Source organism: Cuculus canorus, chromosome 6 (assembly GCF_017976375.1).
Source record: "Cuculus canorus isolate bCucCan1 chromosome 6, bCucCan1.pri, whole genome shotgun sequence".
Taxonomy (NCBI): Eukaryota; Metazoa; Chordata; class Aves; order Cuculiformes; family Cuculidae; genus Cuculus; species Cuculus canorus.
This window is the reverse complement of record NC_071406.1, coordinates 34,433,601-34,721,958: the sequence shown is the minus strand read 5'-3', so window position 1 is coordinate 34,721,958 and position 288,358 is coordinate 34,433,601. Positions and strand designations below refer to the sequence as shown.

General features: G+C 37.6%; 1 protein-coding gene and 1 long non-coding RNA gene across 13 annotated transcripts; both read right to left on the bottom strand.

Annotated features, from left to right (window-relative positions):
* Window positions 1-61,312: 61,312 nt before the first annotated feature.
* Window positions 61,313-107,566, bottom strand: LOC128852607 (uncharacterized). 2 transcript variants are annotated; one of them, XR_008450591.1, is made up of 7 exons: window positions 107,507-107,566; window positions 85,754-85,824; window positions 73,437-73,483; window positions 72,415-72,464; window positions 70,343-70,427; window positions 66,509-66,601; window positions 61,313-64,056 (listed from the first exon to the last, which is right to left on the bottom strand). It is a non-coding gene; the product is annotated as an uncharacterized LOC128852607 (long non-coding RNA). The 2 variants fall into 2 exon arrangements; XR_008450590.1 differs by lacking the exon at window positions 66,509-66,601.
* Window positions 107,567-124,884: 17,318 nt separating this feature from the next.
* Window positions 124,885-277,087, bottom strand: GULP1 (GULP PTB domain containing engulfment adaptor 1). 11 transcript variants are annotated; one of them, XM_054069610.1, is made up of 14 exons: window positions 276,927-277,083; window positions 231,669-231,774; window positions 211,010-211,109; window positions 210,041-210,130; window positions 199,887-199,948; window positions 170,795-170,866; window positions 162,521-162,619; window positions 159,626-159,763; window positions 157,224-157,340; window positions 156,758-156,850; window positions 145,056-145,280; window positions 142,125-142,263; window positions 134,346-134,440; window positions 124,885-126,023 (listed from the first exon to the last, which is right to left on the bottom strand). In XM_054069610.1, exons 4-14 carry the CDS (start codon window positions 210,066-210,068, stop codon window positions 125,952-125,954), a joined length of 1,140 nt encoding a protein of 379 aa, XP_053925585.1. In that variant the 5' UTR covers window positions 210,069-210,130; window positions 211,010-211,109; window positions 231,669-231,774; window positions 276,927-277,083; the 3' UTR covers window positions 124,885-125,951. The 11 variants fall into 11 exon arrangements, with proteins under 11 accessions (XP_053925585.1, XP_053925586.1, XP_053925584.1 ...); XM_054069611.1 differs by lacking the exon at window positions 211,010-211,109 and adding an exon at window positions 132,426-132,436; XM_054069609.1 differs by lacking the exon at window positions 211,010-211,109 and adding an exon at window positions 242,784-242,847 and having other exon boundaries at window positions 276,927-277,081.
* Window positions 277,088-288,358: the final 11,271 nt, after the last annotated feature.

Sequence of the window (288,358 nt, the reverse complement as noted above, 5' to 3'; positions counted from 1 at the left end):
ATGATCAGGTTAGTTTGGCAAGATCTGCCTTTTGTAAACCCATGTTGACTGGGCCTGATCACCCGGTTCTCTTGCATGTGCTTCATGATAGCACTCAAGATTACCTGTTCCATGACTTTGCCTGGCACTGAGGTGAGACTGACAGGCCTGTAGTTCCCCGGATCCTCTCTGCAACCCTTCTTGTATATGGGCACAACATCAGCCAGCCTCCAGTCTAGTGGAACTTCCCCAGTCAGCCAGGACCTCTGGAAGATGATGGATAGGGGTTTGGAAAGGACATCCGCCAGCTCCTTCAATACTCTTGGGTGGATCCCATCCGGCCCCATAGACTTGTGGGCGTCTAGCTGGGCAAGCAAGTCTCTAACCGCCTCCTCTTGGATCACGGGAGCCTCAATCTGCCCCTCTAACTCTTGGATTTGTAAACAGAAGGAACAACTTTCTTTGCTATTAAAGACTGAGGTGAAGAAGGCATTAAGTACCTCAGCTTTGTCCTTATCCCCTGTCACTGTTATTCCTTCTGCATCCAGTAGAGACTGGATATTCTCCCTTGTCCTCCTTTTCCTGTTAATGTACTTGTAGAAAGACTTTTTGTTGTCTTTCACAGACTTAGCGAGTTTTAATTCTAGTTGGGCCTTGGCCCTCCTGATTTTTTCCCTGCACGATCACACTTCGTCCCTGTAGCCCACCCAAGATGCCTGTCCTTTCCTCCAGAGCACATAGAGCCTCTTCTTATTATTGACGCATCTTGAGATCTCCCTGCTCCACCAAGCTGGCTTTTCCCCCCGCCGGCTCCTTTTCCGGAACACAGGGATGGCCTGCTCTTGAGCTGCTAGGAGGCTCAAAATACTGCACATCATTTGTAAGACAGCATCTATCACAGACTTACTACTTCTAGTGGGGAATTTGGAGAAGGACCAGGCAGCCTCACCTTGCCACAGCTCCCAAAAGCATGATGCGTTTGCTCATCCTTCACCTCTCACCGCTACTGAAGGTGGCTGGTCCCATTCTAAGCTTCCTTCAAAGTACATTCCTGCCCTCCAGCACAGTTGGGTCTCTCATAGTGCACAAAACGCTATGACAAGAGCAGAGTACAATGGCAAATTTCCCTGTGATTCAAGGCAAAATGCAATTTTCATTCTATTTCATACAACCCCTTCTTATGTAACTTCAAGGAGGGGATGGAGGCCCAGAACAGGGCAGACCAAGTTGCAAGATGAGCTCTATAACCACCATACTGAACTAGCTTGCAGCACAGAAAAGGGCATGTAGGCTTGGTGAGGGCTAGGCAGTAAATTTTCTACATCAGGCATCTCAGGCTCAGTAACTGTGGTATAGCAGCTATACTCAGCCTATACTAGCCTCTGCCCCTAGTCTGCTAGGCACCTATTAGGAAATGCAACCCTGAAGTCAAGCAGTTCCACCTAAGTACCAAAAATCCTTCATTTATACCAATGGACATAAAGCCACATTTCAAAACAATGGGCTTATGCCAAGACAGGGACTGCAGGCTGAGACATCTGAGTGATGCATTAAAATTGCTCTGAAAAGTGAAAACGTGCCACAGGTAAACACCTTCAGTTGCATACAGATGTGAGCAATGGGTACAATGAAACAGATGTTCCATCAGCTGTTCCATGTGACGGAAAGACAGGTTTTAACTAAGTGTTTATTACACCCAGAGGCTGCTGCTGATGTGGATCAGCTTCAGCACTTGTCACAAATATGAAGACAGTATTATACTCAGGAAGGACTTGGATGGCTGATACTATCAGAAAGGATGTGGAAAGCATGCATGACTAACCCAGACGTGCAAAGCATGTGGGTTACAGAACCACATGGCATCATAACTATAGATCAGTAAACAATATGCTGAACTTCCAACTGAAACTCAGTTCATAAATGCATGAGATTGGAATGAATATAAAATTCCCCAAGCTCCACAATAAAAATTAAAAAGATATCTTTTATGCATTTGCAGTTTCAGAGTTGCAGCTCTACTCTACCGTATGTCAATCTTACAGTTCTATTTTTTTTAAGAGCGTTAATACTGTAAATTCTGGTTATCTACACAGATCCATAAGCTGTACAAAATTTTGTACAGTCCCTATATTTTGTCTTAAATAAATAAAAGAAAACTGAATTTTTAAAAGAAAGATGATTTTTACATTAAAATTGCTAATTTGAACAATATTTGACGCTGATCTGTACGAACAGCAATGTAGTTAACACAATTATTTCATAGTTAGCTTACATAATATGTGCAAAATAAAACCTGTGTAGAAAAACTTTGTATTAATGCCCCATAGGAGCTCACACTATCCATCCCATCTCCACTTGGACCTTAATTTTAATTTAATCCTTCAGAAAATGAGAAGCTCCTGAAAAAGGGGCATAATTGGGAAGACCAGCCTAAACCCCACCCAAAGACTTTGCAAAAAATGTGCTATCCTTTGAAATACTTAGAAGGAATATTTTTATGAGTTATCTTTTTATAGACTCAGATGGAAACAGTAAACATTCAAGGTTATTTTCAGGGAAGAGTTTTGATGTGACATTACTCTTCGATATTTCCTGGCACATACTTTTTAATGCAAATCTAGAACCCAGCCTTATGAATTGCCAGGAAGATGTTAAGCATGCTGTTACCTCTTAGGATTTAATCTTACACAGCCTAGTAGAAAGGATTTTTTTTCCTCCTCTGTGTATCAGGACTGTTTATCTTTCCTCAAGCAGCTTCCGCAAACATGAAATCATGAAGGAAGAATTTCAAAACTAAGATTGTGTTTACTTTTCTTTGTGCAACTAATTAGTCTATGGATTAGTCACAAACCATAGGGGATCTTCTACCACTCCAGAAATCTGCACATTCAGGAGACTTTTTGGAGTTCTTTTAAGTACAAATATAAAATAAGCTTAAGATTTCTCAATTTTCATCCACTGAAAGAATTTGAATTAAGTGGTAGCCATCTGTCTTTTTGTGTAACATAAGCTTTAAATTTCATTCATGAAGATATATTGCCCTCCTGTTTTACCCTTGCAAAAAATTTATGTTTGGCCAAAGTGTCATAGCTAAATATTATATCCAAGATAAGAAAAAATGGAGAAGAATAAGTTTCAGTCATACAATGAAAATACTGTATTAGATCAGAACTCCAACTATTCTGGCTTCCACCACCCACAGTAGCTGGTATAACTTGCTACCGAGAAAAGTGTAAAATATCTTTGCAGAGCAGCTACAGAATAAAAAAATCTCGAAATTAATCTTTGTCCCAATCTATCATTGCCAAAGTTTTGTTTCTTTTTGTGCTGTACTGTAAATATTTTGATATCTGCAATTTACTTCTGAGACTATCAAAGTATGCGAAAAGTTTATGTGTCTTCAACAGGGATGTTTTAATTGAAATTTGAAGTAGAATATTTTGGGAAGCAAATAAAAACTTTAAAATCAGCATCTTGGAAACTCCGTGTGGCAAAATGCTATTAGTGGTTCTTCCCGCATGCCATGCATATATAGCTCACCAGCATAGGTGTGGATGTTCCTAACTTCCATTTCAAGCAGTTTGTTGCTACATTAAGCAAAGCAATCAATTCTCTAATGAATGCCTACTGCCAGTACTTTATATGCAATCATCATTTACTTGTGTTTCTAGAATGTTCAGAGCATGTATTTGACACTAGAAAAGGTAAAAAGATGAATATTTTTATTTTTGTAAATATACCAGACAATTCTCTATGATAATGTAATATTAAATGATACACTAAAATTCCCAGGACTCCTCTTTTCAACTGTTCCTCTTCTACTAGAATAAGCAAACACATTGGTTTTGACTCCACACTATACACCCCAGTTTTAAATGCTTTCAGAAAGCACGGAGTTCTATCCTGTCACTTGCACTTTCAGTAAAGATATTAGGCCCAGTGTTGTCATTTTTCCCCAATTATGTGTAAAAACTCTAATTTTTCCAGACTACTGCTTCTGTAACAGAGAAAGACACTCCTGCTAAGAATTAAAAATTAGTTAGTAGAAGAGTACAGCAGTGCATATCTACTTTTATATGTAATAGTGCACCACACATTGGCTGAACTAATTTGCTTTTGGAATTAAAGATACAAAGGAATATAAGGAGGCTCAGAATTACACACCTGCATCTGTCAAGAAGATTCCTGACCTAAAGTCTGTACGATCGACTATGTCATAGAAATGTCTGGGCTAAGGGCTTACATAGCAGGCAGGTAGGAAGGTGGGAAAGGGTAGATAGTGGAAATTATTAGGAGTAAAAGATTTGTAATATTCACTGCAGAATACAATCTAACAGAACCGCAGACCTCAAAAGGCAAACCACCTTGAGTTCCAGATATTCGTCTTAGGTCTGAAGTGAATCATGTCCACAGGTAACTTACCTCTTAAAATTGATGAAAGTTACAGAAATGTATGGACAGACATACATTACTGAAGCTGAACAGTACACCCACAATCTGATGCTTTTGCAGACTGTATTTCAAACTGTTACTACTTTAAAGATAAAATAATAATTAAATTTTTGATAGATTTTTCCTTCATTCAGAAAGAAATCCAAATAATCTGAAGTAGTTAGAGACCAGAATTAAGTGAAGAGTGACTGTCTGTAATAGCATAATGGTTAGCTGCAGTCACTTTGAAGCTCAGAAGCTCTTACTGATAAAAATCTAAGTGCTACTTAGTTTTTCTTTCAACATAAATAGATGAGATAAAAAACCTTTTGGTTTTACACTTGTGAAATCACTGGTTTTCCCTTTAAAGATCCTTCTTTATAGTGTCATGTTTCTTTCTGTTCCTATGTTGTGGCCTTTCTTTTCTTTTATTTGGTCTTTTTGTTTTGTTCATGTGTTTCCATCAAATTCAGGTATTTCGTGTAAATACTAAAATGCTATAATTATCCTCTCTCCTGGTGTTCTAATCTGGATGCTACTTATTCTAAAACTCCAATATTTTTGCAAAACTGGTTAGGCAAAAATGGAGTTGCGATGAAAGAGTCTGGAGAAGTAGCTAATGCTTGTAGAAGCCTAACAGAAATAGTCTCAGTGACTGACTATTTTTATCACAGTATACTGAGAGGCAGTTCATATGCACCACATAGTGACTGGAGAAGAATGGGTTTAGATCCTTACTTAAATCCAATAAGCTTCTTTCCTTATTTCCTGCTGTTTAGCATTCACACTCTCTTCTGAATCTCTCAAAACACTTTTTTTTCATGGAAAGCACTTCTGCATCCCTCACTAAAAATTTATGCAAAAGCTTTCAGTTGCATCTTTTTGTTTTGCCCTTGTTTCTCCCTTCTTTAGAGTGAAAAATCTCATTGCAGTGTGAATAGCACTTAGCTGGCCTGCCAGAAAGCTTCTAATTCAAGTGACTTTGGATCCACTAATAAAAATAAAAAGGAAGAAACACTTGTAATATTTTGGTGATAATTGCTTCCTTTTTAAAATTTATTGGACTTTTTCTTACAATCCAGAGAATACCTATTTAACCATGTATTTTGCTGTGAGCCATGATTGCTAGCAGAAAATGTACAACATGTGTAGCACGTTCTTGAACCACATGAGAGAGCTTGAGAAATTTCAGCTCTAAAAGGAAAGCAGATGAATGGTAAATAATACCTCTTCTTTGCCATGTGAAACAGAAAATGTTTTTATGAACAATACTGGAAATTATTTTAATGATAAAAACATAAAACCCCCAAGATTTTTAAAAATTCATTTTACTAAGCATTTTTAATAGCCCCCAAATTTAACTAACAAAAAATTAAGACACTAATAGAGTTTTTGAAAGCTAATTTTATCTAATAGTTACATGATAAAACTCACAGAGAGAAACTGAAACATAAATGGAATCAATCGTCCATGGTGGCCAAGGAGCTAGTTCTATTGATCTCAAGGGAATATGGTATGGTGTAAAAGGTGGCCTTTCAGGAAAAAAGGAATTTAGCCTGTGAAAAGATTAATTAGACCTCAGAAGAAAACAAAATAGTAGTGAAAATTTCCTTCCTAAAAAGGTAGATATGCTCCTTTATACATTATTGTATCTTGGTGGAGAAGTTTGAAGACATTTCTATTAGTGAATGATGGCCCCACAGAAGTACTGAATTTGATGTAAAAGAAAGGAAAACAGAGTCCTCAGGAAAAGATAATGTCTGTATTGCAGACAAGTTGCATGTCTTGTGTGGTAGCAAGATGGGGATGAGATATTGCTAAACTGGTGCTTCAATCTCATCTGGCATTTTTATCTCCTCCTCTCTGGTCTTGTCTTTTAGAAACTATAGGTACATTTCAGATTTTAAGACCGTATTATGACAGCCAAACTGGTAAGATTTAAACAGAACTATTGTGTTTAACTATGTCCTCAGAATAATCACAAATCTTTCTAATTTTACATTTGTAGAACAAAGCTGTTACTCATGGCATGAATTTTTTTGTAGAGAAACCTTTCAAGTGAAGTACATTTTTATGATTTATATTAACAGGTACTAATGGGAATACTCATGCTGCCTAAAACCTATCGTGGAACAGCCCCTAGTGCAAAATAAGCATTAGACTGTATGATTGCATTAACAAAGAATTCCCATTTAGCCTTGTTTTGCTCTGCCTATTTTAGGACTTAACTCTTTTTATGGCAGTTTAAAAATAAGCATCGCTTGTTTTCTACAATACAAAGAAATAATGCAATCCAGAATAAGATATTAATAATAAAAAAGTCTGGAAAATCTGGATTTAAACATGTAAGACTGGCATACCAACATGTGGACAGTTGTTTTTTCTTTTCCAAATTCTACCTTGTATGCTGGAGAAGCATATCAACATACCATCTCATACTCATTTACTCAGAGCAATGGAAATCATAACAGGTAGGATAAAAATAAACAGCCCGCTATTAGATCTTTTCCACTCTGCATTTGTACTTATGTAGAATGATGGCTGATTTTGTACTTGTACGTATTTACATGATTCTTGCTGCCCAGTAGACAGATGGGATTTAATTTTTCTTTCCCTTCTCCTAGTTTCCAAGCACCATTGACTGCATTCTCATAAGCTTTTGTGATTAAAGAGACTAGGATCAATCTTCAGCTTTGCTGAAGTACTTTGCTTTCTTTCTTTACATATGTATGGCTGTTCTGGCCCACCCTTTCTGTTCAAGGCATTTGCAGAAAATTTAGGCTCTCCATTATTATATTGCAGTTTCCTGATGAAAAATCTAATGCTCTGTCATCATTACTGTAGTTTTCTTTACTAGTTATGTGGGTTTTTTCAGCAGTATTTTGTGACTGAGAAGATTGCTGTGTATCTAATTGTCTGCATACAGAGAGATGACAACTATTTGAAGGGATGAAGGCCTGGTTTCAAAGGACACATAACACAACAAACAAAGTGGAGGCAGAGGTTTTAAACATCTCATTTACATCTCATTCATGCTTACATAGCCCTTACCTATGATGGTAATATGAACCATGCTAATATACATACATTCATAAGACCAGTCCTTTGGAAATATTCAGAATTCCTAATGGTCCATTACCTGAAACGAGCTCATCACAAAACATCTTCTTCTGCTTTTGACTTAGGCAGAAATGAGCCAAAGTGCTGACTAATATGAGGCTTAGCTAAGACAGTTCTGAAAAGATGACTGCAATCATCATCAGCACCATGCTTTATTCTTAGTAGGATTAAATGAATTACTATCTTCTTTCATCCACTGCTAGGTGCAAGATGAACTCTTCTAAGCTATTATCAATTACGCTCTGGTTCTTTGCACAGATCTCACAGTCCCATCACATTTGCATTGTTTGTCCTTTCCTGGGTGCCAAATGAGTGGAATTTCTGACCCATTTTTATACAATATTTCCCCAGCGTTCTTTCATGATTTTTTTTCAGAAGATCCGTGTATGATTGTTTTGAAATAATTATTTTCTCCCAAACTCCCATTAGACTTTCCTTCAGGTCAGTATATCATAACTTTAACTTTTGTAGAAGATGTGTGACTTTGATCATCCTTTAGAAAATTATGTTGCTCTACATTGTTTAGATCATTTTAACTAACTTAAATAGTGGTGGATTTTGAAACCTTGTCCCATTCCTCCACTCTTCCATCCTATCTTTTGATAAACCTTCATAAGAAGTTTCTATAGATTGTCATTCTAACATTATTTATTGGTTTTTATATTTACTCTCCCTTCCCCCTCTGTGTCTACTCCTCAGCATTGTCTATTGTCTGCACTTGTTAGGCAGGTTTGGTATCTGGTAATTTCTTGTATAACACAAAGTCCTAAAGACAGGGAAATGACATTAGCTTGTTTTGAAGTTATTTGGGGAAGTTAAAAATTTTGGTTTATTTTAGTCACATCTGATAATTTCTGAGATAGGATCAAAGCGACCAAGTGACAGAAGATAAAACTCTGCAGGCACTTGTATTCATCTGTTTTCTGACTGGTGTCCTGCTTATGGTTGTATGGTTCTGCTGTCTTGCAACTCTGGATCTTTGCTGACAAGGTATGAGCCTTTCTTGACTAAGTGCAAGATTTTATTAGCTTATGACAAATCTCAGGGGGATTTCTTGGAAATAGAAATGAGAACAGAAGTGCAACAGACAGCAGTCAAACTGACCTTGCTTAAAAAGCTATTTTAAAGGTATTTTCATGTGGAGAAGCTATGTGTGTTTGGCCATACGTTAACTGTCAGGGGGAGGTAAACCATCACCTATCCACAAAGTGAACAGATCCTGTGGGTGCTCCATGTCTACCTCTGAATAAATTCAGAGTGACTCAGTTTAAGTCATTCATGCTTTTTCCCTTCATATTTCTTAACATAATGTGTCCAGTATCCCATAAATATTGTTCATACCATTTAAAATGTGTTGCAACAAAACTCTCCAGAAAGACTATTAAGCAAGAGAAGATTTTGCTGCTTCGGTGACATCCTGTTGTTTCTTAGCAGCATTTGAGTTATGTAAAGAATGCATTTCTGCATCTCGTGCTTCCTTGTTGGAATGTATTACAAGCAGCAAGTGAATGCAAAAAACACTTTCTCCTGACCAAGGAACGAACACTATTGATGGGAGACTGTATGTAGCCAAATCCAGGGCTGGATTATTCTCAGCAGTACGTTTTTTTTTTTTATTATTATTATTCTTTAAATATCTCAGATGATGATTCTTTTATCACTTCCTGAAGTCTATTCCACAATCAAAAAAAAGACACAAAACTGTGTTTTAAAAAGCTATAAAAATCAGTTTATCATTTGTAAGTATTTTCATTTGATCCTGAGATCAACCACTGATTTTTTTTTAATGCTAACAACATTTCAATAGCAGTAATTTTACCCTTTAAGCAAGCAGATAACAACTTATGAATTGGGGGTTTTGGCTGACTTTGTAAAGTTAAAAAGTCTAGCTCATTTCTCCCCTTGTCTTTCTTCTGATAAACTATATTCCAAGAAGCTTAGCAATCCTGTGATAACTCTAAGAAAGCAATCAAGAAATCATAGCAGAATTTTCAAAAACATGCACAAAAACTACTAACATGGAAATTAAGCTAATATTACAGAAACTTCTCTTTCATGCAGTTTTATTCCAGGAGAGTGTCACTTTTTTAATGATATGCTTCTCTCTATTATTATAAAAAAAACCCCCTGTTTATAAACACCAGTTTTGTCAAATATCTCCAGTCTATAAACCTAGGCACCATAAATGTGTAAATTGGATGCAATAGATGTCAGACATGTACATTTCATCAACAGTCTTCCAAAATATTTTCCTTCCTGATTTTCTCCTAGAACAAGCAAGTTTTCTTTCTTTTTTTTAATGCAAAAGCCTCTTTGCATCTACAATTTTCTCCTGTATCAGGTTTAAACAAAACCCAAATCAACAACAATAAAATAATCCCAGATGTCTACATCTACAGTTAGGTTTAAAGGCCAATTTAAAACCTATTTCCATTTGCATTGCTCCTCTGTGAGCTGAATGAAACACTATTTCAATTTCCAAGGGCTGTCTGGAGCTATTTTTCTCCTAATTCAGTCTATGTCTATGTGGAATTTGCTTTGCATTTTGAAATCAAAAAGCCTGACTGAAACCAAAGAAAAATCTATTACCAATGCACATGGTTACTTTGCTGCTCTTTGCAAAATTGAAGCTAGTTGTGCTGACCACTGAAGAATATTTTCAGGCTCTCTATGTAGATCTCTGATATGGGGAACTGATCTTATCTGCTCTACTCCCACTATCAACTTCAGCACAGTCTGGATAAAATATAGGAGAAAGTTGGTGGCACAGTACAGACCCTCTTATGTTGTCATCCAGGGTGCAGCTCTGCTCAGTCCCCTTGCAAAACCAAAGTTTGGGCAGTTCTTGTTTGTGTGGTGAGGAAATGTGGGTGTTCAATGGATAGACACTGGAGTTTGACAAAATGGGACATGAATTGAAAGAAGACGTGAGAAGGAAGAATCTTAGGCCAAAAAAAATCTGTCACTTCTGAAAATGATGCAAAGGAGAATAACAACACTTTTTGTTTGAAAACATTATGCATCTCCAAGCTCGGTGGCTAAGTGTTGAAATATGACATATTTCACTGTTCTTGTGCAAACTTACAAAAACCTGTTGCACACACAGACATTTGAAACACTGTCTGTGCATGCTTATTGGGATTTGCCTCATCATCTGGAGGCAAATCCCAATCCTCTGGAGACTTCATCTGCCCTGGAATCAGCCCAAGTATTCAGCAGGGGTGCTCTGCAACTAAAGCTCTGGGTTGTACTGGCCTTTGCGAAGTCATGACACTGGAATGAAGTTCACTGACTCCTGTATTTTCCCTTACTGATATTTGTATTTAGTCATTGAATTGTTATTCCTAGTAACTACAGTTACAATCCTTATTACACTGTTATCAACATTTCTGCAAGCAATGCGGTGCTCAGCTTCTCCTGATTGGTCTTTATCTGTGCAGAAACCTGATGAAGAGGGTTCCCATGTTCTTGAAATTTTTTGTTGTTCCAAGAAAACAAGATCTGCTGAAAATGTAAGCATAGCGCTGGATGTTTCTATCTGCTGTTCTTCATGCAAGTATGCAAGGATTCATGGAGACCATCTGGACCTATATTGGCTCTTATCAAGCACCCCCTCCAAGTTCTCTTTCCAGCTCTCTTACAGTGACTCATCCACTAGGGTTTAGCCACAGCTTTCTGTCTTTGCCAGAACAAGCTCCATTGAGCAGTACACCAATATAGGGGGTGAGGGGGTGGAGAACTTGATTACATCTCCAGCTTTGTACATTTCATGCAAGAAACTCAGTGATTTAAAAATAAGTATCTCAAAACACCTCTGTTTAGCTAAATAATATTTGCCCAGGTTTCAAAAAACAGAGAGATATTTCCAGAAAGACAGAAACGGGTCAAGCAAATTTAATTCCTTCACTACAGCATGGAAATTTTCCAAGTAGGCATACTGCTTAGCAAGAATGGCATCCATACAGAATACCAACAACATAAATGCTCCCGACATCTGAAATACCCACCTAACCTCAAAGTAAGACTCTCATTCGTTGTATTTTCTGTTGTAGTAAGAAAATCTACAGCCAAAATGCCTGATAGGCCACTTTTGGAGACAGTGCAGTACTTCTTGCACAACACAGAGAAAAGAGGCTCCATGCATGCTAAAGCCCCACAGGACTGGGGCTCTATTTCTACCCTAATCTCTCAGTATGGAATCACAGCCATGATGCTGTGAAGATTTCCATTCCAGTCTAATCTCACATTTTTAGTTTGTCTTGATTTTCCCATGGTCACACATACCACATCACAAAAAACCCCTGTATGCTTTGCAGAAGTCATGGAACCGTTTTGCTGAAAATTGGAACTAAGCCAAGCCAGTTGAGCTGGAAAGTTTAAAAACAAACATCTTTCTTACTGTTCATAAAGTGTTTTCTGCACTGGTACCTTTGGTATGAAGAGTTCGTTAGAGGTTACTAAGTTCTGATTCATTTATTCACAAATTACTTGGCAATGTTTGCTTACTTCCTCCAGAAATGTAAGATTATCTGTTTTACAGGATGTGTAAGAACACAGTATCTCCCACTTCAACTGTTAGAATTAAAAAGAAGAGTCTTCATCTACCCCATTCCAGTGCAGATTGAAGGGACCTGTTGACACGCTCAAGGGCAAAGCTGATGGTCTGAATAACCATGTAACAAACCCTGGCAGGCTGCAAGAGTGAGCTCACAGGGCTGTATCAACAGAAGCATAGTCAGTAAGCCAAAGGAAGCAATTATTTCCCTTTATGCAGCATTTATCAAACCATATCTAGAATACTACATTCAGTTTTGGGCCCTTCCATTCAGGAGAGACATTGGTAAACTTGTATGAATTTAGCAGAAGGCCACCATAACAGTCAGGAACTGGAGAACTCGCCCTATGAGGAGAGGCTGAGGGAACTGGGCTTATTTAGCCTCAAGAAAGAGCAGCTTCAGATAATTCAGGAGATGGAGCCAGGCTCATTTGAGGTGCTATGTGGTGGCATGATGAGGGGCAACAGGTATGAACTGAGGAAAAGGGAAGGTTGAGTTTGGTAAAAGGCAAGGCTTTTTCGTCATGAGTATACAGATATTGGAACAGGGTTCCAGACTTGTTATACAGTCTCCATCATTGGAATTTATCAAAACCTGTCAGCGTAAAGCCCTGAATGCTCTGACTTCATAGCTGATCCCACTGCGATCAAAATGTTGGACTAGAGACATCTTACGATCCTAAATGTACATGTTAGCATACATTCATCTGAAAGTGCTTGGCCATAAACTTTGTGTAAGCACATGCAGATAATCTAAATTATAATATACATAGCATAAGATTTGGGCTGGCCATGGGTAAAATCTAAGCCATGGTCTTCTCATTCCTCAGGATGACATGTATCTAGTTTAAATGATACATGAATACATCACTGTATTCCGATGACCTAGAGTCCTGAACAGTCTCCCACATTGCTTTGTCCTTCGGTTGTTCACCTCAGTGTTGCAAACATATAAAATATTTTAAAAGTTTGTTAGAAAGAAGGAGAGAAATATAAAAAAAAAAATATACAAGGAAAGTTAAAAAATAGCCCACTGAGCAAACAAAACCTAGATCAGCTATTTCAGTGTTTCCCACTGCTATTACCATGCCATTAACATTGTGATACATGCCAGATGGACACATTACAAGAAGAAATTACTTTGCAAGGTAAAGCACAGTTCTCTTAAGCCAGATGCCCCTGTTGTTGGCCTTTTTATGCTTCTAAAGGAAGTTTCCAACTAACAGATGGAAATAATTTAACAATAGGCATTTTACTGGGTGGGATAGAAGAAATGGCAGTATCTACAGTTGACAAAGGATTCTATGTGACTACAACTTCTGCGTTTGGGAAGACCTCTGCCTCTCACTGACCATGCTTGCCTGACTATCCATACTGACTGTACTGTGTGCCATTGCTTGGGCCTCATTCTGCCTGGACTATCCGGGCATGTATTGGGGACTTGTACTGGAAAGTCATGGAGAACTGATTGTTCATCTCTGCAAGTTTTATGCTACCACTACCACAGAAGTCTGAAGCACTCCATTTAAATTATGTACTGTCTCTGAAAAATAAAAAAAAAATTAAAAAAAAGTGGTGACACAACCCATTGGGACTAAACTGATGTTTCTTCTGGCAGTCAGTCTTAGAGGACAGTTTTGGAAACAAGTGCTTTGCTGGCAATCAAACCTCTGGGAGTTGCAAAGCAGTCTGCACAGTAAACCATTGTTTGAAGGGAGAGGTATTGCAATTTCTGTGAGAAGGTCTCTTTGAATCAATAGGACCTAACAATGCTCACTTACAGTGGGGAGGTTAGAGCCCTTGCTCAGTGTAGCAGCTGTTCTTAGGAATGACTTGTTATTCTTTATCAGCTGCATGATGACTCTGCCCGGGTCACAGCACACATTTTTTTACCCAAACACTCTGGCCTAGTACATTGCAGCTGGCTTGAGAATGCTTAATCTTTTACTGCAATCACAGAGAAGGAAAGTTGTCCTCAGTTTTGCTAATGCCTGTAAAATATTAGTTCCAGATAACTTGCCTTGCTTGGATAAAAATTCAAGTTTGGCTTTTATAAAATTTTTTAAGAGATGCACAAAGTTTGTCAGGCGAAAACACAAAGTCATGCAACTCTAGTTGTATGCAAGATCCAATAAAGGCCTCTTTGTGCTGGAACAGATATTACGCAGGCATGGACATGCTGCATGTGTAATTATAGGTACACAGAATTCATCTTGGGTATTATCAGAAGATTCAAACTTCAGCTACCTCTGTAGTGGCAAAGCATGAACGTACAGCATTGTTTAGTCGCTATGGTGACCAATGCTTAGGGAGTGGTGAATTATTTTTTCTCCCAGTTTCCATAACTCATCCTTTCTTGTATTTTGGAGAACTTCTTTATTGCAGGTACGGTTGTTCTGTAGAGAGACTGTGATTAGATTTGCCACACTTATAATCTCCTAAATTTATGCATAGTTTTAAATGACCCAGGATTACATTTTCTTTTCAAAATTGTACAAATTATATGTAAATACATTTTTTAATTTTTTTTTCCCTGCACTTGGCTGTTTTTTAAGGGATGTCTGTCCAGACTTTTTGCTGTGAAGGGCTACAGTGAGGTAATTTTTTCTTTTTAGAAAAAGTTATTTAAAAATAAGTTTTGAAAGGATCCTACAGATGAGATTCATTTAACTACCGATTGATTTTACAGATAAGTAAACAAGAAAATTGAAACTCACTTTGTCTACCCATGCCAGATACAGGAATATAATATTTTATTTGTTCATACAAAAGGACTGTTCTTAAGAGTCTTTCTTCCACAAAGAAGGACAGTTTGCTTCAGCCTTCGAGCAAGAGCTACAATGAAGGGTTTCAATGATCCTCTATTCATGTATTGACTCTTTAAAACTAACACCACTCCATCTGACTGACCATTCCAGCATAAAGGAAGCTATAATTTCATTAAGTACTAACACAACCTTTCACATAAAACTTTACTAAATAATTTCAGTCATAGTAAATAATGATACTTTAGATGCCTCTCTCTATATTCCTGATGAGAACTACCACAAAGTCTCTTGAATCTGAAATACAAAACACAGCTGCTTTCATTCTGGTTAATGATTCATTGCTGAATAGTTCCCAAGAGGAAGAACTATAGTACAGTGGAATCAGGAGTCACCAGTGTAATTGTGAAAGATCACCGTCAGGATGCAATTACTGTACTCTGTGTACTCTCTCACATTAATGGGAAGACAGTATGTTTTACTAGCTGCAAGCATCTTGCCAGCAAATCCTTTGCAAAATTTCGTAGCACGGTCTTAAGAATTGCTCTACTACAGAGCCTGTGCTTAATCCCACAGGCATGAATCCTAAGGCCTTCAGCAAGCATTTGCCTGATTTGACATATTTGCAATGGTTTGAAACAAGCAGTTCACAAAACAGTCTTCCAAGATTCAGAATGTGTTTTAAAATTCCACCAGATTCTTAACTGGTGAATGTCTTCTCTGGAGAGGTTGTTCTTATGCGTAAGAGTTAGTCAATGTGTGCAGTCCTGAGCATGTCCTACAAGATGAGTCCTACACTCCCACTGTGTTCTCAGCAGTTGTATGACCACCATTACTTAATGTTGGTAGTAAATAAGACATAAAGACAGTGAAACTGCATCATTCTTCAGACAATATGAGAATATTGGAGAAAGAATATTAAAAGTGGGAGAATTTAGATATTTGTAATGGTTATCAGTAGTGCTTACACCTGCTTATTTTAGTTGAATGTAAGAAATCACACACTAATATCTGAAAAATTTGTTCACTATTTGTGTTTATCATTTCCAGAGTGATCAAATTTTTCAGATACTAATTTATTGTACTATATCCACTTTAGGCCAAATTACCATTATCAGATTCTTACTACTACAGCTGGACACACTGGCTTTCTCTTGATGTATTCTCTTCATGACGTGGAACATCTGGCAAAAAACACCTATCACAGTGAAGAAATAGATATTAATTCCATTTGTGCATTTTAAATAGAGATGCAGATTTTGTGGTTTAGGAAGATGAGAGGGTATTTTGGGGGGATAGGGGAAGTGGTGTAAAAATGCTTTAAATTTTAGATTGTCCCTCAAGTTTTGAGAAATTCAGAAATATAGAAAGCCTGCCATTTAGATCCAAAATTAGGTGTTAGAAAGTAAGACTAAAAAAAATAATTAGACATTCATTTAAAAAGGAAACTTTTGAATACTCACATTTTCCTCTCTAATTTTGTCCATATTTGAGACTTATCTCATTAGGTTAGTTAAGACAATGTTGCTGCAGTAATTCGCAAAACGGACAAAGTACAGGTCTTGAGTGAAGAAGAAAGTGATGACATAGCAGGCTGGATAATACTGTGAGACATTTTAAACCCTTAAACATTTTGCATGCAGAACCTTAACATGAGTAAAAGTTGCTGCTGGCACAGATTGAACACAAAAGGAGGAATAACAATATAAGAAAGTGTTATTTCACTTACAAATCCTTTTACATGCTGCTAAAAACTTTCAGTGTAGAACCCCAGGCAAGATTAATATTTTATGGCAAGCACTAGACAAGCCCTAAGATACCATCCTGAAGAATTCACAACATCAATTTGAATTCTCAGTTACATGAATCTAAGTGAGGATATAATACTGCAATATCCATTCTGCATGAATCCAAGACAGAAAAACAACTCAAACCTTCCCAAACACTTCAATGTATTTGTCCCTCTATGTTTCTCCTGTTTTATCTTTTCCTGGGAGATACAACCCCTACAGTAACAACATAATTAGAAATGGCTATCAAGAACTGTAAAAAAAACTGTGGTTGTTTTGTTGGTTTTTTTTTTTAAATAATAAATGCACAGTGTAGTTACCATTATGTCAAATCGGAAAATCTGAAGCAAGAAGCTAAATTCTCCAAAGAGTTACTGGAAAACACAAGAGTTAGCCGTATACCCATCTGGGATATGGAAGAGTTTGCAGTCCTTTCCACTACCAGAAAAGGACTATCTGACAGCATGAATGAGGTGTTGCCTTGTGAAGACAAACACAGTTAGTCACTAAAATATTTTCCTGACTATGAAAGAATGATGTGGTTTTAAAATGTAAAACTGATAATAGTAATAGCAGCTTGCTGTTTAGAATATGCATATTTTTCAAGGAAACAACACAATAATTCTGTATAGATCACCACAGCTGCTATTTGAGCAATTGTGTAGCAACTTCACAAAATACATCAACAATACTTGAATTATTTTAAAAAAATCTATACTTGGGAACCTGAAAGCTTAAAAGTTGACGTTAAAACTAATCTTGACTGGACAAAAAAACATAATATTTTGGTAGCATGGTTTGAGCAGAGCAAACAGAGACTGCTGCCTTCAGAGACAGAAGGCATAATCTGCTAGTACAAATCCAATGTTTTATATACTTGACACTCTCTCTCCTGTATCTCAGTTTTCCTTTGATTGGCATCCTGCAATTTGCCTGCTGTTCCTTTTTTTCTGTCCAAAAAGTCTGACCTGGCACTCGTGGTTTTAGCAAGAACTTTACCACTGAATTTAGTAACCATTTGGTCTTTTTCCTCTTTAATAATTTCAGCAACACCTTTTAGTATTAGTGTTTATGACACCTGTTACTGCCCTTCTTACATATTTATGTAACAATTCTTTCCCTTGATAATTCTTCCAATGTTTAAGTCCACATCACCTTTGAAAAAAAAATAATTTAGTAATTAAATGAATAATCATACCCCACATTCCAACAAAAAGAAGAAAACCCACTTCATTACTCTTCCGTGTTACCAGGATCATAGTTTTGGTGGAACTGAGGGGTCATTTTCGTTTCTCTTTCCTTGTAAACTGTACATATTCTTCAATCTTCGTGCATTTCTCACTGTCTTCACTCACCAAATCTCAGACAGTTTGTAGCCATATTTCCCTTTGATTATAGATAGTTTCTCTCAGTGTCACTGCAACTGAGCCTTCGCAGATCATTCCAGATGAAACTGTCAGAAGTCATTTCTCTGTCTCAACATTGCTAACATGTCTTTTTCTAAATCCATCTTTCTCATGTATTCCAACTCCAGAATTAAACTCTGTATGTTTGAATATGTAGAACATGCTACTTTCTCACTACAGCATTCGTTACTGCGTTTCTGAAATACTAACATCAGCCTAGCAGTTTACAAGTTCAAGTTGCTCACATTTCACGTTAGTCATATCTATTTTGAAGCTTATTGCTTTGGTTAATATGTTCTTTATTTTGGCAGCTCTTCTATAAAATTCATTGCAATGATACAGTGAGATTTTGTTTGATTTTGACTGTGCCTCTACAATTCAGCAAATGTTTGGATACACACATAGGAGTTATTACAGCACTGATGATTGGCTGCATCTCTCAAACATACTTTAATTTACTGAAGCACATTCTGTTCTTTTACCAAATCTTAATTATGCTTCCCTTAGTCTTTAGTTTTGACTGCTGAAAATTACCTGTCTGACAAAGTACTGGAAGTATACGGAAAAAGATAACATGTAAGTTTTCTGATTTTGTTTCTTTCCCTAATGTCGACGTTTTGTAGCATTAATTCCTGTATTTAATCCTGTGGGGAAGGCTGGCTTTTTATTCTTTTTAAGTTGTTATCTCTGGGCCAAGGGACAATTATGTTATTTAGAAAAGCTCAATTAAATCTATAAATCCCCTGAACCACAGTATATCCTTATATCTTATATCCTTTCAGCCCATTATGATTTCAGTTCTGCAGGAAGCCCACAGAAATCCCACAGGAGGAGACGGCAAATTTTCCCAGCAAAATCCTGAGCATTGAAGTCTTGAACTTGGGTCTTATATCAGCACTGCAGAATATTATTTCAGGCTTATACAAAGAAAGTCTAAAACATTTACTGCCTTGGCAGTCATTTCCTTATGAATAGATATTACCAGACCAAGTTAGTTAAAATTAGATGCATTAAAAAATATGAAGGTGAGATTGCTCTTTCCCTAAAACTTCAACTAATACGTAGTTTGGAGATGCTTTCTTTCTTGGCCAAAACTATCCCTTGCTTAATGTTGAAGACAACTCTTCGACAGAAAAGTAAATTATCACCAGCAAAACTCTTGGCTAGGTAGCTGACACTTTGCTTTCCCAAGAAGCATAGAATGAGGAGAAACCACACACTTGGTACTTTCAGCATGGAGATGACTAACAAGTTAAACTACAACTTATTCAACAATCCCATGTAAATATTTGGCACAAAATATCAGTGATAAAATTAATAAAAGTCCTTCAATTCAAAAGGTCTTGTCCACCATCTAAATCATTGTCAAAAGAGATTCAGAGAACCTGTTTCCCTGAATCAACAAGCATTAGAAAAGCGTATGAGTTGTGCAACATGATTTATTCAACATCCTTGATATTATCTTTACATTGATCTCAAGTCTGCCTTGCACAGGAACAATTTAATATGAGAAATCTATCTGAACAATGATATTGTTATCCTAATGTCCCACCATGCTGGGGATGTTTGCAGGAAATTAGCAATATGGTACACTGACATCAAGGAGTAATCACATTATCTTCAGTGAGCACTGTCAGGAAAGACAGTATCCAACACTGGGTTATATTCCCAACATATGACTTTTACAAATATATGTAAGGTGATACAAGTTCTTTGCTTGTCATTGGTAGAGGTTTTATTTGCAATAGCCTCATTTTGTATGGAATATTAAGACTTAGTTTAGGACAGACATTGGATGGCTGCTGGATAATACTGTCAGACTCATCAAGGACTACGAAGAATTTCTCATGGTATTTTCAAAGAATTTTCTCATGATCTTTGAGAGAACATCTGGGATTGCTTATGCAGACATGTTCAGAAAAGACTCAATTAGCTCTGTGAAGCTAATGAGCATAAGTTAAATCATATTCAAAATCCAAACAGGATCATCTGCAAAAGGATTTTAGATGCTGCATTCATGACCACTAATCCTCCTCCAATCACTGAGTCATCCATGGAATTGCACTATTCAAACCACAGATTTTCACTTTTTACATTGGAAAGACTAACTCTCCTCTTTTGTAAATGAAAGATGACTCACCAAAAGTCTGTGTAATACTACCAGACAGAAGGTGACAAGACATTGTCTTGTTTCACTAATATATTCGGTCATGATCTACAGCAAAACCATTTTGCATTTTCTCCAGTGAAGCTAACCTCCAAACCTGGGAAGGGGTTGGAACAGTGTTTACTTACATAAACAGCTGTTTAAAAAAAGAAAAATATGTATCCCAAACCACTCAAACACCAAGCTTCTTGGCCTGCATTTTTATTTCTTAAGGACATTTTTTTTTCAATTTTTTTCTCAGCACAGCAATCTCAACAAACTGGGCTCCGCAGGCTCCACTGAAATACAGGATTTCTGTATTATTTAACTCTGCAAAGGGGTTTTGTATTTTCTGGGGCAGAAAGAAAAACCAAAAGGTAGTATCACAATACTATACAGCAATGGAAGTTCTTCTGTCTGATTACCTAACAATAATTTTCATCTTTACAGAGATAAGCATATACCACAAAATGTAATCCAAGTCCTAATAAAAAAATACCTCTTACAGGTGATAGAGTTCTGGGTTGGGAAAAAAAAAAAAAGTGTGGTGTCTTCAAGAATTTGCTATCAAATAAACCCAAATATATAGAACTTTTTTTACTTACATAGAAAACTTACAAGTTTTCTTACATATTTTTCCATTGCGTTCTCAGATAACCTACTTTCATTTCTGCATTCAATACATCTCATTTGTACTACTGTCATGAAATCTTGTGTCAAAGACTGTGCTATGACATACATGCTTATTCTTCCTGGCGAGGTAAATACATGTTCTGTTAGCAATAGCTATTTGACTTACTAGATGCAGAAGAAGTTAAAGCATCAATGGGCAGCATTGTGTCTCCATAAAGGATGATAAGGAGAGTAGCAATAGACTGAATAGAGAATGAAATGTTTGACACAAAAAATGACGAAGATGATGAAAATCCCTATATTTTTTTTCTAAGAGTTGCTGCTTGTTTTTTCCCAGCATGATGGGTCTTTTTGTTTGTGGTGGTTTTTGTTTAGGTTTTTGTTTGTTTGTTTGTTTCTTTGCTGACTTTTTTAAAAACAGAATGGCTAATGACTAAACTTTTCAGAGTTTTGCACGAGGCATAAAAAAAAGAATAAATTTATAAACCTAGAATATTACTCTTCCATATTGTAATGGAAAGATTGTTGCTCCAACAGACACCTACAGTCTTACTAGGCTGACCTCAGCAGTGTGTGAAGTTCAAGACACGTTTTAGAACACTGATAGGACTGGAAAATTAGGCAGAATGAAACATAGACCTTAAAAAGTTATATTGCAACAAATTGAGTATCTTTCATAAGACAGATGGTATTCAAAACAAATAAAACTGAATAGATCTAATTGTTCTAGATTGTAATAAAGTACTTAATATTTCATCATATATTATACTGCTAGTTGTCCTGGGTTTCAAATATGAAAGCAGTTAGGAGGAGGGAAGTTTCATTAATTGGGAGGTAACTAGCTGTGTTATTGGAGGAAATTACTCCCTAAATGGTTAGCTGTGAGGCACATTTTTACAGTGTAAGCACTAAGTAAACTGGGGAACTCAAGGAATTAAAGCTGGTAACTTTGTCAGCAAATATGTTACCTATCAAGTCTGATATCTTAACAATAGGTACAATAGAAAAGGGACTAAACAAAGTATGGAAAATGTAAACCCATACACTTTGGGAATAATATAAAAAACCTCAGTTAAAAACAGAGGAGGATTAAAACCTGGATGAAACAGGCAATCTCAGTAGGACTACCATCCATCAATACCAGTTGATGCAGTGTTGGAAACTTCCCCGTGATGTTGAATAAGGAGACAGTGGACTGTTCTTTTTTTTAAAAATATTAATTCAAATAAAGATAGATTGAAAAATATTTAGAATTATGGGAAAAGTCTGCTATTTTACAAAGTTAATCAAAACTTTGCTTTTTCAGCATGGTGAAAGCCTAGAAAGGCTGTAATTGCCATCTAGAAGTCTATCAAAGGGATTAAATGGAAAAAAATGGAGCTGTTTAGATATAAAGTACAATTTATAGCTATGACAAGAGGAAATATGTAAAAATTGCCAAGAAAAAAGCGTATGAGTTCATGAAGATCATAATCACAGGGTGAGGGGGAGGATTTGATCCATTTAGGAACAATTAATTCAATTTTATTCATAGTTGCTGAACAAAAGCATCAAGACTGCACTCACCAACTCTGGAGTGCTCTTCCTGTTCTATATTACATGTAAACAGCAGCATGTAGGAACAACTTCAAAACAATAATGTGAGTTTTCAAATTAGTGAGAGGTTCTATGTACAGGAATAAGGAAGATGCAGATAGGTTTTCTGATTTGTTTGATTACGAAAGATCCTTCCATTCTTATTTGAATGTTGGCAGAAGCTTAAGCCTGAGACTCTCAGGTTCCAGATCACTTTTCTATTTCCTAAACCATAGATCTCCAGAGGAAGTTCTGTACTTCCCAGCCTAAGTATCTTCCAAAACAAACCATTAATGAAAAAAGATCTCTGCAGAATACTGGAGTTTTCAAAAAAGAGGGAGAATATTTCCTTAAAATGAAAGTATATTTATTTAGATGTCAAACATATAAACAAATCTCAGAACTTAACATGATGACAGGATCAGACCATAAAATGACAGTCTCCCAACTTTCACACAATGAATCTGCTCAAATGGCAAAACTGACGTTGTATTGATCACACTTTGTAGTTACAAAAAGCTGAGGGTTTTTTACAGTTTACAGAAACTTTGTTTTTAATGGTTTCAACTGAAAAAAAAATTACATTTGACTAACTGAATAACAAGAAGATATGGTTCACATGTGACCACAATATATTTGGTTAATTAACTCAGAAGGGAAAGGCATGTCAGTGTCATGGTTTAACCGTAGCCAGCAACTAGGACCATGCAGTCACTTTTTCGCAATCCCACACCCTGCCTCAGTAGGATGGGGAGGGAAATCGAGTAAAAAAAGGAAAATTTGTGGGTTGAGATAGTTTAATAGGACAGCAACAGAAAGCAAGAATAATTGTGGTAGTGATGACAATCTTCATCATCATATACAAAACAAGTAATGCACAATACAGTTGCTCGCCACCCACAGGAATGGATACCCAGCCTGTTCCCGAGCAGCTGCCCTGAGCAGTGAAGCCTAGACACTTGCTTGTGTCTAGCTTGTGTCTATATATTCTTGTTTATATATTAAGGATGATGTTATATCATTGACTATCTCTTTGGCCAGCTTGGGTCAGCTGCCTGACTATGTTCCCTTCCAGCTTCTTGTACACCTGCAGAGCATAGAAAACTGAAGAGTCCTTGATTTCCTAGCAACAACTGTGAATCATTAGCATATTATCAATATTCTTCAATACTAACTGCAAACCACAATATAATTCTTGCATTACCTGGTAACAACTAAAACAATGTGTGTTATCAAAATTATTCTCACACTAAATCCAAAACACAGCAGTTACTGGGAAGAAAATTAATTCTATCCCACCGGAAACTAGCATAAGAGAAAAAATATAGTTTCATTTTGTATTGAGGAGGCTGAACAAACTTTGAATCATTATGCTGAATATTATTTGCCCAATTCCTTGTTGTTTTATATTTTTTTATATTTTATTTATTGTTATTTTGCCCAATTCCTTGTTATGGTGATGTCAATAAGCTGCTCTTGATTTACACTAACCAGAGATCTAATAATCATATCATAAGAAAGTAATTACATAACTTCAGAATAAGCGTTCATGTTTGTTCTCTCTCTTCCTGACTAAACTCTCTTCCTGGCTTCTGTCTTACAGTGTTAATTGCCTATCCTCTTTATTTATAGACTTATTATTTTCAGACTTATTATTTTCATCTGTGTTTACATGGAAAATCTGAAGATTTTCTGTCATGCATGATGGGTGAAAACCAAACATAATTTTCATTAGGAGGCAGAATCCCACAAAGCCATAAATGGAAATCAAAATGGCTCAACATACATTTTAACAAAATAGTACTTTCCCAAGCTTTCAGTGTTGACTTAATTCCTCTTCCATCAGAAACCACTGAAGGACAATGACTTCCTCAAAACCAAATTAAGTCCACAGAAAGTGCTTCTATTGCGACTTTACCCTGGATAATAACGCATATGTGTCCATTCTTTCTGTTTTTATGCTGCAGAATTAGTGCATCGTTTCCTCGTTTTTTTTACCTGTATTTTTCCTTGTAAAGGCTAGGGTTTCTTTAAAAGCAACTATTTCTCCACATCTCAAGATATATTTTCATGGCTTAAAAATCAATATTTGACATAATACTTGTATTGTTACTGTTTCTTAGATATTTCAGAGAAACTCAGATGCTGTCCTGAGCTAAAGAAAGAAAAAATGCAGCTGCTTTTCTGGCTCCACAAATGTCAGCTTTTCCCAATTAAAAAACTAAAAACTGTTAGGTTTTAGCTAGATAAAACTATTAACTACCTATTAGGCCAGCTGTTCATAGCAATTGCAAGTATCTCTTCACTGTCTGTCCTACAGACATGCACAGTACATTTTCTTTTCCTAATCAATACTGTTTTGCTATACAGACAGGTAGTCTTTAAGCAAAGATTCTCAGTATACTGTTCTTAAGGCTAACTGACTTGGTTCATGCCTTAAGAACTCTGATTTGAGGATTTCATGCAAATTTTACGCAAGAGCCTCGAAACTGCATTTAAGCATGCTAATTAGGAATGGAAAATGAGCATTTGCCATGATAGTCAATTTAAGGGGCAAAACTCAAACCCAGAACTGGATACTTTGATTCATGCTAGTCGTGCTGACAGTCTTGCAAAGCATATACGGAAGGATTTTAGACAGGCCGAGCTAATGCTTTACTTCAGTCAACATGAATAGATTTTGTTCCTTAGAACAATAATGCACAGAGCAAACTCTAATGCATGCATGATAACTCTACTAAGGTATAAAACATATGAAAGAAAGTCACTGTCGACATTTTAGCATATCTGGAGTCTAGTCTATGGTTTGTTTAAAAATTAGGGTTAAATGACATGAAACACCAAATATTTAATGTGGTAGAATGCAGTAAATTTGAAGTGATTGCACCATTCCTTATTTATTAGCTCTCACTGAACTGATAATATACAATTGTTTAATTCTATAAACAGTTAGTCATTATCTAAGACTACTTTATGAGAGGACAGGATTCATTTACTATTTATGTATTATTGAGCCATTAATGGAAAGGACTGTGTCGATCCTGCAGCTGTTGGTGAATGTGCAAGAAAATGCCGAATAAAAAAAAATGTGACTGAAGATTCAAAGCATTAGAAAATGTTTGCCTTGGATCATGGAGAGGAGTGAGGATTAAGAACTTCTCATGACTGGAGGGTTAAAAGACAGTTGTATGCTTCTGAACTGCTTAAGCAGCTATGTATGAGCTTAAGCATTGTTTTCTAAGCAAAGAAAACACTTTGGCTACTGATTCAGAACCTCACTTGCATGTGATGCCTCAATGACCGTTCATTAACAGTAGGTTCATTTATTATATGGGATATTGTCCATATTCCACAATCTTTTGGGGTTCCAGTAAGTCTACTAAAAAGTGTTTCTCAAACATTGCCAATAGGGTGGACTAGAATACTATTATGCAATTCATAACAAAACGGCAGACTAGAGTATTAACATGGATAAGCTGAAGCCTAAATAGGGTTCACAGAGTTTATACATGTTGCTTTTTCGGTAATACTATTCATGTGATCACGGAATTCCATTAATCAAGGTGCTGAGTCCTCACAGATAGAACTACTTTTCTACTTCAGAAACAAGTTTATTGCTTGGTAATCATCTGAAATTAAATTCTGGTGTGTAACTGTAAAATGCTAATACTTCTTAAACAAAGACTTCTGCTCAAAGCCTGTTTATGTTAGTCACTGTAAAAGTCATTCTCCACTACCTGCAAGGGACAAAAATAATTTGCTGTTAACTTTGTGAAAGAAAAAGAAAATCCTTCCTGTAAAAAGCTGCGAAGTACCACAGTATACCAGTATGGAATCAAAGGGTTACCCTTGAACAGTATTACAAAGCTTTCATTTCGTCTGGTTTCATTTGTACAACTGCAATTCCTAAGTAATTCAAGTTGCTTAGGACGTGGTTATCCTTAATACAGCAATAACTATTCTAGCTTCTAAAGCAGCCCCAGCACTCAGTGTTAATGAGGCATTGGGGTGTCTTATGAGGCAGTTTTCAGAAAACATAGTGAAATCTCTGATGAAACCGCATGGTAATTTGCAACAGAAAGCTATTACTGCCTCAAGGAAGGACTTTATCCAGATCCTGAACATATCTTTCCCTGTACTGCACATCCAGTCTCACAAAAGCCAAAGGGAATTCAGCAAGGGGAGGGATGGACATCAGAAACATTTAAAAAAATTTAGGAGGAAAGGAAAAAATACTTTTAAAAAGACAGATATAACATTAATAGATGCACACCAGAACACTTCTAAAACAACAATATAGCATAATTGTCCTTCTTCAGACTTCATGACAAAACATCAAAATAACAACACTTTTACAGCAGACATACAAATGTGCATTTGTAAACTCTGCAAGTACAATGATGATTTTTACCATGTTGCAACAGAGCTATTTTATTCTTTCCAGATTCTTAGTTATAATTCACATTCATTTAATCTATTTAGACAATTTAAAACATATTTTTAGGTTTTAGATGGAAAGATATGTTGTTGAAGGTCTGTATGAAATCACCTTTAATGTCTCATTTTGTTTTATAAAAAATGATCTTGTTAAGGGACTTATTTCAACTTATTCATTGTGGCTTATTTACTTTTTTGAAACAACAGGCATTGTAACTTCTTTCTGATGATGAATCTCTTAGTCACCAATTATTTTTGCATTGGCTAAAGAAAATTACATTATGAATATTAAAAATACCAAATATTTCTAAAAGGATGGAATCATAGAATGGTTTGAGTTGGAAGGACCTTAAAGATCACCTAGTTCCAACCCCTCTGCCATGGGCTGGGACACCTTCCACTAGATCAGGTTGCTCAAAGCCTCATCCAGCCTGGCCTTGAACACCTCTAGGGATGGGGCACCCATGACTTCTCTGGGCAACCTGTTCCAGTGCCTTACCACCCTCACAGTCACAGAATCGCTAGGATGGAAAAGACCTCCAGGGTCATCAAGTCCAACCATTCCTATCAACCACTAAACCATGTCCCTGAGCATCTCATCCACCCTCTTTTAAATGCCTTCAGGGATGGTGACTCAACCACCTCCCTGGGCATCCTGTTCAAGTGCCCAATGACCCTTTCTGTGAAAATTTTTTTCTGGTGTCCAGCCTGAACCTCCCCTGGTGGATCTTGAGGCCATTCCCCCTTGTCTTGTCCCCTGACACCTGGGAGAAGTAAAAAATTTCTTCCTAAGATCTAATCTAAATCTACCCCCTTTCATCCTAAAACCATTACCCCTCATCCTATCACTACATTCCCCTATAAGGATGCCCCACCCATCTTTCATGTAGGCCGCCTTTAAGTACTGGAATGCTGCTATTACATCTCCCTGCTGCCTTCTCTCTCAGCCTGTCTTCATATGAGAGGTGTTCCAGCCCTCCGATCATCTTCATGGCCCTCCTCTGGACTGGCTCTGACAGATCCATGTCCTTCCTGTGCTGAGGACTCCAGAGCTGAACACAAGGCTCCAGGTGAGGTCTCAAGAAAGCAGAGCAGAGACACAGAATCACATCCTTCGACCTGCTAGTCACGCTTCTTTTGATGCAGCCCAGAATATAGTTGGCTTTCTCGGCTGCAAGCACATGTAGCCAGCTCATGTTGAGCTCCTCATCCACTAGCATCCCCAACTCCTTCTTTTCAGGGCCATTTTCAATCAGAGCTTAACACAATGTCTATTAACTGTGGACCTTGCTTTCCCATGACAGCATGAGGACATAGAAGAGACACTTGCTACAATCCCAGACAGAAGTCGCTAGATAAGGCCATCTCTTCTAGTAAGCTTGGGTCTCAAAAAAAGCCTAGCAAATCTGCTATGCCTGTACCCTCTAGTTATTCTTTCTAGTTGCCAGAAGACTTTGGCTGTATTTTATCTACATCCACCAAGCAACTCTGAGCCTGGCTTCCGCCACATCCTAAGAGAGTTTCTATTTATGTCCGTAAAAGTAAACCACAAACTTCAGAAAGTAGCAGCATCTCTGCAGTGGAACATATGAGAGTCACCTCTGATGAAATCACATTGTGATACATTTATAAATGTACTGAGATTGATTGAAAATGCATGCTGGGTTGAATAAATAAGGGGAGGAAAAAAGTTCGTTGTCACCTGGAAGTGATTTACTTGGTAAGAAAATTAAGATTTCCAAAACACACAAATATTTCTCTGAAACGATGAAGTTATAGGTTCCATTTTTTTCCATTTCCTTTGTGCAGTCAGGAGAAAGAAAGTTGGTCATCCTCCTGGCACCACAGTAGAAAGTACTTGGTCTTGGCCAATGACATAATGAGGAAGTAACCTACACCGTGTTCTGAACAGGGACTGCCCAGGGTGCACAACACTTCATTAAACAGATATTTTCTCCTCAACACTCAAGTTCCAGTAGTTTGCAAAGTAGATTTTTCCTACGAGGTACAGTTTATTGTTGCCTATATTTTACAGTGATGTGAAATGCCCAAGCAAGATAGAAGATGCCAAAGGCAGAAAGCTGGTGGTTTATAGCAAAAAGAAATATATTTCAGCATCAGAAGTGAAGAGCCAACCTATATATTTATAAACTGTCTGCACTATTTCTAGATTTTCCCCAGACACACTCCATGTACTGTGTTGGAATAATTTGGTTGCAACTGCACTGATTAAAAAAACGCTTCCATGAGTTTCAGCTCAGTAATAGTGAGAGATATGTTTCCCTGGTTGGTTTACAGCTGGCTCGCTCCTAATGTAAAGAACAGTGTTATACAGAAGAGGGCAGAATTTTTTCTAAGCTGAAGATGTAACTATGGTCACTGAAACATTGACATCTCTGGCTTCTTTCCAAATCCCATTGCAAGAAACCATGATTTTGTTATTCCAACTTCCCTTGAAATTTCAATTTGCTTTCAGTCTGGGTGAGTACACTTAGAAAGGGCAAGAGGTTGGGAGGGGATGCTGCCAGTACAGCTGAACCCAACCAGTCAAGGAGATATTCCATGCCATATAACATCATGCTCATGCACCTGGGGGGGAGAGGGGACAAGCCTTTCAAAGTAGCTGTTGCTGTCAGCAAGTTTCACTTCTGTGATGCTGTGACAAATTCTCTGGACTAGTCCAAGTCACATTCAGGGTTCTTCTCTACTACGCATTTCTTTTTACAACTTCAAGCACATCACATAAGGAAAGGTTTATTAGATTAAATGCACCAGATATGTGGAAAAGAAAAAAAAACAAACCTCTAGTTAATGTAGCTAGACTGGCAAAAGCCCTTGAACACACAGTAATTTCCTTTTTCATATAATTACTTTCATGGAGGAAACCCAAAGGACTCTTCTGTCATCATAAACAAGACACTATTTCAATGTTGATAGTCTCTTACTCTTCCTGGTTAAATATATGTTGTTCTGGTACAATTACTCTATCCACACCCACATGGGAGGCACTCTAACAGCCTTCATAGCATCCCATTTTTTTTCCATGGGCAATTAGGTGTCTTGTGGTTATTTCAGCCAAGCTTACAGCATCCCCATAAGCCCTTGCAGAACTTACACCACAAGAAACTCCACTTACATAAAGTACATTCCCTCACCTGAACTTCCAGCCATGACTGCTTTGTAAGAAAGGGTGAGTGTGTGTAAATAAATAAATAAAAGAACCACACTCTAGATCTCTGAGCTGACAGCATGCCATGCAGATCTAGCTCCACACTGAAATTTCAGGGAATACAAGCCAGTAGGTAGGACCTGAAGATATTGCTCAGGGGCAGAAATTGCCTTGGAAAAAAAAGTCTACCTCATAGCTTGCTCTCTCTCTCTAGCTAATAAGATTTTGTTTGAAAGGTTTTGCCTGTGGACACTAATATGAACCTGTTTTGATAATATTTTTACAAGCCGTCTACCAGACAAATTAAAAAGCTAGGAATATCCCAATTGGTTTCACACGACACTGAACTTGAGCAGTAGAGCACATAGTCTACGTAGCTCTTCCAAATTACTTCCTAAATCAAGATTAAGGTCTAAGGACTATGACAACTATTTCTTCTACACTGATTTCTGCAGGTATTTCATCTACTTTTTCATTCTACTCATAAAAGTACTGATGTAACATTTATTAGAGCAAACACCTATTTTTCCTTTGTTACAGCTGGAAGTTTTTTGAAGATTTTGGTTGTTTTTAAATCAAAACTGGTTACTATATAAAATCATATCAGCACAAATTTAGTAATAAAGGACTTTATTGAAGACACTTCTGAACCAAGGAATACTGCATTGGAACAAAATGGTAGATCCCTCCACCCATTGTAGATTATTGCAGGCTCCTAGTTTAGAGGAGCAGCAGGCCGATTCTCTAATATTCTGTATTTGTCCAAAACTACTGTCCATGGTAAAATGAATTTTCACTTAGAAGTCACATTAAGAATTGAGCCTAAACCTAGAGAACTGTAGAGAGGACCCACCCCAGACGTAGAATTGCTGGTGAAGCAGTTCACCATGTGTCTGTTTTAATCATAGTATCACAGAACGGTTTAGGTTGGAGGGGCCTTAAAGTTCACGGACTATGAGTTAATAAAATATTTTCTTCCAGCATAGCTACACTTTTGCATTCTCATGAAACACTAGTAATTTTTCTGGACAGTTGTAAGATACACATGAATGGATGAATATGTAGAAGGAAAACAAAGAATGTGGGAATACTGCAAGAAAGGGACTCAACCACAGAAGTGAAGAATATTGCTAGTCAGCACTGAAAATAAATTGTCTCCTATCAGCGTAAAAAGGATATGTTCTACTAACCAAATTACTTAAGTGTCTGCAACATGAACTAATTCCTCCCAAGATTCTAGAATAGGAAAGGGAACTGAAAACTATTTTAGTGGAAGCTTCCAGGGAGAACTTAGCATGAATTTTGTTCTGAAAGTTATATGATACCTTTTCTTTTGGAACTTATTACCTAAATTTAAATCACCATGGGCCATTTTGAAAACTTGAGCACATGTTAATTTGCTTTTAGCTTATTGCTACTGATTAGATAAAAGTGACCCACTTTATCCTTCAATAATTCACTTCAAAAAGATGGGATAAGTAGAGAACGGTACATGGCAGTCAGTAACTTGGAAAGTGCTTGGCAAGAACCTCAACTGCTTGTTTACGTGTTCACCACAGAGCACGTGGATGGTCTATAGTAATCTGGAATGTATTGCTAGAAGCTTACATTATTTATTTTTCACCTCACTTCTGGGAAAAGATGCAGAAGTTACCCTTTAAATTCAGCATGTTGGATTATTGATAGCCAGAGGTGAGTATAAGAAGGGATTTCATTCACTTCTGTGGTTTTGTTGAGGAATAAATAATCTTTTTCTTAAGGGTTTTCCTCTTCTGTGAATGAAAACAAAGGTAGGTGCCAAATCATATCACATCATTCTCATTGCTTAGTCACCTGCCGATTTTGCAAGTATGTATGGGTTAACTTCCTCTAAAGACTGTTAGCTTCTGAGGGAGGGTTATTTGAATATACGTTCTAGTGATGACTGCAAAACACCGAGGGTTCTGTGTCTTTTAAGAATGTTTTCTTCTGCCATTGTTGGAATCAGTTATTAATTTCCACATTTGAAATGTGTCATTTGAAGGTCAGCAAGAATTTCCTGTAGTAGAACAGCAATTAGTTCTATGGTCTTTTCTTCCAGATCCTTTATAACATACTGGTATGTGTCATTTGTCAGCAAAATCAGTTCATTTTTAATAAAGCTGCTGATTGCAACATATCTTAATTTCTCATTTTTTAGGGGCAGAAAATAATGAAAACAAGACAAATATCACTGAGGCATTTACTATCAAAAGATAATAAATTTTTTCCTTATTCTATCATCTGTGCTTACTGTTTCTTTCTTTCTGATTTGATCCCATGAACAAGACAATAACATGATTCCCTTTACCCTCCGTTTTTTCTTTACTTATTCTCTTTCATATGTATTTTATCATGGAAATCTTTTTAAGGGGCAGAGGCAGGAAATCAGTCTTTTCTGGACTGATTACACAGCTCTTCAGACCTAAAAGATTCTATGTGTTGTCCTACTGACAAATGGCTGTCCAGATGTCCCAGAGCTGAAGTCCATTTCATTTGAAATTGTGTGGGATGATCAAATAGATTAAAAACCTCAAACCATGGGGTGATGAAAATGGGGGAGAGGTAGTATTCCATTGATCATATGCCTTATTAATTTTAGATTTCAATTACCTTATTTTATTAATGCATTACTACAGCAACTAAGGTGACATAAATGGGGGAAAAGATAGCTGTAGAAACAGAAATCAATGGAGAAGACTACAGTACCTGAAAATGACTACTAGTGGAAAAATAAAAATTGAATAAAGGTTTAACTGCTTAAGAAAAATTTCACTGAACATCTGCAACTGAGTTGCATCTTTTCCTATATCTTCATTCATTTCCATTAACTTATTTCCATGTATTCAGTAGCCCCAGGTAGCTGAACACACTCTAGCATGAAACTACGTAAAGTTTCTGGTGCTGCTGCTTTGCTTCCCTGGAAGAATGTAGTGCTCCTATCTAACAAAGATTAACAAAGTGTGAATGTTGTGGTTTTTTCCACATATAAACTCACTTTGATTTTTTTTTTAAGTGAAATATAATCAGAGGAGCAATATACTATTTCATATCCTGCAAACAGACTATACTAAAACCCAAAACTATAGCATATGAAATGGATCTCTGGTTTTGCAGATGAGAGGGAAGTATAACAGTATGACATACTACACTATCAGTCAGAGATAAGATTTCTGTCTTCAGGGGATAATAAACACAGTAAAGTAGTTATGTAATCAGGTATGAGTTGTGTGGACCACTTGTTCCTGTGAAATTAATGCATATAGAGACCCTGCTCCCACCATTACCTCAGTGTGAAGCTGAGATGGTTTAACTGAAATACTTATAGAATTAACTGCTGGTGGTACAATGAAACACATCCATGCCATAACTGTGCTACCCCAAAAGTAAATATACTGGAAAAGATTTATCTACAGCTTAAAATCCATTAGTAAGCCAGATAACAAACTGGTAGAAAGATACCTATAAAGAGTAAAATTATTGCAGGCTTCCATAATGTTCCCTCTCTAATACACTATAAAGAGCATTCATGCCACTTCCTTAAATAATTTTAGTGTTACGTTCAGTAAATTTTTACTGTGGTGAGACTGGGTTTAATATTGCATTTTAGTAAAAATAACTTGGCATCACCACTATTCTGACCATCCCAGATGTTTGTTCGGAGATAGTAAAAGTTTTTGCAGGGCAAGCATTTGACCTTTGGGAAAAGTTCAGCACTGTGCCCTCATTTGTTAGAAAGAAATAAAAAGTTAAAAAAAAAAAAAAAAAGAACATGTGTCCAGAAAGATGTACTAAGTTTCCTGAGCTGCTGATTCATCTTGGTGGAGCTCCACACGTGTTATGAGTTCCAAAAACATCTTCCCTGTGTATACAAGCCCTGGCCAGAGGCATTACAAATCCAAACTTCAGCTGACAACATCCAGAAGTGTTTTGCAAGCCTGAAACATTGCACTGTAGAAATGACACTGCTAACTGGACACAAACGATATGCTGTGCTCACAATGCAAAGGGTGGTCTGTGTTTGAAAATGTAAGGATTACTTTTTCCCAGTTGTGCCACTTTGGGGCACCATGACCATCTTCTTAGAAGGATTTCTGATGCTGCCTCAGGAAAGTTCTTACAATATGCCCATGCCATGCTTACAACCCCGGGGACAAAGGAAGGCCCAGTATACTGCTTTCAGATTGTCAAACTAACAGATGTTTTGAGAGGTAGTGTTCCCTGCTACACGTGCTAGAGCCAACACAAAGTTATATTCACATATATAGAAGTGTAGAGCAGAGATCTGCTAGGCCAAGTTCTAGGAACTAGCAGTGACTTTTCAAAGTTTCCTCTCTAATTTTCTCTAGAATATCAGAGTACTTGCAGCTGCTGCCAAGAGCTCAGCCCCGGTACCCCTTTTTCAACTACCTTTTCAGGTGTAATATAGGAATGGGGGGAGGCTGACTTTAAGAAAATAAACTTTACAGTCAGAGGAATCAAGAGATACCTATTAAATATTTATATCCACACCTGATTCATTTGGGGTTTTAGCATTAAATTGTTCAATTAATTTTCAAAATGGTCAATCTTTCTTCACATTGTATCTCCTTACCTGTCAACCATAATGTTATTCATTAGAATGCTTCAGACAAATTACTCTGTCTTTCCAAGACACTAAACCACATTCACATGGAGTGCAAAATTTTTAATCGTAAAATCTGTGTCACATGGTACAAGTCTGCCAGTCAAACCAAGAGGAGAGGAAGTTATATTTGGAGGATTGCACTGCAGCTTAGATTTGCTTTACTCTTCCCAATTTAAAAACAACACTCCAAATCAAAAAGTGAAGCGATGAGTAATATAACAATGAGGTTGTGTTTTGACCCAGATCTTACAGTTTGCAAAAAAAACCCAAAGAAGTAAAAGCCATATTCCATACAGCAAATGGCAAATTCTAATAATTTGCTGCTAGAGTTCAGTAGTCTCCTCCCATTTTCGTTCGATCTTTTATCAATCTCTTCTCAACATGTCATATCAAATTCCAAAATTATTTTTCTTATATTCTGATGATCTGGTGTTTTATGAGTAGGTCAGCATTTCAGCACCTTCTTCATTTTATAGTACAAATCTGACTTCTGTTTGGATATAATTTAACTTTTTTTGCATACTCAGTAAATCATGGCATACCAGCCTACTGAAATAAGAGATACCATGCATTTTTATTGTTAACACTCATGTATGGTTAGATCTAAAACTACTACTTTATTTCCAAGTCTAAAACATTACAAAAACTAAGAGTATAAAGCAAAACCCATTTATGATTATAATTAGGATGCAGATTTTTTCAGCAGCCAAAAACCAGACCAATTCACTCTAAAAGACACCCTCCTATGAAGTGTACTACAAGAGAATAACCATACTGTTCAGCGTCTTTGAGCCTTACCTTTCAAAAGTATGAAAATTGCATACCAGAATGGTCTTTTTAAGGTTACAGCAATATTACTTTAGCCATATTAAAGCAGAATTGGTATTATTTCTCTCTACTTTTTTCCTAGTGACATATACAAGCTATGACTTAATTTTGGCTTTCTCCCTTTTATTTCATGCAACTACCTCAGCCAGAATGTTTTGTGAACAGAGTATTTTAAATTTATTTTCTCTTAACTACAGAAACTACATCTTTTCGTGCAAGCTCTTTTTTTTGGCTGCATTATTCACCCTGTACCTAAGAATACTTCATTACTTGGATTGCCTATGTATAACCTTCTGTCCCTTGGCTATTTTCCTTGCTTGGAAATACCTTGTAAGACATCTGAGCTCATGGCAGTTGCTCTAGCCATCTGATCCATAAGGATAAATTCAGATTTTGTAAGTCCTTAATAGCTGAAGATAACAGCCTTATGTTTATTGCAGCAGAAATTATAACTATTACTCTTTTAGGTTTGCAACCAGGAGACAGAAGAAACGGAGCTCCTGTATATGTGAATTCAGAGCTGTTTTAAGTTCTTCAGTAATTTCTGTGGTTGTATTTCTGTAGTGTGGAAAATGGAAATCTTTCTTTGTAAAGCAGAACAGAGTAACACTCAAAATGTGCTAGGCCAGCAAGGCAGTTCTCAGTGTGATGTTTAACTGATGATTAACTACTGACAGACAAAACCAGTTTTTGCAACAGAGTTTACACTGAGCTCAATGTAACACATACCTGGAGGCAAGTTCCCCTTCTGCTAAAGAAACACAGACAGGCAGAACTAGAGTCATAGTATTGTTACACATGGCATGTCTCCACTTACCTTGAACACAAACACAGGTCTGGAGTAAAATTTTGCTCAAAGTCACCTAATAGAGTCTTGGGGTTTTTTTTCCTCAAGTGACAAAATTCAGTTTATCACTGAAAGGTGAATAGCAAACGCCAGTGCATGAAAGGATGTTTATTAAATATGACTAATTCATTAAGAATTATGTAAAACAGACTTAACATCACTGAAGAAAAAATGAAGTGTAGATTTTATTTTAAAATGCAGATTATAGTAGCATTGGTAAACATCAATAATTCACTAAAGATGGAAGTCTAATTAATTTGGTACTTTGTTAAAAGAACATTGCAGGAAAATAGGTTCAGGGTCCTATTTCAGTAGCAAATTACCCCAAATCCTTGAGTATTTAATGAAAAAGAAAGTAATTAACGCATCTGAACCAATTCATACATTAATATTCTCTCTTCTGGCCTAGAAATTAAATTATACCACTGCTCAGAGGTCCGAAATGATGATTCGTAAATGGTGAGATGGAATGTCGACTGCAATGTGTTAAAAATAAGATCTATGACTAAGATAACGATAATGACCCTTATCTTCTTGTCACCCGGAGTCATTTAGGTTGATATGGCCACACCTTAAGGTCTCTGGGTGGGATTGATTTAATCCCCCCCCCCCCCCCCGGATACACAATGAGGTTCCAGGAATGAAGTATACTTGTCACTTCAGGGAAAAATATAAATGTGAAAACAATTCTGTGCATAAAATGTTCGGCAGAAGCACTCTGAGGACTAACTGCTAGTCTTCTCCAGTGCTGTATAAAGCGTACCTGCCTTAATGGTTAAATGAAACTATTAAGTGTAAATTTCTTTGTTTCAGGTCCACACCATGCTTGAGGTCTGGAACAGTACAGGGGTTTTGGCCTGGCTTGTTGCAAGGTTATGTAAAGGACTGACATTAGATTTAGCCTTAGTTACATTTATCCAGGAAATTTTGAGTACAGGAACAAACCCTGAAATACAGACCTGCCCATAGCAGCAAGCTTTAGGCGCTAAAGAGGATCACCTAAACGCTGCCTTAAGGCCACATTAAAATTTTTATTTCAAAATATTGTTGATGAAAATGAGTTACCATTTTTACTTAACATAGCCTAGCAGGCAAAGCTGGCTGGGAGCTAGCCTCACGCTTTGTTTCATAACTGTGCTGGGAAACATATAAGAGATACTTAGACCAACAAATGCAGCTGTGTCACTTCTACCCTGGGTTACACAATAGCTTGAGTTACAGTAAAATTTGTCATTGTTCCTGCAGTGGAAAAAGAGAAATTTCCTAGAAACTAATCCTGACGTCTTCCAGACTGCAAAAAGGAACTGGCAACTTGGCTGGTTTGTAAAAAGCTAGTTATAGAAATCTCAAGCAAGAAGGTTTTACTGTAAAACTCTTCTGATTTCCACTGTAGTTCCATAAAATGTATTTTACATGCTTCTTTCACGAGCATCTCTTTTTCAGATCAGATAGATTGAATTTGTCTGACTTTTGTGACATTTAAGTCACATTTAAAAACCAAAAACACTACGCTTTTGTTGTCTGTTTGGGAACAGCTGCAGCAGAGTTCTTAAGAGAACAATAAATATAACTGTATTGTCAAACAGTGCTATAATAAGGACACAATCTAAAACTTTGGATTCAAAGGCTTCCATAAGTGGGTGTAATTTGCAGTGTGTCCAGAATATTAGCAGGTCAGCACTAATGAAGTCCTGGGTGGGAAGCACATTCCTCTGTCAAGGTGGATAGTTCCTTGAAAGGCCTGTTGACAGTCATCTGGGTTTGTATGTAGGATTTCTCCCTTTGAATAAAAGCAAAGAGCCTGTGCAAAGAGCAAACTGTAACAAGAAAGCCTGGTGAGTCATATAAACCAGTGCTAAATAATTTGTGCCTGAAATTTAAAAAAGGCACTTGGTTTTCGCAAAGAACATATACCCACATGACTCCTGAAACTCATATCAAAGATACAAATACAGTTATTTTGGGCACACCAAATAAGGCTGATGTGAGGAAAAAGAATGTCTAGGAATGTCCTACCAATGTTTACTCAGATTTGCAGGATAAAACATTTCTAATGCTCAGCTATGCCAGTTTATTCTCTCAAGCGGTTTCCAAAGTAAATAATGTATTTCTTTGAATCTGTGCTTCACATCATACCAATTTGTTGCCTTCCTTTTTAAGTCCACATGAATCAACCAAAAGTAGATAAGCTCCAGAGAAATATAGAAAAAGTTAAAGAAATATTGGCAAAGACTTGAAGCATAAGCGTTAACAGGAATATGCATTACATAGACATTATTCCCTTGAAAACACAGAGTTCAAATGACTCTTCCAGTTTCGACTCACAGATTAAAGTCATGAACGATTATGAACCATTTCATATTATGAACCATTTCATGCTCCCGGACTTCCAAACTCCTTTCTTTCTCCGTCACCCAAGCCTTGCATATTTATCTGGAAAGCAGATACTTTTCAACAGTTAGCTTCCTATGAAAAAAATTGATTTTGAGGCTGGAGTAAATACATATACCATAAAGAGAATTTGGCAACCCACCTATTGTCTGGTTCTTGTTAAAATATTGACACACATGCTTGCATCGCACAAAGGAACAGAAAAGGTCAGGTGCACTCTTAAGCAAAGGCAACACCAAAGTTTATTTTAGATAAATTTATGGCCAACAGTTTACTCATATAATTAATTTGTTGAGCTTTTTCTCAGAATTGTTGGAATTAAATGTCAATTATGTAACATGCACACAAAAAATTGAGTATACAGCAGAGGGTTTGGACAACTCTTAATTTGACAGACTCATTCCTCATGCTCAGTACTCTTAGGATTTTAAGGACAAGGTCATCTCTGTTCCCAAGTCTGGTTTTTAGGCAATAGAAATCTATAAACTCAAATTTATTTTTTACTGTAAATAAGACCAGGTTTTATGCTTAGACTTCCAGTATTCTTCCAGAAAGTGTTTTAAGCATCATTCTACTTACCAGATTAAAAAAAAAATTGATCTATTTTATACACATCCGTTCTTGTGCCTAGCTTCACAAAGGGAGGAAAAGTCATTTAGCAAATAGCTGGTAACAACAGTAGAGACCTTCTCAGTCTTCAACTCTGTAAAGCAGAGAGACCTACCAGGAGCCCTCAGCTCACACTGTAGCAGCTGAGGAGACCCGAGTGAGGCCAGCAGCAATGGCAGGCAAGTACCCCTCCACTTCCTCATATAAAAGAAGCACTAGTGAGCAGGGCAGGCAAACAAAATGCCCTGAGAGGATCAGAAAACCTGGACTCACTTCTTAGGGAAGTCTGATGCATCCCTGGGACTGCGGCTAAAGACATGAGGAGAAAACCTCCTGCCCTGATATGGCTTTCAGAGCGTTATCTATTATTGATTTTTTCATGTAGGAAGAAATGAAGATGCAATAAGCCCAAGGGCAATCAAAAAAGACTTCAGGGCATGTATTTCACCTAGAAGTCTGCATTGAATCCTCTCACTCTATAAAAATATTTTAAATGGTGGACACATCCCAGCATGGGCACAGCACGCTATGGGTACATCTAAACCACTATTACCAGTGTACCTAAATTAGTGAGAGCACTTGCAAACTTCAGGTGAACTGTTAAATGGTCAAAGTTAAACAAACATGGTTTAAACCAGTTCAACACTACAGTGGAGACACTTGTTCAGAATATGAGCAGCCTTCAGTTTCCATTAACTGAAGGATGTTGAACTACAGCAAATTAAGTCAGCACATACTTTTGTTCATTGTCCATGTGTTTGGAAGTAAAAGGAGCGGGGTGGAAAAACAAGTATTTATTTCCAAAAAGGGATTGATCTCTTGGAATCTCTACTTAGCCCTAATTCAGAACAGATTCTTGATTCAACAGATTACCCTAAACAACCTATTAAGACATTTGTTTCTCAAAAATAAAAAAGTGTCAAGTCCATTCATGTAAAGAACAAGATTTAGCAATTTTTTTTTCCCTTCCAGGACTGAGATGTTTTGAATCAACTCATTTTCAGAACTCATATGCCAGCAGACAAAATGGGTTTCTAAATGATTTTATAACTCTCCTTTTGTTATAACTAAAACTGTGCTATAATGCTGAATGGAAAACATACCTAAAATTAAAAACATAGCATTTTGGTGGGAAATTTAAGCTTTTTTATAAATCTCATCAAATGCAGTTACAAAGAAAAAATTCTCCTTTATTGTCTGTATCAGGGTTTTTCCTGCATTTGGGAGAACAGCTTAGTTAGAAATTTCTTTATATGACTCTGAGGCCAAAAGCAGAATTAAGCAGTATGCAGACATTTTTTTCTTCCTAAATTAGCACAGAAGTCTAGAAGCTCCCAAAAGTTTGAGCCTGTTCTTTCTCTGCAAATTGATACCTCACATTTGAAGCCTAACACAAGAGAGGATGTCACAGGGATGTTTTGGACATCTGCCTGGCGGAAAACGATGGTCAGTAAAGATTTTAGGGACTTGTGTTGCATCAGAGAGTGAGGGTGTAGGACTCCACATGAGAAAAGATAGGATGAATTAAAAGGCAGTCTTTTCACATGCTAGTAAACATTACACACTTGTGCAAACACCCAGAAATTAAAGGGAATCAGACCTGAAATAGTAACAGCTGGTCTACACATTCTCAGATCTTGGTGACAACTTTTTGGAGACTGTTAATGGATAGCATATTGGGTGTTAATGGTCACAAGTTGCAGAGTTTGAAAACAGAAAAGGGAAAAGAGAAGCACCAAAATAAACCTCATGGATCACTAGGAGGCAGATTTCAGTAAGCCCAGAGAACTGGCACGTGAGCTGTCATAGAAAGTAAATGCAAAACCAGAAAGTAATGGAATCAGGTTTTTTTCAATGTCAAGGCAGACAAGAAAACAGGAGGTTGAAATATCTGGAAAGTCAAGTACCAAACTAGTTTTAAGAATACTTAGCTACAATAGGTATTTTCAAAAAAGAAACCTCATCTATTTTTAAAATTGTTTTTTATTATCTCAAGGCCAACTACTTTGAGAACTCGTAGAAATTATAATACACTGGAAAAAGGCAAATATAATTATGAACTTGTTATATAGTGTATATGAGAACTCAGTTTCTGCAAAAACAGGCCTGTCTTTTAAGCCTATAAGGACAAAAAGACCCAACTATTATACAGTCTGGATTTATTGAGAATAAATGGGGTATAGCCAATCCAATATCTTTTTGGGACAGTAGTATAAGCCTTGTGGGTAACGGGGAAATAGTGATTTTAATAAGGCTTGTCTTTATTTCATGTGACAGCCTGACAAACTGGGGAAACAAGTCTTTGACAAAACTAGTAAACAATAGATGGAAAACTCAGGGGTTTTGTTATTGATTATCAAGATGAGAGCAAGGCTGTATGTAGGAGAGCAGGTTCTTCTGTCTGCTCTGAAATACTTCTCTATATTTCAGTTAGCGATTTGGATGACAGAATTGAGACCATGCTTACCATATAGTCAGAAGTCTGTGTTGAGGACAAAATATGAACTAAAATTTCTCAGAAATTAAAGATAAAAACTGGAAAAACAGAGCCCCATTTGATAGGGAGAAGTGCAAAGTACTTCACCTAGAAAGTCACATCAGTTCCAGTCATGTATGAGCTCTGTCCTCTGAAGAAGGTGATTACTTTGCACGACAAGCAGAATGCAACTCATTGATGTCATACCACTAGGTAAAGACAAGCAGTGTACTTGCGGTAAAACAAAAGACTAGCTTATAAAACACATTGGAAGAATTATTTCACCCAGGACAGAGAGCATTATTTGAATTCTTGCCACTGTATTCTAAGAAATTTGTAGATCATTTGCAAAAATTTCAAAGGGAAACAGTATAATTTTTTTGAGATATATATAAAGTAGAATTTTAATCAATGGCTTAAAATCATCAGGACAGGAACTATACTTCATGTGGTACTCCGTAACTTAGAAAATAAAGCTGAAAGAAAAAAAGATAGAAAATTTGTTTATAGAGAAAAGCATAGAGAAATGATCTTGAAATACATGAGGACTACATAGAATATATTCTCCTTTATTCTCTATGTTCACTTCAGATAGAGCAAAAAATAGCAGACTGAAGTAGAAAAAGGGGCAGGAGGAATGGACAAGAAACATTTCCTAAAAATAGAGATATCAAAGTCATGAAACAAATTGCTTGGAAGTATGGAAAGGTCTTCAACACCAGAGGTATTTGTAAAGAGGCTGGGAAAAACAAACCCAAAACTAAACCTATCCAGAATGACAGAGATATGTTTTGACTCAGGCAACTTGGCTGATCTGCAAAGTACCTTTCATTTCTTTTTTCTGGGATTCTGAAGAAGGCATGTTAGGGCATTTTATACATCACAATTTGTAAGTTAACTGAGCTGGATGAATACATAAACCTATAATACCAAAAGTACTTCAAAGTGAAAAATAATATTCCTATTGGATTTATATAGCTATTAAAACAAAGCCAATAGAAATATCACAACAACAACCAAATTTCAGTATTTTAGAAGTATATACATGCCAATAAACTGTCCAGGAATTTCTCTTTCTCCTTTAAGTCAATTGAAAAAGCACACCAGTAATTAATTTAAAATAAATTGTATTCACACAACATGTAGACAGATTTCTTCTCTAAATCCTTGGAGCTAGAGTCTTCCAACCATAAATTTATTGGTCCTGCAGGATATCAAGAGCTAAATACATTTCCTAGTCTCTTCAACACTGTTTGGAACTAGTCCCGTTCCAGAAAAGGGAACTAAAAAAAAAAATAAAATAAAAAAAAAAATCTTTGTTTAGTGAGTACCTGGGAACCTCCTTCCTGCTCTTGGACTCTTTGTCTAGGCAATTCTCCTAAATCATGCTGAAAGCTAAAAATATCCACTGACAGCACTGAATGTCAAAATGGAATTAGGTGGTGGGACGTGGCTGCACGGAGAATTACCTGTGACCAAAGGAGCTTAAGGGGATTACAGAAGAGTGGGGAAGTCTCACAGCACCCCTGCAAAACATGCTCTGATTTTAAGTGCTGTACAAGAGAAAAAAACTTCCTTGGGATTGACAGAGGCTACAAGTGATTCCTTGTGTTTTTAGGAAAGAAAAATCATTCTGATTTTCAAATTTGGAAGCCATTATGCCATTTGAAAATCATTAAATTACAGCTTCTAAACAAGCTGTAGAGACTGTTTAGAAACAGCCATTTTGCTTTGATACCAGTTGAGGACCTTTTTGGCATATTTTTAGGGTAACTCCTGTTTATTTGGTTTAGTTCTCTTATGAATGTCAATACTTAATTTCACCATGTGTCCACAAGGAGGACAAAGGATTACAAACACTGTGTCCAAGAAAACAAAATACTGAATTTCTAACCAGCAGGTCTGATATCACATTGGAGCTACACATCATATGAGTAGTAGACATGCTGTCATTAAGTTGCTGTTTTTTCTGGAAGCAGAGATGTTCTTTGCCCTTCAAGTCCCCAAAGCAGGCAAAGGACAATATTCAGACATCATTGGGAAAAATAGAAAACATTGATAAAAGGCATACATTTAGGTCTATAAATTAGGATTTTTAACATAAACAATACACAGCGTCTAGAAATTTTTAGTGCCATCCTGTGCCTGATGAAGATAAGTAGCTTTCCATTCCTTCTATTACAGGCTACCAGTCATCATGATGACAGTGTTGAAAACGAATGATTAGATTTTGCAATGCAAGTAACACAAGCAACCCAATCCAGGTGCAATCTTTTGGGAAAGAGGTGAGAAAAGTCAATACCTCAAGACTGCAACTAATTTAAACGCTTGATGACTCAAATACCATTCTGATGTTTTATCTCCTTGCAGCAAAAAGTAATTCAGCCTGTATGAAAGATTAACCTTCCAATGCTGCAACTGGTCCAAGCTAACAGGACAACCAAATCCTTAAGCTGGTATCACAGAAAACCAAAAAATCTCAGGATATTTCAGTGTCAGTACTATACAATACTGTTCTTTCACTGTCTTGGAAGAGCAAAATAGTAGATTTTACATCCATTTCAAACTCCACTATGTTGTTATGCTTTAAATCCTTCTTAATTTTGTGTGCCATGGTTGTATCCATCAATTATTTTTGCTCATTTAATGAGGATTTGAAAGCCGTTAGCATGAAGTACAATAAGCATAGTTTTCACTGTTTCTGTCTTAAAGACTTATCTGACTTGATATCAAGAAAAACATCCACAAAACTGCTTTTCTTTTTTATATATATTAAGATAATTCAGAAAGTATTAGAAAATTACTAACTCAAGGGAAAAAGTCATAAATGATTGATCCAAATGTATCCTTCTGAAGAAACAGGAAGCTTGTTACTTTTCAAAGCTCAGAGTCTTAAGTGCAAGTTCATAATTTTGCTTTTGACTTCATCCCCTCAACACTGATTCCCACTAATGACTGTCCCAGGGTTATGCTCAATAGATGAATAGTCAACCGTGTGCCAAAATATTCCACCGAGGATTGTGGTATATAACCACATTAACTTCTACCCTAACTTAATTTCATGCAAACATACTCCCAGAATGCTTCCATCTCACATATAGTACTCTTGTGCTCTAATTCAAACCACATCCCTTCTGGGAATCAACAGATACAAAAACCTGTAAGGACCACAGTAGTTCTCACAGGATTTCTCTACGGCAATAAGTAGGAATCTAAAACATAACAACATCTACAATTACGTGTCTTTTTCTGCATAGAATGACATCGTGTAACTTCATATAATGCAAAGATTTGCGTATAGGGAAAACTTCCTAATTCCAGGGAATCAAGTTTTTGATAGAAGACTCTTTAAGAGCTGCGAAGTTTACAGAATCCAGACTATGCCAGAAACATCACTTAAATGGTTGGTGCACGTGATTTTTAAATAGAAAATTTGTAGGAAAGAATCCAAATTCCACCGCTATCAAGTAGCAATGCAGCAGAAGCCTGAAGTGAGAAGTCTCTGTGAAAGCTGTGATGCAGAATAGGATTAATTCAAGGCAAAAGTCAAGATAACTTCTCACTTTATTTCAGCAGGACATACACTGCTCTCCAGGGGAAATGTCTTATTCCAGAATACATTAAAAACAATAACACTGCCATATATGAACAGATTTGATAATTTTGTTATCACATGAAGATACCAAAACTGAAGGAAAACTTCAAGAATCTGACTTTTCATTCCAAGTGGACTGTAAATTCCACCTTATATTTACCTGGATGGATAAAAACTCCTCTCTGCATCTCCATTGGTGCAAATATCTACATTGGTGTCAGGACAATCACACCTCCATTTCATTGAACAGAATTTCTTTGTGTTTCTTTTTTCTCTTCAAGTTAAACAAAAGGAAAGTGTCATAGAGAAAATGGGTGAAGCATGGAATGAAGACAGAATAGAAATATAGCCTTTACAGATAAAATAATTGAAAAAATATTATTTTAATTACTTGTTACATGACAAGCAATTTATTTATTTTAATTGAATTATCATAGTTAAAGAGTTAGCTTTCATTTGTAATTATTCAATATGTTTAAACACAGATAAAAGAAATTCTAAAACTGAATAAAAAGTTTGGAGATTTTCCTTCAAAAATAAACCTTACCTATAACAAGCTTAAAGACAGCAAATTACAAAAAATATTGTTTTTCATTGGAGTTTATCACGTTGTCAAGGCAGACCACCTCACTGAAATCACAGCATAATTTAATATTTTGCCCTACAACTCATGTATTTATGTTTTTAAGGACAGAGTTCACATAGCAGGAGCACAGATGTGTTACACATAGCCTATAGAGAAAAGTTTTAATTACAACCTTTCATGAGAGCTATTACTGAGGCCTCATTCAGGTCATACAACCTCTTGCAGCTGTGGAAGAGCCAAAACGTGTAGTAATGCTAATGAGCCAGAATCCTACACAAGTATAAAAAATACTGTATCCCACCTATTGGAACCTTGTCTACCTAAAATACATCAAGTACTGTATACTGAACCCAGAGTTATGTCACTGGAGGCAGTTGATCCTGATGTCTCACCTATTAGCTTGCCATAAGGAAACTCCAACGATGTTGTTCTGGAGAAAAACCAGAAGCAAACAAACAAAATTAAAAAAAAAACAAAACCACAAAAAGCTCTGCAAGTCAAACTAACTTTCTTACCCACACACAAAGGCAGAAAAATCACCACATTGTAAGACCTTAACAATAGCAGATTGAAGCTACAAGGATTTAAACCTACAGAATCCAAAGGAAAGCATTAGTTTTTAGGTGCCCCTCATCTTTACCAGGTTTAACCAGTGGGGTATTTCAAACACCTTTCAGTCCATACAGGCATCCTTGTATGGACTCTGACTTTTAACTCAAACTGGCCAGCTTCTCTATGATGTAGACCAGCACTCAGCCTAGCATGAGCCTGCACACCACATAACATACACACATATCTCAGACAACACTTTGCAACACAGCTTCTCTTAGCAATTTTCATGTTTGGTGTCACTCAGGTGTATCTGAATCAAGATCATAGCAAACCCACATTGCTAGCTATAAAATCAACTAAAAGAAAAACATTACATCTAAGGATGAGGAGCCCACTCAAAGAACAGGGCCAAAGTAAACAGATTTAGCCTTACTTTATGCTTCCTGACCCCCAACTCTCACTTCCTGGGATCAAAGCCATTGTCTTAGCCCTAGTTCCTTATCTTCCCTTGGCAGTGGGCCCTGATTGCTTGATAGATCCCAGCTGCTTTGATCTTCTATTCTCTTAACTCATTCCTCCCCCTGTACTGAAGCAGTAACCACACAAATGGGGAGGGTTTTTTATTCAGACATCTGACAAAACTGGTTCCAAGTATCCTTTCAAGAAGCAGAAGATAAATAAATGTTATAGGAAAAGGATACAGGAAAATCTCCAGAATATTTTAGTATAATTGGACCCCTCTAATGTCTGAAAGGTCAAAATCACTGCAAAAAGGCATTTTGCATAAATCTGGATGAAGGGAGCACACATTGGCTTAATCCTGCATTCAGAAGTTTCCAGAGCATCTGTTTTTCCTTCTTTTTCCCTAGATTCCTCTGACATTATTTTTAACATCAGAAGTGGCTGCTTCTTACTTCAATGTCCTTCCTCTAGCAATTGTAAGAGAGACACAGAGAGAAGCATAAGGCAGCAGGAGGATTTTCTTGTTTCTCTTTTCATGGCTTAGTGGGTAGTTTGCAATCCAAAGCAACATAAACAGGCAAAACAAGAACTAATTACACATATAAACTAACTTAGACTCTGGAATTAAGACAAGAGTTGCTTCGGTACCTGTCATGCAGAGAGTCAGAACATGATACAAGCTACCTTCTGTCTGATTTGGATACGTTTTGTCCCCTGGATAAATAAATCTGTGTCATCAGCAACATTTCCGATTTTACTGCAGAACTATGTGCTATACAGTCCTACTGACTACAGTGGGATTACACAGAGTGCAGAGGCAGCAATTTGGGCACAAGCATGGTATTAATTATACCAGCTTTTGACAGGTCAAGTTCTGCTGCTGCCTGAGAAGAATTATTTGAGCAAACTTCATTATTACATAAATAAGTTGGGCCTCAGTGCGGGATAATCCATGAAGAAATACATGGTGGCTTTTCATCTGCCCAGTTTTTCTTCTATGACAATGTTTTTATTTGAAATTTGGAAGAAGAGAAACGTTTTTAAAAATTCCTTTCCAAGCTGAAAAATCCAAGAGCTCAGTTTTTTGGGTTTTTTTAACTATAAGATTTAATGTTCTTCTGAAAACCTCAATTAAAATGACAAACTTACTTAGTTCCTGGAAATCATACCCTGTTGTGCAGTTATTAAAAAGCATGTGTCATATTACTTCCTAAAACATAATTCAAGTTGTGTGAACTAGATCCACATTAAGATTTGAAATGCATATGATGCCCACAATGCGCATCAGTAACAAGTACTTCCTGTAGCCTGTTATGAGACTGGTATGATGACACAAAAGATGATCAATAGCACCAGCAGAACTTTCAGTGGAGTAGTTTGGGTTGGAATGGACCTTAAAGATCGCCCAGTTTCAACCCATCTGCCACTAAACCAGGCTGCTCAAGGCCCCATACAACATGACCTTGAACACTTCGAGGGAGGGGGCATCCACGACTTCCCTGGGCAAACAGTTCCAGCAGCTCACCAACCTTATCGTGAAGAATTTCTTCCTAATGTCTGATCTAAATCTTTCCCCTTCCAATTTTAATCAATTTCCACTCATCCTATCCCTGCATTCCCTTGTAAAAAGTCCCTCCCCAGCTTTCTTGTAGATCCGCTTCAGGTACTAGAAGGCCACTGTAAGTTTTCCCCAGAGCCTTCTCTTCTTCAGGACTAACAACAGCAAATCTCTCAGTCTGTCCTCATAGCAGAGGTGCTCCAGCCCACTGATCATCTTCTTGGCCCTCCTCTGGACCTATTCCAACAGTTCTATATCCTTCTTATGTTGAGGATTCCAGAACTGGACACAATACTCTAGCTGTGGTCTCACAAGAGCAGAGTAGAAAAGGGAGAATCACCACTCTTGACCTGCTGGCCACACTTCTTTTGATGCAGCCCAGGATACAGTTGGCCTCCTGGGCTGTGAGCTCACATTACCAGCTCACATTGAGGTTCTCATCAGCCAGCACCCCCAAGTCCTTCTCCACAGGGCTGCTCTCAATCATGTCATCCCCCAGCCCGTACTGAAACTACAAATAGCTCAAACCCAGGTGTAGGACCTTGCACGTGGCCTTGTTGAAGCTCATGAAGCTCAGCTTGTCCATGTCCCTCTGGATGACATTCTGTACTTCTGGTGTGACAATTGCATCACTCAGCTTGGTGTCATCTGTAAACTCACTCAGCATGCACTTGGTCTTGTTGTCTATACCATCAATGAAAATATCCACTGATGTGGTCACCCCATCATAGAAAGCCACTAAGTTGCTCAGGCAGGACTTGACCTAGGTGAGGCCACACTGGCTATCTTGAATCACCTCACTGTCCTCTGTGTATTTTAGCATAGCTTCTAGGAGGATCAGAGACAGTACAGCAGTACATGTACTTCCATTTATACCAAGTGCTCATTTTTTGAGGTAACTACGGAGAGGTGAGTATTTTCACTGTTGCAGATAGTTATCAGGAAACTACATGATTTTTAAAGATGATAAATTTGCATTTAAATGATCACGACATCTCAAGGATCAAATGCTTAGTAGCATAATTCTAATGCTCCCTCAATATATGACATTTAAGAATTTGTGCTTGTGAATGAGGAATCTTGTAGAATGATTCTTCTCTCTAACTCAGTATCATGCAATTATGGGTGGTTGCATACTTTGCAATAGGACAGGATTAGAAATTCAACTACCTACTATAAAACAAAAAACTTACAAAATATATTTATCTTTGGATTTCACTGGTTTTCATTTGTTCCTTTTTACTGTGCTGTTAGTATGTCCTGATAATACGTTATCTATTATTATGGACGTTGGATTAAAATTATGCTTCCCCCTCCTTCGTTCTGGTAACAAGTACACAAGCATATGGAATCAAAAAGTCTTATTTCACCTTTACCCAAGGCCAACAGATTTTTTTTTTCAATAGTGATTGAAACACATTATCTGATATCTTGTTCTACATACTGTAGGGCAAAGAAGTTCCAGAGTAGTCAGATTTATTGGAGAAGCTCTTATGAAGTTCTAGTATTATGAACTTCGTTTTATACACCTTATTACAGTAAGCATTGGTGCCAGCTGAAAAGTGGCATCTTGAAATGTGAGGTTTTATATGAAAACAAGGAAATCTGTGTGACAAATTATTTCCTGCAGTAGGACTTCTCAGGGGAAAAAAAATCAGCTATCACCACAGAATGTAAACAAAGTAAAGGAATGGATGTAAAAAAAAGACAGCCAACTTAATATACATAAAATAAGCTAAAGGTACCTTCACACTTTGCCAGTGTACAAGTCTTCTGCTTAGAGATGGTTTCACTTGAGTAATGACTGTTGCAAGAGCCTGACCGTGCTGCAGTTTGAGAATACTGCACACTTTGCTCTTTTCTCTTCCATTACACAGTAACTCTACAGAATTCAGAAATATGAACTGGCTTGAAGAAAAGCACAGAAAGAAAAGAACTCACCAGCAACCTGAGCAGGGAGTTACATGACTTTCAGTACAGAAGACACTGATGTATTAAATCCTACTCTTATCAAAGTTCAAGGGTGATAAACTAACAGATTAAGTATTTCTGTATAGATTACATGGATGCCTAGTCCTTCTTTCAAATTTGATTTGCATTTCCTCCTTACCAAATTAAATGCAACAGCAAATAACTTGAAATTATGCAATGTATTTCAAGGATGTATGGTACTGGCTGTTGATGAGTCTTTGGGAGAAAACATTGAACGGAGTCGGGAGGGTTTAAGGACAAATCGGTTCTGTGGTTTTTTAAATGGATTTATTTCTGTTTTTAAAATCTTAACAGAAATATGACATACAAAATAACATTATACCACTTAATTTTTTTGTAGTCACATTATAATTGCAAATGGAGTTTTTGTAAACAATTATAAATTTAATTATATAGCCTGCTAGGAATTCATTCATAATATGATAAAACCACAGATGGCAACTCCCAACACAGAATCTTCAGTCCATAAAGATGGTGATGTATCACAGTTTACAGCCTAAACCAAGATAAGTTGCTAATCAATCTGATAACAATATGACTGACTTACATGGATGAAGCTCTCGTTATTATAGAATTACGTAATATAATTCTTTATGCAGAACTTAAAAATTATATATACTTCACAATTTATAGGGAGAATGGCTACTATAGTAACTATTTTTTTTAATATAACTCAGTACAGAGCATATCCAAATATTGTATTACTGGAAAACTGCACTAGGGCAAACCCTAGAGATGAAGTAATTGTGTAAGCCAAGCCAAGCTTTCTCTTTCCTAGCCTGCTTTAAGCGATGTTTTTGTCAACAGATGTAACTAATGACACACACTGTTGGAGTGAATGTGGAAAAACTTCACAGAAGAAATGTTATAGTTTTATTTTCTTTGCCAGATATAAATTAATTCCATATACTACTACCACAAACCTTGTGAATACTCTGTTCTGTGTAGAAACATACTTTGCTGGCACAAATATTCTGTTATTGTGTGTTATAGTTTTGCTAATTCTACCCAATTTTAAAACTGATTTTTCTTGCTTGACCTTTTATTAGAGGCAGAGAGTTTATATGAGTAAGGTGAAGGCTTAGCTTGTACCACTAGAAAAGCTTGAGAAAATCACTGCAGCTCCCTTGCCATTTTTGTCTGCTCAGTTTTTCTTTAGTTTGAAAAAGAGATGTGAACTCAGCTTTATGATCTGACTGCCACATTAAAGAAACTCTTTCAAAGACAGTGGTCATTTGAGGTTGCATCCATTAATTTGGATGATATTTAAGGAATATTGAGTAGAAAGAGAAAAATGGCAACAAAATAATCATACATTGTTCCTCTTTCAGCAGAGCTCACTCTTCAAATGCAGAGTTCAGCATAAGTCCATGTCAGTGCCCTGTTTTAATACAAGGAATTAATGAAATCAGGGTCAAACTTTTATCTGGGGTGGAATTTTTTAGTTGTGACACTAAATTGACCAAAAATGTCTCCTTGGCTTCCCTGTGTACTGCAAAGCTTTACTTTTCCTTTTCCCTTTGCCTCCAGGTCCCATATAACTGATTTTTACCAAGTGTTAGCTGTTATGTCCAACTCCCAGAAATTTTTCCTGAGCTACAGTTATTCCTAGTGATTCATATGTCTGAGAATCTTAGTGAAAAATAAGCTATTGGAAACCTTAAAATAATTAACTTGGCTCATTAAATGCACAGGATCTTTTGAAGAGATTGCAAGGAGAGGAGAAATGTAAGAGGAGTGGAGGGCTGGACTGTGTGCTTGTGGAATCCTGGCGTTGGGAAAGCATTTGTCTTTATCTGCTTTCCCTGGGGCCAGATGCAGAAAGCCAAGGGCAACTTACCTCCCAGATGCAATGACTAATTATGTGTAAACATATCAAAGATATCTCCTGTTTTCCAATAAAACTGAGTCCAACATCATATTTACTTCAAGAAAGTGAAAGAGAAATTTTTGAAAAACTAGGTGTACAAAAGTCTTGCACCCTTATCTAAACTGGTCATTACCTTCCCAATAAATCTTTCTATGTAACTTCTTTCATCCCATTTCATGTGAATATAGGTATGCAGTCTTGTCTGCTTAGAATAAAATTTTCAGCAGAGAATAATCAGTAAAGATTCAAAACCCAAAAAACCTGCTACTGTTTTCTATTGACTCCCTCAGGGATGTCAGCAAGCTGCTTAATCTATTTATAGTTCTGCTTTCTCACCTGGAAAATTAAGGAGAAAGTCATAATTAGTGTTTATAAAGCACTCTGAAAAAAAGCATATAACTACATTCTCATTAAAAATCTGTATAATTTGTTTGACTATGTACACCATCAGTACCCTTGTGTATCCTGCTGACTCAAGGGCTTCTTAACATTTCTATAAGACTTACATTATCGCTTTACTGAACAATTTTAGTCCTCTGCTTTCTTTGAGGTCTGATATTCTCCATGCTATATCATATGTTGTCCTGTAAACAGTGAAAAGTGAGAACTGCATTATTCCTTTAAATTCTGAAGTCTGCATTTCAGGGTGTTCAGAGGGGGGAAAAGAAAAATCTGCATTTGAGTCATGTGCACAACAGAAATGGATCAAGTAGAAAAGAAAACTGAATTAAGAGAAAACAAGTGAAAATGCTGATAGCAGGAGGCTTTCGACTGCCTGAAAACTGGATTGCATTCCTCCAGGAAGGAACTGGCAACTAATTTAGAGATTATTAACTTGAATCAATAGCTTTCAAATTTCACAAGTTTGGTAATGATAGAAAAAGCTGCGTTGTAGTGAGTCCTTTGCTGAGAATAACTTCTTTTCTTCTCTCCTAATACAAAGGCTGCTGTCTTTCACAGCCTCCACTGGCTGACCTGTGATTCTGCTGTGTATAGAAACCAGTACAATGGCCAAGCCCTTTCTTAAAAATAGCTTTCAGCTCCTGCTTTTCCTGTAGCTCAAGTGGACCGAGTTCCCTGTTTGTTACAGTCAGTGGAATTGCATCCTCTGTCCTAGATTTGCATTACCCAGGCTAGATTTCCCCATTCCCTGGAAACTTGAGCAAATCTGCTCCAAGATCTTATTAGCTGCAGTACTTATGGGAGTACATAGTGGTTGAACACAGAAGGAGCTTTTCCTTTTGCTAGTTACTCAGAGAATAACCCTGTTTCTATGCATGCATTCAGACAGGCAGCTGTATAAAAAACAGACTAGTGTCTACTTTTCTATTTCCTTTGCCTCAATACTCCTGAGCCTTCTTTTAGCTGTGATTACGTTCTTAAACCTTTTGCAGATACTCTGAACTGAGTTTCATTTCCTCTCTATCTTTCTTAATTTTGGAGTCTTCCACACTCCTTGCCACTGTGCACTCTCCCTCTGAGTCTTTATATCCTAGCAGTTAGACATTCTGCCTTTGTTTCCCCTCTAGGGAAATTCCATCACTCCAAGTACTGGCTCTGGGGAGCGTGGGGGAAGACTAAGACTTCCTCTTGTCTCCTCTTTTTTTTTTTTTTTTTTTTTTTTCCCTTGTTCTTTTCTTAGCCACATTTATTCACTGTTAAGAACAGACTGGTCCAGTGACACTCCTGTAGAAAACTCCCCTGCTCCTTAACTTAAATGACATGTGAACATCAAACAGCAGCAGACATGTCCACATACACCCAGAGAATCTTCCATATAAGTTCTGTTTTGTTTTCAATCTTAATCAGAAAATTCAAATACAAACAGTAATAACTAAACTAAATCACATTCTCTTGCCAATGCCAGTGAGTCACCAGAACTTTCCACAATAATATGAGTAAGCATATCTTTCAGATTTTTACAGTCCTCTGTGCTTTACAGAAAACCGACTTTTGACACTGCTTCTAAATCTACAGTCTTCTGCTCCTAGTAAAACATGAGTTTGCATCAAGATTTTTTTTGCCATGTGGGTGGACAAAACAGTTATGCACTTTTAGATCAACAAACTGAATGTTTATATATCTTGGCCTTATGAGTCAAGATTCAGTTTTTTAACTAAGCTACCCTGTAAGCAAGATGAAAATGAGCAACAGCTGTATCACAGGACTTTGGAAACCATGTTTACACACTGTATCAATATGCACATGGTGATCCAGGGATATCAAAAATACACCACCAGGCTCCTGACAATAGGAGCTAACACCTATTTCATTGGGTTTTTTTCTGACTTAAAACAAAGTGTGGCACATAGTCCAACTGATTCATCAATGGTATAGACACAACGTGCAGTGAAAGCCCACAATACTGCAGAAACCCAGAAGTTCTCTTTCTGACAGGACTTTAGAGAGATTTCAGTGTATTATTTCATATCCCTGGGAAAAACGACGAGTGGAAATGTTAAGTTTGCATAAAGGACATTTTCTGAGCGTAACTATATAAGTTAATCTAACTGGTTTTCATAATATAGTATTTCCCACAATGTGTGAGATGATCATGCTTAGTAACTCAGTTTGAGCACTTCAGACAAATGCAGTTCCTATAACAATCAGAAGAAAGCAAGGCAATCCATCAATTTAAGGACTTCAATCATATTAACAAGTTCTTTTAAAAATTTATTTTAACATTCTGTAAATTAACAGCGAGCCAGTGACATTAAAGTCCCAGCACAACATACTCTTCACAACCAAGAGCAATGAGCGAAGAACTCTTTATACACGATGTCATTAAGAGTACTGCAGCCATGAAGGGAAATACCATGTCACTGGGATACAGAAGCTAATATTTCATAAGGATTTGAGACACACATTTGCTTTCTATCCTCTGGAAATTTGTAATCCAGCTTGAGAAATTATCAAAGTTAATGGAAAGGAAGCAGAGTCCCTGCTAGGGTTAGTCAATGAAGCTGACTGATTTCTATGGGAACAAACGATAACCCTAGAAATAGTTTAGGATTAGTCATTCCATTATGTGCCACGTTCAGAATGTGGTCTTTTTAAAATGTGTGTAACAGTATGTCACACAGGCAAGCTATCACAAACTACCTGCTATTTTTTGCTTGTATTCCTGTGCTTTAGATTCATAGGGTGTTACTTTCTGGCGTACACAAAATTTTCTAAGTCAATATCATGTTTACACATCACTGTTAAGATGTTTAATACCAGTTTCAGATAGCACTAAAGTTGAGGCATAATAATAATTCCTTTTGTTTCTGAATATTCATATTATTACCTCCTGTACACATTCTAGTTCAGTACTATTTATTATTATGCCTTCCCTTTGTGATTTTTATGATCCAGACAATTTAGACTGGGAGTAGAATTTTGAGAGGAAGAATATCATGTAGACTGCAAAATAATTAACACCTGTGTCTATAATAAGCATACATAAATTCTTTTTGATGCATCAAGCCTAGCACAGGGGTAAGTGGGCATGTAATTAGCTCAGTTCTTTAATGTTTTATCATCTAATAATGCTGTAATTTTTTTTATTTTAAAAGCAATCAAGTTACTCAAACACAATTTAATTTAAGCCTACTGTAGGACTTACTGCACTAGTTCTTGTGATTCTGTGAAGTCATAGAAATTCCTTCTACCCCTCAACCTCAGCCCCCTAAACATCTGCCCCATTTCAGCTGATGGAAAGAAGCCACATGGCCTATTACTTTCAAAGTCAGACTGAGCAAAGTCCTGGGATGTGCAGATGCATGATTAAACCTTTGCTGTTGAGAGGATGGATCAGTTGATTTGAACGAATCACTATGCCTCCTTTTGCAAATCTGTGTTTTAATAGAGAAACAAACAGGAGTTTTCCACTAATTTAATTGGATTTTGCCTTAAATCTTGCGATGACACCAAAATACATATTCATTTAAAAGGTATCGTGCAGAATTGTTTTTCAAGAATGATCTCTTCTCTTATTCCACCTTATTGTTTCTTCACCTGTTCCTATTTCCTTTTATTCTGCCATGCTATTGAGTATCACTGTTCCATGAGTAACAGGGAATTATTTTCTGATTCAGGACTCAGAATCTGGTCCCAATATGGGAGAAAGGAGAAAAGACAGTCTATTTTTGATACACTTGAAAAGATTAGGTCTGTAGAGCTTTCAGTATAGGCTGAAAAATTCTGCTCCTGAGAGTCCAGATTTTCATAGGCAGAGTTGGTATTTTGGCCAAAGACACCTTGGGTATGTGTTGGATATTAAAATGGAAATTAAAGCCAAACTACAGAAGCTAGTTGTGCTCCCACTCTCTCCAAATGGATGTTCCAACCCTACCCGCACCTGCTTGTTTTGGCTGGATAGCTGGATATCCATCTTGTGAAATGCAGAATACCTTGAAGACCAGGGATCTTTCAGAGTCGTCTCAGCCAGTTGCTTTTCTGTGCCCAAGTTGCTCAGGAGGTTGCAGAAAATCCTGTCACATGTGATTCTCAACACATAAACAGAGTACTCACACTTTAGAAATCTGTTTAAGCCATTGTACTTGTGCATTTCAGGAAAATCTATTACATCCCAGAAGTGTAAAGTGGCATAGAAAGGCTGTGTGGCAGAGACATATTCCAGAGGAGCTCACCAGGAATGCTTGAGAGAAAAGAACCAGTCATCATTAATAATCTGGCAAAACTAAGCTCTCTCATACAAACAGTAAAATTACTGCTGCATACATTTGCATTGTTTGAGATTATGTCACCCTGCAAATGCTGTCTGCCTTAAAAGAAATGTTAATATTATGTTAGTTACTCTCTGGAGAAATATGGTTGAAACAAAATGTAGTTGAATACGAGGCTTTAAAAAAGGTCTGTGTAATCAAGGATGTACTTTTGTCTTGTGTCTTTAAAAAAATCATGCAAAACCCCCTCTATGTTGGTATGTAAAAATATGTTTGTGGTGATGTTTCATGCTATATTCTGCTCCTGTAACAGTCAGATGCTCAAGATACCTTTCTTTACCCATAAGAGGGGAGACAGCCTTCATAAGCTTTCACTTTTATACTTTCAATATCAAATTTCAAAAGGTTAGAAATCTCATAATTTATTTTCCTTGTGCTAGCCTACTTTTCATTCCTTCATTACAATGCAAAGCTTTTATGCACATGGCACAAAATGTTGTAATTGGAGACTATTCTAAAATATATAGACAAAAAGAACTAAATGAGAGTTGGAAGGGCAACAACTTCACCTGTAATTTGAACCCTTGTCTTACCACCTCGCAACCTCACACTTTTAACATACTGTGTGTCATTTTAAAATTAATTTTTTCCTATCTGATATATCATCACTCTCTTCTAAACAGCAGGTGTGGGTACAGGGGGTGATGATAAAAAAAGAAACATCATGATCATGATGCTCCTTCATTATTTAGAAAACTAAAAAATTATTAGCTATAAATAACCCATTGATTTATTGCCAAGATATTCCTATGCTTTTTTTCATGTAAAATATAACCTCCATTTTTCTACTAAATACTTGGGAATGTATATAATAGTGAGAGAATCATAGAATCACTAGGTTGGAAACGCCCTCATAGATTATCGAGTCCAACCATTCCTATCTGCCGCTAAACCATGTCCCTGAGCACCTCATCTATCTGTCTTTTAAACACCTCCAGGGACGGTGACTCAACCACCTCCCTGGGCAGCCTCTGCCAGCGCCCAATGACTCTTTCGGTGAAAATTTTTTTCCTGATATCCAATCTGAACCTCCCCTGGTGCAGCTTGAGGCCATTCCCCTATGCCCTATCACCTGTCACTTGGGAGAAGAGGTCAGCACCTTCCTCTCTACAACCTTCTCTCAGGTAGTTGTAGAGAGCAATAAGGTCTCCCCTCAGCCTCCTCTTCTCAAGATTAAACAACCTCAGTTCCCTCAGCCGTTCATGTGGACAACATTCAATACAAATGCATAGCAGTACAAACTGATTCAGCAAATGAAGTCTGACAAAGCTCTTGTTTCAGAAGCTGAAGTCACCAGCAATAGGAATAGAAATTCAGCCACAACCTGGAGAATAGCTGTTCCCCCACTTCAAGCAAAGGAGTGAGCACTACAGCTGGCTGCCACACAGAATCTTCCCTCTTTTCAAGTATCATATAGTTACAAATGTGATTACTGTTTTAAATTAGAAAGATGCATATGTAGTTGTCCAAATCACAGCATTTAAAGACATGAAAAGATACCAGGGTATTTTGCTAGTAAAATATTATGAAGGTTTAATTGTGTCTCAGGATGCATATGTCCATGCATAAAAGCAGCAGGAAATATAATCCATTTTGCTGGTCCCTCTGGGTCATGACTGCAGGCAAAAACCATGTGTCCCGTATACCTGCAAAAAAGTTGATGTTTTTCAGGTTGACACTAAGTGCCTGTGTGTCAGCTAACATGTGGCCAGATTTATGATGGAGAGTGTGCTGAACTTAAAAGAGAACTGGAATAACTTCGCTGTTTCGACAACTGAGAAAAAAGAAAAGAGTTGTGTTTAAGTCACATTTTTCCCCTGGTACTTCTCCCAAAATTATACAAGTTATAAACTGCCAATGAGTTTATAATTAATTCCACTGAAGATAAAAGATATAAACTAAATCCATTAATATTGATCTTTTCTGCCTAAGAGTCATGTCGTTAAACATTTTTTCTCTTCTGTAAACCAGAAGCTCTTTTTATGTCAGGAACCTTACTTCTACACCAAAACTGCTCTAATTCCAATTTGCATCTGGTAGACTTCCGAATAAGCTAATAAAGAGTTTTAGTGATGCAAAAGAGCTAAACAGCAACTTCCAAATGAAAAGGACCAGTGCATAAACCTTTTCCTATTCCTAAAACTGTCATAAGTAACTTACAATACTTTACAGTTGGCATAAAGTTTTTATCTTCTAGTTACTGGGATTAGTCAACTTTCATTAGGGTAATTCAGCCTAGAACAGCACATATATATTTTGGCATTATCAAGCAATAATGATGGTTAATGAGATCTTTAAACAGAAAATTTTTTCTTTGAGGACATAAAAAATAAAGCTGAATCTTTCTCTTCAGATCTTTTTACCTTCATATTGTTGACTTCTGGCATGTCTCCCTGCTTCCAGGAATTATGGTTTCCTGGAAAGGGAAAGAAGGTTTTCCTTTTGGAAAGCTTGGTGTTACTGTCACTAGTTTTGGAGTTGAGTGGGTGGATTTCCAAACACTTCTGCATCCAGTAATGAAAAAGACATACGTCCAAAATGTGTTCGCTGTTTCAGGAATACTGTCCTCACAGATTCACAGAAGGAAGGCATCACGTGGTACATTATAGAGCTCCTTTTCACACAGTATTTTTGGCTTTTGTGACATAAAATCTGTATGTTCAGCAGTAACACATATTAGAACTTGGTCAGGCACTCAGTTGTTCAAGAATTTTATCTATTTTTTTCTTGGGGATTTACTCGAGCAACGGCAGTCATCTTGTTTGGCTTTGTGCAGGTTTCCGTGTATCAAATTGTTGTTTGATCCACTACTTGATCCGTGTATCAAGTTGTCATGTCATCTTTTTTTCAGAGGTGGGGGGAGAAGACCAATCAGGCATAAAGATTCTATTTTATAGGATATGACAAGCACAGATATATTCAGGACAAAGGCCATTTCATTTCTTTGAATATGAAGGCTTGGTCTTATTTCAGTCATGAATTTAATCTTGTTTTCTAATTTTTCCTCTAAGTAAACTTTATCTTGTTGCTGTTCTTTTAAGTTTGAATATCAGTTTTAAATATCACAGCACAGTTTCTTTTTCACTTTCAGAGTCAAGGCTCAGTCTTCAGACCAAAACAAGGGCAACTCTTTTGTCATCTACCTCTGCTACCGAACTACTTGCCTGAACGAAGACAACTTTTCAATTCAGCCACAAGCTTGTTTCAAAACCGAAACATTAGAGCAGGATCTAATCTGGTCTGATTATTCTGTATAGAGTCTCCAATTTTAGAACAAATCTCTTAAAGACTAGTTTTTCCAGGTTTTACACATTTTAAAAATAAGTTTTAAAACTTTTGAATCCTTACTTTTATCTGGGTTGAACACTCCAATTTTCCATGGGTGTTTTTGGAAATTGAGTAAATTAATTGATGAAATTTCTAGCTTTTCAATCATATGTATGTTTTTCCTAAGACTTGCAGAAAAATAAATTATATTATGAGTTGGTTTGAGAGACAGCAATCATATGTGGAACACTAATGTCTTTCTTGAAGTTAAGTAAAATATCAAATAAAATTTCTTTAAAGCAACTTACATTGGATATTCATTGGCCTTTCCTTGCTTTTCTGAATTAGGAGTTCCAAACTGTACATTGTCTCTTAGCCTCTAAACTATTTAAAATGTAACTTCCATTACTACTCTCATGCTCCCTGGTCATTCAGTACCCACGTGTGGATTCAGTGGATTCCGCAAAACTAATTCACAGTAAACTATTTAATTCAGAAAGCTTAAGCGAGGCTATCCTCTCTTTACCTTCTGATGTACACAATTGTCAGCTGTAGGTAACAGAATGACCAAATTTATGGATAATTTCGAAGTAAGAAACTAGAATGAATAATTGTTCCACATGCTTAATTCATGCACCTCTTCCTCTTTCCTTCTGTGCCTGATTGTGAGCTATTCAAAACCGAAACCAATTGGGCACTCTGCAACTTTGTTTAATGGAAAAGATGCAAAATGCCTGTGGAAATGATCACAAAAAATGTTCTGGTTTCTCCAGCCTGTATTTGAATACACATTTGAATGAACATATTCAGATAAAATAGTACCTGTCCAAATATATGGGACAAACTACTGTTGAAGTGGCTTCATGGCCAGACAGTCTTTGGATTCCTTCCTATTAGATTGGGGGTTTTGCCTATGCATGGCAATTATTTGTCACCAATGAGATTTTGGCCTCATTTGAGGTGAAGGACTGTGTACTTCAGCACCTGCAAAAAAATTTTTAAGGACATGCCAAAGAACTACTTCTGATTTACAAAAGCAAGGAGGATTTTATTAAAATTAACTTGGAGATATACTTGATAATATATGAAATCCACCAGTTTTAATTTGTATCAATATTTTTCGACTGATACTTCAGAACAGTTATTTTGACATTATTTTGACACATTAACTCATCATATTCTGATGCATTCTGAAAAAGGAGCCTTTTCATGTGGTGTTTTTAGAAAGCCTGAATAACAATAAAAAAGTGCATAGGATTTTTTTTAGTTGCTGAATGGAATATTATAATTAAAACTTTCCGTAGACATTCTCTGAAATGTTTACAATTTTATCTTTGTGATCTAAATAACTGAAAAGCACACTGTTTATTTAAACATTGTATGCAGAATAACTCTAAATATCATCTATAAAAAAGTTTGAATTTAGGATTAGATAGGTAACTTGCACTTAAACAAGTGATTATAGATACAACATATCTTAAATATGAAAAAGCAAATAAAATCTGGTTGGCTTATTGTAGGCCAATATTACAAAGATATTTCACAAACTTCTTGAACCAAACAGGTTTTTAAATTGGTGCTTTTTTAATTAATCAGGATTTTTTTCCTATCTGTGGGCCTGACAATATAGACATGGCTGAAAGTAATATGAATTAAATACCACTTAAACTGAATATTAATATGCACAGAAGGGGCATTTTTTATGCCTAAATTGTCATCAAGGCTTACCTGATCATTCTGTGGAATAAATGTTACTATAAATCAAGCTGCTAAACTCCTGTGCTTGATTTGATTTTCTTGAAGTCTAGACACGGATATCCCTGGTCTGTAGAAAAAATGCAATCTATCCCATAAAAAAAAAAAGGTAAGGAGTGAACAAGGTATTGGCTTTTGATTTCTTCTCACACTAAGCAGAAAACTATGGGAGCATCAGAACCTGTTCAGGGAAAGGAAGAGAACAGATGCTAGTATTCTGTAAGGAAAAGGAACAGTTTCTCTCCCTTTACACCAAAGACAGCTACTGGTTTTGAATAATCTTGCTTACATGTCTGTCTCACACACAGATTCTAGTTGTGTTAAGGTAAACAAAAAAAAAGAGTAGGAATTAAGGCTAGAAATTTAAATATGAAGGAAGCCTTGAACTTACAACTACACGGCAGAAACAGGAAATTGAGTGAACAAAGTAAACTAGTCCTAGATACAGTGCTACTTTTCTAAAATCCAGAAAAGTCTTATTCTAAGTACAATTTATGGAGGGGGATAGCTAGTTGAAAAATCTTGCAATGAAAGAAGTTGGCTGTGATAATAACGGGACTAAAATTAAATACAGATTTATTTTAGCGATGAAAATTTTTAATAGTCCATCAGTGATGATTAATCTATGCTTGATTTTCCTGATATTCATCAAGTAAAAGAGGTGTCTTTTACATTCTGCCAATAGTTATGTACAGTATGCTCTTTAACTTGCTGAATATATAATCTTGGAATAAAAATATATTTGATTTAACAATAAAAATAAAATTCATCTATGAAACGTAGAAAGATTTTGACTTGACAGTGTTATGAGACTGTCTTGTCAGTCAGTCTCTTCAAATTCATTTTTAAGTTTCTTTATAATTTTGGAAACACTATGACGTTGTTGCAGAGCGCTTCTTAACTTCAGTTATCCATAGGACTTGTGTTTACCTTCAGTCACACACAAACTTTCCCCCAGGCACTTCAGAGGTATGCAGCTTTTGCCTGATTTTTAACACAATATATCAGAAGCCTACAAATGCCCTGCTCAAATCTCTATTGAATTGGTAGTAGCTTTTAGGATCATTGTGCCCTGGTGCAGAAGTGCAATTCAATGCCTGAAGCTGGACTACTTAAATCATGATGTGAGAGGGGTTAGGCACACAGTATCCAACATGAGAATCGGGAATACTTTCATAAAATTAGATCTCTATTGAGAGAATTCTTAGGTCTTTAAACTGACATTAAAAAATAGCTAGCGTCATGCATGCAGCACAGCATAAATGCAGTTACACTTGTAGGTGTTCAAACACGGCTTCTTTCAAGAAGAGTGAAGCCAAAACTGAAAATAGTTGCTTTTCAGCAAAGCTAATTAGTTTGCAAGCAGCATCACAACCATGCATCTTGGCCATTTTTAGTAATTGTCAACTTGGGAATCTCTGCCTCTCTCCTGTGAAGAGAGCCCATGAATACACAGCACGCAGATTCAACAGCATGCAGATTCAACATGGAGCTCATGGAGTCAGGGTGTCAGGAAAGAAAAAGAAAAAGCAGTACCTAAAGCTAATTAAATGTTCTCATGTCCGCCCGACTATGCGTGTCTCCAAACCGCAATGTAATTCAGACAGTTCAAAAGTCTGGGCTGCATTTCAGTTTGTGCAAGCAGATCATAGTGTCACTTCAAACATCTGCACTGTGGTAATGAAAAAGCTGTGCTCTTAGCATGTTCTTCCAGCCTTCATCCTTGGCTTCATTCTTCTTTGGCGTCCTGAAGCCTAGAATGGGTTCTCCAGGAAGCAGTCTACAGCTGTCTTGCAGAGATCCTATGCCGAGGCAATTTTCTTTCAACAGGAAGCAGGCTTCAAGAATACCTTATGCATCTTCAATCTTCTACTTGGCATAAAGATACTGAAACAGAGTTAGGGATATTACTCAGCCAGGCTAACAGCACTGTTTCCTTTAATACCATTCTAAAGGGTAACAGCTTAGCACTGACTTGGAAAGGTCATCGATATATATTGAACTGCCAATGCTATTTCCTGTGTTTTCTCTCTAAATGTCATTTCCATGTGTTGCCTCTTGCTACAGGTTGACAGACTGGAAAACTTTATAGTGTTGAATATAGAGATCGAAGGGCATCCTAGAAGAATGACATACTAAATATGGTAGATCTATAGATAACTATGGAATTCATTACATGAAAGTGGAATTTTTGTCTTTATTTCTGATGCAACAAGGGTTGCGTACTAAGTGAAAATCAGGAAAGGACATGGTTTAAATGACAGATTACTTGAACAGATTCCCTAATATTTTTCTATTTTCTCTTCCATATTAAGACAAAATATTGTAGAGTAATTATTTATCCAGAGGCTTAAAACCTATCAGGGATATGAATAGATTACAGTGCAAATTAATAGATGTATCCATGTCACACAATGGAAAATTATAGAGAGACCCTTGAGTAGGGACAACCAAACTAATGCTGCATTTCACTATTTTGCTAAAATGTTAATGATCTTGTGAATAGAATACCTTTACAGGTACACCTTACTTTTAAAAATAGATTATAATTTTTGATTTTGTAGAAAAATTGTGATGCGATAGGCTTGGCCTTTTCCTCTCCTGCACGACTTTAATTCCTATATTTTTCCTATTGCAGAGCCCAAGACTATTCCCTAACTTCTTATGCTGCCATAGTTAATAAATTGAAGAGATTACAGGAAATATGCATCATTTGCATATACATAACTCAATATATTCAATATTATTTAGGAAGTCACAAAAGCATGGGCACCTTTTTATAAAACAAAACAAAACAATCAAAGTACTTCTTTCTATAATGGGTAACATTGACTTACTCATTATGAATACCTATGAAAGAAGTATTGGATATTTGACTTCAGCATATTTTGCCACTGTGTTTCCCTGTGCTGGTTCCCTTTTAACCTAATGTTTGTGAAAAACCCTGCCTTGTTCTAGTTTAGTATTAGTTTCAAGGAAAGATAGTTTGCTAGCTATTCACTGTCTTCAAGTGATACACTTGAGAAGGATTCCCTTGCACATCCCATGAAAGAGAGCTACGAGTAACAAAAACATTTCAATGCGTACACTTTTGAAAGTAGTTTTCCACATTTTTTGTGCTAATAATTCAAATCAAATACCACACGGATGTTAGAACTGATTTAGTTTTTCCCTCTTTGGCATCATTGTGGCTACTGTTCAAGTAAGTAAAAGCAAAATTCTTCTATGCATTTTTCTTGCACCTGTCCTCTTTTATAATGTTTTCTTCCAAGTGATGAAACATTAGGAGTGCATGGCTTTTGCATTGACTCTAGGCGGTAATGTCATGGTGCAGCTTTTCTGGAAAACTACTCAGGGCAGACTGAACAAGCTGGGCTAAAATATGTTCAGAAGTATGTTTTTCCTGTCTGAAGGAAAAGAACCAAATAGCGTCATCCCAAATACTATATTTGGAGGCTGAAACTAAAAGTCTTGAATGGGGTGTACTATGAGTAGCAATGTTGAGGCCTTCAGTCTATTTTTGGGTATTGGTCCCTGATAACAATAGACTAAGAACTCAAATTGCTGCTGCAGTTAGCCAAGTAGTACTCTGTAGTGCCACTAGGCTGTGATGGTTTTTGCATTACACCTAAAAGCACTGCTGGGAGACACATCACACTGCTGGCTACTAGTGTGATTTCTGCAAATATAGGTTCAGTAACAAAGCAAGCTGCAAAATGCCTCCAGGCTTGCCAACACTATAAGTATTTGATTTACACCCCTCTCCCTTCTTTGGCTCTCGTATTCCTCCCTTAAATCCCATTTCAACTTTAATAACATATGCACTTGACTTACATATCTGAATTAATTTCCAGCTGCTTCTGCTGCATGCTTTCTGCGCAGCAATCCTGGATGCTAAGACAATGTCAGAGCAGGGACACAAGGCTGTTCCTACCCTTTCCCAGATCTCTTCCCTATTCCCCAACTTCCTCCCTGCAAACAAAAAAATAGCCATCCATTTTCAGGAAAGATAGTGCATGTAGCTTTTTGTGGAAAGCACTGATGATAAAAACGCTTTGGCCACGGCAGAGAGAGGAGTGCTGGAGCCGTTGTTGTGCCTCTGCACCACGGATTGCTGTGGCTACCCATATTTGTCCTTGTACTGTCTTACATCCTTTTACTCGGAACTCGTAGTGGGATATATCTGATTAGCACAGGACTCTCAGCACAGTCCAGAGAGGAAAAATTTTGAAGTGAGCCTCCAGCTAGCAGGGCTTTTCACCAACCTACTCAATTAAGAAAAATGTCACTTATTCCCAGCATCCTGAACTGCTTCTTCTAGGTTTATTTAATCTCTGACCTCTGACAGAGCAGCCTCTTTAAGTTCTGTGGAGATGCTGTGCAGCCTCAGAGATGAGGAAGGATTTCCACCCCTTCAGAGCAGCTTCAGTTTCTGGCGGAAGAGCATGGAAAATGTGGGTTAGCAGTGCCGCCAGCACCAATGCCTGCCCTGTTGCAGTCCAGACACTGGATGCAAGGCAGCAGCCTGCACGCAATGGAGCAGCTTTCTGCTCTGCTGTGGCCAGCATAACGCAGCACATCATTCCAGGACATCAGACACTCCTTTTTAAAGACTTATTATCTATCTAATCACGGCTATCATCCACTGGTTTGGGTTTTTTCTTCACCTGTTTTGGCCACATAATGGCTCTACTTACACAGATTTAAAACTAAACTTGATTGTCCTCAGTTACTCTGGCAATGAAAAACAGGATTAATTCACAAGATAAAAAAAGGATCCAGTTCGCCTTCTGTGAACAACCCCCACATGAGGCAGCAACGATGTCTGAGCTCAAATCTAGAAAGGGTCAATATCAAAACAATAGCATGAACATGGTGCTCACGGGCTTAGGACATCTCACCTCCTTCAAGATGCAGCAATGTGTGCCCAAGAGCGACAGCCACTGCTGCCCTATGCCCCAGATCCCATGCTGCTAGCCCTCAGAGGAGCCCTCCGCACTTAAGATTCAGGCTTTACCCAATTGTAAAGGACACATCAGTGAGGGTGATAGCGTTTATTTTCCAAGAATGGAAAACAATCTCAAAGGCTCTCAGAATATTCCATGTAAAATTGGGTAAATAGTTTCAGTTTGGGACTTCTTTTATGACAAACCATAAAAGAAAATAGCATCAGTGAGAGATGCTGCAATTTTATACTATGCAACGAAGAGCAATTTATTACTTTGTGAAACATAACAATGCCCTTTTGTCTGACAGTGTGTTTGTCAGATCAATGGTGGGTCATTTTATGGAGCATTTTACAGTTGCTATAGAGTATGTGCTGCTTAGGGCAGCCACACTTCTGTCATGTTCCTTGCCTTTCCAATTTTCCCAACTCTTTCACAGAGGAAGGCAACATTATAGAGAAGAGGAGAAACATCATTTCTAGCCATTTTCTCAATTCAAGCCATGTAATTTCAAAATCCCAACTTTTTCCATTGTGTTAAAACTACTTTTCTTTTTTTTTTCCTGTTGCAGTTTCATCTTCATAAATTCAAAGATATATTTTTAATATCTGTTTACATATATTCCGCCTATGCAGTTCTGCATGGCTGAAGAACTTTACTCAATTCATGTTTTTCTTAAAGTTGCCTTCCGTTCCTTCTGTCCCGGATAACTAGCAGAACATGAGTAAGCAAATACTTCCACTTATGGAAAAGTTACTATTATAGCTACTTATAACTTACAGTCTCCGATACAGTGAGTCAAGTATTCAAGGCCTCATAGTGCAATATAAGCAATCTGGTGCACTCTGTTCTGGGATGCACGATCCTCATTTTTCATGTCAGTCTTGTCTAACGTAGTGAAGAAGTCATTAAGGTGGAGTGAATTACTGATGACTGAATACAGTGGTGAACTACATTCTGCATTGAAGTCCCATTGAATTCTTGTCCTTCCTGTCACAATATCTCTATTTATAAACACAAGTACCAGCATCAAAAGAAAGATAGGAAGAATCTCTCTAACCACTGCAAAACTCAAGGACTGACATTCAGCTCCGTACTGAGTAATCGAAGTATCTATTCAAATCCCCATTATTGGAAGGAGCATTTATGACAAAGAAGCTTCAAGATGAGAGGAAAACTTATTCACGAGGAAACGTTATTCAAACCAGATGAAAAATTTAAAAATTTACTCAACTTTAGCTGCATTACTTTATGCCACTTTTTCTTAGCCACACAGAGTAGAAAGGAGAAAATAAATGTCAGTTATTATTGTTCATCATATGCCTTGGATAGTTTAGTATTTGTTTATTTGCACCTTCAGGGCTCATACAGATGCATGTTTACTCTGACAGGCATGATACTTGCTCTTTTTGTCATCAGAGCTACTTAGTCAGCAACACTAATAAGAATACTTTTTAATTTTACCACCTGTGCAAACCTTACACAAATGTAAAAGAAAACTTACTAGAGAACATTTTTAGTATTCTCTTAGGCCACATGGGCCAAAATGCTGTTCTTGGTGTGAAACAGGCAGTTCAACAAGAGGGGATCTATTGGAGCTCAGAAGCATGAATAAAGAAGAGAAGACACAGAGAAGAACTGATGTGTGGGATCAGGGCCCAAGTCTGCAGTGACATAATGTATTTATTTCAGTAATTACTGAAAGCAGGACAATATGGATCTACAGAACAACTTAATTAATTATTGACATCTATGAAAAACCTTAACGTGACTTGCATCCATGTACTTGCTTACTTTTGGAATATTAGGCCAGCTCAGACCTTAGCACATCACATCACGCTCTCAGATAACTATGATGCAAGTCCTCAACGAAACCATTTCTCATCAAGTTTTGTATATGCAAAAGAGTGGAGCTGGGGCCAAGCCTATAGAAAAAAAAAATACATCTGCCCTTTGCTTCCAAACCCCTGCTTTCTTCTGCTACCCTTATTACTAATGGCTCTGCTAATCTATGAAATGATTCTGTCAAGCTTTTCCTTTTTTCTAGATCTTCTTGAAGTTTTCCTGCATTGGGCCTGTTAATAAAGTATTGCATTTGTAAAGACACATGAGTTTTTAAAGAGATGCCTCAGAAATGTTTCCAAGTCGTGCAGCTTCCTTAATTTTAGGGCAACTAGGCCTTACTTGTTACGGTATTCCTTTATGGGATTTTGATTGAGTCCGCAGCCCATAAAAATATTAAATCCTTCCAAACCAAAATAATTTCATTTCTATTTCCCTCAAGGCCCTTACATCCTTTCTAGAGGAAACACCTTTATCTGTTTTGGCTTGCCTATGGATATTTGTTTATGATTTTAGGGCGGAGATTTCATTGGAGGCATTGGAGATGGAAAGGACTTAGTCGTTTAGGACTGACTTAGTCACAGGCATGTTCTTGCAGTCCAGCCCATTATCAAGCAACATTGGTTCTTCCTGTGTATCCCCATCTTGCTATCTCCTGGTGCTCTTAATAGGGAAGTTCCCCTGAAATTTACCTGTAAGTCTTCTTTCCCATCTTTTTCCATCCATCGTTTGACATTGACAACCTGTCCCTTACACTTTTCTGCATGGTTTCATCTTTAGAAAAAATTTATTTACGTATGCAGCCTCACTTCAGATTTTTCTGATAGATATATTATTAGTGTAAACACTTTCCTCTATGACAGATCACTGGTTGGGAAGTAATACGGAATGGTACCGGCTGGTGCTACAGTTTTTTTGTAGCCTCCTGAGACTCTCTTATACAATGGGCATACTCACGCCTTACAGAGAATAAGATAGACTGAGGCCTCCAGTACTGTATATGGGAAGTTTCTCTTTATATAAGCAGGTAAGCTCAGAGGGGAATAATTCTGAAATCTCAATGATTTTTCTCTTTATTTTCCCCTACAGAATGCAAAATGCCATCAAGTCCTAAAAATTTGTGTATTAAAGTCTTACAATTATATAACAGTCTGGAATTAGTGTTGTGGAAATAGACTTATTAACAGATAGTTTGCAAGTTATTACTGACTGGTGGTGTGTTTTTCCAAAATGTGGGCTACAGTTGGAGCCTGGCCTTCACTGAGTCATTGGGATAGCACTGAATACACTAGTGCTAAAAAGCAGGTATACTGTTACCAGTAAGAAGCAACACAAAACTCCTTGTATTTATAGACTTAAAAAAAGTTTTAAACATAACTACTTACATGAACTGCATGTGGGACTTTCAGTCCGTCTCTTTTGCTTCTTAGTTGAATAATTTGGCCATTCCCAAAGATTTTACTGATCTATCTGACAAAGAAAGTCCAAAATTAATCCATTCAGAATTGAAATGACAGTGACTTATTGGTCCAGTCGAGAAAACTGTCTTTTGTTGTCCGCTGTTTTAGAATAAGACTATATGATTTTATCATGGCAGGCTTTGATGATTTTAAAATGTACTTCAGAGAATGAATAAATGATCTATGCTAATTCCTTAACTGATCAGGTGACTGATAACTGGACAGTTTTAGTTTTGTGTTTATCAATTAATCCTTTTCCATTAGTCTTTCAAGTATGGTATGTATTCAATTTGTTCTTCCTTTTGCACGTATGTTTTAAAAATCCTTGCCATATTTTCTTTCCAAATGACATAATTGCTTCAGGATGTCTTTACTTCTCTATCTTACTTTTGCTGGTAACAGTGAAGACACACTTAAATAGCTACTTGGCAGCCATATACATCATACTAAGACAATTTACAGCATCTGCCTTTCAACAGTGTGTGCCATCATTTGCCAATCATTCTGTAAGTGCAAAATAATAAGAAAATAATAGCTGAGTGTTTCTACCCTTTCATGCTTTCTGTTCTGGATCCCACATGTCCCATGGAGCCTACATAATGAAATGTTTTGTTTGCTATGTTGTTGAGTCAGCATGGAGAAATAGAGTCAAATCCATGCTGGAAGTGTTCACTGAGCAATGTTCATGGCTCCCCAGGCCAAGGTTTATGCATCAGCTGTTAAAATACAGTGCTGAAATCTGTTATTAGAGAAAGCTGTTGAAGAGTAGTGATTAACTGGCAAAGTTTTCATGGAAGAACTGAATATCCTTCACAGACATGAAAACCAAAGCAAAAGAGCAATAGAAAACAAACATACAAAATGGTATCTAAATTCTTTGAACTATGTTTTGCTTTGAGATATGTATACATAACTTTCCTCTGATTTTTTGCACACTGCATTTAACATTGGGGATTTTTTTTTTGGACTGCTAAACGTGTACTTGTGAACAGCAAGAGTCCAATTCGATTTAGTACATTCAGATTACTATATACATAGCACTTATGCAGCCTTCTTCTAAAGCATTACTGTGTATTTTGGAATGTTAAAAGAATAAATGGGTGAAGTATTCATTAAATTGCAAAATTAACATTTTCGCTTCTTCTTAGCTCCAGGTCTGGAAGATTAATGTAAAATGAAACAGTACATTTCCTTCTGACAGCTGTAGATAGAATACTTCATTTTCTTCCCCTTCTTTTTCTCTTAGACCTTCCCAGAGAGAGGTTGACAAAATTTTATTCTGAGGCCTGCAGAATAGAATTGGAGAATTACACCCAATTGGTTTCTGAAAGCTGATGACTTCATCTTCTCAGCTGTTAGATTTGGTTTGTGTGTTTGTTTTCCTTTTTTAATTTCTTCTAGTATAGCTTCCTCTTCAATGAGTTTCTGTGATTTTTTCAGTACAAGATGGTGTTAGCCAGATTCTTAAGTTTTTTTTTCATTTCCCTTCTGCAGTATGGTTATTTTTTGCTTAGGCTTTTTAAAAATAATATTCTATATAGCCTCAAAACAGGTAATAATCTAGTTGAACAGCCTCAAATTACTTCCTTTGGAGGATAACACTTGCCCTTTTTTGAGCTATACTTTCATTGCAGAATTCCTGAAACCCAGCTATCTGGAAGAAAGAGGAGATGTAAATCTGTAATAGATAGAACAAATTCAATAGCTGAAAAAAGTCTTTCAAATGGACAAGCTGAGGGGTAGGCAAGCCTTCGGGTTCTTATTCACCAAGAGGCAAAGCTAAGCATGAAGGAATTCCTGTAGAAGTCTGCTAGCAGGAAGACTTCAGTTCCTAGGTGTCAATACCTTGCACATATCCCCACTAATAGCCACATCATTGAGAAAGCGCAGGAACCCATGCCTGAGGCTGAAGCTGCCCAAGGCTGCCCCCTCCTTTCTCACCATGACATGGAGTTGCCATTGCTTGTGGGCTGTAGAAGCATGGATATGCTCGCAACCTTGTTCTTGGTTCCAACAGAATCTTACATTCCTTCTTGAAGTGGTGTTACTGTGGAACAAGAAAGGTAAAAGAGTTTTATCTTTACTCTGTCTTAGGATGCTATTCAACAGGTGTCTCCTATATCAGGGATTTGATTCCTTGGGCATTATGCTAAAGGCACATTGCTCCCCTTACCAGTACTGACTAAGCTGCTCATAACATAAGGAATGTCTTCCGTATAGTGCTCCCATTTCCCAGATTGGTTTGTGTCTGCTTGCTGTTTGCATATGTCCTAACTAAAATCTGTTTTTTTTTTCAAAGCAGCCTATATACACCATATCTTACTACAAACATATAAGCTTGAATGTTAGATCTGCAATTTTCCAAATGGATATTATCAGATTCCTTACTATTTTATTTAATAGAAAATATTATGCACCCAAAATGTATCAAAGTTTTCACTGTACATGTACATGTTTAGCAACTTCAACAGTCAAATAGAACATAAAATGCTTGCATAATCTTAATGGTGTTGGTATACCAAGTTAGCCGAGTCACAAAAGGTGGGGAGAGGTCAGACCAGCAGGGTTATTAAATCTAAGTTAAATCATCAGGTTTCCCTGAATACACAGAAAAAAACATAGTATTTAAAGTCATGGACCAGGGCCTAAATAAATGTACTTTGGTTTTTTGCATGAGCTGGATCTGCAGCTGACTATCTTGCCACAGAAGCCAATATAGGGTGGGAGCAGCTGTCATCTCATCTCTGCCACAAAATTGTCCTCTCAGGATAGTCTGGCCTCTCACTCTATCAAGAATTGTGAAGTGAAGAAGGACACGTATAATCCACATTATTATCAGTATATTTCTTCCCCATTCTTAAGATTTTGTTTCCATGTACAGCTGTGTCTTAGAAGTCCCAGCACTGCACTGGATGTACTGCCTTCATAGGTGTTGCTATGTGTTTCCTCAGTGTTTGGAGGAATATAATTAGATCAGACAGAAACAAGTGAAGGGAGGTAAATAGTAAAAGTTTCTTACCCACATATACTTGGTCGTGTCCCTTCAATGATGCACCATACAATTAACTACAAAGGAAATGGATTTGTTGTTATATGACAGTCATAACAAGGAAACAGATTTCTGCAGTGCCAAGATCTTGAAGTATTTTGAAACCAACATTATATTTTGAAACCAACATTAAAACAACTAAGCATTTGAAACTATAATAGATGACTGAAACTACCTTTTAAAATCATGGCTTTAAAATCACTGCTTACTAAGTGGAACTGCTTCATGAGAATGGATAAAACATACAGAATGTTACATGCATTCTCAAAAAAAAACCTATTTTAAAACCCCACCCCTACATAAGTAGAAAAATAATGGTTTGGTACTAAATTTGAAGAACTTTCTAATTAGGTAACCCATGAAAATGTTCCACTATAGAAATAATATAACACTACTGAAAATTAATAGAACACACAAATTGATATATATCTATTATACAGTAAGTATTATTAAAAATATAGTGAAAACTGCTACCAGCATTGAGTCACATTCTGCTATAGTTTTGCTTTGGAAGTAATGAGCACCCGTAGGTATTAGTGCCATTGTCTTTAAAATTGGAGACTCACTACTCAGACTCCAATTACTTCTGGTGTGTATCTGTGAGGTCTGAGAGATATCAAGAAACCCTTGGCTAACAACCTTTTATTCTATGGTGCAGTGCATCTGCATATAGTTGAAGAGTCATCAAGCATGTAGACACCATACAAACAAAAAGTACATTTTTGGATGTATTTCTGTGAATACCTCACTGAACTGTGAGAGTTTGTTTACAGAGTTGCTCAGCAGCTTCACTTTCCATTGACTTCAGTTGCTGGCTCTTCAGGATCTGAGTTTACAAAGGGAGGAGTCATGAAAAAGAGAGTATGTACACTGTTTCAAGAGCTACACTGCTAGATTTTTGTTGTATTTCTATCCATTCAGAACTGGTGTTTCAGTTCATTTCTAAACATTTCACTTAAAAGGACTACTGTATTTACTCAGTAAAAGCAAAAAAAAATTATAAGCCTTTTAGGATTTTCAAAGCAGCTGAGCCAATTCTGTGTCCTGCATCCACTGAAATTTATTGGGATTTGACTGTCTAATTGCTCTACACTTTACAGAAAATACCAACTTTGTGTGCAGCTATGGAAAAACTGAAGCCATTATACTACTAGCCATGCCATCATTTTAACGTACAATTAAAATAAAGAAGATATGCTAAATAACACAAAGATGCTCAGAAAAGAAAGGAGTTCTACATGCAGGGAGCTTACATGGAGAAAGTAAGGTAAGGAAAAAAAAAAAATCCATTCCTAAGGAAGGGGTGAGTCTTTTAGCATCATCTGAACCATTTTGCACCAAAGTGAAATACATAAAATTATAAACACTTAGATTTTGAGGAATTAGCCTGTAGTAGGTCCTGTTTTGTAATGATTATCTGCAAGAACTTTTACAACATTGCAATTAATTATCAGCCACACTGATACTTTATGACCAGAATGTCAACGGGAGCATTATTCATGCATGGGTCTAAAAATCTTAGAATTTACTGCTGCTTTTCACATACAAAAGCTTTCATTTTTGTCGTAGTGTCATTAAAATGATCAAAAATTTAATCCCAAATGACACAGAATAAAATTCTAATGGATAAGATAATAAGTATTTTTTCCACCTTTCAAATTTTTTTATTCTGAACATCCTTAGGCTCAGAAATTTCACATTATAAGTGACCCTTAGAGAGTGATGTGTCATTATTTTTTTCTGAAATAAAAAGCCAGAGATAGTCAACCTTCAGTGAATGTTTTGATGACGTATAAGAGTGAGCACAACCAGAAATATCACAATGGAAATACGAAACATGAAATACATAAGAATTTACAGGAACTGAAGTTATCTTTTTTTCTTTTTAGGCAGAGAGAGTGTACCCAAAAATCTGTGTCAAACTGGAAAACTGCAGATTCAACTCTCCGTTTTATGAATTAGTGTTGACTAGTTAACCCCGGCTTTGGCCTTCTTGGACAAACTCAACCCCAGCTCTAGAACTATCAGGAACATGTTTTAAACTGAATCAGAAAGAGGCCCCAAACTATGTTACTACCAACTTAAAGACGTTCATGTATTCTTTTAAAGTGCGTGTCATAGTAGGAACTCTTGCTACTATTTAAGGTAAGTATGTGATAACACAATATTTTGCTATCATCTGTGAAGATTAAATAAAATGGATACAGTAAAGTAATCATGAGATTCTTGGCAATACTTATGAATGCTAAACTGTGCAGCCCTAATCTCTCAGACCTTATGCAGCAGAAATCCTGAACTCGTGCTTTCATGATGTGCTTCATAGGGATAATAGGTTTTGCACATGAAGACAGTTAGAGATTTATTCACCTTCAAGAAAGCCATGAACGTAAATGATTTGGAGTCTTAAATGCCTACTATTTCTATGTATTTGCATACAATATATGTTTTAGTGAAAAGCAAAAGCAGAAAAAAATTAGTCATTAATTTGTAAAATGTTCATGAATTTGCTTTTACCATTTTTTGGTCAGTTCAACTTTTAAGCTTAAGGGCTATAAAATGTTAGTTTCCTAAGTGCAAAATCATAATAATTACTTAAGAGTACCTTCAGCCTTCACATAAACTTGACCACTCTTCACAGGGCCAGCTGCAGAATTATGTGAAAATTTTCTGTGGCATAAGAGAATTATTGTGATTTATAGTTTGTACATTTGGGGTAGTGTACAAAGTTTGCCCTTAGAGTTGGAAACATAGCATAGAAGATAAGAACATCATTTTTATGGGGCACCATAAAGATTGCTTTTCATTTGACATCTTTTGCTTGAATTCACTTTTACTAAACCATGCAAACTTTGTATTTGCCTGCTATTCACTAACAAAAGTGAGACTCTGTAGGGATAGGATACTCAGATACCTTGTTTGAAAATTCTGGTTTGAGGCTTGTTTTTAGCTCCAAACATGACACAGAACAGACTGTAGTTGTGATTCAGCCAGGACCCATAACATAGCAGAAAGTGGCAAGTTATTAAGAAACAGAGTTCATGTACTGGTTGCTGAATCATTAATTTAAAGTAAGCACAAGTTGGTATTTACAGCAACTGAAAATTCAGATCTTTTTGGGGCTAATCTCATCCCATCCATTAAAAATAGATGGAAAATATTCTGAATGTTAAGGCAGATTTCAAGGCAGATTGCAAAGTGCATCTATATTCACAAGTGGATTTTAAAGACCTGATCTATACCTGGGTTTTGACATAGCCTACCATCAACACTTCTGTTAACACACTTCAAGAAAGACCTGGCATTAACGAAATCATCTTGATCACCTGTCCCTCCTGACAGGTCTTGTACTGATTAGAATGGAGTCATATCTGGGCTACTGTACTCCTGGATGACTAAATGCCTCAGGGTTTCCTTTTAAAAAGACAACTTGGGTATACCACGCCGGCCTTTTTTTCTAGTAGGAATTTGGCTGCAGGGACCAGTACAAAGACCTCAAAGGTCCCTACTGCAGGTCTGACAAGTCCTGTACTCTGGGTATTTTCCCGATAATTTTTAGGATAATTTTTAGACTGTGGAGGACTGCCTAGGTCATGTTCTTGTGGGAACTCGTAGTCTGTTTATTGGTGCAAATTTAACTCATGAAATAAGATAACTCTGTTTATTATGAGAAGGGATTATGATGAGAACTCCTCTGTTGATGCTTTTCAAATTACTTTGCTACTCTCTATTCCATGACTAGGAAGATGATATTCAGCTTCTTTCTCAAAATTTCTTCCTGAGCCCCTGATTCTTCTCACATGGAAGCAAGAGAGTGCTCCATCACCCATCCAGCACAGTCACTATAACACATCCATATAGAGAAACACAGTACCCACACGGAAAATCTAGGAAAAAAAGGGAAACTTTTGTCCCATGTTAACAATACACAGTGTAAACCTGCCCCTAATGCTCTGTGTTAATAGATATCAACTACTCTTTTAACGTGATTAAACTCTGTAAAAACTTTAATACTAAAAATTATAAATAATTATTTGATACCATAGAATATTTTCACATAATTCTGTAAGCCACCCTGTGAATGTTGGTTATGTTTAGGTAAAAACTAAAATCACTGCTTTGTGAAGGGAAAATCACATATCCAGAACAGCAATATCTCTAGTGAAAACCTAGACACTTTCTTTTAGATTCACCGAAGAAATTATAAAAATTGGTTACCTGCATAAAATGACCTTTTGCTAGACCCAGTCTGACAGAAATGTGCATTGGTCCTCTCAGCACCACTCCTAAATCTCTGTTTTCATATAAGACAATGTTAGCCCATTGCCTAATATTAACCCCCATTTTCCCCATTACTCCAGTTGAGATACACTCTACATATTTGTGACAGTGTGAATCACAGAAACTCCTTCCTGCATGACATCCCCAGTGCTGGCTGTCTAGTGTGTAACATGGATTCATAAACCCTTCGAGGCTACATGCCAGCTCTATGTCTAGCCTTGATCTTAAGATCTCTGGTCAGCCAGAAATGGCCAAAAAGAAAAGTCGAGAAGCTATGACTAAGCTTTCATTAGGAACACTTTTTTTCACTAATGCCTAATCCCATAGCATCAGCCCTTGTTGACACTGTGTGTGTGTCAACTCACATTCATTACTGCTTTAAAAGTCATTTAAAACTACACCACCATGTTAGTTCATAACTTAATTCCTAGTTCCCCTATCAAGTGAAATTCTAACCTTTAGTTGTTATGCTGTATTTATTCATAAACCAGTTACTCTGTCCGTCACAAAACAAATTTTCCATACTGGATAAAATTCACCTCCAGTGGCTCACTGGGTCTTTCACAATATGGGTAGCTTGTTGTCCTGATTCTTTAATTGTCACCTTAAAAATAAGCTAACTGGATCTAGTCAAGAGGTCCTTTTCTGATTTACCTGTAGATAAATACACATATGCAAAGCTTTTCTCTTTGCATGGAGTTGTAGTTCTTCAGCACTCAACATGTCTGAATACTAATTTCAACCTAGCCTTAAACAGATTTTCCTCTAATCTGAAATTCTTGGCAACTAAAAGAACCTAATTAGGGTTTTTCTGTTGGCAATAGTTCTGTTTCTGCGAGAGTGAAACATATTTCAATTGAATGTTGTTCAGATTGCTTAAACATTGCCAGCTAAAACACAGATTTGAACCTCACTGAGCATCCTATCTGGGCAAAGGAAAGAATTCAAGTCCAACATTTTGACGCTGTTAAAACTAGGCAAGCAGTTGTATAAGGAGCTCTTATTGGCTCTTGTCTGCCATTAAATTTAACACTCCTCTTAACCCTAATCACAGGCCAGCATCTGCTACCACTGCAGACAGAAGAAACTCATTGGGTCCTAAATGAAAGCTATAATACCATACTGGAAAAAAAAAATCTAGCTTTGTGGTCCCTTAGTTTATAATCTTCTACCATTTGAATCCAAAACCTCTGCAAAACTTCACCCACATTCATCGAACAACCTGCATGAAAAATCTTTACCCTTGGCACTTTGTTGAAGCAGCTGAATAAATTGACTCAAATAAAAAGACTTGTTTTGAAGAATCTGCCTTTCAGACTCAAAATCATAAGCCAAGGGAGAAAAAGAAAATTTGCACTTATCTTACTATATTTCCCCTTATCCTAGCAAGTTTCCACCACTGATTGAGAGACAATGAGTTGTCCAGCTGGAATAAAGCTCTGCCTATGCACGTGAGCCTGCTAATTCTTCACCATCTGAGAACACTGAGCTAACAACATGCTCATTGCCTCAGCTGGCAGGGTCAGCACTGGAGAATGTTCGAATTTACCTTTGAGCCTTAGACAGTGCAGCCCTATAAAGAACCCCTGGTTAGGGTCAAGTAGGCAACTTCGCAATTTTGCTTGCTATGGTGACTTTCTGTCTTCAGGTGATTTCTCACTGGATTTTTTTCTCCGGTTCTTGCTAATCTGTCTACTGCCATAGAGACCAACTGAGAGAAATGTGGCAGTATTTTTTAAAAATATAGATAGATATAGATATAGATATAGATATAGATATAGATATAGATATAGATATAGATATAGATATATTCTTTATAGAAAGTAAAAATCCAAGATAAAAAACTTCAAGTGCATCATTATACAGAACTGCAAAATTTAATTATAACTGCTAAAAGTATGTATCCTAGCATATGCAGTACCATTTTACATGTTTAACAGGAGGTCTTTATGTATAAGATCTTCCAGGCAGCTGCACTCACTAAAGTAGAATCAACTTCAGGCAAGTATACAAGCAGTTTGATGTGTAAGATCACCTGAGTTCAGGAAAGAAAAAATAATTGAAATAGTAATAGTCAAGCCAAGACAATTTGAAACATGGCAACTGCAGAAAGCAAAGATTTTTAGATTGGACTACTGTATTTTACAGTGAGGGATAATGCGAGGCCTGTCTGAAACTAGAACAGCATTTAGGTGTCCTTAGATACTACTCAGCTCCCCATAGTCCTAAGGAATCATTTGGACATCTCAAGGTACAAATGTATTTTTCTCTACTTATCTAGGAATATTTCTGGTTAGTGACTACCTCCTGAACAGCTGCATTGTGATGGAAAACACCAGGACTGGTAGCATTACAGCTTTTGGTGATGCCATAATGAAGATGTCTAGGCAGGGAACGTATCAGTACCCTATTTGGTCAGTCTATGGGACTTACAACCTTTTCCATAGGTGGGATTGTTGCTCTCTGCATCTGATGCTCACCAGTTTTTTTTGAGGTGTATCATGTTTTCACTTGCAGTAAGGTAGGAGTTAGGTATTCATGCCATATTTCCTTTGCTGTAGTTACCTTTCTTTCATTTGTAATTACTCTAGCCATTGACTCAAAAAAACAAGAATTATTGTACACACCAGGTTCAGACTGTTCTAATAAAAATAGGATGAAATGATTTGTGATTGTAATGCTAAGTTTACTTTGACCTAGTATCATTATTGAAAAATGCATAAGGACAAATTTCAGTACTATTTGTGACCATCCAACAGAAAGACGTTAGGGACCACAAACCTGGAAGTTAAATGAGACTTGGTAAAACTTTAGGACATTATGAACATCCAATCTATTTAATGGGGAGTATGTTTTTTCCTAAGTCTTTCATCTTGGAAGTGGAAACATTTCCCATTGGGATCAAAGGGAAAATGTTACTGGCATCCTCTGTACGTACCTAATACAAGGAGATCTTCAGGGTTTAATTAGATGAAGAAGTTTGTCCACATGAAAAGCCAGCAGTCATCCAAATTATGGTGCCTGTCACAACTGTTTGAACTCTCTCAACAGTTTCCCAGATACTGCCGAGATCTGCAGCCAAAGCCAGAAGCTCTGATAAATACCAGATGCCAGATACTTGGTGTCTCTGGCCTTAGTACAGTCCAACAACATTAACTTACACAGGCTACTTTTTGGTGGTCACATTTTAGTTTGCATTAGGCAATACACGTGAGCTTATCTTTTATAACTAAGTCCCATTGGAAAAACGCCATCATATAGCTCAGGTTACCTGCAATTTCTCCTTTCTATTCGGAAACAAATTTATAGGATAGGACAATACCTATAGGGGTGTCCTATTAGCCAACCCCAAACAATGGATTCTCCTCATTCAATAATTTGTTTATTATCACTGGTTGTGGGCAGACACCCTTCGACAGGAAAGATCACCTCTCTATGCATTGGAGGAAGCTATATGCCATGAATATCACATTCAGATTTTAAGAGGCAACAAGATATGCTCAGGTCATGATTACATTCCCAAGGACACATTCATAACATTGCTCCGTTTCAAACTCATGGCAGTTCACAGATGTGTCCTTATTCGAGCCAACATTTTCGCGTATAATATTTTTTGTTAGAGGAGACTATACCAAAAAGCCACTTATAATGAACTAAACACATAGTACAACAAAGTGTGTGTGTGTGGTGACGGAGGGTAGAGGTAACATGGAAGACAATAGAATATATTATTTTAAAAATATTAGAAAAATTGTCTGAAATTTCTTTCATTTTCTTTTACTTCTAAGAAAGGAAACGGAATAAAGTTGTGGCCTGGCCTAGATTAGAAGGAAGGTGGTGAAGGAGTTATAAAAAAAACAGTCAGAAAGGGAGGAAACCATTCTCCTGGGAGAAGAAAGAGTGAGTTACAATTGACAGCAGTGATATAAGACATGAAGGAGATAAAACAGTGAAAGGCAGAATATGCCCTGCATCCCTGACATATCCAGAAAATAAGACATATCAAATTGGCAGAAAGCTGTTCAAAGTAAAAAAAAAATAAGGATCAATTACAGCTCTACTGACAAAGACCTAAAAAGGCTTTTGCACTGTTTAATATGGCTGTTGATCCCAGATTTTCTTACTGAAGCTAGCAGCAAATGAAGGAGGTGGTAAGAAAAGGCCTTTGACTGCCTACTGTTCTGGAAACCAGCCAGCAACAACTGCAGGTCTTCTACCATTTTTTTCTTTCTTTTTCCACTTTTGCTACAGATTACAAATCTTTATCTCTGTGTCTTTTCTAGGAGAAATCCCAGTGTGAGCATAAACCCATCTTTTTTATTCCGTAAATTCTATCCTGTTGCACTGCTTATATTTTGGCCACTATTAAAAATGCCTTTGCTAATTGTGTCAGCCTCCTGAAGAACAAATTACTCCACATACTACACTGGATTTTATTAGAGATTTTCTATATAACAGACATTTTAAAATCATTAATGTATAGCTTTAATCACCACCTTACATCCCAATTTCCCTTGCTATATCAAAGATTAGATTCTTTGAGTTGCGTGTTTTTTCCTGACATAAATTTCTAACCGACAGGTCTGTTTCTTCAAGTATTTTTTATTAATAGGAGTAGGAGATAGATGTTCTAAATCAATTAACTGTCAGTGAATATTTTACTCTTCTTGAGGATTTCTAATATCTTTGTCAACCTCCAAAATTCTGTGATTCTGCCTAAAAGCTTTATGCAATTTTCATGCCTTCCAAGAACCCTGTAAACTACCCCTTTGACATCCAATGTATAGCCATAATGAGTTTCTTGTCAAACACACCTTGCCCTGAAACTTCAGGATAATTGGAGCTTTTCCTGTTACTCATTTGCAACAATAAAAGAGCTCAGCAGGTCTGTAGGAAAGTGCAATAAGCTGGGACAGAGGATAGATGGTTGGGAATATTTCAATTGCAAATAATGTTAAACCAATGTTTTAAAAATCACAAATGACCAGATGTTCATCTGAGAGACCAGGTTTTTTTTTTTCCAAAATATCCTTCCATGACAGCACAAGATCCACAGAAATATCAGTTTCTACTGTCCATTTGGCTATGCCAATTAACAGACTTTCCTGATAATGTGTTTGGGCCTGAGCCCGAGTGGGACTGGCATGACTTATGTCAGTGCTTGACAATGGCTTTCAGACTCCAATGCATAAGTCCCAGGAGGTCTGGCTTCACAGGGAATGGCCACCCATGATAACTTAACTGCCAAAACACCAAAATGTGCCCAATAATTGTTTGGATATGGCATTGTTTGGAAAACAATGAACTCAGGCCAGATAAAAGTCTGTTTAGTAGCTTGGACATTCACAGCCCAGTGCATGGAAATGTTCTTAGGCATGCTTGGATTTACTCATACAGACACAGCCCATAGGTGTAACAGCATTTCAAGGAGACTCATGCATCAGAGAAGAGTTTTATGACCCATTTTTACTGTAGATCTTCTCTAACTGATGTCCTGGAATCTCCATGAGAATAATTAAAAATACAACAGCCCTTGTTGTCTTTGTGTAACAAGGAATGGAGGGTAAAAAACATGGGGTGTTTGGGCTTTTTAATAAATCACTACTAGTTTGCATAATGCATTTTCTGGCTTAAACCACACGATGGGTAGATTAGAGATTTGCAAAGAAAAATCCACGATTAATAATGGATATTAAATAGGTCTTTTAAGTCATCCAATTGAAAGATTGTTCCTGCTCACCTTCAAAGCATTTTTTAAACTCTATCATCTTATACGTAGGAAAGTTTCCTTTGCTGGATTGAAAAAATATTGTGAAGTTTCTCACACACACATACACTAACAGACACACAGCCTCGAGTCCACAAATTTTGGAAAGTACAAGTTTCAGTTCCATCTCAACGGCCAGAACAAGGTACCAAATATAAAACAGAACAAAAATCTAAATAAAATACTCCAGGAGGTTGCCTTATTCCATTCTATTTCAGTAAATTATGCATGTTTTCCTATGTGTTTTGGCACTAGGAAAAAATAGGAGGCTGCCTCTTAATTATGCAAACACAAGGAATATATATGTCGTTTTACAGCAAGTTGCTTTGGCTCTGCTATGAAACTTTTTAAGCAACTCAGGTCATTCTGACGTCCTGTCACTTAAAAAGCAGGAATGCAACATTTCATCACAGGAAAACCAAGGTGTGAAATTGGGCTTTACAAGGTATAACACAAGTAAAGTGCTGTACAGCATCTTTCAGATTTCATCTTGATTTTTGTCCAAAAGTAGAAATGTTTCAGAGAAATATTTTGGCAAATACTTCCTTTATACAATTCTTAGCATCTTCAAAAAGTCATGGAAATTTTCTAGTATGAATAAAGACACAAAAATATGGTTTGAGACTGAGTGTCACCTATGGCAAATGGCTGAGGAAGAACAGGATTTACTTAGTTTATCATCTTATTTTAAACTTGCAGACAACAACAAAGAAATTATTTTCCACCTGCAGCCTGGTTGATTTGAATGTTCTGCTAAATGCAGTCATCAGAATGAATGGCTAATTATTTTAAAAACACAGGCTATAATCAGTCTGGCTGCCATTTCAAATGCATATAATTGTTTCAGAATGAGCAAAAAGCATGATCAAGGCCATGTGAGTGCCAGGAAGAGAAGAGAAGAGAAGAGGAAGAGGAAGAGAAGAGAAGAGAAGAGAAGAGAAGAGAAGAGAAGAGAAGAGAAGAGAAGAGAAGAGAAGAGAAGAGAAGAGAAGAGAAGAGAAGAGAAGAGAAGAGAAGAGAAGAGAAGAGAAGAGAAGAGAAGAGAAGAGAAGAGAAGGGAAAGTTTGGAATAGAGACTTCCTGTACGGAAAACATCTGTATTGGAGTCAAAGATACTGCACGTTCACTGTAGTGTGGTTTCAGAGTCACATGGCCAGTGCAGCACCTGTTATTCACTCAGCCCGCCCAGGTACGCTGCTTTGGGTGATCCAGGGGTGCAAGAGCATGTTCCAGAACACATCCCCTTTTCAAAAGACTGTTACCCCACTGAGTGGTGGTTACTCAAAACAAACTTTAGAAACAACTCTGTTTTTGTCTTCAATCTGAATATCAGGTCCACCCCGAAATTAAAATCTTGTAAAATATTCACTTTCTATTTCATTCAGAATGGTTGGATGCTTGAGCCATGAAGGTCTGTGTTTTTACAAAATACAGTTATCAACTGAAACAATTATTTTGGCTATAGTGTATAAACATAGTTAATGTTTTTAAGAACTTCTTGCATATATGTCTCACATGCAAAGTGGAGCAGCAAAAGTTAACTTAAAGGAAACCACAGCAATAAAGGCCATAAGAATGAAAGAGACATACAAATCCAACATTTTTCCAAATTCCTTTTAATAAAGTATTCCCTTATTTTAAAAGATGATAGTCCTGATGTTTTCCATTTAGTAGATAACAGATTTCTCTAGTATAAACACTATTCAGTGAGCTATTCAAAATGTTGGGAGGAACCTTTTGAAAACCAAAGTGATTATACATTATACCCCAACCTGCTGATAGCCTGCAGGAATGTGTCCTCCTAAAGATCATTTTAGTGTTTATGCATCTATAAAAGCACTTCTCACCTATGTGCTCTTCTTCTTTCGCCCTAGCACCTCCTCCTCCCTCTGCTTTATACACAGCTTACGGAATTAACGTGTGTGAACAGCAAACTGTTCAAAGTTATGCAGCATATAATTTCCAGAATACTGTTCTCTAATTACATAATGAATTGTCAACAGGATAGGAAAGACACTCCTATGGTTTAAGAATTACATTAGGAAATACATGACTCAGAAAGGCTTAATAAAGTTAACAGGAACAGAAGTATCAAAGGAAATATCAACAGAAGCTCTTTTTATGGCTGAACATAATAGGTTACCACTGTGATGTTACCACTCTGCATGCAGTTCCAGTGTTTAGCCTATCAAAATGATCCCTAAGAGAATTACAACAGTGTTTCAAGAACTGTAAAACTTACCTTACAGGATACTAAGGAAGATCAGTGAGTTGACAGATCAAGAACATGCTTAGCAGGACATTGATAGTGGTCTGTAAGAAAGAAGGTATCAAAACATTCTTAATTTATCAGATAAATGCAAAATAAGATGTAATAAATAACTGTTAAAGCATAAAAGTCAAACCAGAATGAATATTAGTATTAAGAATTAGGTATTAGAACTGTTTTTCATGTTATGCAAAGTCCTTGGAGAATTTCTAGCAAAGCTTGATATCTCTTAGAGCTTATTATTCACTTATGACCTTACTCTCTGCATAGACAGTGAAACCCACATAAACAGCAAGACGCACTCTGTCCAACAGATGGACCATATGAGCCAGAGGGAACACTACACATGCATGAAAGGGCAAGGTCGCACTATAAAGAACAGCACTAAGAGGAAGCAGGACAGGTGTTGGTCATTCCTGCCCTTCTGTCTTCCCAAAGTATTAAAAGATGAGGTAAAGAACAGATGCCTGTCACCAGAGGCATAACCAAGTAGTGATGAAAGCTAAAGAAAGGCTGTAAACAAAACATTTCCCCCAAAGCCACAAGATCACAGTGCAAGGGTATCTGGTTTCTCCTGTACAGGCAAGGTACCAGAGGGTCTCTTCAGTCTTTTTTCCCAATGCACTCAAGTGAGGCATATGACTGTTCTGAGCCAGCTTCTTATGGCCTTGTGTGACCCTAGTGGGAGATGATGAAAAGCAGCCTAGCTAGACACAGGTTGCCAGTGGTGCAGTCATTGAGAAATTCCATGTCCGTCTCAGCACCTTGACTGTCTGCCAGTGATTCAGCATGCCTGAACATTGCCTGCGACGTGTATATTACTGAGTGACTTCAGTGTGTTAGGAAAGAAGATTGATGAAGCAAGCAATGCTATAGTTATATATAATGCTATAGCCTATACCAAATTTAATTTGCGTAGAACAAATACTCTTCTAAGAACACCATTGAGTTGTTTCTAGCTGAGACAAACTATTTATATAAGTTGCATTGTTCTGGTATAATGCAGCTACTAAAACCTATTCTAGTCTATTCTGGTTTATATATTTATGATATTTATGATATTTACATACTATACAATTTCTGATTAGTAAAATGAAAATAAAATCTAAGATTCAATTCTACCATAAATCTTTATTTCCATTTGCAATTGAGGGATCACCATTCTAAAAAACACCTAGTACACATGCTCTCAGGCTGAAGCAATTTTGTTTATATGGTAGGAATTGTTGTTCAGAATCATAAAATCCTATGAGGAAACCTCAGTTTCTGCTATAATTGTTTCCACTTTAAAACCCAGGTCATTTTGAATATATAAACATCCACTCTGACACTGGTATATCCTGTGTGTTTGGTAAGAAAAACACTTTAGCTTCAAACAAAGGACATAGCATCGTGTTAACCAGACACTGGCTTACTGCAGACAAAACCAAAATCCCCACTTAAATTATCTTTACATTTGAATTCAAATTTATCTCCCTAGGAAGACACAGTGAAAACGAATGGAAACACAACATTGTGTGCAATTTTTACACTGTTAAGAATACATATTAGTTTGGATCTGGGATCTTAAGACCTTTCTTTATGTACCTTCACTCAATTTTTGTGAGTGCTTTTGAGTGCTCTCCCTGTACATAATTTATAACTCGTCTTGAAAAGAAAAACAGAACCAGCCATAAAATCTTGAGAGAACTGTCTTCTGATTCAGTAAAACTTTTTATTTTTTCTCTGCAGCTCCTACATATGCAGCAGGTGTAAATGTATGATTAGATTTCCACTTCTGGTTGTCTCACAAACTGCAAGCAAAAAGAAGTAGAAAGTTCTTTGCTATCTGTACTCTACAACGTGTGTAAACATTACACAGTTTTGATTTGTTCTGACGGCTTGATCACATCTGTCCATCTTCTTTGTGGTGAAAAACGTGATCATTGACAAAACAGATTGGTAAAACTGGAGTGCAATATCACATATAATGTGTAACTGTTTCTGAGTTTCATCATGGTGGGATAAGAGTGGAAATTTCTGGACACTAATAAAGGACATTATTTCCTTGATCATGTGAAGAGTGTAGATGTAATTCGAACCAGAAAACACAATGTAATGCCTGTTGGTGCACGACCTGCAAATTAGCATTACAGACGATACGGAAAAAAGCCTGCTGGGATGATTCGAAGACTGAGTGATGGATGTCCTGGGGAGGCATGGAACAATAGCAGGAGACTACGGATTAACTTGATAACGACCTGAAGGATACCTCGTGCAAGAAATCGAGTTCAAAGTACAGAAGTGAAGATAAGGAAAATGAAAAGGAGATGGCCACATGGACAATATTGACCTGCAGAATAATATAAAAGGAACTAAGAGCTTGGACTTAAGTGTGTGTTGTTGGTGGAGCGGAGACTCCCCAGCGCACCCAGCGCTGTTTGCTTTTATGCTTTCCCATATAAACATAATAAAGCAATCTTTTGCAGAAATTATAATTGACTGAGTATTTATAACAATCAGAAGGAGAATACTAAAGAAAGAAGACTGGATAAGTTTTTATAAAAGCATATTCTTTAATCTACCTTAACTATAGAAGTGCAATTATTCTTTGTTTCTTTCTTTCATAAAAGAAGACAATCAGTTTCTTTTCTGAACCTTCTTTAGTTACCAGAGTCGCTTGTTTTTTGTGGCAGATGTTTCCCCATAAATTTCTCATAGAACCTCCTGTTTTCTGCAGCTTGCTCGGTTTTGAATGGAAGCCTAAAGTGCAATTGTCAGTGATCAGCAGACAGTGGCAGGAGGAAGACCTCTGATTGTTCATTATTCTTCTGTAAATCAGACCTATTCATTACAGCTCTAGCCTGGGGGGGGTGGACATGGGGGGAAGAATGGTACTGAATAGAAAAACAGATTCAGGATTAAAACAAAATATTGTGCAATCTGGTCTCAGTTCTTAAAGAAGCGAAGTCCTTAAAAACTGAGAATTGTGATGATTAAATTATTTCAGAGATTATTTATTGGATTTATCCTGCAAAATCAGTCACTAAAACACATTGGTCTCTGGTTGAACCTTTGCTATGTTTCAGTGAAACAAAGCAATGGGCTCTCCCTGTGCTAAGCAGAGAAGACACTGGAAGTGAACGAAAGTAAACACAACAAATCACAATCATGTTGAAATAATTTTGCAATAAGGAAAAAATGTGACACAGAAGAAGTTAATCTGAGTCAAGATATCTGTTGCATTTTCATTGGCAGTGGGCTGTTCAATCTGAAAGGCTAAATGCATCGTTGACTCAAGAGTAATTGACTGGCAGCAAGCACAGAAGTACATAGAAGTTGAACAGACCAGACAAAGCCAAGGTGCATGTCGTGCCTAAAGCCCACCATGAGACTCATAGCTTCTTTGGTTTTAAGGATAGCAACAGTATTGCATGGTAACTGTCCCAGCTCAGATCAGAAACCATACAGCTTAATTCATGCAGTGCTGTGCCCAAACTCTGCCCTTCGTTGCCTGAGATGAATCACAGAATCACAGAATTACAGAATCACTAGGTTGGAAAGGACCCACTGGAGCATCGAGTCCAACCATTCCTAACACTCCCTAAACTATGCCCCTAAGCATTTCATCCACCCGTCCCTTAAAGACCTCCAGGGAAGGTGACTCAACCACCTCCCTGGACAGCCTATTCCAGTGCCCAATGACCCTTTCCATAAAAATTTTTTTCCTGATGTCCAGTCTGAACCTCCCCTGGTGCAGCTTCAGGCCATTCCTTCTTCTCCTGTCCCCTGTCACTTGGGAGAAGATGCCAGCTCCCTCCTCTCTGCAACCTCCTTTCAGGTAGATGTAGAGAGTAATAAGGTCTCCCCTCAGCCTCCTCTACTCCAGGCTGTACAACACCAGCTCTCTCAGCCACTCCTCGTAAGACTTGTTCTTCAGCTCCCTCACCAGCTTCGTTGCTCCTCTCTGGACACGCTCCAGAGCCTCAACATCATTCTTGTGGTGAGGGGCCCAGAACTGAACACAGTACTCAAGGTGCGGTCTCACCAGTGCCGAGTACAGAGGGAGAATAACTTCCCTGGACCTGCTGGTCACACCGTTTCTGATACAAGCGAAGATGTCATTGGCCTTCTTGGCCACTTGGGCACACTGCTGGCTCATGTTCAGTTGGCTGTCAACCAACATCCCTAGGTCCTTCTCCAGACAGTATTCTAGCCAGATTTCTCCCAGTCTGTAGCACTGCATATGGTTGCTGCTCCCCAAGTGCAGGATCCGCCATTTGGCCTTGTTAATCCTCATGCCATTGAGGTCAGACTGACAGGCCTGGATCCTTCCTGGATCCTCCCTGCAACCCTATTGTAGATCGGCACAACATCAGCCAGCCTCCAGTCCAGGGGAACTTCCCCAGTCGGCCAGGACTACTGGAAGATGATGGAAATGGGCTTGGAAAATACATCCGCCAGCTCCTTTAATACTCTTGGGTGGATCCCATCCGGCCCCATAGACTTGCTGGGCAAGCAAGTCTCTAACCACCTCCTCTTGGATCATGGGAGCCTCACTCTGCTCCTCTAACTCCTCTAACAACTTTCCTTACTATTAAAGACTGAGGCAAAGAAGGCATTAAATACCTCAGCCTTGTCCTTATCCCCTGTCACTCTTGTTCCTTCTGCATCCAATAGGGACTGAATATTCTCCCTAGTCCTCCTCTTCTTGTTAATGTATTTATAGAAAGATTTTTTATTATCTTTCACAGACTTAGCCAATTTGATTTCTAGTTGGTCCTTAGCCCTCCTGATTTTTCCCTGCACAATCTCACTTCCTCCCTGTAGTCCACCCAAGATGCCTGTCTGTTCTTCCAAAGCTCATAGACATTTCTCTTCTTTTTGATATCTCTCAAGATCTCCCTGCTCAACCAAGCTGGTTTTTTTCCCATGCCAGCTCCTTTTCTGGAACACAGGGATGGCTTGCTCTTGAGCTGCTAGTATTTTATTTTTGAAGAGCGCCAAGCCCTTGTGGGCTCCCTTGCCTTGAAGGACTGTCTTCCATGGGACTTTGCCAACCAACCTTCTGAACAGTCCAAAGTCTGCCCTCTGGAAGTTTAATGTGACTGTTTTGTTAATCCCCTTCTTTATAACACCTAGAACTGAAAACCCTACCATCTCATGATCGCTTTGTCCCAGGTGTCCTCAAACCGTCACATCCCCCACAAGACCTTCTCCATTCACAAACAGCAGGTCAAGGAGGGCACCCTCTCTTGTTGGTTCACTAACAAGTTGTGTGAGGAAGTTGTCTTCCATGCATTCCAGGAACCTCCTAGACTGCTTCCTTTCTGCTGTATTGTACTTCCAGCAGATATCAAGAAGATTGAAGTCACCCACAAGGAGAAGAGGTAGAGATCTAGAGACTATTCCCAGCTGTTTCTAGAAGAGCTCATCAGCTGCTTCTTCTTGGCTGAGTGGTCTATAACAGACTCCCATCACAATGTCTGCCTTCTTGTGAGCTCCTTTGATTTTAACCCACAGGCACTCAGTTCCTTCCTGACTGTAATTGATCTCTAGGGTATCAAAGTACTCTCTAATGTAGAGGGCTACAACACCTCCTCTCCTACCCTTCCCGTCCCACCTGAAGAGTTTATACCCCCCCATGGCTGCACTCCAGTTATACGAGTCATCCCACCACATTTCTGTGATGGCAATTGACGGAGACCAGCTCACAGGGACGCCTAAATCGACAGACGGACTACCGCTCTGGTGGCAAGTAGCAACATTTTATTCTCCAAACGGAGTTTTTATACTCTTCTGGTTGAGATAACATCATACTTGTATGCACTGTTTACATACTTTATTATTATTCTTGTCGTGAGAAAGCAGGCTCTACAAGTTCTACAAAACAAGGGTCTACGTGTCTGTCCAGAGTTCACATAACATCCTTAACTAAGTCTGCAGGTGTTCCTGGAGTGTATACATTTAGCTTGGGCCCTGGAATGGGGAGAAACCCATTATATCGCCAAGAACCTCTGTGTCCACATACTCCCTTCCAGGAGGAGCGGCTTTTGATCTCAGCACAGTTTTCTGTTATCGACCCTTTCAGGCCCCACAGAACACTGCTCTCAAGGCCTCTGGCTTCATCATTCTGCTTTTGACCCTTTCAGGCCCTCAGAATGTATAATGGTTCTCCTCAGGCAATGACATCGTAGTCACCTTCCCCTACAACAGCTTCCAGCTCCTCCTTCTTATTGCCCATGCTGTGTGCATTGGTGTAAATGCACTTCAGCTGGGCTGACAAACCTTCAGCCCTCATAAAGGGAATAGAGTTCATTCCCAATTGACTGGTCCTTGAAATAACTGACTCCACAGTGCCAGTTTCATTCTTGCTGTCCCCAGCTGTACTCACCCCCACTTGCTCTGTGGTGGTGTATCAGCAGTCCTCTCCAGCAAACCATATCTCAGTCGCTGGTATTTTAAGGATGGATAGAAGACAGGTGTATGCTTGGATTCAGGAGATACAAGCATGCGTGTTCATGGAGCAGTTTCTTGTCTATTGAACATCATTATGTGGTCTCTCTTCACTGGAAATATAAAAGCACATTATGGCTGTCCATGCATGAGGGTCTAATCCATCCATACACTCCTGCTCTGTGAGGGCATGAATGCAAGACACTTTTCCTGGGATCTGGCCATCTGACAGCTGCCACCTCTGCAGCAACACCGTGAAGAAGATGCCATCTACACCCCGTGACCATCCTCAACAGATTTGCTGTTGTTAGCAAAGGCTGAGCTGTACATAGCACAGAAAAATATCAAAGATGGCCATCTTCATGAAACAAGTAAATATGCGATCAGACCAGGGGAAATACAAAAGCACAGTAAAAACCCAAATAACTGGAAAATTAATATAGCAAACTAACAATGACTATGAGCTCTACAACTATGATTGATGCTTTCCAACAAATGCATGCCTTTTTTCTTACTCAATTAGGTACTGCAATTAATTATAAGAGGATTAATAAAACTGGTATCATAACTGAACATCTTCCAGAATACAATGTGATTTTTTTAGTCACAGATTGTTGCAATAAATTCAAGCAATTATTTATAAATTCTATAGTATTTGTTCTGTAAATTACATGAGATTACTTTAATACTATCTTAAAGACATATATCACACTTACATAAAATAATCTACAAGTTGTGGTATGTATGTGTAGGTTGCACTGGTGTTTTATTCATAGTCCAAATGAAATAGTATTAGAGAAAAACAGGAGAAAAGAGTACAATTTTAGGAAGTATGTTCCTGGAACATGATCCTATTCCTTTTATTCATAATTTAATCTCAGCTAGTTGTCCCTACACCATCTGTCCTTTTCATGAAAAGCCTCATGTAAGAATGATTTGATTTATGTTTTCTAGAACTTGGACATACGCTAGAACATATTCTAGAAAGGAGATGCTCCATAGTATTCTGTGTTACTCCAGGAAAAATACACACAAGTTCTAATGTCCAGATTTCTGACATTGATGTGCATGGCATTTTTTTCTCCTTTAAAGGATCTTTCAGCTAACAAATCAGTGTTAGATAAGTATTCAGTGCCATCTTGTAAATATGAGACTACAAAATAAGTGATAAAAATAGTAAACTAATATCAAACAATACTTTTTTATCTAAAGATCACATATATGTTTCTGAATTAAAGCAAATTTCATGTAATTAGATTTCTGTTTGAGAAACTTGCAGCACAAGGTTATTTATGATTCCTGAATGTTGAAAATAGAAACAGACATGGACATGGCAGATTGCACTTTCACCCTCCAGTTATGGATTCTGTTTCACATATCTAATGGTTATACCTAATTTCTTCTGCCAGTCTTCTAACTTCTGCTCCAAGAAATGGAGATGGTGCTCTTAACTTTTTGGTAAAGGAGCTGGATGGAACTAGCTATTATTATTTTTATCAATAAGCTTCATAATTTTCAAAATACATTAGCCAGCCTTTTTGCTGTAGCTGCCTACAAATCGCAAAATATGCCCAATGCATGATTGCATGGAAATAAGCGAAAAAATGCTTCTTCTTTTATTTTGGATTATTTTGGAGGCCAGATATGCAACAGAATTCCTTATATGCACTCACAACTTTTAAAACAGATTTAAATGCATTGTAATTTTATCAGATAGGTGTGGAATTTCTTCATTATCATGAGCAGTTATTTCATCCTGTAAATGTGTTTTGGAAAGGTGCTAGAAGCTTCATTCAACCAGTAAACGCAATCAGTATTTACTCTTGCTTCCATTTGGCCATCTATTGTACATAACATATTCATGCCATCCATGCTAATATATAAACTTTTCACAACAACAATCCATTCTGTTAATCAGTAATAATGGAGAAATGTTTTGGTTTATTTTCAAAGTTTCTCTGTGTGCACAAGGGCTAACACAAACAAGTGAATAATTTTTTTCCATCCCAAACATGCTTGTACTTGACACGTTGTATAATACAAGTCAGAATTAATGAAGGACACTTTTACATTAGAGTGCAGAGATCATTTTCTCTATTAAGACATAAAAATGCTAAGGGATTATAGATATTAACACACTGTTTTAAATATTGTAACATAGACCTGACATAGTTGAACAGTGCTGAAGAGTGCTGAACACATGCACGTTCTCACGGGCTTCTTTTGGTTTTTTGCTTTGTTAGCCTGATACTTTGTCCTCTGGGAAAGCTTGTTTTATCATATTGATCATGGAATGGTTGCCTTAGTCAAACAGAGATGCATGGAATGAGTCTCTCGTATTCCTCTTTCTGTAGGGAGGAAAGAAATAAAAGAGACACAAGTATGAAGTAAGCTTTGATTTTTTTTTCTGCCCCTCTTCCTGCTAGCTAACAGGTTTTGCTTGCACGTGTGCATAACACAAGAGATGAGAATTGAAGTCCCGGACTTTGCAGCTCTTGACTACAGAGGGTTGGTGGAAAATACATTAAAGAAAAAGTAGCATGAAGTTGCATGAGAACTAAAATTCTTTATAAGAAATGTTAGAAGGAGGAAATAACTGATGGACTAGGGAAAAAATAAGACATATTTGATAACAAAATGAGAATATTTGAATTTATGCATCATTCAAAAACCTGTACCAGGAATGATAAAATCTATGCCATATCATTCACAAAATGTCCAGAGACATTAATTATTCCATCTAAAAAAAGTGCCGTTTGACTTTACTATTAGAGAGTACCGGGAAATGCACTTTAGCCATGGACAACTTTACCGTATTAAATTAATTTACAATATATGTTTTCAAGGATTTTTTTCTTACTTCAGAAAAGGAAATTATTTATGAAGTATTTATATGCTTTTATGTAACTAACTGAATTGGTTCTCACTGAAAGGTTCATGCAAGGATTCCTTGTGGATATGGAATTTTACCTGATTTTGCTTTAATGGAAGCAGCCTGATTAATATGCAGAAGGTGATATTTTCAGTAAATCTGAGTCACAAGGGGAACAGCAGGTGTCCAGACCTGAAATTTAATTTCTATCCCATATCTATTGCACTTAAAATTGTAATTTCTCAATGTGGTGATTAATTTTCATTTTTTTAAGCATGCACTTTTCTTTTATAATAAATTAGTGTGAATACCCATATTGCTTGGGTTTTACTCTTCAATCTTTTTATTTTTTATTTTGTTATGTCCTAAAATGAAGAGCTAAGGATACCCTCCCAAGGTTTCCCTTCATCACTTAGTTATTTATATTAGGATTCATCCTGCTCAAAAGCATATACTTGGAGATCTCACTTATCAGCATCTCAGAATATAACTCCAAAGCCCTACAGCAACACCCATATGTGACTTCTCATACAGGTAAGCTGTGTTGGGCCCAAATGAATGTAGTTTTGCATATCTACCAATCAAAGCTTACAGCTTTGAGGTTGTTGGGGATGAAGTAGTTATGTCTTTTAGGAGTAATTTGCTTGCTAAAAGCAATCCAGGCTGAAAAGTATTTTTTCCCTCGTTTGTATGACTAAACCTTCCATGTGAGTTGGAAGCTCCTGTGCTATATATTGCCTATTTATACTCTCATGGATGGTTTTGATAGATTGTGTCTTGGTTGTCTGGCTAAGTTTATACTACTAAGATCTGTGTCACAAGCACTTATCGGAAGTCACATAGGTACACAAGGAAAAGATTCATGTCTTTCAGTATTTATATTAATTTTTCTGATTCAAAATATAGGTGTAGTTCAACATACAAGGCAGAGTTTCCTTGCCAAATCCCTACTTCTTTGAAGATTGCCAGGCAATCAAGGAAATGAGAACAGTTGCACTGAAGAGCAACAAAGCTGGTGAGGGGGCTGGAGAACAAGTCTTATGAGGAGCGGCTGAGAGAGCTGGGGTTGTTTAGCCTTGAGAAGAGGAGGCTGAGGGGAGACCTTATTACTCTCTACAACTACCTGAAAGGAGGTTGTGGAGAGGAGGGAGCTGGCCTCTTCTCCCAAGTGACAGGGGACAGGACTAGAGGGAATGGCCTGAAGCTCCGTCAGGGGAGGTTCAGGTTGGATATCAGAAAAAATTCTTCACAGTAAGAGTCATTGGGTACTGGAACAGGCTGCCCAGGGAGGTGGTCGAGTCGCCTTCCCTGGAGGTGTTTAAGGAACGGGTGAATGAAGTACTTAAGGACATGGTTTAGGGAGTGTTAGGAACGGTTGGACTCGATGATCCAATGGGTCCTTTCCAACCTTGTGATTCTGTGATTCTGTGATTCTGTGTGATTCTGTGAACCAAATGAAATTTTTATTTTCCCACCTGTGGTATTATCATACCATCAGAATCTGCTTATCTGCTAAATGCTAAAGCATTTTGTCAAACAATTTTGTACTGTGGTGGCAGAACAGAGGACAGAGCAAGTGTTCCCATAACTGTGAAAAGTTAACACTGGACAAACAGAGCTCACACTCCAAATCTCATAGACTGAAACTGTTTATTCTTCAATGAGTACACTGTTTGCAGGATTAACACTAGTACAGAACTGTTGAAAAATATATCCTAGGCACTATTCGATAATAGATTTGACTATTTCACTCTTATTAGGAAAGCATTATATTTTAGTTCAATTAACGCTCAGTAGCAAATGGAGGTTATCTGGAGAAAATAAAATTGCAATGAAATGTTATTTAGAGAGGAATCTGCAAGAATGATATAACCAATTGCACATTTTTGCCTTTCAAATGCTCTGGAAATAGGCAGATATATTATGGGCTGATTACAGCATTACAGATTACAGCATGATACTGATAAATTTGTCACAAATTTACACCAGGGAGCAGAATGAAGCAAATCTGCTCATCTAATAAGGCGAACAGTAGCAAAATGTACTCAACAAAATGACTGTCAATAGTCATGATGAGCACTCACACAGCATGTGATCATTTTGCTAGGAAGAAGGACTTAGAGTACATCAGCAGAAGTCACCTTGTGTTTTAACGCCAGCACTGTTGAATGTGTTAGAGGTACAGGGCAGTAGAGAGTACATTTCTGTCCTGGAAGAAAATCTAAGAACGATCAGCAAGCAGTGCAATCCCCACTGTCTACCATGTCTACTCAAGTGTCTTGCAGATGAACAGAAAAGATTCCAGCCCTCAGCACTTCTCTCTTGCCTGTCCATAGCTCCTGCCCTTGTGTCCAGTGGATGACATAACACCAGCCTGGCACAGAACTGTTAGCAAGATGCTTTCGCACCTACCTAAGTAAGGCCTGTTGACTGATGGAAATCAAGAAAGTAAGGACGACGTAATTGCCTTCCAGGTAATCGTCTTATTTTAGAGAAAGCAAGAAACTCCCAATTTCAGGACCTATTCAGTTATATCATAAGGCAAGAATGTGTGTTGATCCACAGCCATCTTCTCGGCCACCTGATAGAAACACAATTTCTGTAAAAAAATCAAGGACCAGGCAGAATTTGGTTGTCCTGTGCGTGTCTTTGAGCAAAATATCTCCCAAATGAATAATAGACTACCTGTTCAACCAGCAGCCTTGTTGAACAAGACATTGAAGACCTCAGATGAAAGAATGCTTTATGAACAAGGCTCTGAAACAGTTTAATGTTGTTAAATATTCCCAGCAGCAACTTTGTGTACAGTGGCCATAATGGAAAAGTAGCTTACAGAACAAACTCAGGATCAATGCTGTGATCAGTCCATCTCATGGGACCTCAGAGATGATATGTGAGAATAAATGGGCCTTTTAAAGCATCAATTCAAACAGGAAAACATGTACAAGATGAAAGCATAAGATCTAACTGCTAAACAGGAGACTTGCAAACACAAAGAACTTGAATGTGTCCTCAGACTAGTGGTCACTATGCTGCAATCCAGAAAATTCAATTACATCACTGAGTGACTAGGTGAATAAACCTAAACCATATCCGTGGAGACCAGACACAGACTTCTAGCACTGGGGCACTGACAGCTCTGCTAGTCTGTACTCTGTCTCTCATGCTGGGCAAAGCCAGCATGGAACTTCCAATGAGCACCTTTAAGAGAATGGTACTTTTAAGCCTTATTTTTGTCACCCAAAAGGGCAAAATCTCTTTCACACACAACAGAGAGTTAGAAGTAGCCTAATTTCCTAAAAATATGCCAACTATTGTTCTTTTCTTGTACTATTACTCATTTGGGTTGGTATAGATTATTTGGGTCTGAAATGGGAGAGGAAAAAATGAACTATTTTCTCACTGTAGTACTTGAGCAGGTCGCACAATTCCCCTGTTGATCCAGTCAGCATTTGCTGTGTGGAATGCTTCGTAATCCCTTCTCTGAGTGAAAAAGTGGAGGCGGGGGAGGCCAGTTCAGTGTATTTGTAGGCATCAGTATTTTGCAGTGTGATTTAATCACAAGTTATGTACAGGATTAACAAAATATTATTTTTTGTGACTAAAAGCAAACAAATCCTGATCTACCACATGATAGAAGCAATGACTGGTTTATCCATTTTACTTTGTTATAGTTTATAATTCATATTTCTTTGTGCCTTTAACAAAACAAAAAACAGGAGATGAGCATGTGGATTTTGTCATTTGGATTTTGTCATGAATGGAACTTGAATGTGTAGTTTTTTTCACCATTACTGAATCCATTACAGATAACTGAAGGATATTCTGGCTTAGAGGTTTCAGTGTGTAGGTAAGACTTCTCTCAGCTCTAGGACAGGATTTTTAAAAAAAGGTGGCTCTTACCACTAAACTACTTAGATTTTGTGAACAACGCCAATCATGTCTCAAGTAACTTGTCTTTCCAATCATCAGGTCTGGCTTCCTACACATTAAGGAGAATTTTTGGGTTTATTCGTTCACTTTCTTGCCCATTTTCCACAGGACTTGATCCTCTTCCTCGAGACTGATATGTTTAGGGAGGAACTCCATCGAGAGAAGCTTCTTGGATGTTCATGCAAATGTACTCATGAAAAGTTAAGTTGCCAGAAAGATGTTTTATATTTACTCCATTTGCCAGTTTTCTATAAAACCCCAAAGGATCTGGATTTAAATTATCTGCATTCAGTACAAGCCCTTAACGTATCCAGGCACAGATGGATGTTGAAGCAGAAAATAATAGCTTTGCTTGATAATGATGTATTTCAAAAAATTGACAACATATTTTTCTTAGCTGTGGTTGACAGAAACAATACTTATTGTGAATATATTCAACTTTTCATAAAGAAGTCTCCTTTTTGCACTTATCAAACTTTGAGGAAAAGACTTCGCTCACTGACAATACTTTCTACTTCTAATTCCTCATACAGTTTAATAAAGTTAATTAAAGATTTTAATGATGTTTAATTAAAGATATAGACTTAAGAACATTGAATCACTATGTTCAGCACAAGGATAAAATTCATAGTTCCCTTTTTGGCTACATAATTCTGAGACACAAAAGAGAAACAAACCTTTTAAAATCCTTTACTCACATGCGTAGCATGCATGCAGGTGCACAGCCTTTTTTCTTACTGTAGTCTTCAATGGAAAACCCTCAAAACTTACAGAATTTGTTTCCAAACCGACCCTTAAGCCAAAACCTTTTCCCTCTATCCTCCAAATAGTGTTGGTGTGAGTTTTATCTATAATAAAGATCTGGACTAAGCAGGAAATAAAGTGGCTAAAATTCACAACATGGAATACTATAACTGACTATCCCATTCACAACATGGAATACTATAACAGCGTGGGCAATAAGAAGGAGGAGTTGGAAGCTGTTGTAGGGCAAGGTGACTACGATGTCATTGCCATCATGGAAGTAAACTCTAGCCTATTTTAAAAATAGGACCATATACATTTAAAAGCATCTGTTTTATTAGCAAACAAAGGAAATTAATTGAGCTGAAGAATTACTTTGGCTTATGAAATGAGAAAATAAAAAAACAAACAACACAGGAAAGGAAATGAGTCTTCAAACAAAACACAATCAAAGAAAAAGACTAAGCCAGGCCGTCCGTAAAGCTTCGCAGAGCTCCAAAAGCTTTTCAAGTTACAGACTGTAAGTGACACGTGTCTTTCAAAATATGTAAACTGGATCTTTAAATTTGGAAGTCTGTGTGTGTTCTTGAAATGGCCATGTCAGCTAAAGTTACACAATGTCTAACACGAAAAACCCGAGACTAGCCCCATAGCTTGGGAACCAAGAGTGGAAGAGGAGAGAAAAGAGAACCGATAGAACTACAGGGAGGAAGTGAGATCGTGCAGGGAAAAAATCAGGAGGGCTAAGGACCAACTAGAAATCTCACTGGCTACGTCTGTGAAAGATAATAAAAAATCTTTCTATAAATACATTAACGAGAAAAGGAGGACTAGGGAGAATATTCAGTTCCTATTGGATGCAGAAGGAACAACAGTGACAGGGAATGAGGTATTTAATGAGGTATTTAATGCCTTCTTTGCCTCAGTCTTTAATAGTAAGGAAAGTTGTTCCCCCTGTATGCAAATCCAGGAGTTAGAGGAGCAGAGTGAGGCTCCCATGATCCAAGAGGAGGTGGTTAGAGACTTGCTTGCCCAGCTAGACACCCACAAGTCTATGGGGCATGGGATCCACCCAAAAATATTAAAGGAGCTGGCGGATTTCCTTTCCAAACCGCTTTCCATCATCTTCCAGTAGTCCTGGCTGACTGGGGAAGTTCCCCTGGACTGGAGGCTGGCTAATGTTGTGCCGATCTACAATAGGGTTGCAGGGAGGATCCAGGAAGGATCCAGGCCTGTCAGTCTGACCTCAGTGCCAGGGAAAGTCATGGAACAGGTAATGTTGAGTGCTATCATGAAGCACATGCAAAAGAACCCGGTGATCAGGCCCAGTCAACATGGGTTCATGAAAGGTAGATCTTGCCAAACTAACCTGATAGCCTTCTATGACAAAGTGACTTTACTACTGGATGAGGGAAAGGCTGTGGATGTAGTCTTCTTGGACTTCAGTAAAGCCTTTGGCACAGTTTCTCACAGCATTCTGTTTCAGCAACTGTCAGCCTCTGGCCTGGACAGGGGCACACTCTCCTGGGTTGAAAACTGGTTGGATGGCCATGCCCAGAGAGTGGTGGTAAATGGCGTTAACTCCATTTAATGTTAACTCCAACAGCTGGAGGCCAGTTACAAGTGGGGTTTCCCAGGGCTCAGTACCGGGTCCAGCCGTGATCGATGTCTTTATCAATGACCTGGATGAAGGCATTTAGTGCACCCTTAGCAAGTTTGCAGATGACACTAAGCTGAGTGGAAGCGTGGATCTGATCGAGGGTAGGGAGGCTCTGCAAAGGGATCTGAATAGGCTGGACCGCTGGGCTGAGACCAATGGCCTGAGGTTTAACAAGGCCAAATGGCGGGTCCTACACTTGGGGCACAACAATCCTATGCAGTGCTATAGACTAGGAGAAATCTGGCTAGAATACTGCCTGGAGGAGAAGGACCTGGGGATGTTGGTTGACAGCCAACTGAACATGAGCCAGCAGTGTGCCCAGGTGGCCAAGAAGGCCAATGACATCTTCGCTTGTATCAGAAATGGTGTGATCAGCAGATCCAGGGAAGTTATTCTCCCTCTGTACTTAGCACTGGTGAGACCACACCTTGAGCACTGTGTTCAGTTCTGGGCCCCTCACCACAAGAATGATGTTGAGGCTCTGGAGCGTGTCCAGAGAGGAGCAATGAAGCTGGTGAGGGGGCTGGAGAACAAGTGCTTGAGAGCACTTGCTTGAGAGCTCCTCCTTGAGAGGAGCAGCTGAGAGAGCTGGGGTTGTTTAGCCTGGAGAAGAGGAGGCTGAGGGGAGATCTTATTGCTCTCTACGACTACCTGAAAGGAGGTTGCGGAGAAGAGGGTGCTAGCCTCTTCTCCCAAGTGACAGGGGACAAGATAAGAGGGAATGGCCTCAAGCTGCGCCAGGGGAGGTTCAGACTGGACATCAGGAAAAAGTTTTTCATGGAAAGGGTCATTGGGCTCTGGAACAGGCTGTCCAGGGAGGTGGTTGAGGTCTTTAAGGATGGGTGGACGAGGTGCTGAGTGGCATGTTTTAGGGAGTGTTAGGAATGGTTGGACTCGATGCTCCAGTGGGTCCTTTCTAACCTAGTGATTCTATGATTCTATGAACTTCATTCAAAATCCCCACATAACACAAGGGTTTCTAGTACAAAAAGACTGTTTATCAACAGCTAACAGTTCTCCTGCCTTAGGAACAGGAAGCTCTCTGGTATCAAATGTTGGGACACAAAAGATTTTTCTAAGTTTTGAATTTTTAATACTTTCAGACAGTGACCAAGTTGTTATATTCATCCTAGCAGCAAACCACAGAAATTCTCTTAGTGTGGTGCAAATATTTTCTTGTTGATATGGAGGATTTTAGGAGAGATTGACAGAAAGAATGTACAGTACACTGTACACAAAATACATCTTAGTTCTGTAGTAACCACTGAGAAATGCAACTTATTTGTAATGCAACCTTGTTATTGATACTGAGAGCTGAACAAATATCTCCTGTGCTCCACCAGAAAGGCAGATTTCTTTATTAGCTAAATCATGCTTCTTCTAAATGCAGAAGCACAGCTACACAAAATAACTGTAGTTAACATTAATGTAACAAAAGCAATACCAATATATTCACCCTTGGGCTGTGGACAGAAAGGCTAGCCCAGTACCTGGTGAACCTCCATTTTGTCCTGCATAGGATAGTCACAGTTACTTATCTTTCTTTTACCAGATCAGAATTTTGTTGCTATTTTGATACACTGTAAAGTGCTGCTAACTGTATCTTAAGCCACCAGAGTTTTGATTTATTTAGAAAACAGGCACACTTATTTATAATGGTGCTGTTGGAATAAACTCTTGCTCAATCGTGCTGGCTTCCTCGACAAAATTTAATATATTAAAGATACTTTTCTCTATCAACTATATCCAATATATATGCTCTAGTTTGTAAACTGTGAATATTCTCTCTACTACATATTTTAACGCTGTCTGGAAACGCAGATGTTCACATTTTTTTAAATACTTTTTGTTCACAGACATAAGTGTGCAATACATACAGGTCCTTACAAATTAGAGACATACACACTTGAAGAAGAAGCTGTTTGTTCATATTTGAGAAGCAGCTCCTTTGTTCACATTTTGCCTGTAGTTTTATAAAAGCAGCAGGCAAGTGAGAGGGACCCAGGCAATTTAGCTGTCGGTAATTAAGCCCCAAGAGGTCACATGACTCATGCCCTCTGCTTTCCTGCAGATTATTTCCATCAGTGGTTGGAAGGGATCTGCCTTTAGGAAGGTTCCTAAACAGATGCTCCATGCAGACTGTTTCTGCTTCTCCATCACATCTGTGCCTTGAAGGTGCTTTGGGCTGCACACACCTAAAAGGAAAAAAAGGGTCAGGGGAGAGAGAGCAAGGGGAATATCACAAAGCCTCAGGATACTACTTCTTTAAATCAAGAATTAGCAGATCTTACACAGAAGGGACAAGAAATCACAGGCTGGCTTGGAGCCCAGCATTGGGCTGCTGGTCAGAATCAAAACTCCAGGGGTATGAAGACTGTCACCAGAAACCTAGAGAACAATGAAAGATTTCTTCACTGCATTGAAATGCCTGTGCTTTGACTTTTACTGTTGTTAGTGCCTGTTTTGGTTCACTCATTACATGTTTGAGTTGTGAGTTTATATATGTATATATATGTGTATATACATACAAATGGTTTTGAAATGTGTTTTTGTTTGAACTTTGCTATAAAAATGTAATGATAAAATGTCAGAACTTTACGTCAAGCAGAATACTTTGTACCGAGCTGAACAAGACCAAAGCCAAGATCAGTGCAAGATGCAGTTGCTCCTAGAAAAGCTCATCTTTCTACTTTTTTTGTTAGACCTCTCTTTGTTTGAACTTGCAGCATTTACAAAGCAAATATTTTCTACCAGTTTCATAATGAGATTAGGATGTTTCAGTAATAGAATAAATAAATCCAACATTGAAAATACATCTAATATGAATTATATTGCAATTCTGTACTTTATTTAACATTACATCATAGGCTAAGATTGCTTATTAAGTTCCAAAAGTAATAATACTTTTGAAAAATACGCTACATAATAGTAACACCTATTGAAAGTAAATAATAATGTCAACAGCACACTGGCTTTTATGTTTCCATCTCCTAATGTTAATTTTCCCCCTATTTTAACTAACACTTACAGCTTAAATTGTGCAGTAATGAATATTTGCCAACAAAAGTTTTTATATTAAGCAAGATCGTGTCTCTCGTTCTTTTTTCCCCATGACGGATTTTGCCAGATTATGTTTTTATGTTATTTGCTTTAGCTTTAACCATCAGAAAACCATCAGGAAGCAAAAGCTGCTGCATCTAAATATAAGGCCATAGAGTCAATAGGAAAAGTGTCATTGATATTGAATGATTTAGTATCAGCTCCATCTATACCTTCTTGCAGACATTTGACAGTCTTAAATTTCATCAATCGTAAGTAAGACTACTTAAAATACTTGTTATCTATTTGCTGATTTTGTTTTTTTCAGAGTCAAGAAGTGATTTAAGCCTGAATTATCTGAAGGCACTTAATTGCTACATTCGATTATGACCACAGTTCCCCTATCTGCCTCACAAAGTAAATTAGAAACTTTCTCACGTCTAATGATCTTGCATAAGGCCAGTTTACAGTGAGTTGCTATCTGCATGACACCACTCATAATTCAGTTTATTTCGCAATGCTGGTTTCGAAAAGTCCCAGATGAACTCATCCTTTTTTATGTAAAGCAACTACTTTCCTGTAAGAGCTAGAGTTGAAATACAGGCCAATATGGTCCAGACAATCTCTGTGCTATCGTGCATGTCATTAATTATGCTTCCTCCTTTATCTCATATGTGATATATTTGTTAGAATGAAGCATGTATTGCTTAATGAGATATTTGACTTTTTATTATTTTTTCCCAACTGTTCAGGGAAATTTATGTTCGTAAGTTGAAAGCACAGCCAAATCGACAGTGATAGAAGGTTTGGCATCAGCCACTTTTTTCCAAATTTTAGTCCAACAATGTCTTATTGAATACAGCTGCAAAAATCAGATCTTACAGATGGTCACCACAATTCTCGGAGACTAAAAAGCTAAGAAATTGATGCCAGCTTATGCAATGACCTTGAAATTACTGACATGTACAAGAAAATCCATGTGTCGTTACTGCGACTTATTTTCATAAGTAGGCATGGTTGGAAAGGGAACCCTAACTGTACAATCGTCACTAAGAGGTCAGTGTTATCAGAGATGAATGCTTTGAGTCCCTGATTGGTAAGTGGAAGAAAAAAAAGACTGTTAATGCTGGCTTTCCCATGGCAGTGGGAAAGAATGGCAATCTTTGCTAGCTTAGTTTCTCCCCAAGGCATATTGACTTTCTCATAGCAAATAATGACATTTTTTTTGCATCTGAACAGATAAACTCTGCTCATATTCTGTGTAGGCTGTTCCGCAGGGAAAGAAAAAACAAGCTGCACTCAGTAAAACAGGATTTTTTTCCCTCCTTTCTGCATGCCTAGCTCTTATGGCTAGGAAATGTGCTCATATTTCATGGAAGACATAACTTCGCCTGTAATGGCTTGTAACAAGTAAGATGGGAGGTTATTCCAAGGTTTGTTACTTTTTTTTACTCCATTTTGGAATCCACCTTTTTGGTTTTAAAGAATCATCTAAAGCTAATAACGAGCCCTAAAATCATTAAATAAAGAGATCTCTTTCCCTGTTACTTGAATACTTGGCTTCTAGTCCTAGTGGTCCCACTTCTTAATCAGCAACTGATATCTTAACATGCAGCTGATTACTTGATCTTGAGGTCACAAAGGGACAATTGTGAACTGAAATAGAAGACGAGAGTTCATATATGTTCGATTACATATATTTTTGTAGATTAATGTTTTGATAGCAGGAGGTACAGATAGTAAGTTATAGACACAGAGCTAGACCCTGTTCAATACTCAGTTAAATAAAATACAATAAATTAAAATAAAACTATGTCAATTTAAATCAGCTGCAAATCTGGCCTATGACTGTTATTTTCGATTTTGACAGAGGGATGTGCAATGCATCAACTGTCCAAAAAGAAAAAAAAAATCCAAGAGTTCTTCATCCAGAGAAATCATTAAGCTGTTGCATTTTGCACTTTTTCACAGTGTTGTGGATGAACATACAATCTTTCTTCTCAGAAAGAAAATGTCCTAAATGCTATATTCTTCTCCCCTGGCCTATTTAAAAGAGATTAGCAGCATTAGAAAGCCACCACTAAACTAAAAGTCATTACTATAGTGCAAAGCTGAAGGCTTTGAGGAAATAAATTAACAGCTCCTGGAGACATGGAGATAGTCTGGGAGAGAAGAAGGAAGGGAGATGGGAACAAGACCGTCCAGGATAAGGGTAACCCAGGCAAGGGCAGAAGGAACGGATAGCACTAACAGACATGAAGGAAGGGAAGAAGGTTAGATGCAGAAACAATACACTTTGGACATAACAAAATTAGGCCTTAGAGGAACGTGCATTAAAGAAATGTTATACACATGCATATACTGAATGAGTTTTATTTTTTTCTGGAGAAAGTTTTCCAGAAATCTGCCATAATTTTGAATGCTTTCTGTTCTCACTGCTCTTCCATTCCTTTCTCCTTGCATCACTTCTGTTTAAGTTCTCTGGTTCCACCAGTAGCCAGCACGGGGAATCCTACAGCACATCCAGTCTCTCTGCACCATTTCATTGAAACCGCTGAAAACACGACACACTTCCACCTGTTTTTTCCCTGTGTCAGTCAAAAGACCCAGATCCCACATGTCCTGGTCCTTGCCAAATGTCATCATAAATATTTGGGTTACCAGTGTACAATAGTACCACAGTAAGCAACCTAAATACTCATACACAGGTTATCAATTATGAATATTCTACAGCATGAAGTACTATCCAATGCTTTTCTCACAAGACCTTCAAACATTGTTGACATACAGCAAGGCGCCCCTTTAGCTCCGTGAGAGCAGCACACAGTGTCCCACCACCCCATAGCTCCCCATGTCTCTGGCTTAGCTCCAGGCAGTCCTGCAGGGCATCTTTTTTCCCCAGACCCAGGAGCCGTTCAGATGCACCCCCACTGTCCACTTCCAGCAGCAGCCTCACAGCTGGCAAGATACCCCTTGGGACAAACCACAACTCACTGGGCTAACCCATACTGCAAATTTCATAAAATAGAAAGAGCTACTGTACCTCGGTTTCTCGTGATTTCTTCTGCCTGATCTACCTCTCACTGTTGCACTCACAGGGAACTGCAAAGACTTTTTAATAGTGCTGGCACCGTGACTCAATACTAACCAAATTATCCAAATTACCCTGCCATAGGTACGCACTTAATTATTTCAACGCCTTTTTGCTAGTCTGAAGACAAAACTACTCCCACTACACAGAAATATTTCAGGTGTTTACTGAATTATTGCCATCTGCCAGACAGTTATTTAAAACAAATCACCTCTAGCAAAAGTGGATTTGATTAAATGAGATCTCACAAACTTATCCTTACTGAGATTAAAGCAAATTACTCCTTTTATTTGTGTTCCTCTCCTTCCTCATGCTCAGCTTCTCTGTACTTATTCCAATCAGCTGATTTTTCTATTTTACTGACAGTCTCCTTTGAGATTTTGTTATAACCTTTGGCACAGGCAAAAGCCTTAACAGTTTCCTTGATATTTGCTGTTTGTTTAGGGCCAATGAAAACCCAAATCCTTAAATGACCCTTACAAGTCAATTTAAACACATTTTTTTTCTCAGAATGAATGCCATTGACAGCAAAAAAGCTCCATCTAGGATTGCTAAGCCTAATTTGGGCTGTAATGACCATGTTACTCTAATAAATTCAATCTGTTTTACAGGGTCTTAACCTCACAGAAGTTCCAGAAATTGTAGCTCATGCTTTTTCGAAGCCTAGATAGGTTTTATGTTTTGTATAAAGCTGAAATATGTTAATTTCTTGCTCTTCACATCAGCGCAGTTTTGCCATACACACAAATCAGTGTTTCTACAGGCATCAAATATCTCATGTGTTTATATTCAACTAGAAATTTTCACAATTGTCGTTAAAATTTTTTTTGAAGTTGTTTACCATATGCTCATTGGTCACCAGATCCCACCTTGAGTACCTCATCTTTATGTTCCACTGCTGCCAATTCCCCCAATATGTGATGATTTTCTGATTGTTGTTGCCCTCTTATTTTCCATTGTTCCCTGCATCACGGACACCACTTCAGGCTGCAAGTCTCTGTTCGGTTTAAAATCAAGAAACTTCCCATCTTCTTCTGGAATGACAATTCCACCACACTCTAGTGCTCTTGTGTCCCTGCAGATACTGCTCTTCCACTGATCCTCATCCCCCCAGAAGTGTGGAGGTGCATAAAGCCTGCTTGCTGCGTGCCATTGGTCATGGGACGCCCCCTAGAGCCATAGGGAAGCATCTGAGCACAGGCTGGACAGAGAGGAAGACCACAGCTGGGGCAAGTCAGGAGACACATGGCAAAGGCAGGACACTGGTCCATGGAAGGTCTCAGTGGGGAGAAGCTTTTTTGCCCAAGGAGACTATGCAACATTTGCTGCAAAGCAGAAAGCAATAGAAAGTTTCTTGACTGAGAGCAAGAAAAGGGAAATCATCCTCTTTCAAAGACAAAGAGGCTGGCAAAGGCTAAGTTCAGATCCTTTTATTTTCATTGTTCTTTTGAGTATTCTCTGTTTCATAAGTTACCCTGTTCCAGATATTATGCAAACAAATCTGAACTTTTTTTATTTTTTGGTATGTTTGCTTTGGACAAGGGTGCAGATAGATCTCAAAATATTGGCTGGTTTTGAGATCCTGTCATCCTCCCTAAACTAGAGCTCTTGTTACCCTATCTGCCAACACACTGATCACTCTTCTGTCACTTTCAAACCAGTGCAAGCTTCCCACAGAGGCTGACCACGGCTCCAGTTTGTAATTGCTGTGACAAACACGACACCAACATATGCTTTTTTGTTGTGTACTAAAGTTTCTTTGAGTGAACTATTGTGGATACTCTCCTGGATGTGAAAAGATAATTTGTTTTCTACGCCTTCCATCAGAATTGAACTAACTGCCTAACTTCTAATTATTTTATCAGTGTTCTGGTCCTGCAGCAGTCTCCAACAAAATTTTGTCCTGGATGCCAGTTCCTGTTTTATTTTTAGATTTTCAGCACCATCTTTTCACATGGTGTTCAGAACTCTGATTGTATTCTATAACTTCCCTCTTCTTTCCCTCCCCTGATAAATATCACTTAATTCTTGCACAAAGCACAAAAACCCAGTATCAACATGTTCAGAAGACAGTTTCTAAAAGCAGCATTTTTCAGAAAGAAAAATGGGTCAGACTTATTTGTTAAGTAAGGAAGTCCACATCCAGAAGGTGTTAATTGCTTTCATAACAAATTAGGTTGATCATTTTCATGAACATCATTTTTGAAGCGACAAAAGAAAACTGGAAAATAAATTATTTAAATAGAACCATGAGAATCAGAAAAGAGAAACATGATCCAGAAACTGCTACTTTTGTTTATAGCTGTATAAAACTTTTTCAAGTACTCAATCTCTAAATGGACATCTAGATGCTGATAGAAGATTATATAGGATGGCTGTTATTATCTGTGGATATCTACAGTAATCCGTCCTTGGAATAACTATATTTATTATCTCCTATTTATGATATCATTTACTACATTTAACTACAGTACTTACAGTTGCATCTGCTTTCAAATTAGGATTGCAATCATTATATTTACTTATGTAGTTTACACAATTTATTTGTTGGCACTTTCTGGATATTGCTCATCATTGCATGTTTTCTGTTCATGTTTCTTCTATGTATGTATACTCTAGCCATCTCAGAGTCATTCACAACAGTGCAGTTACAGGAACTTTAAAATGAATTAACAGGACATCAAGTCACATTACTTACAGTTTTCAGACTACAAAAGTATGGTCATGCAGTGCAGAGCTTTTAGACATAATAGTACATTTGATTTATGGTATAATATCCCATTTCTGTCTCATGACAGAAGAAAATCAGCCATTTTTCCGTAATAGATAGAAAAAGACCCTTTCCTTCTGTCTCAGAAGAATCCTTATTGCAGATGCCTATATTTTCTGAAGTTTTCACTCCAATTCAAAATTCTAATTGTCCAGTTTTAGCTGCTCTCAGTTCTATTCTTTACATGGAAACTAAACTTTTTCCCAGTGAGACAACATGCATTGTATATAGGAAAGTTAACATCACCTGCAGAATTTTCAGGGCAGCCTACAGATCCTGTACCTTATAAAGCAACCCTCAAAGCTTTCAAACAAACCAAAGAATAATTTCCTCTGTTTTGGCATGGAGCAAAATGTCTGAAAAGCTTAATTGAAAGCATTTCATCAGTAGGGTGTGGCACAGGGTGTGTGCTTGCAGTCAACACTGGAGATGAGGATGGTGGCTAATTCCACAGTGCAGAGCACTGAGGGAAAAGACTGGGCACAATAGCAGGCTCAAGGGGTCTTTGAGTTGGTCAAATCAAATCCAGGGAACACACAAGGACTATTACGGTTCAAGTGGCTCAAAGTACTCAGGTCTTCTTGGCAAACCTCTGAATTTCATCATGGTCTCTCCACTGCTGCCATCTAAACTTACAGTGAATTGCATCAGCCTGTATTTTCCACCAAATTGCTGTGGAAATTCAATACTGAATTCCCCTTGGGTCCTGAGAAAAACACCTTAAAAACGTTGGAAAATCAATCAGTGTGTGAAGATATCTAAGAGAGGTTATGCGTACATGAGCCGCCTTTTAATGCAGTTTTGATTAAGTTCAGTTTTCAAATATCTCAGGTCTGTGATGCAAGGACTCAGAAAATTTTCAAAGTAAACCACATGATGTCAATCATCACAAAGAGAGTCATGTAGCTGCACTTTCTATTAACAGATGGGAAGAGTAGATGAGCCCAGATAATTTAGCAATGTCTTGCAATATTACTTTTAGGTTGGAAACATTTTGAGAAAAATGTTGGATTTTCCCCAGGGACATCAATAAAACCAAAATCAACCAACTCCCAAATTAAGCAGTCTAATAAGCAAATCAATAAGTAATTCATTAATAAATAAATTCTTGCTGTGGAATAAATCATTACCAGTCAAATATGAGCTTCTGTCTCTGCCATCTTTTCTGTCCTCTTTGTGAAAGAGGACAAAAATGGGACACGCCTGATTTGACAGGCCAGTGACTAAAATTAATTTAAGATTTTGGTAAGTAAGAGAAATAGATGGTTGTCGGGGTTTTCCTAGCAGAACAGCCCAAGATTTGCAGACTGCATATTCAGACTTAGACCAAAACCACAGAGCATGTTGGATTTTAACTTGAGCTTCTCCAGAAACAATGGAAACTTGGTTATCACTTCAGATGAGGGACAAAACAAAAGAACTGTCATTGCAGAGTTCAGCTTGTGGTCGCATCATGTGAAAAAATGTCAGGTTACTAGTGACAGCATTAAAAGATATCATGAGATGTAAAAAAGTTCACTAATATTGACCTAAAACCATCACAGTATAGTACTAATGAAATTAAATTTAGTTAAAGTTTGCTAAATAGATAGGTAAAGTTTGCTAAAACATCAACTCAGAGAACAAAATAATTCAGCTCAACAGAAAAAGCACTAAGAAACTCTTCAAGCCTTTATATATACAAAATTCAAACTGTTAAATATTAGAAATATAGTGATATCAGAATACTTCTTACTATACATCACCCTTCTTCCGTTCTTGTGAGGAGCAAAGTCCTGGGATTTGTGGATAGATTGGTATTGGTAAGAACAAAAAGGATAAAATAAAATAAAATAAAATAAAATAAAATAAAATAAAATAAAATAAAATAAATTTAAGGGTTTTTTTTCCTTGGAAATTCTGGCTGCATATCCATCTACATAATTTCATTATATTGTTCTAAGTGTGATATATTCTGACTTAAGAAATAAAATATTTGTGAAGAATAATAACATAATTTATTAACAAACACTTACATTCAGTATTCCTTATGAAATTAAACAGGATTGTCTATTTCCACTTTAATATATATTACCATGGCATTTGTTAAACACACAAAAGCCTTTTTTTAATTTGTTCATTTAGATTACAAGACAGGAAATTGGCTATTACACCGCATCAAGTATTATGGAGTATCTGTCCTCAGAAGAGTGCCATATTTCTTTGAAAGCCTGCAGCCATTCCTGTGACATATCAATAAGGACTGAAGATGAAATTTGACTGAGCCAAATTTGGTCTAGCCTCTTAGCTAGTGACAGTTTTATCTAGTACACCGTGGATAACCAGAGGCTGATTCAAAACTTTATATATTATATAAACTTTTCATATATTAGGAATGCAGTAATATCAGAATATTTCTTACTACACATTATCCTTCTTCCTTTCCTGTGAGGAGCAAAGTTCTGGGATTTCTGGATAGGTGAAAAGTATTGGTAAGCACAAAAAGAATAAAATGGATATTACATTCATGTATTTAGGGTAAAAGAAAATAAATCTGAATAATTTTTAACCCTCTGCGTGGTAGCTTTGGAGGATGTTGCTCTGTATATTTTTAAGAAATAATAACATATCAATCATGTTATTTTCCAGTTTTCATTCAATTTCCCAGAAACACCTCTCCCTCCCTTTTCAAAGCTTGATCTATAATCCTGTTCATTCAGTGGCTACCTTGAGTGAATGAGAGAGAACAACCTTAGTTTAAAAGGTCTACTGCTTGTCATATGGTACCTTTAGAAGCTGGCAAATTTAAAAGTCAGTCATTGAAAGCCATGCTTGGTAGTGCTTTCCAGAGAGAAGAGTGTCCTTAACCATGGAGAATTGGCAGATGTGGGGAAGGAATAAGACTGGACTCCTGAGGAAAGTACTCACTTCTCTCTTGCACCCCATTGCTTTATCTTCAATACAGGGTAGTTGGAACATCCAATCCAAAAGATGATTTGGGTAAGAGAGAAGATTAAGTAACTCTGTACAATGCTAACAGTATGCTTAATAAAAATGAAATACTAAGATGCACATCTATGAAAACACAGATATAAAGAATAGAGAATACATTCTGCAAATACTTATAGCTACCTTGGCTTAAGCTGTAAAATGTGCAGAATTTCCCTCTAACAAAACCTTTTCAAAATGTGGCATTTGTTTTGACCAAACTGCCCTTCCACTTTAACTCTCTGACATGTTGTAATAAATTTTTGTTTGTACATAAGACTGCTTTACCCATTTTAGAATAACGTTACATATATCCAGCATCATAAGAACTGTAAAATTGTAATGTAGCATTTCTTTTTAGTGTAGCAAGAACATCACATTCTTGAAGTTTTTTTGACATTCCCTTTTATTCTTCACCAAATACGCTGAAGTAAATAAAAATATTCCTATTTTCTTCTACTTTTTTTTAGATCCCCAAAGTAAAGTAGGCATTAACTATGTATCATATAAACTGAAATTCTTTACAGTATGTAACCTTGTACATAGCAGTAAATTCTGCATGGACAATAGCATTTCACAAGATACATAGCAATATTAATCTGGCAGTGATGAAAACCACAGCTTATACCTAGTCTACCTGGTTACTATCCTAGTGTGGGTTCTTCCAGAAGATTTCTAGGTTTGTTTTTTTTTTTTGTTTCAAGCTACATATGCTTATATTTATATATATAAGTATTTGCATTTATACACACACATATGTAAGTATTTGCAAGATTAAAGCCAAGAGATGGAACTGAATGTGTTTGTTGATAAACCACTCTTGCCATCTCTTAAGAAGCAAAAGGTTCATACTGTTTTTTTTCTAATCTGCAGATTGACTTTGTATAAATATAGGTAATTACATTATTACAAACTTTACTTAAACATTTTTCCTTATTCTAGAAGTGGAGAAACAGAATTAATTAGATTCCCTAGAGAGAGGATCAGAAATACGTTATGGTAATTGTTACAGGGAGGAGCAACATTTGCTAACCCTGGGGGAGTGCCTGGCAAGTATCTAAGGGTACCTATGGAACAATCACAAGGAGAACCACAGTCAGCTTGAAACAGTATTGACAGTAATAATATTGACAGTATTATTCTGTCAATAGTGGCTATTATTTAACAATAGGAATTTAATAATAATCCATGAATGGATTACATAAAAATGTACTCCCATGCACCAACATAAATATATCTCTGTCCAAGGACCAAGGAATTCCTTCCTGTTAGCCATTAATATGACTTTGAATCACAGACTGACTGAAGAAGGACTGAAGAAGGTCTGCTTTCTCCATGCATTCTTGGGCTCCACATACATTAACCATTGGACATCAGGTCTGGCAGCAAGTACCTGAAATGCCCTGTCACAGAATAATAATGCACTGTGCATGTGTATACTGACACAAAACATGGTTCACTGCTTCTCTGGCAGCTGCTAAATGTGCTGGAGGAATGACTGAACACTAGAATTACACAGCTTTCTCTCTTGCCTTTCCCTGCGCTGCACTCAATTGCAAATCTTTCCCGTGCCTCTCCTTTTTAACTACACTAACAGGCTGCTAATGTGAAAGCTCATAATTTTTTGTCCCCAACGCAAACTTTCTCTCCCACCAATTGCACTTTTGCTTATCCACCCTGTTGGACTGTCCAGACACCACCTCTAGCTGCCGCTTCCAAAGGAAGCTGATAAAGCTGTCATAACCTGGTCTGGCCTAGGCAAAGGCTTGGCAGTCTGTGCATGGACTGACTTCATTCCATGGTTCCCACAATTTGGGCTGCAGCACACATTGCTCTTCCCTCCACCAGAATCATCTCTGACTAAAGAATGATTTACCCACAGCAGAAGTCAGGAAAGCTCCTGGCCACACTGGCAAAGAGTCAGAAGAAAAGCTACTTACATCTAATGCAGCTGAAGAGTAATGAAGTTTATGGGAGGACTTTGACCACAAGAACCTTCTAAGAACCTATCTTTTCATTGCTGCTTGACATATTTCCTCCAGACTGCCCTGGAGCTTCACAGACTTGAAATGGCTATGACAGCCAGAGACAGTGGTGCATTTGGGAATTAATCCATCTTTCAGTGGTGGAGACGGAGCTGGAAGCTTTACAGTCTGCTTGGATGCGTGGTCTTATCGTGAGTTAATGCACAAATTTGGAGGATGTACTGCCTTTGGTCCTTGTTTTGGAGTTACTAACAAACAGCACATGGGCCTGCAGCAATGCACAAGATGACAATATTAACGGGAATATTGGTCATGGAGAATTGTGTGGGTGGCAGAATTCGGACAGTCAAGGCAGCCAAGCCTGTGGGGCAGTAGTTCACTTTTCCGTATGAATTCAATCTGCCATAACCACAGACAAGTCCTGAGACAGCACTATGGAAATAAGAGTACATCTGGCTTGGCCTCAACCAGCATCTCCTCACCAAATGAACTGCTGAGGAACATGATGGCAGCCACACAAAGAAAGTAGCTCCAGACAGACTTAAAAGGGAAGCTGAGATTGATTCACAAGGAGTATCTGCTCTGCCTTTCATGAGGTTTAAATACTTGGGCTTCAAACAGGTCCTATTGCACTGGCGCTTGGCAGCCTGATTTCTCTCTCAGCAGAAACAGACACTCTACAGGAAACAACTAAAGCTTGTGGAGAAAAAAAACAATTAAAGCCTATCAACTGACGTTCAGTACAGTTTATTTTCAAGAGCAGAAACGAGAATCCTGTATAAACTAGTCAAGAGACCAGACTAATGGATGTGGCTGTAACTACATAAGAATGGTTCTGGTTCCTGTGCAGAGACTGCTGGGGTGAGGAAGAGGGCAGCTGGAAGAGTAAGGAGGAATCCAGAGTTTAAACATCAAAGGCTCATTTAAGTTTGTAGTGGGGTACAGACACCTCATCAGTGTTTGAAAGCCATCCTAGCACATAAAGTGTTTCACAGTCAGCAAGGCCATCCACGGCTAGCATTCCCGGGCTGCCTTGTCCCTCCTGTTCCTCCTCTGACAAGAAGGGCTCCTCACTGTCTCCAACAGCTTCAACTGCACCAGTTGCCACCACTGGGGAGCAAGTGCAAGAAAGGCCTTCTGGGCTACAACACCTGCATAGTCCGGAGGTACTGCGCTTGATGTGTACAGAGACAGCTGTGGTGCCGGAAGCCTCAGTGAATCTTCTTGACAGTATGGCCTCCTGAATTTGGCTCCACTGCAGAGCATCTTTAATGCCCTTATTCTGAACTTCTGACCTTCTTTTAGCTAAGAGAATAAGGATCACAGTGGTGGAACAATATAAAAAGATACAATTTACACATATAATCTTATTTATGTCTACATCTTGATATGCAGATACATATGAAGATAAAGGAGTGGATTGCCATCCAATGACACTAGGAGATATAAAAAGAGGCAGGAGCATATTTCTGATTTTATCCCACATCAACAATGGTAAAGAACATGGGAAACAATAGTGTAACTCAAAAGTCAGCACATGCTTGCCCCAGCAAATCAGCTTTGAAAAGCTAATACACTCAGGACAATCCCAGAGCAGCACATGAAAATTTTGGTCAGAAATTCTACTTATAAAGCAAAGGTATGGCACTGTTTTCTTTTCCTGCTTTATAAATCCGGCAATGTTGTCCTAGCATATATTCATTATGCAATGTTAAAGACAAACTACAGCACCAGGATAAAACCAACAGTCAACAGCCAGCTGGATAAGAAAAGACAGACTACAAGGTGGTAGTAGCATTGCCCTAAAAGAAGCTCCCTTAAAAAGAGAGTTAGATACACTAACTGGACTACAGAAAAGTGGGGGGTAGGATGTCTGAGCATATTGTGCAGAATTCAAAATGCGTGATACAAATAGTTTCAGAGGTGGCCCCATCAGGTTGTGGGTTTGCAGTCTCCCAACCGGAAACACAGCTGTTGTCAACATGCACAAGTGGTCTCAGACGTGGAAGTTACTGGTTCTGCTCTCTTGGGTCAGAAAAAGTGGACCAGGCCTATTCAAGCAGGTTGCAGAACCTGAAACACCTTGAATAGTCCCTGCCTTTTGGCAGGTCTCAGTACATGCAGAACTTGCTTCTCTGTATGCTCCCACCTGAATAGGTACAAACTCCCCATCAGCTCAGGCTTAAAACAGTGTTCTCCTGGAAAGCAGCCACAAGTGCTACTTTCCAAGCATGTAAAGCTGGATGATTTTCAGTCAATGCTCTAGCCCGTGTGATGCTGTTGCATAATGTGTGGGGGGTAAAAATCACAACCATAAGAACACACAGAGCTGTACCCTACAAACTAATTTATCGTTCCTGGAAGACTGCATCCTTCTTGGGGCCAACCACAATATTTTTTTCCAACTTTACATGCAGTTCGTGATTCCTAGGAAGAAGACTGAGGTTTAGGCTTTAAAAAAGAAAGGTCTCTTGCCATTATTTCTAGGCAGAAACAACTGAATATTGAAATACACACAGCCCTCACAATTCACACATTTCCGGGACGTCCTCTAGGAAAATTAAAATAGTGATAAAATAAAAATAAATTTATAAAAGCTAAGCAAAATAAGTAGCGTTCAAACAAACAGAAACTAGAAAGCTCTATCTACAAATAACTACTCCAAGTTTCAAAAGCTTGCATTTATAAAGCATAGGGGTAATGAATTTTTTACATATACCATTAAACACCCTCTCACTTACTGTCTTTTTGCATTTTAATTAAATATGGGAGTAAGAATGTGTTCCTGTTTAATCTAAAATCTGGCAGAATGTATCTGAAGGTACCTTTTCCCATGGGTTTACTCTCAGGTCAAGAAAAAGAAAGTTTTAAATGTTCTCTGCTGAGAGAGGAGGCCAGTGTCTGGAATGCCTTTGATGTCTGTCTGCACTTATTTGCATCGCGCTTGAAATCCTGATGGAGATTGACAACATTTCCACAAACTCTGTCAGCTCTGGCAATCTGTGTTCTTGTCCAGAAACTGCGGTGCATGAAGCACCTCCCCACTTAACTACCTCAAACTCCCCTCCTGACTACATAGACACATTTTGAAAGATAATTTTCTGTATGAAAAGCAGTCAGCATACTAATTTTCATATTACTATCTACAAACCACACAAAGTCATGTGTACAGCAATAGATGCAACCTTTCAAATTCTAATGTGAATAGATCAATAAGCAAATGTCACTTTAGATACGGTAAACATTCTTTTCTGAAAAATGAAACCTATCAGTAACACAGTGATCTTTTATTTAGACACTTGCTAGATATTGCTCAGTAGTATTTCCTGAATCAGTTAGAAGTTCACAGATGCTAAAAAAAATATCTTTTCAGAGTAGTTAAGCATCATGTGAGTTTTTTCTGTGGTCTTTGTTGTCACGCAAATTCAGGTTTTCCTTTTGATAATTTAACTTGTGCTAGCTTTCTCATTTTAGACTGCCTTTCTGATTGCTTCCCAGCAAACTTGGTAACCACAAAGTTTGTTTATGAACACACTAATAATCAGGATTACCCTTCCATATGCTAAAGTCATGGTCTGTTACAGTAATTGTCTGTTACAATTTTTCAGTTGTGAATGCCTTTTACAAGTAATGCTATTATTTCTAAATGGCTGAACTCTCAAAGTCTGCATTACTGCTTGTGATGATCAAGTTTCTACTTTAACCTTCATGTAAACTTACCTACAGCATGACACTGGATCAGAGTCAAATATTGTTTAGAACATCATGTGGGAATTTTTTTTTTCCCTTTGGCATTCCACTTTTTAACCGGGAGGTCTCTGAGAGTGAATCTGTGTTCTGAGAAAACAAATCCTTGTTTTCCTAAGTTTCAAGTAAATTCATCATGGCTATATGACTCATGAAGCTTTAGTGGCTTTACTGGTTTATTTAGTAGAGTGCCAAGAGACAATTTATCTTGTTTACTTCAGTCTCTAGTCACATATTTTTGACTTTTAAATAAATATTGGTTCTTTTAAAATACTTTAAAAAAAAAAATAAATAGTGGAACTTTCTATGATGTTACATTACTTCAATTTCATACTTAAATCCATTAAGATGTTATGACAGCACCCAACTTTGATGACACTGATCACAGTCTTTCCTTACAAATTTCCAAGTTGTAAAATTGTATACTAATTTTACAAAATATAGTAAATATTATGGCAATCTACAGGTACTATCAAAATATACAACGTAAATGCTAACAATCCATTAACACCCTGAAGGAGAGATTTTAGCATAGACTTGCAACCTCAAGGAAGAAAAAACAGACACAAATCCTGTACAGGCAAGATTAAAACTCATGATAATTAGACACTTCTACGGATAATCTGCAAACAGCATCAGGCATTCCAATTATTTAGGTTTTTTTGATTCTCAGAAGGAGTATGTCAGATCAGCAACTAAAACTACATAAATATTGCATAACTTGGAAGTAGAGCATGGCCAAACCCAGTCAGACCCATAGAGCATTTTCATTCTCAGGGCTGCATCAGGAGAAGTGTGGCTAGCAGGTCGAGGGAGGCAATTCTAACCCTCTACTCTGCTCTCATGAGACCTCACCTGGAGCCCTGTGTGCAGTTCTGGAGTCCTTAGCAATGGAAGGACCGGGAGCTGTTAAAGCTAATCCAGAGGAAGCCAAGAAGATGATCTGAGGGCTGGAACACCTCCCATATGAGGACAGGTTGAGAGAGTTGGGGTTGTGCAGCCTGGAGAAGGCACTGGGGAGACCTTCAGAGCAGCCCTCCAGTACTTAAAGGGGGCCTGCCGGAAAGCTGAGAAGTGGGTCTTCATCTAGGAGTGCAGGAATAGGATGAGGAGTAATGGTTTTAAGCTGAAGCACGGAAGACTTAGATTGGCTACTAGGAAGAAATGTTTTCCAGTGAGGGTGTGAGGCAGTGGCACAGGTTGCCCAGAGAAGCTGTGGAAACCCCACCTCTGGAGGTGCTCAAGGCCAGGCTGGATGAGGTTTTGAGCAACCAGTAGACCTAGTGGAAGGAGCCCCTGCAATAGGCAGGGGGGTTGGAACTAAGATGACCTTCAAGGTCCCTCCCAACCCAAACCATTCTATGATTCTATGATCTCAAAAACTCTCTTACTTTATTTTTCTTTCCAAATGTATTCGCTTATTTACATCACATTTACATCACATGACAAGTCACATGTGATCATGTCATTTTTTTACAGGGTAAAAATTCAAATCTATTCTGGCTTCTTCATAGTATTCTAATACATTTAAGGTTGTAAAAACATGGGGAACCTGCATGGTTTAAACTGTAGGTGACTTTAAACTGCCATTACAGTAGCCTTCTTCTGTATTGTTCTAATATATTCTAAAAATTAATAAGCATGAAAAAAATATTTTTACAATCTATCAAGGCCTTTCAAATAGGTTTTATTGTTCTCCCTGCCAAGAACCATATCTTCATTAGAATCTTGCCTCAACACAGCACGCAGGCTAAGTATTTTCTCAGTGTCTTTTCATTGTGTCAAGGACCACTTAATTTAAAAACTGAATTCCTTTTTAAAAAAGACTAAGAACACCAAAATATTTTAAACGCAAATAGTTTTCAAAAGTGAACCAGTACAAATTCCTCAAGAACTCATCTGTTTATTTTCATCGAAACATTCTCAAAATATTCAAATTCTAATTTTAGTGCAGAAGCTTCAAAAAGCATCTTGTTTTTACTGAATAAAACTCTTACAGAATACAATCATACAAGAAATAACACTTGCAAGAATTTATATGTCACGCATGGTAGAACCCCAAGTAGCTTTTACAAATGCTCAGCTGAATAGCTCTTCTAAGTCACTTTTCAGTCAGAAAAGCTTGTGTGTAGAAAGAAGCTGTTAAGGAAATGGAATTGATGAAAATTTTTAAGAGTCTATTTCAAGACCCCTGTTTTGGAAGAACTCTTATCATAAGAAGACTAATTTACAGAAACAATTACAGAATTCACTGTAGGAGACTACACTTGCAGGGTTTATTATCTCAAGATATATAGAAATTTCTTAAGAAAATTCTAAGACATAAAAGATTAACTGCATATCCATATACAGGTTTGAAAACCTTTACCCCATCACGTACAAGTATTATGTATGCAGTCCATGAAATCCACTGAGAGTCTTGTAGTTTTCTTGTAGCAGTGTTTTGGTCTGATGAATAAATACACAGGTTCTTTTAATCTATACACCAACACTCACTGAATGCTGAAGCATCTCAAGAAGGTTGCATATATTACAAATGTCAGACTTTCATTTGAACAAAATATCACCTACCATTCTGAAATAACTGAACAAAATTATGTTTCACACCCTGTTCTCTGTTTTGTTGATGATTGCTAAATCAGCTGACAATGCAACATGTATCTCAGTCTCTCATTAAGAATATTTCTTAAAGATGTTGGGGAAGAGGAATGCAGGTTAATTATGCATCAAAGCTTACTTGCTGTCTTTTAACTCATGCTTACATAACACCTATCGGCAGGTATTTATGGCTGTATTTTAAAATATATAGCCAGTTATTCATTTTTTTTTTAAGTGTGACTTCTGCTTCCTCTGCTTTTAAAAGCAGCAACAAAATCCCAAAGTGTCAAGTTAAGTTTAGAGCTTGCCTGCAATTACTAACACATCTCCTGCCTTAAGAGAGTGTCCAAGGGGTGACAGATTTCTAGTGATTGACAGGATATAATGAAAATAGGAGCTTGGATGCTTGACTGAACACTTCTTAGGTAATGAGAATCCCTTGCAGACAAGTCTCTTCTTGTGAAGTAGAATTGCTCGATGAGAATGAGGCTGTGCTTTTTTCCCCAAATTGAAAAATAATCATCATAATGAAGTTTCAGAGCCAACCCATTCCTTGCCGAGTGCAATCACCTCTGGGAGTACACAACAAAGCTTACTTCTGCAAGTGTGAGAATTTTCTTTTTCCTTTCTTCCTTTCCATAAACGAAGCAAAAATGAAATGCAATTCCTTTTGCCACATGAAGGATTTGATCTTTGCCAATTAGAATGATTTGATCAATGATATGTTTAGTGCAAATCACATCTGGCACGTGGAAGGACAACACAGCCACTTACAAACCCATCTGAAGCAAACACAATGAGTTAAGTCAAGATCACCCTGCAATGAGTTGCAGTAATTTATGAAAGGTTAAAAAGAGAAAACGCACAAACTGTCTGTGTATCAGTTTACTTCACTTAAGAATGCTAACCTAAGCACCTCAGTTACTCAGGCACTGTGTATTAAGCATGTAGGAAGAGAAAAATAGTCCATATGATACAAAAAAAAAAACAAATAGAAAGTGAGGAATCTTGCTTCTAGGTGTTCATATAGCTTGGTATGACATGCCAGCAGAGTACCTGGGTAGGTGACAAGTGGAACTGAAAGATAGTTTTACACATCCACAAAATGGAACAGTCAGAGTTAGCACGATCAGAAGTTGAAGAAAAAAAATAGAAAAAGTAAAGAAAAGATATCTAAAAGGAAGAAAAAAGTGGGGAGGAATCTGGTAGCACCCAGTTGCAGCGGTATTTTCTTTCATTTTTGCTGGAGGGCAAATCTACAAGTAAAACAAAGTCTTGTTCACAACTCATTTATCACCATATCTCTAACCTAAATGATAATGTTATCCTCTTTTTACAGGCTTCTGTCAAGTCAAATGCTTAGGGTCGCACAAGTAGCAGAACCACTTCACCTCCTCAGTACAAACCAGCTACCAAGGGGTTTACATGGTTGGTTTTTTTTTCAAAAAAGTTTTTTTTTTTAGAAATCTTAGAATCTATGCTTTTAATAGGTAATTGAAAGAGTAGGAATTTGTAACAAGACAGCTTCCACAGACAAAATTCTGTCCTGAGCAACAGGAGAACTCCTGTTTACTCTATACAGAGCAAGAACAATCGCCTGCACTGTGAGCACTGCTCTCAAATGTATATTTTTGAAGTAATAGTCTGAAGGAGACAATGTTATTGCACTATCTGTTAAAGAACACTGATACTAGTGGGAACATGGAGAAAGAATTCCTTGTTATAGCTCACAGGCACTTACACATGTCCCTTACTTGCCAAACTTGGCAGCACCCATTCCCAGAAATTCCAAGCCCCGTTTCCACAAAATGAAGGGCTTAGATAGGTTTTGAGTATTAGCTTGAAGAAAAATTTTGCAATGGCAGTAGGTACTGGGTGGCTGAAGATCAGTTTTCTCAGAAGCACCAACACCACATGCAGCAGCCTGTCCCATTAACACATGTTGCCCTCTAGGCTTCAAAAAGACTTCAATTACATCCTTTACTCCCTAAATCATCAGCTGGGTCATTCAGTAGCTAAGTATATTGAGCAGCTAAGTATTAAAATAAAGGCAATAAAAAGAGTCAATTAAATCCACAATGAAGTGTGGGGAGAAGTACTCCCTAATTATTAGTATGAGGTAGCTGCATATAGAACAGACTTTTCTCTGCAGATTACAAATTAGACCAAACTCCAAAGGTTATTGGAGTTATATAATTAAAAACATTGGGACCTAATATACAGTGGCTGAAATCAGATTATTTCCAGCATATAATGTAACTTTGGTCCAGTTCAGCACTAAACCATTCTAGGTGGCAGGTCCTGACTGACACTGAAGCACCTCCCCACCCTCTCTCCCAATGGGCATTTTACTGAATGAACAATGTGTTCTAGGACGCAATTTATTTAAAAATATTTATTTTAGGCAAAATTAAACAGACATTTGAGATTACATAGAAATACAGATTCCAACTGGATCACATAACCTTTTCATTAAAAATGCATTGCTGTGTCAATTTAAATATTTTTGTATGGATTGACGAGGTATGTAAAATTTAACCATGCCATTTGCAGTCAGCTATCATAAAAATCAATAAAGAAAAAGGTTTCTTAAAATGTGCAAATATTATCTTAGTGTTACCATTGCTAATAAATGACCACTAAATTGATGCTTATTATGTAAAGCTTTTTAAAGTACAATAAAAATACAAATTCTATTTGTTAAAAAAGGCCATTGCTATGGATACTAAACATCCTCATTATATAAATTCCAAAATACTATAGGACAAACAAAATTATAAAGACTTTTCTTTATGAAACATATACTATTCTATTTGTTAACTGACTTCATATATTTTAATATATATATATTTATATATAATACTCTATATGAATGTTGAACACTGAATAAGAGAGAGAGGAAGACTAACGTAATGTAGAACATTAAGGCTCCCATTTGGCAAAATACTTGAGTATATGTCAAACTTGGCACAGGAATAATCCCGCTCATTTCAGTGGACTACGAAAGTATATGATGCTGAAGTACTTTATTGAACAAAGCATAAAGATATACATGTGATGACGAATTTTCAGAATGCATTTTTGGTGTAAACTCTAACCGTTAAGGACAAAACCATAAGCATCATAATATATTAAAAAAAAATCTGAAATTTTGGTTTTTTTCTGTATGTTTTGAGGGGAAAATATCACAGTTTTAAAAGTTTTTCAATTGAACTTATGTGGAGTTTGGGCAACAAAACACTAATGATGATAATTATCTGAAATAGGTTTAAGATGTTATTTTATTGCTTATGATAAAGATTAATGAATATTATGCACAGACAAGTCAGCGTTCAACTCACTAGCAGCTGAAAACTTTGGCGTGCAGTTATTTCTGTAACATACCAGTGAGTATCAAGGACTTAACAACTCATATTGAATTCTTCTACAAAGCTTAAAAATTATAGTGAGACATATAACATTAAAGCACATAGTGAAAATAATACTCGGAGCTTGACTGTAAATACTTAGGTGTTGAAAGTAACTTATAGAACTGAGGCCAGTAAATGGAGTGCCTGCTTACACAGAAAATAATGTAAATTCCTAAGTAAATGCTAAGACCATAATCATCCTTTTAAGTTATGGCTCTCATGTAATGAATTCCAAATTACATACTTTACACTTCAGCTATAAAATATCAAAGCAAAGGGCAGTTAATTTATTCATTCTGCAATTTAGCATTAACAGTATTAATTAACAGTAATTAGCATATGAACAATATGTTAGTTTCTAAAACAAGAATTAAGGACCTAAAAATCTTCTGGATTTCATGAACTAATAACATATATAGTAATCATACACAGAAATGGAAATCAATTACACAGTATCCAGATTTACCTTTTAAGCATCTATTAATGGTTAATATTTGCTGCTTTTTCACTGCAATTTCAACTTTTTTTTTACCAGATATTAATCATTTTACCACCTGAATATTAAATAAAGGCTTAAAAGACATAATTTCAAAATGCTGCCAGGTCTTGCAATCAGAGAGGGGTACGAGTGAGCTTTCTGAATAATTTCTCCAGGCTAATAGTCATAAAGCGCAGTAAACTTGGGTCAAAATGCAAGAGAAAGAAATACAACAGTGTAATTTAATTAATATTTCAAAAACAAATAAAACTTTTTACATTTGTACAGAGAAAGACTGGAACTAAGGATTTTTACAGAAGCAAATCTCACAAGAGTTTACATGTTGAAAAAAGCAATTTTTGGCACATTTATAATATTTGTGAATACATTTTCAGAATTAAAAAAACCACTGGGAAGGAATTTCAGATTTAGTATCTTGGCATCAGCACCTGCTGTCTAGCGGGTCAAGACAAAATACTGTGCCTTCAAGAGTTAATCCCATTTTGAACCCCTCCTGCAACGAAACAAGACATAGTTAATAAAAACCAAAGTGCTTTCTGGAGGATTAAGCTCTATTTCTACAAACATCTAGAATTGAGCTTATCTTTAGGCATATAAACCATAAGGATACTTCAGAGTGAATTCACAAACGTTTACATTATTTGGTCAGCCAATTTTTAATATGTCTTACAGGTTAACTTATAAAATGTACCTCACATCACAAAATACAGTACGTATGTAAAATGAAGAAAATATTATAAATTAAAATATCGAATATATGTAAGTTCATAGAAAAACAAATAAGCTTAACTTTCCCCATGTTGTTCCTGAGTAAAAATCAACATGATTATAAGCAGGAAAGATTAGGGCTATATGAGGGAGGAGTTTCTTATATTTACACTTTAAAGCTTCAGATAAGTCACTGACATTGTTACTAATGCCAGCTGTCTCCTATATTCACTAAGTAGTAGAAGTAGTCCAACAAAAAGTATAGTACCTCAACCACACCTCAGATATTTGTTCTGAATTGTTCCCCATGCAGTTAAATTGACAAGTTTATGCTTTAGGGTCTACTATCACCTGAGCTTCACTAAAAAAGGCAAATAAAATCACACCTGCTCTATTGCAAATGAACAAGCTGCAAAAGGCGTGGAACTCAGTGAAATAAAATACAACGGTCTATAGAAAGTGCAAAGAAATTGTTAAAAAGTTCAGACCAAAATTCCTTATTTTACTCACACTACTTTGATTAGTAGAAACACAAAAATGGTTATAAGTTAGATGCTACCACTCCTTTTATTGAAAAGAAATTCCTTCTACGAGTACTCGTGCCTATTTTTTCAAAAAGGTACTTAGCTTGCACAAGTTTTAAAATAACAGCAGCTCTTGTTTCCATTCCTCCTTTTGCTTTAAAAGAAGTTGAATAATTGTGGCTTGACCTTCAAGAGAAAAGTCACCTCAGAGTCAAGAAAATTGCAGTCTGTCAGGTGAAAGTACCGTAAAGCTTTAAGCAATTGGAAACCAGGGCTCTGAACACGAATGCCACAAGAGCAACTCCAGTGGCCACTGTCACAGTGTTCAGTTCTGTGTTGCATACATACAGTTCACTTGGAGATGCTGATGGTCTGCTATGTAATCAATAATACATGCTTTCACAAAGCAAAGGTCTTGTAAATGAAATAAATCTGCAAAGCAATCTGTACCGAGATCAGTCATAAACTGAAACCTTTCCTCATGCACAGCAGGACCTCATGAGCATACCTTTTGGTTTTAAAAGATAAATCCCAAGTCAAACCAGCTTAATTTCAATCAAATTTAAACCACAGGCTGGAATTTTAGAAGTGTATGAATATTTAATAACCCCATCAGCTACTACCACCAGAAAAGTAATACTGAGAAATACAATAAACTTCCTGGCAACAGTTACTAAACGATTTGAGATTTTCCAAGTTAAATTTGAATTTTCCTAAAGGCAGATCCATACTATGAGATGATGAGCCAATAGCAATACTGAGGAGTAAACCTCCAACTGTGGTATCTAGTTCGCCCTACCTGGCTGCCAAAACTCACTGGTGAGTTCATTTTTTTGGGCTTCATTTTTTTTTCCCCTCTCTGTATTTTGCAAAAGGCCAACATGAAGAATATTCAATGCAGAAGATATTCAAGCAAACAGTATGTGAAGCTCCAAGTCAAATACCATGTTAGAAACAGACATTGGTAATTTACCCAAAGGAGGATTCCTCAAATGGGACTGGAATTCAGAGTATCAGCTCCAGAGTCTAGCCTGCTAACTTGCAAACCCCTCACTTACAGTGTGTCTGAAATGCTGATCTTTTGAAGTACTTAAAGACTGCTTCCTGTTTTGAGTTTCTAAAAGGGCTACTTAGTGCTTCAACTTGAGGATTCTGGATACAGCTGCAAATGTAAAACAGCTACAGCAACCAGTTTAACAAGGAACTGGCTTTACGCTTAGTAACCTGGAAGGCCTTTTCACGAACACACATCCCATTCATGTTCTGCATCATTCTTCTATACATTCATGTACTGTTTGTTTGGTGTTTTACGTAGCTACACTTCCAATGCCCTTTTTCTGGCTAGCTAAAAGCAAATCAGGTTATGCACTTTAGAAATATACACATCTCACTACTCTTATGTTGATCATGTGTAGATTTAAAATTTTTATTTTATTTCATACAAACTAATATTTTGTCACTTATCACTTAGCTTCTGTTTTCTATGTCTTTACTTGGAACTATTACTACTTTCTTGAAGAACAGTGGTCTCCACATTTCTTTCCAAAGCTTCACTTCAGACCACTTCCCCCCACATTTATTGCTCCTCCTCTTTTATATTGTGGTATTTTCAATTTTTATATTGTAATATTTTCACACATTTGCAAAGTGGTCAGTGATGGATCCATTAAGAGATTTCTGTACTATGTGTATCATAATTATTATAAGTCTTTTAACTTTATTACCATAATAAACCACTGCCTGTTCTAAAAGAAAATAAGTGATGTGGTTGCCAGGAGCTGTTATCAGCTGTTATCAGCACACTTGAGAAATCAGCTTCTATTCCAAGCAGAATTAATAAGGGAGTAAAACCTACTTGTAAGAGTGCCAGGAACTGTAGTCTTAACAGGGATGTACTTGGAATATGCACCTAGCTGTCTATACCAGGAATACAAAATGTAAATGTTCACTTGTGAAATCATGCAAACCCCATTATCATCAAGGGTCAAACACTACACTACAATTACTAGTAGACTCAAACTTCCCAGCCAATCACAGGGTCAAAAGAGGCTAGCAACACAGAGAGGACATCAAGGCAACCTAGACAGCCATCTGGGCATTTTTCAGATTTTAAAAGAACCTAAAATCCAGATTTTGATTTCACGACTATTTAAGTGGAGGACAAGAAGTACATAGGAGTATAAATCAAAGAAATCTGCATTGTCTCAACCAATATTTCCATTATATTAAATCCAACCCTTGAAAGTGGGGGGAAAAAAAAAAAAGACATACTTGCTCAGCAAAGTAATTGCAATCAAATTTCCAAAGTTCTGCAAAGCATGGACTTCAGATCTCCTACAGCCATCTCCATTCCTAATTCCTCCAGTTTTGCTAAATACCTCCAAATTCTTAAATAATTTGTGCAACCTCCAAAATCGTAATTTGTCAAATATATGACACGTTTTTAAAAAATTCTCTTTTATGTCCAGACACAGTTGAACTGTGATTATGTATATAACTGAATAAGTATTCAATGCCATAGTTCTCACAGCAATGCAGAACACTGAGCTTTATGTATGCTTTTAGAAATACAGTTTATATATACAGCTCAACTGCATTTCTCTTTGAAGACTTATGGCTCCTACTTGAAGCTGTTGTATGATTACTACAGTATCCATCACAGACCATATGCCTACTCTCAAGTCTCCACTCCAAAACCCAGCATTTGCAGATGCAATAACAATGATGTCAGCTGGAATGACTGAGCAGGTTATAAATTATTAATTGTTTCTATCTTTTTTTTAATAAACTCGATTACTGTGAAGGCAGAATATTTTTTCTTTAAAAATGATATATATATAGTCAACACTTGGTACACATTACATACTCCACATATAAAATATGCATCGTTTAATACACAGCGTTTAAAATATTTTGCCTTGTGAAATTCAGATGTTTCAGCTTCTAATAATGTGGGGTCTTAGCATAACATGGGGTCTTAGCATAACATGCTGCCTGTTCATTCAAAACCATGTGTGCTATGGCTTCCTGTACTTTAAAGGTTCAGGAAATAATAACTCCTCATCTGATCAGAAAATGTGTCAAGTCTGTTGATTTTCAGGGAATGCAGAAAAAGGCCAACCTCTAATACTGGACAGGAGCAGGAACAGGAAGGGATATAAAGTGTGCACTTTGGGCCTCATTTCTGTTCTCATATCCCCAGGATGACTTTGTCAATTAACTTTCTTACTTTCAAGGTGATTTAACTCAAGGACTAAACACCCTAGTTACCCAGGAAAATAATGGTATTATACTAACATATATGATTGGTCTCTTAAAGAAAGAGGCAACAAACGTGTCCTGGGGTGCACTAAGTATGGCATTGCTAGCCAGTTGAGGGAGGTGACTGTCCAGCTCTACTCCGCACTGATACAGCCCCACCTTGAGTACTGTGTGCAGTTTTGGGCATCACAGTATAAAATCGATATCCAGCTACTGGAGAGTGTCCAGGGGAGGTCCACAAAGCTGGTGAAGGGTTTAGAGGGGAGGCTGTACGAGAAGCAACTAAAGTCGCTTGGTCTGTTCAGCCTGCAGAAGAGGAGACTGATGGGGGATCTCATAGTGGTTTACTGCTTCCTCACTAGGAAAGGAGGAGGACTAGGCGCTGATCTCCCCTCTCTGGCGACCAGTGATAGGACATGATGGAGTGTCAGGAAGATAGGTCAGGTGAGGTTTATGTTACATATTAGGAAAAGGTACTTCACCCAGAGGGTGGTGGAGCGCTTGAACAGGCTCCCCAAGAAAGTAGTTATGGTTCCAAGCCTGGCAATATTCAAGAAGCATTTGGCTAATGCCCTCAGATACATAATGTGAACACTGAAATTGTCCTATGCAGGGACAGGAGTTGGAGTCGGTGATCCTTGTGGGTCCCCTCCAACTCAGGACAATCTATGATTATTTTCACTAGAAAAAAGTATCTTGAAAACAAAAATCCCCAAAACTCCTGCTTTTTTGTATCTATGATAATAAAACATGAGCTTTTCCTGTTAAAAACACCAAACAGTAACAGGCAAAGAACTTCCATTTTATCAGAATATAAATCTGTCAAAGCAAACCTTATAGCTCTGGAGTGACTTCACTCAATGTGCTTAAGCCAGCATGAACTCAATTAACCAATGATTAATATACATGTTTCTCAGAAGATCATTTAGAGGGCTGAGCACAACTTATTTCAGATGGAAAGATGTCAAGCCTACTGACAACTTCAGGCCATGTATGGAGAATGGCTTGCAGCTCCTGGAAGCTTTATGATGTTAACTACCTTGAGATTTTAATAAATTATAGCAGCTGTTGCTGGTATGATTCACAATTCAAGGAAACTTCCCGACTGCAAGATTTCTGGAAAAATACACAGATTCAATTTATTAATGTCTTAATATAGTCAAAATAGGGAGGATGAAAATGTGTTTCAGCATAAGGGTGGGGGGAAACAGGAGGCTGGAGAGTCATCAGAGAGAGACCAGAGCTGTAAAAGTCACATCTGAGCACGTTTGAGTTTTGAGCTTTCCAAAAAGATCAGCAGAGATTGGACGGAGAAATGTAACAGAAACAGCTTAAGTGTGAAAACTGAATCATCACTAAAGTTTAAATATAAAAATATTCCCCTGGACCTTTATTAGATCTCATTAAGTTCAGAATATCAGATGACAAGGAAGAGTACACACTAAAAAGTTCATTCTCAAACGCCTCCTCCACCGTGCTGTGCTTTTCTCCCACTTTGCTTGCACATCACTTTCCAATGCATGTCTACACTGAGACAGCTCTGCTGAAGACTGGAGCATGTTTGCTAAGGCATCTGACACAGGAAACAGGATAAGAGTCCGGACTGAGCTGCTCCAACCAGGCTGTCACTGCCTGGTGCTGAGGCAGCTTGCTTGCCACTCTGAGCATAGGAGCATCTAATACCCTCTCAAACTAAGATTATATTGTGAACTGTTAGATGGGTTTGTGTTTACTTACCTTTGTGTTTACCTACCTTTGTATAATTAATGCAATACTTATTTACTATACTTTTATAATATGAAGATAACAGAACCCTTCACTTTGTATTCCAGAAAAGAAGCCTACATTTTTCTTTCCTGTTTCTCAGTGTTAGGTTTCCCAGAGCACATTACATCTTCTGTGGTTTTATCTTTTGTAGGCCCATTTCACCTTCATTCTTATAAGCTTTGTATCTAACAACTCTTGACTTCTAGTACAGATATCTTTTGCTCATTGCAAGGTTTAAATTATTTCTGATTAAAAATGCAGTAATAAATTCGACGGTGTTAACACAAGAATTTACATAACAAAAGTTTTGCCTAAACCATTTCACTAACAATAATCTGATGATGAAAACTGGAGATTTCACTAGAAACATGGAAAACAAACAGCAATGAAAATGAAGATTTAGTATTAGCAGCTAATAAAACAGACTAAAGAAAACTAAAATCAACTTTCCATACCTCAAAAACTGTAGACCTCTAAATACTAAAACGGCCTTAACTTAGAGTTAATATAAAAAAATTTATAAATTTATATATATACACCCAAATATGCATAAGAATAAAAGCACCAAACTTGAATACATGCACATTTCACTTGTAAATGCTTTAAATAACAATATTAAAATACGATATACCAACCATCGCTGACGCTAAGCACATAGGAAAGCAAAAGAAGAAAAAAGAGATATTAGAAAAAACATTTTTTGATCTGTATTTTGCATTAACCATCTACTAAAAGAACTATACATAGCTTTTGCTTTGGCCAAAGTCAGTATATTTTTTTATTTCATACCCTGCCAGCTTTACACTTGTCCTCAATTTGATTATAAATGAGTAAGTTTTGTGCTACATAAAATACCACAACTTAATTTTCAGTGAGAGTGTCAGGTTATGCTAAGACTGGTACAGTACTGTCTCCAATTGTGACACTAGTTTATAAAGCAGATTAAAAAGTCAGAAAAAATAAAATATGTACACGCATGAGGGAAGTACCTGACCCAAGCTATATTCATAGTAATGCCCTGAGGTTTCAGGGATATGTTATTGGTTGGTTGACTGCAGTTTTCATTTTATGACTTCAAAAATCTTTGACAGACATTTCTACCATTACATTCACTGATGTTTTGAGTTGATAACCCTTTGCAGCCTTATATGCTAACAATTTAAAATTTTGCTGAAATATTACCTGAACTCATAGTGTGTAAGAGTTAGCTACAGTCACAAGATTCTCCCTAGTATCCACAGATACTACAGTATATTTTTTATACTAAAAATATTTTTTAACTAAAATGGGCTATACATAATGGAAACTGATATTTATCAATGTGAAGTGCTAAAAGATTCAGGGTTTAGTGCTAAATGGTTTGGTAATAACATTACAGCATTCACAAAACACAAGCATTTTAACCAGAATTGCAAAGAAGCCAATTTCAGTCTTCAGATGCTATCTGAAATTATATGGGCCAGAGCAAGAGTCTAAATTTCTTTCTTCACAGGAAGTGAAGTTTGCCTGTGGCTCCATCCTAAACTGACATGGAAAATGGAACTTCACAATGAATGGGAATGGCAAAATTTTATTTAGGTCAATTAAAACAGTATTTAAAATTATTTCAGCCATTTAAAAACATTTCTGGTGCTCTGCTGGCACAACAGAGGAACTGAAGGAGCCGGAGTGCTAGCTCTCTTGGACTCTGTGAACTGTCAAGATACAAGACAACTGGAAGCCCTGGGAATACTTTCTGATGCAGAGCCAGGATCCTAGAAATTCAAGTTCTCAGTATTTTCAGCTTTCCATTTTGCTGGCAGGCTGGCAAGGAACCAGCAGTTTAGAAAATTTGACTGAAAAGAGTTATTTATTTCTAAACTTGAAGGCTTTCTCCTACAATTGCTTCAAAATTTAGTCAATAACTGCACAGATACTGTTGAGTGTTTCAGAATCAAGGAACATTTTCTGATAGATACTGTTGAGTGTTTCAGAATCAACGAACATTTTCTGATAGAAACACGTCAGTTCAGAACTCTTGAATCGATTTTCAATAGTTTAATTGTCCCAGAGTACCAGTCAAATACAACTGCTTTTAAAGGCAGCAGAAAACTGCCATGGTCCCTAAACACATACTTCGCCTATGTCAATGCTATGGAAAATCAGACTAGTATCACTGAGGGAAAGATCAGAGTATAGCAGGGTGGTGGTGACTGCTGGAACTGAAGAGTAACAGCATTAGTATATCTGCAGCACTCTTGCCTTAGCTCTCTTTTAGCTTGTTCAGTCACTTCCCAGGCAAGAGTAGCAGTATCCAGTTTCATTACATTGCTGATAAATGCTAAGTCAGTGCAGGTCTCAGTATTAATAAGAGAGGCTAACATCGTAAGGATCTTTAGGCAGACAAATTCTAACTCAAATATACTCACAAAAAGAACAGTCAGAAATAGGTAGGATTTTTTTATCTATGCATTTCTGTGTGCAGTCTGGAAAACATTTTTAGAATACCATAAATATGTATTTCAAGAACATCATGCAGCCACAGAAAATCGATCATCTCATAACCCAAGAGTTACCTGCATCTCATCTAGTTTGGACTGAATGTCTGGAGGGAAATCTCCTGTTCCGCAGCTAAATGGGTCAAAAGGTTCTGCTCCAAAAAGGTCTCTCTCTGGAACAAGAAAAAAGTAAGCCACTGAGAAAACAGCTCTTTGAAAAGCTCAGCTTACATCTCCTTGCAAGATGAATAATAGTAACATCACACAGGCAACTGATTAACCACAACATCTAACATCCAAACGTGAAAGCAAGCCAGTTTTCCAAAGTTTAAAATGCAAATGTTTTTCAAGAACACCATCAACTCCTGTTTAAATCTCTAGTTAGCTTTCATTAAAGCTTGTGCATTATCGAGGAGTTTGAACAGGGCATCTCCCGTTGAAGAGTGCTCTGGAATCAGTATGTAAAGGAGTTCCATAAATTAGTAGGGAACAACTGGACATCAGTTGTCAAATTTTGTCTTAACATTATGCCACAAACATATTTTTTGCAAACAACTTTGCCTTCATGACCCCTGTCTACCACTTCTTACAGGTAATCTGGTTAAGGCCATCTTTAAATAACCACCCTTACTCATGAAAGGTAAGGCCTACATTTAACAGAGTTCCTAAATGCACAGTTGACAGAAACTCAACTAATTGTCAGGGGTTTAAAACCTTGGATTAGATCAAGTCAAAAAAAAAGAATGAAAAAAAAGCATAGGACCATGGAAGGTCATTTATCGTAAAATTCCACTATATCTGGATCCACAAATAGAACAACTACAAATTTCTCTCTGTTAATACACTCTGTAAATAAACTGGAGAGGGGCAGATTTAGACTAGACATAAGGAACAATTTCTTCACTATGAGACTGGTGAGGCACTGGAACAAGTTGCCCAGGGAAGTCGTGGCTGCCCCATCCCTGGAGGTGTTCAAGGCCAGGTTGGATGGGGCCTTGGGCAGCCTGATCTAGTAGAACATGCCCCTGCCCGTGGCAGTGGGGTTGGAACTAGATGGTCTTTAAGGCCCCTTCCAACCCAAACTATTCTATAATACCACACAGTTTCCTCTCTTTTTCTCAACTGTAGTACGCTGTCTACTGGTAAAGGTTTTTTCGCTTGTTTGTTTCTTTTTTTCCGGACAAGAAGAAACACCTCCAACACAATTTTTTTTTTTCTGCCTACAACAGTGTAACGCTAGTTTGTCATATTTTACAGCCTAAATATTTTGAGTTGGTTTGGTTTTTGCTTTGTTTTCTTCTCAATAATGGGATTTTTTTCTCTCTACATGTAATGGTGTTTAGATTAGACAGACTGTCTAGATTAGACAGACTTTTTCTATTAGGTTGAACTAAACCAGTAAGAAAACAGTTTTGCTAACCCAACCCAATCACAGTGATTACAAAATTCACAGAATTGAGGAAACATGGTCTTGCCATTGCTGGAGGGAAAATTAAAATTATCCTAACTTTCACGGTTGTCTGGCAAGAAACCTGGGAAGCATACTACCTATCTTAAACCAATGTTAGCTGAAGAGCATGAGAATATAAAGACATCATTAGAATCTAAACTAACTAGACAGTTTTCTGGTTAGGCACAAAATTTTACCCTTAACAACCAAGACATGGAAGCTGACAACTGACTGCTTGACCCAAAATCCATCTTTCAGTGTCACCAGTCATCTAGTCAGTGCTGAAGGTTGCGCATATAGCTAAATAAATGTCTTTATTTTGACCTCCTTGGAATCAGGATTTTAGGCTTGTACTTGTCTAGGATCTTGGATCTTCAGCATTTCACTGTGCATGTCATCCTAATCATGCAAGTGTTAAGGCATTTTAAATAATTAGCAGCTACCAGCATTCATTCCCATAATAAAGTACAGAAACAAGCAGGAACTTGATTAAATACATAAGTCAAAAACTGTGGCTAAACAGTAGAAAACCTTATTCCAAAAGCCTACTTGAGCCAAAAAAATCCCTAAAATTAATCTTTCCTGGCAGAGACAGCTGACCTGCATGCAAAAAAAGACTTTAACTTGGATAACCCAATGTAAAAATTAGGATCTAGCTTGTCCCTGCCTCTTTCATGCCAAAATGGGTCCGCTCCAATATAGCCAGTGTCCTTAAATGCTCTGATGCTCCTACCAAGTAACGTTCAGATGTGTAGCAGCTTTGACTTTCAAACTAACCTCTGCTGGGCAAAAAGTGATTACTTCATGCTCCTCGGAAATCTATTTGTTCGTTATGTAGGTTCTTTTCACCCTTAAAAGGAGCTGATGTTTTCTGCGTGATCAGACAGCTAAAAGCAGCCAGTTTCAACATCAAGCCTTAGCAAACATTCAAGGAATGTATTTAGTAGAGAACACAACTCTTCTAAGTACTGAAATATGGCTTATCACTATTTTGGAAAGCAAGTATTTTGTACTCTCTTACAGTTAATTTTCTCATTAATATCTTATTATTTTATACTAATGACAGCACTTGTGAGCTCATTAGCAGTAGAATGGCAGAAGCTTTAGTCCTTTCATGTCACTTGCCTTCAAGTGAAGGAGTATTTCATTTACATTGTTAAAAGCAGACTTGAAAATTAACCAGAGTAAAACTTATTCTTAAGTGACAGAGCCTAATAAACACTGTATAGAATCAAATTCCAAATAGAGAAGTATTTCCCATCTGAGTTTCTGTGAAAAATTATTATTCGGGGAACTATCTCTACTATCACTTGCTAAATATTTCAGTAAAAAAGCCAAAAAAAGTCCACAGTACAACTGCTTTTCTGCATTTAAAATGTGTGTTACATGAAAGACTGCACTGCTTAGAGTCAAGAAGGGATACATTTCCATGAAGTATTTTCAATAGTATCATCAGTATTTCTATTTTGAACAGAAGCTGAAGAACACGCAGAACCTGGACAAATATTAAAATTTAGTCACTCCAGAGCTGCACTACTACATGGATCTTCACAAGTTCATCTGCCAGTGTTCACTCCACTGTTCACAGGGGGAGTAATTTTTAGCACAGATGGGATAAATCAGTATTTTTTTCATTCCACGCTATAGTATTTACATGAAAATTAACTATAACAAGAATTTCTACCTGGCACAGTCTCCAAAATAATTGTAGCATAGACAGACATTTCTTTTGCCAAAACATAACAACCCATAAGCTATGAAAACAATCCTTTCAAACAGCCCACAGAATAATTTCCTTTCCCTTTCCCATTTCTTTTTGATGGAAATAAATTCACAGCTTGGGAAATTGATCAACAAATCCAAATCCATGCTGATGTTTTACATCTGCAACCAAAACCACAGAGAAGTCATGAACAGGTAATAAATTCTTGTTTCTGTGACTTATCTGACATTCAGGACAGGAAACACCTAATATTGTAAAGTGGCAACCTGCACTCTGTAATAAACTCAAAACTAGCAATTACCACAAAAACCCTACAAATATTTGGCTTTTCTGCTGCATTTTGCATCCCAGTCTTCTTTACCTATCATCCAGACACAGAGTTATGCTGATATATGCTTTCTCCAGATGTCCTGGAGGAGTTGTGATGACAAAAAAAAATTAATCACACTTCAGACAAGCACCCAAAATAAAAATATTTGGAATAAGCTGAAGTAGAGAATTCCAGGAAGCCTTTCCCTTAGCTGCAGGCTACTCCACATTTTTCTTTTGGAAGGATTACATCACAGAAAACGCTTCCGCCATTATTCTTACAACACTCTGAAATCTCTGGAAAGATAGCATATTGGAGCAAATTTCTACATCTGCCAGTAGTGACCATATATTGTTCATGATGCATTAGAGTGAAATGAATGTTGAACAGTTTGACAAAGAATGTTTCTCTCCAGTTCTTCTCTGAGATATGACAACAGTGCTGTGCCAACAAGGAATATATAAATTCCTCCTTTAATTAATTAAAATAAATAAATGAATTCCTTCCTTTAAGATAACTCACAAGCAAGTTTGCAATCCCTTATCTCATAAGGAAGCAGCAGCATAGTATTCAGTGCTACATTTTTGGTTGCAATAACTATGCATTGTTCAATTGTTCTGTTAAGCAATTAATGTACTGGGCCGCAATGTTTACATTTAGCCTCCAAGTTGGTTACTGTAAGCTTAGCTTTAAAAGGGGTACTTTTCAGTAACATTTTGAGTAGAAATACAATTCTGGGAAGTGCTTTTGTTTTTTAAAGAAATACTTTTTTGCAACTACTACCTAAAAACCTGCAACTTCTTGTCAAAAAGTCATGCAATTTTCTTCTTTAAAACAGGTAAAACCAATCTATTTCGTTTCACTGATATACCTAGTAGTAAGCAGACATCTACTGAGAAGCCATATTGGTACAATGCTGAATAAGAACTCAAAAATTCAAGAACCTTCTCAGCTTTGTAAAGACTAAACTACTTAAAGATAATCACCTTCCTGAGAAAAGGTCCGTGTTGCACTTTTCCAGTATTAGAATGCTGTATTTCTTCAGCTATATACCGTGAGCTAGTCAAAGCAAAACATATCATTTCCCCTTAATTTTAGCAGAGGGAAACTACCCAAAGGAGAGCTGGCAAGCAAAATTCTAACTATAAGGACTTCTTTTTAACAGAAGGTGAACTGGCTGAGAGAGCTGGGGTTGTTTAGCCTGGAGAAGAGGAGGCTGAGGGGAGACCTTATTACTCTCTACAACTACCTGAAAGGAGGTTGTGGAGAGGAGGAAGCTGGTCTCTTCTCCCAAGTGACAGGAGACAGGACAAGAGGGAATGGCCTGAAGCTCCGTCAGGGGAGGTTCAGGTTGGATATCAGAAAACAATTCTTCACAGTAAGAGTCATCGGGCACTGGAACAGGCTGCCCAGGGAGGTGGTCGAGTTGCCTTCCCTGGAGGTGTTTAAGGAACGGGTGGATGAAGTGCTGAGGGACATGGTTTAGGGAGTGTTAGGAATGGTTGGACTCGATGATCCAATGGGTCCTTTCCAACCTTGTGATTCTGTGTGTCATCCTGGTGCCAGTTACCAACTATGAAGCTTTTGGTCTTAGAGGAATCCAGATTGCTTCATTTTGCCACTAGTTTCCTGCAAATGCATCTGCTTTTCCTGTGCAGTGTTACTCTTGGGTGATTTGTCAAATTGGCCAGCTGATTACAGAGGAACTCTGGCTTTGAAAAACACGTTTTGCCTGAGCAGCACCAATGCCATCCTTAGGTAAGAGGCAGATGAACTTCACTTAGACAAACAGAGCAACTGAGGCTCACACTAGCAAAAGGATGATGCATCTTTACCTTTCTTCTTGTTTACTATGGAATGTGATAAAGGTGAAAGTTATAAAAATAATAAAATCCAAGAAAATCACTGTATAATTTCATGAAAAATGACGGGAAAAAAGCTCTCAAGTGCAGTGACAAAGTAGAGATAAGAAGGTGAAAAGATGTTCAGAAGACATCAGAAAATAGGAGACTCCAAACTTTGTCACCTCTTGGTTGTCACCTGAGTTGCATTGGAGAAAAAAATGCCAGCTTGTTGTACTGGCAGCAATAATACCATATAAATCAACACATTATTGTATATTATTATAGCAATGTAACATTACACAGCTTCAATTAGATTCTTTTTGGGATATCAGCTTTCTCATCTAAGACAATAAGTCCTTGTTTGATTATAAAATATTCCTTTTCTGTTTCAAATTGCATTTTTTAAATATGCTGGAGTGTTAATAGCTGATGAATGCAATAATTTTCAACATACAAAATGCTATGATGTAGCCTGAAAGAGCTATAATGCACTTCTATAATCTCTCTCTGAAGCATAGCACACTGAGGAGGCGCAGAGAATTAATAGACACTGACTGCTATGTCTCTGATCTACACCATCTTAATGCAATGCAAATGAACGAAGCACAGAAGAAACTACTGTTTTAAACAGTATGTGCCACTGAACAGGCAACTAACTGTATATTCTATATTACAAAACCCACTGTAAACAATTATAAAATCTAGATAGCAGGAATTCTCAAGACCACTCAGCACTGGGTATTGAGGCCCACAAGATTTGGATTAGGAATCAAGGTAGGACAATAGCAAAATCAAATCAAATCAAATCAAATCAAATCAAATCAAATCAAATCTAATCTTCTCCTGTAATTCAATTCCAGGTATTATTTTATTATTTTTGAAGCTGGATATGCACATTGAGAATGAGTTTATGGCATTGTCTGTAGTTTCAGAGGAACATATTTGGAAACACAAAAGGAGTACTTGGAAGGGCTGTCTTTGAATTAATTTTGTTGTTCTTTATAAAGCCATAAAAATTCTCTTAATAGAACAGTTCTATTTTAATATTCTATTAGTATATTCTAATACTCTTTAAAGTTATTTAAGAATAGTTTTCAGTAACTATTCTTCTTAGAATAGTTTTAAATTCCATTAATATATCCTTAAACATACTTATATAAAAACACCCTTAATATACTCACAAAAACTAATCTAAATTTTAAATCTTAAAAAAAATCAATAGCCTCAAAATCTACTTTCTCTTTAGAGGGTAACAGTCATTCTGAGTAATGGAAACAAAAGGTGTGTAGGATATGGTAATTGCAAAATAGAATAATTAACTTAAATTTTACAATGCATTTTTATAAATGTGCACAGCTCTCATTCATACCTAGAAGTTCTTACATACTAGCATCATTCCTCAAAACAAGCAGAAACTCTTCAAATGCGGTTTTATAAAGCAACAGGCAGTAACATTTATGATCCTTATCCATACTACACTGGGCTACAGAAACAGAAGATACTACACAAAGACTGATACTTCTACAAGCTTAACTACCTGAAAGGAGGTTGTGGAGAGGAAGGTGCTGGCCTCTTCTCCCAAGTGACAGGGGACAGGACAAGGGGGAATGGCCTGAAGCTCCGCCAGGGGAGGTTTAGGCTGGACATCAGGAAAAAATTTTTCACGGAAAGGGTCATTGGGCACTGGAACAGGCTGCCCAGGCAGGTGGTTGAGTAACCTTTCCTGGAGGTGTTTAAGGGATGGGTGGATGAGGTGCTGAGGAGCATGGTTTAAGGAGTGTTAGGAATGGTTGGATTCGATGACCTAGTGGGTCCCTTCCAACCTAGTGATTCTATGTTCCACTCTTCTCTCCCTCAAGAGATTTCCAGAGCTTTCGAAAATACTTTGTGGAACCTAAAAGTTTTCCAGTGAAGTCAAGAACCTAGCTGCTTTCAAGCTTTCAGAAAATAAAACTGCTCTTATTAACAATCCTTTGTACATCTTTTAGGAGTGGTTCTGGATCTGCAGGATTCATCAACTATAACTGAGAAAAAAAAGCCATAGATTGCATGAAAAGTAGTATAAAAAATAGTATCCCACGATAGTCTACATCTTGAAGGATTTCTTCAGCTCTCCCTTCTGCACCATCATCACCATACTTACTTCACCTGTTGTCTTCCCCAGAAGTGTAGGCTTTATGTGCTACAACTGTGACTTGAGAAGGAAAGAACTAACAGAAAGTAAAAATTTTTCTTGAAGTAAGTACAAAAGAGATACTCTAAAAGAAAAGCCAAGCTTAAATTACCAACCATACTCCTTCAAATTGTCTATATAATATAACTTCAGCAAGTAAATAGATTGTTTATAATGTAAATTGGAAGCACCATCAATGACTTTGGGAAGATAGTATAAAAATAAAATAGCATTATCAAATGTGACTTACAAAAATGCAAATGTATTTTCATGCAAAATGTACTTAAATCTTTAAGGTTGTTTTATTAAAAAATATATAATGTAGGCAAAAATTAGGTCAGTTGTTACAAAACTTACTGATCTCTGTAGATCTACTGGGTACTGGAGGAGGCTGTGTGCCATTGCGAGTAGGTGTTGATGACTGAGGGGATATGGGAGAAAAGGGAACCATATCAAAGATGTCAGTGGAGGGTGATTTAGGTGTCACACTGCCTGCCTACAATAAGGACAATAAATATTAGGGCAATATTTCACATGAAAAAGATCACAATACTGAATTCTTCAGCATGCAGATAAGAGCCACATTTTCAAAAGCGAAAAATAACCACCAGCATGCAACAAAGAGCTTCTGACAACAAGCAAATGGCATTTGCAGTTCAGAGTCTGAGACATGCTAAAACTCTCAAAATAAACAGCACTGTAATTTTTCCATTTTCAGTCCATCTGGTACAGCCAGAAATATATCACAGTTAAACCTGAAAGAGCCAGTAACAAGCAGTTCTATGTTGCAGGCACATGAATACAGATATGTTTGCAAGGCCCATTTAAAGTAATACTGGAACAACAATATGCTGTACTCCAAAGTGTGCAGAACAAGTAGCTAAAATTAAAGGACACAATCCCAGTATTTCTTGTTTACCAATTCTTCCTTACACGATACCTTATTTGACAACTTAAAAAATCTGTTGTGATCAAATCTTCAAATGTATTTTTTTGGTAAGTAACAATCTAGACATGTAATACACTGAATATTAACATCCGAAATTCTCTCATCCTTGCATGTGGAACAAAAGAGATTTCATTAGTAAGGCCCAAGAACTGGGAAGGGTTCAAAAAAATACTGGATAAGCAAAGAAACCCCAAACCCAATGATTACTATTGTTCTATAGTCATATTTTTGTTTTAATGATTAATTCCTCTCATCATCAGTCCATTACTTCAGGACACAAACAACGCACAGTCAAATTAGAATGAACACTAAAGACAGATGATAAAATAGATTAAAACTGAGATTGACAAGCTGAAACCAAAATATATATGCAAAAATACTTTGCACGTTAATGTTATTACTTAGACAATACAAAACCACTTATATTCCAACTATACAGTCAGGCATAGCTATTTTAAAATAAGATTTGACCAAAGTATTCACACAAAAATTTTGAAGCACAAGTTAAATTAACCACATGGATCCTTTTAATTCTTTTATTCACAATACATTAACATAATAACCTGGCAATTAGGGTAGTCTAGTGTTGCTGGTCCATGAGAATTTCATCATCCTAAGCCTTATTTTGGAACACCACTTCCTTTAGTGCCTCTGTTGCAGCAACTGAAGCTGCTCTCTTACAGCATACACCACAGATTTCTAAGCCAAGTGCTTCAGTAGTCCTGAACTACGTATTTCTCTGTAAAGGCTGTGGTGGCTGCTGAGAACAAAGGGACACTGATCCATGGCCTTCCAATGAATATGCTGTTTAAAGAGAATACTAGACTCTGAAGTCCTACATTTCCTATCTCTCAGGAGTTCTGAGTTCATATTTTAAATCTGGATTAGGAGAGATCTAGGAAGTGTTCAATATCACCAAAATACAGGGACATTTCTACCCATATATACTGAAGTGCCAAACAAGAGAAAAAAAAAAAAAAGAAAGTAAATAAAATTTAAAATGCTGGAGCTTTTTTGTTCTGTTAAAGAAAAAGTTGTCATGCTATTTCCCAGCAAGACCAGAGCTGAATTATCGTCATAAAATAACTAATTTTTAAGATTTTTATACTTTTATTGACTTCAACATAAGTTAGTATATCAATTTCAAAGACAGTTTGCTAGAAACTATTTCAGTGTTGTTCAGACTCAATAGGCTCTTATTACATTCATGGACCTTGCATTAAATTCCTGAAGCCTTTGTGCATAGTCAGAGGACCAGTATAATTTAACTTAGGGACATTGCTGAATGTCATCTTGTCTCATTCAGAGCAGGGCAATGGATGTGCTTGACCCAAAGTAAACAGACAATGAATATCCTGTTCTATTCTTTATACAAACAAAACTCTCTTGTAGATAGATTTTATCTGCACCAAGAAGCTGGGATCAGCTTTAACGCATGGGTATATGCCATATATTAACCTACATTTCCCATAAATACTGATGGATAATCCTAGAATGCCCTGAAGACAGCAAATGTTAACGTAGATTCTCCCTAAGTGTCTACAGCTACCTAGAAGCTAAATAAATAAACAATCAGTATTTACATTTAGTCTTAAATGAGTCTTCTAGAAAAAAAAGCAAGCCCAAACTTTACACTGCCATTTTCTGTATATGCCATCTTGTTGAATTTAATGGACATTTTGATACTACTGATACAGACAGTTTAAGTAAAAATACAATTTTGTAATTTTAAGAAATGTATATTTTGAATACATATGAGCACAAGAAGCAATTTTTATTTAGTGAACACATGCAGAAAGGCATGATGCCTGCCAAATACAGCCAAATGTTACTTGCAAATGGAAGAAAAGTTGAGAGTATAAGCATATTGCTATGAAAAAGCAGGTAATATGCCTATTTCATATTTAAGAATAATTTAAGAATAATTTTCAAACTTCATTTTGCACAGTTTATATAAAATACGCTAAAAGGTATTTAATTGTTGATTGCTTTTCTATAAATTCATTAGAGAAAGTTATTTAAGTCGTTAAAATTGTTTGAATAACTATTCTCAATATAAAGAGTTTTAACACAAGACTGACAGATAACAGAAGTAATTAATTATTAAACTAATTTAAACATGTTAAGAAAACAGTTTTGGTGGAAGAGAAAAAGCTATGTAAAAGTAAGAGTAAATCTTGACAAATTCTGTATTTTAAGAGTATCCCTAGAGAATCTAAGACACATCTACTCTGTCCTCTAACCACTGTACAAAATGCACAATTTTAATACAAGTTATTAAACAACAGAGAACAAAACGAAGCCAAAAAAAATGAAAAAGCTTTGCATGGCAGGATTACATGAGGTCTTGGGCAGCTGTATTCACTGGCTGGCTTTGGAAGGCCACTTTTTGAAGGTGGTGGTATTAATAATCCAGATGGCAGTCTAGAGTCAGGAGAACTCCTAGGAGTAAGCGTAATGGAAGATATATCTAAACAAGGAGGTGAATCCTCATTGTTACACCAGAAAAATGTAGAGGGTCTCTGAAACATATGTTCATGATTATCACACTTTATGTGCAGCAGCTGAAAAGGAATCACAGAAAGAGAAAACATTCTGAGGAACAGAACATGGTAATGTCAGGGAAAGAATTAAAACCCCACATGTCATGCTTCAAAAAAAGTTTGTTAGCACCTTGCTGTTCAGTGCTGTAGTTGCAAGATACAGAACTTGAAAATATTTTAAAACAAAATCTAAAAATATACCACAGTAACAGGTAGCCCAGTATTAATTGGAATGAAGATGACTAGCTCCTTGATAATCACACCAAATGAAATGAAGACAGGCATTTTTTCAAAAGTGGGTGTGTCAGATGCACTGACAAATGTCTAAATCCACCAGCATATCGGCAATAGCTCATATTTGCACATATAAATTAGCAAGAACGTATCTAGGTAGAAGAGCTACTCTGATGGTTAAAGCACAAGTCACAATTTTCTTTCTCCATACCAGGAAACACCTACCATTTATATCCCATCAATATTTAAAGAAAATTTAATTATGTAACTAAAATCTTCTTACAGTAGAAGCTCACAGTACAAATTTTAAGGCTTACATTCATAGTAAACTTTGTTTCATTTCCCTATCTATTAAATGGGAAAACCTAAACCTTTATGGACAATAATACTCTTCTGCCATCTTTTCTGTGCGGGTGAATAACAAATTGAACTTGGCATTTTCAGTATCTCAAAAGCCAAGACTTGTTGTTGAAAACCAAAGGAATTCTCACGTCCCTATAAGAGAAGCACAGAATAGAGGACAGGATAAAATTTTGCTGCTGGGGAAATAAAAATGGTGAGGATTGTGAGATTATCTGGATCTAACTCCCACAGAACAGCTTTGAGTAATATCCACACCAGAAAACAGATGGTAAGAATGTTCACCTATGATGACAAAGTGGTAACTGTAAGCTTCCAGTATGAATTAGGCAGACAAGAACCTGAAGCTAGCTGCCTCGTACGACTGGAGAGTATTTAATTATATATTCCTGCAATATTTGTTGTGTATTGAAAGCAAAGCTGAGGGCTTTGTCTGCTTTGATTAAAGAAAACAAACAAACAAAACCCCTTATTTTTTTGCCCAAATGGCAAATATCTGCAATTGCGAAAGGTTTCAAAAGAAATGGATCTTGTCTAGGTGAAATTAGAAACAAAGAGCCTTTAGGACTGACCTTGGAAAGAAAAGCAAAAAGAAGTCTTTAAATATTTGATTTAAGAAATAACACCCAACTAATCTTTCTGTTTGGGCCAAGATGCAATTTCTGCTTCAAAGTCTGAAGAAAACAGCTTTGGATAGTTAAAGAAAGGTTTTAGAGGAAGACAGATTGATCTCTGAATCTTAACAAAAGGGAATGAACACTTGTGTAGACAGTTAGAGCGAGAAGACAGGAACTGGATCTTTGCTGTAGGTACTTTGCCTAACAAACCCTTTGACTTGCCCAGGCTGAAGCATTGGTAAATATGCCCAGAAAAAGTTTTCAAGTTCGGTTCTACTCTCTCCATACAATGTTACACAACTGGTAGGACACGATTAGAAGTTTGCATAACTCCAGTAGAGAAGGATTTAATCAATGATTTTAAACAATCTTGTCATAGTTATGTAGAAAACAAAACATTTCAAAACCTTTTAAGATGAGTCTTGTTCCCCTTCTTCAATTTCTTTACATATAAGCTAAGGGTACAGATATCCCCATTTAGTAACAATGCCATAGTTTTATCACAACTGCAAGGAAATCATACGTTGCCAAGCTGAAAATGTGTAACAGAGGGTTTGGAATGGTAATCAATAAAAGAAAAAAAAAAACAAACTACAAGGAATAAGACTTATATAACTTGCTTATTATCTCCAGAGTACCACTGGACTACAGTTAGAAGACCTGCAATGTTATGATGTAATTACTACAGTGTAAATGCTACAGTGTTAACACTTGCCGCTATTCATGTATATAGAAAAAACTTATTTCATAATAGTAAACACTAGAAGATATTAAATACAAACAGTCAAACTAAAAGAACAAAGCACATTCCTGAAAGACTAAACAGCAGATGACTAAATAAATTTTACGTGCATAAAAATGCATGCCTATCACATGAGAAAAAAATCGTACAGAAACCAGTAAAATGCCTGTAGGAGGCAAAGCAGCAACATTATAACAATGATGAACATATAGTAAATACAGGCAATGACAGGTTTTAAAACAAAATCACAACATGCACTATTTGTATTATTCAAGCACAGAACATCTAGCAGTCACATTTCGTCCTTTCTGATGAGCAGTAATGCTAGGACATTTCTCTCTGGATAGGGTGAGGCATCAAATGACAGTTTGGGAAAAGTGTCTTGTCAATAACAAACTTTCACTAGTAATTCCTCACTTGTACCACCACTTGACTCCGGGGCGTGGGCTGTGAGCGCTGCCCACACATTGCATCCCACAACACAGACAGACCTACAAGGCTGACAGTGCCATTCTGCTTACAGCCCTACGTATTCAAGCAGACCACAGGCAGGTCAGGTACAGCAGGTAAGTGTCTTCAATGGAAAATAGCAAGTAGAAGGTCACAGAAAGCTTTTAAAATGAGGAAATATCACAGATTCGGAAAATGTACTAGGAGAGACTCTTACTCTACAGTTTACATCCCAAGAAGGGTATAGCTTCTGAAACTTAATGTATCTCACATCAAATCATAAAAGAAGAAAATATAGTGAGAATATATCAAACTGCCATTTTATATGGCAATGGTATTTTTTCTGAGCTTCTCACTGTGCAACACTGAACATGTAGTACTGGTCAGGTTGATGTATTACTTTCCAATTTGGGCCAGATTTCAGCAACACAAGAAAACAACATGGAATTATTCTTACTGAAATTAAAATACTAGTTCAGTTGATTTCATGTTCAGTGGGTAGATGTTATTATGTGCCTCATTCTACTTAGCATGATGCTGAAGATGCACTGTTTAGCTGCATCATACTAGAAAATTTAGCACGATTTCAGTTTTTATTAATCAAGAAACCATTTCAATATTTTTGCTTTCACTAGGTGTCTCAAGACGTGGGTTGCAACCTCCGTGTCATGACCCCACAGGAATCACACAGGTATATTAGTGAATTAGGAAATGTTTTTATTCCCTAGAGCATTCAAATTCATAACATACAGAACAGCCACAGTGGATAACTGCACTGAATGTTATGGGCAACTGTGAGTGATGTTGAATGGAAATTATGCAGTTAGTTACAAAACTATTGATTACAAGCTACCTGAAATTTGGGACTACTAAGGATATATTAATTTACTAAGTCATAAAATACTGTTTAAGCATTAGCAGTTTCATTACTTAACTGCTACACCTTCAGTTTATTTAGTACTTTTTCAGTAACATAAAATCCGACATAGGCAATTTTGAATTATTTTTTTTAACATCATAAACATAACAGAAATTTAAACCCTCATGAAGAAGCACTCATTGAACTTAATACAGAATATTATAAAATTGAAAGGCCAGAAGATAGGCGAAGAAAACACATGTGCATTTTCCCACTGGGCAGTCTTAATGGAAACAGGAATCAAGTTATATGTGTAAACACATTTCAAAACTGTCTTCTGAAATATGCATGCAGTTCCAAAATTTATCTTTTTCTCATGAGCATGTTAGAGCTTTTAAATGAGGGTAATAGGTGCAGGTGGGCTATGCTTTGAGTAACAATTAAAGAACTTAAAAAGAAAGGTCTAATTAATCAGTGTCTTCAATGATCCATTTAAAAATGGAGGATTTTTTTCAACACAGCCATGTTACATACTACTTCATTGACAATACTTCTGGTGAATGGAAGAACAGTATTCCTTTTAGGGCTGTTTATCCCATTACCTTTCTCTGCTGCCTTTCAATTCTGCCTCTCTCATATTTCATCATTCTCTCAAGTTCTTCTCCTGAGTTTTCCTGTTTTCTTCTAACTTGAGAGTCATGCAGTTATCACAACTTCCTTCTCCGCCTTAAGCACGTTGCTCAAAGAGAAAACCTTAAAAGTATGCCTAAGGAATGTTAGCCAAGCCCAAACCAGATTAATAATCTCTCTTATCTCATCAGAGGTTACTTAGTGGCCTACAGCGGTTTACTGTTCAGTCTATCATAAAAACTGAGGGTGCTAACTGTATCTAACTGTTAAGCCACATGAAGGCTGCATGTACAGCTAATCCAGGCTGCTCTGAGCAACAATGACAGTGTAAACAGCAACAAAAGATGTCGTGTGAAACAGTGCTGCCAGAGATGCAGCGGTTTTTGGAGGTTGCATTTATACATAGGAGTGGTATCCAAAGTCTTATTGTGATACAAACTGAGCAGTGTAATCATAAACAAACAGCAAATGAAAATCAGATTGTCCTCATATAATCAAGACCAAATGCAAAAAAAGACTAGTGACTAATGCGTTGCCAAACCACTAAAACAGATGAAAAGTAAACAGCACAGATATAAAAGCAATGGAAACTTTAGCTGTACATGCAAGGGTGTGAGAAACAAAAGAAACATCCCATGCCAACATTTCCCATGGCACATGGAAGCACAGCTATAAAGGAAAACTACTCTAAGGAAACTCCTGGTTTGCTATAGTATGTCCTTGACAGATTCATATAAGAAACAGTAAAAAAGGCAGTAGTCTCTATTGCATAACACTTCTGAACTGGCAAATACAGATATTTTAGAGCCTAACGTTTTAGAGTTTTACCAAGACTAGTTTAAGTAAAAACATCAAAAGTAGAAAAAATTATTAAAATTCTCTGAAGAGAAAAAGTGTGCAGAAAATTTATAATTTCATGTTCAACATTTACAATATATTTTACGCGAAAGTATTTGATTATAGAACAAAGTTGTTGTTTTCTTCATTTCCAACTATAATCTCATTGCTTTTAATAGCTTCTTTTATAGGTTTGGAAAGAAATTTTCTTTCCCAGACAGTTTACAAACTGATAGAAAAAGCACCTAAACTAGGCTGATATTGGATTTGCCATTTGGCTAGCTTTAGAACAGCCAAAGAAAGATTTCCATAGTGACACTAATAACCAAGAAACAAGATAACTTTGAATGTAACCCTCAAAAGCAGAAATCAACTGCTGTCAATGCTTTGTAGCTGCTTACACATTGCAAAAGATTAAGTACATGCAAGTTCTCCACGTGGTTCCTTTTTGCTGACTGCTAGGTTAAACCATGAGAGCACATAACTGCATTATTCATGCATATATTCTACACCCATTTCAGTCCACTAGTATTATTTGATAATAAGTCCTCAAATAAACCCTTAGGAGGTCTGCAAAAAAATAGCAACACAAGCCAGAAAAATCAGGAAAGCAGTTCTAGAATTATTTCCCTTTTTATTTCCCAAATAAGCCTATAACTTGCACTACTTATGAATCAGAGAGAGAAAAGTCCCCTCTAATTTATTATTATTATTTTCAATTTGCAAAGGTGAGTGGATTTTTGTTAAGTAGAGCAATTGAAAACTCACAATAAATAACCTAACACTCTATTATTATTGCATGCAGAATGTAATTGAAACAACTAGCAATGGATGTTTCAGCTGGAAAAATATTCTCACACATGTGAAGCTATCAATGACGAAAACATTTTTAATTCTGTGCTTACAATGAAGCTACAGCTTACAATCCACCCCTTGCATTTTCTTCTCTTATTGAGACCATTAACGGATTTTGGATGTCACCATGTTTGATATTCTTTGGACACATTTTGATGTCAGTAAATAACAAATTAAGATGCCTAAGCATTATGTTTTGCAAATCAAGTATTCTGCATAATTAACCAAGAGTTCAATACCCGAACGCATGACTTTTAGAGAAGTAAATGTCAGTGAAGTCACATATAGAGCCCAGCCTGGTAAATCTATTTTATTGTTGAGCATCATGTGTATGAAGTACCATCTTTAATAAACTACACATACAATACTTTTAAAACATTTTGGAAGTAAAAGATGATCTGAATTTAAAGTCTTTATACTATGTTTTATCTTGAGTATGAATTCCAGCAAATGGTTTCAAATATGTCTGCATATTTAGTTAGCAAACCTATTTTAAGTGACAAGAGGAAGTCAGAAAAGTGTATTTTAAATGATAATCTAGATGTATGTAATTAGAACTGAAGGATGTCATGCGCAGACTTTTTTTTTAAATGTGAAATGAAGCAAGCTTTGAATCCTCACCACACATTAAGTTATTCCTCCATAGGTTAAAGATGCTCTCAGATTCTATTGTCTTTTTGATAGTGAATTGAAAGCAGGAGATGCAATCTGGTTCTGTTTACTGGATAGTGATCTGAGAATCAGAAGACCTGAGCTTTAGCTTCACTCTCAGGAAAAGCAGAAACAGCTTCTTTCTTCATTAAAAAAACCCAAACAAAACAGTGTAAAGGGTCAGTCAAATAAATTTAAAAACTACTGAACTTCAAATGTCTGTAAGCATTTTCTACCTAATTCTTTTCATTAAAAAATAATGGGAAGACTAACGTGTCTAGAATAATTAAAGACACCAGAACTGATCAACTTCAGAAGAAAGAAGCAGGAGTAAAGAAATGACAGACTAACTCTGCATACAAATGATAGCATCGTTTCTCAGTTACTGACGAGTGCGGAGGCATTCTGCCCTAGATCAGCATTTTAACAAATGAAGCACGACAGTGCCATCACTTGGTGTTTGCAATAGCACTGATTCACACTACAGGTGCAATATGTACCTAAGACCCCAAGTGTTCCTTTATGGAGAAGGAAAACGCATGCCTGTCAGCCTGAAATCATGCCTGCTTAGACCACATAGCTTGCGGTCCCCACTCCATACGGATGGGGATTAAAGGAGGAGAGGATGAATCACACAGCGTGATTTCAGTGTTCACATTTGTCATGTTCTGTGACTTGTCATCAAAGGCCCTTGCAACATCTTCTGCTTCTTTAAGTATATACTTGTTTAATCATGTTGCTAGTGTTGGCTTCTGAAGCATGAAATCAATTGCTGATCACCAAGTGTTTCTGTGACCATGCATTAATCACTGAAGGAAGAACACAGTTAACAACCTGGAAGGCAGGAAAGCCATTTCAGCACATCTGGCAAATGTTGAGAAAGCACAGTGTGCAAACAACCAAACAGGAAATGGAAAGCATAAGATAAAGAAATCCATGGTATCATTTAAGGATAAAAAGAAACAACTTTAGCCATCTGTAGTTGGCTTGTGAAACCAAACATTTCTTTACAAACTACTGTGATGCCAGATAATGCCACATGCATTTTCATTGTATTAGGCATTGTATGTTGTGTATTATATAGGCATCAAGGGCTTACACTTTCCATCAATCATTAAATGATCCCTCCCTAGATCCCAGCACACAGAATGACAGCAAACTGGATTGACAGATAAGGAGTTAAAGCTGCATCAAAGTAACTAATTATAAATAAGCCAAATTACTTATTACATCGAAAAAAGCTTCAGAAAGTTCTAGAATGGCACTGGCATCTCTTATAATCCATTAGCATGGACATAAGAGTTGTGAAATACTCTAAACTTTATAGTTCTACAAATCTGCTTTAAATTACAAGAATGATTGTTATGTTCATAGCATGAAACATGAAAAATATCTGCAGGGAAGCAAGTTTTCTCCTGTATAACCAAAAGCATTAGTGACTCAGATGATTCCCCATGTTGGATATTCTGCTTCATTTATGTAAGCTATTTTTCAGTATTTAACAAAATACTACCAGCAGATTTGAAAATGTTACTCTGACAAAATGATCACAAGAAGAACTGATATTTTTCTTGGCTAATTTTCAAGAAACAGAGCAGCAATAGTAGAGATATGTTTAACATGGTACTTGTATGTCTTAAATTTAAATTCAGCATTAAAAATTAAATCGTCAATAACTTTTGAAAAAATAAGATGTTATTTTTCACCACAGAAATCATGAAGAAATAGAGGAAAATATTCTTTGCACTGCTTTTGCTTTTTTCTAAACCTTGCATAGTTATTCTTGAAGTGATAGTAGATTTGAATTAAAAGCATATAAAATTAATTGCAAACTATAACAGGCAATCAAATATCTTATGATTTTTTTGTAATTGTCTCCTTTTGTACATATAGTAGAAGAGCAGCCAGGTATCATCAAATCACATCTGCTGCTATTCCAGGCGCTCATCAAACTGTCTTAAAAATATCCATGGTTTACAAAAGGCAGATCTTGCCAAACTAACCTGATCACCTTCTATGACAAAATCACTCGATTACTGGATGGGGGAAAGGCTGTGGATGTAGTCTTCTTGGACTTCTGTAAAGCCTTTGACAGAGTTTCTCACAGCATTCTGCTCCAGCAACTGTCAGCCTCTGGCCTGGACAGGCGCACACTCTCCCGGGTTGAAAACTGGTTGGATGGCCGGGCCCAGAGAGTGGTGGTAAATGGAGTTAACTCCAGCTGGAGGCCAGTCACAAGTGGAGTTCCTCAGGGCTCAGTACTGGGTCCAGCTCTGTTCAATGTCTTTATCAATGACCTGGATGAAGGCATTGAGTGCACCCTCAGCAAGTTTGCAGATGACACTAAGCTGGGAGGAAGTGTCGATCTGCTGGAGGGTAGGGAGGCTCTGCAAAGGGATCTGAACAGGCTGGACTGCTGGGCCGAAACCAATGGGATGAGGTTTAACAAGGCCAAATGCCGGGTCCTACACTTGGGGCACAACAACCCTATGCAGCGCTACAGACTGGGGGAAGAATGGCTGGAGAGCTGCACGGAAGAGAAGGACCTGGGGGTGCTGGTTGATAGCCGACTGAACATGAGCCAGCAGTGTGCCCAGGTGGCCAAGAAGGCCAACGGCATCTCGGCTCGTATCAGAAATGGGGTCACCAGCAGGTCCAGGGAGGTTATTCGCCCTCTGTACTCAGCACTGGTGAGACCGCACCTCGAATACTGTGTTCAGTTCTGGACCCCTCACCACAAGAAGGATGTTGAGGCTCTGGAGCGTGTCCAGAGAAGAGCAACAAAGCTGGTGAGGGGGCTGGAGAACAAGTCTTACGAGGAGCGGCTGAGAGAGCTGGGGTTGTTTAGCCTGGAGAAGAGGAGGCTGAGGGGAGACCTTATTACTCTCTACAACTATCTGAAAGGAGGTTGTGGAGAGGAGGAAGCTGGGCTCTTCTCCCAAGTGACAGGGGACAGGACAAGAGGGAATGGCCTGAAGCTCCGTCAGGGGAGGTTCAGGTTGGATATCAGAAAAAAATTCTTCACAGTAAGAGTCATTGGGTACTGGAACAGGCTGCCCAGGGAGGTGGTCGAGTCGCCTTCCCTGGAGGTGTTTAAGGAACGGGTGAATGAAGTGCTGAGGGACATGGTTTAGGGAGTGTTAGGAATGGTTGGACTCGATGATCCAATGGGTCCTTTCCAACCTTGTGATTCTGTGATTCTGTGATTCTCTGTACTAAAAAGCCGCTTCACAACCTCAGTATTCCATTCCTTCATTTACTTACTTTCAACCTAATTGTTGCACTTTTACACATAATTACCCTTGCGGTAGTACATTTAAGAGCTTTGATTTACACTGTACAGAAATTAGTTTAAATCAGGCCAACTTGAATGACGTCTCTTGGCAAGGTACCAAAGTTGAATGTTTGGTGGGTATGGCTGTTTCCAGATCTGAGAAAGACATTTTCTTTAAAATGTTTCTCTTTTATTGTTGGCTGCATAACTGATCAAAGAACCACATATGTAGAAAGTAGCTTAACCCAAACTCCTGCTTAAAGCAGTATCCGATTAGCTGAAGCTGCCGAGGACCACATTAGAGATTAGAGACATCTCCAGCCTCTATGGGCAACCTGTTCCAATATTTATTCAAATCATTTATACAATGCTATATTAAACAGGCTTCTCACTGAAGTTGTAATCATGAGGAAACAAAGAAATTTGCAATAGGAAATGTTTGTGTGGATATTTTTAAGATTAAGGAGTAACTGTAATTTAAGTAATTTAAGCAATAAAATTGTATGTGGAAACTAATAGCTGGTAGTGATTTACTAACATTAATTATTTTTATATTATCAATAAGTATTATACAATTTTGTTGTTTAAGCTATATACATATTCATTGTGCCATTAGTAATTAACAATAAAATACCACCTAGGCTGAGAATACAAAAGGCTGGCGAATTTACATCTTAAGTTACATTAACAAGGAATTAGGTATCACTGTCATAAAAGACAAAATCAATATAAATATGCACTACATGGGCCACAGGAAATATTCCGATAATTGTTGATAGTTTTAATTGTGTTGTTAATTCAATTACCAAGTTCTTCATTAATTTAAATGAAAGAGAAATCCATCTATCACAAGTGACCTTAATGCCTCATTAGTTGAATTCAAAGACATATTTAGTTATAATATTCATAAATAAAACCAAACTAGCTGCTATTCTAATCAGGGAAAATAAAAGACAAAGGAACTGACTAAACTGACTTTACATCTAGCATTAAAGTTGATTACCTTTCACTGAATGCTCCGTAAGGGAGAAGACATTCATAATTTACAGTTTTCATTGTGGGGATCATATAGTAGTTACAATTTATGGTGCTCTCTCCTCTAATTAGATTTCACTGAAATGAAATGACAGTTCCTCGTGGGAACAAGCATCTAACCAATATCAAGGGAGTGCATAGACACTACTGAAAAATTGTCAACTTCCTTATAAACAGACTTTTACATTGTCCAAATTTCTAAACAGCAGTATGTATTTTTCTAAGATTTTGCTATGTGCACATTAAGAAATTTTATTTATTTTCACAACTGCCTAATACTGTACAGGTAGAATACACTTGTAAGAGGTAAGGAGTCATTTGGATTGGTCTGCAATGCACTCTGCATTTTCAGAGGTTCTGCCTAGGTAAAAGAAACAGTCAGTCATTTAAAAATAATTTTGTCATGACAGCCTATAGGAACTGAAGAAAGTGTTAGAAATTTCCAGTGACGAGGACCCTGCTCTTGCTCCATTTTACCTACCCACTCAGTGTTAGTTCCTGAGACCTAACACCTCCTTTGAGACAACAAAAATTTTTAAGAAGTCATTTAGAAAATGTCAGTTGCAAGTGACAATATGCTTGTGACAGAAATATCCCAGAAAAATCCTAAGTCGCATTCTCGAACCAGATCATTTAAACGCTGAACAGAGCTCTTAGTCTTTAGCTGGCATGTTTAGATGCCCAATAGAAATAGTACTTACTGTCTTTAAACAGCAACAGATAGGTATGACAAGGGGAATAAAAAAAACACAATTTGAGAGACTGCAATTATGCACTTTTGTTGGCTTGTCACAATCTTACCATTACTTCAATACTACATTTCAAGAGATTTGTTATACGATCGCTGTATGTTAATCCCAGTTATTGGAAACAGCATGGATGTTAATAATTATCATAACACAATGATTACATATTTAGAGTAACTCCAGATATGAGTTACATTCATGTACTTACTGGTGGTGCATGTACTTGTGTTATTCTTAACTGGTTTTCCAAATCGTGAACTTTATTTTTCAGTTCTGTGTTTTCAGTTTCTAATTCTTGAATCTACAAAACAAGTGGTTATTGCAACAGATATTAGGCTATTCATTCATTTCAGCAACAGTGTCCATTGGCAGTAAGTTTCACTTGAGCTCTTTAGAGGCAAAGTCTAACTAGTTATCTGATTACAAAAAAGCTATTACATTTTTGTATCTTCCAAATTTCAAACTTGCTTTTCCCTTTAACGACCTCACAAGACAGCAAAACATAAAATAGTTTTGTGGTCATCAGGTGTTTTTTCAGTTTTCTTTTCACAGTATCTGTTTCAATTCTTAGCAATTTGAGAATAATGCATATATTATGCTGTCATAGAAAGCAGAGAACACAAATAAAGCAGCATGTTCTTTTGTCTCTTTAGAAAACATAGGTCAGGACTTACTCTTTTCTGTAAACCTGCAATTTGTTTCCTTGTTTCAACATCTTTTCCTCCAGATTCCAGAAATTTCCTGTAAGCTAAGTCAAATGCTTGACCAATTGTTAAAGTTATCTCTTCTGCCTTTACGTAAAACATAAAATTGAAATTAGTATATTCTGAATATTTTATATGATTACTTTCATTTCAGATGATCACAAAATAGTTTATACCGCGTATCATGTTCAAAGGGTTAACTTCATCCATCATGAAGTCAACACTACAAAGGAACGTGGCAAACACCCTTCAGCAAAATACTTTGACAGAGAATGCAATGAAAGCATTGGATAAAGAAAGCAGAGTGAACAGACAGAACACAATTAGCTAATTTTTAGTATAAATTATGCCTCTAATTTCTGTAACTACAGACAGAGTTTTGCAGTATGTCTTCTGCTGATGATTTCCAAAGCAAACACAGGCTTTTCAATCATTAAATAAATTTCTTGAGTTTTAATGGAGTGATGTTTTCATGTTAATGGATATTTTGACCCAAACTGCTTTTAAATTTGGATCTCAACACTTCTTTTTATATGTCCTATAAAATCCTAATTGGCATGCTGTAGCCATATGTATTTATTTACACTTGTATTTCCAATTAAAAAAATAAGCATACAAGAAGCTGATTGAGCACACTAAGAAACAAATGCTGACTTACAACAGGCACTAATAAAAGGTGAACATAGGGATAAGTCATTTGCCTTAGAACTTTAGTGGAGAAAGTAAACACAGTAAGTAATAAGTTTTTAAACACTTTGGCAGGGGAACAAAAAAAAAGGAAAAACATTAATCTGGCTAAAGCTAATCTAGAATTTTCTTTATTGAAATGAAAACGTGAAATATTTTTTTTCTCATAAAAGTAGAGCATTCTTCTCAATGCCGAGAACATTCCTCCTTCACTACCTATAAGAACACAAAGGGCTGCACAAAAAAGGTATGGAACATAACGCTCCCAACCTCTCACCCGCCAGTACAACAGTAAAGTGATTCAGCAGAGGTTTGTGAAGACAGGAACGGGGGAGTAACCCCCCTATATTTTTACTGGAAAAAAAAACCAAACATATGGCCACCTTTAGTTAAAAAGAAAAAAAAAAATACCATGAGAAATTATTTTAACCAAATTAGACTGAATTCAAAAAAGCTGAACAATGACTGCTTTAGGAAATGACTGCTTATGTTGGCAAAAAAGAAAGTGTAAAGGACACTGGGAGTATGCAGTCCTATCTTCTAGGTCAGATGAAACTTACCAGCTGAGGTGGCAACCTTTGATATCTGAAAGTACTAATGAACAAGGAGTGAAACAGAAAAGAGGTACAGGAAGTGAAATATCAGGTTAGAAAGAAGAAATAGTGCATTGGTCTGAAATATGTGTGAAAAAGAGGCACAGGAAATAAATTTGCAGAGACATTAACAGATGTGCATTGCAATTCTGAACAGTATCTACTGAAGGAACTAGAGCTATGCATGTGAACAGTAAAATAATCAGAAATACTGTGAAGTAACACATGCTGAATAACTGCATTTAAATAGAAGGAAACATCTATCTTTTTTCAAAAAAAAAAAAAGTTTCCTTAAAATTTATTTTGTATAGTATCTCATTCACCTACTTTAGAATTAAAAAAAAAAAAAAAAAGGCTCCAGATTACAAAAAGTCCTGAATTTCCACTTTCAGTGTTGATTTCAGTATTTTTATTTGTTAATTACTTTCTGCCAGGGTAAGCACATGACCCTGTTTCAGCTAGACACCATTTTCTTAATTTCCTGTATTATTATTTTCTCTGCTATTGCACATTTTTGAACAGTTGCCCTGTTCTATCTCAGACATGAGAGAATGTTCATGGTGGGTGCAACAAATTATTTGGTAGTGCATCATAGTATTAACAAACTCAAGAGATGTGGCAGGGGAGCCAGTAGAGAAGGGGGAAGCATGGTTAAAAAAAAAAAAGAAAAGTTTAAAAACCAAATATCTGAGGGAGAGTGGCGTGAGGCAGACACATCAGCAGAAGAGCCCGTGAGGGTACTGCAGCCACAGGGCTGCAACAATCTCTGCAAAACAGCTGTGCAAACATTTCAGGCTTGGTGGGATGCAGTCTGTTCTGAGAATATTGCAGATGCCTGGTCTAGGACACTGAGCTGTGTAGTAAGAATTGTCCCAGTAAACCACCTTATATCAAAGAAGAAACAGGCTATCTTTTCAGTGAATGCATCTAAGTTACAAGAAACTATTATTGGCATGAAAGATTATCTCAAAGTGACCCAAATTACCAGGCACGTTTTCTGACTTTATTAACCATTCCTGGTTCATTTCAAAGCAGACCAGTCAAAATCTGTAACAGTCAACTAAACTTTTGTAAAGCATCTTGCATACTTACACACTTTTCACTGTCAAATACGTAACACAGATGCTTATTTGATTCTGAGTCTTTGCATATGAATGTAAATATTCTCTTGTCAGTTTTATCATCAGCACAAAATGATATCCTATGGAGTTGGCAGTTGTGCTGGACTTCCTGCAAATGAAATGAAAGATTATTTTCAAGAAATTACTATTCTTGCTTAGGAAAATGATGAACAAAGCAAATATCTGTATTTCCTCATGTACATAAGAACAGACAAGTTGCAGTAACATTTCTGGATGCTTCTTGCTGTAAATGAGACACGAAATAATTGACTTAAAGTATAACAGAAGCTAGCAAACTCATCTCCTAACATATGTTTCCATTTTTACTAAATGTAAACAGAAAGTTTTTATCTGGACAGTGTTTATCTGGAAGTGTTTATTTGGACAGTAATTTCTGTTCAAGAAAATTGGTTTTACTGTTGCTTTGTGCCCCTGTGCAATTTATTTAGAGGCCAATCGTATGTAAAATATTCTGTTCTTTTTCCAGGTGCACACCATCTTCACATTTCATAATCTCAGTTTGTTAAAATTGTTTTACTGAAGTGAGTCCTTACCTTTATGTCTTAAATACAGAAAATACAAATGACTGCTATCCAAATTCAGGGGCACAGAGAAATAAATTAGACATCTAAATAATCACTTACCTAAGGTGTAACATAAACAGCTTTTAAACTTTATCATTTGTATATTTTTTAATACTACATTTCACTTTCCACTAAAAAGCATGTTCCAGCTATTTAAAAAGTTACAGTGGCAATGCTCTTCAGCTGAGAGAGCTTGACAAGACTGAAATAAACTATCTCAATAATTTTTTTCATTGTTTTTCTTCAACAATCTCTACTTGCTATTTTATTTTATTTGGCATATTACATGGGAAAGCAGTATTTGCTTTAAAGGAAAATATGTATTTTAGACATGAACTATTATCTACTAAAAAAAAGATTCTGTGCAGCACCAGGGTTCCCAGATTGCTATAAGCTCATAAACAAAGGCATGCCCTCTCTGCACACAACTATTTATCAAAAAAATGTACAGCATGGGCAAACTTTTCCCTTGCCCCAGTAGGTTTCCTTTCCTCAACCTTTACAGCCATCCTTCTGTGTATCCTATATCTCCTATGTACCCAAGTCTCTCTCACATTTATTCTCTTTGTCCTGTAGCTCTTCAAGATTTACATATAATAACACATGCTTGGTCTGGCTCTTTTAAGTTTATAGATCCATATAACTACTTTATATCATTCAAGGACAGAACCACTTCCCTATAAGCCTCCTTTTCTGAGTGCCAAGTATAGAATCAAGTTCTGACACATGAGCAGGCCTTCCATTCCCACCACAATTAATTGTCATCACATGAATATAAACCAATATTCCTGTGTAACAATATTGAAGTGATTTATTTCAAAAACACACAGAAAATATTATTGTAATCAGCAATGGTAACATGGAATTTAAATATCTATAGCATCTATAAATTTCGCAAAAGGAAGGAAAACATTCAAATTTACATTTACATGTAGCTTTAAGAAACAAAGACACTCATAGCTGATTACCATTTGAGTTCTCATAACAACACTGCTCAGAGATTAGAATGTCCTTACTCCCCCAGAAACCTTCATCCCACAGCTTTCTGCTAATTTCTGTAGGAAGAGTTAGGAAGACTAACATATTTTGGCATTTAAAACTGGTATTTATATATTTCCCCAGGACATGGGGTTTAGTACTGCTTTCTGCCCTATGACACAAGGAAGGTGCAAAATCTGCAATTAAAGTTGACACAGATATTTCTTGCCTCACTGCTTATGAACTGTTGAACTGTGGTTGTATCAAGAGCCTGAAGCATACATGGGATGGAAACAGATATAGCCTCGAACTAAAGCTACTTCTCAAAAGGCAATGTCACTGTCTGAATGGTAGCAATTACTCCAGAATTATGAAGTAGTAACAAACAGTTCATTCAAATCCAACATTCAACATATGTATAAAAGATTTAACAACATTCAGATGCTAAGGCTTGCTGACTATTGAATAAATACTGTTTAGCTTGATTGTATTTATCTCATTACTCCTCTTTGAAGTCTGTGAAGAGGATGTTTTGCTTACTATGTAACCAATTCAAAAATATCAGAGCCAACAAAGGAACAGAAAACCCATCCACATGGTGACTCAATGGACATAACCGCTGAAACACAAGAACTGTCATGCTGTGCCAGATGAAAAGCCTACAGTAGGACTTCAAGCCTGCTCTGTGAAGTTTACAGAGAAATGGGTGACACACCTGAGAAAAGTAAGTGTTCTAGGGAGAGGGATACAGTAAAAAGTAATTAAAACCATTAGAAAAGGAGAGGGAAAAAATCAACATATTAAGGGAAGAGAGTTGCATTTCCAAAGCAAAAGCATGAAGAATCAGTCACTACAAAGTGTCTCCTCATTCACTGCGAACGTCTACATGTGGGAATCCACACAATGGTGACCATTAGGGAAGGAGTTCACCACATGTGGTGTTAACATTTATTTACCACAGTGTTTTCAACTTCCGCAGAGTTTAAAGTGTGAAAGGATTAAGAAAATCAAATCCCATATTGGCTTCAGTTTATATTCTAGAGTATCATGAATCTGTCCCTGCCCATTGGAGGTGGGTTGCAAATATATGATCTTTAAGGCCCCTTCCAACCCGAACTACTCTATGATTCTGTAATTCATGCAAAAATGTTACTCTTATTGTAACAAGAAATGATATTTTAGAAGAGTTTGTCCATCAACAGAATGGATTTCATTGTAATATGTTTTTCAAATATAAAGCAGTAAAACCAGTTAAAACAATATTAAATTACTAGTGTAGCACTGTAAACCTGTAAGTGTCTCACCTTTGTTTTTGGGTCTAGAATTTTCACCCCATAGATTGAGATTTGTAATTCAACTTTGGGTGTCTTCTGGCCTTCAGATTTCTTGATATGTCTTGCAAACTATAAAATGAAAAATGCAACAGCAATCACATTAATGGTAAGATTTTTTTTTTTCATTATTTCTCATTTCTTCTCAACTCCTATCACCTGATGTTGTTTCCTTCCTTCTTCAAAAAGCTCATAAACAACAACAACCATTCCGGAAGTCACAGTTGGGCACAGAGCAGCATTTCTGACTGCATACTCTAGAATATTCCTCTAATTCAAGAAAAAAAAGTCAAAATCACTTAGCTAGTTCTCTTGAAACTTCTAGCTGCTTCTAGCACTTAAGTTTTTTCACGAGATTTCTATAACAGTAGAAACAGGAACACTTTTCAACAATGTGTCAACTGTTGAACAGCGAACATCATTATGTTTTCCACATCTTGCTATTCTATACTCACTTTGTAGATGAGCATGGAAGGTACTTCCCAAATGCTCCTTTAAGGAAATCAGTTCTTTTAAACAGATTCTGTATGAAAGCACTACAGCTGTCAACACTTAAGAAATACTTGATCTCTTCTATCATATTCTCAGGATTTATTTGCTAATAGTTCGCAAGATGATGACAAGACAAAATTTTATGACTGGATCAGATAATATGTTGTATTCAATACATTTTCCATCCTTTCACATCTCTTTTTCTAGCTACTAGATCTGACTTGTCTTTCTGTCATGATTACTGCATATAAAAAAGCAGAGTACCTTACAATTTGCTACTGCATGGCTGCTCAGAAGTGTCGTGAATTTGGGTAACTTTCTTAGTATAGATGTGGAATTGCTCTGTTACCAGCTCTTTTTCTGTCAAGTCTTTGACTGCCTGGAATGGTATTTTCAAATGCATAAATAAGTACGATGACTCAATGAAGGCCAGAGGAGTTAGAGTCTCTACTTCACAGCTGTATGTTTGAACACATAGTCCTCAATCTTTCTCCCACTCAAGTATAACCAAGTGGAAATTCACCATCAGTACAAATAAGCTATATACAAAGTCAGTGAGGAAAATTACTTTTAGTAGCACAAAGAGTCTAGGATGATAACAAGGCTGCTAACCTTTTAAGAAGGGTTAGACCTGGAGGACAGAAGCCTTAATTACCTTGTGATTGTGAAGTTCTTGACTGTAGCCAACTTAAACCTCCTGCACAAACACCTATACCCCTTACTACCTTCATACAGTAACATGACCTATCCACTTTATTACTGATTAATGTACCATATTAGCTGATAAAGATCACATGCTTCACAAATTAGTAAAAAAACAAACAGAAAACCCAAAACCAAACAAAAAATCCCACCTAAGCCACTCTGTGACATTCTCAAAACCAACTCTTATATCTAAATACCTATTTTACATTGTTCTGCCTCTCTTTAGTATCATGGACATAGATCTTGCAATATACGCATCCTTTTCCTGTCGTCCTATTTATCTTTAAGCCCATTTCTCACATATTTAGAGTATACTTTTAATACAGATTAATGACTATCACAATATTTTTATTGTAATCAATGATGCATACTCTTATTTTTAAAAACATCATTTTAAGGAAAACAAAATTAAAAACCCCTAATCACTTGTTTACAGGAATTTTAGCCAATAACATTTCTTTGACTTTCTAGGGCAATTAAAATTTGCTACAGATAAAAATATTTTTATTTAATAAAAATCACTAATTACCACCCACCATCTGACTTAAATGTTACACTACCAACTTATCCTGTTTGATTCTCAAGTCTCTGATTTAAAAAATAGGAAAATAACTAATTAATGTTTTATTAGCACAGGTTGCTAATGATCTTTAAGATCACTTTCATACATTTACTCCACACTCCCACTCTGTCAGCCTTCCATTCTGATTTGTAATTTATGTCCCTTAATTGGATAAAACTTTGAGGACATGTGTGGTCTCTTTTCATAGCACAACAGGGCTCTCTGCTTGGCTCACTCTGCAGCACGTGGAATGACCATAAATACCACACACCATCTGGACAGCATGGGCATCTCAATTTCCAATGCGATTCACAGTGCACAGAAACATACTTATGCTGGGGCACATCTCAACTTAGAACAGCCTTGAACCTGAGCAAACCCCAGCTTTTTGGAAATGTCCATTTATACCCAAGACCCACACAAGTATTTCTGTGTAGTAATGAACAGAAGGCATAAATAATATTTGATTTTACTGAGTTAAAGACATAGAGTATGTTGGGAATGATGATGAAATGTTTGGTTTTACAACTGTAATCACCCCAGAGTCCCAAATAACAGCTACAACATGAAAACGTTCTAAAATAAGTAGATCTGAATAACTTGCACAAGTTTTAGAACAGCTGGCCAAAGCTTGCTCCAAGTAGTCAAGAAGTCTTACAACACTGAGGAAGTTCTAGAAGATAATTCTGTGCCAGTACTAGAAAAAGAGTAAACAAAATGACCCTACCACGTCTCCACTCTCAAGAGTCATAAATCAAGTTCCAGAACAAAAGAATTCAAGTGAGATGAAATTAGTGAAGATCAATATGGATTACACAAAAAAATGCTGCTTGTCAAAACAGAAAAAGCACTTCACTTAGTTTTGCATGCCATTATATTTAGGAAATGAAGCAATACAAAGAAAGTATTAGTTAAGTTAGTTACATTAGTCTCCAGATGCAGTTATAAACAGGAAATTGTCATTAGGAAGATATGTTTCTAATGTATTCCAGCAGGGTTTATTTCTTAAGCATGACATTATTGAACAATGACCAGGAGGAAAATAATTACTGATAAAATCTGCAGGCAGAAAAAATAAGAGAAAAAAAGGGAGAGAAAAGTAACTAGTACTTAGAAATCTAAAATCATTACAGGGGAGGTTTGCAGATCACAAATGCTGATAGAGGGGCAAATAACACAGAGAATGTTTCACCAACCCAAACACCAAAGATTGTGTGTATCAAATCATCTCTGCTCTAATACTAACTTTGCAAATCATACATATGGGAACACACTTTGTCTCTTGGGAAACTACCCCGTGAAGATGGAATTAAGAATATCTTGATATCATGATAGGCTTTCCCATAACTGTGGACTTTCTCATGAAACTACAGTTGGGAAGATTAATGCAGTCCTTGGATATTTCAAAAAGATCATTAAGAAGAAAACAACGTCTGCACTGCATCAACTGCTTGTGAGAAACTAATCAAATTTTATGTTCTGAGGGTTTGAATGCAGAAAGATGTCAACAAAATGGAGAATGATCATGGGATATTTATAGAAGTTAGCAGAGGACTGGAAACCCACTTTGTAAGAAACTCCATCAAATCAAAACCAAGCTAATGGTGAAAGAATCTCTTCAATACACATGAACAAGCTTTTTATTTAAATCTTTACTGAGACACAGTGACTGAAAAGTACACTTAGATAAATTCAGAAAATCTGGTGCAGTTACTTGCTTAATGCTTTTATTGCCCACTCCCTGTTCTGTGTAACAACAGATAATGCACAGATACTAATCAGTAATTTTTCTCCTGCTTGACCTCTAAAAAGCCAAGTTCAGCCACCTCCCAAACTTGTGCACATTTCAAACAGCAGATCCTAACACTTAGTCAGATATTGGCCAATTTGGTTTTGGTTATTTTTTTTTCTCCTATTATTTCTACTCATTCCTTCTACCTTAAGAGGACCCTGAGGGACCTCTAGACATGGAATATTTACAAATATTATTTTCTCCTTTCAGCATACATTTGAAACAAAGTAATATTTGTGGGTCACACAGTTACAAGATTAAGAGGGTAAAAATCTGCAGCCTCCCACTGGCCTCAAAACTGACAGTGATATAAAATTATAATGAATCACAGCATGGCTTGGGAAGAAACAAGATGGGCCAAATTCTTAGGCTGTTAGTTTATACATATATTGTTCTCAGGCAAGACACCCAGATTTGGACCAATAAGAATATAAGCAGCTCAGAGTTGGACCAATAATAATAAAAGCAATAGCTTTTATTTAACTGCTTTGGAGTTGACAACGTATTTTCCCTGAATCTTTTAGGGAAAGTAACAGATCCAAATAAATCTATTTTCTATGGTTTAATATAGATTTAAAAATAAAGAAGAAAAAAATTTCTATGTCTTTTATTACAGTAGCAGGGAAAATTGTAAGCTTTGAGACTCTTCAGTAAAATTATCTTTGAAATACTTATGCATCAAGTCTTAGCAAACTGCAATCAGAGGTTTAATCAGCCAAATTAAAATGACAAAAAAAAAATCATGTTTTAAAAACAGCCAGAAGCTTTAGTTAAAGAAATAGTGGTTAAAACAAATTCTATCAAACTTAATTTAAGCTATGCAAATCAAAAGTACATGCTTTTATTTAATATTTACACCTTACTGTACAATTCAAGAGTTTATTAAAAAAACTCAAAACCTCAGAGGTAAGATATTTCTGTAATTTGGGTACTAATCTATTGGGAATAGAGGTTCAACTCTGTTTTATGCAGGCTCCCCGTGAGGTAACAGACACTACACTTCATGTGGACACCTTAAAAGATGTTTGAGGGCTACACAGTTGTTTAAGCTGAGAGACAGCTTTATACATGGCTTTGAGAAGATGGTTTTCCTCTATTTTCTTATCAACATTCAGTATAAGGAAAGATGCCTGGGGGAAAAAAAAATAAATTCCTTTGCAGTGACTACCTGTGAGCATATTGTGGTCAGAATCTCTCATGCACATTTTATGTGGGCATAATGAAGTTATGACCTCTGAAAAATAGCTGCCAAGTATAGGAAGAAGATGAAGAGGCCACAGGTATGCTAGCTCAAATATCTCTATAATCAGCTGGGTAGTGGAAGGAGCTAAGTCAAAAATCCATTTCTATGGCATATGTTTTATGTAATTTTCCTAACACATACTGGACTGAAAAGAAGGCTATTGTTCTATTAACCACAGTGTAGAAGACAATGTACTACAGTCTTTCTTCCATCTCTCAAGGCTTGAAGGTTTTGTTTTCTGAGGAGGATGTTGGGGTTTTGTGGGGCAGTTTTGAGGGGTTTTTTTGTTGTTTTGTTTAGTTGTGTATGGGTTTGGAGGCTGTTGGCTGTTTTGGTTTCTTGGTGTTGCTGGGGGGAGGGGCGGGGAGTAAACAGGTATTCTTGTCCTCAACTCTTCTCATCTGATCAGCTTTGGTCTTTAGGCTATCCTTGGCTGGCCTGAAACTACATGTTCTGCGTTCTCCAGTACTTTGAAGAGAGCAGTCACAGTTGTAAGGCTTGACTGAAAACCTCTTTACCCCAATATTAAAAGATTTTCTATACTCGACCCTCCTCTCTCCTTTCAACAGCAAATGAAACCCAGCTTTAACATGAAAGTTTGCTCAGAACGATGTCCACTAACATGGTCTACTAACAGCAGCAGCAGGACACCATCATAACCTGTTGAGATATGTGAAAGAGCACTCTTTATGTTGCTGTCCTTTCAGGTCAAAGAGCCAATGAAGAATATTTCAAGTGGCTTCAAAGTGATTATCTCTGCTTACACTATCTCTGGTTGTTTCTACTTACAGAAGAAGAAAGGAGAAGAGTTGAAAGTTGGGTAAGAGAACAGCCATATGTTTGGTCCTCATAAAAAACATTCTTTGAAGACTGCAAAAGGACAGCCCCTCAAAACTTAGGTGTTTACTTCTGGTTTCTCCCTCAGGCCCTTCCACACTGTTTTCTTACTAGTGCTCTGGTTATGCTGCACTTTCCATCTAATATGCTGATCTTTCCCCCTCCTCTCACCTCTGGCAATCCCTCAACAATTTTTGAGAAAAAACAAATTAATTTCTACAGTCTGATTTAGAAATTACATCTTTCATTAAGCAAAGCAAGTAACTTTATTTTATAAAGTGCAGTTCGACAACATTTACATATTTGAATAATGTAGATGTTTTCTGATGTATAATCTTTGTATAATGTGTAATCTTTGTATAATTTTCCTTAGTTTTTATTCCATTCTAGAAATTAGTTTGACTAGAAAAGTGGAAGGAAAAACTTTTTTGTAATAAATTATGAGAAAATTTCACCTCATACACATTTTTAGGCATTAGTGTCTAACTTTCTTTCTCCTGCAGTACAGCTCCAAGAAATTTGAAAACATGAGGGAAAATCTCAACTAGATAAAACCACTGGACAAGCTGCTAGAAAAATTAAATATAGATGCTTGAAAAAAATCTAAATATTCAGTTGCAATTGGTCCAGTAAAATTAGCAAATGTTCAGAAAATGCAGTAGTGGTGTTCGGGATAAAAGAAGTACAATGAAGCATCAAAAAAAATTAGTCTCAGTTATTCTATTTTACTATGGAACATCAGCGCCACCTGCTGGCAAAAGTAAATTTATGGACTGGCACGCTACAGCTTTGCAGAAATCTATGTTTGGGAAACGGAACGGTCTTTCTGCTGTATAAGCAAACAGCTTTTAACCGAAAGAAATAAAGAGCTGTGTATCAAATGTATATTTAGACAGTTTGATGACATGATGGCTTAAGATAAAAAGTTTACAGTGACAGTATTTCATCGTTTATATTACCACTGTAAGCACATGACTTCAAAAGGTTATTAGTGCAATGCACGGCAGTTACAAAAATAGCTTCAAATATTAAGAAAGTCAGCTGTTTTTCTGCTTTTCAAGTTCAAGGTCCCGAGGGATATTGGACAGGTGAGGAGTACAGTTAGGACCCTAAATTTTAGGAAAGCAGACTTCCATCTCTTCAAAGAGTTACTCAGTAGGACTCCCTGGGGCACGGTCCTCAGGGACAAGGGAGCAGAACAGAGCTGGCAAATATTTCAGGAGGCTTTCTATAAAGTGCAAGAGCGCTCTGTCCTCATACGAAGGAAATCAGGCAGGAAATGAAAGAGACCAGCATGGCTGAGTTGAGACCTGCTGGTCAAATTCAAGAACAAGAGGGAACTGCACAGGCAGTGCAAGCAAGTACAGGGAACCTGGGAAGTGTACAGGGATGCTGCCCGGCTGTGTAAGAATGAAGCCAGGAAGGCCAAGGCACAGTAGGGCTGAACTTGGCAAGGGAAGTGAAAACAAACAAGACGGGCTTCTACAGGTATGTCAATCAGAAGAGGAAGGTTAAAGAGAACATACCGCTACTGATGGTTGAAAATGGTGACCTCGTATCAACAGACGAGGAGAAGGCTGAAGTACTTAACAACTTTTTTGCCTCAGTCTTCATTGACAACCGCTCTCCTCACCCCTCCTGGGTCATGGGACAACAAGATGGTGACCGGGAGGTAAACTCACTCCCATTGTAGAGGAGCATCAGGTTCATGAACACTTGAGAAACCTGAACATAAATAAGTCTATGGGACCTGATAAGATGCATCCCAGAGTTCTGAGGGAATTGGCAAATGTGGTTGCCAACCCACTCTCCATGATATTTGAAAAGTCATGGCAATCAGGAGAAGTCCCTGGTGACTGGAAGAAAGGTAACATTGTGCCCTTTTTTAAAAAGGGTAGAAAAGATGACCCTGAGAACTGCCAACCTGTCAGCCCTACCTCTGGGTAGCCTGGGAAGATCATGGAACAGATCCTCCCTAGAAGCTATGCTAAAGCACATGGAGGACGGGGAGGTGATTAATGGCAGCCAGCATGGCTTCACCAGGGGCAAGTCCTATATGACCGACTTAGTGGCTTTCTATGATGGGATAACCGCAGCAGTGGACACAGGAAAACTGACGGATGTGATCTATCTAGACTTCTGTGAAGCCTTTGAAATGGTTCCCCACAACATCCTTCTCTCTAAATTGGAGAGATATGGATTTGATGAGTGGATGGTTCAGCAGACAAGAAACTGGTTGGATGGTCATATTCAGAGAGTAGTGGTCAATGGCTTAAAGTCCAAATGGATATCCATGACAAGTGGTGTCCTTCAGGGGTCCGTACTGGGACCGGTGCTATATATCTTCATCAATGACATTGACAATGAGATTGAGTGCACCCTCAGCAAGTTTGCAGATGACACCAAGCTGAGTGGTGTAGTTGTCACCTAGGAGACAACTAAATACATGAACATCAGAATATCTGATAACACAGACACAACACAGAACTGTCTACACACTAGTGAGAAATTAGCACCACTACTAGAATCCAATAATTTACCAATTAGCACTAAGAAAGTGACTTGTCTGTGAAGGAATTTATATTTAATTATATTTAATTACAAATGCTTCCTTACCTTTAACTTTCTAACAGCATCTCTTACAACTTCTGTGCCTTTGGGCTGGTCTACTTCCGTACTGCCAAGAAACTGAAAAGATTGTAAATTGTGAGATGTAAGTTATGCATTTAGAGGCCTAATTAACTCAAGTAATCTTATCTTCCAAATAACATTTTGGAATGACAGTTGTTTCCAATAGCTGATAAACAGCAGACCTTCATACAACTATTTCTAATCAGAGAATAACAAGAATTAAATTCTAATTAGACAAATAGAAGAATTATCAAAAGCAGCTTTAAAAAAAAACATTTTATTTCTCTTGATCCTGTACAAATCTGTACATTAGAGGTCAAGTACCTGTTTCAACCAGGACATTGTCATTTTGGTAATATCTCTTTCAGAAAATGTGGTGGTTTGAGCTAAAGTAGAATCAGTTTCTAACTTCAGCTAAGTCACGTCTAAATCACTTCATTTTCTGAAAGTTAACTGCATGTTTTCCAGATAGTCTTTCTGTCTAGAAGTGACAACATAGGGCAACATTATGCAGAAAGGCCATTGCTTACATCTATTCCTATAGTAACCAAGGTCATATTCAAGCTGGTGGATGCTGTAAGTCAAAGAGGTGAAAAAAAGTCACACCTGCAGTGAGCGGCAGACTGGACAGGTGACCCCAAACTGGCCAATAGAATGCATGTCATACTCAGTATAAAACTAAGAGATCACCAGCGTCTCACTCTCTTCTTCAACGGCTGACATCCAGTGAGGACCTGGTCTCTGTTTGCACCCGACCCCAGATCCGTGTGTTCCTGAATCCAGTTCCTGAGCCCAGCACCCTCCTAGCCTTGGACCCTTTCCCTTGTGTCTGATCTACAGCATTTGTGGTGATGTCATCGAGGAGTGGGGGTGTGATTTCATATATTTGTATATATTTACATAATCGTCGTCATCATCATTATTATTATTACTAATATTCCATTAAAGCTGTAGTCTTAACTTTCAACCCGCACATCTTTTCCTCTCATTTCCCTTTTCCCTGGGGGTGAGGGAAGGGGAGAGTAATTGGGAGCCTAACTGCTTGGTTTTAGTTGCCAAAGTTGGCTGGTCTGGGGCTAAATGGACATAAATGGACATAAAATAATGAAAAGGAAAAAAAAAATAATCATGTAAGATACTTCCCATGAATCAACATGAGCCAAAGGTTTGGACTATGTTACTAAAACTTTCATACAATGATGCAAGATAAACTAAAAAGTCCCGATTTCACGCTTAGAGCTGCTTGCTACAGTAATTCCATAGATTTAAAGGAACTAACCTCCAGCTTCAATAAACATAAGTCTCGTATTCAGGGAATTTCTACCACAGATCATATTTTTACCAAGTAAGTTTTTAATGAAAACCAAACATACATCTGTTAATATACAAAGCAAGGTACTTTAAATGACCTTACCATTTCTTTATTTGTAGACTAAAACGCTTTTATCTTTCTCAGTACAGTTTTGCTTGCCTTCTAATATACTGTCACAGAAGGTGTGATATCCTGCCCAAATCATCTCAGTGTAACAATTATGAGTTGCCTGTTCAATTTTCACATTGAGGTACACATGATTTAGTCACATCAGCTGCCTGCATATGCCAAAATAATGCTAGCAAGAAAAGAATAATCCTTTCTTTTTTCTCTTAAGTAAACAATTTTCTGTGTAACCTGATGCACACACTACGAATAATTTTTAAATGTTGGCAGTCCCAAAAGGAATTTAAATTTGCCCAGCTACAGCTACTTTAAATATCATAATTCTGAAGTTTTTTATTTCATTAAAATTTTGACATATCTTTACTGTAGTCGATGAGCTCAAGCTATATTCCTGCAAAGAAAGTCTGCAACTCCACCAATTAAGTCTCATTAGAAATTTGCTAGTGCCTCTGAAATATGATGTGTCATCCTGAATACAACAGTGTGTAAATCTAAACACCACACACATAAGTTGTCATTAGTCTACTATTACAATTCTCCAACCAGGAGAACAAAGTTTTGTAATAACAAAGCAGAAACCTCTATCTGCTGTCTTTCACGGAGTATTACAGATGACTTTAAAAAGAGTTGGTTCTTTCCTGGAAAAGTGACAGATGCAGAAAATGCATACAGAGAGAGAAGAATGATTCCTGGACATTATGAATACTACATATGACAGAGTCAGAAAAGGAAAAGTGAGTGAATATGTGTCAGCAAGTGTATGCAAGTACAAAAAAAAAAAAAAAGTAACCACAAGCTCAAATGGACAAGAAAGAAAGGAGATAAAGTTGGATGAAAATCTGTAAGAAACACCAATAACACCAGATATCCATACACGAGGATATTTATACACCAAATACTTGGCAGAACACAAGAGGCAGGAGTACATTAACTGTAAAGCTTGTGAGCAGTTTAGGGAACATCATACACAGTACAGGTATTCTGCATAAACATAGGAAATAACAACCGTAAGTGTAGACGAGGATTAGCAAAGAACATGGGTCACTGCTGCCCATGGCGAAGTGAAAGCTGCCTGAGTGTACTGTTTGTGTAGTTTTGAAGCTGGCAGCTCCAGTGGCGTTATCAATGTAAGCAGCCTGGCCCTTCTTGATACACATTTGGGGCCAGGCCTTGGTGGCATTGTGTCAAGCATGCTTCTAATTGCCACAGGACACACTGCCTAGTCTGTAGCCACTTCTATAGAAGGGCACAGGGTTGCCCTACGCTCGTTATTTGCTTAACTCAATCCAGATGACTGACATCCAACATAGGAAGAGAGATCTCAAAAGCAATACAGTCATTTCCCAGCCCCCTTCCCTCTCAGCTCTCTCCATCCAATTCAAAGTCCAAGAAAGGTGAAGGTTTCTTTGTTGTAGTCAATGAATCCCAGCATCAGGCCAATATTTCCATAAACAATATCTTCTATAAATGCTGACTTTCCAGGTCTTACACCTCATGCTGATTCACATTACTGCTTTAGAAAGTGTAAGCACCAAATTATGCTTCTGCCAGCTGGGGGATCTGATAAACATAATTGAATTTGTAAACACATATACTGGTCCCCAAATCACCGATTACCATTTTTGATCGTGGAGGGGAGGGAGAAGCAGACATTAAAATCAAAAGACTAACAAACAGGTTCAAATGACTGTCATATCTCACAAAAGCACACACTAACTGGATTTGCTTAACAAGTTACCTAAGAAATGAACAATCAAGACTCAAAGTATATGGAAACATCATGTGAATTTTATCAATACTCACTGAACATAACTTAAGCAACTAGAATTCTACCAGTAATTTGCAATGCCCTGTCTTCCCGAGCATTGGTTTTGACATGAAGCATCAGTACTAAAATTGTTATTGTTCTCAGCATTTTTGAGCTGGATGTGGAATTAGTTTATGCTTAATAAACTATTCAGCACAGGAAAATATAGTAAGATGCATTTAATCCAGAAATGCAGAGAAGATTTGTAGCTCAAGTTTTGTTATCAGAGATAACAGTTCTATTTATCTAGGTAAGCTCAAATTTTGGTTATAACTGCCTACAATTTTCATGCCTGACCTTTGAAAGCTTTCTCATTTAATTTATTTTTTCTTGGTAAGAGCATAAAAAAGAGAAAAACAACAACTAAGAGCAAATATTCTGAATATTTGCATTAATTAGACTGAACTATTTGGAGGCAAAATATTAACAGAATTTCAAATCAAGACAAGTTATTTCATAATCATAACAAAAGAATGACTGCAATATAGGTTTAACATCTAGCTAACGTATGAACAGGAAGCTTTTTATTGCTTACTATTTCATCTGCTCTGTACCTTTTCTGTGTGATCTACCCTCTCACTGTACTTTCTTTAATATTACCAATTACTATGGCATTACTTCTAACAGTTAAGCCAAGCAAACACTTCTATATTTGCAAAGCTGAGACTGTAGATGACAATCTAATGTGATGAAGGCCTCTGTGTTTGTATAATCCCTAATATAATGGATGTCCTGCCACCCCCAGCATTTCTAAAGTAATTAACAACTAATTCACCATTCTCATGAAATGGGGAGACCATTTCACTATGGTCTTTTCAGGAGATTTTTCTCACCAAATCTCACATAAATTGCAAGAACAAATATTTGTTCTATTAAGTACAGTTAATATACAGTACAGCTGTGGCATGAATAGTATAAATAAAATATTCATCATGGAAGAATTCCTGCAACAAAATTTCAAAGCAACATTGGTGAATATGAAACTTCCCTTTGCAAGATCAGGCTCCTTTAGAAAGCAATACTGATGCAGAACTGTAGATGGGAACTTTAAAAGTCAGCGATTGTTTTGATCACTTCACGTTCCCTCACACAGCTATGGCCCTCTTGCAGACCTAGCTGACAAGGAGCAACAACATGAAATATAATTGTTCCTGAGGGTCAAGCTAATACAAGTCCCATGCTTAATTTAATTGCAGAAGAGAAACAGAAAATAATGTAGCAGTTCCCTTTCAGATCATTCAGTATTAATCCTACATTCAATAAATGCATCAATTTCTTTAGTTTTAACATAAAATACATAATACGCATTTAAAGTGTTTACATATGATTTGTAGATGTATTTCCTGTTCGCAAGTAGTAAAAGGTTTATTCTTGAAGTTGGTGTATATCACGCATAATAAGCCAATCAAAAAACCCAGGTATTTAAAAGACCGGCAGATTAAGTGCCTAGGGATATGATTTAGTAGTGAACAGGTAGGGCGGACCTGATGATCTCAAAGGTCTTTTCCAACCAAGCGATTCCATGATTCTAATACCTGTTCCTTCAGAATGTAGTTGAAAGGAAAATCTTCCTAAGCATTTAACTTGAGTAGAACATGTTTTGGTCCAAATCCATAGTGAAATTATTAAAAATGCTTTTATAGTTGTACTTTGGATGGAGAAACTATTACAATAAAAGGTAAGTATCTCTTATTTTTAAGTATCATATTTTTTTGCTGGCTCAATTAGAAAACAATTCAAAATGTAGGGCAATTTCAGATATTCACAATCCCTTACAGTTCTGACAAGTTACCACATGCCAAATAGCTATTAGTAAGGTCCGGTGACTTGTTAAGGTTAATAGCCCTTTCTTTTTGTTTTTCCTTGCCATTAACAAGACATTCTCCAGTAATTCTTCCCCGTATCAGTGCACATTTGGACCCTCAACATTCTATATTTTCTACATGTAAAGTATATCCAGGTGCTTTTCTTCAAAACTATGGGGAACAAAAAAATCCCTATCTATCCCTCAGAAAAGTTAGTTTTACCAGGATCAAAAAAACCTTGAAACCTAAAACTTTTATAAGAAGTAGTCTGAAGTGCACTTTTGAATATTTGATGTAGACTTCGACTCTTCCAGTAGAGAGCAGTGTAGGATGTTTTAATAATAAAACAACATCTATTATTTTTGTAATCACACTTCAAACTTAAAAGGCCCAGTATTTCACAGTGCTGCACTTCTTTATTACTCTGAAATCCCTGAACATTAAAAGTTCTCTTTCACACAGATAGAAATGCAATTATATGAAAAAAGTACTTACCAAATTCATGCAATAATGAAAGGAAGAATCAATGCAAAATTACTGGATACCTGCTGCCAAAATTTGACAAAATAGCTCCTGCTACAGCAAAAATTAAAGAGATGTTGATTTACTGATGAAAAGAAGACAAATGTATCCTCATTCTGATCAGAATGACACTATATAATATAAAAAAAGAGCTTTTGAAACTGCAGAAAATAGATGAACAAATGTCTAAGCTGTTAATCACTGCTTAAGACATGAGCAGTTTTTGTTCAGCCTTGTGTATGTGATTCTCCTCCACCAAGGAATCAAGCAGCAGCAGCACAACATGGACTATAACATGCATACATCTTATTTTGGGGTCCTTCTCTTTCCCACCTACAGTCCAGTTCCCCACCCATAACAGCTTCTCCACCAATACATGTTTTTGCCAAAGCACACAAATGTCTGGATTTTCCCCTTCTGGGAGCTGCACTTCTCTAGGAACGCCTTCAAACCTGCCTCTCCTAGGCATGGCGGTTGCTCAAATGAGAGCAGAAAACAAAATGGTCATGAGAATATCAGATAAAAAGGTGGCACAGAGATTAGCACATTCCCTAAGTATCTAAATATCCCATGCTTGTATGACATGTAATGTTCGGCACAAATGGTGACTGACACAGTAAAAATATTCCAGGCATTTTGCTGCGGGAGCATTTGTGTACTGTTAAAAAAAAAAAAAGACTGCATGATTAACAATATAAAGAAAAACAGAACTGTCTTTTTCTGGAAATAAAAAATTTCCAGGTATTTCACCCATCAATAGAATTAAGCCAAATCCATGTCAGAAAATGTACAGGTGAAAATATTCACAGTAAATAAGATATAAAGAAAGAAAAATCTATTTGATAAGCCATTGAAATACTGGGGTGGGGGTGGGGAAGCATTAGAGAAAGGACCATAAAATAATTAGTTAACTGTTAACAAAAGTATCTTCCACATGCAGTGATATAAAAACAACCTCTCAGCAAGTTACACTGCTTTAATTTGTACTTTCTTCTATTCTCTGTAAGTGTAGTAACTAAGAACTCTTTACTATCTCATGGCTCTGTTCAATGTCTTTATCAATGAGCTGGATGAAGGCACTGAGTGCACCCTTAACAAGTTTGCAGATGACACTAAGCTGGGTGGAAATGTGGATCTGATCGAGGGTAGGGAGGCTCTGCAAATGGATCTGAATAGGCTGGACTGCTGAGCTGAGACCAATGGCATGAGGTTCAACAAGGCCAAATGCCGGGTCCTGCACTTGGGGCATAACAACCCTATGCAGTGCTACAGACTGGGAGAAGTCTGGCTAGAAAGCTGCCTAGAGGAGAAGGACCTGGGGATGTTGGTTGACAGCCGACTGAACATGAGCCAGCAATGTGCCCAGGTGGCCAAGAAGGCCAATGGCATCTTGGCTTGTATCAGAAACGACATGACCAGCAGGTCCAGGGAGGTGATTCTCCCTCTGTACTTAGCACTGGTGAGACCACACCTTGAGTACTGTGTTCAGTTCTGGGCCCCTCACCACAAGAAGGATGTTGAGGCTCTGGAGTGTGTCCAGAGAAGAGCAACGAAGCTAGTGAGGGGGGCTGGAGAACAAGTCTCAAGAGGAGCTCTGAGAGAGCTGGGGTTGTTTAGCCTGGAGAAGAGGAGGCTGAGGGAAGACCTTATTGCTCTCTACAACCACCTGAAAGGAGGTTGTGGAGAGGAGGGAGCTGGCCTTTTCTCCCAAGTGACAGGGGACAGGACAAGGCAGAATGGCCTCAAGCTCTGCCAGGGGAGGTTCAGGCTTGACATCAGGAAAAAATTTTTCACGGAAAGGGTCATTGGGCATTGGAATAGGCTGCCCAGAGAGGTGGTTGAGTCACCTTCCTGGGGGTGTTTAAGGGACGGGTGGACGAGGTGCTGAGGGGCATGGTTTAGGGTGTGTTAGGAATGGTTGGACTTGATGACCCTTCCAACCTAGTGATTCTATGATTCTATGTGTAAGAAATCATCTCAGTCTTTAAGTTTGGTATAATGACTAAATAATAAACAACATAATTTGATAACTGAACTTAACATATCTTTGAACAGTTGATGGGCACAGACAATAAAGGTATATCCTCTGAACAGTACACCTCACCAGGGCAGCAACCCGAATGTCTGGAAGCAGGAACATCTAGAAAAATTCTGGTAAAGCTGCCTGAGAAACTGAGGCTATCTGGCAGTCCTAATCCTGCCTACATCTGTCTTCTAACCCATGTTTCAATTTGATGAGCAGAGAAATTACATAGCTGTTCACTGGGAAGAACTTTAAACAAGATCCAACTAAGCTAAATCCAGCTTGGTGCAATTTTAAAGGCAAAACAATGAGAATAATTACAACAGATTCTTTCTTGAGTGCCACTGTATTTTAATCCACAGGAAAAAAAACAGGGCACAGAAAAAGAAGACTACATTGGAAGTATATATTTATATTACTATAACATATTTATATTAACATAACATTCTATTAACATAACATATTTTATATTAACATAATATATTAACATAACTAGTAAGTAGATCTTTAGGAGAATTTAGAACCCAATTTGTAAATGATTTGTAAATGACCAAAACTTAGACATTCTCCAGTGAGAGCACTGTGGTCATACGCTAAGGGGATACAAGAGAATATTTGAAAACAAAACAGATGGCAACATAGCTACCAAAGCTTTTTTCTGCATAAAGACATCTAATCCTAATGGTAAAGTAATGTTAAGAGATACAGCTAGTACGTCTGCAAGGTAGGTAAGAGCAGGCTGGAATACAGAAAAAAGGTAAAAAGCTTATCTTCTCAAGACTGTCACTACAGAAAATGCCAGATGTACAAGAAAAAATATCCAGTATTTCTTCACTTCATCAATCTACATAGCACTTGAGAAGCACGTGTCAAACTCTGTCATGCCCTGAAGAGCTGTCAGGATAAATGTGAACAGAATAGTGGAGCTGAGGTGGTGATGATAGTAGCATCTAACCTGCTCTCCCATTGCATACACCATCATCAGCTATTTTACAGCTACCCAGATTTTAGCCACAGGCTGGGAATACACACAGCTGCAGGCAGACTTGCTTCCTCCGCAAACAACTGGCTAAGGAAAAAGATGTTCTTTGGCTCTGTTCTGCAAACTTGTAGTTGGAACTAACAGCTCACTGCTGTTCAAAGTGAGGTCTTACATTCCCACCCAGCAGAAGCAGAGGGACAGCACAAAAATATCCCTCAAGGATACTCCATCTTAGAGAAAAAATAAACCTACAAGCTCAAGTGATTTCTAGAAGTTCTTTTAAAAGCTTGTTATGTAGGGGAAATGGCTTAGAAAAGATGATTTTAACAGTGCACAAATGACAGTGATGCTAATAGTAGTATTATAGCATACCAAAGGCCTGTTTTCCTTTTAAGGCCAGGTGCACTTCCCATAGCCGATAAGCAAACAAAAAAATCAAAGATAATATTTGCCATGAAAGAAACACGGGCAGGAGAGAATAATAATGAAAATAAATTTATCACTGGAGAAAAATATTTTTTTGTCATACGTTCACAAGCAGTGATCGGCACACACACATATTTTTTTGACAACATTCTTTCTTCACATCTGCCACAACGTTCATCAGCCTTCACACGTAAGAAGACGTTCAGAGACTGAATAAAATGGAGTACATAGAAAACAACACACTTCCAAATTTTATCCTCTGGGTTTCAACTTGGACATACTCAGTGTTTCCAATTTTGGCATTTACACATGGATACTGATGTTTTTTCTTTGGCAAAAGAATCCATCAGCTCATGTTACTGCAACAGGAGATGTCTGTGGGTAATCCTTAGGCACCATCCTCAAGTTATTACAGCTCCTCAAGGCAAATGCTATAAACACTTAAAAGAGAGAATCATCTAACATCAAACTATGGCATCAAACTACTGTCTTCTGGTTCTTCACTGCTGTTCATCAACTCTGCAGAGTTTCCTGTAGTCTATCATTGTGACTGCCTGGATAATTAACAGGATAATTAACAAAAGCTAACTCATCAAATCAGCATGCAGTTGACTAATGTGATCTAGCTTAACCACATTCAAGGTCTTTGAATTGCTTCTGGCTTGCCTCGGAAGTACCAAGCCACCCAACTACAGATGCTGAATAATGTCCTTGCCAGCTCCTGCAACCCTCTATCACTACTCTCCTATTAGTTTAGATTTTATTTAATATCTGATCTGCAAGAACTAAAAGAACGGCAAGCTTGTGGGTCTGCTCAGATCCAAAAGAGAAACGTACCAGAGGTGGAAACGTGGAACACTACCCTTTGAAAATTATGAAGGCATTAGCAGGGTATACAGAGATGCAGTTAGGAAAGCAAAAGTTCAGCTTGAACTTCAATTGGCCAGAGATGTAAAAAACTTCAATAAAGGGTTCTTCAGACATATTAACAAAAAGCAGACACAGAAGGAGAATATTGGCCCATTGTTAAAAAGGAGAGGTGAACTAGTCACCAACAGTGCTAAGAAGGCAGAGAGGTCCTCAATACCTTCTTCACCTCTGTCTTCACCAGTACTGTCGGGCCCAGGTCATGGGAACAAAAATCCAGGTTGATGCATACACAGAGTTACCATCAGCGAATGAAGAGTTGATTTGTGTGAACTGTTACAGGAGCCTGACCCTTTAAAACCAATGGGCTCAGATGCTATCCACCTGAGAGTGTTGAGAGATCTTTAAGAAGTTGTGGAGATCCAGGGATGTCCCTGAAGACTGTAAGAAGGCTAATGACACCCCTATCCACAAGAAAGACTCCACAGAGGACCCAGCCAACTATAGACCTATCCCCCTAACTTAAATCCTTGGGAAAGTTATGAAGCAAATACTCCCAGTGACTGTCACAAGTCAACTGAAGCACATGATTGGAAAAAGCCAGCATGGATTCACTAGTTGTATATCGTGCTTAACAAACCTGATCACCTTCTATGACGAAGTGGCCCAAATGGTTGACGCTGAGTAAGCAGTGGACATTGTCTGCCTGGACTTCTCCAAGGCTTTTGACATGGTTCCTCACAGCCTCCTCCTAGAGAAACTGATGCGCTACAGGCTAGACAATTGGTCTGTGTGCTGGGTGAGGAACTGGCTGACAGGCTGTGGTAAATAGATCTTTCTCAAATTGGCTACTAGTCACAAGCAAGGTCCCCCAGAAATCGATATTTGGCCCGACACTGTTTAGTATCTTCAGAAGTGATCTGGATGTTGGGATCAAGAGCACCCTGATGAAGACTGCAGATGACACCAAGTTGAGTGGGGAGGTTGACCCTCCAGAGGTAAGAACTACCCTCCAGGAAGACCTGGAAGAGGAAGGGCTGGAAGAGTGGGCTGGCAGGAACTCTATTAAGTTCAGTGGAGATAAGTGTAAGGTCTTGCACCTAGGAATACATAACCCTGGAGCGCAGCTCAGACTAGGTTCCAGATGGCTGGAGAGCAGCTCTGTGGAGAAGGACTTACAGATCTTGGACAACAGGCTCAACATGAGTAAACAGTGTGCTGCAGCAGCAAAGGCAGCCAACAGGATGCCAGAGTGCATAAGAATGGCATCACCAGCAGAGACAGAGAAGTCATTATCCCACTCTACTCAGACCCTTGTCAGGCCACTCTTGGAGTACTGTGTTCAGTTTTGGCCCCTGCTATAAAAATAAGATGCAGACAGGCTGGAGAGGGTCCAGAGAAGGGCCACTCAGATGATCAGAGGACTAGGAAACCTACCATACAAAGTGAGGCTGAGAGAATTGGGTTTGTTTAGACTTGAGAGGAGAAGGCTTAATGGAGACCTTATTACCATTTACCACCACATAAAGGGTGTCTACTAAGAAGATGAAGACTCCCTTTTTACAAGGAGTCACATGGAATAGGCAAGGGGAAATGGGTATAAGCTGCTTCTGTGGAGATTCCAATTGGATTCCAGAAGAAAATTTTTCACCATGAGAACAGTTAAGCATTGGAATACTCTCCCCAGAGAAGTGGTAGATTCCTGTACACTGGAGACTTTTAAGGCTCAATTTGACAGAGTGCTGTGCCATCTCACTTAAACTAGAGAGCACCTAAAAAGGCTGGACCAGATGATCCTCAAATCAGATTTGTATTCCTGACTGCATTGTTCCCAGTAAAAAATACTTACTTTACCTTAACTGGAAAATCCACCTAAAAATAATCCACATTCACTATTTTAAACATCAAATTTTCAGCTTTAGAAGTGCATAATAAAAGAGTAGACAAATCTTCCAACTTTAGAAGTCCATAATTAGACAGTAGACTTAGTTCTGCACCGTAAGAATTGGATTCAGCTAAAGCTTAGTTTCTTTATGGAAAAAAATAAAGGCAGACTAAGCCCTCAAATTTACTAAAATACTGTTTTTCACCGTCCTAGATATTTTAAAATAACTTAACTTAACAAAGGTGACAACTTGTTTGCTCTTCTTTTTTTTTTTATAAATCAGATGCCAATGTGGTGGTTTAATTTATATTAAGACATACATTCAACAACATTCAACACATTTATATTAAGACACAATTTCAACAATTCCTATATTCCACTCAATTGTACTGAAGTAGTACAAAAAGCTCTACATCTTCAAGCCGTTTTACAAAGACGTCAAATATACTGTTAGAAACTTCAGAACACAGAGACCACCTTTGATTTAATTCCCCCCAATGCCCACAGATGCTAACTAGGAATATTGGCAAGTTTAGAGGGAACTTTACCAAACTGAGTGTGAAATGTTTTCATTGTTACTACTTGTATAAACCCACCAGTCTACCTCAATGTTCTACAGCACCCCCATAAAGCTAAAGGACAGACTTCTCCCTCAAAAAACCCCAATCTAGTGCAATTAAAAGAACAGCAAGATATCCAATAACCAAGTGCTGATATTCTCATAACTTTCTTAAGAGTTATATTACAACCTAAGACGTAAAACTGTTGTCCTAGGTTTTGATTCTGTTTTGCCCTGCTATATGAACTGTTTTTCATAATGCCACTGCTCCTTTAACTGTAGCACGCACTGAGCTGCTCTGCATTAGCATTCTGCGGGCTACCTAGCTTTTTTCACAGAACACACTACTTTATAGTCTGAACTCTGTGTTCTCCAGAGTCCATCTGTCCTGTCGACTTTTTTTTCCTGTTGCAAATATTCAGCCTATCAAACAAAACCTCCCCGAGAACAATGACACTGAACTGAGACGACAAGTAACCCTTAAGAAGAAATAAGCTATGTTGTCAAGCATTTGATAATAAAACCAATCATAGTTCATAAAACTGCAATAACATTCTGGTTATCAATAAGGTGTAACTTTCTACACTTTGGAGCAATCTGATCAACTCAAAATTTCTTTAATGGAATGAGGCAGTTGAATTAGGGGTGCACCTCTTAGCCACATGAGTAAACAGGCCATCATGTCATTCAGAAAGAGCTGTTCCTTCAAAGAGATATTTGTCAGATGACTTCGGTGTTAGGCATGAATCTGAGTGCCAGCTTCAGATCCTTTCATAACAATATGTACGAGAACAGCCAGGAGTTTCCATGTGCCATGTCAGGGTGGGATTGTGCAATTCTGACCATTTGGCTTGCAATAATTTCTTCAGACTGAAGCTGGGACACAAAACCATGAGAGCCTTCCTCTGCTGAATATAAGCAAACCCTCCAAGTTGTGGAAGAAATTGTGATGGATTTTTGTATATATATTAATAAAAACAAAAAGAAAAGTATTGAAGTTCGTCTTCTGTAATGGAAAATATTAACAACATCTTATAAAAGCAAAGACACAATTCCACAGAATTTTTCAATTTTGTGAATAAAGTTTATTTTGCTCTAAAGTAATTTCTACCTCCTTTGTCCTTGACTAACATGAAAATGCTGAACATTAGTATCATGCTCTTTTGCCATGGCAACAGACAATGACATTATAAATGTCAACACAATGACATTTTGTCCCTGTGGGACAAAAAACAGAAGTTATCAGGAACAAAATTCTTCAAACACAAATAGCCTTAGTAATAAGAACAAATAACTACTGTCCATTACTCTCCGTTTATTAAGGCCCATTTCCAGATTAACGTGAAATACAAAATTGCCTACTTTAAGGACACTTTATCCCTTCTGAATCAGGACTTTCAATACTGTGAGCCTTACTGCACCATTGATTAGAATAATGACTCTCGTTTTAATTCTTGAATCATAGAAACATTTGGCTGGCAAACAGGACAAGCAGTGCACCAAAAAACAGAGAGAGAGAGAGAGAGAGAAAGAAAGAGAGAAAGAGAGAAAGAGAGAAAGAGAGAAAGAGAGAAAGAAAGAAAGAAAGAAAGAAAGAAAGAAAGAAAGAAAGAAAGAAAGAGAAAGAAAGAGAGAGAGAAAGAGGAAGGAAGGAAGGAAGGAAGGAAGGAAGGAAGGAAGGAAGGAAGGAAGGAAGGAAGGAAGGAAGGAAGGAAGGAAGGAAGGAAGGAAGGAAGGAAGGAAATTTAATACCACTTTTTCATAGTTTTTTCATGCAACGCAGATTTTGAACATAATCTGAACATCTTTTAAACTGCCACTACCAAAGAAGATCATCTGGCATTTGAATTCTCGTATTATAAACACTTCAGTGTGTAGCAAACAATTTATACATATATTCTATGGGGAGATAATAGACACCACAGGACAGATAAATGTACTGAGGTGTATTAAAGGTCAGGAACATTAGGTGTGAATGACTTTGTCGTTTGGGGGGGGGGGGGGTTTTTTTTTTTGTTTTCCTAGATTGCAGTGTTTAAAAAAGAGAAGCACTATACCTGTAAAAAATGAATGAGCATAAAAAATGAATGAGCATTTTCTTAGTAAAGGAATATCAGTAGGGAAATATGCTGAGTTAGTATGTAAAGTATAGTACATAGAGATGGATAATCCACAAAAATGTGCTAAAATAAATGCCATATTCTCATAAAATACAAGCACTATTTTGATAAGTGCAAAGAAAATGTGTGTTTTCTAATTAAAAATGTATTTTTTTCTTTGCAGCTAAAAGCTACTTCCCAAGCAGCATCTACTACTTTAACTGTATTGTTAATTTTACACAAATGACACCTGTAGATATCTTCATGAGTTACTGTATTCACAGAGTGCCCTCTGAAATTTTCAGAAAATACTTGACTGGGATAGCCATGTAGAAATCAGATGAGCTGTCTATCTATGGAAGCTAAAGAGAGAGAAGCTCCATGTGACAGAGAAGAGAAACACTGAGGAATAAAACAGAGCAGGAATTGTGAACTCAAAATTGCACCAAGTATGAAGTTCTCAGAAAATATCTTTAAATAAAGTAGGTATCTTGCAGAAAAGAAAAAAGACAGGGAAACCAACACTGGTTCTAGGTGCTTTGATTTTTTTGAACTGAAAAAGCATACCTAGGAGTTAAGCTGAAAGAGAAAATGAAGAACAGAGGTTGGAGTGTACCAACATAAGGAAGCTTAAGACCAAATGGGTGGCTTTTAGACACAGCAGTTTGATAGAATTTTCACATAATACAGATTCTGACCAGAATACAAGATCACCTATTAATGGATCTTCAGCAGGAGTCACACTTAATATTTTTATAGAATAACATAAACACACTGGAAATCTTTCTTACATACCCCTGCCTGAATCCCTGAACGTACTGCCTACACAGAAGTCTGCATCCCTCTCCTTCTTTTCAGCCAAACATTCTGGAAGCAAGTACTATAATCATCAATGAGCCTTGACAAGAAAACCACTTTTTACTTTGGTTTAGCTATACTGGATCTTTCACTTCTCCCACATGTATCTGGAAGTGTCTTCTTTGTGATGATTATAAATTGATTGTTTTATAAATTTTTATTTGATTTTATAAATATGTTCATATTCTCTCTTGTTAACCTGTTGTTTAGAATACTGTCTTTTCTTCACATGGTCTCACATGAAAGCCAGCTATAAAACATGTGATTACCAGAATTCAGCACCTGTCCTTCAGGCACTTCAAGAATATCAGTAACAGTTTTTCCAAAGGTAACTAGGATGAGAGTAACATATTTAAAAATAATACTTGGAAGAAATAACTGCCTCTTTAAGCTATCATTCTGTAAATATTTAAATTTGCAGAGCACTACCTAAACACACGAGCTATTCTCTCTCTAAACAACAGAAATTAGAGAACTGGATTTTTCATGAGAAAGATTATTGTAACGAACTGCAAAAATATTTAATAGTGACTACTTCAACCTGACATCATCAGATACAAAATGAAAACATTATTATCATCACGTTAAGATCCATCAGCAGATGAGACCGACATTTCAGATTAACTGTTCCAAGAGAACTTAAATGAGTTGAAAAGTAATTTATAAATTATTTCACAATGGCAATTAATCTAACACTAATGTTGGCTCTCACTTCTTACTTCATAAAAAAAAAGCTTTTCAGTAAAGGACCTATATCCTGATGCTACAGTAGTAAAATTAATCTAGTTTAGATCATTATAGCAATACTCACCCCTTTAGGTGACCATAAAATAAGAAAACAGGGTATTTTAAAACCCTTCATATAAGGATTTAGATCCTTCTCTAAATAGCAACATAATCCATTTAGTTTTGAGCTCAGGGCACTGAAGCAAAATTAAAAATTTAGGATCTGATTTGAGAAAAGAGATTTAGAGCAGATTTGTGGAAAACCTCCAGTATTACTTCAGTTCCCCATCTTTTAACTGAAGATAATAATTCACTCATTTCTTGTCTGCACTGTCATTTAATTATTCCAGCTGAGAAGAAAGCTAACGAGAGCAAAGTCCAAGGTCTTCTGTTGCTTAGTTATCCTGACCTTTGATCTATGACTATTTGCATCAGGGTAGCACCTAGAGCCTTTGTCTCATTTTTCTAGAGGCTGCACAAACATCAAAAAGATTTATGATCTAATAAACTGTGACAAATTACAGTAACCTCTTGGAAAAGCACAGCACAATTTCAGTTAGTACCTCTGAGAGTTACTGGTAAAGAACAGTATAAAACATTGAATCCCATTCTTCCTTGTACACATCATTCTAACAGTAATACAAGAAAAAACTACAACAAAATGAACAGAGCACCCTCAGATTTTGCAAATAAAACACATGTGAAGAGGTCCTGGTTTCCCACCTCCCTTTCTCCTGGTTGCTCAAAGGCGAGAAGAGGAAGACATCAAACCCCTGAAATACAATACATCACTAAAGAAGTAAGGAGAATTTACTTGACCTCGTAACAAAACAAAACCATTCGTAGTGTCATTTAGAAACGTGTTAAGAAAAAAAACAAAGCAAACCTCAGACCCAAAACCTGCACCTAGTTTTATCACTTTTAAAATTGATTTGAAGATTAGATACAATATGCAGTTTTGAAGAATGGGTTTGCTTTTAACAGTTGCAAGCCTCATAGAGTGCAAGTTGGGATATGGCCTCTAAATTCTCACATTCTTGGTTTCAATATTTTCAGCAATCCTATATTCCTGAGTAGACAAGACATCCTTCCCACCTAGTCTTATTAACAGAATGCTCTAATTAATGTGATTTGCTGAGTTACTTATCTCTGTCTCTCTAGTATCTCCCAGTTCAAAAATGTAAATGATATAGCAACAATAAGAAATATAACTTAAGGACATTTTTAATCCACGCTTCAAATTATCTCTTCCTTCAAATGCAACCTTTGGTTCCACACATATCATTAAGATTTGAGATATATACTTGTTTCTGCATTTTCCCTCTTTTCAGTAATACTACAGTAATAAATTGGAAAACAACTTGTAAAACTATAGGAACTTACTAGATTTTATCTCCCTTAAGGATTCAGAATGAAGAAAATATTACTTCTGCAAAATATACAATAGTTAAAAAAAAATATTTTAGATGAATGTAGTCTATCACTCTCTCCCTTTTTGTGGCCAACAATAATTTCTAGTGAAAATGCAAAACATTTAAACAAAGCTTTACAAATCTGTTTATGCACATATTTTTCTTTGCTATGACCCAAACCAGAAATAACTAGTTCCTCTAGTCAGTTACACCTAAAAGTTCTCAGCTTCTTTTTAAGACAGGCCAAGGTTGGCTTTACAGTTTCTCAGAGTGATCTGGAGGAGGCATTTCTGAGAGAAATAGTCATTACAGTTCAGGATGCACAATTGTCTAGTGTACATTGTTATTCTATTAGAATTAATAAAGCCAAACACTACAGCTGGTGACTAGTTCAATGGTTTCTTGAGGATGAATCCTCACAGAGATGAGCATGTGTGAAACTGTTCTGAATGGTGAACATCCTGGCTGTTGGGCAGATTCTTGTAGTCTTAGTTTTGTTGGTAAAATGGTACATCCTTGTAGAAGTTTCTGTACAAAAAGTTGTGCCATTCTCTTATTTTCCGTGACCTAGTTCTATTTATTTTTTCTTTTTTATTTTGGGAGAGTGTTGTAATTATTTTTGGTGAACAGTAGATGCAAGGAGAAGGCAGTAGCTCCATAAACATAGCAAAGGCTGAGCAAACAGAAATATGAAGCTTTATTGAAAGTAAAAATGGGAGACAACAAGGAGTTAATCCAACTGCAGGCCTGTTCTTATAACAAGAACAATCTATAAATTGCCATGGGCCACCTAGGCCACAACTGCAAAGATCCAGATGTTTGAACTCTACAGCCTATTAGTTCCAGTGTCAGACATGCAACTCACTTGACAGTCCAGAGGTTAAAAAGTCTGCTTAAAGAAATTTTATATTCACACAGATGACAGCTCACATGGAAACATAACTGGGCAGAAAGAATCCCTGGAGGGCATGCTAATGAGGCTAATTGGTAGTTTCAAGCAGACTTAAGGAGAGGCAAGGGAATAAATATCAGCCACAGAGAAGAAACAGAAAGGGATGCAGAGAGTTAAGCAAGTGTCTTTGCTGACCCTTTATTTTTCTTTGCACACTTTTATTTATTATTCTTTTTTCTGCTTGTTAATTCTGTTTGGACAAACCTCTGAGTTTTGTTCAGCTGTCTTGAATGGACAATCATATCACTGACTGCCTGTTAGTCAATCGGTATGTGTTTTTGTCCAGAGAAATTCATGACTCCGTGTATCTTTCACAGTTAAGATTTATACTTAAATAGTAATTTATTCTTTTTCTAAAGAATAAGAAAATGACACTATAAAAGTTCATACAAAGACTGTAATGATTTTGAGTCTTGTCTCTTGTCTCAACAGTCTCATTTGAGTCTTGACTCTTGTCTCAACAGTCTCATTGCTCTTTTGAGTCATGCTTCTGAGACAGGTACTGCGGAAGGGCAGTGATGTGTCTGTTTAAAACTTACTTTAAAACTTTCAATTAACACACTATCTTTAGAAATATGCCTTAAATGTTGTGTTCAATACTAAATGCCATATTATGAAGAACTGGTGTTGAGAGAGGGTTGCTGTTACTGCTATAGGAAAGAAATCTATTTGTCTTCTCTGTATGTCATACATATATAGAAATATATTCTTGAACTTTCAGAACTTGTTGGATTAACACTTCAATATATGGTTTTCCTACATTCCAAGAAACATCAAGGCTACTGGAAAGCATTGTAATTTATACAAAATAATCCAAAGAATGTACCCGGTGCAGATGGCTCTCAGGTGCAATGCCGTTAACCAGTGTACTCTGTTAATTACACCATCAACACTAGGCTTCCTAATTGCAGAGCTTGCCAGAAAAATCAATACTACGGATTCCCCTGCTGCAGATTTTCCAGCTTAACCAAAACAATGCACGTACCTAGGAAACCAAATCTTACAGTAAAAGGCTACAAAAAGCCTTGAGCCAGAAAGAAGTTTCCCATATATTAAGTACGGGCCAGATGTCATATGAATTCCAGAATGGGCATATTCCAGTTCCTCAACATCTCCAATTCCAAGATGATCTAGAGCAACAATATCTTGTTCTTAAGAAAACAAAACACAAGGCTTAAAATTACATCTAGGCCTGATTCCTCCCAACATCTAAAGAAACTGAGATATCTAGCAACAACCTCTGCTCCGGAACCCTCAGAATCCCAGTTCCTAACACAAACCACAGCCCTTTACTACCAAGAGGTTACAGGTTACTACGACCTGTAATAAGCAGCAACATTATGCTAACTCTTCATGCTCTGCAGGATTAATTAGGCCCTTTATTGTGTCCCACTTTAAAAGTGAGCTCTTTAGAACCACCGGCATGGTGCCAGAGCAACATGAATCACTCCAGAGGAAGGTGCAAACAATATTTCACTAAAGAAGGTGCACGGCCTGAGAACACTGGATTCAAACAATCAAATGACCCGTGAACGACAGAGCAGCAAAAAGAAAGAGCAGCAGCCGAAGTCTGCAGAACTGCCCATCCCTTAGGAGCACTGGTAGTGTAACAGGCTGCTTAGCAGAACCGAAAAAAACCCGTACAGAGAGCCTGATGTTGCCAGAGTCAAAACCAAAGCCAAAACAACCCCCACCAGCTACAGCCCACTGCAGCTGCATGTGTTACAACGAGAAAAGGAAAAAGAGAACAAGAGAAAAGCCAGAAATAGTTTCAAGAGAGATAGGAAAGAAACGAGATAGTTAACACCTTCAAGGCTCTGCAGTAGGAACAGGAAGTGGGTGTGGGCGCAGGTTACTAAGGAGGAATACAGAAACATTTTTCAGGCACACAGGGATGAATTTAGGAAAGTCAAATCTTAGCTGGAATTTAAACTGTGAGGGATATGACAGGCAATGAGATGGTTCAGAAAACAGACCACAGTGTGGGGTAAATGAGCTGCATTTGTTCAACCTGAAAATGACGAGGCTGGTGGTTGCATGCACATGCATGTGTAAAGCAAAGAGTCACAAGAAATTACAACTAGAAATGAGTAAAAAAAATTCACAATACTAGTGATTAAGTATTGGAACAGGCTGCCCAGAGCCTGCAAATCTCTGTCCTGGCAGGTATTTAAAGCTCAATTGTATGAGGTTCTGTTGTGTCGCTATTGATTTTGAAGTCAGTCCTGTTTTCTGATGGGAATCAGCTGATCATCTCTAGAGGTCCCTTCCAACCTAAATTATTCTAAATCCTTACATTTCAATTCCCAAAGCAAATCCTAATACAAATGCAACATAGCTCAAGGACAAATCTAATATTCAAGGAACCATAAGGTATTCCATCTTTCTAAAACTGAGGGGGTTTTTTGGCCTCAAAGTCCAACAATGAGCTGAATCTCTTCCAGTTTTGTATTTTCAATCTAGATTATAGTTGTTAGATATTATATCTATAGTGCCAAGTAACTGATTCTAGAACTTCCTATCTTAAAATATGTCTAAAGCTGCTGGCTGATTAAAAACAATTTGCCTGATGAAAGAACCAAAACTTGGAATGCTCATAAAGTTCAAGACAAGGAAAAAGACCGTAATTAAGCAGACAGTGTGCTAAAGAGATCGGATGTGAAGGCATGCTATGCAAGAGAAACAAAAAGATTAGAAAGGAAACTTAAAATAGGGAACACCCCAGGGCTGTGGTAGGCTACAGATCAGCTTCAATGCTGCTTCACTACACAGTTGTTAAGTATTACTTAATGCATCTCTGAGAAAGGGACTTAAAATACTTCTCAGATCCTATGCTGCATACACTACCATTAATTGGTCTGATCTCTTTTCCTCTTGCCTTGAAAGCATAACTTCTATGTCTTACTAGCACGTCAAATCCCTTTCATACTTATAATTGAAGTATATCATACAGTACTTAAAAAACAAGGGATCATAAGCAGAACCTGAAAGAAGAGAAGAGCTCTGGAGAAGAAATCAAAATCTACTGTTTAGTCTTTCAGCTGCAGTTTATAATGTATTAAAAAATGACCAATATTTTTCATTTTACTCCTGTAAATAAATTTACTGATTCTTAATTTTTCTTTTTACTGGAATCTACAAAAAAATATTTCACTAAAACACGTGCTCTTTTGATTGCTTTTTTTGAGAGAGGAAAAGAAATGAAACATTATATGTTACACTAAACCTTCGTGCACTATTTCAGAAGTTTTGAAACTCTTTTTGTTTTCTAATAGGCCTGAGTGTTCGAATGATGATGCCACGCCAGGGCTGGATGTAGAATAGGTGCAACAGATAGGCTGTTTTCGGTGGTAGCACCTGAGGAGGACTTTGCAGTAGCACACTGCAATAGTTCTGGGTGGACAAAACCAAAAATGGCATCAGGCTTTACAATGACTCTAGTTCATGTGTTCCTAACACAAGCCGCAGTATTTGTAAACTAAAAGGCATCAGACGAAGAACCCATAAGAACTCTGACCCTGCTTTCAGTACATCTATGTATTCATCATCATACTCCTCTATTACACTGCAGAATTAGCAGTACATGTTCCTCCAGCATCCAGATATAAACCACTTCTCACTCCCATCTCCTCCATTCTGCAACTGTTCATTACCTTGCTGAATCGTAATTACTTTAATCTAGGCATTCTATCTTGTGTGTATGCCTCAAAATTACAACTTTTTTTGCATTTATGTATGACATCGGGAGCTTCAGTCAAACCTAAGGCTCTCTGTGCAAGCTACATGTAAATGGAGTTTATTAAAGAAAAATTGAAATTTGTCATAAGCTTCATTTCTTTCTTGAAGCAGATCATCTTCTGGAGAACAAGGGTGATTTGTAGAGCCTGAAATTGTGCAGCTGGGTATTTTACACATAACAAACAGAGGGCTGTGGACACCTAGAAAGAGATCATACACATCAAAACCACACTGCTGCTATTCCACAAAATCGTTAAAAGCTTTTCAGCCAGTGTACAATTATAAACAATATCAGTACTTTGATTATAAACCAGTCACATTTTTCAAAGCTTTGAGATAATCAATAGTAAATGGATGCAAAAGACAAAACTCTACATGTAGACACACACCTACACCATAAGCCACGTGCTAATAATTCATGTGCAATGATATTGATGAACTGAGCTGTAGGGGCATACTGGGCTACTCAAGCACAGACAAGGCAATGATACAGTCTTTGAACTTGTGTGCTTTCATATGTAGGTGAGATAGCTAGTTGTCTGCAAATACTATTCTACTTCCTTTACTGTACAGTAAAACACTATTGCTGGAAAGAAAGGAGTGGCTTTTGGCTCTAAGACTCAGGAGGTGCACACTTAATTCTTGCCCCTTTACAAACTGGCTGTATAACCTCAGACAAAACAGACTGACTGCTTTTCAAAAGTACTCATTGTTCCACAGAGCCTTCTGAGGAACTAACAAATGTTCAGATTTCAAGGAAGCTGAAACATTCACCAGTTTTCACAGAGAAAAATGACAACTGAAATTACCTGATGGTGAAAGTTCAAATGCAGCTCCTCTCATTTAGCTACTTATGAGATTATGTTTAGTGCTGCTGCTGAAAGTTTTCATACAATGCTTCTGCATCTATTTTGTAGGAGATTTGTGGATATAATGCCATTCTTTTCTACTCGTCTCCCATTTTAAGCATGTAACCTTGTAAGCAAGATGGAAGAGGTAGTTCTATTTCCCTGAAACAGCTTGCAGACTCTAAATACTTTATGTATTAGAAGGGTTGCAGGGAGGATCCAGGGAAGTACAGGCCTGTCAGTCTCACCTCAGTGGCAGGGAAAATCATGGAACAGGTGATCTTGAGTGCTATCAGGAAGCACATGCAAGAGAACAGGGTGATCAGGCCCAGTCAATATGGGTTCATGAAAGGCAGGTCTTGCCAAACTAACCTGATCGCCTTCTACAACAAAGTGACTCAACTACTGGATGAGGGAAAGGCCGTGGATATAGTCTTCTTGGGCTTCAGTAAAGCTTTTGGCACAGTTTCTCACAGCATTCTGCTTCAGAAACTGCCAGCCTCTGACCTGGACAGGCACACACTCTCCTGGGTTGAACTGGTTGGATGGCCGGGCCCAGCGAGTGGTGGTAAATGGAGTTAACTCCAGCTGGAGGCCAGTTACAAGTGGGGTTCCTCAGGGCTCAGTACTGGGTCCAGCTCTGTTCAATGTCTTTATCAATGAGCTGGATGAAGGCACTGAGTGCACCCTTAGCAAGTTTGCAGATGACACTAAGCTGGGTGGAAATGTGGATCTGATCGAGGGTAGGGAGGCTCTGCAAATGGATCTGAATAGGCTGGACTGCTGAGCTGAGACCAATGGCATGAGGTTCAACAAGGCTAAATGCCATGTCCTGCACTTGGGGCATAACAACCCTATGCAGTGCTACAGACTAGGAGAAGTCTGGCTAGAAAGCTGCCTAGAGGAGAAGGACCTGGGGGTGTTGGTTGACAGCCGACTGAACATGAGCCAGCAATGTGCCCAGGTGGCCAAGAAGGCCAATGGCATCTTGGCTTGTATCAGAAACGGCATGACCAGCAGGTCCAGGGAGGTGATTCTCCCCCTGGACTCGGCACTGGTGAGACCGCACCTTGAGCACTGTGTTCAGTTCTGGGCCCCTCACCACAAGAAGGATGTTGAGGCTCTCGAGCGTGTCCAGAGAAGAGCAACGAAGCTGGTGAAGGGGCTGGAGAACAAGTCTTAAGAGGAGCGGCTGAGAGAGCTGGGGTTGTTTAGCCTGGAGAAGAGGAGGCTGAGGGGAGATCTTATTGCTCTCTACAACTACCTGAAAGGAGGTTGTGGAGACAAGGGAGCTGGCCTCTTCTCCCAAGTGACCGGGGTCAAGACAAGGGGGAATGGCTTCAAGCTCTACCAGGGGAGATTCAGTCTGGACATCAGGAAAAAATTTTGCAGAGGCTGCCCAGGGAGGTGGTTGAGTCACGTTCCCTGGAGGTGTTTAAAGGATGGGTGGACGAGGTGCTGAGGGGCATGGTTTAGGGATTGTTAGGAATGGTTGGACTTGATGACCCTTCCAACCTAATGATTCTATGATTCTATGTTTTATTTAGATGATTATTCCATGTTGGGTATAGTGAGTCACAAGTTTAATGACTATAATGTATCAGAAATGACTATGTAAAGATTTTCCTTTCCTTGTAAAATTACAATTTTCTGCTTTCATATTTCATTTGGATTTTTTCACAGTATTCATCTTTCTTGGGCTTAAAAACTAAATTAATCATGACTACATCCAAGACTTTTTGACACTGTAATCAAAATTAATTGCAATTAAGTTATTAATTTTAATTATAATAAATGAAATGTAGGAAAATTAATTATTTCTCCTAATGTTCTCCTATATTTCATTAGTTTCTAATTTTCAAAATTTCCATGCTCTCTTTGGAATCTCTTGCTGTTTTTAACTTCACCACATAAATTTAAGCATACTTTTCAGTAGCGTGCTTTGTATCTCTGTTTACTTGGAAAATCTATATACCATTTTCCCTTTGGTATCGTTTCATTGATTACTTTTACTGACACACACCCACGATCGTTCTATAGTGTGCTGACTGGATAGAAAAAGAGAAATTGCTAGCACAGCTACAGCAACAAAAATTTGTAGTAGACGTACAGTTTATGCCATGGAAACATGGCTTTGATAATATCATACCTTTATGACAGCAATACGTAGATATTCAAAAGACATTATCACACCTATAGTCAATTAGAAGCAGCATATTTTTGACCAAAATGCCTGCTCCAGAAAAGTATTATTTGCCATTCCTGAATGATAAATTGGACGAATAGTAAACTACATAAAGCTGAAAATCTACTAAATACTGTTTATTATACTACAGTAAAGATTAATACCCTTAGGTACTGCCAAGCAAGGCCTTTTTGCAAGGTATTTATTCCTTTATTACTAATGCCTATTTTTTTTCTCCGCTTTGCTACACTTGCAATACAGATCCGAGATTTATTGAATTGTTGAGAGTAGAGGTTATCCATGAAACTGAACCACAATTCACAATTAATCATCACCAATAAACTCACAGGTTTAACAGACTTTTGGGGAAAGCTTTGATATTTTATCTTCAAAGTCTCAGATCTTAAACTTCATCAAGAACCATAAATATATCCATAACATCACACGAAGTTTTAAAATAAAACAAGCCTGAAGTAAACATTGGGATAGTAGCTGTCTCAGTATTAGGAATGCATTGCACCTCTTGGTAAAAAAAAACTACCAAGGGTTTAACGTGCCTTCATGTTCTTATGTAAAATAGCAGCTCTTCAGCCTAGTGAAAGACCAAAGCTACTGACTCCACAGGCTTGCAAAGCACAACCACTCTTCTGCAAATCAGAAATACATACACACGGAAATTTTATATAAGCCAAAAAACAGCCAAGTGACTATAAAGGGGAATATATATAATTTTCTACAAAAAAAAAGATACAGAAAACATTGCTGGTTTGAGCAGTAGTCACATGATGAGAACAGTAAGTTCATTCCATTAAAAGTGAGTCAGATTCCATTACAAAGTCACATTTTGATCACTTTTCTTTTGGAGAAAGGAAACTGGCCTAAAATCAAGAAAATTAACTTAAAGACAAAAGAGAACTCTTGGCATTTTATGTGATGGTAATGTTAAAACTGCCGTGCTACTACATCTAAATGAGTCCTGTATCTGCATATTTGATACTATACTATCAAGATTCTAAATTACCTTTGCTGTGAAAAAAAAAGTACGTGACCAATATGCATTCATTCGGAGTGATATATAGGATCACACACTGGTGGCAAAATGCTGACTTCAGTAGGCCCAGATTTTCCCCCACATAGTGCACTAAAATGTGTGGACTCTTATTATCAGTGCTTTCAGCAAGACCAAGGCTGGGGACATGAGTAAACTCATCAGTAAGCACACCACCTGCCCCACCCTGGGGTGGGGAACAAACAAGCAAACAAATAAACACAGAGAGAGAGAGAGAGAGAGAGAGAGAGAGAGAGAGAGGGAGAGAGAGAGAGAGAGAGAGAGAGGGAGAGAGAATCAAGCTGCTTTCATATTTAAGGGCACCGTTAGGAGGCTCATGCTCCTGGATTTTGCCTCCAGAAGAAACAACTATGCCCATGTTTTCCTGCAAAGAGGATTATCACCCTAAGTCATCCTGATGGTGTCTGTCCTAAGAGATTCAAGACATTAGCCTCTATTAAAAAGTCCTCTCCCGATTTGTAGGAAAAAAGGTTAGTTGTCTATATTGCTAAGTTCTCTACTTTCCAGTTAACTTTGTTTGGCGTTTTTTTGTTTAGTAAGATAACAATCAACTCATGAACTGCATTTTATGAACAAGAGTTTATTAATGCTTAAAGATGCCTTAGGAATCAAGTGAAAAAGCAAAACCCCACCTTTTTGGTAAGCTCTCCTTTTTTCTGATTTTCTCAGAAGATTAGTGTCAGAGAAATTATTTTTGTGTTTTAACACTATTTTTCATCCATGGTAATTTGCATTCAAAAAACTATATAACAGACTACAGCTCAGTTGCCCATGGAAAAAAAAACATCTCTGGTATTGCTTTCCATCAAATTGATTTGATTTTCTGAACATGTTACTCTTCGCTCACTTTATTTGACTAATCTCATAAAATAATTAAGTGTTGTCTTTTCCTCATAACAAATATAAAAGTTACAGAAAAAGCAACTTTACAGAATTGGAAGTGGAACAATAGGAACATTTGAGAGAAAAAAAAATCAATGAGTCTTTTTCAATATTTGCTTTATGAATGCTTCCTGAGTTTTTAATAATCATTTCACAATGCAGTTACAAGATATGAAATCAATGGGATATTTTAATTAAAAATCAAAGCATTAGAAAATCCAAATGCAGTACTAATAGATACACACTATCCTCTTCAAAAGAAAAATTTTGCAAAACTTAATGAAAACAGTACTTGAGAACTGAGGAAGAAACATCACCATAACGAACAATGTTGTTATTATGCCCATATATGTCACATAACATAAAAGCTGTGCAAATTTATGCCAGGTCTCAGTAAAAAAAGCAATGTGGAAATCCCATGCTCTTTACACACCAGTTACAGAGCTAAGTATTTTTTCACTTGCTTTGGAATAATGAATGAAATAACTGACAGTTATGAATAATTTTTTACTGTGGTCCAAATGAAAAAGATGGGTAACTTTGGCTTTGGGGGCTACGTGCTGTAGCAGATTGCAGCTTCCTTCAGGTACTTTGGCAGACCCTAGAGGCCAACAGAACACAGGTTGAGCAGGCCCTGTGAAGTCAGAAACCACATTAAACACCAGCAGAACTGGAGAGGACACTTGGACATATATTAGCATAAGTATAAGGAAACACTTTTTTTGACCAACAGTCTTTTTAAGAATACTGAGAGCAGACTTCCTTTGTATAGGAATTCCCTATCTCCCTCTTTCTTCCCAGAAGTTGGTGATGCTGTTGTTTCTATAGTTACCACCATCTTCTTCTAAAAAATTTTTCAGCATAGCTATACTGATACCTATGCACAAGATAGGTATCAGTATACCTATGGGAATGGGAAATGAAAAATTAGAGATGGTTTTGTTTTTCTTTTTAAGTAAAGACCAAAACCAAATTGACATTGTTCAGTGTGTTAATATTACAGAATTCATAGCTTCAGCTTGCTCTTAAAATAGCCAGCACAGTCACCCCAGCAAGTATTCCTCCCTCTCAAAAACTGTGCTGTAAAAGCCAAGGTGTCTGGTGAGGCTATACAGTTAAATAGTAAAACACCCTTGGGCAAAAAATAATCAGTTTGAGAGCACACAAAATAAAAACATGTTCACCTGCCAACAATCAGAATGAGACTCAGATTTCCACTTCAAACCCTTGCTCACAATGTGGCAATACTAAAGAAAAGAAAATAACAAACACAGCAGCAGAGAATACAAGCATAGGAAATGAGTCCTGGCCTGTGAAACAATTTTAAACACAGAACCACGGTGGAATCCTGTTGAAATACCCTCCCACTTTAATGGTGAGTAATAGCTGATTACTCTGTTTATTCTGAGTTGAGTACTGCATATTCCCCTTTCAGGAAACCATTTTCATTCCAGGAAGATGGATTTCTTGTGAACAGATGTCATTAGACTAATTGAATTAGTATTGTATAACTACACTGTCACTGGGGTATGAAACTACTTCTGTGATTACTAGTGCAAAAATCCCATTACTTGTATACTATTATTTCCAGAATATTTGACATCCAGAATACATGACATTTCAATATGTCCACAGATAGAACCGTTATTCATTGTCTTTGCCATTGTTCAAAATACGTTTGTGCTATTAATTTTAATTTTTATAGTGCTGTAAGCATGCAGCTTGATTTAAAATTCCTTCATACTCAAAATCTCCATCCTTTTGGTATCAATTAGAAGTTTTGATTTCTAGAAAAACATTAAATTTCAGAACAACAACCAACTCGCCATTCGCTGAGAAACAGAAATTTTCCATCCGCAAAACAGACATTTACTAAGTTATTCTTTGCTGTTTCATTTGGCTAATTCACATCTCTAGAGTTTTCAAACAACAAGCAAGACAGAACATGCTGTGTTCTAAAGCTAAGAGGACAAAGTAACTTCATATCTTCTTACCTTTGCATTATAGGGAATATAATGCTTTGATAAGGCTTCAGGAGTGTGCATCCATGTTTTGTCTACAGAAAAGCAAAACAAAAGAAGCACTGAATAGGTTGTTCAATTGTTAATATAACTATTATAGTATCTATCTGGAAAACATCCACCACCCTTCCTTTTACTCAGATAAGTATCTGCCTGAAGTAGTTCCCAGGGCTGGAGGAAAACACAGTATATCTCACAGCTTCCCAAACATTTACAGGAAAGAATATGGTTACTTCTCTTGGGTCCAATTCCCATTTTAACCAAAGTGATTTACCATAAGAATTCTAACACCTCCCCCGAGACATATTTATGGCTCTAAGCTTGTTTGCTGTTTCTGCCCCAGATCAGGATTTTCTGCATCCCTGCTGCTGTTGTTTGAAGTCCTGCATGCATGTTGCACTTCTAATGATGGGGTTTTTTTAATAAATTATATGCTTCTCTGGATGAATTATCCAGATATTAAAGGGACAGAGAAAATTATTTTGGAAAAATTTTCAGAGCAATAACTGAAAAAAACCAAACAAACAAAACCGTAATCCCTTTACAAGAAAATAGATGCAAGTCACATTGGGACTTTGATTATCTTTATTTTTTTCCTATGTATACTGAATTAATTTGCATATTTTCCTCTAAAGATTTTCACATCACAGGACTGCATGATTGTCTTACTTTTCCAGCAATGTTTCATATGGTGAAACAAGTTCATTATTTATGAAGTACATTTTCCCTCCAGTTTAATGTCGACTAAGAATGTTCCACATAATTCAAGTTGGAATTCCAAACATGAGAAAAAACTTTTTATTAGAAATTTAGAAACCATTTTTAAAGTTTTCTCATTTGAAAGCATTTAAGAAAAAAAAAGGTAAAGTGTTCCAAAATACTGTTGCATTACCAACCGCACGAGAGATTCTATAATGCTGAGCAGTATTTTATAACCCACACATTCAATATTTAGTAGCGTTTTCTAAAATGAGACTATTCCTATTTTAATTAACATGAATTAATTCAATAAAATTCCAGATTTGTGACTTTAAGTAACAGAACAATAGCTTAAAGCAAAGCCCTACTCTTGGATATTCACAGACAATTCCTTTTTTCCTTAATGGGAATTGCAGTTAGAGCAAATTTTTGTTAGTTACATGTAAGAACAATAAAATCCTGTTCACAAGAAAAATTCCTGAGGTGTATTGACACTGAACCAGTAACAAAATATTTTTGGGTATACAGAAGCAACAAAACTGTTACACAAGATATTTACCAGTCACCACAATAACAAGATCAAAACTGCAAAGCTATAAGAAATCTTTTTCTTTAAGCAAATTTCATTTTACAGTAATGTTCAGCTCCATTACTGACAAGTGATACTATCACTTCTTAATTAAGCAAACATGATATGTCCAACCAGCAGCAGCCAGGAGTACAGTTATTCACTCAATTGACTCTTCCTTTCAATTGTGGCTTGTGATTGGAAAACCAGAAGAGAGAATCACACTCATTTCCCAGAATATTTTAAGATCTGATGTCTGATATTCCATTTTGAGTACAATATGAAAAGCTGATGTCACCCATGAGTAAAAAACAACAATCAGTGTGAATTAGGAAGGTTAGAATAAAGCTTGACAACCGAAAGGACATCAGTACATCCTGCTGAAGGCCAGATGAGCTGACTGGCCATGGGGCTCAACTGCAAGTCTCAGACACAGCAGAGACAGGCACATGAGGCAGGACTGCTCCCTGCGTGGCACGCTTACTGCAGCAGACCAAAGACCTCCACATGGCAAATTTCAACTTCCAATTATGCATTCACATTGCTAATGATTGTGTTTCATTTGTCCATTTACCCAAATAAGCAATAGTAGTGTAGCTTCTAAAATAACTTTACAGACAGGCAACAGGTACCCGTGAAACTAACTATTCCCTGCAAATAGTTCCTCCTCCCTTCTTCCCATTCCCAAGAAGGGCAAGTTCAAATCTGAAAAAAAGTTATTTAATTTGGGATCCAAGTTTGAAATGCTGGTCTTGATTAAGCTGCTAGTAATCTTTTCAATTTATAATCAGCTATAAAGCTTTACCTTAAAAATATTTTGTGAAGCCATCCACTTGACTACCAACTTCAAACTGTAAAGCTACAGGAATTCCAGCAAGTAAAAGCATTGCTAGGAACATGTTTCCATTACTGTTGGTACCCCTATTTATGAAAAGATAAGGAAATATGGATGGGTACTCTCAGCATAAAAGGAAATAAATAATCTAGTAAGCTATCAAAAAGATTCCTGGATTCCACAAGTCTTCTGCCATTAAACAGTGATTCAGGAAGCAGCATTTCCAACATCCAGATGTAGATCTGCAGATACTGTGACACAGGTATTCAAGTTTTCCATTTACATTAGAAGCCCATTTCCTAGAAGCAAGTAATAATCAAAAAGTGGTGGCACTTTCAAAAGAACTCTTAATATTAAGCAAAATCAATATGAGGCAAAATTCACCCTGATAACAAAGACATGTTAAAATCCCACAGCGAGGTTTGTTAACCAGTATTTCTTTCTGAATCATAAGCTCTGATTTTGGACTTACGCCTCTCTCAGAAGCAGTCTGAAGTACTGCTTGGACTTAGTTTGATTTCACAGCAGTTGAGAAATACCAGTTTCCAGACATCGAAACTTCATTCCTTTCTCATCGCCCTTGAATCACAGCAGCCCCTTTCCAGTACAAAGGAAAGACTCCTTTACAATCAGCATTTCACATCAAGTGCTTGGTCATCACATAACCTGGGAGCATCAATGTGAGCCTTTCAGAGGCCTCAGTGGCACTGGGAAAGTCAAGGAAGAGGAACACGCTGACAAATCACACGCTGAAGTCAATTGACTCAGAGACTTCATAAAATATCCAGAACAACTGTGCTGCACTCAGCAGAGGATGACGTTAGGTTAGATAACAGCATGGCTGACCATTTATCAACCAAAAAGGAAAGCAGTAATAGTGCCAAGACATTGTTATCCCTTTGAGATGAATTTCTCCACACATTACTGTCCACAGATATTACTGAATGGATTTAGTGGATAGGCACTGAAGAACTCTTTCCTAAATGGCAAAATAATGCTCAATAGTGCAAGTTTAATCAACCGCTTCTCTAAGCTCCAATCTCATTATTAATTCATGCATGGTAAAAGTGGCTCCACTGAACTGTGTTTCGAAGGTGTTTACATGAGACTCATTGGCCATTTCATTTAATATAATAAACAGAAAAAGACTCTGATGTTAACTTTTTCTTTTATTTAGTGCCAAAGTGAAAATACAATAAGTTCTAAAATGTAAAAACTTTTATTCTTTACTGAATTGAAATCTCTCTGACATCAATGGATGTTTTCCTTGCTAACAGAAGACAAAAAAATCTTGGAACTAATCCTGCTTTACAGAACTTGCTATAGAAACAGAGATCTGATGTGACAACCAGCCTAGTTAACAGTCTCCTGAAGAAGAGAGTGTCCCACAAAACCAGTGCTACATCTAGGTATTAATGCCTCAGAGAACAATTTATTTGCTTCAATGTGCGTATATACACATCGTTATCTTTGATTTTTTCTTATTATCTTTTTGTATAAATAAAGAAAACTTTCACAATGGGACATACAAGAACTATCATTCTGTTTAATCACTTTCTTTATTCTGCACTGCAACGGTAAAAGACAGTTTCTGGCAAGGCTGCTAGCCAGATAACAGGGTACACTCTGTTGTCTTGACCGCTGCAGGCAGCGAATGAACTAATAAGCTGAGCCATGAGATACAATGCTTATTACCGGAGTTTTCATCTGAATGCAATATTTAAAACATTATTAACAGACATAAATCTAACCATATTCTCCTATAATTCTGCTATAGTATTTGTCCCAGCCACATTCTAGGGGAATGACTGAGTACAATCTGTGTGTCTAATAGCAGTAATTTAACAAAGGTAATATCAGGTTACTATGATTAAGCAATGGCAATTATGAGTCAGATTCTGCCCTGACCAAATGCTCATCAATATATATAATTAAAAAACAATTACTTATATTGTTTCTTCTCCCCCTTTTTTTTTGGGGGGGGGGAGTGGGGAGGGGGCAAACAAAAATTCTTTGGAGGCGTATTTGTTCTTTGCCAAGACAACAGAGATGTATCTCCCTAAAACAGACTAAACTCTGCAGAATGCTTCACCTTTCTGGGTCCTTCTGTCATAATATTCAGGATCGTATGAAACCTTTATAACAGCTGATTACTAAAGAAGCAAAACGATATCACAGAATGCTGGGTTGGCATAGCAACAAAATGGAAATTAAGTCTAATATTTGCATTTCCTCAAATAATAACACTCCCTGCACAACCTACACATTTTATACTATGTATTTTTAAGATACGGAGCTAGTATGTAGGTTTTGACAAGAAAGAAAAAAATAATCAAAAGTATTAGTGCAACTAACCAGTGATAAGCAAATCTTTCCTTCTGCACTTCTAAGTTATTAATGCCAAGAACTTTTAACAAGTTCAGCTCCCTAAATCAAAGGGAAAAATGAAGAAAAAAGAACTGAGTTGTTTACCCTGCACTTCTTAAGCTTTCTTGCCACCAGAAGAGCTACACCGTGTCTTTGAAAAAAGCTTCTAGTCAAAGCTGAAAGAGAGATTACTCTTATATCATAATTTATTTTAAGTGATCACATTTTCACAAGTTTTCACTAAGAAGGATGCACAGATCAAACCTTTAACGCCACCTTTCATTTCTGGAGCCAGAGTTCAGTCAAATACTCCAGTATAACTATAAAGAAATTTGGGAAAGTTAAGCTTGTTAAAAATGCACCTTTTTTAAGAATTTCAAACCATTAAAGTAAGAACATTATGAGTGTCAGTTTGGTAAGGCAAAACAAGGAAAAGGAACAGAAATGGGAACCTCAATACAGTTAAAATATAATTTTAATTTTTTAAGTCAGGAAGATTAAAGTAGGTAATAGAAAAGTTTAATTGAAACTTTTTAAAAAATTCTGATAAACTGGAAATAGAAGAAAGGAGAATGGTAGCAATCATTAAGAACAACTACAATATGCATATCTGTAGCTTCCTTTTGCTTATAAGCCTAAGCTACATCCTTTTATGTACCTACAGGATGTGATTTCACAAAATAGTATTTTCCTGAGTAACAAGTTTTGGATGTTCTTTGCAATTTTCCAAAGGATTTATAAGACAAAGTCCTATAAAACAAAGTAGTCGCTGTGATTCCTATCAAGGTATGGTTCTTACACATTCAAATTCATTTCACACAGAACAATACATCTTGTCTTAATTAGACATTCAACCAGTTAACTGGCAATTTACCTATGCAACTCAAGAATTTAGGCTGTAGCTTGCGAAAGTTACTTGCGATAGTACACTTGGATAAGAACTCTACATCATACACTAGCAATAACTTAACAAAGAATTTATTAGCTTGTAGATCTCAAAAGACATGCTTGCTAAAGCACCATGCAAATCGTGCAACATTCTGTGAACTACGCTGTATAGGTTTTAATACAGTGTAAGCCAAAAAGCTTAAGACTTCTTTAATGCTGTCCCGATTTTAAAGCCAATACTCAGTGCTTTATGGTTAAGCAGTGTGCATATGTACTTAAAAGGAGCTCCTTAAGTTTTGCAGAAGCAACAAACAGTTATTGTGGTAAATAGCACAGTTAACTTGCCTAGAATATTCTTTACAGCATGTTATAGATAAGATTATTTCCACAATATCTTCACTTTCTGAAGATAAAATAGCCAACAGGAAATTATTCTTCTATTCTCATCTTAATAGAAAGAAAAAATAGCTTTATCTGAGTGGCCTCAACCTGAATTCTACAGAGAAAGTTTCCAATGCATACTCTTCATTTGTAGGTATGCATCCTCTAAAGTCATACTGTAATGATTTTTTTCATAAACCATTAGATCTGCTCATTTTGCTTTCAGAATATAAATAAATACATGCAGAGTTTCACACAAATGCATGCAAACACACACATGCTGCAAGACTAGCTGCTTCCTTGGCCCATCAACAATAAATGATTTGGTCCTTGACAAATCAAGGCAGTCACCCTTTAACACTCCTTGTTGGCATACTTGAAAGTATACTGCCATAGCTGAATAACAAAAACATAATAGTACAGATGATACTTAAAAAACGTATTCAGTTATCAATCAAAAAAAGGGACTCGGTCACTGAATACTGGTTCTCCATATGACCCGTCTTTGTGGAGGCATTACAAGAGTATTAAGATAACTGATTTTTTTATTAAGTGAGACTAAATGAAACTTCTGGTATACAAAAACCCACACTTTGTCCTCCTAAACTTTGCTCTTGCAAGAATTCCTACTTAAAAAAAAAAACAACCTAGAAACACCAAGTGGCAGCTTATTTTTTTTTTTTTTGGGGGGGGGGTAGGTAGGGAGGTAAAGGAGGAGGTTTTTGCTTTTGTCCTAGAACGTGATGAGTGCTTTTATGAAAGGACAGAATGCAATCACAAGAATATCTGAAGATCACAATGAGGAAGATTGTGACTACTCATATGACTTTAAAGTATATAAAGATACACTCTCTCTTTAATGTTTTTTATCATTATTGCTAATGTGAAGTCCAGTGCACACTCACCCGTTTCTTTAAATGTGGACTATACACTTTGACAGAACGAAAGTATTTGCTTTAGGACTGTACTTATGCCCTTCAGCTTTTTGGGGCTTCTCTTGTTGTCTACACATTCAGAAGAAAAAAATATAAAATAAAACATTTGCCATCTGTGAAACACAGCATAAGTTTAAAATATAAATAAAAATCACATTATAGCCAGTCCATTCACAATAAAGAGCATCCTATAACATTTGACTGCATTTTTTTTATACATGAGACCCTATCCATTAAATGCATCTGTCTACACTTCACTAAATGAGACCCATAAAAATCCATTGCATAGAAATGTTACTACTGAAACTTGTGATTTATGGCAGGCTTTTTCTTCAATATGTTCTATTTAACATTATAAATAGTACCTACATCTCACAAACTGATAATGTGTCACCAATTACCCACCTTATGAACTGCTATCATACGAAAAAATTATTAGAAAATTCAGATTCCCACATACAACAGAAGTTTAGGCATTGAAATTTGTTCCACATATAAACTAGGGCTGACATTTATTCTCGATGGAGAACCATTGGAGCATAACAAAGAATGAACCAAATTCAGCTGTGATGTACACCCTCAAACAATCTCACTGAAATTCACTGGGATTCATGCATTGTAGTTCAGTACTAAATTTAGCCCAAAGAAGACATATGTACTTACATCTTTAGCACTATTTTGAGACACTCAAAAAGTTCCACACTTTTACTCCCAGGAGATTTGAATTGTAGTCATTCCATATTTAGGAATGCCTCTGTCTAACTTTTCTTCATTCACCAGTTCTTATACTAATGGCTTTGAATAGAAGGCCACAGAATCATTAAAATGTGCCAAACTCATCTGGGAGAGGTACCTCCATTCTCCAGAAAAATAGCCAAGCCAAACCAAACACTCCATAGTTAATGCTTTCTGGTTTATGTATACGCATTACCTGTACACACAATTAAAATGTGCCAAACTTATCTGGGAGAGGTACTTCCCCAGAAAAATAACCAAGCCTAGCGTAGACCAATCGTGACACTGAGAATTAGGGGACGCTTACACTATAAGTAGGCACAATTTAGATATATTTGGCTGTTGTGAAAACACTACTTGTATCTGTTTAAATTCCCCTTACGACCCTATATATGTTTGAGACTGCTGTTAACTTAGCTCCAAGGCAATAGACTGATGCAAGCTTGTAATAAGCACAAGCCCTACCAGCACAGCATCAGGAGGCTAATTTGGATTTAAAGAGTGACTCCTTCAAGAGTCATGGAACTCACGTAGTTAACTCCCCAAATATCCATACTCCTCTAAGCAAAAGACACGCACAAGTCACCTCACCAAACCCAACATGGAAACTCCTGTATCTCTGAATTCTGAGAGTAAAATCAGGAAATAAAATAAAGGAAGTTCAGCAATTGTTCAAACCTGTTTGAACTTGCCTGAGCTTGCTCTTAAGTGCAGTTATTAGACATGAATGCTTATACAGCCAAGCTGTCCTGAACTTCAGCTGGCATGAAAAATACGTAATTTTCACTTACTTTGACAACTGCTTAAGTGAAATTCATGTTTTTCCTAGGATATGAAAATAGAAATGTGTGCATCACTGACTAAAATAAATGGATGTCAGTATTTAATTCTTCTGGTTGCTCAAGTTCTGAATCATTTTTAAGAACCCACAATAATTGGACTTCATTGTGCTTGACTACTGCTTTTATAATACTTTTTTCTTGTTAGGGTAAAGAGAATCAAATGAACAACAAAGCGAATTCCTTTGAATACACAGAAATTCCAAGATTTCAGGTCAGGTCAGTAAGAATTTTGTCATAAAGAAGTAGTGACAACAGAAAGGAATAAATACAGACTCCTCAAATTTTCCCATATACTAGAGGATACAACTTCAAGATTTGACTGCAAAGGCAAGATGCAGACACTGGCAAGAGCAACAAGCATTAGTGAAAGAGCATTTTAGCACTCCAGGTGCACATCAAAACACTGAGAAAATATGCTATAAAACATACCTGATCTGTTTCTAAAACATAGTAGGTTCAGTTTCAAATATTATCAAAGTCATTAGAGCAAAGGAAAAAATTAAAAGGTCGTCTAGACAAAACAAAAATCTATAAACCCCAAACTTCTTTCCCAGCTGTGCTAAATTAAAGAATGTGTGCTAAATTAAAGCTGTGCATAATTAAAGAATATTCAAATAGTCTCTCAAATTATTGGAAGAAGCTAGGCAACACTATTAGGCAGCTGGTGGATACAGATCTTGATAGAGGTGTTACAAACATCTACACAGGAAAATACATCAGTGTTTAAGAAAAGCACGGGCTATCGATTTCAACTTATTTCCTCAGCAACCATCGTGCTACTGGGGTACCAACTGACCTTTCATCAGGTTTTGCAGTCTTTGTGAATAAGCGTATCTTCCTTTTGCAATCAAGCTACATCTACTGATATGCTGGGACTAGTTATGTTACGTCAATTCACCTGGCTCTAACAAATAAATGCACTAGACATGGAAGGATTCAGTGTTGGTATAAGGTATGGTAGATTCCTTTTACTTCCAGCTTTGATACTGATACCAAAGCAGAAATTCTTGTTACTTAAAATATTTATATTTACTCCAACTGGGTTTACAATCAGTTATTAAAGCAGGGGCTCTAGCTCAGTGTGTATCATACTTAAGGATCTTGAGAAGAGAACATGAAAAATAAAGAAATTAGACCCACTGAGTATTTTCTACTTTACAAAGTAATGGGGGAAATAGAAACAAAGTTGTCAGTAAAAAAAGCTACTCTCATGCTCCATCCAGTCACTTATGTTTAATCACAGACAGACCATGAGAGAAGGCTAAGTAAGCCAGAAAAGCAACATAGACAACTCTGAATTATCTAGCGGTTTGACATCTTTTTGGAAAGCATATCATTTCAGATTGCTGCAAATGCTGAATAGCTTCTTAAAGCTAACACACATTCTGCTGCATAAGATATTTCAAGTATATTAAATTAAATATAGTTTTCTAAAATGGCTTCTCCACAAAGAAGAACCCAAAACATATATAATAAGCACGGAAGTCACCAACTCTTTAGAAGTTCCAAAAGCCTCCAGAATGGCCTTTTGTGCATGCAGGGGAAAAAAAGAAGTATGTATTTTTTAAATATACACACATACATCTCCACCCCCCACCCTCCCCAATAAAGAAAATGTTATGAAATACAACATAAGCCTTACAATTCAGAAAGCTCTAAAACTATCAGTTGAGAATGCTTTGCTCTGTACACATTATAGAAGGCTGCCCATCCAAAATTATTCAATTAGTACTTCCTTATTATACAATTATTCAACATTTATTCAAAAATTATTGATTATTTAAGATTACTTCAAATTCAAAAGTACTTCCTTGATAGTCTAAAGAATTTATAAAGGATATTTATGTCTCCCAAGGAACATAAGCTAAATTACTTACCTTTCTTCCTGCTAAAAGCACGATTCATGTTGAGAAATCTATCCTGTCAATGATGTTTCTGGGTTTGTTTTCCACTTCCCGCACTTTAACCTGCAGAACACAAACAAAAGTCCATTATTGTATCTAAAGTTAGCTCATTGTCTTAATATTAAACACAATGCAGAAGATTTTAACAATTCTGAAATTCAGAGAAATTGAAGGGAGATTGGCTTTGCTGAGGAAGAAACTGCAGAACTGAGAATATTTATGTTTGAGTGCCCAGTACTACTTAATTGAGAAAGACGTTTTAAAGTATTCCGTGAAGGTCTTCTCACTGAGATTTCAGGGACACAGAGGAGATGGTATTATATGTATACGTGAAGCCAAAGAGTATATGCAAATAGGTTGGAAAGAAAGCTTTAAAATTAATGCTGAACACATGACTCTGTAAAAACATTCATTTCACAGTTGTGTCATTTAGGCTGCCAGATTATTTCAAGATATGCTTTCATCTTCAGTTCAGCAAACCAATGAAAAAGAATTTACAATCATAATATAAAGACTGATTTCCAACCAGTGATTCAACACTGTAAAACCTGCCTTCTATCAGTACAACTTCCTCTTGGTCTGATTACATCAGACTGTACAGTAATTTCTGTATTTTCTTCACTGAAAATACTGATACACTCTTAAATACTTGTCTAAATTCTCAATTCTCAGTATTATTTTCTAATTTTATTCTTTACCAACATTTTGCAGCCAAGTAAAATAAAATCGAACACATCCATTTGCAGATCAATGAACAAAAATTTAGTGCAGACCTCAGACCTCCAGTCACAGGCAGGCATTTGCAATGCTTGGGAAGCAAGCAATTCTGTTGTGGTTACAATATTATGTGCGTCATTTACATCTCTAAGTACTAATAGAACAGTCTATAGGGCTTCAAGCAACAACAGCATTTAAATCAAATTTAGCACAATAAAAACTCACAGGAAAAATATCTCTTAGTAATGGCACAGCTCTACGGGCTTCACTAAAATTGAAAAACTTGCTGTCAACTGAAATTCTTAGTCCGTGCTTGGATTTATAACTGCATAGAAGCACAAATGGAATATAAGAGGAGAGCATTAAGTCCCTGGAAAGCTTTACTTTATAAATTTCATTAATCTCAGCATTTTCAAAAACATTCATTAGCCAGAATCAAGCTCTAGACTTGTAAAAGTAAAGTACAAATTTTACTTGTTTCACAAAAACAGTTCTCTAGATCTGGGTTTTAAAGCATTAAACAAGATATTTTATTTAAAAATACTGCCTTTTGCAGCATATTCAATTGTAAACAATTATTTTGTATTATGTTTATGGTGCTACGTGTAAATTACGGATTACATTACTCTTGGAACAAAGTCAATTTTATACTTTACAAACAAAAGGAACAATTTTAAAAACAGGAACATTCTCTTCTTACCAAACTTGTTACAATTTGCAAGAAAAATCGATACTCTTATTTTGTTCACTATGATAGACTAAACATAACAGGATACAAGAGGAACTTCATTTTTCCTCAAATCCACAAGCACCAGTGTCTAGCAAAACCTGGTAAAGGATTTCAGTCATGTCAGTCTAATTTTTTTCTCTGCTGTACAAAAACTTATAGATGTCAGATGCTTAGAGCTGGTAAAAAGCCCCAAAGAACTCAGTCACTTTCATCCACTTCCAGAAGACAGGCAGAGAGCAAATATCTTGCTCGCTTGCAGACCAGAGTGTCTGTACTTGACATCCCATCAACCATTTGCTCATCTATATTGAATCTTAATGAGATTTTTGCTTGTCCCACCACTTCCAGATGGATGATGAAGAGCCTGGGGAGCTCTGTCAGTGCTTTGATTTTAACAGCAATGGACTGGGAATGAGTGATGGGGTCCACCATCTACAGGTAGATGTAGAACAGCTCTTAACAATAAAACAGTTCTTGCAAAGGGGATGCTGGTCCTTGAGCTTTTTGACTTGGAGTATGAGCAATTCTCCAAAATTTTAGAAGACAGTCATTGTCTGGATGGATACGTACAATTAAAAGGAAAGACATGTCCTGACAGTGAATATGGTTACACTGTGATGGCATCATCCTTTCTCCTCTGGAAGAGCTGACTGCTCCATACACAATCTAGACAAGCAATTTATTTCATTATTGACTGATTATCTTCTAACTCTCCATTGCATTTACCTGGGAACAAGGGGCAATTTGAAACCTTCAGGTTTCCAAACAACAGCAAGTTCTTGTTAACCTTCTTAAATATGTAGAGCTATATTTATCATATTCATTACAATTTCACAAACACATTTTAAACAATATCACTGACAGAAAAGGCAGAGACAGACAGACTTAGGTATTCTAAATGTAATCTCCAAATAAAGCACAGCAATAACTTCTTTTAGCCTAACAATGAAAAGTTCATCGTATTTAGCAGACTTATTGTAGACTTATTGTAGAGGTCAGACAGTTTGACAAAGGGTACCATTTTATTACTCTACCAAAGTATATTTTGCCTAACTATATGACTGCATTGGACACACCATCATGTGCACGTGCTCAGCAGATCCCACGGGACCACTCTACATGCTTCCCTCAGTGTGCAATAGACTTAAGTTCACAAGCTGATTACTGATGTTGAAAAGATGTTTAAGAGGAAGTGAGAAATCCAGATGTGTGTTTAGACAGAAGCAATCAGAAGTTTCTGGAGAGGTAGCAGGGAACAATCACCAAGAGAAGAGTGAGGAAAAAAGTGCCTTTGTATCCCAACATCTCCATTTAATCATTGCTCCTGTACAGACTTCACTGTTCGAACCAGAGCATTCTCTGCAGCAGTCTTCCCTCCAGGAGCTTTACAAAGTTGCTCCAATTTATTATAAATGTAAATGAGAAACAATCACCCTTTCCAGAAGAGCTCTGAACTCTGACGCTATAAATGGTTTTGAACTCTTTGAAGTCACTGTTTGGCATTTTTTCATTGTAAAAGGTGTGGGTCTCCTGTTTTGTTTCAGTTTTTAGTGTAAAAGATCAATATAAAATTAACAGAGATTATCCTCTTAAGAAATTATAAGCATCTGCTAAAAAATTATAATCATGTCCAAAGGCTGTGGAGGAGGTGGAATATGATATTATTTAAGCCTATTTATCTGGAGGACTTTATACTTCTATAGCTTTATTTGTGGCCCCTTGTTCCACACCTCTCCCCAAAAGGAGAACCAGAACCCTGTATAAATTGACTGCTATGCAGGGTACGTGCACTTGCTTTCTTATCTTTTACACTCCAATTCCTATGATCAATTCCTTCCCAATGCTAAAGGTCATATGGTGGAAAAAAAGCCCCACTGCCAAACAAATTTCTAACAACTGATTTTCTCATAATCAATTTATTCCCATATCACATACCTCTGAAACAACAGCATACAAGCATGTCATTTGTTTAATAAAAACCTAAACGAAGTGTCATTCACTTCACAAAGACTTAAAATCCTTGATACTGAACACAATCCCTTAAAGTCAACAGATTTCTCATTAATATTTTCAGAATGTTTGCTTTAATTGGTCAGCCTCAAGGACAGCATTGAGTTGCATTCTTACAGATCAGATGGGCTTTATTAAATGATTGCAACAGTTTTCAAAATTCAGAAAAGTTGGCAATAGCCATTTTGTCACTAGATCAATCTCAGGCGGAGTATCTTGAAAATCAGATAATATTGGGGTTTTAGGCTTTAGCATGTTACATTCCTTTAGCTAACCTTCCTTAGCCCTTCTGTATAATCCCAACATTTCAAAAAGAACATGATATGAAATTAAAAGCACAGATACAACACTGGCACAAAAGCATGAGAATCAAAATATTCATGACAAATTAATCTCCTCATCTGCATATTATCAAGCAGGTATGTGTTCAAGCAGTTCATTATAATGTGTATTGCGGAGAAACATTAAGGGTTTGCACACTATTATGGTTATTATGAACCTTATTTCAAGATTTTTTTAAAAGTGCTCCATCCTAGAGTAATTTAGAGGATATTACTGTGATACAGACTACTATATAATAGAATTCCCAGGCTTGCAAGACTTAAATTTCTTCATTTTTCCTGGATAGGAGTATTCTAAATTTTTTAACGCAGTCGGGACTAAGGACAACTCATAGGGTTTTAAAAGCACTAAAGATCAGCAAGTTTAGACTCATCCGTCGCATCACACGAAATGGTACTGGCTACTTGGGACTAGAAAAACACAATACCAGTCCCTGCTCTGATTAACTTCCACGTAGTTAAAATATGCTGCAAGTCTAACATCATGTTTACAGTTTGTTCAGGTTTGTATTGAAAAACTCTCAGTGAGGCATCTCCAGTATTTAGGGATGAAAGTGTGTCTTCTGTCCTTTATTAGCACATTACATTCACAACTATCCTTAAGTTGCTCTGCATAGCAAGTTACTCCCCACGCGTCACATTTTATTAGAGTAAGGGAACAGGAGACAACTTGACCAGCCTGACAGGACCATGTTGGCAGCATCACAGGAAATACAAATTTCTCAGTATGCCAGGTCCCCAGCAGCACTGTCACCTTAACAAATACAAATTGGCCAGGGCCATATATTTGTCCCAGTGGCACTGCCAACAACTTGTCCAGTCTGCCAGGCCACACCAGCAGCATGATGAATCCCTTCCATCCTTTATACAAATTATTAATGTTTCCGGAAACCTGTAGAAGCATAAACAAATTTTATTACATAAATTCATGACAGGATAAGGGTTCGAGGGTAGTCAGTGATAAGATACTGACTGTGAAACAGGTCTAAAGTGATGTACAGTCAAGACCCCAAGCAGAGATAAACACTAGCAGTTAGCGTGATGCTAGTAGGTAAGCATGCGTAACACAGAGTTCTTACCCAATACGTGTCCCTGTGAGGTGGAAGACAGAGTCCAGCCCATTGCCTGATCCCAGAAAGTGTTGATGAAGTCTTCCCCAAATTTTTCCCTTTGTGTTTCATTCTTAGAAGTTTTCTACAGTTTTAGGTGGAGCTTAAATAACTTTAGTCGTACATTCTTTTATTCTTGACTGATGTAAAAGTCTCTCACCTCGCGTTCAAAGGTATAGTGAAAAAAATTTAGATTGGATGCCCAACTGTGTGGTGTTGTCATTTGAAGGCAAGTAGCTTTTTGGATGGAGGTGTGGTTTTGTATTGTAATGACATTTTAATCAGAAAAGTTCAGGTAAAGGACATGATTTCACTATGGGTGCTGAGGCAGCAGCTGAAAACCATCTTCCTTGATAGGTGTTATATGTTCATCTTCACAGTTCGATGTCCGTGATGGTAATGGAGCCTCGCTGCACCATTGTGTAACAGCACCCCGCAACTCCATTCCAATGAGGCAGAATGTACCACTTGGCCAGAAAAAGCCTTTTCTATGGCAGTCATATTCCTTTCCTGGGAGCAGCAACTGTATTTTTGTTTAATATCACAGTAAAGTCACTTCAATATACCTAAGTGGGGGAGGAAACTTTGGACAAACTCCCTACTTTCATTATTTTTCCACACCAGGTAGGCACTAATCTGTGCTGAACCTCCAGAACCACAGGGGAGGAACCACAGGTCATCCTACTGAGAAAATTCAAACAACTGCTAAGAGCAGATTCAGTAACTGATCCTGTAACTGAACTACTGATGTAAAAGGAGAGGTATGTGAAAAGTAGGTATCAATCTCTGACATATTTTCCAAAGAAAGTAATTTTTCAGGTTTTTCCTCTTGAAAAACAGTGTTGAAAAAGTAGAAATGGATCCTTGCTGGAAAGTTCCTTATGGAATGGCGTAAATGCTTATGCTAGGCATTTATTTTCTCCTTCTTTCTATACAGACCTGGGCTACCAATTCCGGTCAATGCCTTCGGGTACAGCGACTAAATTTGCAAACCGTGAAGCAAAACTAAGAGTTTCACAGCACCTCAGTCTTTTCAGAAATTTAAGCTTCTCTAGCAGAGTTTCAAGAACTCAGCACATGGACTCACTGTGTTTCAAATATGACTCATTTAAACCAGATTTTCAGATGTATTTGTGCAGGTGAAGACTGCAAGTTAATTGTGCTTGAGCTATATTCACGCATCTTTGACATCTCTCCCTATCAGTCAGCATCAAGCACCTTAGTATCCAGGGCCGACTTCCTTGATAAGCACAGCTGGAAGGAGTCAAGAGCTGTCCTCCACCAGCATCCATATACTCTTTCACAAGATCCTTGTAACACATAACCAGAGAGAACTGTTTTCTAGATAGTTACCACCACTCTCTCAAGAGAAGAAGTGGCAGCAAAACCACAGTATATAAAGTGATCCTGCTTCATTCATGCTTTCAAGAAAAAGCCTATTTCAAAAAACAAACCTAGGAGTCAGCTGGTGAAACAAAATCAGAAGCACCAATGTAAAACTGCACCCTATATCCAACCATTACACCAAACTACAGGCTACTCTCTCTTCCTCCTTCCTCCAACAACATACAATGACTTTGCCAATTTTATGGATCACACATTACTATTTAGAATATTTAAGGTATTTCCACGACAATTACATACAAATAGTATAGGTAGTCTCTAATGAAAATGATATTACTCTATGTGTACTGAAGTCACATACACACACTGCTTCAAAACCACATCTTGAATACTGCTCTTCAAAAATACTTTAATGCTGCTATACAATCAAAGAAACAAGTATACAGGAGAGAGAGCTGAGCACCTCTACTGGTATTTATGTACTTCACAGAACTTCATTTCAGGATAAGTAAACACGAGTACTGAAAAATAATAAGTTTATGTGAAATTACAATCTTAAACAGCTTTGCTACTACTGCTGTTTCAAATTTTAGTAAAAAACATTGAGCACAAAGGTAATAATTGAGAAATACAGCAACATATGTAATAGGGAATAGACACTGGCCCAGTGCTATAAAAATCCCACTCAGAAACACACCACACCTTTAGCCACAGAAAACACATTCTCTTTTAATGGAAAACTTATGCAACAAGACTCAAACAAAGCTCATTCTTTGGAAATTGCTTGAATAAATACGCTCATATGTGGTTAGAAGTTCCTCATCATTCTGCCAAACCTCTATGCTCCTTTTCGCTCACTTGGTTTATGACTGTGAGCATGCAAGCTTTAATTTGTTTCCTGAACTACGTATATTTAAACACTTTTGAAATTCCACTGCACAAATGACTGTGCAAAATTAATCTCACCTTTCTATTTCATCCATAAATGTGTCTCTCTGCTAACTAGATTTTAAAAAGTAAACCTTGATGGTCACAATTCAGTGATATTCTTCAAAAATGCATAGCTCTGTACATTTAATCTTCCAGAAATTATCCTTTATTATAACCAGACTCTGACATCTTAAAGAAAGCACAAGAATTGCTAACACCACCAATGTCTTTAAACTCCAGTAAAATCAGTATCAACAAGATGGGAGCATAATTACTACAGGAGCCATATTAAAGTAGTCCTCTCACTTTGCAGGGTCTTGAAAAGGAGAATATTGCTGAAACTGCCAGTGCAAGAATTCTTTTCAAGCAATAAAAACCTCAACATGCTGCCACTGAAACTCGAATGGCTTTAAGAGCCAAACTAGAGTATACACTGATTAGCAGGTATTAACTTTTCAAATGTTGCTGGAATCAAGCCAATGGGAAATAAAATCCAATTTACAGTCTTAATTTATGATAATTCTACTTAACCAAACAGCAGGATGTAATAGGCAGCCAGAAGAAAACCCATGATTTGAAAGCAACCTTAAACTAAAACAAATGAACCAACCCCTGAACTTCCTTCAAATTCTCCCCCATGTCCCCTTCCCAGGGGAAAAAATAAGGAAGGAAAAACTTGCTTGTTAATACTGGAGAAGCTGCTTCCTCTCCCATAATGCTACTCAGTACTTATGAGTCTTTCAACAAAGATGTAGAAGCACCCACAGACATTAGGTAAAATTTATAAGTACCCCTATGAGATTATTATCATTCCACCTTGTAGATACATAAATTAAGACAATGCACAGTCTCACAATGTCACTAAAATAATTTGACAGCTGTAGTAAAACCCAAGGCTTCAGTTTCACATTCCTTTCTAAGGATTTCTCTGAACTAAAATTATTTTCTAGTGGCTATTCAGCATATTAGAATGAAGATATATTCTTGATAAATATTTACAGCAAGGTTAGGTAGTTCCTCTTTAATTTATAAAAAGCACAATATACTGCAGAACCAGAATATAGCTTTTCATACAGAACTGATTATTATTTCATTGGCTGATAGCTAAGTATAGGTTTCAAACTAGAAAGGAAAAAATGGGACTACAAATAGGACAGTGTGTAGGACAGGGACATTTGGCCCCATTCCTCATGTTATGACCAATAACATCAACAGGATCAACAAAAGGGGGCAGATAGCAACCCCGTTTGTTCCCCCATTCCCAGGGTAAGGATTCCTCTGCCCATGGTAACAATGAACTTGTACATATGTGTTACACTTTACTGTGGATTTCAGTAAAGCTCTACAGTAAGCTCTCTCTCCCCACTATGCTTTTGGGATCTTTCAGTAGGTATTCTGTCTTTCAAAAGTTCCTAGTTGGCCATCCATGCTTAGTGAACTCTTGTGATATGGCATCTCATGTGTCTTGCTGTGGCTCTGATGAATACAGGACAATTCACTTAAGCAAGTTCTTTGCCAAATGATACTCATATTTGTCATTTAAGTAATTGATAACCAAAAAGTTTCTCCTTCAGCTGCCTGGAATAAAAGGAGGAGCAATTCACCACCACACCTTGAATTCTGCTTATCTATCTGGTTTAGCAAATAATGATATATTTACAGTACGATTTTCTTCAGCTATTTGTTGCTGTTTGCATACAGTATAGTTACTTTGGGTTATTTGTCTTTTTATTGCTATTTCATGACACTAAGGGGAGAGCTTGTGTTCAAATATTTTACCTCTATATTATTTAAAGATTTTGCAAGTCTTAAGATCTCGCGGGACTGGTCTAAATGCCTGGTACAAATATAGGTCTGCAGTGTTACATAGCTTCCTTTCAAGGAAGACATTTCTTTCCACTGTCTTCTTTTTCCTTCTTTTTTTTTCAGTTAAAGCAAAAGGGAACAAAACCAGCAAAACTTTTCCGTGCATCTTCCCTAGGGTGAGATATGCACTTCTGCATTAAATTCTCACCCGCATAACATCTTCAACTCTATCCCAGAATTCACGTTAAAGAGAGTTAATTTCCTTACACAGATGCATTCTGGCACTGTGTTCTGTGCTGGAGACCATGGACAGATTCATTTAAATGAACCAAATCATTCCCTCGCTCAGGGTGATAAAAAATCCTAACTTATGACATTTATATCTATTGATTTGCCTGCTTTGTGACTACTCCATTTCTATATGCCGATTGACATAATTTAAAATTATAATTCACTGCCTAAAATGATTTGCATTTTTCATACCAAAGTCAAAATTACTTTTTTTTACCCATATGAAGAGTGACCCTTTGATACTCTTTTTTACTTATCTGTATTGTATCAGTTTCACATTGGTACTTTTTCCAGACTCAAAACAGTCAGTAACCAGCTTGTATAGAACTTCATCAGTGATAAAGGGAAAGGTGCTAGCAGACATTGCCATTGTTCCTCTGTTGAAAACATTAATTTTAAGAACCAGACTTCCAGCCATCAGAACCATTTTCTTCTTCAGCAAGAGGTAATAAGCAGCATGTCTGCTGTTGAAATGATATCTACCCAGTAGCATAAAAATTTGAGCACAAAATATGACTGTAAAGGCCAAGAACATAGCTCAAATTGTATGGATATCATAGAATCATCAAGGCTTGAAAAGACCTCTAAGATCATCAAGTCCAACCAACACCATCATGCCTACTAAACCATGTCCCAAAGTGCCGCGTCTATATGACTTTTTAACACCTCCAGGGATGGAAACTCCACCACCTCCCTGAGCAGCCAGTGCTTCAACAATCCTTTGGCAATGAAATTTTTCCTAATATCCAATCTAAACCTCCTCTAATGCAACTTGAGACCACTTCCTCTCATCCTGTCTGTTGTTACCTGGGAGAAGAGACTGACTCTCACCTCACTCCAACCTCCTCTAAACTCTACACTAGATTTTACTGCAGCCCAATTGTATAAAAACACAGTTTTGTGATATTTCCAAGCACAAAGCCAGCTTTATTGTGTTATCAATCTGAGATATTTTCAGGAGCAATGAGATCCACAAAGTAATATAAAAATTGGAGAATTTGAAGGTGAGATTAAGTCATGCAACTGAGTGGAAACACTAACAATTTACCACTTTCAGACAAGGTTAAAATACTGTGTTTTATCTTGTACTTGTCATGAAGCCATATCTGCACAATTAACACGGCTTAGCTTGATTAACAGAAACTCAGTAAACTGCAGTAAATCGTTTCTCTAAGTTCAATGGCAACTGGGTCACTAGGAAATCACTTGTGTTGGCTATCTCTTCTTAAATATCCGCATAACTGCCATTATCATTGCATTAGACACCTTCTCGGCACTGGTGAGACTGCACCTCGAATACTGTGTTCAGTTCTGGACCCCTCACCACAAAAAGGATGTTGAGGCTCTGGAGCGTGTCCAGAGAAGAGCAACGAAGCTGGTGAAGGGGCTGGAGAACAAGTCTTATGAGGAGCGGCTGAGAGAGCTGGGGTTGTTTAGCCTGGAGAAGAGGAGGCTGAGGGGAGACCTTATTACTCTCTACAACTACCTGAAAGGAGGTTGTGGAGAGGAGGGAGCTGGGCTCTTCTCCCAAGTGACAGGGGACAGGACTAGACAGAATGGCCTGAAGCTCCGTCAGGGGAGGTTCAGGTTGGATATCAGAAAAAAATTCTTCACAGTAAGAGTCATTGGGTACTGGAACAGGCTGCCCAGGGAGGTGGTCGAGTCGCCTTCCCTGGAGGTGTTTAAGGAACGGGTGGATGAAGTGCTGAGGGACATGGTTTAGGGAGTGTTAGGAATGGTTGGACTCGATGATCCAATGGGTCCTTTCCAACCTTGTGATTCTGTGATTCTGTGATCTAATAAGAGGTTACCTGCAGAAGGATGGCTCATGATTTAATAGCAGTGAACAATCCAGGGTTTGCTGTCTGTAGCTAGGCCTGACCTTGAGATAAGATAAAAGGGAGTAGAATACAGGAATGTGGAATCCAGCGCGGGAAAGTCCCGAAGAGTTGTGATGAGAACCTTGTATCTGCCCCTTTCGCGTGCTCAAGAGCGTCCGGCCAGTTGCATGACAGCATAAGGTGCGTGCACAGCGGGACATAACCAATTAGGATTTGTTTGTTAGCGTGTGCACTATTGGGATAAGTATATAAGAAGTGTAAGGTGCATGAATAAATGAGAACGATCATACTCATATTGAGACTCCATCGTTACTCCGGGTCCGCCTCCCACTCCGACAGTTACCACTTCATGGATCAGAGGTATATTTGATAGACGGGAGAACAATGACATAGGAACTGATGTCCCAGGAGCCCGGGCAAGTGATGTAACCAAGAAACTTCCCAATCTGGTGAGAACAACTATTACCTGTTACTGCTGCTTCATATGGGAGGCAATGAAGCAGCTGTAAGAAGCCCAAGGCGGATTAAAAGTGATTTTAAGGCCTTGGGAGGGCTACTGAGGGAATCAGGGTCCCAGGTGATTTTTTCTTCCCTCCTCCCAGTAACAGGTGGTGACATAGAACAGCTCAGACGGGTCCAGTCTACTAATACATGGCTCTGTGGCAGGTGTCACAACAATAACTTTGGGTTTTTTGATAATGGGATGGCCTACGTGGCACCCAGGTTACAGACTTCGGATGGGCACCACCTTTCTCAGAGGGGGAGGAGGCTCTTTGCCTGGGAGCTTGCAGGGCTTGTAGATAGGGCTTCAAACTAGATATGAAGGGGGAGAGGGATAACACCGAGTGAGCCCTTATAACAAGAGGTGAAAGGACAGATGTCAGGGCTCAGGAAGGATAATTCTCCAAAACACTTTAACACTAATAAAAGGTGCACCGCAAAGTCAATACAACCGGCAGCCCAGTTGAAGTGCCTTTACACTAATGCACAAAGCTTGGGTAACAAGCAGGAAGAGCTGTAAGTTACTGCGCTACTTGAAAGCTACGATCTAGTTGCCATCATGGAAACATGGTGGGACAAATCCCATGACTGGAGTGTGGCTATTGACTGCTACAGACTGTTCAGGAGAGCCAGACCAGGAAGGAGGGGTGGAGGTGTTGCCCTGTATCTCAGGAAAGGGATAGAATGTGAAGAGCTGTTGTTGGAAGAGTAGCCATGAACAGGTTGAAAGCTTGTGGGTAAAAATTAAAGACGGAAGAACTAACAGGAACCTTGTGGTTGGTGTACACTACAGGTCACCCAATCAAGGAGAGACAACTGATGAAGTGTTCTTCCTCCAGCTACAGGAAGCTTTGCCCTCGCAAGCTCTCATCCTACTCAGGGACTTCAACCACCTCCATATGCTGGAAAAGTAGCACAGCAAGCTGTAGGCAATCCAGGAGACTCCTGGAGTGCATTGAGGATAATTTCTTAGTCCAGCTGATAGATATCCCCACTCAAGGAGATGAAATACTGGACCTTATGGTCACAAATACAAGTGAACTCATTAGTGACGTTAGGATCAGTGGCAGCCTGGAATGCAGTGATCATGCACTGGTGGAGTTCAAGGTCCTGAGGGATATCGGACAGGCGAGGAGTATACTAAGGACATTAAATTTCAGGAAAGCAGACTTCCAGCTCTTCAAGGAATTACTCGGTGGGACCCCCCTGAGATAAGGTCCTCCAAGACAAAGGGAGTGGAACAGAACTGGAAAATATTTAAGAAAGCTTTCCACAGGGCGCAAGAGCACTCAGTCCTCATATATAGAAAATCAGGCAGGAAAGGGAAGAGAACAGCATGGCTGAGTTGAGGTTAAACTGAGAAAAGAAGAGGGAACTGCACAGGCAGTGCAAGCAGGGACAGGAAACCTGGGACATGTATAGAGACACTGCCCAGTTGTGTAGGGATGAAGTCAGGAAGGCCAAGGCGCAGCTGGAGCTGAACTTGGCAAGGGAAGTAAAAATCAACAAGAAGGGCTTTTACATGTACGTTAACCAAAACAGGAAGGTCAAAGAGAACGTACCCCCACTGATGGTTGGAAATGGGGATCGTGTATCAACAGATGAGGAGAAGGCTGAGATACTTAACAACTTTTTTGCCTCAGACTTCACCGATAACTGCTCTCATCACCCCTCCTGGGTCACGGAACAACAAGATGGTGACCAGGGGGGTAGATCCCCTCCCACAATAGAGAAGGATCAGGTTCACAAACAGCTGAGGAACCTGAACATCAGGTCCATGGGACCTGATGAGATGCATCCCAGAGTTTTGAGGGAATTGGCAGATGTGGTTGCCAACCCACTCTCCATGATATTAAAAAAAGTCATGGCAGTCAGGAAAAGCCCCTGGTGACTGGAAGAAGGGTAATGTTGTGCCCTTTTTTAAAAAGGGTAGAAAAGACGATCCTGAGAACCACCAACCTGTCAGACTCACCTCTGTGCCTGGGAAGATCATGGAACAGATCCTCCTGGAAGCTATGCTAAAGCACATGGAGGACAGGGAGGTGATTAATGGCAGCCAGCGGGGCTTCACTAGAGGCAAATCCTGTATGACCAAGTTAGTGGCTTTCTATGATGCGATAACCGCAGCAGTGGACACGGGTAACCCGACGGATGTGATCTATCTGGACTTCTGTGAAGCCTTTGAAATGGTTCCCCACAACATCCTTCTCTCTAAATTGGAGAGATATGGATTTGATTGGTGGATAGTAGGCTGGATAAGAAACTGTTTGGATGGTCATATTCAGAGACGAGTACTTAATGGCTCAAAGTCCAGATGGAGATTCGTGACAAGTGGTGTCCCTCAGGGGCCCATACTGGGATGTATGCTTTTTAATATCTTTATCAATGATATTGACAGATTGAGTGCACTCTCAGCAAGTTTGCGGATGACACCAAGCTGAGTGGTGTAATTGCCACACCAAAAGGACAGGATGTCATCCAGAGGGACCTGGACAGACTGGAGAAGTGGGCCTGTGAGAACCTCACGAGGTTCAACAAGACCAAGAGTAAAGTCCAGCACCTAGGTCAGGGCAATCCCTGTTTTCAGTACACGACGAGGGATGACATGCTTGAGAGCAGCCCTGCAGAGAAGGACTTGGGGGTGCTGGTCAGTGAGAAGCTCGACATGAGCAGGCAATGTACGCTTGCAGCCCAGAAGGCCAAGCGTATCCTGGGCTGCATCAAAAGAAGTGTGGCCAGCAGGTTGAGGGAAGTGATTCTGCCCCTCTATTCCTCTATTGTGAGACCTCATCTAGAATACTGTGTCCAGTTCTGGAATCCTCAACATAAGAAGGATATGGGGCTGTTGGAACGGGTCCAGAGGAGGGCCACAAAGATGATCAGACGGCTGGAGCACCTTTTAGCAGTGAAGGACAGAACATACTGGTGAGGCCAATATATAAAGAACATATAAAAAATGCACAGAATCAGGTATGGGGAACAAAATACCTGGAAACATACTGTGTTTCAAAAGAACACTTTATAAACAGCAACATGGGGTGTGCACACGCAAAACACACACAATAAAATGATTATGAAGACAGAACAATATTCAGATGCAAGTTTTCATTTTGAACAACTTGGAAGAAGAGAGGTATGAACTAAGAGTCTTATGACTGGCAGTTTTCAATAAACACAGTTGTTCAGGCATCTGTTGAAACACTCTGTTGAATGGCAATTCACAAAATATACAGTGTTGTAGTGAAAAAAACTTCAAAGCAGCGAGCCATGTCATTTATTCACAGGTAATAGAGTACTCTTCGCAGGTCACTGGAATACAGACCATCGGAATGCAGCATCCACCACTTCGAGCTGTCACCCCAGCCTGAAGCTGCCGACATGACCACTGCCAAAGTCAGAGGGGCAGTCAAGCACAGGCACTTCTTAAGAGTCTTACATTTTAATGATCCAGTATGGCGTGCCGGAAAGTTACTGTTGGGGCATTAAGTCTGCAAAAAGGATTAACACATCCAGGAAAATAAAACATTATTGAAGAGGAAGGGATGAAGACAGTACGTAGAAGAGGACCTGTGAAAGAGTCCCTACTCGCCACCACACAACCATGAACTCCATATCAGCATGAATTTAATTAATTTAATAAATTTAAAATATAGTAAGTTAAACTTTGTGTTTCTGAGTTCTGAAACACCTAGGACCTTGATTACACTTTAGGTAGCTCCAGCCTTCCCACTCCTGTGGCACAACACAGTTCAAGCTGAGGAGCTAAAGGAAGCAGCCATATATTACAAAACCGAAGTAATTCAAATGGGAGGGAAAGTCATTTGGGTGCTTTTACAGTTATGTTATTAATAAACTTTTAAATTTAGTTATGGTACTAATGTCTGTAAATGCCTAAATCAAACAGCCTAGTAATTTAGATTAACATAAAAAAAATCTTTAAATTTTTGAGTTCTGGAATTAAATTACAAGCAGCGATTTTTAAATTAAAAAAAAATATAAACAATGAGAAAGATAAATACAACATGAACTACAATGCAATAGCTTGATTCTTAACTAGGACATTACACATTTCCATGCTAAATTCATAGCCATTGAGATGTGAAATGTAATTCTTCCTCTGTCAAAAAAATATTGCAGTTGACCTTTTCATCCCAGAAGGACGTACCAAAAAACACAGTCTCCTTCATACTTGTTAAGAATGTTAATTTTAGGGAAAGCGATCTTAAAAAATAAAGTAATTTATAAATGAAAATAAAAAGTGGCAAGAAATTGCATTTGGAAGTTTAGAAGGAAGTCTTTTTCAATTTCACATACCATATAACAGGTATCAGATTAAAAAAAACAAGTTAAATTACATGTGCTGCACAAAGCCACTGAGCTGTTTATCACAGCAGACTGACTGGTTTTTAATTTAACACTTTACCATGACTCAAAAATATCGAAAGAATAGACTTGCATTTAAAAACTGGATTGAATGTTAGATAGATGAAGGCTGTGTAACTTCTCTATCTCTACTACAAAAAATAAAACAGTCTACAGAGTACATCCCATTTCAGCTGAGCTCCAATACTTTGATTCATCATACTCACAGTGAAAAGTCTACCTCTACATATGCAGAATGTGATAATCGCTATGTATTCCTAATAAGGCCAGATGCTGTATTTTTTGTTGGTAGGTAAAGGAAGAAAACAAGTAGTTTTGAAGAGGAATTTCAATAGGAGATAATTAGCCCAAGTAAGCATTCAGACAGTTTCTGTTTGTTTGCTTTTTAAAACAGATTACATGTATTATATATACTGTTGACAACCTTATTGGAAACCACTTAAGACACACCTATCTCCACCTGCCAGGCTGGAGAGTGACTACGTGGGACACTATTTCATTACTTGGGTTGCCAAAGAGCATGCACTGCTCTGAACACGTTGATAGTAGTCAGTAAATGACTAACATTTGTTTATATTAAATAGAACAGTAGAACTTGTACTAAGTTAAAGATCAAAGGACACATAATCTGATGTCTTGGACATCGAGACTGAAGAAGTACATATTAAACCAGGCCTTGTCATCAAGACTGCCAGTTGGCAGAGAAACATAGGGGAAAAGTTTCCTTAGAGGAACTATCTCATCATATGTTCATAAACATACTAAAACATAGCTCCAAGCAGAAAGTTACCCATCTCCAGGAACAGATGCCTACTCACTGAACATGTGCAGTAGAAAATTTGTATGATGCAATCACAGGTAACTTTATTACAATGAAATATAAATCACTAACCAGTCAATGGTAGAGGCAAGTTCTTGGCATGTATTCACTTTCAACTTCTGTAATAATTTGAGCATGAAGAATCCAGTCTGGAGTGCTTGATTTGTGAAAAGCCACCTAGTACCAGCCTTGCGCAATGCTGAAGTAAAAATCAATGTCTTGACTCAGTGTGTGAGATTGGCTATTTGAATGCTGGGTAACAAATCCAACATTTTCGGACAACACCTGTGTCATGCATAAAGCCAATGAGGCTATTTTGTAAGTGCAGCAAAACTGCAGACACTGCAGAACTGATGCAGCAGGTCATCCAAAAACATCAGCAAGTGCACAAAATCTGTTCCCCAGCTGATGACACTTCTGAATGACAGAGAAATTCCTGGTACTGATGAACCCCTTTCTTCTATATGCAAGTCCTCAGTTCTTACAGTTATTTAAATTAACAGGGATAAAGCAGCTGCAATTACATGTCTCAAACATACCTTAAACTAAAGGGTAATTAGAGTTTGACCTTACACATTATGCTAAAAGGCACTGTAAAACACTCATTTATTTTAATAATATTTTAATAATATTTTAATAATATTTTAATAATACTTATTTTAATAATATTGCAAAAAAATTGAGATAAAAATGTTTTTAAATTATATAATTGCTTGATTTTCAGAGATGCTAAAGGCTCATGCTGAACTAAATATAAAAAATAATGCAACCTAGAAGCAGACTAGAAGAAGGATAATTGCCTATAAAGAAGAATTTAATTAGAAATGTGGCAGAATCTTCACCACCTGCAGACTTTCAAAAGTTTAACAATCCTCTAATAGGAGTGACTCTCTCCCAAATGGCAGGATGTCTGTAATAGGCGACTGTAAGTAGCTCAAGGTAATACCTTGAAACAGACCTAAAAGATATTTCACATTCTGAATTGTAAGTCTGCAGCCTTGGTTGGCTCCTTGCCAGCACCACAGGCAATAAAGGGAACCAAGAAAAAGCATGATACAACCCGTGTGGCTGTTTGGAAGGGGAAGCAAAAGATCCAGCAGCAGACAGACAGGAGGTTTGGTGGCAGCTTGGCAGAAACAGCAAAGGGAAGAAAGGGAGCTTTAAACAAGTAGATCATGGTCAACGATACGAAGCACACAGATCTTCACTGGTACACCAAAACTTATGTTCCCTAAAAACAAGTTCCAATTTTGAATCAAGAAAACCAACACACATAACTGAAAAAAAAAAAAATCCCAATTGGGCAAACACCTTGGAATGAAGCCTAGATGTCACAGCTCTTCTTGGAGGCCTACAGATCTATAGGAAGATTTTTCAAAATCCAGATAGTGTACATAAATCCACCTTCCTATTTCAACACTATCTTCATATATTTTACTCACACTCAGAACACCATACTAACACGCTATATAAATACAAACCCAGTTTCAATATTTTTAAGGGGGAAAAGATCTTTTAAATGTATTTATTGATTAGTTATACATGGTTATTATTACTTATTAGAACATATAGATCCTAACCATGACCCATCAATTTAGTTATCACTCTATGTAATTATGCTTTGTACAATTTTGACTTGATCATATTAAAGTACGGCTACTTGAAAAACGATCTAGACAGTAGCTTCAGATTCTTTCAGAAACTTTACTAACACACTTTAACTACTCACTATTGAGTTGGCTGAAAGCCATTTCACAAAAACATAGCCATTCAAACACATTTAGCTCTGATGTTACTCTATCACGAGTCCTGTAAATAGTTCTACCCTTCATATAATGCATTCTTGGAGCAGTTTTGCTCCTCCTACATAGGCAGCTCTGTCAGGGAAGTGGGCAGGAGTTGAAAAAAAACAACTCATGTTTTACTTGCTAACAAAAAGTAAAGGCTTACAACAAGTACTGTAAGGTGGAAGAGAGCAGGATCACCTCTGCCAACTTCACACTGGCTGGTGCTGTGGTACTAAATTGGAAACCACAGTATCAATGTACATAGGAAATGTGTCAGAAAAATACTCATCTTTTACTGGGTGAAGTGACAGTCACACTTCAGTCCACAGACAGAATGCACTAAAATAGTTAAAAAGACAGAAATTCATTTATCCTCAATCTGATGCCTCTATACAGCATTCTGAGACGTCAGCTCAGCTTGAGAAAACCATTTAGATGTTAAAACAGAGAGTAATTATTTGTATCTTATAGAAATGATTTTATAGTGACTGAATACTTACAAGAAATAAAAAATTTCAATGAACAAAAAAGTCAGAGCTCATCAGCTTGCTCTAATCACATGAAGGCATTTTTAATACACTCATTTATACTAATATGCCATTAAAATATAAATCCAAATACAGCATCTGGGCAAGCAAATATTATAGCCTTTTTTTGTCAAAGTTGTTTTCCCAATGAAATGTTAAATGGCAATTCTGTGTTAAGTACAGGTGCTTTCTTAATCTTCCTTGAGATTTTAACTTCACATCTCTATTGAAAAAAGAACACAAAAGGCATTATGTATCCTACTGGCCCCTCCTGCAGGTCTCTATAGAGTATTTGGTATAAACACCTACATTTGTGATACTGCACTCTTGGACTTCAATTATCTCAAATTCCACTTCAAGGTATTTAGCCAACTGCTGTTTACATTATCTGTAAATCAGCTGAATCATGACTCTCCATTGGAAAAATCTGCCTTATAGATCGGGTCCTTACAGGGTTACGCGTTGTAATGTCAACTTACCACTGAGCTAATCAAGAATCAGAAAATGAAGTTAATTTTGGCTAAAGCAGATGCACTAAAAAAAAATAAAAAATCAATAGTGTTATCCAGCTGAACCAGGTCATGCATGCTCAAACTTCCTATCATTTAATGCTGCAGTACATTACTGCTGCAGTACAAATAAATTCTAACTCTCTGCAAAATAACATAGGGAAGCTGAAACATTCCTTTTAAATTCACAACTGTGAAATTACAACACACTCACAATTTCAGTGTTTTTAGAACCCATCACCGATTAACACCTGATTTTTAAAACACTGATGATTAATCCTCGCCTTCAAGATTTCTGTGTGCAAGTCTACCCATTTCCCATGTAATTGCTCTAACTGTGCAACACTACATTTTTCATTTACTCAGTAAGTGACAGACTTTAAAACTACATATATCTTTAAGAATGCAAGGATTCAACATTCTTAAAATAAAGGACTTCACACATAAAACCCATTTTGTCTTTAAACTCCAGAATTCCAAATAAGACTGCTGCAAATCAGCAAAAGAATTAGTTATGTAAGTGCCTTAAATAAATCTGTTTCAAGTAAGTCTATATCTACAAAATGATTCTGTGTTTGGGACTGGTAAGGAGGCCTATCAACAACATTTTCTGCCAATGCATCTAGCTTTACCCCACCTTGTGGAGAGACAGACCCATTAGGTAGTCTTTTTCAAGCACAGAAATAATAGGAGAGTCCAGCATATACATAGGAAAGATTTTGAGTTGCTCCTGTCAGAAAGAATCTGTCTCCTCTCATATGAGATCCTTTTGCGACTGGCATGCTTTGAGTTTTGGTAACTAGAGTCATCCTTGGTCTTCCTGCAAGATAATTCCATAGCAATAAATCCATACCCTAGGAACTTTACTTGATATAGTATTTGCAAACCATTTCTGTTGGAGACATCAAGATACATAAAGAAGGTCTGAAGGGAACTACACATGGGTTTGAAAAGTAATGAAATCCTGTAACTACTTTGAAGAGGCTTCAGTATCACATCAATAGCCATCTTGGTGCCAGACTAAGCTAATCTTTGGGAAAGTCATCAGCATCAACAGACTGACTCAGCCTATCTGACTTTAGCTCTACACTTTCTCACAGGTACTTCAGATGTATTTAGGGATTTATAATCAAATGAAACAATAAAAACTTGCTCTAATGCACACTGCTGCAACCAAAATAAGCAAGCTACATGAAAGTTTTGTCAATCACTAGAGTGCTAAACAAATGCTTTTAATTATCCACACCTCAAAACACTGAAAATATCCTACATAACTCCAGCTTACCTTCCTTTCACTGAGGTAAACGTAACATTCAGTTTGCCAGAGCCTCATAGTTCCCTACTCACACTTAAAAAACACTTCAATTACTCAATGCTTTTGAAAAGTATCACCACTTCCAAAATAAGTGTAACTGCCCAAACTTTGCCTTTTTTTCATAGAAATCAATAGAAATTCACAGCTGCTGCCTTTCCTTTATCCAGAGAAGTCTTTGTCTCTGCACTAAAGTGAAAAGAAGCAAGAAGATAGCAGCTTCAGGGGACTGTAGTGGTGTTCTCAATGTAAGCAGTGAGTTATCAGTTGGACAAAGGAAAAAAACAAGTCATATCAACAAGCATTAGTCTCTTAACAACAAAGTTACTGAAACACAGTTACTTAGACTATGAGAGATTTGGCTTAACAAGTGGTCCTGCCATACACTCAGCAGGTGACTTCATGTCAAGGATACTGTTTAACAGGGGAAATGGACCAGAGCACCTAAAGTAACCCCTAAAGTTGATAATCTTGGCCTTTTGGCTCTATTAAAAGCAAAAAAAAATGGAAAAGAAACCAAAAAATCTAGGTTGAAACATTCATTTCAGTCTTTAAAAAGACCTCTACTGAGCCAAGAAAAAATCAAATATTTGTATAATCCTTCTCTGCAAAGCAGTTCATAGGAACAATTTAAACAGCTTACCCTTCTGCATTCAAATTTCTTGACAAGGTACAGAGCAGACACTAATTCACATGAGGAAGAGATCACTCATTTGTCAACATTTTTTAACTTTATGGCTTCTTGTGTACTAGAACAAAACAAAACAATGACAGGTATTAGTGGTGAACTAGAGCATGATCAAATAACAGAAATCATCTCAGTTTAAGAAATTTAGTGTGAACAGATAAATGAAAATGTATTTCACACCATCTTTTTAACAGAATTCTGCTGGAAAAGTCTAAAACAGACAAAATGTTTGAAGCAGTAGAGATGTATTTTCAGACAGGAATTCTGATTATAATATATTCCCATAACTGCCTTATCCACTACATCTACACTGACAAAATAACCATTTTACACACAGAACAGTAGGCTGACCATTTATTAGTTTAATGTCAGCAAACATGAGCTGTGGAAGGCACGCAGAATTAGACCAAAATCCTGTTCCCTTAAGGAAAAAAACCTGATTGGCAGCCTTATAATTAAAAAAGAAAAAAAAACCCACCACACAACAAAAAGAGTCAATACTGCACTCCCACAGATGCCAGGAAATGTGTCTGCAAGAATGCTGCTATATCTAGGTTTCACCATAAAGAAGTTCAATATGACTTTATGTTTCTAAAATGCTCTCACCTTCTTTACTGAGCGTTTGGACAAGCCATACCAACTTAACGCTTAAATCACTCTGAGATGTTTAGTTATACTATTCCCCTCAACCCTCTTGGATCTGTTAACTTTCAGGTAACAAGATATCAAGACCTAGAATTTCACCTAATAAGCAAGGGAGTATTATGTCCCTGATCCATTAAATGAATAAATGACACTACATCTTCTATACATTCCTTTCATTGCTCTGCTCTGTCTTTTGCTGCCTTAGTGTAAAATTTCATCTTTGTAAGGAACATGAGTTCATACTATTTCTTTTCCTTCATTTCTCTACTTCATTGTTCTTTCCCTGAAATGGCTGCTTTTTTTTCTTCTTTACTGTAACAAAAGTACAAAACAGAACCTCAGACTATGCGGTCTTCCCCATTTTGTCTATTAACTGTCACAGGATTTTTTCATTATTTCTCAATTGAGTTTCACCTAAATCAATAAAATTAATTATGTTTTCCCTTTTTCTTAAGCCATTACTCAAGGTAGTAAATAAAACCAGGTGACACCAATGCCTCTAGCACCTTATTTGACAACTCCCTGTGATTTGATCATTACTTTTTTATCTATCATCAGTCTGTTATCAAGAACCACAAAGTTCCTGAAGGGCTTTAAAATCATTTTTCAATTACAGCTTGGAGAAACATAAACATCAAAGGCTTTTCAGCTACAGCATGCAGCTCACCAAATTACAGCCTGATAGTTATTCCACTATAAGGAACAAATAGATGATAAAATTTTAAAAGCTCCAATTCTTCCATAATATAGCTTGACAGGATGGCATCATCCAATTTCAGTGGTCACCTCTTCTCAACTTACCCTTTCCTGAAGGGCCTTATTAGCACCTATTAAGGCTGGAAAGGGTTTACCTATGGTCTCCTAGTTGATACTACCAGCTACAGTAGGATAGATTTATTTTGGCATCACAGAAGAACTAGAAACCTACTCAGAGGTATTTAGGAGAGGTTTATGTTGGTTATTACCCTGTTGTTAACTCTCTGCAGCCTGTTGGAGACAACAGACCAAACCTTGAGATGTATCTAAATTGTTCAAGGCTGTATAAAGTCTGCTGGGAATCTTTGCTTCCGAAGAAGCAACACACTCCATGCTTGTTGCCATTACCTGAAGTACTGGAGATACTAAGGCTGTCTTCTAGGGAAAATGAAAGAAAGATACGTTGCAAATGAAGGCTATATTCTTCAAGGTAAGAATACTTTACAAGGATGACAATCTTTACCTCCTCAAGACTCTAGGAAGCTTTATTTGGGTTCACATATGCTCTATTGTTTCTCAACAATGAAGTAGCTTTCTTGCTAGTTGTGTTCCTTGTACCTTTACTCAAAAATAAAGTTATTTGGGTTTAGTTTTGGTTTGGTTTGCCTTTTCAAGTTGCTTGTCTTTCTGTTTTCATTTACTCTGTTTTCTTGTGTTTCCTGATTTCATTCAAGTTAAATTTTGGTAACAGGCTGAAAATCTGTTACAAGGAGAACAGATCTGTCAGGGGTATTCAACTGAGGGGCTGTTCTTCTCTAGACTACTAAATCAGTCTCTTATGTTTAAATTTCTTACCATTGGATCACCCTTCTATCCCCATAAAAATGCAAGAAGGAACAGCAATAAAACAGGTGTCAAACTTGATAGTGAATGATTGTCCTAACTATTTTGGTTTTGCCGATGACTTTGTGCCATCATACGTACACTTGATACATATGAATGCGGAATTATGAATTTTTCATGGCTGTCTTTCATTCAAGTTAAATCAATAAGAAAGTTAAGCTCATATTAAGCTTTAACCTCTGAGTATCTCTACTGAAAGCTAGCCACACAATCAAATATTACTCAAATCCAGATCTAGCTTCTTACCTGAAGTTTAATTTAGGAAAAGGCCCTTTTTGTTTATTTTTATTTTCCTAGTCTACTTCTTAGTGGAATAGAGATGGAGGCAAAAAGGCTTCAGGACCTTGCACCAAGTGCTTACTTCTATTCATGCTACTAGGGACTAAAGTCAGACGTACCAAACAAAACTGTACCTTTTAATAATAATATTGCAAACAATTTCATCTAGCAAGTTGCTGATGGTCTATATACAGTTATCTATATACTTCAAAATAATTACCAGTGGCCCAGCAAGTTCATTAACTACATCCTTTAATACTCAATAGGGTATATCTTCAAACATGATGATTTCTGTTGTCAGTGTATACCACACATTCATTACCACATTTTGTCAACAAGTTAGTAGAAAAACTCTGCAATATTCCTCCCTTTTTCCTATAAATCTCAAGTTAAGAAGCAATGGGTAACTCCTCTAAAAAGCAATCCCCGACAAAAAAAAAAAGAAAAACTTAAAAAAGAAAATCTGAAATTAATCTCATTTGCTAGCTTGCCTCTTTTTCTACAATTAGCAAGAAGGCGTTCCACCTTTTATGATCTTCCTGTAATTTGGTAAGCTAAGTATAACAAAGACCTTAAAAATAAGACTAATGACATAGTATACTAGTAGAATAAAAGTCAAGCACTGTTAGGTGAGAAGTATTTTCTAAAAGGCTGTATACTGCACCTCAACTTTATAATTTCATTTTCTTGTTATTCTGCCAAATAAGATGTGCGTCAATTTTAGTTATTATGCAATACATCATGCTCACCTATTTCACTTGCTTCTATCAAGCCTTTATAAGCATACTGAGATAATAAATGCTGACGGTCACTTGAGTAAGAGAATATGTTCTGGAGTTGCAACATACAAAGATTTTATCCCCTGATCTAATGTGAGCTGTATCCTGTACCATTTCGTCATCATGACAGTACTGAACACAAGCAAACTGATGCTCTTACACTGATGCTCTTATTTCCTATGTTTTTGGTTTTGTTTTTTTTTCAAAAAATAAATGAAAAAGATAGACAAGTGGTAATTCTAGCTTTTGTAATAATGATGGTTTGGGCTTTTTTTGTTTGTTTCTATTCCAAAATTCCAAAATATACTATGTACTGAGACCTTTATAAGGTCTTCCTATATATTTTTACTCTATTTTCAAGAGAGGGAAGATGCCTTTTTATAATTATGTAACTTGATGGAAGCTATGCAATTTTAGAAGATACCAAATAACATTTACTCAAGGTTATAAAATCCATGCAACATACAGTATGCTTTAGATCAACTCGGAGCCAAATGTTCCAAAGCATTTAAACTTTGTTCTTTGAAAACTCTTGGATGAATAACCACAATTGTCCTATTGGACACATACAAAACATTCAGTGCAATTACATTTATGTTGATCATATTATTTAAAAAAAAATCCAAACCTTAAATGCATGCGAAATTCAACAGTTTCCACAGCCACCCGTAATCCTATTTCCAATTTTGGTTATGCCCATTCTATCAACCTGTCTTCTTCAGTTCATAGATGCATCCCCTACTGCACTCTTAAAATGTGATTAATACTCTTTGTTTTGCAAAATACTTTACATTCCTCTTCTGAAGAGTCATGAAATTTTATAAACATGTTCTGCTCCAGAATGAGCTATGGATTAGATAACAGCAACTGCATTCCAGTTGAAAAGAAACCCCTTAACAAGTCCTATGGTTGTTTTAACAACCTGTTTCCCATACAGTCTTTAAAAAATGTTGAGGAGGGAAGCTTTTAACACTTTGATGTGGTGCTAAGAGCTTCTAAGGAAATAAAAATTAGCTAAACATTTAGTATAAAATTCAAAATCCACTAAGCCAAGTTCACCTCTTAAGGTTAATTCAGAGAGCAGGGTGTTAGTGTTTCTCAGGGGAGGAGAGCTCTGACATTTTACAGTTAAGAATCACATTGTCCTCTATGCAAGGAAAAGACTAGGAAACAAAAATATAAAATATTAAGTAAGTTCCCAGTGTAGACATAGTCATTTCTCACACTTCAAATACAAATATATTTGCAAAGATGAAACTAAAGATGCAGGCATTCTTAAGTGGGGAAGAAACATGAAAGCAGAATATCGCTTAATTCCCCTAGGCTGAAGAAATTTATCCCACGGATATTTTGAAGATCTCTAAACTAGATAAATGAGCAATACAACAACCCTGTCACAGGGTGTAACAAATCTTTTATTCCTATGTTTTCATTTGTTCCCAAATAACAGTTAGGTACTCCTCTGACCAGAGGATGGAAAAGCTCCTTAAAATTGCAGCTAAGTCCCAAAATCTGATCACACCCTGAAGAACTAAGGGCAAACTGATGAAATGCAAATCCTACTAATCTACAGCTTCTTGTTAGGCAGCAGGTCTGGTTAAGGGAACACATAAATTGCTTTAACACATTAATATGGCATGCATAAAACAAATTCAGAGCACATCATCTTTATGATGTATGTTTTCATTGTCTCACCAGGTGTGAAGGCAGAGCATTGCCACTGACAGCCCAGCAGCCAATGGGACTCAGCAGAAATCATTCCTTCATTGCTTCCATTACTCAAAAATACTGCCCACGCTTACTTGCTGCAGCATTAACAGAGGCAGATGAAATCAGATCAGAATGTATCCCGCACACCATGAGGCAAAAAGCAGTCTCTGCACAAAGGAACATCAGTGGTGTCTTGAGGACACACTGCCAATGCATCTCTCTGACTAGCAAATTCTGTGTAGAGCTGACATTGGATAGGAAACCTCAATGAAACATCACTAAGAGATGAAAATGATAAAAAACCCACTGCAGTTGTACTAAGGCAGATTTGTGTACTCGAGACATTATGTGTCACCACAGTAAGAAAACAAGGTATTGATTATAAACATTGTCTGAATACAGATATGAAGCTGGAAATGGAGCTAGAGAAGAAAGGAAAGGTGGAAAATAGACACCAACAATTTAAACCTCTTAGCTGGAAAAGGGGAAAAAATCTACAGGAGATGACTGTATTAAATTGATTCCCCCACCACACAAAGCTTTGGGAATTTTTCCTTCTGTGTTTCAAAAAGCACAATTTTGTGCTTAGTATGTTAAGTAAACAAAGCTGAGAGTTTAGTGAGGAATGCCAGAAAAGTGTTTTACACTTTGCCAAGCTGACATGCATACAGATACAGAAGGCTATGATCAGGTTCAACTAGATATAACACTAATTATTCACTCCTGTAAAAGCTGTGCTTTTCAGGATTTAAAGATTATATAATTTAAGATTATTTCAAAATAACTACTACATAAGCCTAATCACACCCCATCTTCTTTTCTTAATGGGACTTCAAAACATCTGTACATCAGAGACAATCCTGTGTCTATCCTCAGAGGCCTCCTCAGCCATAGGAACCTATGTCGACTTTAGAACACTGAGGCATGCCATACAGATCAAGCCTGAACTTCTCAGCAAGCACCAAACTTTGTTCTCAGACTTACAAGTTTCCTCATTTAAAATCTATGAAAATCCAGAGAACGGCTCCTTAACCTCAGAGCAAGGTATCAACATATTCATCACTATATCTAAGCACCCACATACACTAATTTCTCAGTGCAAATTCTGTTTATCCAGTAATTCTATCAAAAACACAAGCTAAAATAAACTCAAACCTTTCTCTATAAAATTCCAATCTACTCATCTCAAGTTGATTTAAGGAAACACATACTCTGTTTTTTTCCTCTTGTTCGGATAGCGGTTTTGATTTAAACACACTGACAAGTTATGCATTTGGGGTCAGTTTTAAAGGAAATAGTTGGTTTTATCTGGAGATAAATATTTGATTAGGCTTATGACTTACAAAAATTTATTTAAGTAAGGTTAAGTCACAGACAACAGCTTGCCTAAATCCATGAAGCTAAGAGCTGCATAAAGCGGAATAACCAGAACATCATAACCCTTAAAAATATTATTTATGATGATTTAATCTTTCCACAGACAGGTATAGACAGAAAACAGGACTGCTGTGCTTGGAAACTAAAACTGCTAACACAAACACGGTAGTCAGAGCAATTTTCTGAACACCCATATTACTTCCCAATACCAAAATACTTTTGCCCTGTGGATACAGATAGTCAGAAAGTAGTGAGCATATGCTTTCCAAACACTACATAAAAACAGATGATGAGCTCCAGATCATACAGTACTGAATCCCAACTGACCGATACCTTAACATCATGTAGATAGTGCTCACATACTGATATACAGTTGCATTTGGAGCAACTGACAGTGACAACCCTTCATCTGAGAAAATGCTTTCAGTACAGAAATTATTCAAAGGGTAAAATTTATATCTTATGACACATCAGCTGCAGCTACTTTAATTTCTGTCATTATCAAAACTCAGGAATAAAAGTGATGCCAACATCGCCAACAGTAAGATTCAGGATTGTTTATCAAACAATGCCGTCATTATCAAAGCTAGAGAATTTTGTACTTTGACACTCAACCAACTGCTAAACATTAGCAGGATTCAGAGTTTAGCCCCCAACATATCTGCACATGAATATGTATTAAGTGTTCATTTCATTAGTAAAGAAGAAGTTAGAGTGATTACAACTAAAACATATAGAGCACCATTTAAAGAAAGACTATGGAAGTGATTCCACAAGATTCCTGTATCAGATACAATGTCTCCATCAGAACATACACTGTCCCTCCAGATATTCTGCAGCACATCACTTCTAATCAAGGTTTCAAAAAGAAGCTCAGTTTCTCAAATCAGGACAGACAGCCTGAGACACTGGTAGCTGCCAACATGAAAGACTAACATTATTGAATCTGTCTGAAGGCAACAACCTCCACACAGTTTCAGGAGAAGTTGTAATTTGACTACCAATCTTGCCTAAAAAAATGATTTACATGATCAAGCTGTGGAATAATTCCCTCTCTCGGTATTTGAGACCATATAGTGAGCACTGTTGTGACATAAACCTCACAGGAGCTTTCAGACTGTCTCACACATTAAGTTCCTATGACTTTATTAAGTCATTAAGTCATTAAGTTTCTGCTGGGCTGTAATACTGCATCCCCCCAGATTTTTCTGAAAAGTTTCCTGTTTATTACCATTTCAGAGACCTACACTTGGAAGCACTGTTGATTATATCACTTTTGCCACCCTGTAATGGCCTAGCCACATCCTTCCATAGTCCTTCAGCTCCCACCTGGATTTCCTTGATACTTCAAAGTATCTCAACTGAGATTAGAACAACTTGGAGCACATGGGACCCTCCTCCCACAACAGTGAACTTCTGCAGATCAAGGTGCAGTGGACAGCATCTAAACCAAAGAGCCTCTCCCCTGCATGCTACGTCTAGCATTCTTTCCACGTGAGGAGCTCAATGGCTTAAAAAATAAAATAGCAGAGAAAGAGCAATTATATGTTATGACTATATCATAACACAAAGTTGTTAACCAAGAGAAAATGAGGAAAATATTAAGCCAGGTGGCTGAGTGGAATCATGAAGATAAATGGAAGCTCAATAAAATTGTGGAGGGGATGGAGTAGGCGTGGGCTGTGTGCAGGTATATGGTAAATAAGACATCACTTGGAAATTATAATAGTAATTTCTCTACAGTGATCATCGACTTTTTAAAGATCTTGTTACTCTGCTCTTTGCTATGCTCCAGTGTTCAACACAGTATTATAATCTACCCTTGGCTGTATCCACTTTGTCCTCAATTACAGGCATGGAGCGTCCAATCAAAGGCATGACATGAACGGGACTGCTCTTGTGGATGAAAGTAAGGCAAAGAATGAGAAACACGATCTTAATTTAAACTCCCAGGATTATACCTATAATACCACAATATGTCACATAGGAAAATTCATACTCACTTGAAAGAAAAGTAACTTGGTTGATGCAAGTCTTAGTAAGACTTCAGAAGCATCACCCAGCTCCAACCTTTGTATTTCATCTTCTTTCTCTGTGCTAATCCAGGAAAAAAAGAAAGAACAGAAGTGCAAAACTGTGCATAGCACAGTGCATGGAGCACTGGAGTTGCAACCATTATAGCATCCATGGCAACTTCCTTGGCATTATATCAAATTGCTCTGGCCACAGACACATTCTCATTCTTCTGCGAAAAATCCTAACTGCCGTTAGACACATTAATAACAGCTGACACCACAAACTATGCTGACAACCTACTGCCTAAACTAAGAAACATTTTAGCATTTATCTGTTTGGGGTAAGATGGTGGAGAATGTTATAAACAGCATGTCAATCAAAATTTCAGTGTTCAGTTATGTTTTAAACGTAAACAAGTAGAATGTACCCAGAAAAAGAAGAGGAAGGCAATACAAATAACAAGACTGCCAAACTACAAACCTACACTGAGCTTCCAATGACTAGACTATATATGGAAATTATTTGCAATCTACTGCATATTTTAATCTAAAATAGAAATATTGTATAGGAATTATACAATGGAAAAATTCTTTAGCAAAAAGCAAGCAGAACAATTACCTTTTTGTGATAGGTTTCTTAATCATATCAACAGACAAAGGCATTTGGCTTTTTATAAATCTATAAAATGATTAAGTTCAATTTTCATCTGAATTTTTAAAAGCTCTTAGAGATTTTTATTTGTTAAACACATTCCACTACAAAACCCCTTTTAACTGTAATCACTGACCTAATGCCAGATATGCTTAACTTTATTTTGCAAATCACATTACATAAAGCAAGGGTAAGCCTAATTCATGGTGAAAAAAATATATCAGATTGATAAACACTTTTAGATAACAAGCTCAAAAATTATCCCCAAAACAAAGTTAATAATAGGATTAAATTTAAACATCTCTGAAAAGTCTCAAGCAAAGTAAATTCTAGATGCTGCCTACAAGAAACACAACACTTCAAATGACATTCTTTCAATATTGTATATGTTTCACTAAGGATCCTATGGTCAACCTGAATTCAGCAATGCAAAGACTAAAAGACAGTTTTATGAAATGCCATACACCATCACTCTTCCCCAAGATCTCGCCACTGAAGTAAGCAATGCCCACTAGTTCTCATGAAATAAGAGATATCCTGTAATATTCATATGGATCTGGAAGGATGTTTTCAGATTCCACTAACCCTAGATAAAACCACTTCCCTTCTCATCTTCTGCTCCACACTAAGTATCTCTAGGAAATCAGCAAGCATCACTTCTCCTGTCGCAACAGCTGCATTCCACATAGATCTTCTCTAGAATTTGTATCTCACAATACAATTTTAAGCAAACTTACTTGCACCGAAAGTGCAACATTCCCAGTCAGGCACAGGCAGCATTTGAAACCGTTTTTCAGTTCCTATGTGTGCCTCATCTTTACATTATCCCTCCTTTCTTTTGTTCAATAAAACGTCTCTCTGTTCAGATGACAGAATTCACAACTTACAGTGACTGATGATGGGAGCTCAATATCCACAGTAATTCACAACTTCTGGATGGAACTGCTAGAAGGACCTTGCATTTTGCACTCTGCAACAGATAGCTATTGCTGGCTTTGGACAGCAGAATATTCCAGTTAAACACAACTATGACAGAGTTCTGGTAAATATCATTCTTGGCAAACACCTGACTAAAAAGGAAGACATTGCTTCTCAATTACTTCAACACAATTCTGTTGTAAAAGAGTTCAAATGTATGCTGACTGTAGAAGGGGCAAATGTGATATACTCAAAATCTGCACTGCTACTGCATAGTCTTTGATGCAGTAATTTTTATATCATAACTTCAGCCCATCAGCATCTTCTTGCCAGGTTAGGTTTTCAATCAATCCCTCCTTTCCAGGGAAGAAGAAAAACTAATCAGATATTCTTTCATTTGGTAGACTTTATCATTATTAAACATTTATACTTCACAAAAAGAAATAAAGGACATCCCTTCCTTTTTGCATATTACAGGTGTGTCTCCTTCAAACACAGGTTCAAGTCTGTAACCATTCACTTTCTCACCAAGCACTGCAGTGGGCAAAAGCCTGATGGACTCATTTGGACAGTCCAATTTCACTTTTCTTAAGACTACTGCTAGACGTTTGGTCATATACTTCAAGATGTACATTGCTTTTTCATGCCTAGAGGGACAATGTAACACCACCCCCGCTCTGCTCCCACCATCCAAAAAAAAAAAGTATCAGAAAAAAAAAGAAAGTAGTAGTAAAATTCAGGTTGCTCTAGAGAATTGTAGTCTTGCTACTGTTTCCCAAATTTCATTATGACAGAATATTGTATTCACTTCCACAAAGACTAAGAATTGCTACAATGAAATATTATGTGCACATATAATGATCAAAAGCACAATTGCCAAGTGGAAAAAAAAATCTTGAGTTTCTGAGGTCCTATAAAGTACTTATATGCAAAGTAAAATCCTACAAATGAGTAGTAGATAGAGCTCCTCGATTCGGGCATTAATTTTAACCCCCAAGACCCAGCTCTACTAACCATACACAATACTGTTGGGTGAACAAAGAAAAGACACTTCAGTTATCACAGTAAGGTGTAATCAGACATGAACATCTCTCACCAGCTCATGTCAAAGGCTCTGCAGGTCATCAGTGTCCCTAAGTGAGAAATGCCCTGGACATCATCTGAAACAATCAAAAAACTCCAGTTAACATTTAAGGTCCCCTGACAGAAAGCTGGGGCATGGGGGGAAGTTGATGGGAGCCTTTCCCTCCAGCTAAGGGTAACTTCAATCAGACTCCTTATGCACTAAAGCCATAGAAGTTATTTTTTACTAACTAACAATATGATTATTTACAAAACTTTAGCCAATTAACTTACACATCTTGATAATCACTAAAAATTATTTTTGTTTGAAAAGTACTTTACATTTGATGTATCTGTAGAACTAAATTACTACAACTTTACCAATTAGTTACCATGTGTCAAAATGAGTTTTCCATAACCAGACTTGTAGAAGTGATCAGAATCCCAAGGACATCCCAGTATAACAAGTCTATACCACTACCAGAAATAACCACACTAAAGCAGCATATTCTTTGTAGCTGAAAAAAACCACACCTGTGAACAACATATTTATGGGAAGAAACATCAACTTTGTGAACACATAAAAAGACAGACGGACAGATGTCAGAACTGCTGCTGTGAAAATTCAACTCTCATAGTAAAACAGTCAAAACAAGCAGTGACTTGTATTGTACTGGAAAAGCTGGAATTAGAGCATAAAGTTCTGCATCGTAAGTTTCTGAAAGCATTCTTCTTTCCTGTATCACACATGAAGTTGTCTCTTTCAATACAACCATTCTGAGTAAGAGTTCTAAGATCAAGGGACTTAGAGTCAGCTCATTTTGTATACTTCTCATCTTATCCAACTCCCTTTCCCCTCACAGCTACTACATCAATTGAGAAACGTAACACACACTTCATAAATACTTTTTTGCCTTCTTTCTGGATACTTGCCAGAGTGAATCATAGAATGGTTCAGGCTGGAAGGGATCTTAAACATCTAGATCTAATCTAAATCTTCCCCTTCCAGTTTAAAGGCATTCCTCTTGTCCTATCACCACATGCCCTTTTAAAAAGTCCCTCCCCAGCTTTCCTGAAGGCCCCCTTCAGGTTCTGGAAAGCTGCTATAAGGTTTCCCCGGAGCCTTCTCTTCTTCAAGAGGAACAACCCCAACTCTCTCGGCCTGTTCTCATAGCAGAAGTGCGTCAGCCCTCTGATCATCTTCTTTGCCTCCTCTGGACCCGTTCCAACAGTTCCATATCCTTCTTATGTTGGGTATCTCAGAGCTAGACACAGTAGTCTGGGTGGGGTCTCACAAGAGCGGAGTAGAGGGGAAGAATCACTTCTCTTGCCCTGATGTGCATCCCTTGCTGTCCTTTCTGAGGACTAAGATGGCAGAAGCTTCCACAATGTCAAAGGTAAGCAGTTAAAACAGTGTATTGGGAGCTTTTAACTGAACCCTAAGATCACATCACATTTCAGTAAAAACACATGAAGAAAAGAAGACTTCCATTTACAGCAGCCATCAGCGCATCAAAGTGCAAAGCTAGAAAGCAAGAGCATTCCTTTAGGGATCAAAACTTCCTGTTGTACCTGCCACAGGCCATTAAATCTCATCTAGTAAAGATTTCTATTTCCAAAAAGCTAAAGGAAAAACTTCCCGTTTCAATTCAAGCATTTCAAAATATACCTACACTGTTGCTCCCAAATGGTAGTTTGTTCAAAAGATTAATCACCTTAATTGTCAAAACGATCTGCCTCACTGCCAAAGTGAGTTATTCAGCATCTGCCTCACTGATCGATACCTGTTATGTATTCCCCTCCAAAGGAACAAAAACATTACTATTTGCTGTTTTCCAGTATACCAAAAGCATTTCTCATTTCTGTTTCTGATAAGCATTAAGTCTCTAAGTGCCAATATTCTACTTATTTTTATGGATCTTTTCTACAGTCACCCAGTTTCTCAACAAATTTGTGTGCAAAATCATGGCTATATTTTAAAATGAAACTTCATTAAGACATAGACAAAGCAAAAATCAGCTAACTGCATTATCTACATTTCACCTCATTTTGTCTACCAGAGCTATGTCCTTTACCATCTCTTGCTAACATGCAAGAACAACAATGCACATGCAGTTCAGACTCACAGGTGTCACAGAAGGCAGCCTCCTTAGAGAGCCATTATTTCAGACATCAGTGACTGGTAAGGCCTCAGAACTGTGATTTAGATAAACACTAATACAACCAGACACATAAGAATATAACACAGTCACCTAAACGGGACTGAAGAAGTTAGCAGCTTGCATAAACATAGTTTAAGCAGCTGGCCCAGCTGAGAATTCTGGAGCGGGAACATGTGTCTTCCCAATGTTGGCACAGTCAGGGGGTCCATCTGCAGTAGCCCACCTGTTTCATTTAATTGCTCTTAGATAATGTTGACAGAAACAGAAACTGTATTTTGAGAAAAAGAAGCAGTGCATTACATGTAATTACAATTCCCTAGCTCCTAATGTTGTCAAATGCGCCATAATACACGTCAGAAACAAAATGACTGCAGTACCTGAATACCAGAAAATTACCATTGAGAAAATCTGCTATTCCATTATACCATAAAATTACTATCATTTCTCTGCCTAAAAACCAAAAGAAACACTTTGGAATATACACTTCACATTTTTATGACAGAACATAAAAAGACATCGCAACCAAACAGTGTGAAACACAGGCCACTCAGGAGACTTCAAATAAAAACTCCCTCACAGAAGCAGCTACCATTTCACCTGGATGATACTGGACCCTAATAAACTGCATTCAAGCAAATCACAGAAGATGCATGTAGCTTTTACAGAAATGGAAACAAACATACTATGACTGAGAAATTCAGGCTGCTGCTCACTTTTAACAGCAGTGGGATACTGTTGGTGCCAGTAGAGAGGTATGAGAGTTCACTGAGCCTCCATGGCTGCAGTGTTGCTTCACCTCTCCTTCCGCTATTCCCTGACATTTCTCACAACAGTCTTGTGAAATGTAAAAGCTACTGAGTTTGGAAGCAATATGTTTCTCAGACTGTAAAAATCCCAGAAGGGTTATTCCATGGTTGTTGTTAAAGTCTTAGTGTATATCAAACAGAAGAATAACTGATGAGTAAAAATAATTGCTGAGACAGGGAGCTTCTAAATAACTTTGCTTCACAGAGCCGTTCCACTTTTGTATTAACATTTTCAACTCCAGTTTACTCCCATGGAATTCTAATCATAGAAGCACAGACCTTCTGCCTAAAGCTTTAACCTTTAAATAAATTCCAAAAGAGATGTCAAACTGGAATAGCAGCTTATTATTATTTTCTGTTATCAGCCCTGGAATTCTGTGTTTTATAATGCATGGAGTTCTTTTATTATGCTGCATACGCAGCCTTGAGAAGGAGAGGAACTGTTCTACATGCATTCGCTTAACCGCAACCAATAGCTCCACTTCCTGATCCAGCAGCAGAGGGTTTCTAAGAACACTGCACACTGGGCAAGCCCTATTGGGACACTTAAGTCCCTGACAATCCATGACCACAAAATTCAGGTACTAAAGCACTCTTGAAATTGTGATTCTGTCTTCTCTTTACAAAAATAAAAAACATATCCCACTCTTCATTTCCACAAAGACTGAACAGCTCTAGCAGTGAAACAAAACAATTCTAGTTGTAAAAGGGAAGACAAGATGTTTGGGAGATTCAAGCATCAAATTTAAGCAACCTTACCCAGTGAAGTTAGAGAATGTTACTTAGTAATTACCCTGATAAGAGAAGACCAGTAAACAGATTTTTTTCAGGTTCTTCTGTTATTCCTGCTACTATGTGAGGAGAGATCTATGATAAGCAGCTGAAATACAGCACTAAGCAGTGTCTCTTCTAGTTGTGACCAAAATGCAGAGAGTATGTCAGTATATACAAAAATGTAATGTAGCTTATATTTTTACATATTATATATATTATATATATAACCAAGTTAGCATGATTATTTGAAAGACAAGTATAATTTTATAGCTTCTTCTGATTCTTCTTTACACACTTGGGCTGAAAACAAAATGAGATACTTTTCCCCTCCATCCTTACCAAAATGGTTACAGGCAACACAACTGTGATCAGGGTCAACACTGTACAGCAGTAGTCTTCTGTAACCTCGTCTTGCAAATGTCTACATCTTTGCTACCCAGGGTGCAGTTGTCCCATACAGTATTTGAAGTCATTCACCACTCCTTTGCTGTAGGCCAGTCTAGTAAAGCTGGCCATGGAGCTCTATCAACACCTCTACCAAGCTCTCCTTGACTCCAGTCCATTCTGCCCATTAGTTTTCTCATCAAGCTCTCTGCCAGTCTGAACACTGCATACAGTCATTTAATTAAGGAGTCTAGCTAATCTAGAATTAGCATCCCTTATTTCACGTTCTTAGCCTTCAACATAAAAAAAAAAACCCAACCAAACAAACAAAAAAAAAAACCACAAAAAAAACCCACCCAACCCAGGAACAGTCATCTTCCAGAATTAAAGAATCATAGAATCATTACGTTGGAAAAGACCTTTAAGATCATCAACTCCAACTGTACCTGTCCACTACTAAATCATGTCCCCAAGCACCTCATCTACCTGTCTTTTAAACACGCCCAGGGACAGTGACTCAACCACCTCCTTGGGCAGCTTGTTCCAGTGCTTGATTTTTTTGTCCAATTTAAACTTCCCTGACACAGCTTAAGGTCATTCCCTCGTGTCCTATCTCCTACCACCTATCACTTGGGAGAATAGAACAACATTTACCCCTCAACAACCTCCTTTTAGGTAGCTGTAGAGAGCAATAAGGTCTCTCCCTCAGCCTTCTCTTCTCAAGGCTAAACAACCCCAGATCTCTCAGCCGCTCCTCATTAGACTTGTTCTCCAGCCCCTTTACCAGTTTCGTCACTCTTCTCTGGACACGCTCCAGGACCTCAATGTCTTTCCTATAGTGAGGGGCCCAAAACTGAATACAGTATTCAAGGTGCGGCCTCACCAGTGCAGAGTGCAGGGGGAGAATCACTCCCCTGGTCCTGCTGGCCACGCCGTTTCTGATACAAACCAAGATGCCATTAGCCTTCTTGTCCACCTGAACGCATTTGGTTCATTTTCAGACGGCTGCCGACCAACACCCCCAGGTCCTCCTCTGCCAGGCAGCTTTCAAACCATTCTTCCCCAAGCCCGTAGCACTGCACAGGGGTTTTTGCGTCCCGAGTGTAGGACTCTGCACTTGGCCTTGTTAAACCATATCCCATTGGCCTCAGGCCATCAATCCAGCCTGTTCAGATTCCTCTGTAGAGCCTCCTTGCCCTCCAATAGACTGACACTTCCTCACAGTTTAGTGTTATCCACAAACTTGCTAAGGGTGCACTCGATCCCCTCATCCAGGTTGTTGACAAAAATATTGAACAGGACTGGACCCAGCACTGAGCCCTGGCAAACACCACTTGTGACCAGCCTCCAGCTGGATTTAACTCCATTTACCACCACTCTTTGGGTCCGACCATCCAGCCAGTTTTTAACCCAGCAGAGGGTGCGCCTGTCCAGGCCAGTGGTAGCCAGTTTCTCAAGTAGGATATGAGAAACTGTGTCAAAGGATTCACTAAAGTCTAAGTACACTGCATCCACAGCCTTTCCCTCATCCATCAAGTGGGTCACCTTGTCATAGAAGGCGATCAGGTTAGTTTGGCAGGATCTGCCTTTCATAAAACCATGCTGAGTGGGCCTGATCATCCAGTTGCCCAGTGTGTGCTGTGAGATGGCACCCAAAATGACCTGCTCCACGACCTTCCCTGGCACTGAGGTCATACTGACACACATGCAGTTTCCTGGATCCTTTCTCTGGCCCTTCTTGTAAATGGGCAGAATATCTGCCAGCCTCCAGTTCAATGGAGCTTCCTCAGTCAGTCAGGACTGCTGGTAGATGATGGGAAAAGGTTTGGCAAGCACCTCCACCAGCTCCCTTAATACCCTTGGGTGAATCCCATCCAGCTCCATAGACTCACGAATATCTAAATTGCCTAGCAGGTCTCTAAACATTTCCTCTTGGATCAAGGGAGCTTTGTTCTGCTCCTCCTCCCTGTCTACTGGCTCATGAGGTTGAGTACCCAGGGAACATCTTACCTTACTACTAAAGACTGAGGCAAAGAAGGCATTAAACACCTCAGCTTTATCCTCATCCTTTGCCACTTTTGTTTCCCCTGCATCCAGTAAAGGATGGAGATTCTCCTTTGTCCTTCTTTTGTTATTGATTTACTTGTATAAATAACGAGCTAGTTCATGGCAATAACCAAGAATAGTCATTAAGATATTGTCAACTGACTAAAGAGTTTACAACGGGGGAAATGTCTCCTTCAACTCCAAACAGCCTATACCTCTGAAAGGTTCTATGCAATGAAATATTTTGGCTAGTGCCTAGTATTTTGATTTGAAGAAATCCAAAGTCTCTTATGATGCAGACAAGTACTTTGCTCAATAAAAACTTTCTTTTTCTTTGCCCCCCACCCAAGACAGCTATTAGATTATACTACTCTAACACAAAGTTATAGTGACCGTCTGGGTTAATATCTCTTTTTTGTCATGAGATCTCAGAAAGTAGCCTATAAATAAGCTGCTGCTTCACTGTAGGCATACTAACTTAAAGCTTTCCATTCAACTGAACTTTTACAGATATGAATTTTTTTCCACAGAAGTGGATAGAAGTGGGCATGCCTGCTCAGAAAAAGTCTTTCCCTTCTACTACTGCTAGTCAGTATGTTTTTCCCATAGGTCTTACTGTGCAGCAGGTCAAATGTCCCTCTTCCACAAGAGGCATGGGATGACAAATTCCCCATGCCACTGTCTGCAAGTAGGGGAGCTTTTGAAAGTCTCAGAAATAAATTTGTTAAAAGTCATCTTACTCCTCCCTCATAAGTTTCCAGGAAAAAACCACAATGAAGGCTGGTGGGAAAATAGGGGCTTTATCATTAAAAAAAACCCAAATTGTAGAACCAGCAGGAAAAATAGCTTGGGACTGTCAGAACCAGAATGCAGGCACACAGATACATCCAGAGAAAATGCCAGCAATACCAGCAATACTGAGACACTGCAGAAGACAAATGAAGACTATTTCAAAACAATATTCACGCTCATGCAACACCTTACTAGATTCACAGCTAATATCTGAAACAACATTAAAAATCTGCAGGAAGTACTGGGTACCAACAAATGAAACAATTATTGTCATAATTCTTAGCTGATATTTGGCTAACTCACTGCTTGGCAGAAGAAGTAGCCAGCATCCATTTAATTTATTAAAGCAGAGCAGCCTCGGTAAACCAAATCACAATAATTAGTGGTACGGCAATGTCAAGTGTGCTACTGGCAGGAAACTACTTGCCTTATACCACTTCATTGCTTCAGCAGGTAATAAAGTTTTGCATTAACTGCTTGTAAAGAAAATGTATCACAATATTGGCACAAAGGTAATTCAAAGTCTGGAGCATCAATTTATCGAAAGGTCTAATTATGAAAATGCCGTAGAAACATTCCATATTACTTCCTCCTTGTATCGGGTTTGTTATCTCTCTAAAAGTCAGAGACAAATTCTAATGAATGTTGTAAACTCGAATCAAGCAGAAATTACATACAGCAGCATCTACATGTTGCTCTAGCTCTTGCTTAAAACTACATAGTATCACTACACCTTTATTTCACGTGCAGAAAGAAAGAAAAAAGATTTTGCCAAGGGTCACCTTGACTGGGTAAAATACACTTCAGATTTATATTTTTTTTAAAATGAAGATAAACCACAATTTCTTGCATATAAAATAAATTTATTATTATTTCTATATCCAGAGGAGACTGGCATTGACATTGTAAGCAATCTATTGTCTGTTCAATAGTTTATGTCCCATAAATCAATTAAAACTTTATAGAGTTCATAACTTCACATCACAGGCATACCAGATTCATACCTACATTTTCTTTCTGACGTCCCCTATAGAGTTCAGTTATTCAGTTATTTTTTGAACGCCTACTATGTCCACATGATCAACATACTTCTAATGATAACAATGACCAAGGCCCCAGTAAATAAAGTTGCCAGCCCCCCTTAGTTTTGGAATTAATTGAATTAAATGACACCAGCATATTCTGTCAACTGGATGTTCTGAATAACTGCACAGTCAACACCTTACTCCATATCTGGCACGAACTTAAACACGCCCTTTGACACTAAGAAATGTAAGCCATTGTTCTGCAACTTCTCCCAAACAAACATTTGAGGAAAAAAAAAATCTCCCTTCCGTATGCAGACACTCTAGTCCTATGACATGATTTTATAAGATTGCTATGGCAATAAGCTGAAATATGGCTTTTTTATCCCATACTCTTTAACACGTGCAGCAGGTAAACGGAATCACTCTTTAGATAATGAGAGTAATTTACTATATTTATAAATAAAATATATTTCCTTATTGAATCGGTGTTCTTGAAGGTATTTCTGAACTTAGAAACAGATCATCATGCTACTAGAAAAATATTAAAATGACTTGATGTTATGATCCACCAAAAAACAAACAAAAAAAACAAACAAAAAAAAAAACCCAACACACCAAAATCCACACAACCCACACACATTCCCAGGAACTAACATTATTAAATCACTTGCTGCTTGTCAGGCACAACCTGCCAAGCTATTAGCTCGAACTCTGAAGCTGAATGGCTGACCTGCACATCAGGTATCTTAGCATGAGAGATTGCTTTCAAACTCAGCTATCTTTAGAAGGCCATTCATTAGAAGAAGAAACAGATTACTCTCTTTACAGCTGGCCACTTTGCCAAATTCTTCTGGCTCTGTTCCATCAGTCACACCTACACCATCCTGGGGAAAAGCAAACCCAAGTTCTGTATCTTGTTCTTGCTGAACTGCAGAATGAAAACTAACTACCATCTGATGCCATTTATAAGGAAACTGAGGGAGACACAGCTCTATCATTTACCAGAGCCATGCTCGTCTCATGGCTCAGTAGTTCACTGGGGGCAGATGAAGGCAGTCTGAGAACTTAAAATAGGAGGAGAGTTGAGCTGGGAATATACCATCTTTTGCATAACACAGAACCATTAAAAACTGACACACAGCAGGCTTCCCTTTGGAAGACCTTCTAAAAATACACATACGCACATATTTGTCACTGATTTAAAACACTGTAAGGGTTATTCCTTGCTGTCCCAGAACACAGCCTTAGAAGGTGGTCTAATAAGGCTGTTCTGTTTTCCAATAAGGTTTCCTCCCAGCAGCTTGTTTATACTCAAGAATTATAAATGAGTCCCTTTTGAAATCAAAACATCAACTCTTTCATTCACAGTACATTGAAAAAAAATGTGGAGAAGTTTTATTTGTAACTAGAAAACAAAACTAAAATGCTGCCAAACATGGTCTTTGTCTCCCAATTATCACAATGCTGACCCCACAAAAGGGTCTGTTGGGTTAAGGCTTCATTCAGTGTCTGGCAGAGCTCATAGCACTGTACAACACTACTACAAAACAAACCAGGATTCTGCACCACAATCAACAGACATTAAAACCTAGGTGCACCCCAAGGAGGTGAGTTCAGTCCCCTCCAAGGAAAAGGGAGAATAAGGGAGGGATAATAGGATTGTCAGCTCATTGTTCAAACCCAGCCCAGAAAATAAGAAATGTTTGTAAGAGCTTTTATTGCCTTTTCTAACTAGACATGTAAGAAGCTGCATCCCTGTTTGTGTTCTGTGTTCAAAACAGTGCAGCCACCTTCTGAGGTGAAGCACAGACAACTGAGCTCAGTTGTTCTCTCCTCGCCATAACATTCCATCTTAATTCTTCCAGCCACCAGTATGCAAAGGGTTTGGTAACAAGTTAAGGATGATTAGATCTCTCTAGCTCCATTTGCTGTTTTGTTACAATCTGGCTGGCTGACACACACCATTAACCTGCTTAGTGAAAACCTGACAAGAGAAATTTTAAGATTATCTGAAGACTATTTTAAGATTAAATGAAGAATTTTTTAAAAAATGGTCTGTCACTGAAAATGTATACATCTGAAATTCTGTTCCTCTTTTAAAACATATGCCCAAACTACATTCCACAGACATACCTGACTATATCTTAAAATGTTATTACACTCTACTGCCAAATGCAAACTTACTGTGCCACATAAACCTACTACTCTCACATATTCAAAGTATTCTTTAGACCTCCACACCACAATGTGCTTTGAGACCTAAAGCAACCACTGGAGATGCGATACACAACACTTCACTTGGGGTGTTTCTGTGGGAGGAAGGAACTACACTTAATCCCCCTCTCATCCCCAAAACAAGGTGTTTCCAGCATCCAATGGACAGGCAGTGGACAAGGAATCAGCTGGTATACATCCTAACATGGTCCTTCAGCCTTCCTTCCCCACTGATAAATCTGAGAGGGAATATCCCAGTGTCCTCCAGCCCTACATGTACAGAGCAGCTGCAGTAACAGCCACTGCCAACATTTTACTATAATTGTAGGAGGAGCTCAAGGCACCAAAGAACTCATACACAGCTGCTCTAGAGAACCCTTCCCCAAACGGCAAGTGCAGACATCACCATTAGCTGTACCTAGGGCAAACAGGCAGCATTGGACTGGCCCTTTCTCACGAAAGTCCTCTGTTGAAGATTTGATCCCAGCCTTCGCCTCATCTACAACAAGCACCATTTTCTGACCAATACTGTCCTCTCTTTCCCACTGCAGAAAGAATGTCAGTACCAGACCACTAAGCCTCTGGTTCCTCCATTACCATCCTTTTTTAAAAAGTCCAGCAGCTCTAGCACAAAGTGGACTCCTTCTTGCCAGGTACATTCCTGGCAGGTCTGTGGCTCTACCAGCAGTGGCCTTGGGTCCCTCCTCCTTTAACCATGGCATCAGAACGATCAGCATGTGCTTCCCTTTCCCAATGACAGGTGGCTATCAAGTGCATCCTGTGAATCTTGACTCAAATTGGAGTGGGAAAATGGTTCAATCCCTCCCCTTAATCCCAGACAAACTTCTTTCCTGGAAACTGTGCAGCAGTATCAGCAAATCTTATGTGAAGAAAAAAAGCTAGGGACAAGTGGGGCATAGGGGTAATCTCCACTGTAATAAAGGAGGGGATGTTGTCCTATCTGCCTGACCATTACTGACAAGGAACCGAAGTTCAATCCAATCAGTGGGGGTTTTTTCTACCAAGAAGGACTATTTTACTTACAGAAAACTAGTTGTGTTTTAATTAACTTTCATCTTGCATTTGTCATTATGTTAAATTATAAAGTTACATTATCCAAAAGCATAGAGAGTGCATTAACTACAGGATTTTGACACAAAACCCTACTCTCTACCCTGCCCCAAGTTCAGCAGACTCACTCTACATTAATTTAATTGCTTCCAAATAATTAATTTCTGCTTTAAGTGGTGCTAATCTATGCTGCTTTAGAGCAATTACTACCTTGGTTCCAAAGGTTCTTTAATTTTTTTTCCAAAAAAGATTAAAACTGAAGATTTACTCTTTAATAATTTGAGTCACCAGTTGTCTGGTAGGTCTGCTGAATGAACCCTTCTACCACAGCTACACAGTCACCGCAGAAAATTCAAGACTAAGTCAGTCTTGTTTTCCCTGCATTTGTTCTGCATTTTGTATGCTATGCTAATTAAGGCTGTTAGCTAATGACTACAGTACACTGGTTAGTAGAGTTATTTATGGTTTACTTTGTGAAAACTGAACTAAATCTTTCCTAAACCTAAAGGAAGAATATACAGTAACATCTAAAGCAGCATTTAGGTGTACCAACACTTATACGTTCACGGCATCAAGGAATACTGTCTACTCCAGAATTCTGTATAGTAAAAAATAAAATTTAAAAAATCACATTTATTAAGCTAGTCAGTTGTTTATTACCTTGTCCTCAACCATGCTACAGTACACCAAAACATCCTAAAGGATGAACATAACTCACATAAATCTAAATCTGCTACAGTGAAGGCTTCTCTTGTGGCAAGCACGTCAGGATCTATAGCGGGGGCCTCCACTGTTTCTGAAGGCAGAACAGATGAGGAGAAGCAAAAGAACTCTTGCATTAATCCCACAGGTGGGGTTAAAGATGGCAAAGCTGAATTTCAGATTAATGCCGCTGATAGCATATCACATATCACTTAAGATCACATTGGCAGAGCAGGCTTTGTTCATTAAATAAACAAACGAACAAACAATTCACCAGGCAGTTTTTCATTAGATATTTGGCATGCTGGTGAGAGTAATCAGCAAATGTATATATAAACAACAGTTTTCTATTCATCCCCTTTCTTCTTTCCCAATAAACGAGACACCAGAAGAGTGTGCACTCTAATGACTACACAAATCTATCAATTTTCACAATGCAAGTACTAAAATTTGGGCATTTATTCTTAGCCAGAAAAGCAAAGGGAAAAAATGACAAATGAGTAAAGCTCTTACAGGCTCTTTTATACAAAGGCTGACTGTCCCATGTGACAAGTGCAAACAGAAAGGGCCCATTTATATTTCTCTAACCATCACAGCTGAAACATATCTTTCAGAGCTTGATGCGAAGTTCAGAAGACTTTCAGTAGACTGCTCTTTCTGCAGAACTCCTATTTCTGGGTTCTTTTTTACGTTTCCCAATTTATGCAACAGACCAACTTAATCTGATGTTAGAGAATACCAGACCAAGTGCCTAACCGACACGCTGAATGCTGCCTTGAAACACCACCTCTTTGTAGACAAGAATTCACAGCCTCAGATTTAAACTAGTAACTCAAATCATAGCAGACCTTAACCACAGAGCCCTACTAATTTCAAAACCCAACTGAGCAGGCCACTGATACAGTATGCAACAACTTGAATGGAAATTAAACAAGCTGTACAACAGAAGTTCAGAAGTCTAAGTTTTTAAGCACTAGACTTCCCAAAGAAACTGCCACAGTAAAATAGCTTGATTTCTGTTCTCTCTCAAAGCAGTAATGACAACGTCCCTCTCAACAGACATATCATCTAAAGCACTGACAACTACATCTGTACATTCTGTGATCTTCACTGTGAGCAGTGAAATAAAAATAAAGCAATGGATAAAATAAGCAGTACATAAAGATAAAGAGTATCCAAGAAGAAAAGTCAAATGGAAGAATCGTGAATTAGTAACAAAAGTTGACATAGGTCTGAAATATGTACTGGTTGGAAAGATCTTAAGCACACTGGTCTAGGACAAAGATTACCTTACTCTATTCTACAATTATTATAGTTTCATCTGCCCTGAAGTGACAACAGAAAGCAAAAGGATGGCAAAAGGACTTCCTCCTGTGTAAACAGCACACTAAAACCTTGTGTCATATTTCTGATCTAGCAACAAATGCCAATGAACTCTATCCACATCAGGTAATCAATATAACTGATTACCTACTAGTATTAATAAGCACATCTAAATGATCAAGTACAACCAAGTGCAGATGACAGCAGAAAAGGGTTGAACTCAGTCTAGTGGTCCCCTTCTCTCCTCCTGTCTGACACTACACCATCAAAAGGCTCAGAAAGCACAATCATTGGATCAAACTTTTTGTAACTCATAACATGACTTCAAAATGTTCAATTCATGCTTGCATGTATTACTAACACTTTGGGCATAAGATTTATCTAGTCCAAAACTTAGTCAGACATAAACAAAGAAGGGATTTGTAGCAGAGTTGATCCTTTGCATTTTAACTTCCAGAGGAAAAATTTGCCAGTGCCAAGGATTAACTGACTCACAAGGGTTGAATGCCTGTAAAAATATTGGTGAGTGATGTGCTCCCTGGGACAGATATCCACTACAACTCTCCCAAGAATTTAATAGGCTCTTATGAGCTCTTCCTACAAATCACTGAAGTACCTTTTTGGGGCAATTTAAAAATGCCTAGTACAGGGGCTTTGCATACATCTATCGTCTCAACCAAATGCATGAACAATCTATTTGCCTAAATAATAGATTGAAAAATAGATTGAAAAGTTATAATAAGCAGAGCTATTTCCTCTGATGGTATCTAATGTGGAGAAATAAAACAGAAAAGACAATTTTCAGTGGACTGACGAGGTCAATACTGGAAAAAAAAAATAAAAAAATAAAAAATCAGCATCTACAGACATGTGAAACTAAATACTTTCCACTGCAAAAAGTGGCTTGCTCACCACAGAACTCTGTGGGCACAAAATGGCTCAGCACTCCCTGTCCTGCAGGCTTATGCTCCTGGGATAAGGGCCACAGATCATTTTTCAGACTAGTCACAGCAGTTTGTAGACTACGCCACCTGAACTCATACCTGAGAAAAACCCTTCACCTTTTTGTCCAGTGTGAAAAATCAGTATTTCTGGGATCCAACTAGTGAAGTCACACAGAGACATAATACTGATAATTATTTGCTAATCATGTCTTGGCTTTTGGTTGAATACCACCAGAAATACTTCATTTATGCTTTTAAATCACATTAGACATTCATTGTTACAATTACAAAAATTAATGCAGACAATTCCAGAAGACTGTCTATAACTGGCAAAGACTTGAAAACAAGCTCCATTTTGTATCTGCAATTTAAACAATTCCACAATCAGAGTTGATATGCAAAGGAAGTTCTGAATTTGAGAGAGGACATACGGTAAAAGTTAAGTATTTTGGTGCGTAAATATCCATCATAGCTTAACTCAAACCTATCACATTCTTCCACTGTAAAGAAGTGAAATCCAGAGCCCATTCGTAAGTACAGAATTTTTCCACTGATTTTTATGGACAATAATCAGGGAATTAATTTTATTGATGATGGCATGACATTTCAAAGTTGCCTTTCACCACACAGCTGCCTGTATTTGCGGAACAAAGAGACTGTATATTTTGTTTATGTATGTACTCAGGCAATCAGAAAGCATTCCAAAATATTTCAGAATGAATAAGGTAAGTTTTAGGTAAGTATCAGTATCATTTTATTTCCAGGCTTGCTCATGCTTAAGAGTTCTAAAACTTGAATATGCGTAACATAAAAAAGGTAAAACATTTTACATCCCAGTTGACAATGACCATGTGTTAAATTAAGTAACAACGGAATAGCTGATATTCCTATCGGCATGGTTTAGGATGGGATTTACTACCAAATATATGTAGCTCTTTTTTTACTGGGCCATAATTAATGATCACTGACATGCCCTGTACTTCACGGCTCCATAACTGTCTTGTCATCAACACCAATTAGCAGAAAGCTGCAATATAAACATTTATAAAGCAGACACAACACACTAGCTTAATCACTAATGCGTGTAATTACTAATACAGAGCCATATGCTGAAATTCCATCTCTCTTTACATGTAACTTTTACAGCCTACGCAAATCAGACAACTGTACAGCTCACAATTTTCCAAAATTGCTTACTGAACAGAAAACTAGAATCAGATGCCAGTTTATTTAGAATGCTGCAAAAACAATTAAAACAAAGAAGGTCTATTGCCCTGACTTGTGAAAGAGCTCTAACGAATGCCAATTACAAGAGCAACCCGGGGATCAAATCTAACATTGGAGGTTTCTCTTTAAGGTATTAACTCAAAGACTGGGTATTTTTTTTTAATAAGCTAGTCATGGATGTTGAACAAGAAAAAGATGCTCCAGAAACAATGTTTCTGCAGAAATGTTTGCTCTCAAATCCCATTAATAATTCAATCCCTATGTTTTTTTTAAAAAAAATCACAAATGAGCCTAGCTTTCCAATAAGAATTCTGTCTGTGACTGTCAAATCCTTCAATCATATTAACACTAAAAACTTAGGAACAAGAATTTACTACATATTTCAATCAGGATAGGCTTCTGCAAAGTTCTTACATGTCCGGTATTTATGACTATCCCCTCTGACAGAAGCTATATGGCTAATCAAATGTAAGAGAAATCTGCAGGGATTGAACAACAGGAAGACAGAAGGAATTCCCTCATAACGCAGTCACGTTGCCTCTAAAACAGAGCAATCTGAACTAGATGCTTCAGCTGACAATTCCCTTTTTGATACAAGACAAGCCTGGCCAGCAGCACAGCCCAGATGAAGAAGAGGACTTCCAGTATTTCTGACAACTGACTTGGAAGTTCTCTGTCACACTAGCCCAGTTTAAGCCCCCATTCTCTTAAAAATCCAAATGACTGGTTATGCTAGTCTTACAAATTGCAAAGTACTACACGCGAGGTTTAAGCAGTGTAAATAATCACTTAAAAGCTGTAAAATGGCAAAACAATGCTGTCTATGTGGTCATAATTGGGATTCCCTACATGTAGGCATAATGACAGCTTGTTATTTTGTAGTGAAAGGTTTTTTCTACAGCCTATTGCCTTGTCCAGTAAACAAAATGGATGCTATCCACCAAATGGGGAACTTGTCTGATCATAGAATCACAAAGTTGGAAAGGACCCACTGGATCATCGAGTCCAACCATTCCTAACACTCCCTAAATCGTGCCCCTCAGCACCTCATCCACCCATCCCTTAAACACCCCCAGGAAGGTGACTCAACCACCTCTCTAGGCAGCCTCTGCCAGTGCCCAATGACCCTTTCCATGAAAATTTTTTTCCTGATGTGCAGACTGAACCTCCCCCTGGTGCAGCCTGAGGCCATTCTGCCTTGTCCTGTCCCCTGTCACTTGGGGGAAGAGGCCAGCTCCCTCCTCTCCACAACCTCCTTTCAGGTAGTTGCAGAGAGCAATAAGGTCTCCCCTCAGCCTCCTCTTCTCCAGGCTAAACAACACCAGCTCTCTCAGCTGCTCCTCTTAAGACTTGTTCTCCAGCCCCCTCACCAGCTTCGCTGCTCTTCTCCAGACAAGCTTCAGAGCCTCAACATCCTTCTTGTGGTGGGGGGCCCAGAACTGAATGCAGTATTCGAGGTGCGGTCTCACCAGTGCCGAGTACAGAGGGAGAATAACCTCCCTGGACCTGCTGGTCACGCCGTTTCTGATACAAGCCAAGATGCCATTCTCGGCCACCTGAGCACACTGCTGACTCATGTTCAGTCGGCTGCCAACCAACACCACCAGGTCCTTCTCCTCCAGGCAGCTTTCTAGCCAGACTTCTCCTAGTCTGTAGCGTTGCATAGGGTTGTTGTGCCCCAAGTGCAGGACCCAGCATTTGGCCTTGTTAAATCTCATGCCATTGGTCATGATGGTCTGCTGTAAAGCCTGGTGCATTATTCACTGCAAACTCCTAAAAACAGAGCCTGAAGACAGACAAGGCTCACAAGAGAGAGCTCTATGGCAGCTGTCACCACAGCACTTTATGGCCCATAAACTCCAATGTATTTCAAAACTCAGTTTCAAATACAGTGTTGACCTCATTTGACATTTAGTCACTGTTGCTATTCAACATTCTCAAAGAACTTGAGGCCCCAGTATGAAATTATTACAATCATCAAACATTCAGCTACCTACTCTAGTGAGAGGCAGTTTAAATTCAGCTATACTCGAACACTCCATTCAGCTGATTTGCTGCAGGTGCAATAAACCCTGGCAGAAGCTACAGAAACTGCCAAGGGAGCATATGTGTAAGTCCTCACACATTATTTCCTAAAGAGTTATAAAATGTGGAGTACTTCTTGTTCAAAGCAAACTGCCCTTGATTTCAGGTACGTGAGTCAGCACTTCATCAAGTCAGAGCCAAGAGCTGAAGCCAAGTATTCTTAACATCAGCAAAAAGCTTACTAAAGCATCTTGACTAGTGTCAAGTAGGAAAAATGGGGAAAAAAAAATCACATTCTCTGGAATAATGTGTAACTGGTAAAGATCCACTTCAGGCTCTGGAGAGGGAAATAAGTTCTCAAGGACAAAGTTCTGTCTTCCCATTGTATGCAAGACGAACCCTCTGTCCAAATCCCTTCCAGTGCTTGCTTTCCAGTTTGGCTGCATAAATTCCTTCCCTCTTATATCCCATGATTATCCTGATACCCAGTCTGTCCTTACTTACAGAAAATCCATGACAGTTCTCCTTGACCATTTTTAATGCCATCTCAGTTCATGGTCTCTGCCTTTCTACCCAAGAAGTCTAAGTTCTCCTTTAACTACCAGCTCCTCACGCAACTTCAACCTTACCCAAACAGATGCTCAATCTTCCCAATGGGCCTTGCTTTTCTGTTCCACTCAAAATTACCATCTGTATCTAGTACTGGCTCCTAGTTTAACCTCTCTCTTCCTTCCAGCTTGAGGGCCTCTACCTTAAGATCTTAATCCAAGCTATCCTCAGTGTCTTTCTGACTACAGGGCCAGTTTCTCCACTTGGTATGGAAGAGCAAGGCAAACAGGTGACTGCTAGCAACTCCATCCAAATTATGTTGTATGATTACTCCTGAAATGCACCCAAAAAAAATATTGGCATATTCTGCAAACTTCCTGAAACCAGTAGTAGAAGAAAGCATATCCTCCATAAATAACTGCTAAGAGAATAACAATACTACATGTCACTAATCCATCACAAGTTTTCAGAGAGAACATTTCTAAAATTTTACATGTTGGACCAAACTATTTTAAACTAAAGTTTTACTGAGTTCTACCTTTGTACTCTTCTCAATAAATATATTTTGTTTTCCATTAGAAATATAACTCAAACTACAGACCAGAAAAGTTAAGAGTTTAGTAAAAGGTCGTGTTAAAAGTAAGCATCCTATACTGGAAAGTGTTTGGCAATCTTAGTAAGTAAAATTCTACCATCTACATTGATGATATGCACATACATAACAGTGCTAGCAGAGAGAATTCATAACTAAAACTATTATCTAGTGCCAGTATATTTTGTAGACCAGCTATAATTCACTTTAAGATGCTTATAGAATAACAAGATTATAGTCTATCAGAAAAAACAGCCATACAGTTCAATGAGAAAGCAGTTTCCGAAAGCTGCAAACGAAGCGATAGAGAATGAAAATACATTTTTGACAAGCCATAGCATGACACAATGAATGCTGTGATCATACATTACTGTTCCAGCAGCAACAGACCTGACTTAAGAGCTTTCCACTCTGGCTAAGGTACTGTAATAACCATCCAACACTGTAGATTATTAGTTGTGCCTTTAGGTACACTAGTTCCAATATTTTTACAGACATATTATTATACAGCTTTTTAAAAATACAGAAGCACAGTGTGGTAATTTAACCAATTTCCCCAAGGTAAATAAGAGGCCAATATGCACAATTTACAAGTGATCTTTTCGATATTTTCTTTCTTAGCTACTTCCAACTAGCAACATTGTCTGCCTTCCGTTACAAAGTAAATAATTTAAGCAAATATTTTCGCTTCAGCATTTTCACCCATTTGAAGGATAGTATATTGTGCTTTGAAGACTTATCTGTTCTTAAAAATAGTACAGCCGTGTTTGTCTGCAAAGTACAAGCCAACTACCTGAAACACAGCAATACTCATGGTTAGGCCTCCTCACACCTCTACCTTCTCATCTCCGAAATTGACACTTTCCCTCCATTTGGCACACACAGAAAGTTCAAACTAGTCAGTTGAATTCAACCATTTAATTCAAACAGTCTGGGAGCATGCTTATTTGCATATGTACACAAACCCTTAAAAAAATACCACTCCACGGAGAAGCCACATCAAATCTTTAAACAAATCCTTAGAGTATGAAGTAAACATCAGACAATACAGATAGAAGGTTTTATGTGAACCCACAGCTTTCCCCAGCCTAACATACAAACTCTTTATCCTCCGTAAAATTATAGTCTAATAGCTAATATGAAAAGGAATCTTAAAGACTGCTTTCAACATGTCACTCCAAATAGCTTACCATACAACTGCTAGAAAGTCTAATACAACTTCAACAGCAACATTTGTCCAGAGGTTACAAAAAGATACTGACCATGTTGATGTACTATGAACATGTGATATAGAGACAGGCAGACATTATACTAAGAAATATAGAAATACAAATGGAATAAACAGAAGGGCAGTAATAAACAGGTGCAACATGGAAATCAAAAAGATTTCCATGGTTTGCTTTTCAACATCCCATCTAGGGCTGATGCCATGAACTCTTGAATCCTAACCAATCCATGTGACCTCTGAAACTTCACATTGTTTGTGGCTACCTTATCACGTCAAACACTTTCCTACTACCAAACTGTCTTACAGTATACTGAAGCACAACAAGATGACTATGGAGGTATACACACAGTATTTCTGGAATGGAGAGGTCTCCTATATGCTTTGCTTAAGCCAGAAGTGGATGTGCTCAGATTTGGCTGCATCCATTGGTGTGTGTGTAATCCATAAGCAAGTTCATAATCTCAAGCACAGGACTGTACAATTTCTCTTAATTTAAAAGACCCTTTACAGAAGCATAGAAATTGTCATTATATGTGTTTCCATTTTTTTTCTTACTCCTTTAGTTCTATTAAGCCACTGCTATCCATGTCACACTGTTGCAATGAGTGTCAGAGTTCAACAAACAGAATTAGAAACAGGCACATGAAACAACGCAGTACATGCACTATTAGAAATTCCTGAAGTGATTTAAAGATTAATTTCAGCAAAAATCTTATGTATAGTGTAACTCTATGTTCACCAACAAACCTTAGATGTAAGGTTATGAGCAAACAACACAAGAAGTAGTAAAGAAAAAAAAAATAGAAAAAATATTGGCTTTTCTAATTTGTAAATCAAAATCTTCATAAAATAGACCCCACACATCCACCTCTATGAAACTGCAAACTACTCAGATTGATCTTAATAAAGCAATGCCTTAAATTAATCACAACCACTGTGAAGTGGGTTAGCCTGTTCATTATTGTGGACTGTATACAATAATATACTTGCCAGCTAGCATGGATCTTCCATTACACTTGGATTAAAAAAGACAGCACATTCTGGATTTATAAAAATTAAGTCTTTTCCTTTTATGGGGACTGACAGGCCACTTCCAGTCTGTATCAAGATTTATCTAATATTCAGTGGGAAGGGTTCTCAGTGTTTTTTGGAATCAGGCTCCTTTGGGCTGGTTCAAATTAAGTGACTAAACCAAACTACTTTTCATAACTAACAAATATTTTTTGAAAGCAGCCAGAATAAAGGTGATCAAGTATTAAGTGAGTATTAAGTTGAAATACTGAAATATAAGTAAGAATAGACACTTTGCACGACTTTAAAAGTACCTACATTTCAGTTGGGAGGTTTTTGATAGCTAGTTAAAGAGTGAGAACACTAAGAGACCACTGCATTGTGGTTGTGGAGATGTTATGCTACATAGAGTAAAACACAGTAATTGTGCTTCACAGCAATCCTCCCTGAAGTGCTACATAGCACTATGCAGAGAAAGAGGCAAGTCTGTCTTCTGAAAGCAAAGCTAATCCTGGAATGCAAAAACCCCTTGGGCATATATTATTGGTAATCACTAAACTGCATTATCTGCCCATATAGGATATGGCATAAAGACAGAGCAATAAATAAAACATTTACATTAGTGTGTACTTCATGACTAGAAAAGCAGCAGGACCTTGCACTGCCAGTTGTGACACTAGTAGCGTGATAAGTCCAGGATATCAGGATTGATGTATCGCATTCACTTTAAAAAAACACCCTAGGATTATTGCTATGACAGAAGCCTACACCATAGTTGTTTGGGTTTTTTTCCTTGAATGGTTGTCTTCTCTTCGAAATTAAAAAAAGGAAAAACCATACTTTAAGCTTATTGGCCATAACAGTTACCCTAATTATCCAGAAAGGCTTGCAGAAACTTTTGATATTATCACACTTCATTTCAGGGTCCTACTCGTTATTTAGATTAGCAGGGTATTCCAGCTAAAATTATACAAAGTGATTCGTTCAGGACATTCGTATTTCTCATCACAGCAGACGAGAACAATAATAGAAAAAGGCTCCTTCGTAAAATATATTAAAAAAAAAAAAATCACAGGAGGTTAAAAGCATCCTGTTACATGATATCATTGTAATGCAGCAGATGAAGGGAAAACAATTTTGAACAGGATTCATCTTCTGACTCAGAGGAGAACACCAGATTATATTTAATGCAAGAGGTTTCAGTACTTTTTTATTATTATTATCTGCAATCTGCATCAGATCTTAAAAAGCAGTTTAGAAATCTGGGGTCACAGACTGGTCACAGGAAAAGGGTATTTATGAAACACTGTAGAGATTGAAATTGCATCCTCTGTTAAAACTGCAGAGTCACACCTACAGTGGCAATGCAGTGGCATTTCTACCAAAAAAAGCCATGAAAGAGAAAGTAAACATTTAAGAGTCATTCCTTGTTTTCTCCTTAAGAATCATAGATAGGGATCAGGTAGAATGACCAAACATAGTCAATATTCCTTCAAATTTCAAATTCTTGCTTTCATCAATTAAATTATCAGTGACTTCTGTAAATGAATTGGGAGATGCAAAAGTTTAAATACAGTTTAAATACAAGAAGAAAAACACTAAAGTGACACCAAGCTGTAGAAATTAGCAAATAGGTCTCTAAGAATCAGCCACCAAGTCCTGCATTTGCAAAATCAGCCACCAAGTCCTGCAAAACTGTAGTGGAGAAATAGAGGTATGAAGGAGAATGCTAGGTGGCCAAGAAGGCCAATAGCATCCTGGCCTGTATCAGAAACAGCAGCGAAGTGATTGTGCCCCTGGACTTGGCATTGGTGAGGCCACACCACGAACGCTGTGTTCAGTTTTGGGCCCCTCACAAGAAAGATATGGAGATTCTGGAGCACGTCCAGAGAAGGGCAACGAAGCTGGTGAAGGAGCTGGAGAACAAGTCTTATGAGGAGCAGCTGAGGGAACCGGCGCTGTTTAGCCTAGAGAAAAGGAGGCTGAAGGAAGACCTTATCACTGTCTACAACTACATGAAAGGAGGTTGGTTTAGTAGTGGACAGGTATGGTTGGAGTTAATGATATCAAAGGTCTTTTCCAACCAAGAGATTCTATGATTCTAATATAAAAATAGAAAAATCAGTAGCTGCAACAGGCAACTAAAGAAAATACAGGAAAACAAAATTTAATGCTTTTAAATTTTATCCAATTAAAAGAATCACAGGAAGGAAAAAATATCCCTCCAAGTCTAGACAAAAAAGTTACAAAAAAGTTACAAACAACAAGCATCAGAAGTAACCTATAGAAAAGCTACCAAGCGAACAAGCACCACTTTTGCAGCAGCCCTGGGAAGCTTCCCAATAAAACACAGAACATCTTATTAGCTAAAATTCTTTCAGCTAATAACAATCATCAAAGCCTCTAGGCATACATTACTACATAGCTGCTTGCAAAGGGAGAACAGACAGCAGAGACAACACAGAACATTTACAGCTCCATCAGATTTTATTTTAATTTATTGACATTGCTAAAGCAGACCAAGCTATTAAAAAACCCACAACAGTAAACACAAGATAAAAAAAAACTGGCAAGTCTGAATCCTATGCTCATAGAGAAAGGAGTCATTTAGGACACCATTGAACAAAGAATATTGAAATGACATCTGAAAAATAACAAGGCCAACTACGATCATAAGCTTTTCCTTAAAAAAAAAAAAAAATACACAGGACACAACCAAACATACTTTCCAGTTTTAAAGCCCTGCAGTCTTCTGAAGGAATTTGCAAGTAAAAGTTAACTGCAAATTCAGGGAGCATATGAAATGTGTAGAAGTTCTTCAAGCCAGTAGAAGACATCTACAGCAGATCTAGGATTCCCATTGAAAAATGGGCAAGTTATTTGATTTATACGCCACTCCCTAAAATCTAGAACACTGAAGAGAGGCAAAAAAAAGGAAATTCATATGTACTATACATATATTAGATGTGTCATGCCGATTCTGCAAAAGCACCATTAAATATGAGTGAAAGATTGTATCTACTGAAAAAGCAGACTGAAGGCCGCTAAAAGGTAAGTGTCAAGAAAATAGAATGTGATAAAAATAGAAAAGAAATAATTAATAATAGAGATGTCTGACTGAACTGAATAAGCATGATAAAGAATGACATTAAATGTCACAATGTTGTGCACCTGTAAGACCACTCTAAAATAAGGTACTAGGTTTTCATACATTATGACAGGGCTTAATGGATAACTTTATAAGAGGAAGAAAAAATTTTTTCATCATCTTTTATAAGAGGGAACTGTCATTAAAAATCAGCAGGCTTCGAGTGATGAGCAAGAACTCATTGTTTCTATTATATAACTCCCCAATAGGCCACACATCTTCTACAGGGACACTAAATTTGTTCTCTCTTTTCTAACCTTTCATCAGATTTTTTAAAACATGCAAAAATGTTACTGGAGCAGGCCAACAAGTTCCAAAATCACTGCCAGGGAGAAAGGCAAAAGGAAAAATGGGATTACTCTGGTGTAGGCCAGTTCCACTAGAGAATAGTACGAAAATTATGTGTTTAAAGGATCTGCTCTTCATTTTCAAGATTCAACCAGTCCCTTAAGCAGCAGAATCCCACCATCAGCTGTAAAAAGAGCCTCTGAAAGGCAGTTAAGTACTAGCATGTTCTGTTCTACATTATGATAAAACTTACAATAGCGGATTTAAAGTCAAACTTGCATCTTTGGCTAGAACATGTTTTAATTGGAGTTGAGTGAGGGAGCCACTACAATAGTTGTGGAAAAGCCAGAACCATCACTTTGTTTGCTCAGGTCTGAAAAGCTATCAGCCTATGAATCTAGTCTACATGGTAATACTCTACATAATTACATTCACCCTCAATTCATCTATTAAACAGTGATAGTAAGAATGTTAGCTACCATCATACAAAGCTCAGCATTTACCTAAATCCGATTTAAAAGCATGAAACAGAAGTATTAAATAAAAAATGTTCTTAATCTCTTATAAACACATGAAAACTGGGATGAAAATTCTGCCAATTAACTTCAGACACTTCTGAGTAGTTCTGATGAAGGACAGGCATAAACACACAGACAGTGAAACCATAAAGGTTAGATTAAGATATTCTTGGTTCTTTGCCATGGAAAGAGCACTGTGATAAAAGTGATAAAAGAATATTTTGCTAAGTGACAAAAACATAGAAAGCAAGCCATTAATCCCATTTCTTTAATTGGTTACCAGGGCCAGTCAAGGAAGTCTGCGTTTAAAAAAGAACAAGAAATTGAAACATAAAGAAAACAAGTTAAAAATATTCTGTTCCTTTTCAATCATTATTTAATGGACAAAATAGTTTTCTATTCTATTCAGAAATCAATGCATTTTCCATTTTTAAAGAAAGGTAAGAGCCAAACGAAAAAAAAGCTTTTGTGTTTTTTAATAACGCCCAGCAGGAAAACAAAACAAACCTCCCTAATATACATGGCCTAGGAACTTGAATTTATGACAAAGTTTATTTAAAGCTGGAGCTGGTAACAACAAGGTCTACATTTTTCCACAACACAGCACTGTTTATGCTCACTTTGTTAAAGTGGTTGTGCCTTGAAGAGTATAAAACCACATCAATGAAGGCCAGAAAGATCATGTTTATGTGGATGAATCTGTACTGATCATGTCAGTGATGAACCACACAAGAAAACTTGTGTGCATTGAACCACAGCACCAAGGCTTACAGCTTAGCTTTCAACTGCTTCAAAACAGAACTTTACTGCATCTTACACAATCCAACAATCAGACTGAACATGTTTAAAAGGAACACATTCCTCCCACTTCCTGGTCCTATCTGATCCAGTTTCCAGTACCATATTGTAAATTCCTGAGCCAGTACCCAAAGACTTAAGAGAACTATGGTGTGAATGTCCACACCAAGTATACTCGAAGAAAGCAAAACACAGACATGAGCAGAATTCACACATCTGTAACTATGGTGTGAATGTCCACACCAAGTATACTCGAAGAAAGCAAAACACAGACATGAGCAGAATTCACACATCTGTATCCAAACTGAACCAGTAAGCATACAATTGTCATTTGCAATACAGTTTTTTTCACACACTTGCTGTTGCATGAGCCAATACTTTGCCATACATGCCTGTAGGTTTTCCTAATATCCACATGACACAACAGACTTAACTGAATAACTGTCACATGTCCAGATAAGGGACAAGATAGGACAGAACAGCAAGCTCTCTCTTTCTCTACTGTTCACCCCTCCATTGTGTTAAAAAGCTGAGAGTAGAGTTAGTAAGTAGTCTTCTCCAGACATGTTAAAAGTATGTCTTTGAGCTACAACAGCTCTTTCAAGATCTTTCCTTGTAAAATGTTCCTAGGTACACAGTGAAATGCAAATTTCAGAAACCTATCAAGATATGTCAAGATTCCGAAGACGTTTGCTAGCTTAGAAGATACATTCCTCATTCTACTTTACACAAACACTGCCTGGGTCTTGCATTTGTATTGCATCTTCTAAAGAGCAGCTAACATAATACACAGTTGAATATTGCTGTCTGGGGGGGAAGTATTTAGCCCATATAACAACAGAATCAAATTACTCAGAAGTACATATGTCTTGCAGCAAGGACAAGGAATACCACAGCAAATAACAGACACAAATATTCTTCAAGGGCATCTGGCAAAATTCACCATCATTAATTCAAAATATTCAAAGCAAGTACTTCCAGCCAGCCACTTACTTCTTTCAGAACCAAGATCTTTAGCATTCTATTATGTTCTTTACTGAACAGGCATATTTATTCAGTAGTGCGACTTTTTTTTCTTCTTTTCACTGGGTTAAGCACCTAAGAACTTTATTCTGCAGAAGTAGCTTCCAGATGACCTGGCAATTGATACCGGCTTGGATTAAATAGGAATAAATCATTTCAGGGTTTAAGCAGTCACGGGTATGCCAGTAACATAACACTGCTCAAATACATTTCACTTATTTTCTTAAGTATACTTTTATTTATCTTTTACTAAACATACATTTTATGGTCCATTTCTTCACACCTTTTAAACAGTGCTCAGTTACAATGTCAAAAGTCGTGAAATTCCAAATTGAAAAGCCCAGAGTCACAATATTCATAATTCTCTGAGTAAGAACAACGTAACAGACTGCTGTGGAACCATTAGAGTTATGACCATATGCATATTTACTCTTTTGCATATTTTACACAACAGATTTATTACAATTAAAAGCTTTGCCTTCAGGGTCTTCTAAAGCAGCACATTTAGGCATATCCCACAAATTTGTCTGAAGAAGGCACAATGAACTCACCTCTGTGGTTTTGAGGGTGCAAGGGCAAATGAAGGGAAGGTACAAGGTAAGAAGGAAAAGGTGTATATGCTGGGGAGGGAAACTATACCCCTGGTTTAGAGCTGAAAGGATTTAAACTACACTTAAACTAAAAATCTCTTCCATTCCTTGGGTTTCGCTTGCTCAGCATTTGTTTATTTTTCTAACTCTCCACTCAAAAAGTTCCACCCCACCAAATATAGCAGAAGGGAATAATTAAGTGCAATTACTGTATGGCACAGAAAGATAAAGAGAATTAGTAACAGCTCCAGCTGCAAAATTTGCTGGAAAAGTATTTCATCCATCCCAAGTCTATTTGCACAATAGGATAAACCGAATATTAATACAACAGATAACTTACTAAATTAGTAATGCAATTTTTAGGCTGCTTGAATGAAGAAAAAGATTGTACTAATCTCAGATTTTAGAGATCTTTGTATTTACAAATCCACAGTATGCTCTGCTTTCACACATGTGAAACAGATTAAGGGGCACAGTGGCGGAGGTTAATCTCTCAAACTACTTTCTGCTTGCTTGCTACATAGTCCCTTACTACTATTTTCTGTCCCAAATAAAAATGCAGCACCATATTATACCATATACACCTCACCTCTACTTTTGTTTTTTTCACATTATTTTAACTACAGTTGCTCGAAAACATGCATGACTTGTGCATACCATACCATATCCTGCAATATGAAATCACTGTTTAGCTTTAATTCCACCACTTGGGAATTGATGGTTTCACCCATGCTGTCACCCTATGAATTTGCGGAGCAGAAGACATGCTATTGGCTAGTATTTTCAGCTCTAGCACTGAATCTACTTAGACTTCAGCACACGAACAAGCATTTAGAACCATGAGCAGAAGACTCTGTTACCTCTGAATACAAACACAGATGAAAATTAAATCTCTTGATTAATATTTTTCTCATAAGCTCAGACTTAGTCGTGTCATCATTCATTATTATAGAGTGAGTCTCACAAGATCTGTTTTGTGTCCTCAAATTTTGAGCTTGTGTTAAAAAAAAAACCAAAACACTAAATCTGTTTTCAATATAAAATAAGTTTCAGATCTATGCAGTTGAAAAAAAAAAAAAAAGCTTTAAAGAAGGAAAACAACTAAATGTTCAAAAAAAGACAAGGTTTATGCTACTTCTAATCTCATTCTTCTATAATTTTTTTGCTAGGGAGCCTGACTTATGATCTTTGAATGCATATGGCTGCCAACACATCATGTTGGAAGAAAGCATTAGAGACAGCACATATCTGCACAGCCAGGCATTTGGAAAGATGGTCTGGATAAGCGTTAAGAAAACAGGATTGAGGACATACCAATGTTTTTTAAACAACTCCTAATGTAATTGACATGCAAAGGCGACTGCTATTCCAAACAATATTTTGAGATATGACTACAGGAAAAGTCATTTTTTACTGGGAGCACAGGCCTTTATCTAAGCTTATTACCTCACTTGTGTTATACTTTCCAGAATATTTCACAACAGATGAAGAAAAAAATGCTGGTTCAAGAGGTATTTTCTTTAAGATGTGCATACACTAAATAAAAGCTATCAATCTGAAAAAGAGAGAAAATATATTCCTTAATATTAGGAGTATGGCTAAGCATAGGAAAAGCAATAGTTACACAGGACAGCAGACAGAACATGCCAGTCCTAACAACACAGCTACTTGCCAAAGCCCAGATGGCACAGATGGCAGCTGCAGAGAAGCCAGTTCTCCCTGCCACAAGAGCTGCAAGACTGAGGTGAGAATGAGCAACCACCTCCCTTCTAGCCACCTTTCCCTACTTATCGCAGCCTGTCATCTAGTGGAAACAAAGTTTGATTTCGCATAGGTTGCTGGAAAAGCTTTAGGGGCTACACAGGTTCAGAATGTCCTAGATCACTTGCAAAGTTTAAGCACAATGTTTAATTTCCTAGTGGCCCATTCTGGCTATGAGGAATTGAAGATCTTAACACATGCATTTAAAAGGACAAAAATGGAAATAAAAGAAAATATCAAACCATCACAGCAGGTAGCATTCAGGGTTAGGGTTCTGATTTGCACACCTGTTATTTTGCCTTTGTCCAAGACTGCCCCCATTAAAATTAGGGGGATGGAGAGCATAGAGGAAGGAAAAAAACACAATAAAGATCTTGAATAGATTCAGATAATCCAGCAGTCCTCAAAAAACTATTCCATTGTACCCAAAAATAATAATAATTAGGAATTTGAATGCAGTTTTAAGGTTTTCATGTTATTTTAGGGATTATGAGAAGACTGAAGCACCTTGGAGATTAGGCTCTCTATTCATATCTGTTCTTTTGGAATGCAAAAACGATTTGCCTTAAAAGTCATACATTTTTCAAAACAGAGGTACTATTTACTTGCACTGGTCAGGATCTATCCACAGCACAGGAATAACCAGAACCTCTAAGGAATTTCCACAGATTACAGTTCTACATTCTGGCAACAGAGGGGTAAAAAAAAAAAACCAATCAAACAAACAAAAAAAAAAAACCAGCAAAAAAAAAAAAACAAAAAAAACCACACAACAAATTTTAGCAACTGCTTCTTAGTTGCACAGAGCTAAAAAAAAGTAAGATTGAGCCAGTTGCAGTCTCTGCTCCAACCAGTGCATTATTGAAAGAATTGTTAGCTACACTTTTGTGTGAACTCATGCAAGGCAATGGTGTTCATCAGGTAGTATTGATAGAATAAGCTGAAAATTATTTGGCTATACAGATATTTCTGAATCTTTATAAATGCAAGTGAGATCAAAAATGGAGAAACACAGCTCAACTCTCAGAATAAGACCTGAATATGCAAGCTCAGAGTTAGATATAAAATATATGCCACACTAAGTATAATATACAGTATATACTAGCAAACTGAGTGGGACAGACTCAGGAACTAAAAGAACAAACAGGATTTCTCAATGCCTGCCCTTAAAGACAGATTAGAATTTTGCAGAAATTAATGAAATCCAGTATCTTAATCAAAGGGGCTTTCTAGTACTTCTTTGTCACATTACCATGAAGCCTGTGTGAAACCATAGGCATTAAGACCAAGTTCTGCTTCTTTCTCCAGTGAAAGCTTACTACTTACACGGCTGTTGGAAACTCAAGTCTTGTCTCTTCTACAGAAACATTTGTTTCATTAAGACAAAATTCTACATTCTCTCTTTTCTTGCCTAATATGTATTACACTCAGAAAAGTAACTAATTTCAACCTGAGGAAATTATAATCTTTTAACCCAGAACACACTCTTTATCTTGGTAATTAGAACATCTGCTTAAACTGGCAGAAGGGAAGGGGAATGAGAGTATAAATTCTCTCTTGGAATTCATGATGAGTTTTCAGCTGCACAGACTTTATCAAGGATTTCAGCAGAGAATTTATGTGGCAACATCACTTTCTTTTCTTGATGTTCAGTTTAGCATAACTATGTTTTGAAACTATACAGCAAGATGAGGCATTTCAGATGACCTTTTGCTTATCCGATGGAATAAAGCTGCAGCCTAAGTAGATGTCATTTTTAAGACTCAAGATCTACTACTGATCATTTGCAGAGTTCTTTGAGTGCCCACGGGCAAATGAAATGGCACAGACAAGGTCCTCACTTGCATGTCTAAAACTAAAATATTGGGCAATAATTCACTGTAAAGCTACTACTGCATTCTGCCTTTCCCATTAGGTGACATGTAAATGCCTTGAGCACAGACCACAAAATGACTGAGTGTATTTAATAGTTCCTTCCTCCTGTCCCTGCCCACCACAGGCCATTAGTGTAAGCCTAGATTAAGAATACATATTAAACACTATTAGTGACTATTCCACAGCCACAAATCCACACCAGTTTGATTCAGCATTTAAGTCACTGGGCATCTATAGTGAAGCACTGATAGTAGAGTAGCAAGATTAACCACATGAAAAAAGCCAGGGTCCTGACCTCAGGGACTTAGTACATACTATGACAGAATCGACTTCCATTGGGAATATCAACAACTATTACTAGATGAAATGCTGTATGTTGAGGATAAGAGAACCAAAGAGAACATTGTCAAGTAGCTACGCAGAAGCACTACGGGCTCTAACAGCAACAGTGTCATGTTTGTTCTTCTCTGGGATACAGCCTGATTCTCCAAAGGCGCTTATCCCTTCAAAAATAAGATTATAGTAAGGCATGGGTAGAATGCTTATTTGTGCCCAGTTGGCGTATTTTTATGTAATAACTCTATCAAATCATTAATTCAGGATTTTTTTGTCTCAAGAGCCGATTACTTGAAACACAGCCTCAGTCTCTACTGCTCATTTCACTGCTTACAATAACTGAAAATTCTAAGGGAGCAGTGATTTTTGTGAAATGATCCTGGGGGACTTTTCAGCTCCCTGTGCTCTACTCCCTCTCTTTAAAAAACCAACAGAATTAGAGTCCTGCCACAAGTGCTATGAGATACGTCAAGGATAGGTAGTTCATCTTTTCGTTCTCATTAAAGCTACGTTAGTCTCTCAGTTCAAGCTAAAGTTGGCCTTCAATTATTTCATGTGTTAGTTCTAATCAAATTTCATCACACATTCAAGCAATATGATATTGAGTTCTCTGACATGCAAAAATAACTTTATAATCGTAATACAAAAGCCAGTTTATTGTATTTGACCTCTCAAGACCTTCACGTAAGTCTTATACGATTTTATAACATCCAGTAATATTTACAAATAGAACATATGAACACACCCACGCAGACACACTGCTATGGAACAAGGAGATACAACCTTGTTTTCAGGCAAAAGATGAACAAAGTATTTCAGCGAGTTTGTAAAGAAAATTTTGAAACGTCACACCAGGTGAACATTTTGCAGAGAAGTAGATGCACAATCTTTGAACAGACCTCGAAAAAATAGCAAAGTTCTCATCAAAGGTTAACGAGGCAGTACCAATGGTTACTCTGTGCAATAATCACTCTCACTGTCCTCTCATTTACTACATCTTCCTCCTATTCGGTCCTTTAGTATCAGCTTTGTATTTTCCCATGCAATTTAAAACTCCACACACAGAACACTGTAGTAGCTGTTCATTGTTGTCATCTAGCATTTTCTTCTATTTTTCTGGCATCAAAGCCATTTTAATTTCTGTACCGATCACTCACAAGAGACACCCAGTGACAGCCAGGTCACCTTCAAGACTGTTATCCTTACTTCCAAGCCAACCTGTTTTGCACTTGCTTCTGCTTACTTCCAGGCTCTTCTCACTGATATCCCTGCTACTGTAGCTCTGTGAAAAGCACAAACCAAACTGCTCCCCAGAATACTTCAACACTGTACCATAATTCCTAGGCTCTTAATCCATAAATCACTCTCTCTTCAACCCCCTCACAGAAACATACACCTTTAAGGAGCGCTGGTAATCACTAATGAGTCCATACACTTCAAAATAAAATGGGTACCAAAAAGAGTAAAGCTAATAATAACGAAATTATTGCCCTTCTAAGCCCCTCTGTTTCGTTCTTTTCCCTGTGTGAAGGTGGATAATCTCCAAATAGCAGAAGTTGCCCTGACATCCTACTACACTACAAATCAATCAAGCAAATCTAAAATTATGAGGCAAACTTTTCTGATCATTTTGAAATTGCTACAAAACCAGATGCTTGATCTTCAAAAAGTTTTTTTCCTCTTCGAATGAATTATTTTGTCTTATTTTTATTATCATCATAAATGGCAGAAATTTCAAGCTCTGAAGACTTACTTGTCACTACAACAAATGAAAGGTACAACAGAATGTCAGTCTACCATTCAGAGGAAGAAAACTACAGAAAAAATTAGAAGAAGTATTTCTAAAAGGACGAGTTTGAATTATTCATATAGAACATAAAAATGGAGGCACATTTATGCTCAGAAAGCCTAATGTACCGTTAAAACATTTTTTATATACCTATGCACATTCAAAACACGTTCATAATCACCTTCACGTATGGCTGCCTTTCCAGTTTGTTAGGGTTTTTTTTAAGATTTTTTTGTTATGGCTGTAGGAAGATGACTTTCTAAAAACTTGCAACTGCAATGCAACTGTAGGAACTGAAAATTTAAAAACCGAAGAGCTGCACGGTATTTAAATTAGAAACGCAATGGCTGTCTTAAGTTCAGAAAAGACCCCAGAAATTCGGTTCTTTGACGGGACAAATTCCTTTGTACGAAGAATACAATTAACATTCACGGTCCTTTGACTCACTGGAAGCCTTTGGAGAAGGACGGTGCAATTAAACGAGCAACATTTCTCCAGAGAACAGCTTTCAGACTCCTCCAGAAACCGAGAATTCTTTCCTGCATCCCCTCAGCCGACTTCGGCTCCCTCCTCAGACCCCCGCTTTTGGTAACACCACGGCCCCACCGAGTCGATTTTAACCCGCGGGTGGGTTTGCCTGCGAGTCCAGGCTTCTCCCCCCCAAACCAGCCTTGCGTTTGCCACCTCGGCGGCGAGCTGGGTTACGCTCCCGGCACCGCCGGCTGCCGCGGCGAAGCCTCAGAGGAAAACAAAATCTAAAACAGAGAGCGGCTTTAGTGTGCTTACTAAGAAACAAAAACGAAGGGTTTGATTATTTGCAGCTAGCTGAAATTCACAAAGCCCCGAACTGTGGTACACCGTACGTCCGAGAGCCCCAAGTCCTCGTGGGGCTGAAGTTCGAGGCGAAAACCTCCGCAAGTCTGGCCCCGCGCCGCGGGCGCCCTCAGCACCGCCGCCAGCGCCGCCCGGGGGCGAGACCCGCGCACCAGACCAGCCCCGCGCCCTCGCGAGGCCGCCCCGCTGCGCTCGCCCCGGCCCCTGCCCCCGCCCCCGCCCTCCTCCGGCTCCGCAGGCTGCCAAGTTTCCAGCCGAGGGCGGCGGCCGAGCGCGGGGCAGCGCCACCGCCGCGATCAACAGGCGCCCGGATCTCGGGACCTGCGGGGAGCGCGGTACCTGGCAAGGAAACGAAGTCGACCCGCACCCGCTCCCGTCTCAGCCGCGGAGAAAGTTTCCTGACGTCAGCGCGGGCGGGCGGCGAACCCCGCCCGCCAGGCCCGCTGCCCGCGTCGCCGCTCCCGGGCTCCCCCTGCCTCCCGCCGCCTGCCTGGGGAGAAGGAAGAGGCGTTGCCTCCGGCCGCGGCGCCCAGCGGCGCTCGGCAGGGGGCGCCCCAGTCCCGAGGGCTCCGGTGCGAGAGCGGCAGCGCCAGAGAGGCCGGGGAGGGCGCAGGCCGGGGAGCGGTTGTCGGTGGTGCCGTCCCTGACTGGAGCGGCGCGGCTAGCGACGGCTGGCCCGACCTGGCTTCCCGGCTGCGGCCTCCCCGGGCCTTTCGGAGCTGTTTTCTGGGGGGCAGCCGGGTAGTGAGACCGGTCTGGGCTTCCGCGGGCGGGAGACGCCGGACCCCGGCGCCGTTACGGGGCCAGGGTGCGGCTGGAAGCGGAGGAGCCCTTCGGCCGGAGCCCAGGTCGAGGGCTCCCTTGTCAGTTCGGTGAAAGCTCTGTCCGAACGGAGAGGAGTCCCTCCCGCAGCGCAGCACTGAACCCCCCGATGTGCGCCTCTTACCTGATTGTCATCACAGCTTATTTTAATAAATCTTCCTTGAGGAACATCTGGTGAAGTGAAGAAATGAGAGGGGAACAAACTCAAGAGTAGGCGCTAGCTGAGATAGTGGGGAGTGCAATTTAGTAGCTCAGCATTCCTCAAGGAAACTTTGCTTGGGGGAAAAAAACTGTTATGGGAGATGCTTCGTATGACTTGGATAAATCTACAATGAAGAACAGAAGTATTTTGATAGGATACAGATACATGACATTCTGATTTTGAAGATATGGTCTGTGCCACACAAGCCCAATTTAAATGTGTTTTAGAAACTCCAGAACACTGTAGATGCATATATTTCTATGACAGACTGGGGAAATGCAAATTAGAGACAACAAATTTCCTGTAGAAAGGCAAGGAATTAATGCCTGCCATATTTCTCTTATTCCTGGTGATCTGCCATGATACTGTCAGTAAGGGGGCATGTAGTGTCTTTGGAAAGCCAGAAAGCTCATCTGTCATTTCGCTGCCTAATGTTTTTAGAAGCACAGTGAAAGATGCCTTCCATTTCATTAATCAATAGACAGTCCTCAAAAGGGGCCATTTAGAAAGCAGAAAAAATCACATCACTGAAATCAAAGCAAAGGTGTCTTAACTACAGTAGACGTTTTCTTCTTTTTCTAAAGGCAAGATAGAACACAGTTCAGGGTTACAATTTACTTAGGAGTGGAAAAGTCATGACAGAAAATAACCACAAAGGGCAGAAGTCAAGAGCAGGCAGCATTTTACATCAGTAAGCCCTAGAAAATTAGATGTATAGATGTAACTTAGGTAAAAAGTTAATGAGCATGGCTGCATTTTCCATTCATTACTAAACTAAAAAGAAACCTTCCAAATTATGTGCACCAAAACAAAGCAAATTAATATTAAATTTGTCTGCTCTAGAGATCCGTATAAAGCAGCTGAATTTTCCCAACAGTTCATTCTCTCCTGCAAAGGAAACAAATGCTAACTTGCATAGTTTCAGAGGTATTTGTAAACTTTACTAGCAAAATAGCAGGCTATGAAGCAGTTGCAAAGTATCATTGAATGGAAAGTTATGGCTCTAGCCAAATCATACCAGCTGAATTCCAAAAGATAAGTAGACAGAAGTAAAATTCTGAGAAGGAAGGAAAATGGAAAACATTTTGTGAGAAGTTGTATAGGAATCACATTCCAAGAAAGAACACCACCAGGAATTGTTTTCAGCATCCAGAAATTAAATCTCAAACTTTTCTTGTGAGGAAAAAAGCAAACAAACAAAAAAACCCAACAAAAACAGCTGCCCACCCTAATAAAGTTGGCTTTACTATGGTATTAAGACAGTTGAAGGAATGTCTAATGTTTGATGATGTCAGGGTAGATTTTGTCCAAAATCAAGTTATGCCATTGTAAATGAAATAAAAATGTAAGTCTAGAGTATATTACTCAGGAAAGAACATTTTTCAAAATCCCTTCTGCAGGCAAATTCTTTCTTTAAAATAGTGAAACATTTTATATTACAAGAAAAAAATACTCAGTCCATAGGAAGCTTCCTGTTTCTTCTGAGATATACTTTTGACATAATCTTTATTGCAATGCTTACATAAAAGGAATGTAGAGCAAACCTAATTTTGACTTAAATTTGATTCATGTTATTTGAAGGGAATAGAAGAAAATATGATATTTTCTTCTACTGTCTTTTTTTCCAATAGCAGTAGCAACTTGGGATGGAATGAGAACATTCTTTGAGAGGAAAAGTAGAGCAAAAATATGCGAATTCTAACATTAGTACCTCTAAATTGTTAATTGGTCTCATTCAGGAACAAAACACTAGGAGCAAAAATAATGGCACAGTGATTTCCTCTGTAGTCTAGGTCCCCCAAAACCCGAAGCAGACAAGGTCATATTGTCCTGTGTATATCAGTCCTGAGTGTTGCAGAACAGTTGAGCAAACAACCAGGCAGACCAGAAATGAAAAGAACATAAGAGAGAACAAAATCACATTCAGAAACACATGCTTGCACCTTAGGTCCTTATGGAATGTATTTGTTATATTGTTGTTATGTAAACATCTGTCATGTAAACAGATGGTGAAGACTGGGTGGAGATAATAGAGGAGGAGCAAAAGCAATGGAATCAGCATTCATTTAGGGCTGGATCTATGCCTAGACCAAAGAGTAAATATTAAACACTTGGACTGATTCACCAGGAAATAGTTCCTAGAAAAAACAAAGATTAAAGGATTGCAATTCACAAAACCTGAGAAGCTTCACCTTCCTACTGAGCCCTGTCTCACCTCTCACACAGACCAAAAGCTTCCTAGCATTACTCTGCGGAGATATTAAATTAATAGGAAAACAAAGCGAGTTCCATTCAGTCTTTCTTATGAAGAAACACTACTGGGAAAATTTCACTCTCACTTTCATATTCAAGGCCTTTCAATATTGTCATAGTGCTATAACATACACCCCCATTTTAAATTTTCCTTACTTTGCTAGAAAACTGTAAATTGCCACATTGTAAACAAAAGTCGCATCTCCACATTGATCTTTAGAGGATGTAAAAAGACCTCAGTATTTCAGTCAAGGGGAACACATCATTAGCAGTGTAGTCAGTGTTTGTATCAGAGATTTAAAAGGCCAAGAGGGCCTGTGTACCCAGAAAACTAGCTGCCTTATCTTCTATAGTGTAAACTGTAACTGTTAGTCAGATCATTAGAGCAGGTGTTGGTCATTCAAAGGCAACTACGTAACATCATGTTACCTGAATTTTCACTTTTGTTCACTTTCCAGACATGATTTACCACCAGCACATGGCAGAGGTTTATATACATTGAAAGATCTGATGTGGAGCTGATTGGGTGAGAGGGAAGAGCATAAGAAAAAGGAATCTTTTCTAGCCTGATTAACTGAGAATGCTGTGGTGTTTCAAAGATGTGAAGGGTTATTGAGTCAAAATCACAATATTTCATGTGTTCCTCTTATGTTCCCATTTATGAAAGGATTCCTGCAGAACATTTGATGCTGTTTTTCTTCATTGTTATGTTGCTATTGAGTTGGTTTTTTTCATCATTGTAAGAATTAAAAGTGCAGAAGGACTTTTACGTTAGTTTGATTGTGTAGGTGTCATGGCTGCTCAATTTTCTCCATGTGTCTTATTTATTAAGTTGTTGAACTCCATGCAAGGTCTGTGGAAAATAGTGTCAGACACATGAGAAAAACAGAGTATTGACAATGCTGAAGTGTGGGTGGTAGGTAGGGTGACTGATTTACTGTTGATGAGCATGAGCATGAGCACATCCTCAAGTGGGTCAGTCTCTGTATCCCTGAAACCATGTGTGGAAGTATGTAACATTAGAAGTACTGTAGCTAGCATTACAAAACATATAAATTAGAAAAGCAATTTTTCATGAAGAGCTTTTCACAGATGAATACTGGTTACTTATATTGTATCTACAAAGCCAAGAGAAAGAGAGAGACTTTAGGCATTTAATTCTTAAGTTTTGAGAAAATGAAAAAGCAATAGAGAACTTAATTAAAAACAAAAGGCTACTATGTAGAATTCTTTGCAGAGAACAAATTCTTTGCAGAGAACAACAGTGCAAAATGCTTAGTATCATTGCTTCTTTTTTCTGAGCCAGTTATCTTTGGAAGTGTGGCAGAATTTTTACTTAAGAAATTATTTGAAATGGTCTAAGTTTCTTACTCCCTGACAAGAATCTACAACAATGAAACAGCCTAAAACCTAACCATGCACCAAAGGTGATTTACATAGGCCTAATCTTCTGAACAGACACAAAGGCATCCTGGCTCCTCTCAGACTCTTAGCTTAAGCCACATAGTGCTTGCTTTGAGCAGTTCTCCAATTTCTCTGAAGAAAACTGGATTTATCAAATAAAGTGGGAAATCTCAGTGCAGAAGGCATAGAATATGTCACCAGCCTTGACAAATATGTCCCAGTTTATCTACAGAAGAGTTTGTTGAAATCCCTTGGAGAAAGTCTTGCAAAATGTACCCATGTTTATGCTAGCTAGAGGAAGTCTAGAAATAGCTGTGATAACTTGAGGATAGCAAGAGTAATTAGCATCTTCATCAGGGAAGGCATTCTAAAGAAAGCCTTCTGAGAAGCTGCTGTGCTCAGATAGAATCATAGAATAATTCGAGTTGGAAGGGACCTTAAAGATCATCTAGTTCCAACTGCCCTGTGATAGACAGGGACACGTCCCATTAGATCAGGCTGCCCAAGGACCCATCCAATCTGCCCTTGAACGCTTCAAGCCATTAAGTTAGTCATATAGGATTTGCCCCTGGTGAAGCCATGCTGGCTGCCATTTATCACCTACCCTTACTGCATGTGCTTTAGCATAGCTTCCAGGGGGATCTGTTCCATGATCTTCCCAGGCACAGAGGTAGGGCTGACAGGTTGGTAGTTCCCAGACTCATCTTTTCTACCCTTTTTAAAAAAGGGCAGAATGTTACCCTTCTTCCACTCCCCAGGGACTTTCTTCTGATTGCCATGACTTTTCAAATATTATGGAGAGTGGCTTGGCAACCACATCAGCCAATTCCCTCAGGACTCTGGGATGCATCTCATCAGATCCCATAGATTTATATACGTTCAGGTTCCTCAGGTGGTCACGAACCTGATCCTTCTCTCTAGGAGGACAAGGTTTACCCCTCTAGTCACCATCTTGTTGTTCCATGAGCCAGGAGGGGTGAGAAGAGCGGTTGTCAGTGACGACTGAGGCAAAAAGTTCTTAAGTACCTCAGCCTTCTCCTCGTCTGTTAATACAAGGTCACCATTTTCAACCATCAGTGAGGGGTTGTTCTCTTTGACCTTCCTCTTCTGATTGACCTACCTGTAGAAGCCCTTTTTGTTAGTCTTCACTTCCCTTGCCACGTTCAGCTCCTGCTGCACTTTGGCCTCCCTAACCCTATCCAGTCACAACTGGGCAGTGTCCCTATATACTTCCCAGGTTCCCTGTCCCTGCTTGCACTGCTTGTGTAGTTCCCTCTTGTTCTTGAGTTTAACCAACAGGTCTTGACACAGCCACACTGGTCTCTTCCCTTCCCTGCCTGATTTCCTCCATAAGAGGATGGAGCACTCTTGTGCTTCGTGGAAAGCATTATTAAATATTTGCTAGCTCTGTTCTGCTCCCTTGTCCCTGAGGACCATGTCCCAGGGGATCCTACTGAGTAACTCCTTGAAGAGATGGAAGTCTGCTTTCCTGAAATTTAGGGTCCTCACTCACCTCATATCCCTCAGGACCTTGAACTCCACCAGTGTCACTGCAGGCCAGGCTGCCTCCAATCCTAACGTCACTGATGAGCTCACTTGTATTAGTGACCATCAGGTCCAATATTACAGGAGGAACATTTCCTATCATTAGTGTTCTGGCTGTTCATAACCAAATTTTGATAAGGAAAGAACTTTTTACTATCCTGCTTCATTTTAGAAATCCTACTCAACTGTATACGCTCACTTATTTTACTTAGCTTTTGGGGGAAGTTTGGAGAAGTTGATGTCCTCAGTAGAGTAATACCAATGCTTGCTTCATTTGATTTAAAATAAGGTATTTATTAAGTTAAGCATGCTGGAAGGTGAATGAAGATGGTTACATAGTAATCCAGGAAAGTCTGAGGTGACGCTGCTAAAAGCATAAGACAGACAGGTAAAGAGGAAATAGAGTTTGCACTCTGCAAAAATGGTGAACATGTTCATTTGCCTGTCACGTTGTTAACAGGAAAGCTGTATATCCTGATAAATACTATTATAATTCCTTCTGTCTTTGATAAGGAGGAAAACTAAATGCTTTGTATAATTAAAGATTTAGCTAGGGTAAAAGATGGCCCTTGGTGTCATATGACCTAATAAACTCCCTGAGGAGGAAGCTGTAATTGTGAACCTTCCTAGAAGGTAAAGAGAGGGGGAGAAATGAGACTGTAATAGTATTCAATTCACTGCTGGATTTATGGTAATAGACCTCTTGAGCTTTATATTTGTGCTACCTAAATAATTAGCTACCTAAATAATTACCTCCACTCTCTAAATATCACAAAGTAATACAGTGAAGGAAGGATTCTAGCTAGGGTAGTAACTCTTCAACTTATTTAGTCTTATTCAAACACAAGTAGAATATTCATCAGTCATTCCCTATTTTTATGCACAAGCTGTAATGATTTGCTCAAAAATGTATAGCCTTTTTCCCTCCCAAAAAATATGTATTACTGTTCAAAATCAGATAAACTAGAGCTACAGGATGTATTGTATCACTTTTTATTGATTATTACAGTAGTACAAAAGACTTGGCTAGAAACATGACCAAGAAAGTCTACCTGCTATTAGATATTTATCTAGCATTTGAGAAACAATAGATCTAAGCTTTTGGAATTGCTTAGTCTTCTGAGATTTACTATGTAGCATCTAAAATCAGTATTTCTTTGCCTTAAGAAGGTAGAATAATAAAAAAAAATCAGTTATTAAGCGTTTATGAATTGCAAGCAGCAGGTACTGGAAAGAAAGCCCATTTCTTACTTTGTATGCTCTCACAGTCTAAAATTTCAATTCTGAAGGATCTTATCTTCAGTAAACCTCAGAATCAGAAATTTATCCTAAACTAAAATTTTAAAAACAATTCCTTAAAAGGATTAAAACCAGTATTGCAGCTTTATTATTGAATTAACAGATAAGAATCTAAAAAAAATTATGAAAAGCGTAAATCGGGAACTTTAAGTACAGTTTAAAGTGGGCTTTTCAAATACTTAGCTGTTGAAATCAAAACTTCTCAGAATAATATGTCAGATCTTATGAATGTCTCCACACTCCCAACATGACTCCCACCAGGAAGTGCTAGGAAGAATCCAGGGTTGATCAGTTTTTTGCTGAGAAGAAAAGAGGATGTGTGCAGCTCTTTCTGCTACAGTCTAGATATCAAGCCTCATGCAAATATCCTTGTGCTGTGAATAAGAACACTCTAATCTTGGAAAAACAGTGAATTTTTAGTGCTATTTGTCATTGAACTATTATTGAATATTTAGTGCTATTTCTCCTGAAAAATACTGTGGTGAAAAGCAATGAAGTGAGAGCAGCAAAAGAAGTTGACTTGAGTATGGATTGGGTAGATAAATATTTTTATATCTGTTATGTCTGTCATGTCAGAGGAGGTCTAGCACATGACATGACTAGGGATTCAGTCATGAAGTTTAGATTGTAGCAGGGAAAGAAGGGACAGTTTAAGATTTTATTGGATTTTGGTGACTTATAAGAGGGGAAGACTTGATGGCTGGAAACTAAAGCAGCTTTAATAAAATAATAATAACAAAGAAAAAACTTTTAATAAGTAAATTAATAAAATATATACAAATATACAAAATTGCACAGCCACCTCACCCTTTGATGACTGTACAGCACCACAGATGTTGGCAGGTACAGTCAGTGGCAGGAGGGAGCTACACTCAGGAACTGGATTCAGGAACGCACAGATCTGGGATCAGGTGCAAACAGGGAGACAAGGTCTTCACTGGATGTTAGCCACTGAAGAAGAGTAAGACCCTCGTGATCTCTCAGTTTTATACTGAGTATGACGTACATGGAATGGAATACTCTGTTGATCAGTTTGGGATCACCTGTCCTGTCTGCTCTGTCCGCCCTTCCCTGCAGGTAGGACCCTTCTTCGTCTTTGGCACTTATGGCACTCCTGGAGTCTTATGGCACTCCACCAGGTTGAAGATGGCCTTGTATACTGCAGGAATAAGTAGATGCAATGGCCTCTCTGCATACCAGTGTCCTGTGTTATCACTGCTAGAGAGAACACTGTCTGAAAAACATGCAGTTAACTTTCAGAAAATGAAGTTACTCAAATGAAACATAGCCAAAGTCAGAAAACTTAAACCACAACAGGGGTCATGCCACAGTGTTGGGTATGTGGGACTGGTGTACAAATGTTTAGACTCTTTACTCACGTTGGCTAGGTTGGCTGCATACAGGACCTGGCTGAATTTGAACCTGGGCGGGAGGGGGGTGTCTCCACTTTCTTCATGAATGGCATAATCTTTCTGAAGAGAGTACAGATAACAGTTACTTGTCATCTGTCTTTTAGGAGTACGGTTGTACTCTAATTAGACTCTTCAAGACAGGTGTTTAGAAGACCAAGAGTCAAAGAGACATAGAACCAAGAAGAGGGTAAACATGGTATGTGTGAAATGTGGCTCTCAAAACAGATAAACCATCTCCAATGTTAAGTCTGCCAACAGGCTCTGTTATTTTAAGAGATGAATGAAATGATGTAGAAACTAACAGCAGGGTACGTAAGTTTTTAAGCTTCAGGGTAAGACTGTCTTGCATAGGTGTCTTCTGAAGCCTATTTAAATGAAACTGATTTCTTGTCTTCCAAAGTAATTCTCTTTCCATGCATTTTATTCAATGGAGGAATTGGATGTAAACTAGGCACATATTCTTGTAGCTTCTCTAGATTTGGGTATTTTCCCTTCTTATACATGCTACTTCATCCTTGGAAGTTAGGAGCTGGTTCTTCATAGCAGATTAAAAGAAAGTCTAAAGACAGTGTCTGTTTTTATATGGACTTCTACAGAGTTTATAAGTTCAGATGTGTTTGCAAGACTTCGAGTGATCCTTAATTTTATGTGCTTGATTATCCTAAATACTAGTTAAATTCCTTTTCTAAAACAGTGTTTCTTTGGTTTCAGTGTTAAAACTTTTCTTTCATGTTAGACTTGATTTAGGAAACTGAGCAATCTGATTTTGGCTGTTCCTTACCTCTAGGCTTGCTGGATAGGATGGTCCAGAGCAGCATCATAACATTTAGACTCGTAGGAGAGCTTTCTAAAATTGTTAAAAATCTCATGGTGTAACTATTAATTCAGTTCCTCATAGCTTATCAGTTTTCTTGCCTGTTTACTGATGAGTTACACTTCTAGAGTTTGTATACCAAGAATTAAGATATGTACGGCAACTTCAGTGTAAGATTAGACATAAACAACCTGTCTTTCTCTTTCTGTCCTCTGAAAAAGGGGAAGGGAGACTTCCTGGCATTCAGCTTTTCTCTCTGTAGCAGACCTGGCACATAATCCCTGAAGATTTTCTTGATAAGGGTTTTACCATTTTAACTCTTTTATTAGCTGTGATAAGCTCAGGTACTCACCTACTCTTTTTTTTTTTTTTTTTTTCTCCTTTCTTGGAGTAGCCACAAATACAAGCTGTACATTAAAAAAAGCAAACAAACAAAGAAACAAACAAAAACAAAAAAAATCCAAAAAAAACCCAAACAAACAAAAAAGACAAAGCTGCCTTATAATTGGATCAGAGAGGCTCCACTCTTTGCTTATTTACCACACTGACTGGCGTAGTTGCTTCACAAGATTTATGCATGGTCAAAACTAATACTATAAATTTAGTGCTGTAAACTATGCAAAAGAACCAAAGGTCTGCGAAGATGCTGGAAATTCATAAAGGAATAGTAGAGTTCAAACAATTCCTGCTTTTCTGAACTAAATGCATTTGAGTTTATGATATAGCTGTAGCTGATGGTTAACTTTTTTAAAGTACAGATTGTACTTTTACTATATAAAAAAATTTAATTTATTCCTTTTTTCACCTAAATTACAAAACAAAAGAGACTTTAGTTAGTCTAATGCTTAGGATATTAGTTAAAAGCTCTACAGAGACAATATAAGTATGAGGAAAAGCATGATAAAGCAGACTGAAAACATGCATTTCCTCAAAAGAAATGAGCTGAAACTAGACATTACTAAAAATACTTTGAAGTTTATGCTCAATGCTTTTTTCCTTATTTATATCAGGAACAATACCATATAAGAGCTGGATGAATATTAAAAGTAATTAGTGCAGCTGGTGGTTCTACAAATATTTGTGTTTGTTAGTGGCTTCTGATCAGTTCCACATGTCTAGGATGCTAGGTGAGCATGTGACTTGGTGAGATTTGTTGAGCATTGCCAAAGAAATGCTCTGGCTGTGGGTTTGAGATGAGAAGGCTCTGTTAGGAAGTTTGCAGAAGAGAATTTCAAGCCTTCTAATATACTTCATCTTGTGTTTGTTAACATAAGACACATTAACGGTTAAAAGCGGTATGTAGGTCAGCGTAAAATTCTATTTCAGCCTTTTGGAATCACTATTTTGGTTCCTTAGGTTAAGAAGTGTGCAATGAACGCCAACATTTTATAGATTGGTAAATTTCTTTGTGGAATGAGAAAGGCATAGAATTAGATCCAAGAAAGATAATATTAAGTCATAGCTTTATCAGAAATTGTCATCAACTCAAAATGGACAGAACACTATTTAAATTTATATTTAAAAATCCATCAACATCTGTAATGAAGTCTTACTATCAGTTGATTTCCTGACTAAGTGAATTTGGATTTGAGTTCAGTCTAGATTTATTAAACTATTTAGCCACTGCAGAAAGATCCATTATAGTCTGAATTAAGGTTTGGACTGCCTTGCTAGTTCACAGTATGGGTTAGAAATCTAGACTACTTAAAAAAGTATACTGATTCTGTGGCAGAGCTTTGTTTGGGGAAAGACTTACTTCCTGCATCAATTTCAACAAATAACTAAGGTATTCTGTTCCTGTTGCCTGGCTGTACACAGAGGTTAATGCTTCCTTTCCTCCTCCTTTTCTAGAGTTATCTGTTCAACAAAAGAACAGGCAAGCATTATGTTAAATTAATTAAGAGTTTGTAAAATAAGTAATATAGACACTATGCAAATTTAGCTTGTAGTGTACTATTACATAATAATAACAACATATTCACAAAAGAGTAAATGCTGCAAGAGTAAAGAAATAATTGCA

Excerpts from the sequence above, each read along its gene's own strand:
- GULP1 (XM_054069610.1), bottom strand. The coding sequence starts at position 210,068 with ATGAATCGTGCTTTTAGCAGGAAGAAAG. Across the intron at positions 159,764-162,520 it reads TTCTAGACCCAAAAACAAAG|GAAGTCCAGCACAACTGCCA; the intron begins GTGAGACACTTA and ends TTTCATTTGCAG. Across the intron at positions 156,851-157,223 it reads TTGCAGGTTTACAGAAAAGA|ATTCAAGAATTAGAAACTGA; the intron begins GTAAGTCCTGAC and ends CTTGTTTTGTAG.